The sequence below is a fragment of the Vigna unguiculata genome, chromosome 4 (genome assembly GCF_004118075.2).
Source record: "Vigna unguiculata cultivar IT97K-499-35 chromosome 4, ASM411807v1, whole genome shotgun sequence".
NCBI classification, from domain to species: domain Eukaryota; kingdom Viridiplantae; phylum Streptophyta; class Magnoliopsida; order Fabales; family Fabaceae; genus Vigna; species Vigna unguiculata.
The window spans coordinates 3,640,389-3,928,746 of NC_040282.1; the positions used below are offsets into that span (position 1 = coordinate 3,640,389).

Here is a 288,358-nt window from a genome sequence, read left to right on the forward strand (position 1 = left end):
GGAATCAACAAAGGTCAGTATTCGTAAAGGAACATACACAATCAAGAATCTTTTATTCCTTTGGACATTTAATTTTAAACTGCTGAAAAACAGAATGTAGCCGTTGAGCTGTTTCTTATGCTTTCAGAGCCCTCACACTGGCTGCCATCTTTTCGTATTCTATGCCAATACACTTTTCTGAACTATAAAGATCCAATCTCTGAAGAACTTATTTTTCTGGTTTCGAAATTGACTGACCGTTTCTTCATTGCTGGACATATTTGATACCAATGACATCGTTTCTTAGAGACTTCATGTTAATTAGAGACTTTATGTTAAAGATACACAATCTAGTTGAATTATTCAACGAAGGATTTCAAACAAATTGAAAGTTTCTTTGCATTTTAGTCTTTGTTGACTTGTAGCTGTCCAAAGTTTTTATTTAAAACTTCACTTTTTAAGTTATTCTGCCTGAAGGTGCATTTTTACTTTTATCTTTTTCAATTGAACATGACGGCAAATACACTTCTTTGTTTTGGTTGAATAAAAAGTGTTTTTTTCTTTAATGATAATGGGATTTTTTTAGTGCTTTTCCTTTAAAATTTTCTGGCGACATAATTTTTCTGCGGATATTGATTTCTACTCGCCATGATGGTGAGTGTTTTATTTATTTATTTTTTTTTAATTTTTTTAATGTCTATATATGTGAATGACCAGTTGAGTGTTAATAATGATTAGCTAATATTAATTTGTAGCAAGCTTGACTAATGTTCTTCTCATCCATGTTCCATTTCCATTTGACATCAAGGCATTTTCGCATTGTCAATCTGTCTTCTGTTATTTATGACTGGGGTCTACTACTTCATGCTCTGAGAGGCACTACCCCAGTCATTCGCATAATAGTCTCTGCATACATGACTTTCTCTTCTCATATTTGCCGTATGCTGGCTTTGTCTTTGCATAGGGCTGCCTATCTGCCATCACTCACTACTGCTGTGAGGGTTTTATTTGTTTCATGTTCTGAATTGAATAATGGTTTTGTAGGTGAACCCAGATGCTTCGCTGTACGCAGTGTTTTGAAGGATGCCCAGCATATAGGGCACCCCGAGTGCTGGAGTCTATGACCATGCCTTTCATGCGTTATGATCTATCTATCTTTCAAAACTTTACCCTGTTGAACTGATGTTAGTTTTGTTTTCTTGGTACTTGTCACATGTTGTGATTCTAGTATGACGTGTATTTACTTATGGTACTTAATGGTACTTTATGGAAATTTCAGTTTGTTATTTATATATACAATGGTATAAGCACCGATGCCAATGATGCCACGTGTTTTATAAAGTTCTGGGTTTGGGTTGGGTACTTAATGGGGCATGTTTGATTGTGCTTTCATAAAAGCACTATATATGGTTTTCGAAACGATATCCTTCTCTCTAAGCTGTGATATGTAGTTTTAGAACATTTTGGACTGCCAATGTTTACCTAAACTACCATCTATCTGCATCGAAGCACAGAAGTTTTGCTTGGGGTTTTCAGTTGACGCTGTAGCCACCTGCCCTTGATGAAGGTGGCTTTGCTAGGCAGTAGAGTTTTAAAAAAGTAGTGCGTTGGTGGAGTAGACCAAGTGCTTTTTAAAAATTATTTTCTAGTTAACTTATATTTTGAATTGGTGTCTGTAGTGTAGGATCAAATGTTGCATGTCTGTGTTTGCTGTTTGGAAGCTTGGCATCAGTATTTGCATGTATAAAGAATCTTTTTCTATTTTGAATGTATAACTGTCTTCTTTTTTATTTATTTTTTGATAACCAATACATTTAGGTGAAAGAGGGTTAGGTTTAAGATTTATATTTAATAAACCAAGGATTCCATCAGATTAGGCATTTAAATGGTTTATTCGGTGGAATATGATATGATGCTTCAGGAATTAAGGTTATGGATTGTGATATGTTTAAGCTTTGATTATTAGTTATATTTACTATTACCTACAATGTTAGGGAGTTTCGATTTGTTGCGAACAACTTATGCTCTACCCGTTTCTTGGCCCAATCATGTATGGTGTGGTAAGCACCGACATGTTTCGCAATTTGTATTTATCGATTCCTATAATGTTGGATTTTAAAAAGTGTGCATATGTTGATCTTCTGCCTTTTTCCAATACTGTTTTCACCGCACAAAGTTCCGTGTAGTTGTTCACAATTTTGGTAGGCTAAATTATCAATAACTAATACATTGTTTTTTTAAATAAATACTTTTATTCTACAAATGTTCATACACATTTTCTTAAACAATAGTATGCATCATCAATTGTTCGATTTAGTTAGCACTGCTTGTATAGCAATAAACACAATCCAGTATTTCTGCTCTATTCAATCTGTTATAGAATGCTCAATCATAGTCCTGTCCATTGGCTTATAAGTAAAATGTTATAATTTTTCTTTTATATTAAAAACTAGTAATTTTAGTTATTTTTCGCCACAGAGAAATTGAAGGAGTGGGGAAAATGATCCCTTTCCAAGCTTTAAACACGGTGCAATTTTTAGGGAGAGCCTACATCACCACTAAGGTTATAGACAATTTTTCCTTTTATAGATCAAAGGATGCACTTTAATCGTAATTGCTGTATGGTATTGCTGCAACATCGTCATTGCAGATCCAATAAAATGGTTAGAAAATAGATAAAAAAAGCAATAATTGTTGTTCACTACAATTAAACAAGCACAATTATCCAAGTTTCTTGTAATATTTGTTCGTGCTAAATAATACTTTTTCAGGGACATGCTACGTATATTGGGTTATTCAGGAAATAAAAATCAGAAATTAATTAAAAAAATTGTATATTAATTAAAAATACACCCATTAAGATTTTTTATTTTTAAATATTTGCTTGTAAATGATATAACTGGTATTTTAAGGTACTCGTTAATAAAACCTGACAAAAAAACCTGAGACGTATACTAAACCTCTTGAAATAAAAATGCAAACGAAGAATTTACAAATATGATTCAATAATTTATTAAGACATGATTGTGGAATAACAAATATGAATTTCTTTTAGGTAGGGAACAAGACCTTAGCCAAGTAATTTCTTTTAAAGTAATTGAACTTCTATAATAGAAGCACACTCAATTAGAAGCTGAAAAAAATTGTACTTATCCCAAATAATAAACACTATTTTTCTTCTCTTTGGAGAGGGCCACCAAACTTACCACAAATCCATATTTTATGAATAACATCATGGAACCGTAGGACCACAATTATACGATTTCCAACATCGATTCCATGTATTGATCTTCACTTTTAAAACGAGTCAGAAAAATAATGTTTATGATATTTGAACTTTATGTTATACAAACATAACCAAATTGAATAGTTCAAAGCTATGATGGTTGACCATTTTGTGTGCAAGTACAGCAAGGCATGGTTGCAATCAAAATCAAACAAATTTCAATATCATTGTTATGTTGACATCTCAACTGTTCATCATGGCCCTCTCCCACATAATAATTAACTGAACATAATCAACAAAAGTTTCATTCAACATGCAAAAACATGATCAAGATATTTGGTCAAGTCTACATGAAATATAAGTGTATCTGCTATTAATTTCTTGGAATATGTTGAAGATGCTATGTTGAAGGTGCCTTGAAATTTCTCGGAACAATAAAGTGGTATTAATCAAACATAAATATCCAACTTTTTTAGCTCCTAATAGATGAGGATGGAAGAGGAGGACATGGATATTAATTAGTTCTAAGTATTCAACCAACACATGAAAAGAAAAAAAATTGAAACAATTGACATCAAACCGACAATATCATGTGCAAATTCGATGATCTATTGGATTGAAAATCACTTTTGATACTCACATATCCATCCCCTTCTGTCTCATGTAAAATTGATGGAGATGTTTGAGGCCATCCATTTTGAATAATATATAATAAGAAGATGCCTTAATCTCTCTTCCTCCAATTTCTTTTGTTCCTTTTTATTTGTCCCATTCACTGACAATTTGAATGTTTAATTTCCCATTTTTTAGATGCTTCTATCAACTCTGAATTACCCTTTTTCCATTAAAAAAAGAAGTTAATAAACATATAATGAAACGCGTAGAAGATGGGGTACATACCAATATAATACACAAGTCCTTTTGAGAATTGAGAGCATCATCACATATGAAAATTTGTACTTTGAAAGTGATGCTTTTATGGAACATTTCGAAAGTTTGAATTTAGGGTAACATTATAGTTAGGTAATATATAAGAGAATCCCACCCAACTCTCAAACCATAGCATGTTGTATAAGTTATTCAATTTCATCATGAAACTTTGATTAAATATACTTTTTCATCACTCAACTTTGAACCTTTTTTTTCTTCTTCAAATCCAAAATTTTAACCTCTATAGTTTCTATAATTGATTTTTTTTTTAATTTTTACATCCAAACTATGTCAAAATATATGTACCCTTTAGAAGAAAAACACACATGTGATGTACTTTTTCTTTCAAAGGTTTAATTAGTCGGATGGTACTCACTTTGGTTCGGATGTGTCAGTTTGATACCTACTTCTAAAAAGGTGTCAATAGACACTTCTAAAAAGGTGTCAATAGACACTTCTAAAAAAGTGTCTCAATTAGGTCTCTTTCGAACAAAAATGATTAAAGCCGTTAACTTTATTTATGACGCTTACCACTAAATTTTAATATAAATATCAATACTTAATTTTGTAAGTCATTTTAAATATTAATACCGTTGATGTCATTAATAATTTTTTGTTGAAAAGAACCTGATTGAGACATCTTTTCAAAAGTTGGGACTCGATTAAAACATTTTTAAAAGCGGGTACCAAACTGACACGTCCAAACGAAAATTGATATCATCTGACTAATTAAACCTTCTTCGAATAACAAAAATATAAATATTTCTCTTGTAAATAGTCTTGTCACAAAAACAATTTTTGAAATAAAGGATGAGAATTTTCCTAAAGAAAGAGGAAGAACAACAAGAATAAAGAAGAGTGTGGAGGCCCAAAGATTGGGCAAGGAAAGTGACATTTATGGCTTCACTTTGAAGAAGCAATTCAGGTGCCATAAGCGTTAATCCCAAGCTATATAAATACACATAAGTTTGAGAATGGTTGATGAATGATTATTATTATTGTGGGATCTTCCATGACCGTAAATTATTAGAAAAATAAGTATATATTAAGCATGATATTTTTGGAAATATAAATTGGTTATAATCTTAAACTTAAAGTTAAGGCATGAACTATGTACAGTGGTTAGTGGTTGGATTTGGCCCTACCCACTTTGAGTATGTATGTATTTATTGATGGCATGTGTTAGTGGATAAAATTTCCTTTTAGCTACCGAAAAAAATGGCTTTTGTCCTCTGCCTTTAACCCACCTAATAACGACAGGGCTATGCAAATGGTTTATCAATTTTTTTTTCTCTACATTTAATTCTTGGTTTATGGCTACTCATGCATCTATTACAATCAATAATAACATTCATAATTCAGAAACTATAGCATAAAATATGATGAATCTTTCCAAGAAGAATTAATCATGAAGATTCTATAATCACCAAACTTGACTCAAATGTATATAAGAAAGGAATTAGTACTATCTTCAACTTAAAACAAACATAAGAAAATCAATTTATAAATTTTGAATACTTAAACTTACATCTAAATTTTGAACAAAATATAATAAACAAAGAAAAAGAAAAAATCATTGACAATTTTTGGGCATCATAAAACAATTTTCTTACATGGTTTTTCTTACCACCACAAGAAAATGAAGTATTTCCTTAGTTGGGTGATGAATAACATGTGTTGAAAAGCTAAATTGAGTACTAAAATACATTATTTTATTTTTTATTATAATTTTTTATGTATGAGATATTATTTGAGTGATTTGAGCTAAATTCGATTTCCAATATAAGCTAATGTTAGTTTATACTATTGTATAATTTTCTAGTTCATTTTAATAACTTTTTTGTGTAAAGTGTAATATATTTTATAGCTTTTAATTTAGTATATTTAAATTGGAGACTGTGCTTATAACTGGTAAACGGTATAAATACAATAATTGAACATTGAACATCTAATTTAAGACTCTTTTTTTTTCTCTTTTCATTTATTTTTAGTTATTGAGACATTTGTCCCTATCTTTCGAAATAATGAGGGTTTGAATGTTGTTAATTTCTTTATGAGACCCTGCATGGAGGCAAATCTATAATATATCAACCTCATGGCCTAAACCTAAATTAACCAAAATCATCTACGATGAATATTAGGGTAATTTAGCAATATATTCAGAAAGTTTGGAAGAAATTGGTGGTTTAAAGGGTCAACTGTAACAGTTGAAGCCTCATTCCCTATTCTGTATTATCTTTGTCAGTCACTCTGCATATAGTAAGACACCAACATGTACCACCAACTCATTAATTCTTCTTATTCATATATCCTTTTCACTTCAAAATTCTGCTTCAACATAGTTTTTTCATGATGGAGCTTCCACATCTGTGAAGTTTTTGGGAAATAGTTTCATTAATGATTGACCAAATTAAAATAACTAGGTTAAGTTAATAACTTGTATCATTCTCTTATTCAATTTTCTTTGTGATTTTGAAAATTCAAGTATGAATCTAAATTTCTCTCATGTAAGAAAAAGTTGAACATAAAAAGAATAATTAAACATGTTTTTATCCCTTAAGTTTCAATGAATTTTAGAATTAGTCCATTTTGAAACTTTGGACCAATTTAGTCCTTCATCTTTCAAAATACGTGAATTTAGTCATTTTAATCAAATTTTGTTGGATTTATTTGATATTTCCTACGCATTTCAAGATTGTATTTGAATTGTTTATACTGTTTGACACATTTTTGCTTTTATGTTAAGTCATATTATTATGAAATACGCTTGAAATGTCAAATAAAATTAATAAAATTTGATTAAAAGGACTAAATTCACGTATTTCGAAAGATGAAAAACTAAATTGGTCCAAAGTTTCGAAATAGATTAATTCCAAAATTCACTAAAAGTTAAGGGACCAAAAACATATTTAACCCTAAAAATTAAGACTCGTAAACTCATTGTCTCAAGATTCGAATAAATATCGTATCAGTTCTTAATATGAATTGGACCCGTGTTTCATTAGTGTTGTATCTCTTAGATAAATAAATCTTTTGTTAAAAGATCCATCATGATCTATCTACTGAGCTCCAAAATCAATGTTGGGTTTTGTAATTAGGTGTGAGTAATGGAATTTGGTAAGTGGTTTATAATAGTAATGTGGTAGTTTTGAAGGCTATGGATGGAGACATAGATAGGTTAATTGTGGTAAGAAATAAGAATGGAGTTGTTGCCACTAATGATCTTGAGAGCTACATCATATCGGTGGTCTCCACTAGGCGGCGTCTTGCCTCTTTCAATTGCAAATCCATCTCTCTTTTCAATTCATGCTACATGGAATCAACCCTCTTCTTCCTTTTTTAACTTTAATAATGACAAAAATAAGTAGTGAAATCTATGTGAATATGGGTCCCCATAGTTTGGCAAATATTGCTCTTCATCTTGCCCTTCACATGTCAAACAACCTCATGGAACTTGTATGGCTTCAAGTTAAAATGAGTCATTTCAATTAATTCGACTCATCAAAGGCTATTTTTTTTTTTATGAAAATTTTATTTTGTAAGCTATCTATGGAGTGATTTAATCATATTTTACTATTCCAATTTATTTATATATTTATTATAATTATAATAAAAATAGATCATTCAAATTCATCTTTTTCCAATAATACAAATTAATGAAACTTTACTGACCGAACTAATATTAATAATGTTATAGTATTTCAAAAGATCAAATTTTTAACACTGATAATCAAAAGTAATGGGTTAAATATGTTTTTGGTCCCTTAACTTTCAGTGAATTTTGGAATTATTTTATTTCAAATTTTTTTACTGATTTAGTCCTTCATCTTTCAAAATATGTGAACTTAGTCCTTTTAATCAAATTTTGCTTTAATGTTAAGTCAAATACTATTATGAAACGCGCTTGAAATATTAAATAAACTTAACAAAATTTGATTAAAAGAACTAAATCCACGTATTTTAAAAAATGAATGACTAAATTGATCCAAAGTTTTAAAATAGACTAGTTCCAAAATTCACTGAAAGTTAAGGAACCAAAAACATATTTAACCCAAAAGTAATAAACAATTACAATAAAATGTGATAAGAAATTATAAAAGATTACAAACCAATTCACCTTAAACTCGTTTCATGCATAAACTAAATGAGTCAACATTATTTTTTATAACACAACTTCAAAATTAAATTTGACTCATACTTGTAACTATTCTCGAAATGATTCGTCTTTTTTTCATTTTGACATCTCTATTAACACTTCATTATATGATTCACCCCTCTTTCTCACTTTATATATCTCTATGTATGGTATATCTATATATAACATTGGGTGGCATGCAAGATAAGTAGGTAGGTGATTGAGGAATATTTTTGAGGACGGCACACACTTTTGAGGGAAGGTATGTGTGCATGCACTTTTGTTGTGATAATGGCACCATGCTTACCTTCTCAATTACTCTTTCTTTGCCTTTTTCACTTCCACTCACTTCCTACTCATCTATATATCAATATCACAAATAGTGTGGTGTGTATGAAGACCATTCCATGAATATCTAGAAGAAATATACATTTTTTTTGGAAGTGAAAAGATAAAGTTTTATATATGTTAAAAGGTGATTTTATAATCTCTACAACTTATAAAATATAAATACATTTTCCAATAAATATAACCAAAGTTAGTTTGATAAATGTATTTTTTAATAAAATCAAAATAATTAAAATCATTATAATGAAATGAAGTGCTTTTATGTATATTTTACCATAAAAAGACTATTAATGTACAATTTAGTATATTTCTAGAATAAAAAAAAAAGCATGTCTATTTTAGTGTGAGGAAGGTGAAGGAAGAAAAAAAACAGAGAATTTTTAATGTAAAAAATATTCAGATTTTAATGCGTGATAAGTGTTAACGTCATCTAACAAAATAGATTAAATTATTTTTGTTTAACAAATGTTGTGATTCAATTAAATAAAAAAATATAAAGACTAAAATAATTATAAACTTAAATATAAAAATCAAATTATTAATTAATTTAATCTGTGGTAATTAATTAAAAAATTGATATCATAATAATTTTGAAAATATTTAATGAAAGAAAAATAAAAAGAAAAACTTATGCGTAGAAAATACTGACTTTGCATATTTAATTAATAATAGTACAGATGAATAGTGAAAAAACCAATACAGTTTTAGGGTAACATGAAAGGATGAAATTGTTGCATACTATATTATAAGCAGTTTCTTTATCATGAAAAAAAAATCGTGAATAAAAAAACCTTTGGGACTAGAGATGACAATGGGTCAAGTCGAATGACTCGCAAAAAAAAAAAAATCTATCCGTTACCTGTTTGTTTATCTGTCAGGTATCCATTTAAAAAATATTCGCAGATTTTTTTTAAAATTTGTGAATATTTTTGAATACCCGCAAATATTTAAAAATATATATTTTATAAATTTTTTAATATAAAATTATAAAAATAAAATAAAGTATAATTAAATTAAATTAAATTTTAATTTTAATTAAATTTATCCTAATAAAATATAATTTTAATCAAATTTAACTTAATAAAATATAAATTAAATTTTAATTTTAATTTTTTATGAGTAACCGGTACCCGCGAGTACGGATAGTATGATATTCGTACCTGACCCGTTTATAAACAGATATTAAAATATCCGATATCCGCAGATAATAAATACCCGCAGATACTAATTTTCCGTTACAGATTTTATCCGCGAATATCTGCGGGCGCGGATATTTTTGCCATCCCTATTTGGGACAATAACAAATAATAATTTCCCTGACTTTTATGCAGAATAGTTTAGTGTATTGTAATTACGATTAGTGAATAATTAAAACCTATGAGAAAAAGTAGACGTTAATTAAAGAGACTGCATAAGAACATCTCTAGATGTATTAAGATGTCCTTTTCTCTTTGCCACTTCCATTTCTATATTTTAATAACATACAAGCTTCTGATGAATTTCGTATCATATTTTTTATTGAGTCTTAATTTTTTAATGATTCTGGGTTTGAATTAACTTCAATTGATGATGACAGATAGCAAGTAGTATGCATGGTATTTGTTGTTATTTTAATGTCGGTATTAAGAGATATTTGACTATGGATTAATAATAGATAATATAGATGATAAACTTTTGCATAATCTTTAATCATAGTAGAATGGTTGGTAATATTAAATTGACACTTTTGTTTGTGTCAAGTGTCAAGTGACTCACCCGATGAATCTTTGCCTTTAAGTATTGGCAAAAGGTTGTGTAATTACTTCATAAAAGTATATATTTTTGTTTAAGTTTTGGATAAAATTAATTTTGAATCATTCAACGTAACTGAGATATGTATTCAAATTAAGTTTAGTTTTCAATTATATTTGAACTAGGCTAAAACAACTTTAAATATATACCGATAATGAACCTATTTCCAATTTGACACGAAATATATATTTTGATAAAATAAATATAACTTTTTTTTATAATGTTTGTGATGATTGATTTTAAATTATATATAACATAATCATTTGAAAAACTTAATCAAATGATTAGACCGTATAATAAAATGGAATAAAAGATTGTTTATTTATATTAATAATTTTTTTAAGAGGTTTAATATTACCTTCATGTAACTCAAGTAAGTATTACAATATTTTTAACTCAAAATCTTAATGTAATAAATTTTTTGACTTAGATTCACTCTTAAATTTTTTCAACAATTTTCCTTTTAAGAGTAAGTTTTTCACATGAATATATTTTCTCTTTAATGTATAGTGACTTTGACTTATACCGATATTGTTGTGGTTGTAGTGTTGTTAGTTGTATTGTTGTTGTTACATCAATCTAAAATTAGTCACTAAAATAATCAAAAGTTTCAATACCGATGGGTTTTTTCTTTTATTGGGAAGATTTATTAGAAAGATTACATAAATATGACATCAATTTAACACCCATAAAAATTGACATTATTTTGAATAATTTTTTTTTAAAATAATGAGTTTATGCATTGTCTCATACTTAAATAATTTCAAACGAGATTGTTTAATATGCATTTGTTTCGATCGTTTTAACTAAATTTTGTCTTATATTTTTAGTTGATGTTTTATCTATTTAGATCGTTTACGAGCTTAGACCGTATATTATGTTAAATTTTTGGTGTATAAAAATGCTTTATTTCAACTTTGTTCGTATGTTTTTTTCCTTCTTATTTTTTATTGTTGAAACTCCAAAATATTTATTTGTATATATAGGAGAAAGACGCAGTATTTTGAATTATGTCTTTTACGAATATATGTGATAATTTTGTTTAATGATAAAACAAAACAATTGACGACGACGTTGATAAGTAATGTAATTAACTTAGTTACGGGAAGTTTCTTAAATGGATAGTGGAAGGCATATGCATAATGCAATCATTCATATTTCAAAGTTTGCTGTGTAGTTTTTTATCCACAATAAAGCATTCGAATGAAAAACTAATGATTTTGGTTGGAAAACTTGTGTTGGATTCTTCCCAACATAAAATTAAATAAATACACACACTTGGAGTGTTTTGAAGCACTTCGCCTCGAGATATGCACATATAAATGAGATTACATTCGTGAAACTTCTTGTACAATAGAAGAAAAGTGAGATAAAATTATTGATGCGATAAAGTTTTACAAAAATATAATGTAAATGATAATTTTGTTTCTTTTTTCATATATTTTCATACGAGAGGTTTTTATATAAGTAAACTTAATTAAGTTTTAAATATTTTATAAATTTTGATATTTTTATTTAAGTTTGTATTAATTTTTTTAATTTATTAAGCGTTTAAAATTATTTTTGTTTTTGTATAAGTACTAGTTTTCCTGCCATGAAACGCACGAGTTTTTTTTTTTAAATATACTTTTTTTTATTGTTTTAAATTAATCTAAGTTTTTAAATACAGTTGAAAAAGATATTAGAATATATCGTAATAAACTATATGTGTTATATGTAATAAATATGTATTTGACGTGATAAATTTAGAATATATTGTAAAATGAATATTTTTTTTAAAATATATGATAAACCATCTTTTGTAAAGATCCTGCTGTTTATTATTAGTAATGTGTAATTTGAATAAGAGGATCAACACCACCGGTAAAATTTATATTTTTGATAATTGTAGTTAATCAACTTCATTATCATTGAACAATAGAATAAATTTGAAAAAGACTCACAAATAAGAAGTGAGGTACTTATAGGTGTGTCTTTGTTAAAGAATTTTGAAAATTTCTTTGTAGACAATATTTTTAGTTGTGTTTGTCTTCCACTTTTATCTAGAATAAATATTTTGAGTTTTTTCTTTGTTTTTACTTTAGAAATAGTAATGTATAATTGTTCATGTATGAATATTAGATGTGGAAGATAAAGTTCAATTTTAGAAAAAGATTGACTTTGACTTTGTTGATTGTCATTGCAAAGTATAATGATATTGAAAATTGTCTTATTTGAAATTTAAAAGGCAAACTTGAATAAGAAGGAAGTAAATCCATTATTAGGATAAAAATTTTGTCACCAATGTTTTTTTCAGTAATTACAATTGCAGAAATGACATTCTTCTTTACATGATTAACTTGCAATCTTGTGCCATTGCAAAGACTATTTGCTTGATCTATATTTCTCAAAAGCATAATTGGTATACCTATTTTTAACTTTGATCAATAATTTGAAATACATGAACATTTGAGTATTTTATGTCATTGTTATTCTTATTTGTTGCGTCAATTTGTCACTCAATTTGTGTTGTTACTTATTAATCTCTTTTAATTTGTTAGTCAACTCATTCTTAAAAGAAAAAAAGTAGGTTAGTTAGTGAGTTAAAAGAGATTAAAAAATAAATTAACGGATTGATCAATGAGTTAGAGATGAAAAAAAATAAAAACAACAATTACGTCATTTCGTTGAAAAAAAAATCAAACAATAAAATAATCAAGAAAAAATAAAATAAATTAAACACAATAAATTAAATTTTTTAATATTAATTATTTATAAACTTAAAATTTTTGAGGACTTAGTTCTTTCTAATTTTAGAAAGTAATAAATCATCAGAAAAAATAAATTAAATCCACCTATTATTACAAATTTAGAGGTAAAATTCATAAGGTAAAAAAAATGTAAGAACCTTTACATATATAAAACATATCTAATGCAAAAGTTAGGTGAAGAAGTAACTTTAGCACTGTAACATCTTGTTCAAGAATTCTAGTAAGATACTCAAACAAAAGAGATTCGAAAAGAAGAAACAAGAAGTTAAGAAGCAAGAAATGTTGAAAATTCATTCTTCAAAATCTCATCTCCTTTTGTGTTTGGATTGACATATAATAAATCGAATTTAGTTATTAGTAAGTAATCCAATATAAGGTTTTGAATTATTAACAAGTAATTCATAACCATACTTTTAGTTGGAGATGATACTTTAATTTTATTTTGGGTTAAATATGTTTTTAGTCCTTCAACTTTAAGTGAAAATTAGAATTAGTCATTTTTTGAAACTTTGATCCAATTTAGTCTCTCAACTTTAAAACTGCGTGGATTTAATCTTTTTAACCCAATTTTCTTAAGTTTATTTGATGTTTCGAACGCACTTCATGATAACATTGAGTTGTGTATACTGTTTGACACATTTTTACTTCAATGTTAACTAAGAAACTACCATAAAACACATTCAAAATGTTAAATAAACTTAAAAAAAATTGGTTGAAAGGACTAAATCTACGCAATTCTAAAATTAGAAGACTAAATTAAGTCAAAATTTCGAAGATGAACTAATTCTAATTTTGACTTAAAATTGATGGACAAAAACATATTTAACCCTTATATTTTTTATATAGTTTGTCTCATGTTTTGTTGATACTAGATTTTTATTGGTGTGTCTCCTTGTAAAAAATAAACTTGTATTTAGTTGTATAAAAATGTAAATAACATAGGAACTTAGGACCACCCTAATCATGACCCCAACATTATTTACTATATCTTGGATGGTTTCTCGAAAGGATTACACTTAAATTGCATATTTTATAACAATTGGATGCACCAAATTAATGATGTTTTTTTATGCATCCCTATGCAGTGGTAGCAGTATATTATAGATTGAATAGAACATTCTAATGCAAAGTTAAATCATTGATTGCAGTTGAATTCACTATTTATTATTACACCTAACATCAATTTGGAATCCCGTGAAGAGGATTAACCACCCATTATTCTATGCAAATTTTTATTCTTTTCCTTTTTCACCAATCATTGAACCTATTTTATTTCAGCCCTCAATGGCCAAGTTTACAATCAAAATAATTAGCGACACTTTTTCCGAAAAACAAAAAAAATAAAGTGCAAGTTGTTCTCATCAATATTTTGGCTTTTGATCCAACCCTGTTATATATGTGTGCAATTATTTGTATTATTTGTTAGATTTAGGTATTTATCAGTTTTCGAACAGTAGTTTCAAATAAATGGTCTTCAAAGTTTGACATTTTAAAGCATTTTTTTGTTTGTCAAAGTGAATGATGATAGATCTTGTTTGAAACACTCGTGATATATTGTGGACTTTCTCTGTTCAGCTTTTTTGTTCGTCCTATCACTAGATTTCTTACGTAGTTCCGTACACATTTTTCCTTTCTTTTTCTCTGGTTTAGGTATAGTGGTTTAGACCGTTTCTTACTGTAATTGTTTCTTATGTAATGTTACTTTTCTTGGACATAGATAAGAAAATTTTTAATAATTAGAAAGAGAGTTTTAGCTCGTAACAAAATTAGTTTGTAAAGTTATGATCGTTTATTTATACTATAAGTTGGTCTTAGTTTGATGTAAGATATACTTTTCTCACATTTATATATGTACATCTTATAATAGATGATTTAATATTAAATTTATTATAGTAAATGATACAATAAGTCTAATAAATATTGTTAAAATAAAATTTGATATTATATTAAAAAGTGAATTTAAGTTTAATTCATTTTTACATAATTATTGTAAGGTGAGTATTGTTCTATTGTCCCACTTGTATATTATAAATGATTAAATATTTTTTAGTCTTTATATTTAAATATAAAATTAGAACTTGTTCATCTTTCAAACTTTGATAGATTTTAATTTTCAAAAACTTTTAAATAAATTGATATAATTTTTTATTATTTAATGATGTTAATTTTTTTGTGTGTGTTATTAAACAACTCAAATGTCATATTAAAACATATTTAACTCGTTGAAACTTTAATGTAGTTGAATTACGAAGACTATATTTATTAGTTTTTAAAGTTTGACGAGCAAAATGTATCAAGATTAAAAATATTGACGAATTTCAATTTTATATCAAATTTTAAGACAAAAAATATTTAATTTATTATAAATTAGTCTGATTTTTAATTGATATAAAATTTGGCATTGAAATCTGAATAAACTAAATCTTTGTACTCATAAATATAAAAAAAAATGCAACAATTTTATATCATATATAACTTAATGACAAAGTAAAAACTTAATAATTTAATATCAGATTGATCTTATTAATATGTAATTTACTGAAATATTAGTTCTTACTTATTTAAGTTTAATAATAAAACCGTATATCATAAGCATACATGAGTTTTAGATTTTCTTCTTTTAAAATTATAGTCCCATAAAAAGTAATTCTTACATGTTTTTTACACAGAAAGACTAAATTGAAGTTTTTGTTCTTTTATGAAAATAATGTGATTATTTTCATATTTCAGTGATCAAAATGATTATCTAACCTTAATTATTTATAGGAAACAATTTTTCCATAATTCTTCAATACATAAAAGTTGCCGAAGCTTCTGTACATTTAATTTGATGAATATTGTATGGTTGAACTTAACTTTAAATATTCGAAGTTATAATTATTTTTTCTAGTTCAATTAATGGTATAAAACAATGTATGTGCACCTAACGTATTTTTATTAGAAAACATGTGAAACAATGCATTATGCATATTCTAAAATACTGTTTAAGTTTCTTCAGAGAAATGCTTATGACAACTAACAAATCGTACACTTAACTCTCTCTGTATTTCGAAGACATTATTAGGGAGACATGATTTAGCTATGATTTATTAAATACTTGAATTATTATTCAAAAATGGAAAATGTTTTTTCTTTCACTTTATCCACAAACTAATAGTTACACATTAAATAATGTTGTTTTAAGTGTTAAAATACACATTAAGCGGTTATAAGTAAATTAACTGATATCAAAATTAAATTTTGAATTATTGAATGTAAGTAATTGTATGTCTAAATTCATCCTAAAGATAATTTTTATGTTAGAATTATGGAAGTGTTAAAAGATGTATAATAGAAACAACATTTTTTTTACTTATACAAGTAAACCGTTTGACATTTTTTAAACTAATAATAAATCTAGCACGACCATGTTCAAAGAATAATAATTTTAACAAGTTTGCTTTTTATCACGGTTGGGAATCCAATTGTGAGTTTAAGTCTCATATCACGTCAAAATAAGAAAGTTGATCACTATATAAGAATCAAGACCCGTGAATCCATTAACTTAAGGTTTTGGGTTAAAAGTGATATCAATGCTTTATGTAATTTAGTTCAGATCTCATTGGTGTTTGTTCTCCCCAGTAAACCTTTTCTGTAACAATCACAACACGAAAAAGTTAGACAAAACATTGCACAGTAATAAATTAAAAGAATTGAAGAAATATAAATAAGGTAACCAAATTTAAACACATGCATATGAATAATAAAGAAAATTAAAAAATATTGACTTGTGAATCTTATTGAACAATTGATTAGCACACTAAAAATATGGTGTAAAAAAATGAAATAAATTATTGGAATGTAACTTTATTAATTTTTCTAACATGGAATCACCATTCACTTCTAACTTATCAAGATTATGTCATCATCAACCTATGAATTTATTCAAAACATTAACAATCTCTTCAACAAAAGAGTCTAAGTTCCTTGAATTTCTTGAATTAGTGTAGCTAAAGTACTTTGCATTTAGCAAAAAAAAGTTTGAGTTTTACCAAACTTCTTTGCCACATAGAAACTGTTGATTGTCTTCTCTAATTTTCTCTAATTTGTAACTCAATAATTTTCCGATTATGATTGAAATTATAAGATCATACAATTAGTTCAATTTTCTAATTGGATCTTCACAAACATTAAATATTAAAAAAAAAACATTTTTAATTGAATAATATGAAAAAAAATTGGTATAATCTTTATTTGAGAAAAAATTTCCAAGATATGTATATCTCTTATTTATGAGACTAGAGTGTGACTGGCCTCATAACGAGACGATAGCGTAAACTCAATAAATTGTATTAAAATAGATTTAGATATTATATTAAAATGTGAATTAAGTCTAACTTATTATTAAACAATTGACTAATAAAATCACAAGTTTTCTTATTGACATTATGTAAAATTAACTTCATTTTTAATCAATGTACATTTTTAACTTAAATTTTTTGTCTAAAGTCTCATTTTCTAGCAGGAGCATACTAGAAATAAAGACTAATTAAAATGATTGTAGTTAAAATATTCCTAAATGAATATATAATCAACAATTATAATTTTTTAAATATTCTTCATTTAATATATTTTTATTTTATTAATTTATATTTTCAAATTAGTAAGACAACGCATCATATGAGAAAAACATTTAAATAGGATAAAATTATAATGTGAATACACAAAAAAATATTCTTATAAAATAAAATATTTCTTAATTGAGTATAATTTCAATTATTTTTTTATTAAATAAATATTCTTTTATAATTATATTTTTTTATACACATAAAATCGTTGAGAACATGGGCACACACCAGTTATCATACAATAAGGTGCTTTTGTCAATTGCTATTATATGTGTTAGCAAATCTTCTTGTTACATTAGTTTATCATTTTTGAAAGAATATTTTCATTAACTGCAATATTAGTGTGGCATCTTAATCAATTTTATTTTGTTAATGAACAATCTTTCCTAGTTATATATTTCATCTATTGTTTAAAGTCTCATATTGACTAAAGATAAGACAATTTCATAATATATAAGTGAGGTATAAATCTCATCTTACAAGTCGGTTATATGGGATTGAGTTAGACTTAAAACTCACTATATCTTGACGAGAAAAAGTGTGTTGAAAGTCTCACGTCAACTATAATATTTATAAGACTGTTTTATAAATCCTGAGCATAAAACTGCTTTATAAAAGACCAGCCAAACTCAAATCAACAAATTATTAGTATCTACAAAAGATTTAAAACTAAACTTGAAAAGAGGAAAGTAGTTCCAAAAAAGAATGCATAAAGAAAAACTGTAAAGAAGGAAAATTAAAAAAGAGAAAGGAAGTGAGTGAGCAATGACACAGAAGTAGTAAAGAGGACAAAGGGTGAGAAGTGAGAAAAGACTAATTGATTTGATGTAATTGTTGGCATGTTGTTAGCATGATGAAGAAAAGAAGGTGTAGCATGACACTTGTTAAACAATTTTGGTACAGTTTTCTTTGGTAAAGACGAAAGTTGTAGCTCAAATTTGAAAACTCAGATTCAAGAAAAAGGTGTGTAATATATAGTTGTTGTTGTGATGATTATCAGAGTTTGGTTTAAGAAAAAAGTGTGGTTATGATTAGGAGACATTTAAGCTACGAAAGAGGAAAAGAGAGAGAAAGAGAAAAAGGAGAAAAGATGTGTGTAGTGTGTAGAAACAAGTTGGGGTGAGTCGGTGTGTGGTTGGTTCCCTAGGGTAAGACAACTCACCCCATTCCACACTTATCAAATATGTTGCTGTACAATTCCAATGTGTCACTACTCTATGAATTTTTGAAAGCTTGAATTTGGTATTTTTATTTTTTAAAGTTAATCAATTTAGTACTTTCCATTATACTCTAGTTCACTTCGTTTGTATAGTAGTGAAGTGTCAATGTGCAACAAATTAAATAACTAATTTTAATACTATATTGAATACACATGATCAAGAAAACATGAAAAGAGAGACTAAAATGATGTTAACTACACCCAACAAACAAACCAACACAATTAACAACTTCATTCATGTTTCTATTGCATAATGACAGCTTACTAGTGTACAAACAACTTTAACTGAAATATAATGAGAGATACTAAATTGAACCACTTTAAAAAATAAGGATATCAAATTGCATCTTTCAAAACCCCAGAGATTAAATTGAACATTCCAAAAATTCGAGAATCAAATTGAACAAACTCAAAAAATTAAAAGACCAAATTAATAATTATACCTTACAAAATTTATTAACATATAAGTAGTGACGAAATCTACGTGTATATGTGTATGGACAAATACAATTCCTAATTTTATTAAAATTATTACTAAGTATAAGAAAAAAAAATTATATTTCTAATCTTATATATTTTTCCCCTTCAATATATTATTCCACTGACATAAAATCTTATATCCATAAATGTGGAGAAAGAGGTAAAAAATAGAAGAACATGAGTGGTATAAGAGCACAGCGAGATCTCTTGAGAACAAATATCACATTACAATATATTTAGGTTTCACTTTTATAGTGATATGGAAAATATTGAAGTGTTTGAATTTTTTTAAGATTAGTTTTTAATGAGTTTCTAAAGTAGGTGGATGTTTTAATATACAATAACCATTCGTTTAAGTTCGTATTTTAATCTTGAGAGTTTGATGCAGACTTATAAAATTTTAAAAATCATATTATAATGTGAAATATTATGAATTATATAATAACGGTATGAAATATTATGAATATTGAAAACTTTTAAAATTATAAAGATATAAGAGATGTGTTACAATGACAACTTGTTATTTTATTTTATTCATATAATTTTTATATCTATCTATTTATCTAGATTCACACACACACACACATATATATATATATATATATATATATATATATATATATATATATATATATATATATATATATTATACCAGAATATACAGTGAAATGATTTTAATAATTTTTTTAAAATAAAATTACAAAATTATTCATCTGAAAATTTTTATTTTTTAAATATAAATTTAGATAGATTGCGGACTTAAATGATGTTTCCTGTGTACATGAGATCACTTTGAGAATAAAAATTAACTGCAGTGTGTTTTTGTTTCTCGTAAAATTGACTAGATTCTATGCACATAAATGCATAGATATTGATATTGCATAACACGCGTGCTGCAACTTGCAATGCTGCACTATGTTGGTAAATTATGCCTCCTTTGTAAGGTGATGGATTCATCATAAAATGGAAATAGCCTATTTATAAACATTTATAAATTATTACTCAATTATAGGTTTTGTGGTCTGCAGTAACATTCATCTTTTGAAGTCTACAACGATGATAACAATGTTTGGATTTGGAATCTCACTCCTTGAGTTGTGGACTCTAATTGGTTCATAGCTTTTGTTAACCGTACGTTGAAGATATCGAAGATATCAAGACGGAAAATAAAATAAAATCTTCTTTTTTTAAAAATTTATTCGGTTGGAGGATACCCATTTTTATTTAGACGTGTTAATTTAGTATTTGTTTTAAAAATGTGTCAATCTAGTCTCAACTTTTGAAAAAGTGTCTTAATCAGATCTTTCTCAGACAAAAATTACTAAAGCTGTTAACTTAATTCATAACTTTTATTACTAATGTTTGATATAAATAGCAATACTTAATTTTATAAGTCATTTTAAATATTAATATCATTAACGGTGTTAATAACTTTTTGTTAAAAAAGACTTAATTGAGCCATTTTTTTAAAAGTTGGAACTCAATTGACATCTTTTAAAAAATGAATATCAAACTTACACATTTAAATAAATTTGGGTACCATCCGATTAATTAAACTTTATTTAAATTACCTTAATACGATATTAGGTCACTTGAAAATATTCGGCGTAAAAGAGTAGTAATTCTCCCAATTTTTTTATACATATAAATTTATATATTTAGTATCCTAAATTTTGATATATCTATTTTAATACCTTCAAAATGTTTTTTTTTAAGATCTGTTATGGATAAAAAAGTATGTTGGGAAATCTTACATTTAATAATTAAATCTATAACGTGTAAGAGTGAGACAAATCTCACAAAAGAAAATAAAGAAAAAGAAAATTATTGTTGATTAGACTTAATTGAGGAAACCACGAAAATGAAATCTATATGTTTGACTCAATTATTTCAGGAAATGTTAGAGATAATTACAACCAAGCTTTGTATATATTTATGGTCATATCATGTCGATAGATATCAATGTTCAGTATCGTCACTGAGAAAGAAAACCCTAAAGTATTATCATGAACCAAGTCGTAGATTGAATTTTATTACTTAAAAAGAAAATCCAAGGTCAAGATTATCAGATAGTATAATTGGGAGTGTTTGAATAATGTCTGTGAGAAAGTTCTTTTATGATATTTTTTAGTTTTTGAAAATTCAGTTTACAATTTTTAACGAAAAGGTTCTTTTTTTAAATTTGTCTAACTAATTTCATTGATCTTTTGCTCAATTTTTTAATCAAAAGCGATTGTATGAAAAGGAAAAAGTCCAACGACACTTATCTGACTATGCAAAGTAAGTGAAGATATTTATGGTTGTTTTTTTTTCTTTTTGAAAAGATATTTATTTTTCTTATTATCCATATTGTTGAGATGACTTGTTTATGACTCTGTTATAACCATAATAATTCAATGTGTGTGAAAGGACAACCACTTAATTGCATGGTTTATGGTGGAACCAACATACACGATTATGGGAAAATCAATGATAAAATATAATATTAATTGCAAGATTTCTTATTGATTTTTTGTGTGCTTTTCTTCTATTAACTATAATACTTCTTTCTGTTTAATACGACTCATGTGTGTTGTTAAGAATACTTATATAATTTTTACCTAATAAGAAATAGTGATTTCAAAAAAAAAAAAATTTTTTTCAATCAACAATTTGAAGAATAAAATAAAGAAACAAAATCAACTACTGAAAGATAGTGATTTGTCCGTTTCTATTTTTCACTATGTTATTGGTATAATTTAAAATCCTTGCTTAATGGAACAAGTTAAGTATTATTACCATGTGGAATGTTGAGTTTAAGTAATAATATTTATTAGTTGACAATTTTTTCACAAATCTTTATTATTATCTTCTTCTTTTTTCGGAAATTTTGAGTTAATATTATATTTCTAAATGAGTAAATGATTCAAAAGATGAGAATGCTAAGATTGCGTTTGCACGAAACATATTAAAATATTAAAATTTAAGGATGATTTGACTGTTTTAATTTTTTTGAATGTGTATATTGAGATAAAGTCATTCATTTCTTTATTCTTTTTGGAAAAGAAATCTACAATTTCATATTTCTAGCAATATGGCACAGATAGGATACTTTAATATAAAGCAATTTTTCGAAATAAATATATGAAATACATGTTGAAGAATTATTAATATCATCATAAATAATTATATAATATAATTAATTTTTGGAGTAAATATATTTTTTTCTAAATACTTTTAAAAATTGTGTTTGGTTCCTAAACTTACTCATTCATCATTTTACTTTATAAAAATAATATAAAATATTTTTTAATAAATGATATTTCGATGTTATATTATAATCACAGTGAAACTTCGTATGTTATGTTATATACATATTATTTGTAAGAGATAATATTTTATACTACAGTAATAAACAATAATATAATTTAATTTAGAGATAAAACGTAATTTCTAAAACTCTTTGAAAACGAAACACATAATTAATCTTGAATTTTTATATCAATCATATTAATTTTGTAACCATTAAAAATTTAAAAATGCTTCACTTTAGAAACTGTAGATATAATATAATGATTAAAAATAAGGTAATAATTTGTGATGTATACATGCAGCATGTAGTGTTATGGTTAGTTGAGGAGCTTTAGGTTAGTGGTGCCAAAAGTTGTAATCACAACCTCCGCAAATTGTGGCCACCGCCGCTCAACGCAGCTACCACTTTAATTCGGATTACTTAATTTACCTTCAAATATTGCTTACATTTCTTAAAATAAAATAAACCTTGCTAACAACCAACCTAATTCTGGTTAATTAACTAATAATACATGTACCATTTTCCACCCAAATTCAACCGTTTACTTTTTCTTGACTTTTCAAATCTGAAAATATATCCAAACATTTTTGTTTTTTTTCACAAATCAATAGTTAAAGTTTCGGTGGTGGTTATATCTCTGGCACCTCCTATATTGCAATGAGTGAAGGTGAAGGTGAGAGTGCAAAAGTTATCATCTTTCTCATACCCTTTTCACTGTTGTTGAAGAATCTGACGGTGGGGAATTCATCAGACAGTGTCTTTGGTTGGGAATGAAAAATGGTTGGGAATTCATTTCATAGATATACATGTTGTTTATTTAAAATCCGATCTTGGTTCATTCATGTGGTCCTCTACTACCACTCTATGACCACCCTGCATACCCAGTACTAATGGAATTTTTGTTGGTTCTGCTGCTAACTACAGCACCTGAAACAGTGAAATTTGAAAGCTCTCTTTCTTTAAAAGCCTTCTTTCTTTCTTTGTACTCTAGAGACTAGAGTGGACTCGAGTTCTTCTAGCCACCTTCGTCTCAATACATTGTCTTCACTTTTTTCTTTTTTTCTTTCTGTTCCTTTCTCTTCTGTTTCATCACCTTTCAAGGATCTGCAGTCATTCACCACAAATCTTGCTTCTTCTTTGTCTCCTCCGTTTTAAAAAAATGAAAAACTTTCAGAATTTGGTTTTCATACACAAACCTCAGTTTCAAAAAAGCTCCTTTCTTTTGTTTTTCCTCTGAAGAAAGAACCGGTGCTTGTTCATGTCTATGTACTAGTTGGTGAAATCCCCCACCCACCTAGAAGTTTTTGTTTCTGGGTCTTATTCTTCTCATTTTTTCTAAGCTTTTTGCTTTGAATCTGCGTGTTGTTGTGAAGAGTGATTATTAGTAGTGCTGCCTGCAACATGTCAGCGATGGATCTTTTTCAAAAACCATCTTCTCTCAGAAAATCAAACAGATTTGAAACAGCCATGTGGGCTGCAAAGCTTGTTCTCATGTCCATGGGGGTTGTCTCCACTCTTGTTTTGTTTAAAGTGGCAGTAGTCCCATACACATTCCACCTTCTTCTCTCCACTCTCCCTCAGTTTTGGGTCTCAGTTAGAAGCTGGCTAACACTCCCATTCCTTTACATCATTGTCAACTTCATCATCGTCATCATTGCAGCTTCCTCCAAAACCAATACCCACCCCAAACACTTCTCCGACTCTCCTGCACTCTCTGATCCCAAGCACTCAACCACCACCATTTCAGACACTACCAGCCACCCAACCGAGCCAGAGAGCCAAACAGATGAACCCAAGGAAGAAGAAAAGGAGGTTGAAGAAGAACAAGAACAAGAACAGCTAGAGCAAAAGCAAGAGCAAGAACAAAAGGTGGTTGAAGAGACTGATTTGTCCTATGGCAAATTCATGCTCCACCCTTTGCTAGAAAATTGCACCAATGATTATCTGTTACCGGATTCCGATGGTGATGACACACTGGAAGCCACGTGGAAGGCCATCATGGAGGGGCAGGGGAAAACGATGAGGCCACAGCTGAAGAAGAGCGACACATGGGGCGCAAGGATTGCTAAGGCAGAGCCATTTCGTCGCAATGGGGAGGGTGATGATGATGATGACCCTGTGGCTTGGGCTCAGAAGGAGCTAAAAAAGTCAGACACTTTCAACGATAGAGCTTCCTTGAGAAGGGAAAAATCCATGAGTCTAGAGGAGCTGAATCGCAGGGCGGAAGCTTTCATTAAGAAGTTCAACCATCAAATGAAGTTGCAGAGGCTGGAATCTATCCAGCGTTTGAAGGAAATGGTAAATCGCCGTGTCTGATGTGGCTAGCTACTACTCTCTTTCTTTTTCACCAGTCACAGTGAAAATTTAGCAAAGTGATGAGAATCTATGGAACTTTGTTGACCATTTTGAAGGTATTTATCACATATGCTTATTTTAGTTCTTCTCACTGCATTAGGTCAGCACATTACCAAATCCATGTGTTATGCAGAATTTCACTGTGGGATATGCGTGTAATCATATGTATATGTAACATATTTGTTGTTATTAAACCCTTCAGTAATTTTTCTCCAAACCCACTTATGCTTTTAGAACGGTTAGTCTTGTCATATGCTAGATGACAACTGTTCGCATATTAGTGTTTGGATTAGCAATAGTAGTTAAATACAGCACTTTCGTATGGAATCTTTTTGTACCTAAATTAAACATAATCAAATGTCTGCTGAACTTTTTATCCTTTTTCCTACGAGGTATGACCTCAGGAAGGACTATGTAGAGCTTCTTATATATATATACTCAAATATGTATTTTTGTGACTGAAAAAGTGACACTGTCATTCATTCCATGGTGCATATATCTATGCATCTAATTATATTCTTGAAGCACTAGGCATTCAACACTTGTCGAAACATAAGTAGTAGTTGGAGAAATTAAATGAATCTAGCTTTGATTAGACTGTTCCACCTACCAAACACTTGATTGAAGAGTAGGAAAATTATAATCTACATTATTAGTACGTAATATATATAATAAATCCCACATATATAAGTTCCAATTGTCGGTTTCCCTATGTTGACTCTTTCTTCTCCATTGGCAGGACATGCTGTGTACATATTTTTGCTGCTGAGACTGTGAAGAAGCCAAGACAAGTATCAGACATGGTGTACTTTTTCCCTTGTCAAGTTTCTTGTGACATGGTGGGCATAAGTTAGGTTTCTCCCAATCTGTTGTGCAATTTCTTTGCTCTACATCTTCTACTAAACTATTCAGAAGTTTAGTTTTTCTCATATCACCTAATGTTTGTATTGATTATGTAGTTTGAACCCAGGTAGCATTATGAGGCGATTGTTTAATATCCAATGTACAATTTCTGCTATTTTATGCAGACTTAATAATTTACCAATTAATCCAGCTTTAAAATGCATGTTGAGTGAGAAAGTAGTGTGTTGGTCTGAGTGGAGTTGGATGAAAGTGGGTTTGAGTTTGGCAGATGAATAAACATGATTTAAAAAACAAAAAGGCTACGTCGTAGATTCTATTTGCTGAATGGTTGTCCTTTTTTACTTTTATAATTACAAGAGAACCGACACAGAAGGAAGGGGGGAACAAAGTTGGATACATACCATTTGAACCAAATCATATACACCTAACAATAACAAGTGACAACCGTACTCATCATGCAAGGAGTTGATATATAGCAGCTCGTGTACATTGGTAGACCAGACCCTTTGGCGTATTATGGGGCAAGAAAGGAACTGAGCCTTTTATTTTATTAATTTTTTGGGTACATGGATTGAAGTACATGAAAGAAGATAAATTGAATGTAGTGTGGGTGAGGAGTGAGTTGTCCTTTCAACTGTGCATGGTTGCATGTGAGCATCAATTGAGATAAGTTGGCTTAAGCAGATTGGTTAAGCTGTCAAAGTCTACAAAGGTAGAATTAGTTTTGGATGAAATTATGGGATTATGGCAGTAAACTTGGAGAACAGAAGCACATGGTGAGTATCTGTCAGCATGGTATAGATCATTATAGATCTAGTGGGACTTGCTGTTTCTTTAAGCCTTCATTTTAATTATGACACCCTTAGGTCGGAAAGCACGTTGCCCCCTTACATGCCAGTGAAAATTGAAGCAGAAAGAGCCCCATGTCTATTGTTGTGTCATCAAGTTTCAGTGCAGAACTTCTTAAAGAAGTAGGACCTTTGTACAATTGAAAATGTAAGTGGATCCAAGTTGTGAGAGTGAGAGAGTGAGAGAGTCTTTTATTTGTGAGAAACCAAACCAAACCAAACCAAGCCACAGACACGGACCCCCATCTTCTGCCTGCAAAATACCTTTAGCTTCATTTGGGAAAGTTCAGTTTTTTATTATAATATTGCATTCTCCTTCTATTTTGACGCTTTCTACTTTTGTCAATGAATTCTGCTGCCATCAAAATGGCCAAGTATAATTCAACAGCTAGTGTTATTTTCTTCTAGTAGAAATTTGAATTATCAGTGTCTGACGCGTGTGACACTGCATAACCGTTGCTTATGGTAATAATTATGTGTAAATATTGATTACGAAGAGTGTATAAGCTAGAGGACCTAAGAATAAGACCCACTGTTTGCCATTATCAAAGACTAGTCCTTTTCTGATTAACCACTAATGGAAAGCACCAAGAAATTCCTTGTACACGTTGTCATGGCACAAGGAAGCTGTGGACCAGAGAATAGGGACCCAGAGAAGAGAAGACTCTGGACAAACATTTTCACAAGAAAAGATAAATATATATTTTACTTAAAATAAATCTATGAATAAACTAATTTTAGTTTGCAAAAGAAATGAGGCGAAGAGTAAGAATGTGTATTGAAAGCTGCTAATTTGCATTTAGGTTGAATAAGCAGCACTCAAAACTGTCTCTGATAGAGACTTGTAACTTCTAGCGGCTACTATTATTCCTTTTGTAGGTCCCCAAGGACACCATCCATCTATGCATACAAAGTCTAAATATGAGTACCTATGACAATTTAATTGCAAACTACCAGCATTATTATTTGAAACTTCAACATTCTTTCTTGCAGGGTTTGGAATTTAATGATGGTATTCTAAAGGGCTAAGCAATATTATGGACGCCGCCCCATCATCACGCGACACGAATAATGCCTTGGCACCTTGTAGACAAAGGCGATAAGAAATTGCTGGTGTTAAAGGCCCAACCTACAACCATTTGGCCATGGATTAGCAAGGTTCTGTTTTTGTTAAAGACATTTCAAAGTTTGTGGAAAGAAAATAACATTTCCCTGCTTCTAATAATACATATTGTCTCTCATGTCATGATATGGCATTAGTAACACTTACCTTCGTCATTGAGATAGGAAATGTAATTAATCTGGATTGACCCAGTCGGATCAATTAAAAATATAGGGACCTAGTTAACTAAATCCAAAATTTTATAACATAACTAAGATTAATTAATCTAATCAGTAATTAATAATTTAACTATTATTGGAATTAAAGATGACATCAATTTTCACACCCTTTTTTACTTATCTAGTTTACATACATCATCCCGTTTTATTATTCACACAAAGAACATTAGCCAAGTGAAAAAGCAAATTTGTAACCACAGAAAATATTCACTTTGAATATGCATGCAGAGCTGCAACTAGTACTTTTACAAGAAAGGAAAGTACATACCATGCATCCTGAGAAAATATTCACATTGAATACGCACAAAGCAGACTCATTATTCAATTTCAGACCGAAACATTCATATACGCCCTGAGCAATAGGCCAAGGTAAAACTAAAATGCAGCAAGCTAGAAATTTAAACGCATGAGATGAAAACAGAGGCGTGGAAAAGCGAAGAAGAAAGGAGCGTGGGCGAAAGCGAGCACGATTACGAGCGTGATTAACGGCACCACCCCAAAACGCTCGTCTGTACCGGAAGAGTCGCAGGGTGAGGGCTCATCTGCGGGAGAGTGTTCGACACGGTGAGGCGGTGGAGGAGAAGGAGGCGGTGGAGGAGAAGGAGGCGGCGGAGAAGAACGAGGCGCAGGAGAGGAAGCGGTACCGGGGTCTAGGTTTTCATCGTCGTTGGTTCCGTTGTTGGACTGGGCTAGAACTTGGACTTGGAGTTTAAGGCCCTGTTGACAGTGGCCCATTCGGCCACACACGAAGTATCGCGTTCCCGCTCCGCCTAAGTGAATCACGGTTTCTCCATTATCGTACGTGGCAAGCGCGTTGGCTATCGTACACGTGTCGTAACCTAGTTGGTTCACCTCCACCACGTCGTGAACCGGCGTGTACGAGAATACTGCCAGCCAAACAACGCCAAAACTTTTATTATTTTAGTTTGCTCACAGTTTAATATTACAAATTTTGTTCAGCTTTGATTTTTTAAAATACCATTTTTGTTTCTCTATTTTTTATTTCTGAATTTATTTCCTTATTTTCAAAATTCCTTAACTGAATCTTTAATTTTATATCTTTTTCATTTTGACTTTTTATTTAATTAAACTTTAAATCTAACATGTATTGAAAATACCTTAAAAATAATTTAAGTAATTAAAATTTTAAAAATACACATGAAAAATGAAGAATTAGATAAAAAGATATTTTAAAATATAAATACTAAAATCTGAAAAATAAATCAAAATTGTATTTAAAAAATAAAGAGCAAAAGAAATTTTAATTTAACCAATAAAAAAAAATATAATCTTTTGTGCCGAAAATGCCCTTTGGTTCGTCATCGTTCGTTTCACTTCGCTAAACTATCTTCCAAATAAACGAAAATGTACTGAAGAATGATCAGAATTTTTGGCTACAGAGAAAATAACGCATTCTAGATTAGAAAACGTGTTTGTCCTCAACGATTCTGATAACAAAAATTCAAAATAGAACTTGAACTAATTAACTATTACTCTGCTGTTAAACCATCTGAAACTCGAAGGTTGCGACTGAACACGTTATGCTTGGCAGAAATTAATTTCTCTTAAGATATAAATGCTTTCGTGCATGCGTGCTGGATTAATTAAGATGAACGGAAATGAAGAAACATATGTATGTGTGTGTGGTGCACGCATGCGTGGATTAATTAAGATGAACATATACACATGGATACGTACCGAGATCGTCTCCGATATTAAACGTTGTCGTAGATGACCAGGCCTGGATGTTGGAACTGAGATCCCAGCCTGAGGCTCCGCCGACGGTATGATTCTCGCCGCAGACGCATCGGAAAAGAGTCGAAGTGAAAACAATGACGATGATTGCCTTGACAGCCCACGCTGGCCTGAGTTTCTCCATTTTTCTTGGAATCAAACAAGAAAAGAAAAACTCAGAGCTAAGTAACAGACAATTGAATTGCGCAGTACAGAATTGGAAGTCTAGCTCAGAAAATTCTGGATGCAATTGTCAACAATCCAAATCTGAAACTTAATTAATGTGACAACTAACAAGTTAATTAACACATGAGTTAATTTTCTGAGGAGAACGAAAGAGAAAATACGAGGCATACCGAGATGAGATTCGCACAGAGAGGAGATGGCCTCTGAACAGAAGAAATTGAAGCTACCGCAAATTTAGAAAGTGGATTTCTGAAAGCATCGAAGAAGAAGAAGGAGAAAGAAGGAGAGAGAGAGAGTACGTTAGAGTTTGAAGCTACGTTGAGAGAGATTTCATAGTTTGATCGTCCAGGGAGAATTTCGGTGTTTTCCCGCCTTTATACGTTGAGAGAGATAGAGAGGTTCATAATCAGATTTTGATTTTGTGGAGGGTAAACTACAATGCGAGCAGTTTCACCGTGACGATTTTGCACCCATTAATATATTTTTATGTTGTGCTGGAATGAGATGGAAATATGTAAAGGAGAAAAAGTTACCTATTCTCAATTCATATTAAATATTTTATAAATTTACTCCCAGAGTAAATTTTTAGTGTCACTTTCAAGTCTTTTCATCATATTTATATATATATATTTCTGAATGAAGTACACTTAATATTCATTAAATAAAAAATTGACTGCTAATTACCATGTTTAATATTACAAATTTTGTTCAGCTTTGATTCTTTAAAATATCATTAAATTCTTTTCATTATATTAAAGGCTTATTTATTAGCACGTTAATATACACGCTTTAAAAGTTAGGTTCTGTGACCAATTGCTCACGATCATACACCTTTTTAAGCAGAAAACTTTAACTAAAATTTTGATTTTTAAAAAAAAAAGTTATAATATGTAATTAGAAAATAAAAAAAACCTTGAAAAGGAGGGGGAAAACTATTTCAATTGTATTATAAAGCTATTTAAACTAATGTTATTTTGACAATTATTAAACCATTATATTTCCTCACCTGCTTAGAAATGTTAAAGCCTGCACAGTAATGGCACTGCAAGATTTTCAGTTTCAAGGCAACTAAGATAAAACTTCTGGCCAATGAACCATTGATAAGCAACCCAAAATTCGATGCAGAAAGAAGGTTAAGATTGCTATGTATTTCACTGATGAATAAAAGAAAAGGTTGCACTAGAAAAGATCAAACTTAGGCTGGGGCATATGACAACATCACCAGTCACAGACTCTTGAACTGACACTGATAAGAAAAGAACTGCTATTTAGTATTTACTTCCTTTGATCTTTTCTTAATATCAACCAATGGCTGTAAGAAGGAAAAAGTGATAGAAGCTACAGTACTGATCAAACCATTTTATGAACGACCATAGGCTGTGATACATCAACACCAAAGTAGTGCAAATGTGCACAAAATTTATATCCTGCTGCAGTGTGTTGATTGCAAACGTTGTTATCAAACCTGTGAGGAAACATAATCTTCAGTATGAATTGTTTTCAAGATATATGCCATGTATCAAATTATGCACGTGAGACCAATCTCTTGCACTAAAACTAAGAAAGTTGGAAACATGGTTATCTCAAATGTTTATCAACATGCAAACTAGTTATCTCAAATGTTGGAAGCATTGTATTGTATAAGGATGCACTTTGAGCTTAGTTGAACTATTTCAGGTAGTTCTACAGCCACAGACCATGACAAATCTTATGATTTCAGGAAAATATGGAAAAATATAAGGGTCATCTGAAAATGAAAACAAAGCAAAACATCAAATCAACATTGCAATCGTTGGAAAAGAGAAGTACACACCAGATCAATGCAGCTCAAAGTTCATGCAACATTACAAGACCTTCTTCACCTACAATGCTGTGGCATCTACACAAAGAGCTAGCTCAACAATCTACAAACATACCTCATAAGCCTTCTCCTGCACACATGAAATGCATAACATGAGATTAAACCATCTTATTAGTTCCAATACGAAGAGTGCAAGGATATTGAACAAAAAATGTGCAATAAAAGTATTTCCGTCTTACAATCGAACGTTATCCAGCTAGGAGGTGTAGTTGAGAATTCCTGTTTAGCATTAGGGGGGGAAAACAAGCCAAAATGGTCAACAGTACCATTGTTCTTCATCCTGGAGTTGTCAAAATCATATGATGCAGATGGCCTCCTTAATGGTACAGGTGAAAGCTTATTTTGCATATCAGGGGACCGCTGAATTACAAAAGATAAACTTTTATCGGCTTTTTGTGATGTAGTAGATATTGGAAGGCAAAAATTTTTTGAGAAGAGCACAAAGAGAATATTATGGAAAAAATATTTCAGAGTGGACATTGAATTCAATAAGATACCATTTTGATCACAGTATCTAATAGTAAACTAGGTAAACTGTAAATGGCCACCCATATGCAGACTAAACAGTGCATCTTAGTAGTTCTTTAAATGATCCAATGTATAGGTATGAGTGCAAGAAAATTCTTTATCCAGAATTGAACTTGATTAAACATGAATACCTCCTGAGATCTTGGTGTCGGAGATCTTGTTGTCGGAAGCGGAATATGGTTCATATGTTTCACAAGAATGCTTTCCTCAAGAGACAATCTCCTATTCTTCTGAATACCACTCTTGGACCCAGTAGCTGGTGACTCATTCCGGTTAAAGATTATTTCAGCTGACTTTGAAGCTGGTTGTAGTTCACCCTTTGAAGCCCATCTTTTCTCCACATACCTGGAAAATTTTAAGCAAGTTGACAGCATCAAAATAGGGTAAATTAGATGCAAGTTTAAGCTTATGCAAACAAGCAATGCTGTTCACAATATTTCCTTAACAGTTTCAACTCACTTCGAACGAATAAATCTCTCGATTCCATATCCATTTCTGTCAAAATTTGGCGGTAACTCTGCCTCCCAGTGCTTATTTGACCTCGCATTACCCATTACTGCATAAAATACAACAAATCAAGAGATGAGCTAGGTACACATTCTGCAGACAACCAAAGTACTAAATGCATTCAGCTGCAAGAGAATTCAAGAGCTCAGTATTTTTTCTAACAATTATCCTATCTTCCATGAATATCTAGTTTCACCAACCAATTAAATGGATATTACGTAATCTCATATAAATGATATATCTACATACATATATATGGAATGTACCATACCACTTACATGAATTACTAATACAATTTTGACAGACCAACATCTAACCTTCTGACAAAACTAGTTAATTCCCTTGTTCTGAAAAGGCAACCGAGTTACTCATAGTATCTAACTATTTACTATCTCATAATATGCTTAACAATATTTTTGACTCAGAAACATGAAACCAAATTGTGTACTTCTTACATTGCATAAAAGAAACTTGATCTGGCAACCAGGTATCCAAAGTTGTGGATCGCACCTAGCAGCAAAATCAGAAGGCTTAGCCAATTATCAATTTGTACACCGAAACAGAAGAAGATATGTATGTAAACCTGTGATATATGTACTCCAAGACTCCGATGAATTCCTGAACATTGCATGCAAATGAATATTCCTAAGTTCACACTTGCCCATCGCGGTGCCCTGAAATTTTAAAAATATGTTCTTAAAAAATATGAAAAAAACCTAAACAATTTCAAAGTAAATAATCTGTGCTAAAACCCAAGCTGATCCCAAAATCAAAGGATATGAACAGCAAAGTGAATAAAAAGGAAAACTTTGAACTAAGTACAAACACAAATCCTTTTGGATATCTGATGTAGAACCATTATCCATGGGCATAGAACACAAGTACCCAAAACTGTTGAAGACTCCCCCTCCCCGAAAGAGACTTGTTATAGTTGAAATTAGGAAATTACACTGCCACTCCGATAATTTCTTGGATTTTCACTCAATACCCCTTCTATAGTAATTCCTTAACTATTTTTGTACCATCAGAGATTTTTCTCATCCCCCTAATTCCTTAACACATTGCATTATGTATTTTTTTAAGCGAGTTATTTCCACGTCTCTCGACTACTTTATCTCATGCAAATTTTTAAGAAACCACATGAAGTGCCTATGTAATTTCAAGCAAACATGAAATCTATACTCAACATAAAACAACGGCTTATGAAACTAAGGCACATACTTTGTTCCGCAATCTGCACATTCCCTGTTGTCGGGTAGCTTAACAAGTCCCTCTAATATCTGCATCCATTCAGAAAACAAAGTAAAAGACGTTGTTGCTAGATTCACACGACCCAATACACGAAAACACATTGTCAAAAACATTATGATAAAGAAAAACATGAACGTAAACCCAACTAATCGATAGTTGATAGCACTCAACATCATCATCATCACCCAGATGAAGTAGATGAGAAAAAACGAAAAGGTGTGGGGAAAAATTGCACCTTTGTGTGCTTGGCATGGAGTTCCTTGGAGACGGAGGATTTACCACTCATGTTTGCAAAACCTTCACCGTTTGTGGATGTGTCCCAGCGAAGGAAGAACAAACAGAAAAAGGAGGGAAGAAAGGGGAAGTGGGTGGAGGAAACAATGGTTCAAAAGAGTGTTCTTCAGTTTTCAGCTCATCATTCCTTCTTTAATGAGGGGTCTGGTTTCGTTCATTTGTGGCTCCAAAAGATCAGAGGGAAACACGGTTTGCGATGGAATTGAAAAGAGGAAAACACGCAATTCCATTCGTTCATTTAAATGCTAAAATCATCACTTCCTAGATTTGGTGATTGATTCCAATAATCAACTTTGGAATTTGGGTGGCTTATAGAAAGCACCACGGATACATGCATATAAGGTCAACAATGACAGCTATATATAGCCACCAACACGTTGTTTAAGAAGTTCTCTTAAACACACTCCTTGAATTTTTTTTTTAAATTGATTTTGTTTTAAATCTTAAATATATTTTTAGTAAAATTAAAATTAGAAAGAATTGATTTTGACCGATATATTTTTTTATTTGTCTTTGTAAAATCGGAAATAATTGTTTGTAGTTAGTGACATTTTATTCTAATATTCATAAATATCTTTTTTTTAATTTAATAACACTGTTTTTATTGTCATTTTTAATATTTATTTAAAAACTATTAAATGAAATTTATTTTATGAATTTAAAAAAAAAATTAGAAGTTTTTTTATATGTCATATATGTCGTATATTAATATTTTATCATAATACTAATGTGTTATTTGACCTTTTGTTTAATTTTAGAAAAACTAGAAGAGAAATTATAAAATCAAAATAAATACTTACTCATCTTATAAGAATTAAAAACCTATTTGGTAATTTTAAAAAAATATTAAAGAAAGATAGACCACGAAATTTTGTTATTTTAATTATTCGATAATGTATTAGAAAATATATCTTTAGTATATAATCATCTTTAGTAAATTATTAAATTGTTTGAAAATATTCTAGAGCATTCTAACTCTCTATATCTATATAATATGTATGATAACTGACTTTTTTAACTTTTTTAAAACTATCATAAATTGTAATTTATTGATATTTCAATCAATTAAGAATTAGATTAAAAAAAAAGTTTTAAAACTTCTTTAAAATTCCCGAATAATTTAGGGATGAACTCAACTCAGTTAACTTTTTTCTTTGTACAATATATAAAAGTTGAACGCCAATTTAGACATTTGTTAAGAGGCAGTTTAAAATTTAAGCACACTATTTTTTTCATGAATTCTTTGTGTCTAACATTGTTTTTTTTTTTATCCAAATGTGGATTAAGAACAAACTTATTTTAGATAATTTATACACCACACTGCACCATATGAAGGAGTTTAAATGAGTATTCTGTTTTTAATATCTCACTCAATAATTTAAGAAAATGTTGGTGAAATATGTTCAAACTTTTTTGTTAAAAGAAGGTTTAATTATGCCTTTAGTCCCTATTTTGGAGTCAAAATCTTAAAATGGTACCCAAATGAGGAAGTGCCACGTGTCAGTTCCTCGATTTTTTAAATTTTTTTATTATTTTTTTTTGAATTTTTTAAAAAAAATTAAAAAATTGTCACGTGTCAAGCTGTCATCGTGCCACGTGGCATTGACAGAGTGATGTGGCAATGACAGTGACATGTGTGAGTATTACGCCCACCACGTGTCATTTCTTTAGTCTCAATTTGGTTCCTTTATTTTAATTTGTCTTAATTTAGTCCCAATTTTTATAAAAATTAGCAATTTTGTCCCTTTCAAATTGAAATCAAATTTAATTTCTATATAAATGTACACAAATATTTCCATCAAAATTGATATTTCAAGTAAATATTTTTAACCAAATTAAGTTCATTTAATTAATATTTTACATTGAACTTTATTTAAAATGGTTTAAAAGTTGTTAATAGAAAATAATGTTAATAGAAAAAAATTCATAAATTAACTAGTTCATGTAACAATAAAACACATAAATTTAAAATTTGAAAACAATTTTAAGTAAAGTTGAATGTAAAACATAATTTTAAATAAACTTAACTATGTTAAAAATATATAATAAAAATATCAATTTGAATAAAAATATCAAATTTAATAAAAATATTTGTATAACATTTATATAAAATTAATTTTTGTTTCAATTTGAAGAGCGACAAAATTGCTAATTTTTACAAAAATTGGGACTAAATTAGGACAAATTAAAATCAAGGGACCAAATTGAGACTAAGGAAATGACACGTGGCGTAATACTGACACGTGTCACTGCCACATCACTATGTCACTGTCACGATGACAACTTGACGGAAAGAGCAAATATGAGATGTTTCAACAAAAAAAAGACCATTTTGAGACTTTTAAAAGTTTGGGTACCATTTTGAGATTTTGACTCCAAAATGGGGACCAAAGACATAATTAAACCTTAAAAGAAATATGGAATAATCCATGTCTTATTTGAATCAAGGGACCAAAGACATAATTATTTACACACTTTTGCCAACTTCCTCATGGATGATAGCTCACAAACTCGTCTTGCTTCTGATGCAATTTGCATAATTGTCAATGGTAATTTTTTCAGTTTTTGAGTGCACAGACTAAAAAGATTAGTGACACTTGTACATGGGAAAAGACATTAGAGGGAGGGAAATTTTTGTCCTTTCAATTACTGAATTTTACCATGAAAACCAAAACAGACTTCAACGGGAGAACCAACATGTTGTCGAGAAAATTAAGTGATTGAAAAGGAAATTAATAACTTTATAGATAGATGAAAAAATGTGGAGGAAAAAGTCTACTTCAATATCGCATATTTTTAAAATTTACCATTACATTTTCTTTCATAGGATATTTTACTCTTCAATGAAGGATTGATTCTTGTAAGCTAATCATCATCTTAATCCTAAGGGACCAGGATTCAAATAAGGACTCGCTCTTTTGACTAAGCATTTTGTATTCATCTCTATCATTACAGTGCACATCAAACAGGAAATCAATGCTAAAATCCGACATTAACAGAAGACAATGACAAGTTCCCTTAACAACAAAAAAAAAGTCAAGTTCTATTCTTACAGTCCAAGAACATTAAATGTCCCCAAGTTGAAGGTAATGTTGAATGTTGCCACGTTCATCTTCAAACCTTTTTAAGTTCTATAAATCATATAACTAACTTCCAAGTATATGGGGGTGACAAAATTGACGATGAGAAAACAAAACACTGATGCACACTCTTATTAAGACAAAATACGGGACAGCACTCATTAACTTTTGACAAGGGTATGCCGAAGGGTCTTGTCCCAACGTCCTATGTTGAATCCCGTAACTGAATATGAATGGAACTGGACCAAAAATTTTCACATGAAATCATAATCATCCAGAGCATCATATCGATCAGCAGGTATAAAATCCTCATCAGGCTTGTCAACATTAAGTTGCTTTTTCTTGCCACCTGCAGTATAAAAACAACGAAAACACCCAAAAGAAATGAGACAAAATCAACAAAAATAGAACAGAAACAAAGGGCATCCAATATGAACTTACCTGTCTTCTTTTTACCAGCATTGGCTTCTTTTTCTGCCTTGATCTTCTCATTTGCAATGGCAGTTACTGAAGATGCAATATCTTTGGCATCCGCCCCTTTTAGAGAGGTCATTGATAGTCTCATTACTGCCTTCAGCAAGCCCATATAATGAAAACTTTTCTGCATTTCAGAAAAGAAAATTAGAATGCACTTTTGACACATATTTAAGGAAAGAAGAAAGCAGGAGTATTTAACTGACCTCAAAAGAACGAAGCTTGTGTGAGATGAGCTCTGCATACTCCAAGAAATCACTTTCAGATTTCGGTATGAAAGTGTCAAGGTTCTTTTCATCTTTTCCACCACCAAACAATTCCTTAGTGGACTTATAATCCGCTTCTTCAACTAATCTGTGATAAAATAAATAGGAAACTAGATAAAACTGCATTGTCTAAGTTAGTGATCTGCCTTTTTCTAAATGTCTTCATGTTTCTTTATCAGAGCTAGATGACACAAACCCCTTAGATATCTTTATGTAAATACTGCAACTACTAAAAGTAAACCTATATATCATTGCACTTAAACAAAGTAGTCCAAGTAAAAGTCAAAGAACACATAGCCCTAACAAAGTGAAATGTACTTAAACAACACAATAATTGATATTTAGCAGACTGTTTTATCATGCAAACAAAACCAAGTTGCATTAAGAGTAATTGAAACCAACTATGAAAATTCAGTGTTATGGCCGGGTTACAATTTTCCCTTGTTCACAATCATACTTTCCTAGCCAGCATATGTAGCATACCCACACACTTTTACATGTGAAGTTCAGTAGCAAGTTATACCTGTCAGTGTACTCATAACAAACATTATAAAACAACGTCTGGAAGCTCAAATTGGATAAAAGACAATATACCTTTGTTGGCGAAGTTTTTCAGCCACAGCATCCAATGGTTCTTCCTTTATGGGTTCTATTGTCTTACCCTTCTTATCAGCAGCTTTATCAGAGGATTTTTTTGAAGCCTTTTCAGTAGGTTTTACAGCAGGTGCTGCAGGTGCCTGACAACATTATTCAAAGTAACAAACAAATTCTGGCAATTAATAACTAAGGAGAAAACAGAAGAATAATTATTAGAAATACCAAATCAAAACTGAAATAATCACGAAACTCTAATTTAATTGTAGTAAAAAACATAATTATTGATAAAAGTGTGTACCGAACTACCTGCAATTTTTTTAGTTTTATACAACCCCCTCTATAGAAGATAATGGACAGATAAACAAAGATAAAAAAAATATAACTACCAGACTCTAGTATAAATCACATTGGCTAATAACTATAGTAACAGAAGTTGCATTGGCATAGCATAGCATTAGTATAAAAGGTGTGTTAATAACCAACAGGAATGTTATTTGATAGGAATGGGAAATGGCCATCTTACTTCCCAGATCACAAACAAGTACAATCATACACAAACAATTAGTTGCCGTTACATCATGTTCAATTGTTCATACCGGAGCAGGTTCGTCTTCATCCTCCCATGATTCCTTCACATCATTATCATCCACATCCTCATCATCCCATTTACTTTTAACTGGATCTTTTAATTTAAGATCAAGAGGAGCAATTTGTTCATCCTCTGCAACAAACAGTCTCAAATTAACAGGCTACAAAAGATAGTAGAAGAAACATAATATACAGGCTCATACACATATGTTGTATTTGAAATTAAAATAAATTTATTTTTAGTTGGAAAGATTTAAAATCAGTTAAAAGTGTCTGACTTTGAGTAATGTGATTTGCTTACAGTTTTCAAAATTCATATCTACAATTGAGCATTTCCTTATAAATTTATCCATTTTAACTACTATTAAAAATAATAGAACAAAACTATTAAAGTAATGGGCTTATTTAATCTTTACTGATTCAAACATGAATTAATATTACAATCATTTTTTGTTATGACAAGGTCCATACATACAAATTGATAGCTTAACCAAATCTCATACCTTTTAAATTATTCAAAACATAGTGACAATGAACAAAACATGAGCACCAAGCAGATTCATAGATAGTTTTCTCTAATAATTTGTGAAACATACAAATAATATCCTAAAAAAAAGATGATGACAAGAGAAAATGTCAAATATGTCTGGACACTGGAGGTAAAAAAATATAAAAAAGAAAAATACATACTGAATGAAAATAATGAAATTTTTTACATACCATATAATGAAAGAATTTTATCAATAAAAGCAAGATTCCAGTCATTACATTAACATCAAACAACTTATGTGGATATAAAAGCAAAAAGTGAAGCCAAGATATTATTACCCCAATCATCCATTGTCGAACTTCTTCAATAAAACAGAATAACAGAGTTTCCACCAACCGACTGCATGAACAATAAAGATCATTAGATTCTTAATTGAATCAATGAAAACAATGAACAACCAAAGTGCATTCCCTCCCCAACTCACCTACAAAGCCCCAAGTTCTAGATAAATAAAGTGGACTAAAAAAAAGTAAAACTGTAAATACACATCAAAATCAAACAAGAAACAACTATCTTACATTTTAAAACACCTCCTCGATTAAACACGCAAGTATTAATCAAAAATTAATCACACTGTTTTCAAAATTAAAAAAAAAAAAGGACTACAGGTACATTAAACCAATTAGTCATGGAAAAAATCTGTGAAGATTTAAAAAGTTAAATAGAGTCAAAGACACATTGATCATATAGTCACACAATTCCTTTCAATTCAGAATGGTGAAATCCTCACACAGAACTCGCAGCCACATTTTCACTAAGTAAAATCTTGTACTTTAAAGGAAAAAAACAGACCCATTAAAAAAAAATCAAGAACTGAACCCATATCAACATGGTAAACACTAGCATCAAAGTTCAATCAAATATAAACACATGCAAACATTACAGCCAACAAAAGAGAAAAATAAAAACAAAGAACAATCTTTTGGAGGGTTTAGAAACAAAGACGCTTCTAGAACTACTACTTGACCGAATTCCCCTAATTTTGGTCCCAAAGTTACAGATCCACATCGATTATTTCTGGGAGAAAACCCTCAAAATCATATTCTAAGAAAATAAAACATATACAAGGGAAGTACTGTATTGTAAAATGGATGGAAGATGTGATGAAATACTTGATAATCAACGACTACAAAGGCGTTGATCGGAATTAAGGACTGGGGCGATGGAGAGTGAGGTTCCGATTTGAGGAATTAGGGCACAAAGGATTTGATTTGAGAGTAGCCTTACTGGGGAATATAAACTGCCGTCAAAGTGAAACTTTAGGAATAGGAAGGGTTTTCTGTAACTGTGTATGGAGTGGTGATGATAAAAATCACTCACAAAAAAAAAAAAAAAACAATATATTCATTATAGTTCACCTAAAAAACTATAAAATTGTTTTATGTCTTATTCATGATTAAAATTTCAATTCTGTTATAAATTTCTATTATGGATTTATAATATTCTTGCTAAATTTAATGATTAATAATTTTTTTAACAAATATATTATATATTATTTATATTTATACTTAATAGATTTTCACTTTCATGTGTCACATTTTAATTATATTAAAATATATAATTTTAAAAGAATATATAACTTTATATTTTATTATTTTTATAATTTTATTAATATCTAATAAAGGTAATTTTTCTTTTTGTGTATATAATTTCTACATGTAACTTTCTATTTTACTATTTTTATAATTTTATTACAATATAAAGGTGATTTTTCTTTTTTCTGTATATATATATATATATATTTTTTTTTCTAATTTTATCTTTTGAGTAATTAATTTTTCAAATTTAAATATTATTTTAAAAAAGCATTTACATAACAAAAAGAATTTATATTTTCCTATTTTTATAATATTATTACACTAACTAATAAAGGTAATTTTTCTTTTTTGTGTATGTACTTTTTACATATAACTTTCTATTTTACTATTTTTATAACTTTATTACATTAACTAGTAATGGTATTTTTTTCTTTTTTGCTGTATAATTTATTATTTTTTTAAAAGTTCTTCAGTTATTTTAAACTAAATATAAATTATACAAATATTCATTTTATTAAATAAACTAATTACATTTTATTTATTATAAATATATATTTTTTAAATTACAAAGATTAAAATAAGTTACAAAATGATATATATATATATATATATATATATATATATATATATATATATATATATATATATGGATCCCTAATGGTCCAATACTACATTCATTTTCCAAGTGTCTAATTCAAGAAATCAATAACCAAATCTGATTTTAAGATACTAATGAGTTAATAAATCTGAGATTAATTGCATTGTACTAAGTATTAGTATTGAAACATAAGTTGTATAACAAAAGGAAATATTAGCACTATGTTCAGTAATTACTGAAGAAATGTATGTTAGTAAAAAAGGTTAAAAAAAAGGAAGAAGAAGAAGACAGGCAGCATTAAAATATAGATAGTTTACAATTTTAAATAAATGAAAATAAATTAGTGCATGTATGTAGTTGTAAGATCTTTAATTTAAATGAGTAAAGAACAGAAATGAAATTTAACTAAAAATAGATAAAGACTAAAAATATTGGAAATATATTTTTACCCTAATTAATATGTATGTTATATTCCATCAATTAAAAGAAAAAAAAAGGGAAGAATAAAATTATATTTTTACTGTTAGAAACAACAAAATGCTATTGTTAAAACCCCAATTATAAACTCGTCTTATTATCTATTAATGTTATCCTACCAATATCATCCACCAGAATATGGCTAGAGTGAGACAACATAACATTATTGTTTTCTTTTCTCAAATGTTTATAATTGAGTTTTAATTTATGATATTTATTTTTTAATTTTTATTTAAAAAATATTATCTGTTCTTATTTCTCATGGTTTTGAGAGCATGGGTGTTATTTTTCAAAACAGCATGCATTTTAAAAAAATAGAATTGAAATTATTGTTAAATCAACTTTAAAATACATTTAAAACAAATATATATGATTTTACAATACAAGAATATTTTAAAACAATAATATTTTTTTTTTGTCACTGACTTATTTGAAAAAACCGCATGAACAAGTTAAAAAAATAAAATAAAAATAAACATATGATTTATACCGATTGTTTTTGTCTATATATACAGCTTGTGTTTAAGCATTCATTTGTCATTAATACAATTCACTTTTTTTTTTATATGAAAAATCTATTTTCTATCACAATTTAAACAAAGTTCCAGAATAAATCATGTTGACAGTCTTTTTTAAACCAACAGCCAAAAATCATTCAGGTCATTAAAAACACTTTTTTTCTATAGTTAAATTAACCAACCAAACTAACCATAGTATGCTAACAAAAACTTTTATCCACAAATAACATAATTAGAACAATAATAACAGAAATATATTTTGATTAAAAAAAAAGGAAATGAAATAATCATTGAGAGAAATTTCAATCTTAATATAAAATAATAACTACTTTTTAAAAGTTAATTTAAATAAAAAGATAATAAATAAATATTCTCAATAAAAATTTAATCTAAATATGGTATTTATCTAGACTTAGGTCAAAGATGGTAAGTCAATATGCAAAATCAAAGTGAAAATTTCATATTATAATTGTTATCTATTCCATCATTCAATCACTTCCACTAAAAATCCAAGCCACGAAATTCAGTTTCCCTGTTCTCCATCTTATATGAGGGTTTGCCACCATCTTTCTAGTGGATACTTCTATGCATCAATTCCACTGAGACATCCTCCCAGCAAAGTTGAAGAAAACTGAAAAGGAAAGTAAATAAAAATAAATATGCAAAAGCAGTTCAAAATATATTTAAAACAAAAATTTCGAAGTGACATACAGCAATTTAACAAGTACTAGCAGGAAGAAAACCAGACACACTTTAAAATGTTTTGGCCTAATATCAGCATAAAAACATTACAGAAATAGGTTGATTGACAGCTTCCATTCTCCCTTTGGTGGTCATACTGTTATCACTGATCCGATGTCTTTCCTTACATATTTATTGTTTGTAAGAAGTTACAAAGAACAACCCTGTAAGCACTTCTTTAGGAAAAACCGTTTACAAAAATATAAAAAAGTTTGACAGAAGCTCCTCAGATTTATTCTTTCTTCTACACTATTAAGAAAAACTAACTAATCTTCAGGAATTGGAACGATGAAATAAGAAGTTTTATGGCATCAGGTTAATTCATCATAGGAGCTTTAGTCAGATTCCATCAATGACACTGTAGAAGAAAATGTGTCAAACTAAAAGAATCTATGTATAAACTCAGCTTTCATAGACTTGAGTCTTAAATTTTTAAGACTTTACCTAATTTAAAAATTAATATTAAAAAACCTTAAATAACATATATTCATAAACATAATACTGTAAATACGACAATAATTCAATATTTCAACTTCACAACAACAAAGCAAGGAAACAAAACCACAGGGAACTAGATCTACCAGTGTGACATAATTAAAGTCACACACAAGATCAAGACTGCAATGATTAGACCAAAATGAGTCTCATACAAGTGGATGAGTTCAACGGGTCAGTGTGACAGAGGAAGGAGCTTTTTTCTATTGCAAATAGCAGAGGAAGGTGTGTCAGAAGTGGCAACTTCAACCCAGCCAACAGAGGGGTGCAACTTTGTCACAGAAGGTGAGACATGCATCAGAAGGGGAGAGATGACGTCAATACAAGACGGCTCTGTTTTGTTAATTTGACAGAGCAAAAACTGAACTCTGTTTCGTGAGAATCAAGCAATAGAGAGACATAAGAGAGCCGAGTCCTAATCGTTAGAGTCCAGCCACAACTCATCATTGCTTCGCTGAAAATCAAAGCAGTTATTAACTCACGAAATTGGACTTCAGCTCATGGTTTTGAACAAACCCACCCAATTAGTGAGCAGTTCCATCAAGAGACTTCCACAAACAAGTGAGGACAATTTGGAGAGGTAAGCTCTTAAACTCAGACGAATTTGTTGTTGAACACCCGAGTTTGACAGCCACAAATGGAACTGTGGAAACTCATCATTGAAAGCAATCAAAGCATCAAAGAAAAAAAGTGACAAGATTTACCACCATTACACAAAAATCTTGACAGACAAGATACATATTTGACCGGTGAATGAAGTAAACTAAGATATGGTACTGACTTTCAAGCTAAAGCTATTAAATCAGTGGTCACTGCTAATTTTAATCGCAGTTCCAGCCACAGTTGCAGTCTAATTACTATCCTTGATTTTGCAACATATAACGAACAAAGACAGCAAAAGTCGCAGCATGACAACCCAAAACACATTATAAACAACTGCTACTACAGCCAAACATCAAGGATTTTGAGACCATAATTGCAGCCACATTAAATGTATTTTTCTACAATCTCCCACATTATCAAGTATCACCAATAGACCATAACCCAAATTTAAAAGCTTAGTGTTTTGGTCACGACTGTGATCACCAATCATTTTCTATATATGGACCAATAAAGTAAAGAAAACGAAATAAATTTATCTACGGGTTAAAATTAACTCAACCATAGTATATAATCTGCAAAAACTCACTAGTATTAAGTTAATTTAAACTTGTAAACAGACTAATTTTCGTACTTCAGTTTTTCCTTCACATCTTCTTCTTATATATGCAGTCATGTACAAATTAATCCTAACAGGTTCTACCTGATCCTTGATCTGTCAAATACTCAGTTTGCAAACAAGTTCAAAACAATGGGAGGATCGAAGCTTCAAACTCACATCCGAAAAGTTTCAAGCTTTCGAGATGCGTCATTTAGACGAACTTGTTTCGTTGGGCGTCTTGGCGACAATGGAGAGGGCGTGCAGGCCGGACTGAAGCTCGTCGGCGAGGAGGTCATAGACGAGACGGTGTCGTTTCACGAGGTTCTGACCCTCGAACTTAGACGAAACGATCTTCACGTTGAAGTGGGTCTCCTTGTCGGAACTTCCCCTCACGGCGGCGTGACCCGCGTGCTGGTGCGACACGTCGTCCACCTCTAAAACGGTGGCTTCCAGCGCCGACTGCAGCTTCGTTCTTATCCTGTTTGCTCTCGATAGCACAACGGTGGCTCCTCTCGAACCCATGGGAAAATAATGAGAATGCTGTCAATTTAGGGTTCTGATTTTGTAACGGAGGAGTTTGCAAATGAAAGCAGGGACAAATACCAGGGACAAATACTGGGGAAGATCCATATCAAATGATACACTATCAAAATCAATCACTGAGCTAAAACGTATTTTAATTATTTTTATTGACTTATTTGTATAAGAATTTATTTACTTATATCAAGTTAGTTTCACTGTTATTAATTAGGCTTAAATGGTCTTTTGGTCCTAGTTTAGGACCACTTTTTTCAGTTTGGTCCTACTTTTGAAAATGTTTTCAGTTTGGTCCTACTTTTCGTAATTTGTTTTCAATCAACTCTTTTTCGTTAATTCCGTCAAAATCGTTAACGGAACAATGCCAGCGTGGTGATGTTGTGTGACGTGGATACTGTTCAGTGAGTTGGACGTTTTTACTGTGCTGATTAAGGTTAATGTGTCATTAAATTGGGTTTAGGTTTAGGGATTTCGTCATTGCGCTTTGAAATTGTGGATTTGGGGGTCCAATTAGGGATTTCGTTGTCGCTATTTGAAATTGTGGATTTGGGGCTCGTCTTTGTTCAATTGTGGATTAGTCAGGCATTCTGGGTGGCATCCAAATTTCGTCGCTCATCTTTGTTCAATCGGTGCGGAGGGAAAAGCCATCTCATCGTGAAGGTATGTCATGCTGTTTGTCAGAATTGATTGGGTTTAGTGTTAATGATTAGGGTTTTGTATAATCGGTGCTGCATTGTTTATTGTTTTCGCTGGTAACCCACCATTTTTAATTGCTTCTGTTGTCGCTATCTGTGGTGGGTGGGTTTCATGGTAACTTGTCGGTTTGTCGGTTTGTCGGTTATAGAAAGCGTATTTGGTCCCCCCATTTAAACATTGTTTACCATTTGCAGGTTTTTTGTGTGTTTTTTTGTGTTTCCAATGTCGGATGAGAGGTTTGAGGTTGTGGTCCACCATCGTGGTGAATTTGCTAAAAATGAGTGGTGTAAGTATGTTGGTGGAGAAACTACTCATTGGTCATGCGATCTTGACTGCTGGAGTTATTTCGAAATATTGGGGTCTCTCAAGGAAATGGGGTATCATAGCATAAAGGGATTGTGTTATTGTGTAGAGATGTTGTTGCACCCTTTGAATGATGACAGGGGTGCACTTAATATGCTTCATATCGCAAGGCATTTTGGTGAAGTGCATATGTTTGTTGTGCATGGAGTTGATGAAGCCCAGGTAGATGATAATATAGTGGAACCTGAAGGAGATGATGGGAGACCTGTAGAGAGTGGAGAAAACAGTCATGCTGTTAGTGAATTTGAGGTACTAGGAACTGAGATTGTAGTCTGGTCTGCTCCACCTGAAGATGTTACTTCTGCTCCAGTTGATGATGCTAGGAACGAAGACACTGAAATTGGATCAGATGAAGGTGAAGTGGTTGAGAATGTGGTCACATTTGAAGAAGTTGGAGTTGAGAATGTGCGACCAGGGGAAGAAGAAGTTGAAGGTGAGAATGTGGGTACTGGTGAAGCAGAAGTTGGAGTTCAGAATGTGGGTACACTTGAAGAAGAAGTTGGAGTTGAGAATGTGCGACCAGGTGAAGAAGAAGTGCCAGTTCAGAATGTGGGTACTGGTGAAGCAGAAGTTGGAGTTGATAATGAAAGGGATTGTGATGATGAAAGGGTTGAGGTTGATAGTTGGATTGATTCTGATGCAGACTGTATAGGAGATAGTGATGGAGACGAATGGGGTTGTGGTAATGGAGGTACTGAAGGCGTAGTTGATGTAGAAATAAATGTTGATTATGGTCAAGGTTTGGGGTCAGGCGAAGTTGGTCGTAGTTCACACAACCATGATAGTGAAGACAGTGCAAGTGAATCAGAAAATGATGGTAGGAGTAGAGATAGAGGACTGTCTGATAATAGTTGGGAGTCAGAAGAGTTATGTAGCATTGAAGGCAGTGGTAGTGAGACAGAACATGATGGGATGAGTGGTTATTTTGGTACATTTAAGAAACCAAAGTCCATGGCTGATTACAAATGAGAGTTGGGGACAACCTTTGTGGACAAGGAACAGTTCGTTGATGGTGTACGAACGTATGCTGTTCATGCTGGTAGGAACTTGAAGTTTGAAAAAAATGACAAGGAAAGAGTGCAGGTGGGATGTTTAGGGGCTCAAGGGAAGTGCAACTGGTCCCTTTATTGTGGATTTTTGGTTTCCTGTCAAACATGGCAGCTTAGGAAGGTTCAAAACCGTCATAAGTGCAGCAGAGAATTTAGTATAAATCTGATGAATTCAAAATAGTTGAGTAAAACCTTAGACAACACATTAATAGAAAATCCTAATTTGAAGCTGGTTGATATACGTAATAAAGCTGCAAGGAAATGGAATACAAAGGTCTCAGTTTCAATGGCTCATAGGGCAAAGCAACTAGCAGCGAAGGTGGTTGAAGGATCTTTTAAAGATCAGTATAGAAGGATATATGATTATGCTCATGAGATAATCAGATCAAATCCCGGATCTACAGTTAAAATTAAAGTGGAAGATTTTAATGATGAGAAGATTTTCATGCGAATTTACACATGTCTAAAGGCATGCAAGGATAGCTTTGTCAGCTGTCGACCCATCATAGGCCTTGATGGTTGTTTTTTGAAAGGACAATATGGGGGTGAGCTACTCACTGCTGTTGGTCGTGACGCAAATGACCAGATGCTTCCTATAGCCTACGCAGTAGTTGAAGTTGAAAACAAAGACACATGGACCTGGTTCCTGGAGTTGTTGATTGAGGACCTGGGAGGTGCTGATGTATGTAGGTTCTGCACATTTATGTCCGACCAACAAAAGGTGATATGTTTCCATATTTTTTTGTGTTCATTGTTCTTTTATTTTTGTAATATGAAAACTAACTGACTAGTATATACACAGGGTTTGCTTCCTACCATACAAGACCTACTGCCTGGCGCTGAGCAAAGGTTTTGTATGCGGCATTTGTACAACAATTTTAGAAAGAAGTTTGGAAGCAAGCAACTAAAAAGCTTGATGTGGAAGGCTGCAACCTGCACGCACCCAAGAGCATGGGAAAGAGAAATGCATAACATTAAAGAAGTGAACGAGGAAGCCTTCAAATATCTAATAGCAATACCACCAAGGTTAGTTAGCAATATCACTGATTCTCCACATTAACAATGGATTAACAAATTTGTATTGGCAGATATTGGTCCAGGTCTAGGTTTACCATGCAAGCCAAATGTGACACGTTGGTAAACAACATGAGTGAAGCCTTCAACAGCGTAATTGTGGATGCAAGGTCCAAGCCAATCATCTCAATGCTGGAAGACATCCGTTTGTATATTATGAGAAGGTGGTCCAAGAATAGATCCAAGGTGCAGAAGTACGAGGGAGATATATGCCCTAAAATACGCGCCAGATTGTCCAAAGAATCTGAACAAACTAAGTATTGGATACCAAGGTACTTTCGAATTTGGTCCTACTTTAGGTTTAAAATTTTTCAATTTGGTCCTAGTTTAAGGTTAAGTTCTTTTCAATATGGTCCTACTTTAGTTTTATAAATTTTCAATTTGGTCCTAGTTTAAGGTTAAGTTCTTTTCAATATTGTCCTACTTTAGGTTTAAAATTTTTCACTTTGCTGCCATGCAATTGCTGCACTGAACTTCCTCAACTTGAAGGCAGAAGATTACATTCCACATTGGTTCAGACGTACAACATATGAAGAGATATACAACTCCATAGTTCTTCCTGCCAATGGCCAACTTTTCTGGGAAACAACTGCCTTCCCTGATGTTCTACCACCACTTAAAAGAAGGCTGCCAGGGATACCAAAGAAGAAGAGAAGGCTGGAAGCTTGGGAACTTACAAAAGATAACACTCAAATGAGGCACAAGAGGAACAATTGTCCAACACTTCCTGTCCATGGCTGTGCAGAACGTCCCACTGAAGCTGCAGCAACACAACCAAATCAACCCACACAATCATTACAATAAGAACACCTATCACAGCTAATGACAGTTGCATCCGTTTTCTCCAAACAGTCAATGCATTTTCAATATAAACAATCTTCTGCCTTTGCCTAGCGATAATGGCATCTCGCTCATCAGCACCCTCTTCGTAACACCACTTGAAAAAGTTGCATCCCAACACATCTTCACCACATCTCTGCAACACAAAAAAACCGTGAAGATGAAAGTGAAGGACTGAAAGTGATAGAAACACCCAAACCCGAACAGTGGAAAACAAACCTTAAAGTTCGCACAGCCCCAAAATTGTTTACCCAAATTCTTTGTAGTTCTAGCTGTGCGCACCACTGCAATGTCTCCGCAATCGCAAATTGGGGGTGACCCTGATACCCTAGAACCACCATGGCAGGAATTGCAACTCCGATGAACCCAGCTGTTGCAAGAAGACGAAGATGCCCCACGAGACATTGGTTTTCAGCTGAAATGGAACCCTAAACTACAATGAACACATAAACCCTAAAATTCAATTTAAAATCTGGGCAATGACAGTGCAAACGTCCAACTCACTGAACAGTATCCACGTCACACAACATTACCACGCTGGCATTGTTCCGTTAACGATTTTGACGGAGTTAACGAAAAGGAGTTGATTGAAAACAAATTACGAAAAGTAGGACCAAACTGAAAACATTTTCAAAGGTAGGACCAAAGTGAAAAAAGTGGTCCTAAACTAGGACCAAAAGACCATTTAAGCCTATTAATTACAACTATCGATTTGATACTAATGGACTTAGGTAAAAAAACCAAGAGAACCCAAAAGTCTCTTGTAAAAATCTTCCACATAATCAAAATATCTACATAAAAAAAATGTTAATTCTAAATAGTATTTATATAGATTTCAATTTAATTTTTACATAACATTTCTCAACAATATTTTGCATAATTTGTCTTAATAAAAATAATCAGAATATAACTATTCAATCTAACAAAAAAAAGTTTAATGTAGAAAGTAACTTCGAACTTAAACCATAAATCCTAAACTTCAACTACTATTTAATGGGTGTCAAAATTTTGATCCACAATAAATATAATTTATATTCCGAAGTAATTGGCAAGGAATTATTCCTAATGTTGTGACCTAAAATATGATGACAAATGTTTGTGTTTTAGGTACAAGACCTAACACCTAACTATAAACACTCAATGTCTTTATCTTTTTCTCCTAGTTTGAGGTTAAGTCAGTTCAAATTCGGTCAAATAAATGTAATTAATGCTGTAATAAATGCGAAATAAAAGTTTTCATTAATTTACCTCCTATTTATAATTTTTGACATGAGCATCTGATTAAGGTTTTTTAAATCATGGTCCCATTGCTTTTTAAACTTGATTCCTGACCTGTATTACTTTAATTTACAAGTTTAGTTTTGATGCATCCGCCCGACCGAAGGTCGTGCGTGCTGTCGACGCTCTCATAATTATGGCGACAAAATTTCACTAGAATGAGCGGCGGTGGCCGTTCGGGTCGTGAGCTCCCTTAAATCATTCGGAAGAAATTGTTACATCAACGATCCAAAGAATTGTCCGCCTGTAACGGGCAGCCTTCGACCGCTTATCCTTAAACAGCTTGATCGATGGTCTGACTAGGGATGTCGATAGGCCACATAGTTTGTACCTATAATACATTGATTGATGCATTATGCAAGAAAGGAAAACTGAAAGAAGCCAAGAATGGGCTGCTTGTGATGGTGAAAACTGATATCAAACCTGATATTATTACCTTTAATACTTTAATGAATGGCTATTACTTAGCTAATGAGGTGAAGAACGCTAAATATGCATTCTATGCTATGACCCAAATGGGAGTAATTCTTGATGTTTACAGCTACTCTATTAGTATTAACGGACTATGTAAGAATCACCACCAACACATGAGTGTATTGTGTGATCCAAAGCACACTTTATTATTATTATTATTCTTCTTCTTCGAAGGTATGTATATGATACAAGAAAACATAAAAATATGAACACCTTACTCACTTTTTCTCATTGCCACAGAAAACCATTCTGAAAGCAAACATTCCTCTGCTATGCATTATCAGCATAGAATACATATCCTGATTTTTTAACACCCCACATTTCAATTTTGACGTTCTAGCTAATTAACTGAACATTTTCATCATTATATACTCTTCTAGCTATGTAAGTCCCAAGTGCCACCACAAACACTACTCCAATTGCCACTTTAATAGCATTTGTTCTGTTTCTTGTTTCTGCACCATAAATGAAAAGCTCCTTTACTGCTTCTTTAGGCATGGCAATGAAGAGAAGGCCATGAGAAAACTTTGCACGAATTGCATTCGTATCACTCCCTATTGAGATCTTAATTTCTTTGTGGAAACGGCACCATTTGTTATTGCTTGCATTCACAGGCTTTTCTCCATAAATTTTTACTGTTCCCCAGTTATCGGTTTCAACCTTAAGTTGCTCCTTTTTGAACCCTGTAAAAATGTAACACCTTAAGTTTATAATATTAGAATAAACTTATATCATACTTTCCCACTTTTTATTGATTATAGATGTGAATGTTTTGGAAAAACTATTAAGTGATTCATAAATTGTCAAAAATGGAAAAAGGGACACCATAAGTTGTATTAAAAATGAGAACACAAGCACAAACTAAAAAGGAAATTTAACAGGTACCCTTCAAATGAATCTCAAGAATGGCTTGTCCTTCCTGTGTAAGCCATTTGCAATAAGGTTCAAAATCTTCATAGGAGCGATTAGTGGCAGCTTCAGCAGCATTGATTTCCATTGCAGTGTTGTGGCTTCCTTTTTGGTTGAGATTTTTCTATTGCTAGAAGAAGTTCTGGAAATGGATTGAATGAATAAAAGAATTGTGATTCAGTTTCCTTTTATATCAAAGTTTCATTTAGCTTTGGGTTGAGAATAATTCCTTTTTGGTTTGAGTAGGAATTCTATTGGATGTTGTTTGCTTCATTCCTGGTGTTGCATGGTGAGAATCAGGTGTGAAACTGTAAATGAAGGAAACCAGTGTTTTATTTTCATACCCCATCTTATTATTCTTTTTCTTTTCTTCTCATACTTTTTATCCTTTTACTACAACTCAAGAACTTTCGTTTTACAAATTTTTTGTTCCAAAAGTCTTATTATAACTAGCACTAGAATAACAAAAAATTATTAAATACTAACGTGATTGACAAACAAAAGATAATGTTTGCAGCAGCAGAAATGTTAAACATTGTTCTCTCTTCTTCTTCTTCATCTTCATCTTGAATTCTTAGTTATTCTTGAATTTTTCTTTGTTTTTTCCCTCTTAAATGCTTTAAGTCTTTTTTCTTCTTCGTATCTTTCTTCCTTTTTAGTCCCTTTCTTCTTTTTGAATTCTTAATTCTTTCTTTTTCCCGAGTTATTTCTTCTTCAATACATTAGTTCTTATTATTGAATCTTTTTTCTTCTTGAATTCTCCCATTCTTTTAACTTTTCTTTAATTTCCTTTTCTTAAAATTGAAAAAAGAATTAATCCACCATGCTTTTTTCTTTTTCTCCCATTCATGATCAAGTGTATCAGTTTGTAAATGAAACAAAATCCACCATGCTTCTTTTGCTACTACATCTAGCCACCTCCACTTTCCCTTAAACATTAACGAAATTGAATCCAAACCACCCTGAACATTTGAACATCTTGTTGGGTTTTTCAAGGAAGATTTAATACAAAGATTTGACACCAATAAGTTAAGTTATGAGTCAAATTATATAAGAACTATGACATCACCTCTGAACCAGAAACATTCAAATAATGAGTTTAGAAGTTTTCTTCTTCCATATATATCGTTTAACTTTCTCATTTTTATTTATCATGGTGCTCAAACTCATACTTGGATTTCTAACACTTCCTAAAACAATCCAATAATGAAAGTGATAAACCACCACAAACAAACAATTGAAACTGACAGTGAGAGAGACAAAATGCCACCTTATAATCATACTATGAAAAGTTCAAGGTAGTCTAATTAAGATAATTTATTTATACGTTGTAATATATGTTAGCGTAAAGTCAACTGAAAACTTGATGTTATCCGCTTAATCTTTGAGTTTATCTAGTTCACGTTTATTCAACTTTGATTCTCCTTTCCAACACACCAACCAATCGATCCATAATCATACTAACCCCTACTCTAATGGCTGCATCATCCACCTATGATGTGTTTCTCAGCTTCAGAGGAGGAGACACACGCTATGGTTTTGCTGGCAATCTCTACAAAGCTCTCCGTGACAGGGGAATTCACACTTTCATGGATGATGAGATGATTCTGAAGGGAGAGGTACCAATAACAGCGCTTCTGAATGCAATTGAAGAGTCTAGGATTGCCATCGTTGTGCTCTCTCAAAACTATGCTTCTTCCTGTTTCTGCTTGGATGAACTTGCAGTCATCCTTAACTGCAAGAATAAAGGGCTACATGTTATACCGGTATTCTATAAGGTGGATCCTTCAGATGTGAGACACCAGAAAGGGAGTTATGGAGAAGCATTGACTAAGCATCAGAGAAGGTTCAAAGATATGGAGAAGGTGCAGAAATGGAAGATGGCTCTGCGTCAAGTAGCTAACTTGTCTGGCTATCATTTCGAAGACGGGTATACCACCTTACCAATCTTTATACATGAACTTTCATTGTATTGCATAAGTTTGAGAGAATAAATATTTGATAACCATGACAACATATGGATACAAGGCTTTTAGTTTCAACGTTGTTTTGTTTGAAACAGAGTTGGATATGAATACAAATTTATTAAGAGAATTGCTGAGGATGTCTATCACAAGATTATTCGTGATTCTTTTACACATGTTTCGGATTACCCAATTGGACTAGACTCACAAGTGCTAGAAGTAAGGAAACTTTTGGATTTTGGAACTGAGGATGGTGTTCACATGATAGGAATCCACGGGATGGGTGGGATAGGAAAATCAACACTTGCTCGTGCTGTCTACAATGATTTAATTGGTGAGAATTTTGATGGATTGTGTTTTCTTGAAAACGTGAGAGAAAACACAAACAAACATGGGTTAAAACACCTGCAAAGCATCCTTCTATCACAGATATTAGGAGATAAGGACATCTACTTTACAAGTATGCAACAAGGAATTTCTACGATAAAGTGTAGGCTGAAGATGAAGAAGGTTCTCTTGATTCTGGATGATGTTGACAATCCCGAGCAATTAGAAGCAGTTGCTGGAGGATGTGACTGGTTTGGTCCTGGCAGCAGAATCATCATCACAAGTCGGAACAAACAATTGTTGGAAAACCATAGAGTTACTATGACATATGAGGTGAAGGGATTGAATAATAATGATGCTCTTCAGCTGCTTAAATGGAAAGCTTTCAGGAATGAAAAGGTTGATCCAGAGTATGAGTTAGTCTTGAATAGTCTTTTAACTTATGCTTCTGGCCTTCCACTGGCTTTAGAAGTAATAGGAGGCAGCTTGGTCGGAAAAAGTATAGAAGGATGGAAGACCACCGTCAAACAATATGAAATGATTCCCAAAATGGAAATCCTAAGTATACTTAAAGTAAACTTTGATGCTTTGGAGGAAGAAGAGAAGAGTGTTTTTCTTGATATTTCTCGTTTCTTAAATGTATATGCGCCGACAGAGGTTGAAGATATACTTAATGCTTGTTATGGTCGTAGCATGAAACATCACATTGGCATGCTGGTTGAAAAATCTCTGTTGAAGTATGATTATTTTGATAATAGACTTACAATGCATGACTTGGTAAGGGACATGTGTATAAGGATTGCCTGGGAGGAATTACGGAAAGAGCCGGGGAAGAACAGTGGATTATGGTTACATAAAGATGTGATTCATGTTTCGAATAACACTGTGAGTGAGACTCATGAATGATTGGTTTCTTATCTTAATCTTTTTTCACTATCTATCACACTCTCACCTCATGCTTGTATTATACTTTTATCGTGGTTGATTCGAGCCTTTTGCATTGACAGAGAATATGTGAAAGTGAATTCAACTATCTTGATTTCTCCAAATCTGTCAAAAAAAGAATAAAAGGATGGAATGCAAGCAGCTTCAAGAGGATGAAAACCCTCCAAAAATTTCATAAAAAATTTCAGTTTTTCAATCATTTTCTTCGAAGTTCGAGAACATTGATATGGTTCAGATTTTCTTCAAATTGTTTACCATCTGCGTTGGATAACTTATTGAAGGCAAGTTTAAATAGTATATTCTCATCATCTTGAAAATTACGTAATTAACTTTAAATTTATTCATTAGGTTCTTATTTATTTTTTCCTTTATTTTCTTTGCAGAAGTTCGAGAATATAACCGTCATGAGTTTTGACGACTGCAAAATTTTGACGCACATTCCTGATGTATCTGATCTCCCAAATTTGAAGGAACTTTCATTTAAAGAGTGTGAGAATTTAATTACAGTTCACGACTCAGTTGGTTTTCTGACTAAACTTAAAATATTGAGGGTTGTTGGTTGCAGCAAGCTTATTAGTTTTCCACCTCTAAACTTAAACTCTCTTGAAATACTAGAACTTTCAAATTGTTCCAGTCTTGAGAACTTTCAGAGATTTACCACAGGTTTCAAAGTTTTTTTTTTCTTTGTATTTTGTTTCCGTTTCTATCATTACAAGCTACATGATCTGACACAACCTGAATATGACTAGAGTTACGGAGATTAAAGAAAGAGATTTTAAACAAACTAGTTTGTTGATTTGACTTTATTTGAAACTCATATCAGTCTTCTAGATCTTTTGCGGTTACTTTTAGATTAGAAATTGAATCATGTTGTAACTTTTGCTTCTTGCATTCCATTGTGTTGAAGAAGAATGGGAATCTGCTTTAAATCATGATTCTGTTGGACTGGAGTCAAGTTCAGATGCATTCAGCTACGATGTGTTCCTCAGCTTCAGAGGCTTAGACACACGCTATGGTTTTACGGGCTATCTCTACAAAGCTCTTCATGACAGTGGAATCCACACTTTCATTGATGATGAAAACCTTCAGAGAGGAGAGGAAGTTACACCAACAACTGTGAAAGCAATTAAAGAGTCCAGGATTGCTATCACTGTGCTTTCTGTAAACTATGCTTCTTCCACCTGTTGCTTTGATGAACTTGCAACCATTCTTGACTGCCTTAAGAGAAAAAGACTTCTGGTTTTACCAGTCTTTTATTATGTGGATCCTACACTGGTGCAATTGCAGAAAGGCAGTTTTGGAGAAGCCTTGACTAAACATGAGAAGAGGCTCAAGCATGACATGGAAAAGTTGTTGAAATGGAAGATGCTTCTTCATCAAGTAGCTAAGTTGTTTTTCTTTCACATCGACCATCGGTACCCACCCTGCCAGTATTCTATTTTCAAATGAGATTAAGTTTCACTTGGATTTATGATTTGGTGTTAAAATTAGAAGAGAAAATAAATTTTTGTCAACCTTGACATCATGCAAGGCTTTAACTTTAAACTAACTAGAATTTTTTCGAAACAGGAATGCATATGAATATGAGTTTATTGGGAAGATTGTGGAGTGGGTCTCCAAGAAGATTAATCCTGGTCATTACCCAGTTGGAATAGAGTCAAAAGTGCAAGATGTAATGAAACTTTTGGATGTTGGATGTGATGGTGGTGTCCACATGATAGGGATTCATGGAATTGGCGGGGTTGGGAAATCAACTCTTGCCAAAGAAGTTTATAATGATTTGATTTCGTACAAGTTTGATGCTTCATGTTTTATTGAAAACGTGAGAGAAAAATCAAACAAGCATGGGTTACAATACCTTCAAAGCATCATTCTTCTGAATTTACTTGGAGAGAAGGACATGAAGTTAACAAGTGTGCAACAAGGAATTTCAGTGATACAACGTAGGCTTCAGAAAAAGAAGGTTCTCTTGATTCTAGATGATGTTGACAAGGAGGAGCAATTGCAGGCAGTTGTTGGAAGAGCTGATTGGTTTGGTCCTGGCAGCAGAGTCATAATCACAACACGAGATGAACAGCTGTTAGCCTCCCATAATGTTCAAACAACTTATGAGGTGAAGGGATTAAATAACAATGATGCTCTTCAATTGCTTAAATGGAAAGCTTTTAAAAAGCATTACTTTGATCCAAGTTATGAGGATCTCCTGAATCATGTAGTAACTTTTGCTGCTGGCATTCCATTAGCATTGGAAGTAATAGGTTCCAACTTGTATGGAAAAAGTGTAGAAGAATGGAAACCAGTCATCCATAAATTAAAAAAATGTCCTAATAATCCGGTTGAAACAATACTTAAAGCAAGCTTTGATTCTTTGGAGGAAAAAGAAAAGAGTGTTTTTCTTGACTTTGCTTGTTGCTTCAAAGGATATGAATTGGCAGAGGTCGAAGATATACTTCAAGCTCAGTATGGTCAGAACATGAAGTGTTACATTGACATATTGGTTGACAAATCTCTAGTAAAGCTTATTCATGGTACAAAACCTTGTTATGATAGAGTTACATTTCATGACTTGATTGAGGACATGGGTAAAGATATTGTCCGACAGGAATCATTGATAGAGCCAGGTGAGCGTAGCAGGTTATGGTTACTGGAAGATGTTAGAGAAGTTTTAGAAAACAACAGGGTGAGTGAAATTCATGAATGGTTTGATTTATCATAGTTGTTTTTTCTTTTGTAATATTTCTCCCTAAATATGTGTACTAAAGTCTTAGACATGCTTGTATTGTGGTTGGTTCATGTCTTTTGCATTAACAGGGAACTACCAAAACTGAAATCATATGTCTGGATTTCCCCATATTTGATCAAGAAGAAGTAGTAGAATGGGATGGAAAGGCCTTCCAGAATATGCAGAACCTCAGAACACTTATTATTAGAAATGGTAGTTTTTCGAAAGGTCCAGAATATCTACCAGATAATTTGAGAGTGCTTGAATGGTGGAGATATCCGTCAAATAGTTTACCATCTGATTTTCATCCAAAGGAACTTGCCCTATGCAAGTTACCCTGCAGTAGTATTTCGACAATTGAGTTGATAAACTTATTGAAGGCAAGTTTAATGAGTGCATTTTCCTTATCTTGTAAATTGATAATCCGCTGTAAGATTATTCATTGAATTCTTCTTTCTTTCGTTTTTCATTGCAGAAGTTGGTGAATCTAAGAGTTTTGAAATTCTCAAATGCAAATGTTTAACCAAGATACCTGACATATCTGGCTTCCAAGTGTGGAGAAACTTTCATTTGAATATTGTCCGAATTTAATTACATGGTTTTCTGTATAAGCTTAAAATATTGAGTGCTTTGGTTGCACCAAGATTAGGACTTTTCCACTCATCAAGCTGACCTCTCTTGAATCCTCCACTTTAATGCTGTTATATCTTGAGACCTCTCCATAAATATAAGAAAAATATGGAAAACATAAGGGAACTCGCAAGATTCACACACTCTATTTGTGCAACATAAACAGTGTATATTTTTATATGATAGTGTGAAGTTCGATGGAGTTAAAGTTTATAAGTGGTACGATTAATGTCAAAGGTAAATTATCTCGTATCATACTTTATCATATAAACTCATTTTACCTGAAATTATTTTGATCGGTATAAATGGAAGAAGAGAAAAAAAGTATTAGAAGCAGAGTGATCAATTGTGGCACGTGAATAATTCTTTTCTTGAACAATATATATTTGAATTCAATTTGGTGTTTCAGTATACCACTGGATTGTGAATTAGTGGTAAGAAAATACTATTATAAGTTCTATGTAGTATGTTATTATTTTTACTTTATTTTTGAACTATACTGCAAAATGAGTACAAACTTTATTGTATAAGAAGTGAGATCTTTGAATACCACTAACAATACATGGAAACATAACCTCTAGAATATCAGTAACAATAAACTTACAGTGAATTTATTAATTTGAGACATGAGTAAAATGTATTCTTCAAACTTCCCTTGAATAAGCTACCAGACTCCAATGATGTGATGGAACCATTACGTAACTCCCATATGGCAAGTTCTTTGGATGAAAATCAGAAGGATACCTGTGCACGCCATTCTAGTACCTTCAAACTTTCTGGTAGATAACTTATATGTTGGGAAAAAATACCGTTTCTAACAATAAGTATTTTAAGGCTTTTCATATTCGTGAAAGCGTTTCCATCCCATTCTACTACTTGGATGTCGGATATAGGAAAATACAGACAGATAATTTTGATTTCACTAGTTCCCTGTTAGAGCAGGAAGCCCGAATCAACCACAATACAAGTATATGTAAGACATTAATTAAAGTATTGAGACAAATTTAGAATAGTATAGTAAAAAAGACAACTGATGCAAAAAAAGAAAAGCATGACAAACCAAAGCATTCATCAGTCTCTCACTCACCGAGTTGTCTCTTAAAACTTGAATTATATCTTCCTGTAACCATAATCTCCTGCGCTTCCCTGGCTCTCTTGGTGATTGCTGACGGTCAATTCTTTTACCTATGTCCTCAATCAAGTCATGAAATGTAACTCTTTCATCATGATTAATCTTTATGAGAGACTTTTCAACTAACACCCCAATATGGTATTTCATGCAGTTATCATAAAGAGCACGAAGTTTCTCTTCAATCTCTGACAATTTATACCCTTTGAAGCAACAAACAATGTCAAGAAAAACGCTCTTCTCTTCTTCTCCCAATGAATCAAAGCTTACTTTAAGCATCTCTAGGATTTGATTACTAGGAATTCTTTTGTATTGTTTGATAGCAGATTCCCATTCTTGTACACTTTTTCCAAACAAGTTGGAGCCTATTACTTCCAAAGTCAGTGGAATACCAGAAGCATAAGTTACTACCTGATTTAATACCTCCGTGTAAGTTGGATCAACGTCTTCCATTCTAAAAGCTTTGAATTTAAGCAACTTAAGAGCATCTTCCTTATTCAATTCCTTCACCTCATGTGTTGTTTTAACCTCATGAGATGCTAGAAGTTGTTTGTCGCGAGTTGTGATGATAACTATACTGCCGGGACCAAACCAATCAGGACTTCCTGCAATTCCCTGTAATTGCTTGTGCTGGTCTACATCATCCAGAACTAAGAGAACCTTCTTTCGCTTGAGCCTATTCTTTATTATTGAAATTCCTTGTTGCTCACTTGCTAGGTTGATTTTCTTCATTCCAAGTACCTCTGAAAGAATGATGCTGTGAATGTGTTTTAGCCCGTGTTTGTTTGATTCTTCTCTTACATTTTGAAGAAAACACGAACCTTCAAATTTATCAGTGATCAAATTATAAACTGCGCGGGCAAGTGTTGATTTCCCTACACCGCCCATTCCGTGGATCCCTATCATGTGGGCACCATCATCACATCCAACATCCAAAAGCTTCCTTATTTCTGGCACCTGTGATCCTAGTCCAACTGGGTAATCAGCAACATGTAATTTTTCTTCACCATTATTAATGAAGCTGAAGACACGCTCAACAATCTTCTCAATAAGCTCGTGCTCATATTCTTTTCTGCTTCAAACAAAAAGTTTAACCAAGTCAAGTTAAAAGCCATGTGTTGTATATCTATCGATGTCTTGACACACATGTCAACATAAAAAATATTTTCTTAGAATTTAAAAGAGACCACTCTCACAAGTGAAATTTAATCAACAAAAACTGCAAAGATTGGCAAAGAGGGATACCCATCCTCGAAAGAAAAGCCAGCATGGTCAGCTACTTCATTCAGTGCCATTTTCCAATTCTCCATGCTACGGTGGCGCCTCTCCTCCAGAAGCCTTTTCTCTAGTCTGGCCAATGCTTCTGCATAATTTCCTTGCTGGTGTCTGACATGACAAGGAGGCACTTTGTAAAAGACAGGCAACACCAAGAGTCCATTCCTTTTGGAGCAGTCAAGAATGAGTGCAAGTTCATCTAAACAGAAGGAAGAAGAAGCATAGTTTGTTGAGAACACAGTGATGGCAATCCTGGACTTTTCAATTGCCTTCTTGAGTTCTGGTGTTATTTTCTTTCCACTCTGAATGCCCTCATCATCAACGAAAACGTGGATTCCACTGTCATCAAGAGCTTTGCGGAGATGGCCAGTAAAACCTTGGCGTGTGTCTAAGCCTCTGAAATTGATGAACACATCGTACATGAATGCTTGGGAAAGTGATGTTACAGCCATAGGATCAGTTTAGTCATTAAGACTCTCCAACCAAAAATTTCAATGGATATGCAATTATTTATTACATAATTATGTAACTTTGGAGTCAATGATCCAAGACACGATGGTAGTTTCCAACAAAGTACCATCACAGTTTCTTAATTTTGTGTTATTTTTATAAATCACAAACACACACACGCGCACACACATATATTTGAGTTTTTAAATCAAATTGTGTTTTATATTAGTTTGTATAAATTGACAAAAAGAAACTATTAATATTATTTTATAAATGTAAATTTTAGCTATAGTCTATTTCAATAGTACAAGAATAGTTACATAAATAAATCTTTTGGACATAATTATGTTAAAATCAGCAGTTTTAAGTTGAAATCCGGCTCTAAATTCCAACAGCAAAATTTATTCATTAATTTTTTTAATAGAAATTTCAACGTAAATATATTATTTGTCATCCAAATAAATTGATAAAATATACGAAGCATATATTCCATAATTAATATAAAATTAATTTTAGAAGAAGATTTAAAGTTGTTTACGATTTATTATTCTTGAATCTATATTAGTTCATATAAAAGAATGACTATTATAAGATTATTATATTATGAGAAATGAAAATAAGCAATAATAAATTTTATATAAAATAATACTTCATTGAAATTAAAACCATTTCACTTTCAAAAAATTGAGTTTATCCTTAGAATCTAAAAGCACCTTCACCTAAAAGTTATATATATATATATATATATATATATATATATATATATATATATACATACTTATTTCTACTGCTATAGTTTATTGCACAAAATTGGAAATTTGCAGAGGGCGCGGACGTTCCACTATGACATGAAAAAATAAACATAGGAAGCTTCTCTGAAAACTCATTAATGGCCTTCACCCCGCGTGATCACCAACCAAAAAGAAAAAGAGAGGAATATTTTATGCTTTTATTTCGAAAACTTTTATCCGCGTAAATTGACCAATGTGTATAAATAAGCCAATTTTATATTAGTAGGCAATTGCTTCTTGCATTCTTTCAAATTTCAATCTGGACCTTATTAAATATGTAAAAGCACCTTCTTAAATATGTCAAATGTTAAAAGTAACCTCGTTTCTTTACGTTAAATTATACTTTTGTTTCATTTTCGTAAAAAAAATTTAAATTGGTTCTTGTAATTTTACGTCTTAATAGGTTTTTATTTTTAAATATGTGATATAATTTGTTTTTTTCCATCATTACTGTATTAATAGTTGTATTACTAACATTAAACATGAGTCATATGTTAATTCGTATTTTTTTTTTTTAAATTTATAACATGTCAAATTAATGTTGTGTCATATAACATTTTAATCCAGTTATCATTTTCTTAATCTTAATTTAGTATTTGAATTTGTTTCCCAGACCCTGAATAGACGACATGAATTGAATGTCCTATCCAAGCTAAGAAATTTATTTTGAATAGTCTTGACAAATGACGATTGAGGCGGGATTTGACATTTTTAAACCACGAAACACTCTTTTCATTTTAGTTGTTGGTGTAATCAACCCACTACTAAAGATATAATAGAAAGTATTAATAGAAAAATAGCTCCAATGTAAAGATCCCCATTAGTACGTAAACTGATTGTATACCACCACTGACAAAACACCAGAATAGGCTATATTAACAAGGTCTAGAGCACCCTATCGAGTAAAAGCTTCTATAGTTGATTGACCAAAATGAGAATTTCAATTCAGTCCCAATTTATTTTAAAATGGAGCAATTTCACTCCAAATTTCAAATTGAGACCAAATTTATTTTTATATAAATGTTATATTGATATTTTTATTAAAATTTATATTTTCATTAAATATTTTTAACAAGTGTAATATTTAAATTTATATTTTGCATTAGACTTTATTTAAAATTATTTTAAAATTTATAATTTATTTTGTTTTAAATTGTTATAAAATATTTTTAAAATTGCTTTAAAAAATTTCATTTGAATTTACAAAATTTTTATTTTAAACCAACTACAACATTTGTATAAAAATTATTCAATTGTACACATTTAAAAAATATATAATTATTTAAAATATAAGTTCAAATAAAAAGAATATTAAAATATGATGTAATGAAATATAATACAAATAAAGTTTAATGTAAAATATAAATTTTAAATAAAATTTTAAATAAAATTCAATATAAAATTTAAATGAAATAAATTTAATTTTGTTAAAAATATTTAATAAAAATATTAATTTTAATAAAAATATAAGTAATACTGAGTTTGGATTTGGATTGAGAAATATTTTTTGTAATTGTTTTCATTTTCATTTTTAAATAAGTTTTTTACTTTAAGAAAAGGTCAATGGGGTTAGTGGTAGCTTTGTTGGCTTCTAGGGGGCTTTGGCCCCAAATTTTGCTTATGCATATGAATTTGTCTATAAATAAAAGTTTTTTTTTTTTAATTTTGGTATATTTTATGTATTTGACACCGTTAAAATTTTGTGTATATCTATTTTGACACCTTCAAAATATGTTTTGAAGATCTCATGGTTTGACTCTAATATATGAGACTTTTGTTGATATTTTGGACACTTCTTTTATGAATTTTCACCCCCAACCCATATAAATCAGAATTAGATCGGGGTGAAAGTAACAACTCTAACTTTCTGCTATACAATTGAATTCACCCATAGAGTCACTGTCAAATTCAAGGATCAAAATTCGAAATCAAGACAAACTACCGTTACTTTTAAAATATCATTTGATAAATTAGTTTTAAATTGATAGGAAATTAATTATAAATAGTGTCACAATAAACATATAATCAACTTTCTCAGTACTTCTAGTTTCATAGACCAAACCTACTGTGTAAACATAAACATATAGACACTTATACTTTTTCTAAGGATAGACTTTTGTAGACCCTTAAACAACTATAGCTAAAAGAAACACAACCAATACAACATAAAAATAACACCCATGAACTCATGAAATAATTGGCATCCAGTGTATAACTGGATTTAATAAAATATGGCAACTTATTATTAATATTAAAAAAAAAAAATTATTTTGATTTTAGTCCCTTGAATATCGACTATATAAATATAAATACCAACAGATTTGGTTGTTTTCATTTAAAAATCTTAAATTCAAGAACAGCAGAAGTAAGGTATCTTCAGTTTAATATATATATGCTTGCTTGCTTACAGTGTAATAGTTTAGCGTACAAAATTGATGACATGGAAAGTTAAACATAATTAAGAAGCTTCATAGGAAACCGATAACCAACAAAGAAAAAAAAAAGGAACATTTTATGTATTTATTTATTCTGAAAAGTTTTATCCGCGTAAAGTATATCAGTTTCGTATTAATTTTGCTTTAAAGTTTGACTCTGGAGACACAGCACTCACTCCATTCATCAGCATACCATGTTTTACTCTTCCGTAATCTACGATGTGTTCCTCAGCTTTAGAGGGGAAGACACGCGTCATGGTTTCACTGGTAATCTCTATAAGGCTCTGTGTGACAAGGGAATTCACACTTTCATCGATGATGAGGATCTTCAGAGTGGAGAGGAAATCACACCAGCACTTGTGAAGGCAATTGAAGAGTCTAGGATTGCCATCGTTGTTCTCTCTCAAAACTATGCTTCTTCCTCCTTCTGCTTGGATGAACTTGCAACCATCCTTCACTGCCACACCCAAGGATTGTTGGTTATACCGGTCTTCTATAAGGTCAACCCTTCTGTTGTCAGAGAACATAAGGGGAGTTATGGAGATGCATTGTCTGAGCATGAGAGAAGGTTCGAAGATTTGGAGAAGGTGCTTAAATGGAGGATGGCTCTGAGTCAAGTAGCTGAATTCTCTGGCTATCATGTCGAAGACGGGTACACCAATTTATCAATCTTTTTACTTGATTTTTCAATGTATTGCATTAAGTTTGAGATAATAAATATTTGTTAACCATGACAATGGTTATACGTTTCTGTTGGTATTTTAAGGTTGTGAAAGGGGATAGTTGAAGGGATAGAGAAAATGTGTAGATAGTAGAGTGTGAAAGTTGTAGTTGAAAGGAGTATGTAGTTGTAGTAGTGAGAGTGGTGTGTTAGATGTGATCTTAGTTCTTGGCATTCATCAAATGATTGAGTACATGAGTATTTATAGACCTATAGAGTATTCTAGAAAGTGCTAGCCACAACTTGTGTGGAATGTTCTAGATTTTTGCCTATGTAGAATGTTCTTGATATTTTTCTTCATATCTTAGGCTTTTCTACTTTGTTCTAGAACTTTCATTATATTTCAATACTTTTATCTTATGATTTTCTAGATTCTTCTAGAATTTGCATTACACTTTAATACTCCTCCTTGATGCAAATTCGGTAACTCCAAGCATAATGCGTAGTAGTTCAAATCTTGGTCTTGGTAAGGCCTTTGTGAAGATATCTGCAATTTGATCTTCTGTCGGGCAGTACTCAAGTCGTATCTTCATATTTGTTTCCGTTTCTCTGATGAAGTGGTATTTAATTGCTATATGTTTTGTTCTGCTGTGATGCACATGATTCTTTGTCATTGCAATGGTTGATTTATTGTCACAATTAATTGTAGTAGGGCCACTTTGTTTTTCTCCCATATCTTTGAGTATTCTTCGAAGCCATATAGCCTGACTTGTTGCTTCAGCGGCTGCCACATATTCTGCTTCAGCGGTTAATTGTGCAACTGTGGCTTGCTTCTTTGACGCCCAAGAGAATATCCCCGATCCAAGTGAGAAAGCATAGCCTGAGGTGCTCTTCATGTCGTCCACTAACCCTGCCCAATCACTATCAGTATAACCAAGCAATGTTGGATTGCTTGTGGATTTGTACCATATACCGTACTCTTTGGTTCCTTGTAGATATCTTAAAATTCTTTTGCCTACGCCAAGATGTATTTGGCTTGGGTTTTGCATGAATCTTGATAAGAGACTTGTAGCGAACATGATATCTGGTCGTGTAGCCGTCAGATAAAGTAGACTTCCAACTAGACTCCTGTATCGAGATGCATCAGTTTCTGGTGCTCCATCCACCTTTTGTAGTTTCTCATTCGTCACTAGTGGTGTGCTTACAGGTTTGCACCCGTACATCTTAAATTTCTTCAGCAAATCTTCTGTATATTTCTTTTGTGAGATGAATATTCCATTATCTCTTTGACTTACCTCTATGCCGAGGAAATAACTCATCAAGCCAAGATCAGTCATCTCAAAGGTCTTCATCATATCTTCTTTAAACTCCATCAACATCTTTGTGTTGGTTCCAGTATAAATAAGATCATCTACATATAGAGAGAGTAAAAGAGTATCCTGACCTTGTATCTTGATGTATAGTGTAGGCTCACTCTTGCTCCTCCTGAATCCTTGATTGGTGAAATATTGATCGATTCTGCTGTACCATGCACGAGGAGCTTGTTTCAGGCCATATAAAGCTTTCTTCAATCTCAACACTTTGGCTTCTTGGCCTTTAACCACAAATCCTGGTGGTTGCTCTATATAGATCTCTTCTTCAAGAACACCATTGAGGAATGCAGACTTGACGTCTAATTGGTAGATGCTCCATCCTTTTTGTGCTGCAAGGGCTATTAGAGTTCTTATTGTGTCTAGTCGAGCAACTGGAGCAAATGTCTCATTGTAGTCTACTCCAGGTTGTTGTGAATAACCCTTAGCTACCAACCTTGCCTTGTGTTTGTGTATGGTACCATCGGGGTTTAACTTTGTCTTGAAGACCCACTTAACTCCGATGATATCTTTATCTTTTGGACAATCTGCTAGCTCCCAAGTGTTGTTTTTCTCTATTTTCTTTATCTCTTCTTTCATTGCCTTGACCCATTCTTCTTGTTTTGCGGCCTCTTCAAAGGTTCTAGGCTCTATTATGGCCAAGTTGCAAGATTCATAGATGTCTGTTAGAGATCTGATTCGTCTCGGAGTGGATTCAGGCGATGTTTCTTCTTGATCTTGAATTGATGTTGGAGTTGCAGGAGATTCTGGAGTTATAATGGCATCTTGATCGTTATCTTCTTGGCTTGTAGTTGGTTGATTGTTGGGCATGTATATTGTCTTCCTTTCAATTTGTTCCTCTTCCCAGTTCCAAGTAGCGCTTTCATCTACTTCAATGTCTCTGCTGATAGTTAGCTTCTTTGTTTGAAGATTATAGACTCTATAGCCTTTGGATTGTGTACTATATCCCAAGAAGATGCCTCGTACGGTCTTGTCTTCTAGTTTGTGTCTCTTTTGGTCTGGAACATGAATATAGCAAACAGATCCAAATACTTTTAGATGTTTAGCTGATGGTTTCTTACCGCTCCAGGCTTCGATTGGAGTTTTATCTTGAACTGCTTTAGTAGGACATCTATTGAGTAGGTAGACCGTAGTGTAGACTGCTTCTGCCCAGAATGTATTTGGCAGTCCTTTCTCCTTCAACATTGATCTCGCCATCTCCATGACTGTGCGATTCTTTCTCTCTGAAACACCATTTTGTTGTGGGGTATATGCGACTGTAAGTTGTCGTTCTATGCCTTCATCTTCACAGAATTTGTCAAACTCACGAGATGTGTACTCCTTTCCACGATCACTTCTAAGTACTTTTATCTGTTTTCCACTTTGTTTCTCGACAAGAGCCTTGAATTTCTTGAATATTCTGAAGACTTCTGACTTTGCCTTTAAGAAATAGACCCATGTCATTCTAGAGAAGTCATCAATGAAGAGGATGAAGTACCCGTTGTTGTGATGTGAAGGCGTCCTCATTGGTCCACAAACATCGGTGTGAATTAATTCTAGTAAGTCTTTTGCTCTCCATGCTTTGTCTGTTGAGAATGGTAATCGGTGTTGCTTGCCGAGAAGACATCCTTTGCATGATTCATTATTCTCCTTCAAGTAAGGAAGATCCCTCATCATGTTTTTCTGATATAGAAGCTTTAAGGCATGTGTGTTGAAGTGGCCAAATCTCCTATGCCAAAGCCATGAGTCATCAACTTCCGCCTTCATGGCAATATTAGTTCCAGGTTTGAAGCTTATGGGAAAGCTTCTATTTCTCTTCTCCATTTTTACTTCACCAATTTCTAACCTTCTATTGTCATAAATTTTGCATGTATCTTTCTCAAAGTGAAGAGAATACCCATTCTCCATCATTTGGCCAATACTTAAAAGATTTTCTTTAAGATTGGGAACTAGTAAAACATCCTTGATGAATTTCATACCTTTCTTTGTCTCCACCATGACAGTTCCTTTGCCTTGAGACTCCACTGTGGCGCCATTTCCAAGTCGAACTTTGCCATTAACAGATTTATCAATGTCTTTGAAGATGCTTTGATCTTTGGCCATGTGATTGCTGCATCCACTATCCAAGTACCAATTTCCTTCTCCACTATGAGATTCTTGATTAGCATAGAATAAACGTTGCTCCTGATTATGTTCTTCAGCAAAGTTTGCTTGGTGCTTATTTTTATTACGACAATACTTCTCCACGTGACCAGACTTCTTGCAATAATGACATATTGGCTTCCCACGATGCCAACAGTCTTTTTCTGCATGACTTGACTTATTGCAAATGCCACACGGAGGATATTTATCTTTCTTGCTTCTAGAGAAATTTCTAGAATCTTTGCTTCTAGAATATTCTTCAATATTTTTCTTTTCTCCTTCTTTTCTCCTTTTGGGTTGTAATTTGAGCTTTGATTGGAAGGCATTTTCAACTGAATTTGTATCAACACGATTATTTAATCTTGCTTCGTGCGCTCCAAGGAGACCAACTAATTTACTTATCGATAGAGAAGATGGATCCGAGGAAGTTTCTATGGAAGCTACTATGGAATCATATTTTTCTGTGAGAGTGATAAGAATTTTTTCTACCACTCTTTTTTCCTTAATTTCTTTTCCATATAACTTCATTTTATTCACTATTTCTTTTATTCTTCCATAGTATTCTTCAATGGTCTCAGATTCCTTCATTCTGATGGTCTCAAATTCTCTTCTTAGATAGTGCAGTTTAACGGAGCGTACCTGTTCATTGCCTTCAAATTCTTCTTCTAAAATATCCCATGCCCTTTTTGCAGTTTCTGCATCCATGATCCTCCTGGCAATAGTTTCTCCAACAGCTTGTTGAAGAACAAACAATGCTTGGGCATCCTTTTGTTCAGAATCTTCTAGCTTTTTTCGTTCCTCCTCAGATAGAGTCTCAATATTATCTGGTTTTGTATAACCAGATTGAACAATATCCCACAATTTTTGTGAGATAAAATATGTCTTTAGTTTGAGTTTCCAGAGGTCAAAATTTTCACCGGTAAAAACTGGTAGGGGGACTGAAGAAAAGTGAACAATGTTAGAAGCCATAGGTTAAGAGAAAAAACTCTCTTCTTTTGGAAGTATAGAAGGAAGGTTTTGAAAGTAATATAGTAATTTTTCTACGCCCAATAAATGATCGAACGAGCTCTGGTACCACTGTTGGTATTTTAAGGTTGTGAAAGGGGATAGTTGAAGGGATAGAGAAAATGTGTAGATAGTAGAGTGTGAAAGTTGTAGTTGAAAGGAGTATGTAGTTGTAGTAGTGAGAGTGGTGTGTTAGATGTGATCTTAGTTCTTGGCATTCATCAAATGATTGAGTACATGAGTATTTATAGACCTATAGAGTATTCTAGAAAGTGCTAGCCACAACTTGTGTGGAATGTTCTAGATTTTTGCCTATGTAGAATGTTCTTGATATTTTTCTTCATATCTTAGGCTTTTCTACTTTGTTCTAGAACTTTCATTATATTTCAATACTTTTATCTTATGATTTTCTAGATTCTTCTAGAATTTCCATTACACTTTAATAGTTTCAAAACATGGATACAAGACTTATAGTTCTTAACTATGAAGCCCAGACACGGACACGGACACGACACGGACACAGACACGGACACGGGGAAGCGTCTAAATCAAAAAAATGTAGGACACGGACACGGATATATATATATATATATATATAACAATTACAATTCATAGTCTAAAAGATTGAAAATTAATATTTATATAAAAAACAATCCACCAATTATACTTCATGATCTAATAGAAATCAAGATAAACAATTATAAAAGAAACAAAGTCTAGCAAAAGAAAAACAAAAAAAAAAACATAAGTAAATCATGATGTTTAACTCTCATATTTGTTCATCTTCATTGAAAAATGCTTCTTCTAATTCTGGTTCATCAAGAGATAGGCTAGCAATCTGAAGAATTCCGCTGTCTTCCAATGAAAAGTCATCTCCTCCAATATCCCACAATTTAGTTTCCTCTTCTCTATACTTTGAGGAGTTTCTTGAGAGAAGACGGAGATTATTATGGATAAATACTAAATCTTCTGCCCTTTTGGGAGTCATCTTATTTCTTTTCAAAGAATGTATAAAAGAGTAGGTACTCCAATTCCTTTCACAACAAGAAGAAGAAGAAGGTTGTCCAAGTAGCTTAAGAGCTATCTTTTGAAGTATTGGTGCCTGAGATCCATGAATAATCCACCATGATTTTGCATCCATTTTAGTTCTATCCCTTATAGCTTCGGGATCTGCAAAATCTTCTCTTTCATTTGAAAAGTTTGCAAACTCTAAATTTGCTTGTCTCCTTACATCCACATCATCAAAGTACTTCATAAAACATTTTTTCCTTTCATGAGTAAGTTCTGCATCTTCATGTGGGGCAACTCTTTGTGAATCTTCACTTAACCATTCATCACTATAATATCTACAGTATTAAAGAACATAAGCATAAATTAACATAATATTATATATTATAGATAAGACATATACAAAAAAATATATAATAATAAAATAATTTAATAGTATAATTACCTTGGATTTAAAGAATGAGCAAGACAATGAAGAGATGTGCTACTCTTAGTCCAACGATCAATTAATACTGAGTTTACTGCCTCAAAAAAAGATGAATGTTCAACTTGTGCCTTTCCTTCATGTTGGTATATGATCTTCCTCACATCTTCAATCATTGAATCCCACATCTCATACACTAAATGAAGAGTAGCCATATCCATATCTGTTTTTCTGATAACATCATAAATAGGGGCAGTAAAAGCAAGTATATAGTCAACCTTCATCCACCAATTATCATTCAATAAAGTTTCTTTGACTGTTCGTGCATTATCAACATTATCCTCTTTGTAATCAAACCATTCATTACTAATTACCATCTGTTGGAGTCCTCTTTTCAAGGTTCTAAATCTTTTAAGCATGATGATGGTTGAAGCAAATCTCGTTGGAGCAACAGAAAGAAACTTCAATGAATTGAAGTTATTAAACATTGATAATCTCATAGAGTGCCCCATAATGAAGTTTTCAATAAATGTAGCATCATCAGCAATCTGTGAGATCCAATAAAATTCTTCACAAAGATCACTATTTCTTTCTGTATTTTTTGCCGCACAAATATTTTTCAATGCAAGATTCAAGGTGTGCACTACACAAGGAGTCCAATATATTGAAGAAAATTCTGATTCTATGATCATACCTGCTGCCTTACATACTGCTGCATTGTCTGTGATAATTTGTACCACGTTTTGTGGTCCAACTTCCATAATTACATCTCTCATGTGTTTGGCAATAAAATCCTTGTCTTTTGTCTCACCAGATCCATCTATTGCTTTCAAAAACATTGGTCCACTCTCATTGATAGCCATAAAATTGATAAGAGGTCTTCTTTGAGGGTCGCTCCATCCATCGCTAACAATTGTCACACCTTTTGGCTTCCATGAATTCTTTATAGGTTGCAGAAGATTTTCTACATGAGCTCTTTCTTTATTAAGCAGTGGACCTCTCAATTTATTATATGATGGTGGTACATATCCACTAAGGTTAGAAGTATTGGCAGCGTAAGAAAAGGCACTCCTATAATAAGGACTTCTTGCGAGATGAAATGGTAATCCTGAAGAATAAAACATCCTTGCAATTTCACAATCAAGAGCATCTCTAGCTTGAATGTTGAAAGAAGCTTCTAGAGGACCCTTGAGTTTTTGGTGAACACCACCACTGCTTGTCTGCTTTCTTTCCTCAGATACAGGTGGTAGAGAGACCTTTTTCTTCTTTGAATTTTCAATTTTCAAAGTTGCTTCATTATCCAATCTTTTAAGCTCAGCAAGTTTTGTCGGATTCACTTTTGGACAAACTCTAACCCCTTCTCCCTTAATTTTTAAGAGATGAGCTCTCACTCGAGTGTAAGATCCATTAAATTCAAAATCACACAAAGTACAGTTGACCATATAATTTCCACCACCAGGAGTTTTTCTTATCTTTGTAAAATATCTCCAAAGGGGTTTTGTTTCATCTTCTTGTTCAATAGCTTGATTAAGTCTACTCATCTTAATTTCCTATAATAAAATAAATTGAAAATACAAAATTTACTTAATATTTAAAATTTAAAAATAAAACCAAAGTATATAATTTAAATAATTTTTATACATAATATATTTATAAAATTAAATTCAAAATATAAAACTTATAATTTTATGTTTATAATTTAAATTATAAAATAAATTAAAATTATGTAATGCATATGTATTGAAATTTGAAATTAAAAACTAATAAAGTATCATGTATAATCTAATAATAATATAAAATATAATTATCTATAAAATATAATTATTTATAAAATAATATATTTTTAAAGTAATGTTAAATTATTAAATTATTTTATATTGTTAAAAGAACAAGGAACATAATACTCTCACATGTATAAGTTATAGCAAATATGATGGATGCATAGAATGACATTAAGTATTAAAAAAATTAAATTATTAGCATTTAATGGATGAATTTAATAAGTAGAAGAAAAAGAGGGTGTGGATAAAATTTAATATAGAAGGCAAAGAATTTAATAAATAGAAGGAGAGAAGACGTAAAGAGTACTTACCTTTTTCTACATACTTCTTCTTTCCAGTATTTACTTTTTTCTCCTGCTCAAAATATATCTCATTTTATTCTTCTATCCGAGCTTCTTCCTTCTTAACGTTATTTTGTATGAAACAGAGTTGGATATGACTACAAGTTTATTAAGAGAATTGTTGAGGAAGTCTATCACAGGATTATTCATGCTTCTTTTGTACATATTGCGGAAGCTTTCCAAATGATACAAACCATGGGGATGGGTGGGGTAGGAAAATCAACACTTGCTCGAGCTGTCTACAATGATTTAATTCGTGAGATGATTACTTCTTTTGGTAGTCATGTTTCCTTAAAAGGCCTTGAACCGACAAAGGTTAAAGATATACCTCATGCTCATTATGATCGTTCAAATTGTTTACCATTCACGTTCGATATCTTTTGGAAGGCAAGCTTAAATAGTATTTATAAATTAACTTTAAATTTATTAATTCGGTATTTATTTACTTTTTCCCTTATTTTGTTTGCAGGAGTTGGCGAAGCTAACCGTCTTGAATGTTGAACAGTGCGAAGTTTTGACAGAGATACCTGATCTTTCTAATCTCCCAAATTTGGAGAAACTTTCACTTAAAGAGTGAGAATTTAATTACAGTTCACGACGCAGTTGGTTTTCTGACTAAACTTAAAATACTGACCGTTGTTGTTTGCAGCAGACTTCGTATTTTTCCACTTCGCAACTTAACCCCTATTAAAAGCCTACAACTTTCAAATTGTTCCATTCTTGAGAACTTCCCAAGATTGACCACAGGTTTCAGAGATTTTTTTTTTCTTTCTATTTTGTTTCCCGTTTTTATCATTTTTATTTTATTTACAAGCTAAATGATCTGACACAACCTGAATATGACCACATTATTTGGATTTGTGATGATAACTATACTGCCGGGACCAAACCAATCAGGACTTCCTGCAATTCCCTGTAATTGCTTGTGCTGGTCTACATCATCCAGAACTAAGAGAACCTTCTTTCGCTTGAGCCTATTCTTTATTATTGAAATTCCTTGTTGCTCACTTGCTAGGTTGATTTTCTTCATTCCAAGTACCTCTGAAAGAATGATGCTGTGAATGTGTTTTAGCCCGTGTTTGTTTGATTCTTCTCTTACATTTTGAAGAAAACACGAACCTTCAAACTGATCAGTGATCAACACTACGTCATTTTTCATTTTAGACCACACTAAAATGTAGTACAGTCCTATAAATGTTGTTTAAATATATTAAATACAACAATTTTGTAAATGTGACATAAAGCAAATCAAGACCCACATTTATTTTAATGTTGTCTTGAAAACACGTGGGCTAAAAAGAGATATGGTCCGAAAGAAAGTGAAAACCACTTTTAAGAGTTTTTCTTCATTTCCCTCCCTTACGTTAGATCGAAAAATGTCTCTCCCCGTTGCACGTTCACATATTGTCTCTCTCATTCACGGTTGCACACCACTCCATCTCCTCCGTTGACTGTTGCCAGTTCAACTACGTTGCCTCTCCAGATCAACCATCGCCACTTCCTGTCGAGTCCAATTGCGTCGCGGCTTCCTCTCGAGTCCAACTGCGTCGCGGCTTCCTCTCCCATTCACTGTTGCGATTTTCATTTCTCTGGTAGCTAAGCCATTGTTTCTTCCCTCTTCATTTCCGTTTATTGCTCGTCGTTCTTTATGGTTTCTCTCTAACACTCATTGTTCTCCCCTTTTGTAATTTTGACATCTCACATTCTAGGGTTTATCTCTTCTGCATCTACATTGTTTCTAATCTCTTCACAATTGATCGGTTCAATCAAGGTTTTTCTCTTACCTCTGCAATTTAGTGTTTAGTCCCTGATTTTTTTAATTTCTTTGAATTTGGTTTAATTAATTTTGCTTCTGAGATGAGGTTTATTGTTTTTGTTCTTAGTATATCTATCATAGTTCTTACTGCGGAATGACCAAACTATTGTTCATGAAAAACTTAGAGTGCCAGAGATAGGAGGTGTAAGAAAAAGAGCTTCTGTATATATAATATAAATTAAATTTGTAATCATATTGTAGTAATTAGTTTATAAGTAAAATAGAAGTAAAGTTGTAATCATACTTCTCTAAAGATACAGAGTAGTTTCTTCAGAACCTGTGATTACATCTAAATTTTTCAGAATATAAATTGTAAATGGTGCTAAAACCTCTGTGTGCAGAAATTGTTATTATAACCGATGCAATTGAAAAATAACCATTGTGCTGCTTTGTCAAATTGTTACAATTGTTTGGTAAACTATTTTCCTTTGCAGGGCCCCCATCATATAACGTTTTGCTGTGAGACATTTTTTATGCTTTATATCCAATCCAAGCAACATGAAGACAAATTTGTCTGCTTGGTTAAATTAAATATTCCAAAGAAGAACAGAATGAGTTTTATATGTAATCTTATTTTAGTCATGCTTAATTGACTCTGGTTAAGAATATTTGTTTGGTAAGGCTACCTTTTGCACCTTCACTCAACCAAAATAAGAATAAGAAACATACTAATAATGTTGATGTCGTATTTTTGCTTATGCATAGTATCTATTTTTGGTTCAAACAAACACAATAAATAATTTGTATCAACAACTTGTGCTACTGTATTATATTATGACCTTTGTGTTGTTCTGAGGCGAGTTTTACCAAGTGGTGTGGAGGGCACAGTTATAAGAGAAAGCTGCTAAAGTTTTTATTGGTGATTTTTCAGACTTTGCTGGTTCAATGTTCCCTACAACAATCATATATAGCTTTCAAGGGAAGTAAGAAACTTCTTTGCATCATTTGGGTAAGATTAGGTCAGAAGCTTTACTTAACTCTACATAGCCTAAGTATATAATAATGTTGCCTACATGACTATTAAACACACCTTAATCTTTGAAAAATCTGGTAGTGTAACTATCACTTCACTATATATACTATTCATTATTTAAAACACCTAAATTCAAATGTAAAATAAAAATATTTTTCCTATATTTTTTATTCTAATGGTATTGACATAAAAAATATTAGTTCTTAAAGCCAAAATTGTTTCACAGTGTAATTTTATATTTTTAAAAGTTATTTTCAGAAATATCACACTTAAAAGTAAAAGTGAAGAAAAAAACATAAAAAATAAATTGAGAACTGTTTCTCTAAGGTCGGGCTATGCTATGGCATTGCATGATTGAAATGTCACTTTTCTTTTCGGTGATATTTTCACTACTGTTTGCTGTTTGTGGAAACTTTGTTGAAGCATTATTTATGAATTAAGAACTTCTGGGTAGATTGGTAATTTCATTGAGTTGAAAGAAAATTTTAGAAAAGATGTACTTAGTTTTACCTTGGATTGAAGCTAGAGGCTTTGGTAAGAATTAGGAGCAGTGAGCGTAAGACTATTGATTTTTGCTAATCAATGGTGTATTTCGTTGAAATGGATTTTTAATTGTTTTAATTTTCATATTAGTTTTTAATTTATTTGTTTAAATGTTGTGTGTGGTGTTAATGTGTTATATAATGCTTTAATTGTTTATTTGTTTAATTTTTATTGTTTTAATTGTTTTAATTTTTATATTAGCTTTTAATATGGAAACCATATCAGGATTTTTAATTGTTTTAATTTTCATATTAATTTTTAATATGGAAACCATATCAGGATTTATAATTGTTTTAATTTTCATATTAGTTTTTAATTTATTTGTTTAAATGTTGTGTGTGGTGTTAATGTGTTATATAATGCTTTAATTGTTTATTTGTTTAATTTTTACTATTTTAATTGTTTTAATTTTTATATTAGCTTTTAATATGGAAACCATATCAGGATTTTTAATTGTTTTAATTTTCATATTAATTTTTAATATGAAAACCATATCAAGATTTTTAATTGTTTTAATTTTCATATTAGTTTTTAATTTATTTGTTTAAATGTTGTGTGTGGTGTTAATGTGTTATATAATGCTTTAATTGTTTATTTGTTTAATTTTCATTGTTTTAATTACTTTAATTTTCATATTAGTTTTTAATATGGAAACCATATCAGGATTTTTAATTGTTTTAATTTTCATATTAGTTTTTAATTTATTTGTTTAAAATGCTTTAATTTAGTTCATATTATGTTAGTGATCAGAAAGAGGAGTACGATTTTTGAAGTTGTTGTGCTTCAACTATTACAACACCTGTTGTGGATTCTATAATATCAGGTTTGTTATTAGCTTACATTAGCAAATTATGGAAGATGTTATTCCTATTTTTATTTAAAATTGTTAATTTTAGAGAGACTTATACTATGTTATCATCTTTTAGATTAAAGATGATGGACAAAGAGTGGACTAAACTTCCAAGATTTAGTAAAGAGTATGCTAATGGTGTAGAGTTATTTTTAGATTTTGCATACGCTAGCGGAAGAGCTCAAGGGAATGAGATCTTATGCCCTTGTTCCAAGTGTAGAAATCTTTATTGGGCAACAAGAAATGTGGTCTATGATCATTTAATAGCTAAAGGATTTCTAAAAGGATACAACACTTGGGTAAACCATGGGGAGTCAATACAATCATTGCCTACTCCAAGTGATGACGACATGGAAGATAATATAGATGGATTATTGCATGACACATTTAGAAATGTGGTAGAAGGAAGTGGGGACAACACTGGTCCTAATGAGGAAGCAAAAAAGTTCTACAAGTTGATTAATGAAGCAAAACAAGAGTTATATCCTGGATGCCAAAGTTTCTCCAGTCTTTCTTTCATAATCCGAATGTATCTATTGAAATGTCTTCATGGGTGGAGCAATGCCTCATTTTCTGACCTTTTACAATTATTCAAATATATATATATATATATATATATATATATATATATATATATATATATATATATATATATATATTTCAAGGGTCTTGTTAATTAATAGACACGGGTTAAAGATAGTTAATATACACAAAATTTTACAAAAATACATAGTTAAGTGTGATATTTACTAAAATCTGACTTAACAATTATTAATGTACTTTTATTTTAATTAAAGGATAAAAATGTCCATAAATATTGTACATGAGTGTTTAATATTTTATTTAATATTCATCAATAAAAATTAAAAAAACAATTAAATAATAAAATAAATATATTTTAATGTTGTTAAAAATTAAATATAATTAAATATAAGAAACTTTAAATTAACAGAAAAATTAGGAAAAGAAAAATAGTATTGAACATCTAAAATTATAAAAAAAAAACAATTAAGATATCAAATTGAGTAGAGACTTTAAAAATTTTAAAGTCTTTATTTTGTATTAAAAAGTTATTGTCTAAAAATTAAAAAGATATTTTCATCTTTAAAAAGGTTGTAATTATATTTATACTATTTTAATTAATATATTTAATTATTTTAATTTTCAATGTGTAAATAATATTACCCGTTAATGATTCTTTAACAAGTATGATAAGGATAATGGTCAGCATTCTCCGCATTTAAATCGGAAATAAATGCAGAGGGCCCAGACGTTCCACTATGACATGGAAAAATAAATATAGGAAGCTTCTCCGTAAATTCATTAATGGTCTTCATCCCGCGTGATAACCAAGAGAACAGAGTGAGAGAGAGAGGAGCATTTTATGCATTTATTTGGAAAATTTTCATCCGCGTAATTTGACCAATGTGTATTAATAAGTCAATTGCTTCTTGCATTCTTTCGAATTTCATTCCTTTTAGTAGGCAATTGCTTCATGTATTCTTTCAAATTTCAATCTGTACCTTATTAAATATGTAAAAGCACCTTATTAAATATGTCAAATGTTAAAGGTAACCTCGTTTTTTTAAGGTTAAATTATACTTTTGTTTCATTTTCGTAAGAAAATTTTAAATTGGTTGTTGTATTTTTGTGTCTGAATAGGTTTTTCTTTTTAAATATGTGATAAATTTGGTTTTTTACATCATTATTATATTAATAATTGTATAAATAACATTAAAGATGAGTCACATGTTAATTCGTAATTTATTTTATTTTATTATTTTATTTTTTAAAATTTATAACATGTTAAATCAATGTCGTGTTACATGACATTGTAACATGATAGTGACAGTGTCTTGAGTCACTATCATGCCAATTGTCATTCTCTTAATCTTAATTTAGTCTTTGAATTTGTTCCGCTCAAACCTCAGAATAGCGACATGAATTGAATGCCCTGTCCAAGCTAAGGAATTTACTTTGAATAGTCCTGACAAATGATGATTGAGGCGGAATTCGGCATTTTTAAACCACAAAACACTCGATTACCATTTTGGTTGTAGGTGTAACCAACCCGCTACTAAAGATATAATATAAAGTATTAATAGAAAAATAGCTCTAATATAAAGATCCCTATGACTACGTAAACCGATTATATACCACCATTGATAAACACAAGAATAGGTTATATTAATAGGATCTAGAGTACCCCCTCTAATAAAAGCTTCTACCTCTGGTTGTCCAAAATGAGGATTTCAATTCAGTTCCAATTTATTTTAAAATTGAGCAATTTCACTCGTCTTCAAATTTCAAATTGGAACTAAATTTAATTTTATATTAATGTTATATTGATATTTTTATTAAAATTAAAATTTTTATTAAATATTTTTAATAAGTTTAAGTCTGTTTAAATTTATATTTTACATTGAACTTTATTTAAATTTTTTTAAAAATTTATAATCTGTTTTGTTTTAAATTGTTATAAAATATTTTTAAAATTGCTTTAAAATTTTTAATTTGAATTTACAAAATTGTTATTTTTAAACTAACTATAACATTTGTATAAAAATTATGGAATTGTACACATTTTAAAAATATATAATTATTTCAAATACAATTTCAAATAAAAAGAATATCAATATATGATGTAATGAAATATCAATACAAATAAAGTTCAATGTAAAATATATATTTTACAATAAATTTTAAATAAAGTTCAATATAAAATATAAATTAAATAAATTTAATTTTGTTAAAAATATTTAATAAAAATATCAATTTTAATAAAAATATCAATATAATATTTATATAAAAATTAAATTTGGTTTCAATTTGGGGAGGTACGAAATTGTCCAATTTAAAAAAATAGAATTAAATTGAATCAAAATAACAAATTTAGAGACCAAATTGAAATTAATTTAATAACATTTAACGTGACATGTGACATTGTCACTACCATGACACATGACGTTGACTTGACATATGACAATTTTCTTTTTTTAAAAAGACACGAATTGACGCTTGATGCATCTTTAACAAAATATTAACGAAAATGATCAAATTATATCACACTTTAAAAAATAGGAATTTAATTGAGACAACCAATTTGAGATTTTTGTAGGAAAACGGGAATCAAATACATAATTTAAACTAATTTTTATTTTAAGTCTAATCTTCTTCTTCACTTGGATAGTGTAGTTGTGCAAGTAATTCTCCCATTTACCCATTGTCATAGTTACGATTTTGGACCTCCTTTAGAGTAAGGAGTGAGGTTTGCGGTGGTGTATTAGGCTCGAGATATTTGAGTAAGGTGTATCACTGGTTTCCGAAATGGGTAATCCGGGAACCTACCAAGATGAGAAGTCGGAGATGGGGGAGGTGTAATCCTGAAGGTTGTATATTGAAATAACAAATCTAAAATATATTATCAAAAAAGACATTCTGTAATATGTTCTGGAATGAACATTCCAAAATAGGTTTACATTTCCATTATTTTCTTCTCTCATAATGGCTCACTCACCATGGCGGTTGCCACAACTGTTTGTAGCTTCGCACTCAACAAGGCAATTATGGCATTGTCGTCTTCGTCTAGAATCGTAACTCCTATCCGAGCCATGAGCTCGCCCACCTCCTTTATTAGGACTTTCCTGTCCACCAATTTCACTGCTCTTTGCGTTTCAAGCAGTAGCGCCTCTAGCCCGCTCTGGCTAAAGTAGGGATAGACATGGATTGGATTTTTAATGATCAAATCCACGTTCATTTTAGATCTAAATAATTAGATTATATTTTTTATCCAAATAATGCTGGACTCGTTCGGGTCTTTGGGCCCGCTTGGCCCGTTAGAGTCATTGAGTCCACCTGGCTCGTTTGGGTCTTCAGGCCCACCTGGCCCGTTTGGATCATCGGACCAGCCTGGCTCATTCGGGTATTCGAGCCCACCTGACTCATTCGGGTCATCGAACCCGCCTGGCCTGTTCAGATCATTAGGCTCACCCGACTTTTTCGGGTCGTTGGACCCGATTGACTCGTCCGGTTTGTCGGGCCCACCTAGCTCGTTCATGTTTTTAGGCCCGTCCAGCTTGTTCTAGTCGTCGGACCTGCCCGATCCATATATGTCGTCGAGCAAGGCCCGTCCGAGTCTGAATTTAGCCTAGTCACTCTTATCCTTTAGCCTAACCCAACTAAAAATTTAAATGGAACATTTGGATTGGATTGTTTAGATTATGCATATATGAAAATCTTGATTTATAGAATGAATATCCAATCCATAAAATATATAAAATATAGATTAGATTAAAATTCAGATCCATTAAAATGGATTTGAAATGGATTTGATTTTTAATAAAATAGATTTTAAATGGATTGGATCGGAGCAAAAGTGGATTAGATCAAGAAAATTAGATTTTTTGACCACCCCTAACTACAAGCTTTGACCCTTTTAACCTATGTCATTCGATGGCTCTACGCCACGAGGCATTATTGCTACATTTTCCCACCTTTTTCACTTGGTTTTCACTTTCGTGATTGCGATGCTAGTTCTACAATAAACAATTCCACACTTCTAGATTTTGCTTTTTAAAATCTATGGAATTCATTTTCTGAAAGTTTTACGCAGAATCACCTCAACTACTTCCGGAATGATACTTTACCTTTCAGAAATAGAATTTTGAAAAACTATTTCCCATCTTCCGCACCTATTCCATATCACATAACACCACGAAAAATTCCTTTCATACCTCAATATACCTGCCATGGCTTGCCTTAGTTTTGCAAATCACTGGCCAGTGTCTCCACGAAGGAAACAACTTTCATATAAAACAATAAAGGGCAAAAAGGGGAATTTCAAAATGATGGAATACCGGTAGAAACACTACTAAAAAACCTCATATTTTCTGTCAATTTTGTTTTGAAATTTTTTTGATAGGAAATACTTATAAATTTTGTTATGAAAAAAAAATTTGCAGAAAATTGCTGCCAATTTTTTTGCAAAATATTTTGTATAAAACACTTTTCGCAACAAATTTTGTAGGAAATACTTGCGAATTTTATAATTTTGTATAAAATAATTACCCACGAAGGAATTACCCGCCAATTAAAATTCTTAGAAAAAGTAGTAGGAAAAAGTCTTTTCTTGCAAATTTTTTGAACAAATTTGCAAGAAAATTCCCATGTAATATGAAAATTTTTAGTAGTGAAAATGATGGGGTACAGGAAGTAATTGGCAAATAAGTACTCTTTTATTGGTTAACCAAATGAGTGGATTGAAAAAGCCCAATGGTCAAAGCTTTGATATAAGGTGGACATGACTTGACCCTACATAACTCGATCTAATATGGACCTGATGACTTGATTTCACCCATCATAGACTCAAATCGACTTAGCCTGATATGGACTTGACTTGACTTGGGTCGTGATGGACGTGACTTGACTTGAGTTGAGATGCACCCCACTCAAATTGACCCTAGGTGGGCCTAATTCGATTGAGCTAGAGGAGGTCCCGACTCGATTGAGCATAATGTGGGCTCAACTTTACTAGACCTGGTGTGGGACCAACCCACTCAACCCGATGTAGGTATGACTTGACTCGACCCAACGGGGGTATGACTTGACTCGACCCAACGTGGGTATGACTTGAATCGACCTAATCTCAATATGATTTTACTCAACTCGACTTGGGTTTGATTGGACCCAAGCTCGACCCAAACCAAACATGACTTAACTCGGCTCAACTTGACTTAGCCTTTTATGTATCGAACTTGACTTGGCCTGAAGTGGGTCTAACTCAACCTGGCCTTAGGTGGCCTGGCTTGATTGAGCTAAGCATGAGTTGAATTAACTTGAGGTGAGCCTAACTCGACTCGGCTTGAGGTGGCCCGATCTTGACTTGACTCAATTTGGTCCCTGTTTGACTCGATCTGATTTTTACCTAACTTGACTTGGCCTACGGTTTGCCTAACTTCACTCAACATAAGGTCTATTTGACTCAACTTAGCCTAAGATTTGCCAAACTCAACTCGGCCTAAGCTTTGCCCGACTCGACTTAGCCTAAGGTATGCCCGAGTTGACTGACATAAGGCTTGCCCAACTTGTCTTGGTTCGAGCGCTTGACTTGACTTGGGATAAGGTTAAGCAAACTTAACTCGACTTGACTTTGGTTTGACTCGATTCAATCTAACATTGGCTTAACTCAACTTGGGTCGTCATGGACTTGATTCAACTTAACATGATGTGAAACCTATCAAGCTTAGCTTGATTTGGATCCCACCAGACTTGGGACTAACATGATTGACCTACTTGATTTAAACCTAACTCAACCCTGTCCATCTTGATTTGAGATTGACTCAGACAAACATAGTCTTTACCCGAGACCTAGCCTAGGCTCAATTTGACTTGACCAACATGGGTCCAACCCAACTTGACCCAACATGAGTCATAGCTTGATCTGATTTGTCCAAAATGGAACTTAACCTAACCTAATTATACTAAGTTTAGATTTGGATTGAGAAAATATTTTTTGTGTATAATTTTTTTGTAATTGTTTTCATTTTCAATTTTAAATAAGTTTCTTACTTTAAAAAAAAAGTCAATGGGGTTAGTGGTCACTTTGTTGGCTCCTAGGGGGCTTTGCCCCCAGTTTTGCTTATACATATGAATAGTCTATAAATAAAAGTTTTTTTTTAATTTTAGTATATTTTATGTATTTGACACGTTAAAATTTTGTGTATATCTTTGACACCTTTAAAATATGTTTTGAAGATCGCTACTGCATGGATTGACTCTAATATATGAGACTTTTGTTGATGTTTTGGTCACTTCTTCTTTTATGAATTTTCACCCTCAACCCATATAAATCCGAACTAGATCGGGGTGAAAGTAACAATTCTAAATTTCTGCTATACAATTGAATTCACCCATAGAGTCACTATCAAATTCAAGGATCAAAATTCGAAATCAAGACAAACTACCGTTACTTTTAAAATATCATTTAATAAATTGGTTTTAAATTGATAAGAAAATTAATTATAAATAGTGTCACAATAAAAGTATAATCAACTTTCTTAATACTTCTAGTTTCATACACCAAATCTACTGTCTAAACATAAACATATCGACACTTATGCTTTTTCTAAGGATGGACTTTTATAGACCCTTAAACAACTATAGGTAAAAGAAACACACAACCAATACAGCATAAAAATAACACCCATGAACTCATGAAAAACTTAGCATCCAGTGTATAAATGGATTTAATAAAATATGGCAACTTATTATTAATATTAAAAAAAAAATCTTTTGATTTTATTCCCTTGAATATCGTATATAAATATAAATACCAACAGATTTCGTTGTTTTCATTTAAAATTCTTAAATTCAAGAACAGTAGAAGTAAGGTATCTTCAGTTTAATATATATGCTTGCTTGCTTACAGGGTAATAGTTTAGCGTACAAAATTTATGACATGGAAAGTTAAACATAATTAAGAAGCTTCATAGGAAACCGATAACCAACAAAGAAAGAAAAGGAGCATTTTAGGTATTTATTTATTCAGAAAAGTTTCATCCGCGTAAAGTATATCAGTTTCGTACTAATTTTGCTTCAAAGTTTGACTCTGGAGACACAGCACTCACTCCATCCATCATCATACCATGTTTTCCTCTTCCTTAACCTACGATGTGTTCCTCAGCTTCAGAGGGGAAGACGCACTCCACGGTTTCACCGGCAATCTCTACAAAGCTCTCTGTGACAGGGGAATTCACACCTTCATCGATGATGATGACCTTGAGAGTGGAGAGGAAATCTCACCAGCACTTCTGAAAGTAATTGAAGAGTCTAGGATTGCCATCGTTGTGCTCTCTCAAAACTATGCTTCTTCCTGTTTCTGCTTGGATGAACTTGCAGTCATCCTTAACTGCAAGAATAAAGGGCTACATGTTATACCGGTATTTTATAAGGTGGATCCTTCAGACGTGAGACACCAGAAAGGGAGTTATGGAGAAGCATTGACTAAGCATCAGATAAGATTCAAAGATATGGAGAAGGTGCAGAAATGGAAGATGGCTCTGCGTCAAGTAGCTAACTTGTCTGGCTATCATTTCGAAGACGGGTACACCACCTTACCAATCTTTATACATGAACTTTCATTGTATTGCATAAGTTTGAGAGAATAAATATTTGATAACCATGACAATATATGGATACAAGGCTTTTAGTTTCAACGTTGTTTTGTTTGAAACAGAGTTGGATATGAATACAAGTTTATTAAGAGAATTGCTGAGGATGTCAAGCACAAGATTATTCGTGATTCTTTTACACATGTTTCGGATTACCCAATTGGACTAGACTCACAAGTGCTAGAAGTAAGGAAAGTTTTGGAGTTTGGAACTGAGGATGGTGTTCACATGATAGGAATCCACGGGATGGGTGGGATAGGAAAATCAACACTTGCTCGAGCTGTCTACAATGATTTAATTGGTGAGAATTTTGATGGATTGTGTTTTCTTGAAAACGTGAGAGAAAACACAAACAAACATGGGTTAAAACACCTGCAAAGCATCCTTCTATCACAGATATTAGGAGATAAGGACATCTACTTCACAAGTATGCAACAAGGAATTTCTACGATAAAGTGTAGGTTGAAGATGAAGAAGGTTCTCTTGATTCTGGATGATGTTGACAAGCCCGAGCAATTAGAAGCAGTTGCTGGAGGATGTGACTGGTTTGGTCCTGGCAGCAGAATCATCATCACAACTCGGAACAAACAATTGTTGGAAAACCATAGAGTTACTATGACATATGAGGTGAAGGAATTGAATAATAATGATGCTCTTCAGCTGCTTAAATGGAAAGCTTTCAGGAATGTAAAGGTTGATCCAGAGTATGAGTTAGTCTTGAATAGTCTTTTAACTTATGCTTCTGGCCTTCCACTGGCTTTAGAAGTAATAGGAGGCAGCTTGGTCGGAAAAAGTATAGAAGGATGGAAGACCACTGTCAAACAATATGAAATGATTCCCAAAATGGAAATCCTAAGTATACTTAAAGTAAACTTTGATGCTTTGGAGGAAGAAGAGAAGAGTGTTTTTCTTGATATTTCTCGTTTCTTAAATGTATATGCGCCGACAGAGGTTGAAGATATACTTAATGCTTGTTATGGTCGTAGCATGAAACATCACATTGGAATGCTGGTTGAAAAATCTCTGTTGAAGTATGATTATTTTGATAATAGACTTACAATGCATGACTTGGTAAGGGACATGTGTATAAGCATTGCCTGGGAGGAATTACGGAAAGAGCCGGGGAAGAACAGTGGATTATGGTTACATAAAGATGTGATTCATGTTTCGAATAACACTGTGAGTGAGACTCATGAATGTTTGGTTTCTTATCTTAATCTTTTTTCACTATCTATCACACTCTCACCTCATGCTTGTATTATACTTTTATCGTGGTTGATTCGAGCCTTTTGCATTGACAGAGAATAAAAGGATTGAATGCAAGCAGCTTCAAGAGGATGAAAACCCTCCAAAAACTTCATAAAAAATTTCAGTTTTTCAATCATTTTCTTCGAAGTTCGAGAGCATTGATATGGTTCAGATTTTCTTCAAATTGTTTACCATCTGCGTTGGATAACTTATTGAAGGCAAGTTTAAATAGTATATTCTCATCATCTTGAAAATTACATAATTAACTTTAAAATTATTCATTATGTTCTTATTTATTTTTTCCTTTATTTTCTTTGCAGAAGTTCGAGAATCTAACCGTCATGAGTTTTGACGACTGCAAAATTTTGACGCACATTCCTGATGTATCTGATCTCCCAAATTTGAAGGAACTTTCATTTAAAGAGTGTGAGAATTTAATTACAGTTCACGACTCAGTTGGTTTTCTGACTAAACTTAAAATATTGAGGGTTGTTGGTTGCAGCAAGCTTATTAGTTTTCCACCTCTCAACTTAAACTCTCTCGAAAGACTAGAACTTTCAAATTGTTCCAGTCTTGAGAACTTTCAGAGATTTACCACAGGTTTCAAAGTTTTTTTTTCTTTGTATTTTGTTTCCGTTTCTATCATTACAAGCTACATGATCTGACACAACCTGAATATGACTAGAGTTACGGAGATTAAAGAAAGAGATTTTAAACAAACTAGTTTGTTGATTTGACTTTATTTGGAACTCATATCAGTCTTCTAGATCTTTTGCGGTTACTTTTAGATTAGAAATTGAATCATGTTTTGTAACTTTTGCTTCTTGCATTCCATTGTGTTGAAGAAGAATGGGAATCTGCTTTAAATCAATATGATTCTGTTGGACTGGAGTCACGTTCAGATGCATTCAGCTACGATGTGTTCCTCAGCTTCAGAGGCTTAGACACACGCTATGGTTTTACGGGCTATCTCTACAAAGCTCTTCATGACAGTGGAATCCACACTTTCATTGCTGATGAAAACCTTCAGAGAGGAGAGGAAATTACACCAACAACTGTGAAAGCAATTAAAGAGTCCAGGATTGCTATCACTGTGCTTTCTGTAAACTATGCTTCTTCCACCTGTTGCTTTGATGAACTTGCAACCATTCTTGACTGCCTTAAGAGAAAAAGACTTCTGGTTTTACCAGTCTTTTATTATGTGGATCCTACACTGGTGCAATTGCAGAAAGACAGTTTTAGAGAAGCCTTGACTAAACATGAGAAGAGGCTCAAGCATGACATGGAAAAGTTGTTGAAATGGAAGATGCTTCTTCATCAAGTAGCTAAGTTGTTTTTCTTTCATATCGACCATGGGTACCCACCCTGCCAGTCTTCTATTTTCAAATGAGATTAAGTTTCACTTGGATTTATGATTTGGTGTTAAAATTAGAAGAGGAAACAAATTTTTGTCAACCTTGACATATCATGTAAGGCTTTAAATTTAAACTAACTAGAATTTTTTTGAAACAGGAATGGATATGAATATGAGTTTATTGGGAAGATTGTGGAGTGGGTCTCCAAGAAGATTAATCCTGGTCATTACCCAGTTGGAATAGAGTCAAAAGTGCAAGAAGTAATGAAACTTTTGGATGTTGGATGTGATGGTGGTGTCCACATGATAGGGATTCATGGAATTGGCGGGGTTGGAAAATCAACTCTTGCCAAAGAAGTTTATAATGATTTGATTTCGTACAAGTTTGATGCTTCATGTTTTATTGAAAACGTGAGAGAAAAATCAAACAAGCATGGGTTACAATATCTTCAAAGCATCATTCTTCTGAATTTACTTGGAGAGAAGGACATGAAGTTAACAAGTGTGCAACAAGGGATTTCAGTGATACAACGTAGGCTCCAGAAAAAGAAGGTTCTCTTGATTCTAGATGATGTTGACAAGGAGGAGCAATTGCAGGCAGTTGTTGGAAGAGCTGATTGGTTTGGTCCTGGCAGCAGAGTCATAATCACAACACGAGATGAACAGCTGTTAGCCTCCCATAATGTTCAAACAACTTATGAGGTGAAGGGATTAAATAACGATGAGGCTCTTCAATTGCTTAAATGGAAAGCTTTTAAAAAGCATTACTTTGATCCGAGTTATGAGGAGCTCCTGAATCATGTAGTAACTTTTGCTGCTGGCATTCCATTAGCATTGGAAGTAATAGGTTCCAACTTGTATGGAAAAAGTGTAGAAGAATGGAAACCAGTCATCCATAAATTAAAAAAATGTCCTAATAATCCGGTTGAAACAATACTTAAAGCAAGCTTTGATTCTTTGGAGGAAAAAGAAAGGAGTGTTTTTCTTGACTTTGCTTGTTGCTTCAAAGGATATGAATTGGCAGAGGTCGAAGATATACTTCAAGCTCAGTATGGTCAGAACATGAAGTGTTACATTGACATATTGGTTGACAAATCTCTAGTAAAGCTTATTCATGGTACAAAACCTTGTTATGATAGAGTTACATTGCATGACTTGATTGAGGACATGGGTAAAGATATTGTCCAACAGGAATCATTGTTAGAGCCAGGTCAGCGTAGCAGGTTATGGTTACTGGAAGATGTTAGAGAAGTTTTAGAAAACAACAGGGTGAGTGAAATTCATGAATGGTTTGATTTATCATAGTTGTTTTTTCTTTTGTAATATTTCTCCCTAAATATGTGTACTAAAGTCTTAGACATGCTTGTATTGTGGTTGGTTCATGTCTTTTGCATTAACAGGGAACTAACAAAATTGAAATCATATGTCTGGATTTCCCCATATTTGATCAAGAAGAAGGAGTAGAATGGAATGGAAAGGCCTTCCAGAATATGCAGAACCTCAGAACACTTATTATTAGAAATGGTAGTTTTTCGAAAGGTCCAGAATATCTACCAGATAATTTGAGAGTGCTTGAATGGTGGAGATATCCGTCAAATAGTTTACCATCTGATTTTCATCCAAAGGAACTTGCCATATGCAAGTTACCCTGCAGTAGTATTTCGACAATTGAGTTGACAAACTTATTGAAGGCAAGTTTAATGAGTACATTTTCCTTATCTTTTAAATTGATGAATTCACCATAAGATTATTCATTCAATTCCTATTTCTTTCTCTTTTCTTTGCAGAAGTCGGTGAATCTAAGAGTTTTTAAATTTTCAAATGCAAATGTTTAACCAAGATACCTGACATATCTGGTTTCCAAGTGTGGAGAAACTTTCATTTGAATATTATCATGGCTTTGTGCTTCAGGATGCAACTTGTGTTGATTATTTTTTCAATAGGTTTCACATGGTATGTCCAAGATTTAGACCTATCGAACAATAACTTCAAAATTCTTCGTGAATACATCTATTTTTCAATTTGTAAGGATGCTAAATGTTACTTATGGTGAGCATGTTTTGGAAATTAGAGGGATTCTGTAGTCCTTAAAACATTTGTAGGCAAGAGACTGCAAATCCTTGACTTCGTCATGTATAAGCATGTTCCTGAATAAGGTTTTGTCCTGTTTTCAATATTCTTTTTTATTTAATGATACGTAGCATACTTAACATTGGTGAACTTATGAATACTTTATTACAAAGAGGAAATGGCAGAAACATTATGTATTCTTCAAACTTGCCTTGGATAACCTACAATACTCCAATGATGTGATGGAACCATTGGGTACCTTCCCATATGGAAAGTTCTTTGGATGAAAATCAGAAGGATACCTGTGCCCCCCATTCTAGTACCCTCAAACTTTCTGGTAGATAATTTACATATTGGGAAAATATACCGTTTCTAACAATAAGTATTTTAAGGCTTTTCATCTCTATGAAAGCGTTTCCATCCCATTCTACTACTTGGATGTTGGATATGGGGAAATCCAGAAAGATAATTTTGATTTCACTAGTTCCCTGTCATAGCAAAATGCACGAATCAACAACAGTACAAGTATATATTAGACATTAATTCAAAATTTACAAATTGTAAGAAAAAAGACAAATGTGATGAAAAAATTCAATAGACAGACAAATTATGAGAGACAAAACCATTCATAAGTCAGTCACTCACCGAGTTGTCTTTCAGAACTTGAATTATATCTTCATGTAACCATAATCTCCTGCGCTTCCCTGGCTCTCTCGGTGATTGCTGATGGTCAATTTTTTTACCCATGTCCTCGATCAAGTCATGAAATGTAACTCTTTCATCATGACTAATCTTTATGAGAGACTTTTCAATTAGCACCCCAATATGGTATTTCATGCAGTTATCATAAAGAGCACAAAGTTTCTCTTCAATCTCCCACAATTTATACCCTTTGAAACAACAAGCAATGTCAAGAAAAACACTCTTCTCTTCTTCTCCCAATGAATCAAAGCTTACTTCAAGTATCTCTCGGATTTGATTATTAGGAATTCTTTTATATTGTTTGATAGCAGATTCCCATTCTTGTACACTTTTTCCAAACAAGTTTGAACCTATGACTTCCAAAGCCAGTGGAATACCAGAAGCATAAGTTACTACCTGATCCAATACCTCCGTGTAACTTGGATAAACTTCTCCATTTTTAAAAGCTTTGAATTTAAGCAACTTAAGAGCATCTTCCTTATTCAATTCCTTCATCTCATGCGTTGTTTTAACCTCATGAGATGCTAGAAGTTGTTTGTCGCGAGTGGTGATGATGACTATGCTGCCGGGACCAAACCAATCAGAACTTCCTGCAATTCCTTGTAATTGCTTGTGCTGGTCTACGTCATCCAGAATTAAGAGAACCTTCTTTCGCTTGAGCCTATTTTTTATTATTGAAATTCCTTGTTGCTCACTTGCTAAGTTGATTTCTTTCATTCCAAGTACCTGTGAAAGAATGATGCTTTGAAGGTGTTTTAACCCATGTTTGTTTGATTCTTCTCTTACATTTTGGAGAAAACACGAACCTTCAAATTGATCAGTGATCAAATTATAAACTGCGCGAGCAAGTGTTGATTTCCCTACACCGCCCATTCCGTGGATCCCTATCATGTTGACGCTAGCATCGTTTTTTCTAGCATCCAAAAGCTTCCTTATTTCTAGCACCTGTGATCCTAGTCCAACTGGGTAATCTGCAACATGCAATCTTTCTTCCCCATTATTAATGAAGCTGAAGACACGCTCAACAATCTTCTCAACAAGCTTGTGCTCATATTCCTTTCTGCTTCAAACAAAAAGTTCAACCAAGTCAAACTAAAAGCCTTGTGTTGTAAACATCAATGTCTTGACACGCACGTCAACAAAAACATATGTTCTTAGAATTTCAAAGAGTCCAAACTTAATCCAACAAAAAGTAGAAAGATTGGTAAAGAGGGATACCCATCCTCGAAATGAAAGCCAGAATGGCCAGCTACTTCTTTCAGTGCCATCTTCCAATTCTCCATGTTATGTTCCTCAAGAAGCCTTTTCTCTAGTCTGGCCAATGCTTCTCCATAACTTCCTTGCTGGTGTCTGACATGACGAGGAGGCACTTTGTAAAAGACAGGCAACACCAAGAGTCCATTCCTTCTGGAGCAGTCAAGAATGACTGCAAGCTCATCTAAACAGAAGGAAGAAGAAGCATAGTTTGTAGAGAGCACGGGAATCGCAATCCTGGACTTTTCAATTGCCTCCTTGAGTTCTGGTGTTATTATCTTTCCACTCTGAAGGCCCTCATCATCAATGAAAACGTGGATTCCACTGTCATGAAGAGCTTTGTTGAGATAGCCAGTAAAACCTTGGCGTGTGTCTGAGCCTCTGAAATTCAGGAACACATCGTAGCTGAATGCTTGGGAAGGTGATATTACAGCCATTAACAACAAAGTTTTAGTTGCACTCCTGGACCAAACTTCAATGAATATGCACTTATTTATTACATAACCATGTAACATTGGAGCTATGTTTAGTTTAGTTATTAACACTCTTGGACCAAACCTTAATGAATATTCACTTATTTATTACATAACTATGTAACATTGGAGCCGTGTTTAGTTTAAAAAATAATTCACACCTTCCTGAGTTAATTGTCCAATGTCAAGAGCCTGCAAGGACGTAGTTTTCAAGAATACATTCACATTCCCTTTTGTTATGACTATTATAAGATTATTGTATTATGATAAATGAAAATAAACAATAATAATTTTTTGATAAGATAATAGTTTATGGAAAATAAAACCATATCTTTTATCTAAAAGCACAACAACTAAAAATTACTGCAAAATTAGACTTATACTTTATTTATTTATTATGTTTTGATTAATATGGAAATGAATATGAATTAATCATTTATATTTGACTTCCCGTTTTTCATAACTTGGTTTCATTGTTTTCATTATAAAAAATCTCAATTAAATAACAGTAAAAGCAAGTTTTCTTCTTCAGTTTATAATATACAATAATATATATATATATATATATATATATATATATAAATAATTAAAAGTGAAAATAAAAAGTAACCAACTAAGTTATTATGTGATTTTACAGTGTATAATCTTTATAAAATGAACGTCAATGGTCAGCATTGACCAAAAGTAAAACAAATTAGAAAGAGTGTATAACGTGCGACAGGGCCCACGCTGATTATGGTTTGGTACTCCACTTTACTCTTCTAATTTCATATTTATTCAAAGTTTGATTCGATTCACAGTCCCAACACACTCGAAACGTTGTTCCAATGACGACTCCAAGGTCTCCTGCATTCACATATGATGTGTTCCTCAGCTTTAGAGGGGAAGACACGCGTCATGGTTTCACTGGCAATCTCTACAAAGCTCTGTGTGACGGGGGAATTCACACTTTCATAGATGATGAGGATCTTCAGAGTGGAGAGGAAATCACACCAGCACTTGCGAAGGCAATTGAAGAGTCTAGGATTGCCATCGTTGTGCTCTCTCACAACTATGCTTCTTCCTCCTTCTGCTTGGATGAACTTGCAACCATCCTTCACTGCCACACCCAAGGATTGTTGGTTTTACCGCTCTTCTATAAGGTTCACCCTTCTGATGTAAGACACCACAAGAACCCTTCTTCTCTGTTTTTTTTTTCTTGGTTTTAAAACTCATTACAATTTTCTGATTTCATAACAATTTTAGCTTCACCAAACCTTTTTGTTTGAAATAGTGATGGATACGAATACAAGTTTATGGGGAGTGTTGTGGATTGGGTCTGCCACAAGATTAATCCTGGTCATTTACATGTTGCGGATTATCCAGTTGGACTAGGGTGGCCAGTGGTTGAACTAAGGAAGCTTCTAAATGTTGAATCTGATGATGGATTCCACATGATAGGGATCCATGGAATGGGAGGGGTAGGGAAAACAACACTCGCTTTAGCAATTTATAATATGATTGCTATCTGTTTTGAGGGTTCTTGTTTTCTTCAAAACGTGAGAGAGAAATCAAACAAACATGGGCTGGAACATCTCCAAAGCATCCTTCTTTCAAAAATACTTGGAGAGAAGGACATCAACTTAGCAAGTGAGCATGAAGGAATTTCAATGATACGACAAAGGTTGCAACGAAAGAAGGTTCTCTTGATTCTAGATGACGTTGACAAGTGCGAGCAGTTACGGGCACTGGCTGGAAGCCCTGATTGGTTTGGTCCCAGCAGCAGGGTCATCATCACAACTCGAGATACTCATCTGCTTGCATCTCATCAGGTTAAAAGAACATATGAGTTCAATCCATTGAATGAAAAGGATGCTCTTCAGTTGCTTACATGGAAAGCTTTCAAAACGGAACAGGTTGATCCAAGTTACATAGAGGTCTTGAATCATGCAGTAACTTGTGCTTCTGGCCTTCCATTGGCTTTGGAAGTAATAGGTTCCAACCTGTTTGCAAAAAGTCTGGAACAATGCAAATCTGCTGTCAATCAATATAAAAGAATTCCTAGCAGTCAAATCCTTGATAAACTTAAAGTAAGCTTTGATGCTCTGGAGGGAGAAGAGAAGAGTGTTTTTCTTGACATTGCCTGTTGCTTCAGAGGATACGCATTGGCAGAGGTTGAGATTATGCTTCGTGCTCTTTATGACGATTGCATGAAACATCATATTGGTGTGCTAATTGATAAATCTCTCATAAAGATTGGTTGGTCGAGTACAATTGAAATGCACGACTTAATTGAGGACATGGGTAGACAAATTGACCGGAAAGAATCATCCAAAGAGCCGGGAAAGTGCAGGAGATTATGGTTACCTAAAGAGATAATTCAAGTTTTAAAGAACAACACAGTGAGACTCAGATAATTGGTTTTGTTTCTCAAAATTGATATATTTTTCTTTTTAATCATATATCTCTATCGTAGTTATTTTATTTTTCTAGATGATTTACAATTTCTTTAGATGTGTTACATAAAAGTAGTTGATGTGTGTGCCTCTTTGCATTAATAGGGCACTAGTAGGATTGAGATTTTATGTCTTGATATCTCCGTATCTGAGAAAGAAGAAACACTACATTGCAATGAAGACGCCTTTGAAAAGATGAAAAACCTAAAAATACTTATTATTAGAAATGGCAAAGTTTCCGGAGCTCCCAGTTGTTTACCAGAAAGTTTGAGAGTACTGGAATGGCATGGATACCCTTCCAATTGTTTACCATCAAGTTTTGATCCGAACAAACTTGTGACATGCAAGTTACTTAAGAGTCATTTTACGTCATTTGGGTTCCTTGGAAAGGCAGGTTTAAAGAATATAACCTTTAATTTGTTAATAGACTTTTAATTTATGCATAATGTTTTTATTCCTTTTTCCCATTATTTACTTTGCAGAAGTTTGAGAATCTAACCGTCTTGAATTTTGACAACTGCCAACTTTTAACACGGATACCTGACGTATCTGATCTCTCAAATTTGAAGAAACTTTCATTTGAAGGGTGTAAGGGTTTAATTGCACTTGACGACTCAATTGGTTTTCTGAATAAACTTATAATATTGAAAGCTGAAGGTTGCACGAAGCTGAGGAGATTTCCACCTCTCAACTTACCCTCTCTTGAAAAACTTGAACTTTCATATTGTTCAAGTCTTAAGAATTTTCCAGAAATATTAGGAAAGATGGGAAATATTGGGGAACTTAGTTTGTCTAAACTTGCCATAAAAGAGTTGCCAGTTTCATTTCAAAATCTTACTGAACTCCATCGGTTACATATTTCATGTGATTTTTATCGGTTAAATAGCATTGTCTTAACGCCTAAATTGGTTGCTATTATCGTTATTAATTGCAAGGATTGGAAATGGGTAAAATCAAAAGATGGTGAAGAAGTGGGCTCAACGGTATTTTCAGATCTACGTTACTTTGAGCTCAACTCCTGCAACCTGAACGATGATTTTTTTTCAGCAGCTTTCATGCAGTTGGCCACAGTGACATCTTTACACTTCCGGGAAGTTAATATCACATTCCTTCCCGAGTGCATCAAAGAATTTCACTGCCTGAATTATCTCAATGTGACTAGATGCAAGCGTCTCGAGGAAATTAGAGGGGTTCCACCAAACTTGAAAATTTTTAGGGCGATACACTGTACATCCTTAACTTCTTCGGGTTCAAGCATGTTGTTGAATCAGGTTTGGCCTTGTTTTTAGTGAATTTGATTTGATAATATATAGTTCGTTTAATGAACTGTTGATGAATTGTGACTAGCAGCAACTCCACGAGGTTGGAGAGACTGATTTTATTTTTCGAGGAGGAAGTATCCCAAGTTGGTTCGATAAACAAAGCAGAGGACCTTCAATTTCTTTCTGGTTTCGTCATAAATTCCCTCCCAAAGTTCTTTGTCTTACTGTTGCACCTCTACTGGATCTTGTTGCAGAAATGATTAGACCCATGGTGTTAATCAACGACAAAGTTCAAGAACATACTTTTAAACCTATCGATGAGGTAAGGCTGGAATTGGATCATATGCACCTCTTTGGTGTAAGAGAGTTACATTTTGATGATGGTCTGATGGAAATGCCTTTAGAAAAAGAGTGGAAACATGTGGAGGTTACATACGAAGGTTTGGTTGATACCTCACTCATCAAAGCAATTGGAATCCATGTAGTGAAAGAGGAAAGCATGGGCATGAAGGACATTCGATTTGATGATCCTTACACCAGTACAAAAGTGTGGCCATGCAACTTCTTTATAGCTTTTCTTCCTTTCTTTTTTCTCTTTTCATTAGCTCTGGTTTTATTTACAAGTTTCATGGCCTACCCAACCCAACTATGACAACTTTATTTGGGTTTATATTGTAAAAAATGTGTTTGAAATCAATTAACATTGGTTGATGCAATTGGATTTTGTAAATCGTTCATCACTTTGTGTTTTCAATCTCTCAGGTTTTAGCCTTTTTCTTAGGGTAGCATTGGTTTTTTTATACGCCAGTTGACACCATGCGTTTATTAATGACATTGCATAGTGATTTTTTTTTTTATATTTTGTTTGATTATTTTAAAAAAATTGTCTGTCAAAATAAATGGCAGGATTTAGTAGGAGGATGCTTAAGCATATGACAGGATTAGAGAGTTGATATATAACTATAGTTGAATTTAACTGATCTGAAAACACATTTTTGGATAAATGTAGTTTTCTTACCATGCCTAGCACAAAAGCTCTGTTATGTAGGTTTAATATTTGGATAATGATCTTTTAACCTATTTTTTTGACCTACTTTTAATTCATTACTTTAATCACTATTAGATAATTTATTTTGATTTTTTTTAGTAATGTGATATGATAATCTAATAGTAATTAAAATTATAAGTTAAAAGTAGGTCAAAAAAGTGGGTTCAAGTATCATTGTGCTCTTTATATTTACATTTTGGATAGTTTATGAACTTGCTGTTATTGTACAAGCTGTTTTTTTTTTTTGTTTCTGAAAATGCTACTTATGCTAATTAAGGATATATTTTTAGTTGAATACGTCCATGCGATTCTTTTCCCACAGAGTATTAATCTTTACAAAATTGTAGATAATAAAAAAATAATTCATTTATTCTCGAGAATGTAACAGTGCATTATTAAATTCACTTTTAAGATATAATTTTGATATCACTATATATATTTTTTATTTGATAATTATGTTCTTATGACAATGGTTTTTTTTTATTTTTATTTTCAACTCTTAACATTCAATGATTAATTATTGTTTAATTATTATTTTTATTTGATAATTATTTTTTATTTAAAATGATTAATTATTTCATATAATTACATCTTTTAAAATCAACTTAGTCTTATTTTGCCGTTTAATTTTGTTTAATTAATTATAAACATCGTCATAGTTTTAAATATTAAAATAATTACAACATAAAATTATTTATTTTTATTAAATTAAGTCAACTTGGGTTTATAGCTTCATTATTCCAAATTGGTTCAAGGTTAAAAGTAAAGGTCACCATGACTATTGCAGAAAAAGATGATTCTTGTGTTTACTTCCTTGACAAGAATTATTTTTTTGAGAAATTCAATTCAAGATGTATGTAAAAGAAAAAAAGATCATGGGGTCAATTAGATGGGATAACGCTATCACCCAAGGAAGAATTTATCTTTGCTATATGAGAGGTAAAATATGTTTAAATTATTTTTTTGGATTCTTAGCATTATTGATCTTCAAATGATCAATAATTTACGCGCATACAATTATCAACAAATGTGAGATTATTTCAAGTGTATTTACAACCATGATAATACAATCAAACGTTTTGAGTTGGAACAGGAGATAACTATTTACAACCAAGGTAATTCGTCTATTCAAAAATATTATTCTGGTTTTCTGAATTTATAGACAAAACACTCGACATTTTATATCCTGATGATCGCTAAACTTCACTCTTGTTTGTTTAACAAGTCCACGAAACTAGTAAACACGATCAATTTCTCATGAAACTTTGTTCTAAGTTTGAGACTATCAAAAGTGCTTTGTTGAATAGGAATCTTATTCCATCTTTGCATACATGTGTTGGTGAACTTCTTAGGAAAGAATAACATTTACTTACCCGAGGATCCATGACTCATGATGCTACTCTTTCCAAACCTACTTCGGTTGCATATGTTGTCCACAATAAAAGTAAAGGTTGCAATCTAGAACAAGTTCAATGTTTTTCTTGCAAACATTTTGGTCATATGCTCATAATTGGCATAAGAAGTTCTACAATTATTGTTGACTATCCTACACATCCTCCATAACCAATACAACGTTCTGAACAAGCATTCCATGCCACACTACTAATGCACCCACTTGTCCTTCTACCCAATGTCCATCTGATGGTGGTGCTCTACAACTTGAAATGATTCAACAAATGGTACTTTTTACTCTCTCAACCTTTGGTATTCAGGGTAAGTCCTCTAGTGTTTCTTACCCATGATTTCATGATCTTGGTGCATCCAATCACATGACAGATTCCTTTGAAAATTTGCATAATGTACATTCTTATAATAATACTCAGAAAATACAAATTGTTGATGGTAATACTCTTTCTATCACTAATATTGTTAACCTAAACCCTTATCTTGAGAATGTTCTTGTCTCACCTGGACTTGCCTCCAATTTATTGTATGGTGGACAATAATTGTAGTGTTAAATTTTTTCAATCTGGTTGTCTTGTAAAGGAGCCTATATCGAGGAAGATGATCGCAAAAGGGCTTTAAGTGGAACTATTGTTTTCGCTCCAATTTATTTCTAATCACCTATCTTTTGCTTGTAACAATGTTTTGAATCTTTACGAAGTTTGACATAGAAAATTGGGTCATCCAAATTATACATTTTTGTTTCACTTATTTAAAAATGATTTGTTGGGAAATGAAAATGTCCTTTCTGGTACACATCTTTCTATTCTCTTTGTAAATTGACTAAAAGTAAAAAGCTTCCTTGTCCCGCTAGTGCTCATCGTGCTTTGTCTTAGTTTAAAATAATTTACAATGATATTTGGGGTATGTGTCTTGTTGTTTCTCATTCTCGTTAAAAATATTGTCACATTTATTAATAATATAATTAAAAATATTGTCACATTTATTAATAATATAATTATTTTACTTGGATATATTTTCTTCGCTCTAAGTCTGAAGTGTTTCTATGTTAGTCAATTTGAAACCAAAATGCATACTTGAATTTTTGCTTTACCTTGTTTCTAATACACTAGATAAGAATTTCTAATATGATAAAATGAATTTTATCACACATATATGATTACTAGGTTCGGTGGCCTGCTATTTGTTTAACGCGTTGCCGTAGTCGAATTGAACATTTTTAGTCCACGACTCTGTTTTTTACCAACTAAGATGGAAATTGATTACAGAGACTGTGATGATTGGATTTTAGTTTGATTAGTATTCTAGACCTATATTTAAAGTCGAGATAAAATATTTTTTATTTCCTAAAATATTATTCAGTAGATTGAGTTTTAAATTGAAAGAAAATTAATTATAAGCGGTGTAATAATAAATGTGTAATATTTTTAGAGTACGTAAGCAAAAAGAAAATAAAAATTAAGATTGAGAACAAAACTAAAAAAACAACAGTAAATAATAAATGTGAGAAAGAAACAATGATTATAAACAAATCACTTGTGTAAAAATAAATACTTTACATTGCTACAAATATAGTTCCAAAAGAGATTATATATATAAGTAAGAAAATAGTTCAAAAAAGTATTTTAAAACCATTATGAATAAATGTGGATTAAAAAATTAACTTAATCAAACAAACCAATTTAAACTGAACCGTTTGGATAGATAGAATTAACAAAGTGAAAATGAAGTAAAGCAACCAACTTTGTTAATTATGTGATTTTATATTGTATATTATCTTTATAAGATGAACATAAGTTGAGTATTATTATGTTGACTACTGTTTGCATTGACCAAAACTGAAGGACAATAGAAAGACAACGACAAATATATTTTCATAAAAAGTTTAACGCGTTTAGACTTTACTAATTTCATATTATACAAAGTTTGATTCCACTTACAGTTCCAACACGATCACCGTTATCACCCTAAATTTTGTTCCAATGGCGATTCCAAGTTCCCCTGTATTCAGATATGAGGTGTTCCTCAGCTTTAGAGGGGAAGACACGCGTCATGGTTTCACTGGCAATCTCTACAAAGCTCTATGTGACAGAGGAATTTTCACTTTCATCGATGATGACAAGCTTGAGAGAGGAGAAGAAATAACACCAGCACTTATGAAGGCAATTGAAGAGTCTATGATTGCCATCACTGTGCTCTCTCACAACTATGCTTCTTCCTCCTTCTGCTTAGATGAACTTGCAGCTACCATTGACTGCAAGAATAAAGGGCTACTTGTCATACCCGTATTTTATAAGGTGGACCCTTCAGATGTGAGACACCAGAAAGGGAGTTATGGAGAAGCATTGACCAAGCAACAGAAAAGGTTCAAAGAAAAGGAGAAGTTGCAGAAATGGAAGATGGCTCTCCGTCAAGTAGCTGAATTGTCTGGTTATCATTTCAAAGACGGGTACACCGCCTTACCAATCTTTTTACTTCATAATTTTTCTTGGACCTTGACCGTACAAATTTCAAGTACTAAGACATGGAGAAAAAGGCCTCAATTTTTGGCAGGGACTTTTCTAAATACTTCAAGATTTTATTTTCTGTTTCCTCTGTCTTGTCAGATTCGATTTAATGATAAACCTTTTGCGGGAACAGTTAGCTGTACAGTTAGTAATTAAGTAAAAAGGATTGGGGCTGGTTTTATTTTGTGCAGATTTACACATATGTGTAATAATTTTAAAGAAAAACATTTTGTAATACACAACCTACACTCACAAAATTTAAGTTTACTGTTTTTTCCCCTCTTTTTATTGCAAATTCACAAAAATGACACTCTTCTCTGTTTTATTTTGGTTTTAGAGTTCTTTAACGTTTTCTGATTTCATAACAATTTTAGTTTCATCAAACCTTTTTGTTTGAAATAGTGATGGGTACGAATACAAGTTTATTGGGCGAGTTGTGGACGAGGTCTGTCAAAAGATTAATCCTGCTCGTTTACATGCGGATTACACTGTTGGACTAGGCCCACAAGTGCTTCGACTAAGGAAGCTTCTAAATGTTGAATGTGGTGATGGATTCCACATTATAGGGATCCATGGAATGGGCGGTGTTGGAAAAACAACACTAGCTTTAGCACTTTATAATTTGATTGCTGGCTGTTTTGATGGTTCTTGTTTTCTTGGAAACGTGCGAGAGAAATCAAACGAGGATGGGCTGGAACACCTTCAAAGCATTCTTCTCTCAAAAATACTTGGAGAGAAGGACATCAAGTTAGCAAGTAAGCACGAAGGAATTTCAATGATACAACGAAGGTTGCAGCGAAAGAAGGTTCTCTTGATTCTTGATGATGTTGACAAGTGCGAGCAGTTACAGGCACTGGCTGGAAGCCCTGATTGGTTTGGTCCCGGCAGCAGGGTCATCATCACAACTCGAGATACACAACTGCTTGCATCTCATCATGTAAAAGAAACATATGAGGTCAATCCATTGAACAAAGATGATGCTCTTCAGTTGCTTACAAAGAAAGCTTTCAAAATGGAACAGGTTGATGCAAGTTACGTGGAGGTCTTGAATCATGCAGTAACTTATGCTTCTGGTCTTCCATTGGCTTTGGAAGTAATAGGTTCCAACTTGGCTGGAAAAAGTGTAGAAAAATGGAAATCTGCTGTCCATCAATATAAAAGAATTCCTAACAATCAAATCATAGAGATACTTAAAGTAAGCTTTGAGGCTCTGGAGAGAGAAGAGAAAAGTGTTTTTCTTGACATAGCTTGTTGCTTCAAAGGATATACATTAAGAGAGGTAGAAGATATTCTTGGAGCTATTTATGATGACTGCATGAAACATCATATTAGTGTGTTGGTTGACAAATCTCTCATAAAGATTGGTTGGGGTAGAGTTGAAATACACGACCTGATTGAGGAAATGGGTAGACAAATTGACCAACAAGAATCACCTGAAGGGTCAGGAAAGCGCAGGAGAATATCTTTACCTAAAGATATAATTCAAGTCTTAAAGGGGAACACAGTAAGTGAGACTCATGGATGATTAGTTTTCTTTCTCAACTTGATATATATTTCTTTTTAATCATACATCTCTATCCTAGTTATTTTTGTCTAGATGATTTGCAATTTATCTGGATTTGTTACATAAAACTAGTTGATATGTGTGCTTCTTTGCATTAACAGGGAACTAGTATGATTGAGATCCTATGCCTTGATATCTCGATATATAAGGAAGTAGAAACACTGGATTGGAATGCCTTTGGAAATATGAAAAACCTTAAAGCACTTATTATTAGAAATTGCGAAATTTCTGGAGGTCCGAATTGTTTTCCAGAAAGTTTGAGAGTATTGGAATGGCATGGATACCCTTTAAATTGTTTTCCATCAAGTTTTGATCCGAACAAACTTCTGATATGCAAATTACCTGACAGTGATTTTACGTCATTTAAATTCCCCTGCTCATCAAAGGCAAGTTTATGGAATATATTCCTCATCTTGTAAATTTGTAGGTTTTTTTTACACAAATGGGGTAATTCCCTTTTTTTAATTACGGAAAGAGACAACTTTAAAAGAAAATACGGATATGGGAAGGCTACTCGGACGACTTCACCGATAAGAAGTCGAATCACTTCAATACGAACTAAAATCTCTATTGCCTCCTACAACTGCAGTATTTTTTTCATTGTTCTAAAATCTCTATTGGTTCATACAACTTCTTTTTGTATTATTATGAAGTCTCTTATGTGAAGTACAACTTTAGTATAAATGTTTTTTTATGACTTGTAAATTTGTCTAATTTCTTGAGGTCTTTTTCTAGAGATACGACTTCTTATCGGTGAAGTCTTACGAGTTTGGTACGGCTTTCTCATATCCACAAATATTTTAGAGGTGGCCTATTTTCGTAATTAAAAAAGGAATTACCTCGTTTGTGTAAAAAAGCCAAATTTGTAATTACAGTTCCAATTTATTCATTATGTTCTTATTTATTTTTTCCATTATTTTCTTTGCAGAAGAAGTTCGAGAATCTAACCGAATTGAATTTTGACTACTGCGATCTTTTAGAACAGATACCTGACGTATCTCATCTCCCAAATTTGGAAAAGCTTTCTTTTTTAGGGTGTGAGAGTTTAATTGCAGTTGACGTCTCAGTTGGTTTTCTGACTAAACTTAAAATATTGATTGCGCAACACTGCGTGGAACTTAGGAGATTTCCACCTCTCAACTTACCCTCTCTCGAAATTCTTGAACTTTCTTCTTGTCTAAGTCTTGATAATTTTCCAGAAATATTAGGAGAGATGGGAAACATAAGGGAACTTCATTTGAAAGAACTTCCCATGATAAAAGAGTTGCCAGTTTCATTTCAAAATCTTACTGGACTCCAATCCTTAGACATTACAGGATGTGATTTTCTTCAGTTAAATAGCAGTGTCTTGACGCCTGAATTGACTGATTTTATGGTTGATGGATGCAAGGAGCGGAAATGGGTAAATTCAAAAGATGGTGAAGAAGTGGGCTCAACGGTAGCTTCAAATCTACGTTCAGGTTGCTTTTTCAGTTGCCTGAATGATGATTTTTTTTCAGCAGGTTTCACGCAGTTGACCAAAGTGACGTGTTTAATCCTATGGGAAGCTAATATCACATTCCTTCCTGAGTGCATCAAAGAATTTCACCACCTGATTGATATTGATGTGAGTTATTGCAAGCGTCTACAGGAAATTAGAGGGCTTCCACCAAACTTGAGAATATTCAGGGCGATAAAGTGTACATCATTGACTTCCTCGGGTTCAAACATGTTGTTAAATAAGGTTTTAGTCTTGTTTTTAATGAATTTGATTTGATAATATATTATTGATTTACTGAATTGTTGATGAATTGTGACTAGCAGCAACTTCACGAGGCTGGAAAGACTGATTTTATCTTTCCAGGAGGAAGTATCCCAAGCTGGTTCGATAAACAAAGTAGGGGACCTTCAATCACTTTCTGGTTTCGTAATAAATTCCCTGCTAAAGTTCTTTGTCTTCTTATCGCGCCTATACTGGATGGTTCCAATGTACAATTGCTAAGACCCGTGGTGTTAATCAACGGCAAAGTTCAACGATATTTTTTTTATCATACGAATGTGACAATGGTGGAATCGGATTATATACAGCTGTTTTATCTAGGAGTGACACCTTCCCGTTATGATCTGATTGAAATGCCTTTAAAAGAGTGGAAGCATGTGGAGGTTACGTATGAAGGTTTGTTTGATACCTCTCTCATCAAAGCAATGGGAATCCATGCAGTGAAAGACGAAAGTAGGAGCATGGAGGACATAAGATATGATTATCCTTACACCACCACACAAGTGTCCCCATGCAACTTCTTTATAACTCTTTTTCCTTTCTTTTTTCGCTTTCTCTTAGCTCTCATTTTATTTACTAGTCTCATGTCCTACCCAACCCAAGAATGACAAGTCTATTTGGGTTTACATTGTAAAACATATATTTCAAATCAATTAGCATTGATTCATCCATTTGGATTTCATAAATTGTTCATGACTTCGTACGTTCAATCTTTCAGGTTTTAGCCTTTTTTTTTATATATTTTTCTAGTTTAGTTATATAAATTCATATTTTTTCTTGTCCGCCAAAACTTAATTTTTAAAGTTCATGACACTTTAATGTCATGCATAAAATTTTCCAAGATGTATTATTTTTATTAGTCCAGTAGTTGTAAGACCCTATTATTTTATAACCTTTAATAAAAAGGGCTGCCCCAAAATCTGATGGGCCAAAGAGCTGGCCCAAGGAATAAAGTTGGTCCGTAGTTGCCCTAACGCTTCCACCCTCTCATTCTCACAGATCCAGCCGTCAACCATTGTCCCCTCTCACGGAGAGCTCTGCTAAGGTTAGGTTTCTGCCATCTTCAAGCTAGCTCGAAGTTGTTCTCTACTCCATGTAAGTACTGTTGCTAGCCATACTCATCTCCATTGTTCCTTTTCGTTTGTTTCAGTTAGGGCTTCCAAGTAACCCGTCTCGTGCTTCTGTTTCAGTATCCTTTCAGCTCCTCTGTTCGTCCTTGAGTTGCTGTGTTCGCACGCTTGGCTGCCGAAGTCCCTTATTTCCTTTCCAGGAAAGGGAAGCTAGAACCCTTTTGTGTGGTGTGTTTTAGCTTGTATTGTCACGGCTAGTGAATTCCTTGAGATTTGTGCATTGCTATGAATGTCTGGATTGGTTGGAACCTCTGTTGGGTGCGTGTATGCATTGTGCAGGTGCGAACAGTGGCGGATACTGATAGACTCGCCCAGGCGAGCTTGACTCGCCCAGACGAGATGTGCAGAGGCTCGCCCAAAGCTTTCTGCGCGAGTGGTCGCCCAGGCGACCAGAGTGTGTTTTGAGCGAGCACACAACTCGCCCAAGCAAGAGGGGTCTCGCCTAAGCGAGATCCCGCGTTGCTTTCTTGTTCCTGTTTGAGCCCTCGCCTAGGCGGAGGGGGACTCGCCTGAGCGAGATTGTCTCGCCTGAGCAAGACCACTCAACATGAGCGAGGTGTTGGGCGAGACAGTGTTGGGTTTGGATGTTGGTTTATTTCTGAATGATCTGTTTTGGTTGGGTATGAATGCATGATGAGTGATATGTATATAATGGTGTATGAGGTACACGTAACATGATTCTTGAATGGAATGATGGGTATTCTGGAAGTTCGGCATGTGAAACTTATGTGTGAGTTGGAACTTATGGGACATGTTATTGATATGAGACGAGGCTCTATACTCATGGGGTGGTGGTGATCAATGGTAAGGATTCAACATGCGATACGAATGAGGTGTTATTTTGTTGAGGTTGATATGGGATTGTGAGCATGATTAATATTCTCTTATTGGTGATTTATGCCTGTTGGGTCTGTGTCAGTGCGTAAGTCCTTGGGGATCTCTAGGTGAGATTCCCAGGGCCGCACTTCAGTGGTCGGGACGTAATTTCATGGCCCCTGTTAGTGGGTGTTCATGGTGGTGCCCCATCTGTATAACTAGGTAAGGATTCAAGTTAAGGTTGCATCCTGACACTCTAAGGAGCCAGTTAGTCTCACTTAGAGCGGACTGACTCCTGTGGTGAGAGTAGCAGGAGGCCTGAAATTCATTAAGGGCTAACCTTGTGGTGAGAGAAAATTGATCCATCGTAACACTTGTAACACATAGCTCGGGGGTGAGCAGCTCAGGGGTGAGCAGAGGTATCCACCACAAGTGCGGGCATCCGCTGAATCCGACTAAGTTATACGTATCCGGATGAGTCGAGTCAAGTCGAGTCGTAGTGTATTGATTGAAGAGTCATAACATGCTTGGTTGTTGTATGGATATTGGATGGTGAAATCATGTTTAACTGTACGATGAATATGTTGTTGGCTCTAGCTTACCCTTTTCTGTTGGTTGCTTTGTATGTCGTGTTTCTATCTTCACAATGATCATCAATTTATTGATGGGAGCAGATGCGAGGGATAATCATGGTCATCAAGGAAGAGGCGACTCTGCAGCTTAGTTTCCTTGGAACATCTTGAGGGCTACGGCCTATGTATTTGTCAGTTTTTACTTATGTTTGTGTTTCCAACAGACTGTTTATGATGCTCTTTAGTTTTTGGTGGCACTGTGGTGTGCCTTAGTTGTAAGGCCTCATGTTTAAACTCCGGTACTGCGCTGTTATATTATAATCATGTGACGTTTTATTTTAATTACACTTATTAATTAATTGGGACGTTATAGTGGTGTACTTATCTTTTAAATGATAACAAGTATGCATTGTAACTCATTGAAACGTGACATGAAATGGAGATAGTTTTCTCTAAACTTGAAAAACATATTTTAATTAAAAATGATTGAATTACTTATAATAAGTAATGTTCTAGTAAGTAATTGGAGTAACTTATAAGCTATTTTTACTAGTTCTATAAACTATGAAAGTAAAAGCTTTAATAATATATTGGAGTTTTATACCTTTCTACCATAAGGGATCCTCCTTCTCAATGTTATTTGCCATTAAAATGTATCTAGGTTTAAATTTAATTATAGATAAGCTCCAATACAATATTAGGGTGCAGGAAGCAAAACCGTCCATGTAATTGTGGATTATGATTAGGTTAGGCCGAAACTAGACTGACAAATGTAGATTTGGGTTTTTCTTCCTGCACTCCTAAGTTTGACTGTGAACACTATTATGTCTTTAAAAAAATATAAATTATAAATTAAATATGTTTGTAGTTGACATTCTCAATAATGAAATTCGATACTCCGATTTCTGAAAGACAGTACCTTTAATTTTTGAGAGTCGGTGATACCGATTTCTGAAAGTTGATAACTACGTACCAAAAGGATAACAATGGAATTATAAAAAAGTTGAAGGTGTAGAAAGAAACATTGAGGGTGTAGGAAGAAAAATCTTTTGGGTTTTACTTCATGCATCAAATCAATTATCTTCATGCACTCCATTATGTTTTTTGAAAAGTATTTTTGGAAACAGGAGTGAATGAGTGTTTTTTGGAAAAGTAAGTCCGGAAAAATATTTGTGGAATTGATTTAGTATATTCAGGAAAATAAAATCCAGAATAATGGAATGCAGGTTGAAATTTAATGGTAGTGCAAAATTCTAGGATCAAAATTTGAAATCAAGACAAACTACTTTTTTTTTTTCAAATATTATGTAATAAATTTAGTTTTAAATTGATAGAAAATTAATTATAAAAATAGTATAACAGTAAACATATAATCAGCTTTTAGATTTCCAAAGAAAGAAAGATTGAAATTGAGAAAAACTAAAAAACATTTACAATTAGTGAAAATGAATGAATAATGTATTTTTTTTTTTTTTTACATTACAAGAAATGTAGTTGCAAAAACTATCAAAGTGCACATATGAATGTAAGTAGTAAAAACAATAGTTTGAGATCATTAGGAATGGGTATGACTTAGATCAACGCAAATTAATCAAACTAATCAATTTAAACTCAACTGTTTGAATTGGATATAGAATTATCAAAGGTGAAAATCAAGCAAACCAACCAAGTTAATTAATTATGTTATTTTATAATTTATAGTCTTTATAAATGAAAGTTAATAAGTCGAGCATTATTGTGTGGCTATTGTTTGCATTGACCAATATAGTGAGGCAAATCCGAAAGACCGAAACAAAGATATTTTCCAAAAATTTCACGCGCTTTAACGTACAACAGAACCCACGCTAATTACTCCTTGGCACTTCACTCTGCATTACCTTACATTTTCACTCTTCCAAATTCATGTTTATTCAAAGTTTGATTCCATTTAAAGTCCCAACACGCTAACATTTGTGACTCGAGACTTTGTTCTAATGGCAACTCCAAGTTCCCGTAGATTCACGTACGATGTGTTCCTCAGCTTTAGAGGGGAAGACACGCGTTATGATTTCACTGGTAATCTGTACAAAGCTCTGTGTGACAGGGGAATTCACACTTTCATCGATGATGAGGAGCTTCAGAGTGGAGAGGAAATCACAGCAGCACTTGTGAAGGCAATTGAAGAGTCTAGGATTGCCATCGTTGTGCTCTCTCACAACTATGCTTCTTCCTCCTTCTGCTTGGATGAACTTGCAACCATCCTTCACTGCCAGAGGAAAGGGCTGTTGGTTATACCAGTGTTTTATAAGGTGGATCCTTCTTATGTAAGACATCAGAAAGGTAGCTATGAAGAAGCATTGGCTAAGCATCAAAAGAGGTTCAAAGCGCAGAAGGAGAAGTTACATAAATGGAAGATGGCTCTGCGTCAGGTTGCTGACTTCTCTGGCTATCACTTCAAAGATGGGTACCCACCTTACCAATCTTTTTAATTTATTGAAAATTAGTATACGTATCAAGGCATGGATACAATGCTTCTAGTTTACCTAAATAAATCTTTAATTTTTGGAACAGAGATGAATACCAGTACGAGTTTATTGGGAGGATTGTTGAACGGGTTTGTAGGGAGATTAATCGTGCTCCTTTATATGTTGCGAATTACCCAGTTGGCCTACTGTCACAGGTGCTGAAAGTCAAGAAACTTTTGGATGTTGGATCTGATGATGTTCGCATGATAGGGATCCATGGAATGGGTGGGTTAGGAAAAACAACACTTTCTGTAGCAGTGTATAATTTGATTGCTAATGATTTTGATTGTTTATGCTTTCTTCAAAATGTAAGAGAAGAATCAAATAAACATGGGTTAAAACACCTCCAGACCATCCTTCTTTCAAAAACACTTGGAGAAAAGCACATCAACTTAGCTAGTGAACATGAAGGAATTTCAATGATACAACAAAGGTTGCAGCGAAAGAAGGTTCTCTTGATTCTTGATGACGTTGACAGGTGCGAACAGTTACAAGCACTGGCTGGAAGCCCTGATTGGTTTGGTCCCGGCAGCAGGGTCATCATCACAACTAGAGATACACAACCGCTTGCATCTCATCAGGTCAAAGGAACATATGAGGTCAAGACATTGAATGCAAAGGACGCTCTTCAGTTGCTTACATGGAAAGCTTTCAAAACGGAACAGGTTGATCCAAGTTACATGGAGGTTTTGAATGATGTAGTAACTTATGCTTCTGGCCTTCCATTGGCTTTGGAAGTAATTGGTTCCAACCTGTTTGCAAAAAGTGTGGAAGAGTGGAAATCTGCTATCAATCAATATAAAAGAATTCCTAACAATCAAATCCTAAAGATACTTAAAGTAAGCTTCGATGCTTTGGAGGAAGAAGAGAAGTGTGTTTTTCTTGACATTGCTTGTTGCTTCAAAGGATATAAAATGACAAAGGTTGAGGTTATGCTTCGTGCTCTCTACGATGACTGCATGAAACATCATATTGGGGCGCTGGTTCAAAAATCTCTCATTAAGATTTATTACTCTACTACAATTGTAATGCATGATTTAATTTGGGACATGGGTAAACAAATTGACCAGAGAGAATCATCGAAAAAGCCAGGAAAGGGAAGGAGATTATGGTTACCTAAAGATATAATTCAAGTTTTAAGGGACAACACAGTAAGTGAGACTCATAGATGATTGGTTTTGTTTCTCAAATTGATATATTTTTCTTTTTAATCTTATATCTCTGTCATAGTTTTTTTTTTTCTAGATGATTTACAATTTCTATAGACAAAACTAGTTGATTTGTGTGGCTCTTTTCATTATCAGGGAACTAGGGAAACTGAAATCCTATGCCTGGATTTGTCTATATCTGAGAAAGAAGAAACGCTAGAATGGAATGCCAACGCCTTCAAAAGGATGAAAAACCTTAAAATACTTATCATTAGAAATGGTAAATTTTCCAAAGGTCCCAATTATTTTCCAGAAAGTTTGAGAATACTGGAATGGCATGGATACCCTTCAAATTGTTTACCTTCAAATTTTCATCCAAACAAACTCGTGACATGCAAGTTGCCTAACAGTCCTTTTACGTCATTTGGGTTCAATGGTTCATCAAAGGCAAGTTTAGAGAATAAATTCTTTGTGTTGTAAATTGATAAATACATTTTTAAATTATTCATATTGTTCTTATTCCTTCTTCCCATTATTTTCTGTGCAGAAGTTCGAGAATTTAACCAACTTGAATTTTGACAATTGCCAACTTTTAACACGGATGCCTGACCTATCTGATCTCCCAAATCTGGAGAAACTTTACTTTGAACAGTGTGAGAGTTTAATTGCACTTGACGACTCAATTGGTTTTCTGAATAAACTTAAAATATTGAAAGCTCAACGTTGCAAAAAACTTCGGAGATTTCCACCTCTCAACTTGCCCTCTCTTAAAAACCTTGAACTTTCATTTTGTTCAAGTCTTGAGAATTTTCCAGAAATATTAGGAGAGATGGGAAATATTAGGGAACTTAGTTTGTCTAAACTTGCCATAAAAGAGTTGCCAGTTTCATTTCAAAATCTTACTGGACTCCATCGGTTATTCGTGGGATGTTATTTTCTTCAGTTAAATAGCAGTGTCTTGATATCTTCGTTGACTACCTTTCGCGCTTTTAGATGCAAGGAGTGGAAATGGATAAATTCAAAAGATGGCGAAGAAGTGGGCTCAACGGTATCTTCAAATCTACGTTCGTTTGGGGTTGTGGATTGCGACCTGAATGATGATATTTTTTCAGCAGGTTTCACGCAGTTGACCACAGTTAAGTCTTTAAACCTATCGAGAACTAATATCACATTCCTTCCTGAGTGCATCAAAGAATTTCACCACCTGAATGATCTTGATGTGAGTGATTGCAAGCGTCTAGAGGAAATTAGAGGGATTCCACCAAACTTGAGAAAGTTCAGTGCGAAAGACTGTAGATCATTGATTACCTCGGGTTCAAGCATGTTGTTAAATCAGGTTTTGCCTTGTTTTAAATGAATTTGATTTGATAATATATAGTTCATTTAATGAATTCTCAATGAACTGTGGCTTGCAGCAACTTCAAGAGGCTGGAAAGACTGATTTTGTGCTTCCAGGAGGAAGTATTCCCGAGTGGTTGGATAGAGAAAGCAGGGGACCTTCAATTTCTTTCTGGTTTCGGAATCAATTCCCTCCCAAAGTCCTTTGTTTCCTTATTGCACCTGTACGGTATGATGTCCTTTTTCACTTGGTTAGACCCGTGGTGTTAATCAACGGCAAAGTTCAAGAATATAAACCTAGTTATCTTAAGGATGTGATAATGGTGGAATTGGATCATATACACCTCTTTGATCTACATGTGTTACCGTTCTCTGAAGATCTGATGAAAGTGGCTTCAGAAAAGGAGTGGAAGCATGTGGAGATTACATACCAAGGTTTGTTTGATACCTCATTCATCAAATCAATGGGAATCCATATAGTCAAATCGGAAAGAAGGGGCATGGAGGACATTAGATATGATGATCCTAACACCACCACAAAAGTGTGCCCATGCAACTTCTCTGTAACTTTTCTTCCTTTCTTTTTTCGCTTTTTGTTTGCTCTCATTTTATTTTTGACATTGTTGATCCATTTGGATTTTGTAAATCTTTCATCACTTTGCGTTTTCAATCTCAGGTTTTAGCCTTTTTCTTAGGGTAGCATTGGTTTTTTTGTACACCCAGTTGACACTATGCGTTTATTAATGTCATTGCACAGTGAATTTTTTATTTTTTGTTTTAAAAAATCTTGTGGGCTTATGTGTTTTGAGTAGGAAAATTGTTTACAATAAAATCTCAGAAACTATAATTTGTCTTGAGTAAACTATAATTGTTCTTATTGCAATGTCGTAGAAGATTCAAACAAATCAATATGTTAAAGTGGTCTAGAAATTGTTTATGATATCGGTACGACAATTAAGAAATTGGATCATATGCAGCTCTTTGATTTAGATGTGTTAGCGTTCCGTGAATTTCTGATTAAAATGGCTTCAGAAAAGGATTGGAAGCATGTAGAGATTACATACCAAGGTTTGGTTGATACCTCTCTCATCAAAGCAATTGGAATCCATGTAGTGAAAGAGGAAAGCAGGGGCATGAAGGACGTTCGATATGATGATCCTTACACCACCACAAAAGTGTGACCATGCAACTTCTTTATAACTTTTCTTCCTTTCTTTTTTCGCTTTTTCTTAGCTCTCATTTTATTTATTAGTCTCATGGCCTACCCAATCCAATTATGACACCTTTATTTGGGTTTATGTTGTATAAAATATTTTTGAAATCAATTAACATTGTTCATCCATTTGGATTTTGTAAATCTTTCATCACTTTGTGTTTTCAATCTCTCAGGTTTTAGCTTTTTTCTTATAGTGTAGCATTGGTTTTTTTATACGCCCAGTTGACACCATGCGTTTATTAATGTCATTGCACAGTGAGTTTTTTATTTTTTGTTTTAAAAAATCTTGTGGGCTTATATGTGTTTTGAGTAGGAAAATTTTTTACAATAAAATCTCAGAAACTATAATTTGTCTTGAGTAAACTATAATTGTTCTTCTTGCAATGTCGTATAGAAGATTCAAACAAATCAATATGTTTAAGAGGTCTAGAACTGGATTTTTCTTCTAGTCACATGAGTTTTAATTTTTTTTAACTCATTTTATATTATTTAAAAAAAGTTATCTGTCAATAATGTTGGCATTATTTAGTAAGATGGATGCTTATGACAGGAATAGAGAGTTGATAAATAACTATAGTTGAATTTAATTGATCTGAAAACACTTTTTTGGATAAATGTAGTTTTCTTGCCACGGCTATCACAAAGTCCTCTGTTACTGTTGAGAATAAGTGTGAGTTAAAGTCTCACATCAAATATAATAAACAAAGTTAAACACTATATAAGAATAAAGATTCATTACATAATTGTTTTGAGGTTTTGAAATTAAAGTAGAGTCAAAAACCTTATATATGTAATACTAATGTCATATAAATCATATAAATGTTACATATATTTATATTTTGGATAGTTTATGATGGATGAATTTTTAGTTGAATACGTCCATGCGATTCTTTTTCCGTCCAGTATTAATTTTTACAAAATTTTAGATAATAATAAAAAACTTTCATCTATTCTCGAGAATGGAGTACAGTACATTATTGAATTCTCTTTTAAGATATAATTTTAATATCACTAGATTATTTTATTTGATAATTATGTTCTTATGACAATGTTTTTTTTTTCAACTCCTGACATTCAAAAGACGTTTATTTTTAAATATTTTAAAATGATTAATTATTTCATAAAATTACATATTTTAAAATCAACTTAACTTAGTCTTATTTTGCCGTTTAATTTTGTTTTATAATCATTGTCATAGTTTTAAACATTAAAACATTTACAAGATAAAATTATTTATTTTTATTAAAATAAGTCAACTTGGGTATACTCTTCATTATTCCAAATTTGTTCAAGGTTAAAAGTAAAACTAAAAAGAAAATTTTTGTGTTCGCAAGCAAGAATTATTTTGTTTGAAAATTTCAATTCAAGATGTATGTCAAAGGAAAAGAATTATGGGATCACTTGAATCGGATAACACCGCCAGTTAAGGAGGAAGATGCTCAACAAATGTGAATTATTTGAAGCACATTTGCAACCAAGATAATACAACCAAACATTTTGAGTTGGAACGAGAAATAACCAATTACAATCAAGATAAGTTGTTTATTCAAAAGTACTTTTCTTATTTTCCGAATTTATTGACAGAACACTATGTCATTTTATATGTTGTTGTTCCCAAACTTCACTCTCGGTTGTTTAAGAAGTCTACGACACTAGTAAGCGTGATCAATTTCTCATGAAACTTTGTTTCAATTTGAAGCTCTCATAAGGTGCTTTGTTGAATAGGAGTCCTATTCCATCTTCGAATATTTGGTGAATTTCTTAGGGAAGAATAACGTTTACTTACCCAAGGATCCATGACTCATGATGCTACTCTTTTTGAATCTACTCCGGTTGTATTAGTTGCCCACAATAAAAGTAAAGGTCATGATCTATGACAAGTCAATGCTTTTCTTGCAAACAATTGGGTCATATTGCTTGTAATTGTCATCAGAAGTTTTGCAATTATTGCAAACAACATGACCATATAATTGCTAACTGTTCCACACATCCTCCACAACCAATACAACGTCTTGTACAAGCACTTTGTGCCACTCAAATGCACCCACTTGTTCTCCTACCCAATTTTCATCTGATGTGGTGCTCTTCGCCTAGAATGATTCGACAAAGTTCTAGAATCACTAGCCTTTTTTGTCAAGGAAATAGGGAGGATGTTTGAATTCGATAAGACATACCTCTTTGATCTACAAAAGCTACCTATCTATTGTAATTTATTCGAACTACCTTTAGAAAAATGGAAGCATGTGAAGGTTACATATGAAGGTGTGATACATACCTCAATTGTTAAAGCAATAGGAATCCATGTATTGAAAGAGGAAAAGAACATCATTGATGACATTTAGTTTGATGATCTCTATACCAACAAGAACTTAGAAAAAGATATCCATGCTTCCCAATCACAAAACCACTTTTTAACACTACAAGAAAACTTATAAATAGTGATCAATTTTAGTGACCAATAATTATTAGTAACTATAGTAACCAATAACTTTTAATTTTGTAAATTGGTGACTATAGTGATTAACTATTTTTGTTTTCTAAAATTGGTTACTAATTGAGGATTTAGTGTAAGAAGCATAGGTTTGTTCACATGCAATTTTTTCATAGATTATTATATATATGACATTGATCTTACACATATAAGACATTTAATACCACTTTTAACCAAAAACATTAAGACAATGGAGTTATGGGCCTTTACTCTTATATAGTGTTTAATTTTGTCTTTTCTATCAAATGTGAGACTTTCACTCATTCTTAGATTATTTCTCACAAATATTATACCTAAACCAATTAATAATGATCGTTTTGTTTGTCACAAATCCAACTTGTTCCATCTTGAGCTTGATCATGTATCTATATGTATCTATATGTTCACGATTTTAGGCATTTTCAACCTTTCAAGCTTTTATATCTCTACAATTGTTTTTCTAATTTCTAAATTATTAATTATAATAATAACAACATTATGTTACATTTTTACGAGTAAAAAAAATACTTACCTAATACAAATCTTAAATATACTAAAACTCAGAGGGTTTAAATTTGTCAAGAACCGTGTTATAATAATAATAAATATGTACGGGTTATCTTTCATGTCATTCTATATGTTGTTTCAGGAATCTTCTAATTTATGAAGTTGAGGTTCTATCAAACCTAATAAATTTAAGACTCAATTGAAACTAAACAAAAATATAGAGAGCTACTTAAAATTTAAAAAAAAAAAAAAAACATAACCAGCCTAATATTTTAACCAATTCCATTATCATCCTTTAAATTTCTAATTCCGTTATTACTTTCTTACTACTCTCAACTCATTTGAGTGTAACATTCAAAGCCCGTCTTAAAGTAACATTTTTCAATTTCATCTTTATTCAAAGTTTGATTCCACTTACAGTCCTAACACCGCTATCACTCTAAATTTTGTTCCAATTGCTGATTCCATGTTCCCCTGCATTCAAAGTTTGATTCCACTTACAGTACGAACACGCTCACCATTACCAATCTTAAGAAAGAGAAGTTGCAGAAATGGAAGATGGCTCTGCGTCAAGTAGCTGACTTGTCTGGGTATCAATTCAAAGACGGGTACACCACCTTACCAATCTTTTTACTTCAATACTTTTCTTGGATTAAGTTTTACTTCTCTAATGATATAACGTTAAAATTCTTGTTACCCTTTACCATACAAATTACATGTATTAAGACATGGACCCGTCTCAATTTTTGCCAGGGATTTTCTAAATACTTTAACACTTTTAAGATTTTATTTTCTGTTTCCTCTGTGTTCTCAGATTCGATTTAATGATAAACCTTTTCGTGGGCACAGTTAGCTGTACCGTTAGTGATTAAGTAAAAACGATTGGTGCTGGTATTTTTTTTGTGCAGATTTACACATCTGTGTAATAATCAAAAAGAAACATTTTGTACCACACAACCTACACTCACAAAATTGAAGTTTACTGTTTTTCTCCCTCTTTTTATTGCAACTTGACAAACAACACTCTTTTCTGTTTTATTTTGGTTTTACAGCTCTATATAGTTTTCTGATTTTGTAACAATTTTAGCCTCATTAAACCTTTTTGTTTGAAATAGTGATGGGTACGAATTCAAGTTTATTGGGAATGTTGTGGACTGGGTCTGCCACAAGATTAATCCTGCTCGTTTACATGTTGCGGATTACCCTGTTGGACTAGGGCCGCAAGTGCTAGAAGTAAGAAAGCTTCTAAACGTTGAATCTGGTGATGGATTCCACATGATAGGGATCCATGGAATGGGTGGTGTAGGAAAAACAACACTCGCTTTAGCACTTTATAATTTGATTGCTGACTGTTTTGATGGTTCTTGTTTTCTTCAAAACGTAAGAGAGAAATCAAAAAAGCATGGACTGGAACACCTCCAAAGCATTCTTCTTTCAAACGTACTTGGAGCGAAGGACATCAACTTAACAAGTGAGCATCAAGGGATTTCAATGATACAACAAAGGTTGCAGCGAAAGAAGGTTCTGTTGATTCTTGATGACGTTGACAGGTGCGAGCAGTTACAGGCACTGGCTGGAAGTCCTGATTGGTTTGGTCCCGGCAGCAGGGTCATCATCACAACTCGAGATACACAACTGCTTGCATCTCATCAGGTCAAAAGAACGTATAGTGTCAAGACATTGAGAAAAGATGATGCTCTTCAGTTGCTTACATGGAAAGCTTTCAAAAGGGAACAAGTTGATCCAAGTTACGTGGAGGTCTTAAATCATGTAGTATCTTATGCTTCTGGCCGTCCATTGGCTTTAGAAGTAATTGGTTCCAACCTGTTTGCAAAAAGTGTGGAAGAGTGGAAATCTGCTATCAATCAATATAAAAGAATTCCTACCAATCAAATGCTAAAGATACTTAAGGTAAGCTTTGATGCTTTGGAGGAAGAGAAGGGTGTTTTTCTTGACCTGGCTTGTTGCTTCAAAGGATATAAATTGACAGAGGTTGAGATTATGCTTCGTGCTGCTTATGATGACTGCATGAAACATCATATTAGTGTGCTTGTTGAAAAATCTCTCATAAAGGTTAGTCGGGGTCGAACAGTTGAATTGCACGACTTGATTAAGGACATGGGTAGGCAAATTGACCAGAAAGAATCACCGAAAGAGCCAGGAAAGCGCATGAGATTATGGTTACCTAAAGATATCATGGAAGTTATAAAGGACAACACAGTAAGTGAAATTCATGGATGATTGGTTTTATTTCTCAATTTGATATATTTATCTTTTTAATCATATATCTCTATGACAGTAATTTTTTTTTCAGGATGATTTACAATTCCTCTAGAAGTGTTACATAAAACTAGTTGATTTTTGTGCCACTTTGCATCAACAGGGAACTAGAAGGATTGAGATCCTATGTCTTGATATCTCCATTTCTGAGAAAGATGAAACACTACATTGGAATGGAAATGCCTTTGGAAATATGAAAAACCTTAAAATACTTATTATTAGAAATGGCAAATTTTCCAGAGGTCCCAATTGTTTTCCAGAAAGTTTGAAAGTACTGGAATGGCATGGATACCCTTCAGATTGTTTACCATCAAATTTTGATCCCAACAAACTTTTGACATGCAAGTTACCTAAGAGTCGTTTTACATCATTTGGAATGCTTGGCTCATCGAAGGCAGGTTTAAAGAATATATTCCTTATCTTGTAAATTTGTAAACACACTTCAAATTTACTCATTATATTCTTATTTCTTTTTTCCATTATTTTCTTGGCAGAAGTTCGAGAATCTAACCGACTTGAATTTTGACTACTGCCAACTTTTAACACGGATACCTGACGTATCTTATCTCCCAAATTTGGAAAAGCTTTCTTTTGAATGTTGTGAGAGTTTAACTGCAATTGACGACTCAGTTGGTTTTATGACTAAACTTAAATTATTGAGTTCGCAACACTGCAAGAAGCTTTTCCACCTCTCAACTTGCCCTCTCTTAAAAAACTTAAACTTTCATACTGTTCAAGTCTTGAGAATTTTCCAGAAATATTAGGAAAGATGGGAAACATAAGGAGACTTTGTTTGTATGAACTTACCATAAAAGAGTTACCAGTTTCATTTCAAAATCTTACTGGGCTCCAAGAGTTATACATGGAATGTGATGTTGATGAGTTAAATAGCAGTGTCTTGACGCCTGAATTGGCTGATTTTGGCGTTAAAAAATGCAAGGAGTGGAAATGGATAAATTCAAAAGATGGTGAAGAAGTGGACACAGCGGTATCTTCAAATCTACGTGGGTTTTGGTTACCGTCTTGCAACCTGAATGATGATTTTTTTTCAGCAGGTTTCACGCAGTTGACCAACGTGAGGTATTTATGCCTAAGGGAATCTAATATCACACTCCTTCCTGAGTGCATCAGAGAATTTCACCACCTGGATGATCTTGATGTGAGTTACTGCAAGCGTCTAGAGGAAATTAGAGGGGTTCCACCAAACTTGAAATTTTTCAGGGCGATAGAGTGTACATCATTGACTTCCTTGGGTTCAAGCATGTCGTTAAATCAGGTTTTGCCTTGTTTTTAATGAGTTTTATTTCATAATATATATAATTGGTTTAATGAATTGTTGATGAATTGTGACTAGCAGCAATTTCACGAGGCTGGAGAGACTAATTTCATCTTTTCAGGAGGAAGTATCCCAAGGTGGTTGGACAAAGAATGCAGGGGACCTTCGATTTCTTTCTGGTTTCGTGATAAATTTCCTGCCAAAGTTCTTTGTCTTCTTATTGCACCTGTACTTGATGTTACCACTATACAATTGCTAAGACCCGTGTTGTTAATCAACGGCAAACTTCAAGAAAATACCTTTGATCACAAGAATGTGGGGATGCTGGAATTGGATCATATGCAGCTCTTTGATCTGCATGTGTTACCGTTCCGTGAAGATCTGATTAAAATGGCTTCAGAAAAGGAGTGGAAGCATGTGGAGATTACATACCAAGGTTTGTTTGATACTTCACTCATCAAAGCAATGGGAATCCATGTAGTCAAATCGGAAAGAAGGGGCATGGAGGACATTAGATATGATGATCCTTACACCACCACAAAAGTGTGCCCATGAAACTTCTTTATAACTTTTCTTCCTTTCTTTTCTCGCTTTTTGTTTGCCCTCATTTTATTTATTAGTATCATGGCCTACCCAACCCAACCATGACAACATTATTTGGGTTAAACTGTAAAAAATATATTTTTGAAGTCAATTAACGTTGGTTGATAATTTTTTTTTATTTCTTCAATCGTTCATGACTTTGATCTTCAATCTCCCAATATATTTTATGTTGTAAATTGATAAATTCACTGTAAGATTATTCATTCAATTCTTCTTTCTTTCTTTTTTCTTTGCAGAAGTTGGTGAATCTAAGAGTTTTTAAATTTTCAAATGCAAATGTTTAACCAAGATATCTAACATATCTGGTTAGCAGGTGTGGCGAAAAAATTTCATTTGAATAGTGTCAGAATTTAGTTACATGGTTAAAATAATGAGTGCTTTTGGTTGCATCAAGCTAAGAAATTTTCGACTGGTCAAGTTGACATCTGTTGAAACCTCCATCTTTCGTGCTCTTGTATCTCGATAGCTCTCCATAAATATAAGAAAGATATGGAAAACATAAGGGAACTCGCAAGATTCACACACTGTATTTGTGCAACATAAACGGTGTATAGTTTTATGATAGTGTGAAGTTCGATGGAGTTAAAGTTTATAAGTGATACAATTAGTGTCAAAGGTAAATTATCCCGTGTCTTACTTTATCATGGTAACTCATTTTATATATATTTATTATTTTGATCTGTATAAATTGAAGAAGAGAAAAGAAGTATTAGGAGCAGAGCGGTCGATTGTGGCACATGATGAATATTTTTATTGAATCCGAAATGGAAAGCTTGGATTTAATGTAAACTAGTGAAGCAGGTAAAGAATGTCGTGTCATTGTTTTCTTCCTTCGTAATTATGATTAATTTTCTTTGGTGAATGTACTTATTATCAAGCTAATAGGGTAAATGGTGAGGAGAAAATGCTCAGAAAGAGGGAAGGCAAGGATTCTACGAGACCAAGAAAAAAAAAACAGGACAACTAATGATGGTTGCTAACCCAATTGAAAAATGTTGCTAAAATTTAATAAACAAAATTGATAAGGCAGATGCAGCTAAGAAGGGATTATATGTTGATGATAATAACATTGAAGAATTAGTTTGTGGATGTGAGACAAAAGATAACGCATATTATAAAGCGCTTAAATAGGAAACAATTAAAATTGGACTGGAAATTTAAAAGGATTTAAAAAAAAAGCTTAAATACCTTTTTGGTCCTCATTTTCGTAGTGTTTGTTGCGAATGGTCCTCATTTTCACAGAAGGTTTAAAATGGTCCTCATTTTGACCGAATGTTTAGAATGGTCCTCATTTTCGCAATTCGTATTTTATTTGGTCCTTTTCTGTAACGCCGTTTAAATCATTAACGGAGCATTGTACATGTGGCATGATTTGTATTAGGGTGTATTATTGTACAGGTGGCTGTATTACGTGTATTACATGTACTGTATTAGTTTCCACTTCAACATCACTATTCAGACCACTGACATCCCCAATCTCTACTTCAGCAGCCTCTTCATGGGCTTCTACTTCACCGTGGTGGACAATAACATTGAACCTATCATCACACATTGCCCTAAAGTAAATTAAACAGATAAAAAAGATGTATTATTAAGCCTACTTTAACGCAATGGGGGACCATTGCTACAATCAATTACAAATAAAATAATGGGAACCATTACACCAACATCGACAACCGACAAACAAACCAACTAAAATAATACTTCACTGAACCCCACCTACAGACACAAACTACACAAAATCATATAAGTAATTTATAAACCATGTAGAACATCACAACAATCGAAAGACAAACAAACCCAAAAATAGAATTACGAAAACCTAACCCACGAGCAAACACAACCCAAAAAACCCTGAACCCACTTACCTCGTTGATGATTAACTAGAAAATTGAAATGAAGAGTGCAACTGCAATCCAATGATGAAATGGCAAGTATTAGCTGCTTTCTCTGCAAATCTGAACTCAAGAAAGACGAAGATAAAAAAATTTCCCTAATTGCAAAAGTTCCCCTAAATTGAAAAATTAACGTTAATTAGCCACCTGTGCAGTACACGTAACACACCCTAATACAAACCGTGCCACCTGTACAATGTTTCGTTAATGATTTAAACGACGTTACAGAGAAGGACCAAATAAAACACGATTTGCAAAAATGAGGACCATTCTAAACATTCGGTAAAAATGAGGACCATTTTAAACATTCTATTAAAATGAGGACCATCCGCAACAAACACTACGAAAATGAGGACCAACAAGGTATTTAAGCCTTTTTATAAAAAGAAATAATATATATAGTAACTATTGTAAATAATAATATTTATTTTAGTGTCAAATTAATATGAACTTAACCAAATTAACAAAAGAGCGTTTTAATATGAACACTCATAGGGTACAATTTTTTTTTCTACTTTTTCGTTTGTATTTTTTTTTTTTAAGATGGAGGTATTGTGTGAGAGTTTTTAATTCTTAAAATTATGGTCATTAGTTTTGGTTAAACCGAAGTAAATTAAAATAATATTAAAAATAAATTTTATTTAACGTTAGCTTAGTCAATACTAAATAAAATAAATAAATACTTTAACCAAAAATCAATTTAAAAATTGTTGGTGAACTAGCATCGACTAAATCGTACACTTTTTCCAAACAAGTTGGCGAAGACGTTGGCACTTTGACACGGAATAAGATTGGAGAAAAATCATAATTAGCTTTTAAATTGACTGAAAATTAATCATAAATCATGAAAAAACAATGATAAATGCAGGAAATGTAGTTGTAAAAAATATCACTTAATGATTACATGATGGATTATTTATTTATTTTCTCATATGGGTCAGTTATCAGATTGCGATTCTGTATAAAATGAACGACAATGGTCAGCATTGACCAAAAGTAAAGCAAATTAGAAAGAGTGTATAATGTGCGACAGGGCCCACGCCGATTATGCTTTGGTACTCCACTCTACATTACACTTTATTCTTCTAATTTCATATTTATTCAAAGTTTGATTCCATTCACAGTCCCCAACACACTCGAAACTTTGTTCCAATGGCGCCTCCAAGGTCCCCTGCATTCAGATATGATGTGTTCCTCAGCTTTAGAGGGGAAGACACGCGTTATGGTTTTACTGGCAATCTCTACAAAGCTCTCTGTAACAGAGGAATTCACACTTTCATCGATGATGAGGAGCTTCAGAGCGGGGAGGAAATCACACCAGCACTTCAGAAATCAATTGAAGAGTCTAGGATTGCCATCGTTGTGCTCTCTCAAAACTATGCTTCTTCCTCCTTCTGCTTGGATGAACTTGTCACCATCCTTCACTGCCACACCCAAGGATTGTTGGTTATTCCGCTCTTCTATAAGGTCAAACCTTCTGATGTCAGACACCACAGAGGTAGTTATGGAGAAGCAGTGAGTAACCATCAGAAAAGGTTCAAAGATAAGAAGGAGAAGGTGCATAAATGGAAGATGGCTCTGCGTCATGTAGCTGACTTGTCTGGCTGTCATTTCAAAGAAGGGTACACCACCTTACTATAGTCTCTTTACAATTTTTGTTGGATTATGTTTTACTTCTCTACTTATTTAACGTTAAAGTTCTCGTTAACCTTGACAATACAACTTACAAGTAAGAAGCCTTTATTTGAGTTTCATTAAACCTTTTTGTCTGAAATAGTGATGGATACGAATACAAGTTTATTGGGAGTGTTGTGGACGAGGTCTGCCACAAGATTAATCCAACTCGTTTACATGTTACGGATTACCCTGTTGGACTAGGGCCACAAGTGCTTGAAGTGAGAAAGCTTTTAAATGTGGAATGTGGTGATGGATTCCACATGATAGGGATCCATGGAATGGGTGGTGTAGGAAAAACAACACTCGCTTTAGCACTTTATAATTTGATTGCGGTCTGTTTTGATGGTTCTTGTTTTCTTCAGAACGTGACAGAAAAATCAAACAAACATGGGCTGGAACACCTCCAAAGCATCCTTCTTTCAAAAATACTTGGTGATAAGGACATCAACATAGCAAGTGAACATGAAGGAATTTCAATGATACACCAAAGGTTGCAGAGAAAAAAGGTTCTCTTGATTCTTGACGATGTTGACAAGTGCGAACAGCTACAGAGACTGGTTGGAAGTCCTGATTGGTTTGGTCCCGGCAGCAGGGTCATCATCACAACTCGAGATACACATCTGCTTGCATCTCATCAGGTCAAAACAACATATGAGGTCAAGACATTGAATAAAGATGATGCTCTTCAGTTGCTTACATGGAAAGCTTTCAAAACGGAACATGTTAATCCAAGTTATGTGGAGGTCTTGAATGGTGTAGTAACTTATGCTTCTGGCCTTCCATTGGTTTTGGAAGTAATTGGTTCCAACCTGTTTGCAAAAGGTGTGGAACAGTGGAAATCTGCTATCAATCAATATAAAAGAATTCCAAACAAAAAAATCCTAGAGATAATGAAAGTAAGTTTCGATGCTTTGGAGGAAGAAGAGAAAAGTGTTTTTCTTGACATTGCTTGTTGCTTCAAAGGATATAAATTGACAGAGGTTGAGATTATGCTTCGAGCTCTTTATGATGACTGCATGAAACATCATATCGGGGTGTTGGTTGAAAAATCTCTCATAAAGGTTAGTCGGGGTGGAACAGTTGAATTGCACGACTTGATTAAGGACATGGGTAGACAAATTGACCAGAAAGAATCACCGAAAGAACCAGGGAAGCGCAAGAGATTATGGTTACCGAAAGATATAATCCAAGTTCTAAAATGCAACAAGGTGAGTGAGACTCTTGAATGGTTAGGTTTCTCTTCTTGATTCGCCTTTTTTGTCTATCATATTGTCATGTTGTACTCGTGTTTTTTTTCTTTAACTTTATATTGAAGTCTGACATATATATTATGGTTGATTTGTGTGTTGTGGAATAACAGGGAACAGGTGAGATTGAAATGGTATGTCTGGATCTCTCCCCATCTGACAGAGGAGAAGTGGTGGAATGGAATGGAATGGCCTTCCAGGACATGGAAAACCTCAAAATACTTATTATTAGAAATTGTAAATTTTCCAAAGGTCCCAAATATCTTCCAAATAAGTTGACAGTGCTGGAATGGTGGAGATATCCTTCACCTTGTTTACCATATGACTTTAATGCCAACAAACTTGTCATATGCAAACTACCTGACAGTTGCTTTACATCATTTGGATTCCATGGCTCATCAAAGGCAAATTTAAATATATTTTCCTGATATTGTTAATTGATAAATGCATTCAAATTTATTCATTGATTCATATTTCTTTTTCCTTATTATTTTTTCTGCAGAAGTTTGAGAATCTAACCGTCTTGAAATTTGACTACTGCAAACATTTAACACGGATACATGACATATCTGATCTGCCAAACTTGGAGAAACTTTCATTTAAATGGTGTGAAAGTTTAGTTTCAGTTCACAACTCTGTTGGTTTTCTGACTAAACTCAAAATACTAATTGCTGAAAGATGCGAGAAGCTACGAAGATTTCTGCCTCTCAACTTGACTTCTCTTGAAAGACTAGAACTTTCGTATTGTTCCAGTCTTGAGAATTTTCCAGAAATATTGGGAAACATGGGAAACATAAGGAAACTTAGTTTGCTTAAACTTCCCATCAAAGAATTACCAGATTCATTTCAAAATCTTACTGGACTGCAAGAGTTAGACTTGAACTGTGATTTTGTTCACTTAAGTGGCAATGTCTTGACGCCCGAACTGACTAGGCTCTACGTTCTTACTTGCAAGGAGTGGAAATGGTTAAAATCAAAAGAGGGTGAAGAAGATGTGGGCTCAACAGTATCTTCAAATGTACAATCATTTTGGGGTTCTTGCAACCTGGATGATGAATTTTTTTCGGCAGGTTTCACTCAGTTGGCTCAAGTAAGACAGTTATGGCTGGTTAACGGTAATGTCACATTCCTTCCTGAACGCATGAAAGAATTTCACCACCTGAATGCTCTTGATGTGAGTTACTGCGAGAATCTTCATGAAATTAGAGGGCTTCCACCAAACTTGAAAAGTTTCAGGGCAATAAAGTGCACATCATTGACTTCATTGGGTTCAAGCATGCTGTTAAATCAGGTTTTGTCTTGTTTTTAATGAATTTGATTTGATAATATATTGTTCATCTAATGAATTGTTGGTGAATTGTGATCAGCAGCAACTTCACGAGGTGGGAGGGACTGAGTTTATATTTCCAGGAGGAAGAATTCCAGAGTGGTTGGACAAACAAAGCAATGGACCTTCGATCTCTTTCTGGTTTCGTAATAAATTTCCCGCCAAAGTTCTTTGTCTTCTTATTGCACCTGTAATGTGCTCTTCCTTGTTTGTTAGACCCATGGTGTTCATCCATGGAAAAGTTACAAAATGTCTTTCTAATCCTATGAAAACAAAAGTGGAGATGTTGGAATCGGATTACACACATCTCTTTGATCTGCGGAGGTTTCTTTCCCATGGTGCTCTGATGGAAGTGGGTTTAGAAAATGAATGGAAGCATGTGGAGGTTACCTATGAGGGTGTGTTTGAGAGCTCAGTGATTAAAGCCATGGGAATCCATGTAGTGAAAGACAAAAACATCAACATGGAGGATATTCGATATGATGATCCTTACACCAACATAAAAGTAGAGAATCAAGAATGATAGAAAGTTCATCTAAACAAAAAGAAGAAACATGGTTTGTAGAGAGCACATTAATGGCAATCTTGGACTTTTCTTCACAAGTGCTGGTGTATTATCTCTCCACTCTTAAAGCCCTCAACAATAATGCTTTCTGATGCCAATTGTTAGTAACTTATTTTATTAACATATTACAAAGATTAGCAAGAGTGGTGATTTTGTACTCATATAAAAGGACTTTATATAGGACATGTATTGTATTCTTAATTTGTATAAAGCATAAAATGTGTTAGAACAATAAGAGAGCACACGAGAAAGAAGAGAAAAGTGAAAGAGAGAAATGAAATCTTGTTATTCACCGAACAAAATTACAAATAATGAGACTCAAGAGTTATTTGTAGAAGACTCACTAAAACAAATTCAAATAATAACTTGTAATTCATATGCCATTTGAATCACATTCTAGTATTTCATAAAAAAGAGTGGAAAAAGTTCCACACAAAGTTTACAAGCAATGACAAGAGGCTTTTATTCAATCTTACTTTAATTTGTCAAAGTTTGAAAAATGATTATATGTTAGCATGAACATCAGAACATGGACTCAAGCTTCAGTGCTCCTGCTATTTGTTTAACGTGTACTTGCCGTAGTCGAATTCAACATTTTTATTCAACAACTCTGTTTTCTCACCCACAAAGATGGAAATTGATTACAGAGACCGTCATGAATGGATTTTTAGTTTCATTAGTATTATATACCCATATTTATAGTCCAGATAAAATATTTTTTATTTTCTAAAATATTATTCGCTAGATTGAGTTTTAAATTGATAGAAAAGTAATTATAAACAGTGTCATAATAAATGTGTAATATTTTTATAGTATGTAAGTAAAAAGAAAAGAAAAATTAAGATTGAGAACAAAACTAAAAAACCAATAGTAAATAATAAATGTGACAAAAAAACAGTTATTATATATATAAGAGATAGTGCAAAAAAAATATTTTAAAACCATTATGAACAAATTTGGATTAAAGAAATTCAAATTAATAAAACAAATAAATTTAAACTGAACGGTTTGGATAGATAGAATTAACAGAGTGAAAATGAAGTAAAGCAACCAACTTAGTTAATTATGTGAGTTTATAGTATATTAATTATCTTTATAAGATGACCATAAGTTGAGCATTATTGTGTTGACTACTCTTTAACGTACAACAGGAACCAACGCTGATTGCTTTTTGCTACTTCACTCTACCTTACATTTTCCTCTTCTAATTTCATATTTATACCAAGTTTCATTTCATTCCACTTACAGTTCCAACACGCTCACACCATTATCACTCTAAATTTTGTTCCAATGGCGATTCAAAATTCCCCTGCATTCACATATGAAGTGTTCCTCAGCTTTAGAGGGGAAGACACGCGTCATGATTTCACCGGCAATCTCTACAAAGCTCTGTGTGACAGAGGAATTCACACTTTCATCGATGATGAGGATCTTCAGAGTGGAGAGGAAATCACACCAGCACTTGCGAAGGCAATTGAAGAGTCTAGGATTGCCATCGTTGTGCTCTCTCACAACTATGCTTCTTCCTCCTTCTGCTTGGATGAACTTGTAGTAATCCTTGACTGCAAGAATAAAGGACTACTTGTTATACCAGTATTTTATAAGGTGGATCCTTCAGACGTGAGACACCAGAAAGAGAGTTATGGAGAAGCATTGACAAAGCGTCAGAGAAGGTTTGAAGATGTGGAGAAGGTGCAGAAATGGAAGATGGCTCTGCGTCAAGTAGCTGATTTATCTGGCTATCATTTCAAAGACGGGTACACCACCTTACCAATCTTTTACTTCACAATTTTTCTTGGATTATGTTTTACTTCTCTTATGATTTAACGTTAAAATTCTTGGTAACCTTGACTATACAAATTTCAAGTATTAAGACATGGACAAAAGGCCTCAATATTTGCCAGGGACTTTTCTAAATACTTTAGGATTTGATTTTCTGTTTCCTTTGTCTTGTCAGATTCGATTTAATGATAAACCTTTTTGTGGGAACAGTTAGGTAGTGATAAAGTAAAAAGGACTGGTACTGGTATTTATTTTGTCTGTTTTATTTTGGTGTTACAGCTCTTTAACGTTTTCTGATTCCATGACAATTTTAGTTTCACTAAACCTTTTTGTTTGAAATAGTGATGGGTACGAATACAAGTTTATTGGGAGTGTTGTGGACCAGGTCTGCCAAAAGATTAATCCTGCTCGTTTACATGCGGATTACACTGTTGGACTAGGGCCACAAGTGCTTCGACTAAGGAAGCTTCTAAATGTTGAATCTGATGATGGATTCCACATGATAGGGATCCATGGGATGGGCGGTGTTGGAAAAACAACACTATAGCTTTAGCACTTTATAATTTGATTGCTGGCTGTTTCGATAGTTCTTGTTTTCTCGGAAACGTGCGAGAGAAATCAAACAAGGATGGGCTGGAACACCTCCAAAGCATTCTTCTCTCAAAAATACTTGGAGAGAAGGACATCAAGTTAGCAAGTAAGCACGAAGGAATTTCAATGATACAACGAAGGTTGCAGAAAAAGAAGGTTCTATTGATTCTTGATGATGTTGACAAGTGCGAGCAGTTACAGGCACTGGCTGGAAGCCCAGATTGGTTTGGTCCCAGCAGCAGGGTCGTCATCACAACTCGAGATACACAGCCGCTTGCATCTCATCATGTCAAAGAAACATGAGGTCAATCCATTGAACAAAGATGATGCTCTTCAGTTGCTTACATGGAAAGCTTTCAAAATGGAACAGGTTGATGCAAGTTACGTGGAGGTCTTGAATCATGCAGTAACTTATGCTTCTGGCCTTCCATTGGCTTTGGAGGTAATAGGTTCCAACTTGGCTGGAAAAAGTGTAGAAAAATGGAAATCTGCTATCAATCAATATAAAAGAATTCCTAACAATCAAATCATAGAGATACTTAAAGTAAGCTTTGAGGGTCTGGAGAGAGAAGAGAAGAGTGTTTTTCTTGACATAGCTTGTTGCTTCAAAGGATATGCATTAAGAGAGGTAGAAGATATTCTTGGAGCTATTTATGATGATTGTATGAAACATCATATCAGTGTGTTGGTTGACAAATCTCTCATAAAGATTGGTCTGAGGAGTACAGTTGAAATACACGACCTGATTGAGGAAATGGGTAGACAAATTGACCAGCAAGAATCACCTGAAGGGTCAGGAAAGCGCAGGAGAATAAAGTGTTGGGAATAGTCCAAGTGTGAGTCAAAGTCCCACATTGGATAGAAAAGACAAAGTTAAACACTATATAAGAATAAAGGCCCATAACAACATTGCCTTAAGGTTTTGGTGTAAAAGTGGTGTCTAAGGTCTTATATGTGTAAGACTAATGTCATATAACCATATAGAACCATAATCTCTCAATGACCATAACCATAACAATGACCATGACCATGACCATAACCTATATGAAATATAATATAACCTATCAGTGGTATCAGAGCCGATGGTTCGGAGTGACTGACCGCATAACCACCACCATAAACAAAAAGGGGTCACCGATGTGACTGACCGCATAACCATAACCAAAGGGGTCAAAAAGGGGTCATCGATGTGACTGACCGCATAACCATAACCAAAGGGGTCACTCATACCTGAAGGGAAATATACCATATGAAAAAGAAAAAAAAATAAGGGACTCACCCTTGAGGGGAGATGTTGGGAATAGTCCAAGTGTGAGTCAAAGTCCCACATTGGATAGAAAAGACAAAGAAAAAAAATAAGGGACTCACCCTTGAGGGGAGATGTTGGGAATAGTCCAAGTGTGAGTCAAAGTCCCACATTGGATAGAAAAGACAAAGTTAAACACTATATAAGAATAAAGGCCCATAACAACATTGCCTTAAGGTTTTGGTGTAAAAGTGGTGTCTAAGGTCTTATATGTGTAAGACTAATGTCATATAACCATATAGAACCATAATCTCTCAATGACCATAACCATAACAATGACCATGACCATGACCATAACCTATATGAAATATAATATAACCTATCATAAAGTTACCTAAAGATATAATTCAAGTTTTAAAGGAGAACACAGTAAGTGAGACTCATGGATAATTAGTTTTTTTGTCTAGATGAATTGCAATTTATCTGGATTTGTTACAAAAAACTAGTTGATATGTGTGCTTCTTTGCATTAACAGGGAACTAGCATGATTGAGATCATGTGTGTTGATATGTCGCTATACAAGGGAGTAGAAACACTGGATTGGAATGCCTTTGGAAATATGAAAAACCTTAAAGCACTTATTATTAGAAATTGCAAAATTTCTGGACCTCCCAATTGTTTTCCAAAAAGTTTGAGAGTACTGGAATGGCATGGATACCCTTCAAATTGTTTTCCATCGAATTTTGATCCGAACGAACTTCTGATATGCAAGTTACCTCACAGTGATTTTACGTCATTTAAATTCCCTGGCTCATCAAAGGCAAGTTTACGGAATATATTACTCATCTTGTAAATTTGTAGGTTTTTTTTATTGTTCTGAAATTTTTATTGTCTCATACAATTTCTTTGTTATATTATTTTGAAATCTGTTATGAAGTACAACTTTAGCGTAAATGTTTTTCTATGACTTGTAAATTTGTCTAATTTTCTGAAGTCATAGTGATACGACTTTTTATTGGGAAAATCGTACGAGTTTGGTATGACTTCCCTGTATGGGCAATTTGTTTAAAAGTTGTCTATTTTCGTATTTTAAAAAGGGAATTATCTCATTTGTGTAAAAAAGCCAAATTTGTAAATACACTTCCAATTTATTCATGTTCTTATTTCTTTTTTCCGTTCTTTGCTTTGCAGGAGTTCGAGAATCTAATCGAATTGAATTTTGACTACTGCAATCTTTTAACAGAGATACCTAATCATCATCTGCCCACATCTTAATCAACAGACTAAGCAGCAGGGAAGGAGGCGAAAGAAAGGCTTCGGCATCAGGAAAGGAATTCGATGATTCTGAAGCCTTGGCATAAGAAGAAGAAAGAAAGGGTAGGCTGAACAATCCGAGCATGCAACATCAGATAGGTAGGCCCACTCATCTTAATTAGGAAAAGCTTTCTTTTAAAGAGTGTGAGAGTTTAATTGCAGTTGACGACTCAGTTGGTTTTCTGACTAAACTTAAAATATTGAATGCTAAAGGATGTACCAAGGTTATGAGTTTTCCACCTCTCAACTTGCCCTCTCTTGAAGAACTGTAACTTTCATATTGTTCAAGTCTTGAGAACTTTCCAGAAATATTAGGAAAGATGGGAAACATAAGGGAACTTCCTTTGTATGAACTTGCCATAAAAGAGTTGCCAGTTTCATTTCAAAATCTTACTGGGCTCCGAGAATTAGACGTTCACTGTGATGTCCTTCAGTTAAATAGCAGTGTCTTGACGTCTGTATTGACTGATTTTAGCGTTTTTAGATGCAAGGAGTGGAAATGGATAAATTCAAAAGAGGGTGAAGAAGTGGGTTCAACGGTATCTTCAAATCTACGTTCGTTTACAATTGCGTTTTGCGACCTGAATGATGATATTTTTTCAGCAGGTTTCACGCAGTTGACCACAGTTACGTTTTTAAACCTATCGTGCACTGATATCACATTCCTTCCTGAGTGCATCAAAGAATTTCACCACCTGGTTGCTCTTTATGTGAGTTATTGCGAGTATCTACAGGAAATTAGAGGGATTCCACCAAACTTGAGAAAGTTCAGGGCGAAGGGCTGTACATCATTGACTTCCTCAAGTTCAAGCATGTTGTTAAATCAGGTTTTTCTTAATCAACGGCCTACTTCGAGGCTCTTATGATTATAGTTCTTTTTATTTGAAGAGAAAAGAGGGGATTGTGGAATTGGATCATGTATACCTCTTTGATCTACGACTGACACCTTCCCGTTATGATCTGATGGAAATGCCTTTAGAAGATGAAGAGTGGAAGCATGTAGATGTTACGTATGAAGGCTTTTATTAAATATTATTTTATTTGGTCAAAGATTGAAAAATGATTATACGCTTAGAGGTGTCAATTTGGCCCCTAACCCATGGGCCACTCTCGCCACTCTTCATAAAGCCCCATTTTAGGGGGCCCCCAAATAAGGGGGCCAAAAAAAACCCCAGCCCCCAAAGCCCCCTCTCTAGTGGGTTAGGGTTAGGGCTAAGGTGGGTCAGCCCCCAAATAATACTACATTAAGAAAGAGTCAAAGATCAAGTCAAGTGACCCAGACGGACTCGACGATCCGGACGGGCTCGATGACTCGGACGAGCCCAATGACAAGGATGGGCCCAACGACCAAGATGGGCCCGAATACCCGGACGGGCCCGACGAGCCAGATGGGACTGACCACCCAAACGGGCCCAACCACCCGGATAGGCCCAACTATCCTAATGGGCCTGAAGACCCGAACGGGCCCAATGATCCAGACAGGCCTAACGACTCAAACGAGCCCGACTACCCAGATGGCTCGGTGACCCGAACGAGCCTAATTAGGTCGTTGGGCCTGTCTAGATCATCGAGCCTAATCGCGTCGTTGGGCCTATCTAGATCATTGAGCTCGTCTGGGTCGTCGGTCTTGTCCGGGTCGTTGGGCCCGTTCTGGTCGTTGGGCCTGTTTGGATCATCGGGTGCGTCTGGGTTGTTGGGCTCATTTTGGTCATTTGGGTCGTCGGGCCCGTTCGGATCGGTGGGCCCGTCCACGTCATCGCGCCTGTCCAGGTTGTCGGGCCCATTCAGAACTTTAGGCTCATCTGGGTTCGCTTAGGTCGTTTGGCCTGTTCAGGTTGTCGGGTCCGTCCAGATCGTCAGGCCCGTCCGTGTCGTTGGGCCCATCCGGGCCGTTGAGCTCGTCCCAGCCGTCGGGCCAGTCCAGGTTGTCGGGCCCATTCAGGTCGTCGGGCTCATCTGGGTCGTCGGGTTCGTCCGGATTGTCAGGTTTGTTCAGGTCGTTGGGCCCGTCCTGGTCATCGGGCCCGTCCCGGTCGTAGGGTCCATACAGGTCGTCTGGCCCGTTTGGGTCGTTGGGCCTGTCTGGGTCATTGGGCATGTTCGGGACGTCGGGCCCGTTCGGGTCGTCAGGCCTGTTTGGGTCGTCTGACCCGTTCAGATTGTTGGGCCCGTCCTGGAGGTTGAGCTTGTCCGGGTTTTCGGGCCCATGTAGGTCGTATGGTCGGTCTAGGTCGTCGAGCCCATCCGGCGCGTCGGGCCCATCTGGCTCGTTTGGCCCGTCTAGGTTGTCGGGTCCATTCAGAACTTTAGGCTCATCTGGGTTCGCTTAGGTCGTTTGGCCTGTTCAGGTTGTCGGGTCCGTCCAGATCGTCAGGCCCGTCCGTGTCGTTGGGCCCATCCGGGCCGTTGAGCTCGTCCCAACCGTCGGGCCAGTCCAGGTTGTCGGGCCCATTCAGGTCGTCGGGCTCATCTGGGTCGTCGGGTTCGTCCGGGTCGTCGGGTTCGTCCGGATTGTCAGGTTTGTTCAGGTCGTTGGGCCCGTCCTGGTCATCGGGCCCGTCCCGGTCGTAGGGTCCATACAGGTCGTCTGGCCCGTTTGGGTCGTTGGGCCTGTCTGGGTCATTGGGCATGTTCGGGACGTCGGGCCCGTTCGGGTCGTCAGGCCCGTTTGGGTCGTCTGACCCGTTCAGATTGTTGGGCCCGTCCTGGAGGTTGAGCTTTTCCGGGTTTTCGGGCCCATGTAGGTCGTATGGCCGGTCTAGGTCGTCGAGCCCATCCGGCGCATCGGGCCCATCTGGCTCGTTTGGCCCGTCTAGGTTGTCGGGTCCGTCCGTATCGTCGGGCTCGTCCGGGTTGTCGGGTCTGTCCATGTCGGGTTTGTCCTGGTTGTCGAGCCCATCCGGGTCGTCTGGGTCGTCGGGCCCGTTCGAGTCATCGTTCTTGTCGAGGTCGTCGGGCAGGTCCGGGTCGTTCGACCTCTTCGGGTCGTCGTGTTTGTCCGGTTCTTTGGGCCTGTCCCATAAATAGTAGTAATATGTTTTAGAAAATAATATATTTTTCATGTGGAAGATGAAAGCCCATGGGTTGGCCCTAGCCCACAGGGCTTTTGTAGGATTTTTGGCCCTGTGAACTTCTTTGTTGGGGGCTTTTTTTCAATGTGGACTTTTTTGGCCCTAGCCCACATGGGTCAGGGCCAAACCCTATGGACTGGGCCAAATTGACACCTCTATATATGTCAGCATGAACACGGACTCAAGCTCCAGTGGTGATCCTGCTATCGTTTAACGTGTTGCAGTAGTAGAACTGGACATTTTTACTCCACGACTCTGTTTTATGACCAACAAAGATATTAAAGGTTAGTGAAATGAAATACCAATTGTTTTTCACATGTCATCACAATATTCTTTCGATCCTTTCCGATTAGTAAAAATTAAAATTAGGGGTGTTAGGTTGCATTCTTGCCAAATATTTCCAAATAATTGCTCAAACTAAAACTAAAGTGCCAACCAGGATGACCAAGGACATTATTAATCGGCAAACACTCCTCGTATCTCAAGCCATAAGTCTTAAGACATTATTTAGCAGGACCTTTTCTTCTTTTACCGATAGAACCTGTTAATTAAATATAAAATTAAGAAATAATATATATTTACATGTTCGTACTCTATTTATTTATTTTGTTTTGAAAAGGCATCCTGTGTTTACAATGTTGTTACGAAGAGGCCACAAAAGTGTTAGGAGGAGATATGAGGATAAATTTCCATTCAAAGATCTCAATTAAATAATAGTAGAAAGCAAGGTTTTTCTTCAGTTTAATATACAATGAATGCAGAAGGCGAAGACGTGTTCCACTTTGATAGAGAAAAATAAACATACGAAAGCTTCGTAGAAAACGCAATAATCTTCATCCGTGATAAGAAGGAGGGGAAAGAAAAGGAACATTTTATACATTTATTTATTTAGAAAACTATAATTTGTAAGCACTGACCAAAACTGAAGCAAATTAAAAAGAGAGGAAAAAAATATTTAACTATAGTTTGACACGCTTATAAGGTGCGACAGGTCCCACGCATGTTTCATATTTATTTCATAGTTTGATTCCACTCAGTATCAACGCTCAGCATTATCACTCTAAACTTTGTTCCAATGGCGACTCAAAGATTCGGATATGATGTGTTCCTAAGCTTCAGAGGGGAAGACACGCGTTATGGTTTCACCGGCAATCTCTACAAAGCTCTGTGTGACAGGGGAATTCATACTTTCATCGATGATGAGGAACTTCAGCGTGGAGATGAAATCACAGCAGCACTTATGAAAGCAATTGAAGAGTCTAGGATTGCCATCGTTTTGCTCTCTCAAAACTATGCTTCTTCCTCCTTCTGCTTGGATGAGCTTGCAACCATCCTTCACTGCCACACCAAAGGATTGTTGGTTATACCGCTCTTTTATAAGGTCAACCCTTCTGATGTCAGACATCATAGAGGTAGTTATGGAGAAGCATTGACTAAGCATCAGAGAATGTTTAAAGATAAGAAGAAGTTGCAGAAATGGAAGATGGCTCTGCGTCAAGTAGCTGACTTGTCTGGCTATCATATCAAAGACGGGTAAATCACCATACAAATCTTTTTACTTCATAACTTTTCTTGGATTAAGCTTTACTTCTCTAATGATTAAACGTTAAATTCCTGTTGACCTTTACCATACAACTTATTTTCTGTTTACTCTATCCTGTCAGATTCAATTTAACGACAAACCTTTTAGTTGAAAAAGTTAGTTGAATGGTTAGTAGTTAGGTGAAAATGGGTGGTGATATTTAGTTTGTGCAGATTTACATATTTCTCGTGTGTAGTAATCAGAGAGAAACATTTGGTAACACAACCAAGAAAATTGAAGTTTACTGCTTTTCTCCCTTCACCTGTTGTGCAACTTCAGAATAACCTTGGTCTCTGTGTTTTCTTTCTCTTTATTTGGTTTTAAAACTCATTACAATTTTCTGATATTATAACAATTTTAGCTTCACTAAAGCTTTTTGTTTGAAATAGTGATGGATACGAATACAAGTTTATTGGGAGTGTTGTGGACGAGGTCTGCCACAAGATTAATCCAACTCGTTTACATGTTGCGGATTACCCTGTTGGACTAGGGCCACAAGTGCTTGAAGTGAGAAAGCTTTTAAATGTGGAATGTGGTGATGGATTCCACATGATAGGGGTCCATGGAATGGGTGGTGTAGGAAAAACAACACTCGCTTTAGCAGTTTATAATTTGATTGCTGACTGTTTTGATGGTTCTTGTTTTATTCAAAACGTGAGAGAGAAATCAAACAAACATGGGCTGGAACACCTCCAAAGCATCCTTCTTTCAAAAATACTTGGTGATAAGGACATCAACATAGCAAGTGAACATGAAGGAATTTCAATGATACAACAAAGGTTGCAGCGAAAAAAGGTTCTCTTGATTCTTGATAATGTTGACAAGTGCGAGCAGCTACAGACACTGGCTGGAAGCCCTGATTGGTTTGGTCCCGGCAGCAGGGTCATCATCACAACTCGAGATACACATCTGCTTGCATCTCATCAGGTCAAAACAACATATGAGGTCAAGACATTGAATAAAGATGATGCTCTTCAGTTACTTAAATGGAAAGCTTTCAAAACGAAACATGTTGATCCTCGTTACGTGGAGGTCTTAAATGATGTGGAAATTTATGCTTCTGGCCTTCCATTGGCTTTGGAAGTAATTGGTTCCAACCTGTTTGCAAAAACTGTGGAACAGTGGAAATCTGCTATCAATCAATATAAAAGAATTCCTAACAGTCAAATCCTTGATAAACTTAAAGTAAGCTTCGATGCTTTGGAGGAAGAGGAGAAGTGTGTTTTTCTTGACATTGCTTGTTGCTTCAAAGGATATGAACTGACAGAGGTTGAGGTTATGCTTCGTGCTCTCTACGATGACTGCATGAAACATCATATTAGTGTGCTGCTTGAAAAATCTCTCATAAAGATTGGTTGGTTTAATACAATTGAAATGCACGAATTAATTGAGGACATGGGAAGACAAATTGACCAGAAACAATCATCGAAAGAGCCAGGAAAGCGCAGGAGATTATGGTTATCTAAAGATATAACTGATGTTTTAAAGGACAACACAGTAAGGGAGACTCATAAATGATTAGTTTTGTTTCTCAAATTGATATATTTTTCTTTTTAATTATATCTCTATCGTAGTTATGTAAGTTCCTCTTTGCATTAACAGGGAACTAGCAGGATTGAGATGCTATGTTTTGATATCTCCATGTCTGAGAAAGAAGAAACACTAGATTGGAATGGAAACGCCTTTGGAAATATGAAAAACCTTAAAATACTTGTTATTAGAAATGGGAAAGTTTCCGGAGGTCCCAATTGTTTTCCAGAAAGTTTGAGAGTACTGGAATGGCATGAATACCCTTCAAATTGTTTACCATCTAACTTTGATCCGACAAAACTTGTGACATGCAAGTTACCTAACAGTCATTTTACGTCATTTGGATTTGGCTCATCAAAGGTAGGTTTAAAGAATATATTCCTTATCTTGAAAATTTGTAAATACAGTTTTAATTTATTCATATTGTTCTTATTCCTTTTCCCATTGTTTTCTTTGCAGAAGTTAGAGAATCTAACCGAATTGAATTTTGACAACTGCCAACTTTTAACACGGATGCCTGACGTATCAGATCTCCCAAATTTGGAGAAACTTTCCTTTGAGCGGTGTAAGAGTTTAATTGCAGTTGAGGAGTCAATTGGTTTTCTAAATAAACTTAAAATATTGAAAGCTCAACGTTGCACGAAGCTTAGGAGGTTTCCACCTCTGAACTTGCCCTCTCTTGAAAAACTTGAACTTTCAGATTGTTCAAGTCTTGAGAATTTTCCAGAAATATTAGGAGAGATGGGAAATATTGGGGAACTTAGTTTGTCTAAACTTGCCATAAAAGAGTTAACAGTTTCATTTCAAAATCTTACTGGGCTCCGAGAATTAGACGTGAAATGTGATTTTCTTCAGTTAAGTCACATTGCCTTGACGCCTTCATTGTGTGATTTGAACGTTGGTAAATGCAAGGAGTGGAAATGGGTAAAATCAAAAGATGGAGAAGAAGAAATGGGCTCAACGGTATTTTCAGATCTACGTTACTTTCAGCTTAACTCCTGCAACCTGAACGATGATTTTTTTCGAGCAGGTTTCACGCAGTTGACCACAGTGATTTCCTTAAACCTATCGGAAACTGATATCACATTCATTCCTGAGTGCATCAAAGAATTTCACTGCCTGTATGATCTTAATGTGAATAGATGCACGCGTCTACAGGAAATTAGAGGGGTTCCACCAAACCTGCATACTTTCTGGGCGATAGAGTGTACATCATTGACTTCCTCGGGTTCAAGCATGTTGTTGAATCAGGTTTTACCTTGTTTTTAATGAATTTGATTTTATAATATATAGTTCGTTTAATGAATTGTGACTAACAGGAACTTAACCAGCTTCGACGGACTACTTTTATGTATCGAGGAGGAAGTATTCCAAGGTGGTTTGATAAAGAAAGCAGAGGACCTTCAATTTCTTTCTGGTTTCGTAATGAATTCCCTCCCAAAGTTCTTTGTCTTCTTATTGCACCTGTACTTGATGATATCACTTTAAACTTGGTTATACCCGTGGTGTTAATCAACGGCAAAGATCTAGAATATACTTCTTTGAGCCGTCGGAAGAGACGAGTGAGGATGGTGGAATTGGATCATATACACCTCTTTGATCTACATGACTTTCAGTTCCTTGAAGATCTGAGGAAAATGGCTTCAGAAAAGGAGTGGAAGCATGTGGAGATTACATACCAAGGTTTGTTTGATACCTCACTCATCAAATCAATGGGAATCCATATAGTCAAATCGGAAAGAAGAGGCATAAAGGACATTCGATATGATGATCCTTACACCACCACAAAAGTGTCCCCATTCAACTTCTTTATAACTTTTCTTCCTTTCTTTTCTCGCTTTTTGTTTGCCCTCATTTTATTTATTAGTATCATGGCCTACCCAATCCAATTATGACACTTTTATTTGGGTTTATATTGTATATATGTTTGAAATCAATTAACATTGTTGATCCATTTGGATTTTGTAAATCTTTAATCACTTTGTGTTTTCAATCTCTCAGGTTTTAGCCTTTTTCTTATGGTAGAACTGACATCATGCATTTATTAATGTGATTACAGTAGTGAGTTTGTTTTTGTTTTGAAAAAGCTTATGCGCTGATGTGGTGTGGAATAAGATAATGATACTTCGTGAGATAATCAAGTCCTGAAATGTAACTGTTTTATCATGAATGGTTAGCTACTTCTTTCAGAGTCATCTTCCAATTCTCCATGTTATGTTCCTCAAGAAGCCTTTTCTGTAGTCTGGCCAATGCTTCTCCATAACTTCCTTGCTGATGTCTGACATGACAAGGAGGCACCTTGTAAAAGAAAGGCAACATCAAGAATGACTGCAAGTTCATCTAAACAGGCTTTAAGTACTTTAGTTCTGGTGTTATTACCTTTCCACTCTGAATGCCCTCATCATCAATGAATACGTGGATTCCACTCTCATGAAGATCTTTGTGGAGATAGCCAGTAAAACCTTGGCGTGTGTCTGAGAGAAGTTTATTCCAACAAACTAACGTATGATTTGGAAATGAATAGGGATTATTTATTTATTGAGAGAAGTTTCATCCCCGTAAATTGAGTAATGTGTGAGATATCTGACCCAATTCTGAACTAACAAAAGGAAACTTCTCCTATTAAATAATATATATGATCCAATTCAATTCAAAATTTTGATTCTACAAAAGGAAAAAATGATAATGTGTCAATCAAAGAGAATTTTGAACGTTCAAAAAATAAATCAGAATCCAAAAATTATCTCTCACATATTTTTTTCTCAACTTTCGTTCCTCTTTCCTGCCAACGTCTTTTTTTTTTTTTTCTTCTCACTTTTCTCTCTCTCTCTCTCTCTTCTTCTCACGTCTTTCTCACTCACACACACCCTAAACTCTTCAGCTTCTTCTCTATCTTCCTATTTTCTTTGTTTTTTTCATGCGCATACAACACCTCTTCATCTTCAGACTTCTCTTTTTCGATTATTTGTCTAACTTTTTTAGATCTGTAGTTATTTTTTTGGTATCTCTGTTTTCGTCATTCTTTTCAGATGAATGAAATGAGAAGATCTGAAAATATTGTTTTTTTACCCAGATCTGAAGATGTTGTATCTCTGTTTTCGTTTGTGTTTTCACCTTTCTCAAGCAAACAACTCATATTCTTCTTATATGTTCTCATATCTAACCTTTTTTTTATTACGTTGATGGTATTTTTTCTTTTTTTTTTACATGTCTAATATAGGTCACTGCGACATATGGTTTTTTACCCAGATTTCGTTTTTATTTTCAGCTTTTTGAAGCAAACAACTCATATTCTTCTTATATTTATTTTGATCTAACTATTTTTTGCATTGATGGTATTTTTCTTTTGTTGACAGACTTCAAATGAAGAGTTCAAACACATGCGAGAGTCTTTTTCGCTGTACAACTTAACTGGTATGTAATTTTTTGGTTTGGAGTGATGTTTTGCTCTCAGATCTACTTTGTATTTGTTTTATTTTTGGTTTGGAGTGATGTTTTGTTCTCAGAATCATGAGCACTGTCAAGAACACCAAAAAGGTAAAAACTTTTCTACTATTTTTCGTTCTTCTACCATATTTATCTTCTTTTCTTTGTCATATTTATCTGTTCGATGGATGTATTGCTCTCCGATCTACTTTTCTTTGTATATGTTTTGCTCTCAGATTCATAACCATTAAGAACATTTGAAAAGATTTTTTCTTATGTCTTTGATGGATGAACTTTTTTGGCAGATAGATTAAATGTGTCAAGAACACAATAAAGGTTAAAGGTTGAAACTTTTGTTCTTCTCGCAGATCTTTTCTTCTTCTCTCATATCTGATAATTTTTTTATGTTTATTTTTTCTCTGAAGAATGAATATTTTCTAATAACACAATAAAGACCAAAGTTTTTTATTCTTCTTACTAATCTTTTCTTCTCCAAATCTGAATATTTTTTATGTTCTTTTTTCTTTAATGAATGAATGTCTTCTATTAGATGGATGAACTGTTGGAGGAACACAATAAAGGTAGAAGCTTTTGTTCTTCTCGCCAATCTTTTCTTCTTCTTCTTCCATATCTGAATACTTTTTTTGTGTTTTTTCTCTCTAATGAATATATGCTTTCTCGCAGATGGATCTGTTTCAAGAACACAATAAAGGTATAAGTTTTTGTTCTTCTCACGAATCTTCTCTTCTTCTCCCAGATCTAAATACTCTTTTGAAGTTTTTTTTTTTTCTCTGATGGATGATTTCTTTCTTTCAAATGGATGAAATGTTTGAATAACACAATAAAGGTACAAGCTTTTCTTCTTCTTGCGAATTTTTTTTTTCTTCTCCTAGATCTGAATACTTCTCCTAGATCTCAAACACATTCATATTTTTTTTTAATGATTTTCACTTTCGATTCTTTATTTTTGAGTTTTTAGTTCTCTTTGACTGAAGTTTTTGTTCTACCACAATGAAGGTTATCTTTTTTTCTTTTCTTCATTTTCTACATTAGAATTTGTTTTTTCCAAAGGTTCCATTTCAAATGTTTAAATTTAATTTATTTTTTTATTATGCATTCCATTTTAATAACTCTAACGTTATTATTTATATTTATGGTTGGAATAGTCATGATCAACACATTTATAATTTTGTCTTTATATTTGAATTAAAATTAATTTATTTTTGTTTATTTATTTAACCATAATTTTTGCTATTTAATAAGTTGTGTAAGTGCAGGATAAGCAATAAATGTGAACCATCATGGTGTACAATTGTGGCTGTTAGAATAACCATCATTATCGTATTCTCTTTATATAAACTACGAATGTTGAACTGTATTTATATCTCTCAATCTATTCACATTCTATGAGTAGCAATCTTCTCCCACTTCATTATCCATCTATAAGTAATAATCTTTTCCGTCTTCTCTTACTATTCTTCTTCATTACCAATCTATTGTTATGGTTAAATATTAGTTAAAATTAACGTTTTTTTATCACTTTTTCTATGTTGTATACTGTCATAAAAGTCGTAAATTATGAATAAATTTATCAACACTTATATGTATCCATTGTAATCAAAGTAATGCCAAGAAATAAATATTTAAATTTAATTAACTTAATCAAATATTACAAATGAATAAGCAAAATAAATAATTACTAAAAATAAAGTTTGGATGAGAAATATTTATAACAAAATAAATACTTAAGAAGAAGTAAAGTTTGGAGATACGTTTATTATGATGTATTCATATTTGTCAATAACGTTTTGTGGTCAATAAAGTTTACAAAGTTTGAACTTGAGGAACGATAATTGCTGATTTTTGAAAGTGATAAAGACAAAATCAACAAAGATATTCTAATTATTTATCCGTTTGATTAATTTTTTCTATTTCATTTATTTTTCATCGCAAGTTTTATATTCTTATTTAAAAGACCTTTTATGTTTACAATGTTTCATGTTTTCTATTTTATATTTTAAAATAATATTGTTTTGAATTCTAATTTTAACCATTATTAACTATTTTATATTACTTACTTTAAATACATTTATTTACCAAAATAAAAATTAAGACTTTTATTTTTTGTTTTACCTAGCTTACTGAAGAAGTTTTTTATACTTTTCAAAACTTAATTTTCCTCCTCCAAGAATTAAAAGATATTGAGAAGAATAAAAACAACTTTTCAGTTTCTCCCAACACTACTTCCAAGGTAAACTTTTGAGAAGAATAAAAACAACTTTTCAGTTTCTCCCAACATTACTTCCAAGGTAAACTTTTGTATCTTCCAACGCGTTTTTATCATTAATTTGCATTAATTATTAAGAAACAAACAACTTTTCGTGTGTCTCACTGCAATGTTATATTTGAATTTATTGTATTATAATTTTAAATGAAAAATGTTTTAAAAGATCTACCTACCTTTTTGAAAAAAATTTATACTGGTTTCAAAAATCTTCTCACCTTCACATAAAGTAAAAGTCATTTTGAATTATCAAATGTCTAATGATATCTGATGTAATATGTAATACATAATATTGCAAAGCTAACAATATTGTTTTTGTTATGAATTAATGGTCGTCCATTGATTTATACAATCACTCATATGATTGATAATCATATTATTCATTACTCTTTATGATGTAATATTTTGTATTTACTATTTGATTTTATATCCTTTCTGGGTTACCATATTGTACCTATAAATAGGACTCGTCCTATCAGTAATGAGACACACATAAAAACAGAAGTTGCTCCCTACTCTCTCATTCTCTATTCTTCCTCTCCTTTGTCTCTCTTATTACCTTTATTTTATAACACGTTATCAGCACGAGGGTTATCCAACTGAGCGTGAAGGCATATTTTTTTTTCTCCCTAAGAACAACGCTCTATATTCCTTAACCGAGGTTCTTTCTAATCTTTTTCTCATTCACAAACTTTATCTCATTTTCTTTTTTTTTGTGTAATGATAATTGTTTGATTTATTTTTCTCTGTCATATTATTATTATTATTATTATTTGATTTTAATAATTTCATACATGAAATTTGATTATATTAATATTTTATGTGCTAGTTTTAAACACGCGAAACGTTGCAAAATTCTCTGTCATAATATTTTTATTATGACGATGATTATTATTAATATTATTATTTTGATGATGATGATTATTATTAATATTATTATTTTATGTGTTAGTTTTAAACACGCGAAACGTTGCAAAATTTGGATTTGTGACCCTTGATATTGTAAGGAAGAATTCCTTATATTGGATTTTAAATGTTGAAATATATTTAGATGCAATGGATATTGGGATACCATTAAATAAAGAAATAAAGCAACTAATTTGCTCATAACAAAAATATTGTGAAAAGAGACTTCACAAATATTGTGAATTTATTTCATGCCTATGCATGGCTGGCTGGACAAAGCAATAAAGCTTTTGATGAAAAATCATGAGATCCGCCTAATCTGCTCCATTCCCAGAAGTGAATGGAGCAATCAATATTATGAATTGATTTCATGCCTTCTTGTGGCTGAACAAAATAATGAGCTCTTGATGAAAAATCATGAGGCCCGACCAACTGGTTCTGCTCCATTCCCAGAAGTGAATGCAGCAACATCTGATCCATATAATCATGGACGAGGTCAAGACCATAATAATAATCGTGGTCGTAATTTTGGCCGTGGTCGTAGCCATGGTCGTGGTCGTGGTCGTGCTATTAATCATGGTCGTGGACATGGTTATAAAGGAAATTTTCAAAGAGAAACTTCATCAACAGAAGTGGAACAAGAATGCGAAAAAGGAAAAAGAAAGGGGTGAAAATAATGGCAAAAAGGCTGAAAATATATGTTACCGTTGTGGTAGTAAAGGTCATTGGACCCGTGCCTGTTATACACCAAAGCATCTTGTTGAACTCTACCAAGAATCACTTAAAAAGAAGAATGTAGAAACACACTTTGCTTATGAAGATGGTGATTCTGATTATGGTCATATGGATACTACTCATCTTGATATTGGTGATTTCTTTTCTAAACCCGATGGAAGCATTGATCACCTTATTGGTGATGGGAGTGTTAGAAAATAGTTTTATTTTATGATTAATTTTTAAGACAATGTTTTATATTTAATTCATGTTGCTTTTATATGTACAAGTTTTTATGTTTTTATGAATAAAATCCTCTATTTTATTTTTTTTTTCTTTCTCTCCTCTTACAAAGTAATCTCTAATATTGATATTTATGTTTATATGAAGAATGAATATTGGCATTAACACCAATGATGAGGATCTGTGCCTTGCTGATAGTGCAACAACTCATACAATTCTCAAGAGTAATAAATTTTTCTCTACTTTGGTAATGCGAGAAGTCAATGTTAGTACTATTTCTGGTACTACAAATATAATTGAAGGCTCTGGAAGAGCTACAGTACTTCTGCCAAGAGGTACAAGATTGCATATTAAAAATGCATTTTATTCTCCTAAGTCCAATAGAAACTTATTAAGTTTCAAGGATATTCGTCTAAATGGATATCATATTGAGACAAATAATGAAGGAGATGTTGAATATCTTTATATCACTCAAATTGAGTCAAATAAAAAATGTGTATTGGAGAAATTATCAGCCTTCTCTTATGGCTTGTACTACACATATATTAATGCGATTGAGACGCATGTTATTGTAAGCCAGAAGCTTACAAATAAGAATGAATTTCTTGTTTGGCATGATCGGTTGGGTCATCCTGGATATATCATGATGCGAAAAATAGCTGAAAACTCATGTGGACATCCACTTAAAAGTCAAAAGCTTCTTCAGTCCAATGATTTCTCATGTACTGCATGTTCGCAGGGAAAATTGATAATAAGACCATCACCAGAAAAAATTAGAAATGAGTCAATCTCATTTTTAGAACGAATACAAGGTGATATTTGTGGTCCAATACACCCACCATGTGGATCATTTAGATATTTCATGGTATTAATTGATGCGTCCACTAGATGGTCACATATTTGTTTACTATCAACTCGAAATCAAGCATTTGCTAAGTTATTAGCACAATTGATCAAGTTAAGAGCCCACTTCCCAGATTTTCCAATTAAGAAAATTTGTCTTGATAATGCTGGTGAATTTACATCTCATGCTTTTAATGAGTATTGTATGTCAATTGGAATTGAAGTTGAACATCCAGTAGCACATGTTCATACTCAAAATGGACTTGCAGAATCATTGATAAAACGTCTAAAATTGATTGCACGACCTTTACTTATGAAAGCTAATCTTCCAATGACTACTTGGGGATATGCAATTCTGCATGCTGCAGTATTGATTCGCATCAGACCAACAAGTTATCACAAATACTCTCCTTTACAGTTGGTTTTTGGTCAACAACCAAATATTTCTCATTTAAGAATTTTTGGGTGTGCTGTATATGTCCCAATTTCCCCACCAAAAAGGACTATGATGGGTCCTCAAAGACGTTTGGGAATATATGTTGGATATGATTCTCCATCGATAATAAAATATCTTGAACCATCAACAGGTGACTTATTTACAGCTCGATTTGCTGATAGTCATTTTGATGAATCAATTTTTCCAACGTTAGGGGGAGAAAGAAAGAAACTGGAAAAAGATATTGGTTGGAATGAATTATCATTATCTCATCTTGATCCTCGTACAAAAGAGTGTGAACTAGAAGTTCAACGGATAATTCATTTACAAAAATTGGCTAACCAATTACCAGATGCTTTTACTGACACAAAAAGGGTAACTAAGTCGCATATACCCGCTGCTAATACTCCAATCAGAATTGATATTCCTGTTGGACAATCTAATATAGCAAATGAATCTCAAACACGCCTAAAGCGTGGTAGGCCTTTGGGTTCCAAAGATAAAAATCCTCGTGTGAGAAAAAGGGAAAAAAGGCAAGATGGCCTAATCGAGGGGGTAAAAGTCCCAAAAGATTCTTTTGACATAATCAATGATTCGGTTCCAGAAGAACCTCAGGTACCTGAAATTGTTGAAAATGATGAGATCTCAATAAATTATGTCATGAATCATAAAATATGGAATCGAAATAAAGTCAATATTGACGAGGTTTTTGCATATAATGTAGCAAAGGATGTCATAAGTGACAATGATGATCAAGAACCAATGACAATTGAAGATTGTCGGCAAAGAAATGATTGGCCAAAATGGAAAGATGCAATCCAAGCAGAATTAGATTCGCTTGCTAAACGAAAGGTTTTTGGACCTGTAGTTCGCACACCTGAGGGTGTAAAACCTATTGGGTACAGATGGGTTTTTGTACAAAAACGAAATGAGAATGGTGAAATTGTTAGATACAAAGCACGGTTAGTTGCTCAAGGTTTTTCACAAAGACCTGGTATTGATTTTGAGGAGACATATTCTCCAGTATTGGATGCAACAACATTTAGATATTTAATTAGCCTTGTTGCACAAGAAGGTTTGAATTTGCACCTCATGGATGTTGTTACAGCCTATTTGTATGGCTCTTTGGAAAATGATATTTATATGAAACTCCCTGAAGGATTTAATGTGCCCAACAAAGCAAATTCTAAAAAGGATTATTCAATAAAATTGAATAAGTCCCTTTATGGATTGAAACAATCAGGACGTATGTGGTATAACCGTCTAAGTGAGTACTTATTAAAGGAATGGTATAAAAATGACCCTATTTGTCCTTGTATTTATATGAAAAGATCCGAGAATGAATTTGCCATAATTGCTGTTTATGTAGATGACATAAACATAGTTGGAACTCCTAATGAGCTCACAAAGGCAATTGATTGTTTAAAGAAAGAATTTGAGATGAAGGATCTTGGAAGGACAAAGTTTTGTTTGGGATTACAAATTGAGTATTTAAACAAAGGTGTTCTTGTACATCAAGAAGCTTATATAACGAAAGTGCTTAAAAAGTTCTATATGGACAAATCACATTCACTATGCACTCCAATGGTGGTGAGGTCATTAGATGTTGATAAAGACCCTTTTAGACCTCAAGAAAAAGATGAAGAACTACTTGGTCCTGAAGTACCATATCTTAGTGCTATAGGAGCACTAATGTATCTTGCTAATTATACTCGACCCGATATAGCATTTGCTGTAAATTTGTTAGCAAGATATAGTTCTTCACCTACAAGAAGACATTGGAATGGAGTAAAACAAATACTCCGTTACCTTAAAGGCACTATGAATATGGGCTTGTTTTACCCAAATGATTCAAAATTAGATCTAATGGGTTATGCAGATGCAGGTTATTTATCAGATCCTCATAATGGTCGATCACAAACAGGATATTTGTTCACATGTGGTGGCACAGCGATTTCATGGCGATCTGTGAAACAAACAATAACAGCAACATCGTCAAATCATGCAGAAATTTTAGCATTACATGAGGCAAGTCGTGAATGTGTTTGGTTAAGGTCTATAATTCAACATGTGCGACAAACTTGTGGTTTATCCTTGGGAAAAATGAAACCAACAACGATATATGAAGACAATAGTGCATGCATTGCTCAATTGAAAGAAGGATATATTAAAGGAGACAGAACAAAACATATTCTTCCAAAATTCTTTTTCACTCATGATCTTCAAAGAAATGGTGATGTAGAGATCCAAAAGATTCGCTCATGTGAAAATCTAGCAGATTTATTTACAAAGTCTTTGCCAAGGAGAACTTTTGAGCAATTGGTTCATAGGATTGGACTCCGCCATCTTAATGATGTAAGTTTACATGAGGGGGAGAAATTAGAAGATGCAAAGAACAATATTATATAGAATGATGTACTCTTTTTCCTTCACTAGGTTTTTATCCCAAAGGGTTTTTCCTAGTAAGGTTTTAACGAGGCACATTCTTTTATCAATGGACACCCAAGGGGGAGTGTTATGAATTAATGGTCGTCCATTGATTTATACAATCACTCATATGATTGATAATCATATTATTCATTACTCTTTATGATGTAATATTTTGTATTTACTATTTGATTTTATATCCTTTCTGGGTTACCATATTGTACCTATAAATAGGACTCGTCCTATCAGTAATGAGACACACATAAAAACAGAAGTTGCTCCCTACTTTCTCATTCTCTATTCTTCCTCTCCTTTGTCTCTCTTATTACCTTTATTTTATAACAGTTTTGAGTTATAAGTTTAACCATTATTAATTGTAAATATTACAAATAAATGAATAAATAGTAAATAGTAGGCAATAATTAACTTATAATAAAGAAGAAAGATAAAAAGAGAAAAAACAAAGAATAGATAACAATATATATATATATATATATATATATATTATAATATATAATAAATACATATAGTTTAGACTTTATGAATTTGTCGATAAACAAATAATAAATTTAAAGAACTTGATTGCATACCTTTATCAAAAAATTTATTCTACATTAAATGAGTGTGCATCTTTTCATGCATTGAGTCTAGCACAAATATTAAATGAGTGTGGTATGCACTTTTCATTTTCTTTTTTATTTTTTCAATTGTGTGATACAATGAACTTTTATGCAGAAATGTCAACTATTTTTTTGTGATTTGGTCGACAATGTCAAGTTTATTATTTTATTATTTTTTCTTTGAATTTTTTTATATGTGCAAAAAGTATAGGTAAAAGTCATAAACAAGATGTACTGTTTTCAAATTCACAACATTGTTAGTGATTTTTACTAACAATATTTTTGAAAATATATTTTTTCAGTAATAACCTTATTTAAGTAAGTTATATTAGTAACCTTATTAGAAAAAATAAATTCAAAAGATGTATGAGTGAAAAAAAAGAAGTAATCTTCAGTTACTAAAACATCTTATGGCAACAAGACATTCAAAAATCTTAATTGATATTAGGTGTACAAAGTTATAACCTACAACTTTTTAAAAAATAATGTTTTTAATTATATAAATTATATATATATATATATATATAAAATAATAATAATAATAATTTAATTTAATACGAAAGTAAATACTTTCAAACGTAAATATATAATTAAATATTTCACTGTATATATTTTGAAGTAAGTATTTTAAATAATAAATTTAATTTCATAACATAAAATTTACTATTTGACAATTATAAAAATAAACTAAATGCAAATCATAAAGGTAAATCATAAATTACAATTTATTGTTATAATAAATGCATATCATTAAGGTGAAATCCAAATTTTCAAAAAATTTAAAATTAAAATCAAGATCACACTCCAATAAATATTTATTAAAGTTTAATAAGTTAAATCTATGAATGACTCTTTCAATATTTACTTAATTTTATTTAACTTTCTGAAGAAGGTTTATACACCTTTTAAAAAATTTCATTTTTTCATACCTACTTTTCATCTCCAGACATCAATTATATTGACAAAAATAAAAATAACTTAAGATACCTGTTCTCAAATATGATAGTTTGTTTTTTTTTTGTTTCCATACACTTAAGATTCATATTACAAAATTTGAAATTTGAAATCCAAAATCACAAAAAAAAAAAACTAGAATAATATGGTGACAAAGTTTGATTAATTATTTAGTTCTTATTTAATTGATTTGGTAGAACATAATGTCAATATTAATTAATTATGACAGTGGCATATTTTGAAAGTATGTTTTATATGAGTATGTATGCCCAGTGATGAAAATGACAATTTCATAATTAAAAATTAAAATTACTTTAATATTGTAGTCGGTCACTCAAGTGTTATATCTTGGAAATGTTTTATGTTTTCAAGATGTCTTTGATTTAAGTAACGTGAAAAATCCTCTGAAACGATTTTTTCATGATTTAAGTCTTCATGCTTAAGCCTTTTAATTATTTATTTTACAAACTTCATTTATTTATTTATTTATTTATTTTTTCAATTATTATTTTTATTTATTTATTATTATATTAAATGCAAGGTAATCATTATTTTTGGATTGCTAAATCACTTTTTCATATTCATATTTTTAAATAAATATTAACATAATTGAAATACTGATAAATGACGCACACATATTTACTCAATTTATTTAATGAATTAGTTGGACCATCTTATTGAGTCTTTCGGATGCAGGGTGTAGGGAGTGACTATGTCGTTACTTCAGAATTTCAATGTAATTATTTTTTCTATATTTACTATGTATTTTTTGATTTATTTATTTATTGGTTATGATAATTAAAAAATAATCTTAAATAATATAGTATTTGGGAACAAAATCTTAAAAATAAAGAGTTGAAAAACTTTGATGATTCTTAAAAATAAAATAATATGTTATAATTCATAATAATATTCAATAATAATATAATAACATATTTTGCATTAAATGAGTGCACATATTTTCATATTTTCATGTATTGATTCTAACACACATATTAAATAAATGTTGTTTTCTAGTATAGGCCTTTTTCCAACACACATTCTCCGATCTCTACCAACCATAAATGTTTTGTATGAACATTAAATTTTATCAAAAAAAAATAGATATGCACTTTTCATTTCCTTTTTCATTTTTTTAAATGTGTGATACAATGAACTTTTATGCATAGATGTCCAACGTTTTTTCAGATTCCATTATTTGGTTTACAAGGTCAAGTTTCTTCTTTTATTCTTTTTGCTTTGATTTTTTTGATATGTACAGAAAATATGGGTAAAAGCCAAAAACAATGCATACTATTCTGAAATTCAGAGCATTGTTAGTGGCTTTCCTCAACAATATTTTTCAAAATAAATTTTTTTAATGATAACGTTTTTTAAGTAAGTTGCATTAACAAACCCATTTTTAAGTAACTTTTTGAAGAAGATTTATGCACCTTTCAAAACTTTTCATTTTTTTCATACCTTATTTTCATTAAGATTCATATTCTTAAAGATGATGGTTGGCTTCTTCTTTTTTAATACACTTAAGATGCATATTACCAAATTTGAAATTCGAAATATGCGGTAATAAAGTTTGAATTTAAAATTTAAAATCGCAAAAAGTATAATAATATGGTAACAAAGATTGATTAATTGTTTAATTTTAAATTAATTGATTTGGTACAACATAAAATCAATATAAATTAATTCTGACACCGACATATTTTAAAAATATGTTTGCAAAAGAATGGTCTCATTTTTCTATGTATAGAGTGTTTGAAAATAACAATTTCATAATTAAAATTTTAATTTTTTTAATATTATAACCTATTATTCAAGTTTATCATAATTTAAGTTTTTCAGAATTTAAACCTTTTATTTATCTATTTATTTTACAAGCTTTGTTCATTTATTTTACAAACTTTCAAATATATGCAACATTCATACATACAAATTCTAATATATGTTAAGGGCATTGTAAAATGTTTTTTGAAACTAAATATAAATAGTTTATTGACAACCGATATGTTATCTGCTTTTTAAATTTGTTTTTTGAAACTAAATATTTTTTAATATATAAAATAATAATGTTTGGATTTAAAATTTGAAATTGTAAAAAACCGTAAATAAAATTAAATTTAACATTTAAAATATAAAACATGTACACAAATTTAAAGTTTTTTTAATAAATATTCTTAATGTTTCTCATAAAAATACAAAAATTCATAACCATATAATAATTATCATAAAATATAGTAATATTTAATAAATATATAATTATAAAATAACACAATAATATCAACCTAATAATAATAATTAAAATATAATGTAAAAATTACAAATTTTTTTAACTTTAAAAATATGAAAATACTTAGCATTTAAATTTTAATCTTATTTTAATATTGTGAAATTTGAAATGTATATAGTAATAAAGTTTGAATTTGAATTTTGAAATTTCAAAAAGCTATAAAAATATTCCACTTAACCTATAAAAATATTTCAAAATGTAGAGTGAAAAGGCAGGGAGAGGCAAAATGGTCGGGCTGACACGTTTTAACATCCTACAACAAGTTGTAGAACATTAAAGCCTTTTTAATAAATTTTTAAATGTTTTTGAACAACTTTCACATAATTTTGACATCTCACAAAAGCTTAAACAATAATTTAAAACATAATTTTTATAACATAGACATCCGTGTATCATTACAAAGTAAAAATTATAAATTCTTGAAATTTTTAAAGATATAAAATTCACTAATGATTTCAATTTCAATATTTTTTTTTTCTAAATTAAGATTCATATTGACAAATTTAAAATTCAAAATATAAAGTAATAAAGTTTGAATTTAAAATTCTAAACTATAAAAACTAAAAATATATGGTAACAAAATTTAAATTTGAAATTCAATATCCAAAAAAAAAATAGAAAAATGACTCCAAAAGAATAGTCTATTCTTTATATCTTTCTACATTGGATTTACATTTGTAGTTTTCGAGTTTATATCTTGATATAGTTTGCATCGTCTGTCTAACATTTGTATTTTGAAGAATCTATTATTTATATTTATACACACGGCCTATCATTTATAGTTTTATATTGTTTACTCTTTACATTTTTTTATTGTCTATTTTTGTATTTTTATAAAGTCTACTTAACAATTTATATATTGTTCATCATCTTTGTTATTAAAAAATCAACTATTACATTTTTCTACATTATCTATGAAATATTTTAATTAAAATTTAATTTAATTTCTTAATTTTAATTAACTCGATTTTAATATATTATTTAAAATAATTATATACAATATACAATATACTTTGTTAAAAATATATATAAATAATTTAAATAAATTTTTATCATAAAATTAATTAAAAATTTATTTAGTTTTACAAAAAAAAATTATATTAAATTTAATAATATTTTTAAAAATTTTTAAATTTTTAAAATCTCGTGGTAAAAGTGCTAGTTAGGAAACATAAGGGAACTTTCTTTGTAGAACTTCCCATAGAAGAATTTCTTAATCTTACTGGGTTGAAGCATGTTGTTAAATCAGGTTTTGCCTTTATTTCAATTTCTCTCTGGTTTCGTGATAAATTCCCTCCCAAAGTTCTTTGTCTTATTATGTTGCTGTACTACAGGTTCATATGACTATAAAATTGGATAGACTATAGAATAAGAGTGGAAGCATGTGGAGATTACATTCCAAGATTTGTTTCATACCCAACTCATCAAAGCAATGAGAATCCGTGCAGTGAAAACGGAAAGAAGGACCATGAAGGACATTCCATATGATAATCCTTACACCACCACAATAGTGTGTGGCCATACAACTGTTTTTTTTTTTTATCTTTTCTTTTTTTTATTAGCTCTCATCTTATTGGCTTGATTACGTTTTAAATCATGCTAAATTTGAGAATTCTAATAAATTTTTATGGTTTATATTAAGTATTTAATAAATTTATATTTTCTATTAATAAAGAAGTGATATGATTCCTAAGGACCTGTTCGCATAAGGAGATTTATAAAACCCACTGATTTGGAGCGATGGATGTTGTGGTTGAATCGCGTTCCAATGCTATGATTAAAGAGTAAGTGCAAAGACAGATTTAAGATATATTAGAAAAAGCACATCCCTCCGCGGCCGAGGAGATTTGGATGGATGGGTAATGCTTTCACCATTATACCCTTGTGTGTGAGTGTTGTGTGAATGAGAGAGAATGCGGTTTGTAGGGATAGCAACACCGGTTATATAACTGGTGTTGTGGGTGTGTAATTATGATGGTATAGGGGAGCAGTGACTAATAAATATATAAAAATATGTATAATAATAATTAAATATATATATATATATATATATATATATATATATATATATTGTAATGAAATATAACAATAAATAATAAAATTAATATACAGTAATTAATAATAATAATAATAATAATATTAATTATTAATAATAATTTCAAATAATAGTAATTATTATAAAAAATAATTTAATATAATTTATTTTTTTACTAATTTTTTATTAAAATTTATCAAATAATAGTTTTTAAATTCATATTATTTAATTTTAATTTTTTTACCACATCAAATTACAAAATTATTCTATTTTTTCATCAAGGGTATTTTGGTAAATTTCAAATTCTATCTATTTTCACAATTTATTTTATCTATCATATCAATCAAATCTTGTTAGAATTGATGCACCAATATTTCACAACCAAGAGGGGGTGAATTGGTATTAACAAATTTTGCCCAGTTTTAGCACTTTTGAGATTGTTTTGATAAAAACCTTTGCTTTTGAATCAATTGAAATGGTGTGGTTTGATGCTTAATGTTTAGAGCATTTATACTATGACAAGATATAGAGAGAAAGAGATAAAGCATACATAATTTTTATACTGGTTCGATTCTTAAGAATCTACATCCAGTTCTATCTAGCAAACCACAGCTAGAGATATTCACTATATCACAAGAATTTCAAGATTTACAAATACACTTGATAAATCTAAATTCTAAGATAAAGGAACACACACGCAAGGCATTCACACACTTGCACAACCACACAACAGCAAGGCTATCACACACACTTGCTTTAGACAAAAAATAACAGAAATAAACAGTTTCAAACTGTATCAAAACACAAGAACAAAGCCTACAAAATGGATTGAGTACACCTTTTCCAAGACTGAAATTTCTTCTTTTGGCCAAGTCAAAATTGAATGTGTCTTGATAGAATTCTTCAAGAGGACCTTCCAAGATAGCTCCAAGAACCTGTTTCACACTTCTTTTTCTTTCTTTTGGTTGAATTGTTTCAGCTTCAGAAAGTGCAGAAACTGTTTTTATAAACCAGTTGCTATCAGCACGAGCCTAGTCGACTACATTAGTTGGCTAGTCGACTATCGAGGCAACAGATTAACAGTTTCAGGATATTACATACATGTCATGTTAACCATTGTCATGCTATGTCATGTTAACCATTGTCATGCTATTATGGACATCATCAAAAATATTTCAGATACACTTAATCAACAACAAATCTCTCACTAACTTTTATAAAACGTATCTCCAAATCCACTCACTTTACCTTCTAAATTCACTCAAAGATTATTTTAAGTAACTCGAATGTTCATCCGCGTGAGAACTAGGTACAAAGAAAAGGATCATTTTAAGAGTAAATTGGGTAAAGTATGAGATGTCCTTGTAATTTTGGATTAAGGAAAAAAAAATAATTGTAACTTTTAAATTGATTGAAAATTATTGATAAATCATGAAATAATAAATTATAGTCATCCTTAGTAGAGCTGTCAAAACGGGTAACCCGACTCAACCCGGCTCGGTCCGCGATGGATTGGTCACTTAGTGGGTCAATCCAACCCAACTCACTTATTAGCGAGCCAACAAAATTAGAATCTGACCCGACCCACCACGGGTTGGCTCACTGACTCAATTAAAATAAAAAAACACACACAATTTTTTTTTTCTTCAATCTAAAAAAAACTAAATTATAATTCCGATTAAAATTTAAATAAACTTCAATACAATCCAAATAAAATCTCAAATTATGTTAAACTCCAAATACAAACCAAAATCACAAAAACATAAATTACTATCTAACATCAAATCACTTTTTTTTTAATATTATATATATAATATAATATATATATATAATATAATATATATATATATAATATATTATATATATATATATATATATATATATATATATATATATATATATTATATATATATATATATATAATATACATATAATATATATATATATATAATATTATATATAATATACATATAATATATATAATATATATATATAATATATACATATAATATATATATATAATATATATATATATAATATAATATATAATCTATACATATATATTCATATAATATATATATATATATATATAATAAATAATATATATATATTATTTATTATTATATATATATATATAATATATATATATATATATATATAATATACATATAATATATATATATAATATTATATATATATATATAATATATAATATACATATAATATATATATAATATTATATATAATATACATATAATATATATAATATAATATATATAATATATACATATAATATATATAATATATATATATATATAATATAATATATAATCTATACATATATATTCATATAATATATATATATATATAATAAATAATATATATATATATATTTAATATTTAATATTTATTGGCAAGTTGGTAAACCAACCCGATTCATCATAAGTTCAACCCGAATAAATCGAGTATTTAGTGAGTTGAATTCATTTTTAACCTGTATTGAAATTTGTAATTTTTTTTCTATCTAGCCCAACTCAGATACATCAATAAAAACTCCTAACCCCGATAAAAACCCAGATACAACAAAAAAAAAAGAAAAAAAGAAGAAGTTCGAGCTACATCAATAAAAACTCACAACACAGATACACATGCAAAGCAAATCATTGTTACACTGAACCAACGCCAATAGATTACTCCTTTTGTTTTTCAACAAACCCTAATAATCACAATACTCCTAATCCCAATAAGAGGGAAGAAAATTGTTACCATTTCAGGCCAAGTATCAATTGCACAGGCTTCAACTGTATTAAGCAAGCACTCATTTGGTCTGTGCTGCAATCAAATAAATTAATAAGTACAGAATTAATAACCCGTCATCTCCATCTTCATCTTATACAAAATTAATATAGAGCAATGATTGCTAGTGCAGATTACATTCACACCGAAAATTTCCAGAACCGCCGGAAATTGAATCACAAGATCGGCGAAACGATAACAACACACTGTTCCAATCAATCTCCATTCACTGCTTCAACGAACAAGGACCGAACTACTTCGATTCGCACCGATTTAAACTCCAAATAAAACGACGGATTGTGCCTATTCGAATAGAACCACTAATTGTCCAGATTCACCAATCAACAAATTCCAAAACACAAAAAAACAATAAAAATTGAAGCAATAGATTCGAAGAAGGCGCAACAGAAAATCTCATTGGTGTTCTCCTTGGTGATGTCTGTACTGATCTCCCAATTACTAGAGAATATATTTAAGCAAGTGACCATGAGATGGAGAAGAAGTGTCGAAAGACAAGTAGAGTTAAGATGAGAGTAATATTACTTTTAACTAATTAAATTATTAAAATTAATATAAACTATTGTTGATCTTTTTTAGTACATTTTAGAATAAACTCGGTTTTTGAAACATTAGCACTTTTAGCAAAATCATTTTTAATATTTATTTTATCTCCGACTTCTAGTTTTACAGCTAATTTAGACAAAGATAAGAAGACATCTTCCTTTTTCTTTTTCTTTTGACTACGTTCATCGTAGATAACGGGTTACTTGTTATACCCGTATTTTATAAGGTGGGCCCTTCAGATGTGAGACACCAGAAAGGCAGTTATGGAGAAGCATTGACCAAGCAACAGAAATGGTTCAAAGACAAGGAGAAGATGCAGAAATGGAAGATGGCTCTGCGTCAAGTAGCTGACTTGTCTGGTTATCATTTCAAAGATGGGTACACCATCTTACCAATGGTTGGTGTAGGAAAATCAACACTTGCTCAAGCTGTTTATAATGGTTTAATTGCTGACAATTTTGATAGTTTGTGTTTTCTTGAAAACGTGAGAGAAAAATCAGACAAACATGGCATAGAATACCTCCAAAGCATCCTTATATCACAAGTATTAACGAAGGAGGACATCAATTTAACAATTGGTTCGGCCCTGGAAGCAGAATAATCATCACAACTCGGGATAAACAATTATTGGCAACTCATCAAGTTACAAGAACATATGAGGTGAGGGAATTGAATGAGAAGGATGCTCTTCGGTTGCTTACGTTGAAAGCTTTCAAAACGAAAATGGCTGATCCAGGTTATGAGTTAGTATTGAATCGTGTAGTAACTTATGCTTATGGTCTTCCATTGGCTTTAGAAGTAATAGGTTCAAACCTCTTTGGAAAAAGTATAAAAGAATGGGAATCTGCTACCAGACAATTTAAGAGAATTCCTAAGAAAGAAATCCTAGAGATACTTAAAGTAAGCTATATATGGAGCTTTGGAGGAAGAAGAGAAGGTTGTTTTTCTTGAGATTGCTTGTTGCTTCAAAGGATATGCATTGAGAGGGGTAGAAGATACGCTTAGAGCTCTTTATGATGACTGCATCAAACATCATATTGGTATGTTGGTTAAAAAATCTCTCATAAAGGTTAGTCTGCTTAGTCTCAAAATCATGAAGAAAATGAAGAAAATATTTGTTCTGCATAATGCGTTAAGTGTCACTGAGATTCGCTCAGCGCCCTGACTGGTTTTACAGTTTTATTTATCATGCTTAAGCGCCTCTTGTTCAAGCTTAAGTGTGTTTTTCTGTTTTTCTATTCTTTTTCGTTTTTCTATTGTTTTACTACTTTGTATAGAAGACCTTATGCCTCCTTGTTGAACAGACTATTTCCTTTCAAAAATATCCATCCTTTTCATATGCTCTCTTCATTCTTTTCTTCTTCTGTTCTTTTGTTTTCTTTTCTATACGGTTTTCAATCATTTCAAGGTTTGAATATCATGTTAATGAGGTGCATCCAGAATCACACGGTGTTTTCCAAGATGGTATGAAAGCTCTTCATTTGAAGAGCTCTAGTGCGTATATCTGATCTTTTCTTTCTTTTTCTTTATTCTTGTTTTCTTCTTGCTTGATATTGTTATCTTTATTCTTATTCTTATCTTGATATTATTTCTCTTGTTTCTCATAATCTTGATTCAAATAATTATCATTCATGGAGTAGATTTTTTATTACTACTTTAAGTTCCAAATATGAACTTGAGTTTATAGATGGGACAGTTGTTTAACTTGATATAGATGATTTTTCATATCAAGCATGCAAGAGATGCAACAACATGGTGCTTTCTTGGCTGGTACATTTGGTTTCTTCTAGGATAAAACACAGCATTTTTTGGATGGACAAAGCCGAAGACATCTCTTAAGGATTTCAGAGTTGCAGATGAAAGCCTCTTCTCTGAGACACGAATATCTTTTGATTACTGAATTTTTCATAATACTAAGTAAGAATTATTTGGGATGAACTTATTAACATAAGACCTTAACTCTTGACCGGATGCGATGAAGTTCTTAAGAGGATTGAATGATCAAAAGAGCAATATCAGGTCTCATCTGCTTCTCCCTGAAAACGAATCTGGTAATGACTGCATAAAACATGTTGCTCATCATCTTAGCCAATTCACTCACCACTCAACACCATCAAACTTATATGTGTATCCTTCAACATCTCAAACAAGCTTTTGGATCTTGCTGACAAAAGTTAAGTCTAATTCAAAGATTTTAGTAGTTTTGATTGAGTTGTATGTCTGAACTCACGTCAGTCTGTTAGTGATTCCATTATTTCTAGAAATCAAAAAACAACCAACTATCTCTAAAAGTTCATCAGAAGATGAATATAGAGTCGTTGCTTCTACCACATGCGAAATAGTATGCCTCATGTATCTCATGCAATACCTTAAAATTAATCTTTATTTTAAAATGTGTAAAATCAAATTAATTTAAATATTTAGTGGAGTGATTTAATATATAAAGTCAAGAAAATTATTTTAACTGTTATGAAATAAAGCAATAACAACAGAAAGAATAATAGATAATAAAGAAGAGAAAAAACAATAGAGAATGAGAAAATAGGGAGCAACTCATTTGTGTATTATTATTGATAGGAAGAGTCCTATTTATAGATACAACATGTAATCCATAAAAGAAACAAATCAACTTAGTTAATACAAATATTTACATAAAGAGTAATGAATCATATGAGTATCAATCATATGAGTAGATGTGTCAAATCAATGAACAATCATTAATTCATAACACTCCCCCTTGAGTGTCATTGATAAAATAATGTGCCTCGTTAAAACCTTACTAGGAAAAATCCTTTGTGATAAAAAACCTAGTGAAGGAAAAAGAGTACAACATTTTGTATTCTTTAATACAATATTGTTCATCACATATTCTATTTCTCCCCTCATGTAAACTGACATCATTAAGGTGACGGAGTCCGAACTTGTGAATCATTTGCTCAAAAGTTTTTCTTGGCAAAAACTTCATAAATAGACTTGCCATATTTTCACATAAATGAATTTTTGGATATTTATATCATCTTTCAATTGAACAATACATTATTGTCTTCATATATGGTTGTTGATTTGATTCCATCTTTGTCGGGGATGGTCACAAGTTTCTTGCACATGTTGAATTATAGACCTTTACCAAACATATTCACAACTTTTCTCGTAATTTTGTATGATTAGAGGATGTTGCTACTATGATTTGTTTCATATACCTTCATGAAACCAGTGTGCTACCTAGAGGTGTCAATTTGGCCCCTAGCCCATGGGCCAGCCCTGGCCCACTCTTCATAAAGCCCCTTTTTAGGCGGCCCCCAAAGCCCCCTCTCTAGTGGGTTAGGGCTAGGGCTAAGGTGGGTTAGCCCCCCAAATAATACTACATTAAGCTAAAGTCAAAGATAAAGTTGAGCGACCCAGACGGGCCCGATGACCCGAACGAGCCCGATGACACAAACGGGCACGATGACCAAGACGGGCCCGATGACAAGGACGGACCCAACGACTAGGACAGGCCTGAGAACCTAGACAGGCCAGACAACCCGAACGTGCCCGACAACCCGAACGGGCCCAACGAGACGGATGGGACCGACGACCAGAACAGGTCGGTCCCACGACCCAGACGAACCCGGACATGCCCAACAACTCGGACAGGCCCAACGATCCGAACGGGCCCGACGACCCGGACGAGCTCGACAACCCGAATAGGCCCAACGACCCAGACGGGCCCAATGACTCGAACGAGCCCGACATCCCGGACAAGCACGATGACCAGGACGAGCCCGATGACAAGGACAGGCCCGATGACCCGGACAGGCCTAATGATCTAGACGTTTCCAACGGGCCCAATGACCTGGATGGGCTCGATTATCCAGACAAAACCCAATGACCCGAACGGGCCCGACGACCTAGACGGGCCCAACGACCCAGATGGGCCCGACGATCCGGACAGGCCCGATGACCCAAACGGGCCCAATGACCCAAACAGGCCCAATAACCCGGATGGGCCCAATGATCCAGACATACCCAACGACCCGAACAAGCTCGACGACCCGTACGGGCCCGATGACTCGTACGGTAGCGACGAACCAAACATATCCAACGACCCGAATGGGCATGATGATCTAGACAGACCCAATGACCAGAACAAGCCCGATGACACGGACAGGCCTATTCTTGTTGTTGGGCAATTCTGGATCATTGCGCTCGTCCAGCTCATTGGGCCCGTCCGAGTCGTCGGGCCCCTTCGGAATGTCGTGCATGTTCGTGTCGTTGGGCCTGTCTGGATCATCGGGCGCGTCTGGGTCGTTGGGCCTGTCGGATCGTTGGCATGTCTGGGTCGTCAGGCTGGTTCGGATCGTTGGGCTCGTCCCGGTCGTTGGGCCCATTTGGGTCAAAGGGCCCGTTTGTGTCGTCGGACTCGTCCGTGTCGTCTAGTCTATCTGGGTCGTAGGGCCCGTCTATCTCGTAGGGTCTGTTTGGGTCGATGGACCCGATCGAGTCGTCGGGCTTGTCCAAGTCGTCGGGCCTATTCAGATCGTTGGGCCCCTTCGGGTCGTTAGGCCCACCCGGTTCGTCGAGCCCGCCTAGGTCGTAGGGCCCGTTAAGGTTGTCGGGCTCTTCCGGGTATTCGGACCCGTCCGGGTCGTCGGGCCCGTCTGGGTCATCAAGCGTGTCCAGGTTATCAGGTCCATATGGGTTTTCGGGCCCGTCCGGGTCGTAGGTCTCGTTCGGGTCTTCGGGCCCGTTTGGGTCGTAGGGTCCCTCCGGGTCGCCGGTGTCGTCTGGGTCGTCTCGCTCGTCTGGGTTGTCGAGCCCATCTGGGGCGTCGGACTCGTCCATGTCGTCAGGCTCGTTCGCATCGTTGGGCTCGTCCCGGTCGTTGGGCATGTTTGGGTCGTCGGGCCCGTTCGCATCGTTGGGCTTGTCCCGGTCGTTGGGCCCATCTGGGTCGTAGGGTCCGTTCATGTCGTCGGGCCTGTCTGTGTCGTCTAGTCTATTTGGGTCGTCAGGCCCGTCTATGTCGTAGGGTCGTCCAGGTCATTGGGTCCGTTCTGATCGTCACGCTTGTCCGGATCGTCGGGCCTATTCGGATCGTTGGGCCCGTTTGGGTCGTTAGACCCGCCCGGTTCGTCGGGCGTGTCTAGGTCGTAAGGCTCGTTCAGGTCGTCCGGGCCCGTTCGGGTATTTGGACCTGTCCGGGTCGTCGGGCGTGTCTGGGTCATTGGGCCCGTCTGGGTCATCAGGCGTGTCCAGGTTGTAAGGTCCATACGGGTTTTCTGGCCCGTCCGGGTCGTCGGGCCCATTTGGGTCATAGGGTCCGTCAAGGTCGTCGGGCCTGTTTGGGTCGTCGGGCCCGTCTGGGTCGTCGAGCCCGTCCAGGTCGTCGAGCCCGTCCAGGTCGTCGGACCCATCCATGTCGTCGGGCATATCCGTGTTGTCTGGTTTATCCTGGTTATCAGGTCGATTTGGGTCGTTCGGGTTTTCCCGCCCGTCCGTGTCGTCGAGCCTGTTCGGGTCGTTGGGCCTGTTTTGGATCATCGGGCCCATTCGAGTCATCGTTCTTGTCGAGGTCTTCGGGCAGGTTCGAGTCGTTCGATCTATTCGGATCGTTGTGCTTATCCGGTTCGTTGGGCTTGTCCCACAGATAGTAATATATTTTAAAAAATAATATATTTTTCATGTGGAAGATGAAAGCCCATGGGTTGGCCCTGACCCACAGGACTTTTGTAGGATTTTTGGCCCTATGGGCTTCTTTGTTGGGGGCTTTTTTTCATATTGGGATTTTTTGGCCCTAGCCCACATAGGTCAGGGCCAAGCCCAAGCCCTGTGGGCTGGGCCAAATTGACACCTCTAGCTACCACATATGAACAAACATCTTGTTTGTGATCAACCATTGTGACATTGTGAGAATATGTAAGATAACATGCATATACATAACCCATTGGTCTGAATCTGAATCATTTGGATGAAATAAGCTCATATTCGTAGTACCCTTAAAGTAACGAAGTATATGTTTTACTCCAAACCATTTTCTTCTTCTAGTTGAAGAATTATATCTTGTTTAACAAATTTACAGCAAATGCATTATTAGATCGAGTATAATTAGCAAGATACATTAGTGTTTCTATGATACTAAGGTATGGTGCTTCTGGACCAAGAAGATCTTCATCATTTTCTTGAGGTCGAAGAAGAGTCTTTATCAACATCTAACGACCTCACAACTATTAAAGTGCATAATGGACATGACTTGTCCATTTAGAACATTTTAAGCACCTTAATTAAATAATCCTTTTGATGTATAAAAACACATTTATTTAAATACTCAATTTCTAATTTCAAATAAGACTTTTCCCTTTAAAGATCATTTATCTCAAATTATTTCATTGAGTAATCAATTGTCTTTGTGAGCTCATTAGAAGTTCCAACGATGTTTATGTCATCTACATAAACAATAATTATGGCAAATTCATTTTTGGATCTTTTCATATAAATACAAGAACAAATAGGATAATTTCTATATCTTCTTTTAATAAATACTCAATAAGACGGTTATGTCACACACGTCCTGATTGCTTTAATCAATAAAAGAGCATGTTCAATTTTATTGAATAACCCTCTTTAGAATCTGTCTTGTTGGACAAATAAAATCCTTTAAGGATTTTCATATAAATAAGATTCTCAAAATAACCATACGAATAGGTTGTAACATCATCCATTAGATGTAAATGCAAACCTTGTTGTGAAACTAGGATAATCGAATATTGCAATGTTGTTGCATCCAATACTAGTGAATATGTTTTTTCACAATTTCATCATTCTTAATTTGTTTTTTGTGCAAAAATCTATATGTACCCAACGGGTTTCCCAACTTTAGGTGTGCGAACTATACGTCCAAAAACCTTTCGTTTAGCAAGCAATATAATTATGCTTTTTTGCATATTTTCATTTTGGCCAATCTTTTCTTTGCCGACAATCTTCAATTATTTATTGATCCTCATTGTCATTCATAGCATTCATCGCTATACTATAAGTAAAAGTTTTGTCAATGTTAACTTCATTTTGGTTCCATATATATATGATTCATGACATAATTTATTGAGATCTCATCATTTTGAACAATTTCAGGTACCTGAGGTTCTTCTAGAACCGAATCATTAATTATATGAAATGAATCTTTTGGGATTTTCACCTTTTCGAGTAGGTCATCTTGCATTTTAGCTCCCTCTCTCATTTAAGAGTTTTTATCTTTGGAACCAATCGGCCTACCACGCTTCAAGCGTGTCTTTGGAATTAACAAACCATAAGAGAATGTTGATAATTTCTCCAATATACTTTTTTTTTCAACTCAATCGTAGAGATATAAAGATATTTCATATCTTTTTCATCGTTTGTCTCAATATAATATCTATTTAGACAAATATCCTTGAAACTTAATAAGTTTCTATTCAACTTGGTAGAAGTATTAAAGCTCTTCTAGAGCCTTCAAATATATTTGTAGTACTATAAATAATACTAACATTGATGTCTAGCACTATCAAACAATAGAAAAATGTATTACTCTTGAGAATTGTATAAGTTGTTGCATTGTCAATAAGACACAACCTTTGGTACTAGTGTCAACATTCATTCTTCATATAAACGTAAATATCAATATGATTTTTTTAACACTCCCATAACTAATGAGGTGATCGGTGATCAATGGGTCCATTTGATTTAGCAAAGAAAATAATAGTATCAAGATGAGTAACATCCATATGGCCATAATTAGAATCACCATCTTCATAAGCAAAATATGTTTCTATGATCTTCACATTATTTGTAAGATGCTTTAGTGTACAATAAGTACAACTTAAATGGTCTTTACCATTGTAAAGATAATATATACTTTCATCTTTTCTTTTGTCAATATTTTCAAATTTTCCTTTTCCTTTTTCACATTATTGTGCCACTTCTGATGACAAAATGTATCTTTGAAATTTTCTTTATAACCATGTCCATAATCAATATCACGATCATGAAAATATAAATCAAATGTTGCTGCATTCACTTCTGGGAATGGAGCAGAACCAATTTGGACAGGTTTCATGATTTTTTTATCAAAAGCTCATTGCTTTGTTCAGTCATACAAAGGCATGAAATAAATTCATAATATTTATTGTTGCATTCACTTCTGGGAATGGAGCAAATTAGGCAGATCTTATGATTTTTCATCAAAAGCTTTATTGCTTTGTCCAACAAGCCATACATAGGCATGAAATAAATTCATAATATTTGTGAAATCTCTTTTCACGCTATTTTTGTTGCATGTGCAAATTAGTTGTTTAGATGCTTTATTTCTTTATTTAATGGTATCTCAATATCCATTGCATCTAAATGTATTTCAATATTTAAAATCCAATATAAGGAATTCTTCCTTGTAATATCAAGGGTCACAAATCCAAATTTTGCAACATTTTGCGTGTTTAGAACTAACACATAAAATAATAATATTAATAATAATAATCATCAAAATAATAATAATAATAATAATAATAATCACCATCATAATAAAAATAAAAATAATAAGAAGGAGATGAAAATTGATAAAGTCAAACAATTCTTATCACAAGAGGAAGAATGTAAGGTAAACTTATAAATTGAGAAAAGATTAGAAAGAGTCTGGATTGAGACACGCATAGCACTGTAGTTAGAGAGACAAAACTTCCACTGGTCCTCAGTTGGTTGAAGCATCATGCTGATAACGTGTTATGAAATAGAGTCAATAACAGAGAGAATAATAGATAATAGAAAGAGAAGAAAGAATAGAGAATAAAAAATGAGAGAATAGGGAACGACTCATTTGTGTATTATTATTGTTGAGTCCTATGTATAGATACAACATGTAATCCATCTAATCCATAAAGGAAACAAATCAAATTAGTTAATACAAATATTTACATAAAAAAAATAATAAATATTAATCATATGAGTAGATGTGTCAAATCAATAAACAATCATTAATTCATAATATTAACATATATATATATATATATATATATATATATAAAATTATAATTAAATATTAATATTGTTAGAGTATTAAAAAGGGAAGAAAAATTAAGATTGATAATAAAAAGTAAAAAATAGTAAATAATAAATGTGACAAAGAAACAATTATTCTAAATAAATCACTTATATATATATATATATATATATATATATATATATATATAAAGAAATAGTGCAAAAAAATATTTTAAAAGCATTATGAATAAATGTGGATTATATAAATTCAACTTAATCAAACAAATAAATTTTAATCGAACCGTTTGGAGAGATAGAATTAACAAAATAAAAATGGCGTATAGTGTATATTATCTTTATAAGATGGAGATAAGTTTAACATTATTGTGTTGACTACTGTTGCATTGACCAAAACTGGAGCATACTAGAAAGAGACCAACAGAGATATTTTCCAAAAGTTTCACGCGTTTAATGTACAACAGGAGGACCCATTCTGATTACTGTTTCATACTTTACTCTGCATTACCTTACATTTCATTTTTCGAATCTCATGTTTATTCAAAGTTTGATTCCATTTGGTCCCAACAAGCTCAATTTTCACTCCAGACTTTGCCATAGTTGTGCTCTCTCAGAACTATGCTTCTTCCTCCTTCTGCTTGGATGAACTCGCAACCATCCTTCACTGCCACACCCAAGGATTGTTAGTTATACCGCTCTTTTATAAGGTCAACCCTTCTGATGTTAGACACCATAGAGGTAGTTATGGAGAGGCATTGACTAAGCATAAAAAAAGGTTCAAAGATAAGAAGGAGAAGTTCCAGAGATGCACAATTGCTCTCATCTCATCAAGTTAAAAGAGCTTATGAGGTCAAGACATTGAATGCAAAGGATGCTCCTAAGTTGCTTACATGGAAAGCGTTCAAAACGGAACAAGTTGATCCAAGTTATGTAAAGGTCTTGAATCGTGTAGTAGCATATACTTCTGGCCTTCCATTGGCTTTGGAAGTAATTGGTTCCAACCTATTTGCAAAAAGTGTGGAACAATGGAAATCTGCTGTTAATAAATATAAAAGAATTCCTAACAATCAAATCCTCGAGATACTTAAAGTAAGCTTTGATGCTTTGGAGGAAGAGGAGAAGGGTGTTTTTCTTGACATTGCTTGTTGCTTCAAAGGATATAAATTAACAGAGGTCGAGATTATGCTTCGTGCTCTTTATGATGACTGCATGAAACATCATATTGGGGTGTTAATTGAAAAATCTCTCATAAAGGTCAGTCAGAGAGGAACAGTTGAATTGCACGACTTGATTAAGGACATGGGTAGAGAAATTGACCAGAAAGAATCACCTAAAGAAGCAGGAAGGCGCAGGAGATTATGGTTACCAAAAGATATAATTCATGTTCTAAAACACAACACGGTAAGTGAGACAGATTCATGAATGAATGGTTTGGTTTCTCATCTTGATTAACCTTTTTTTGTCTCATATAGTCATGTTATATTTAACAGGGAACTAGTGAAATTTGAAATGGTGTGTCTTCATTTCTCCACAACTGACAAAAGAGAAAGGGTGGAATGGAATGGAAGCTAACCGTCTTGAATTTGGACAACTGCAAACCTTTAACTCGGATACCTAACGTATCTGAACTCCGAAACTTGGAGAAACTTTCATTTAAAGAGTGTGAGAGTTTAATTGAAGTGCACTACTCAGTTGGTTTTCTGAAGGATGCGAGAAGCTTGCCAGATTTCCACCTCTCAAGCTGCCCTCTCTTGAAATTCTTGAACTTTCTTTTTGTTTCAGTCTTAAGAATTTTCCAGAAATGTTAGGAAAGATGGGACGCATAAGGAAACTTAGTTTGCTTAAACTTCCTATAAAAGAATTGCCAGTTTCATTTCAAAATCTTACTGGACTCCATGAGTTACACGTGGACTGTGATTTTGTTCAGTTAAATAGCAGTGTCTTGACGCCTGAACTGTCTGAGCTTATCGTTTACAATTGCAAGGAGTGGAAATGTGTAAAATCTAGAGAGGGTAAAGAAAAAATGGGCTCAAAGGTGTCTTCAAATGTAGAATAGTTTTGGGCTTATTCTTACAACCTGAATGATGATTTTTTTTTCAGAAGGTTTCACGCAGTTGGCTCAAGTGAGACAATTATGGCTAGAGAAAAGTAGTTTCACATTCCTTCTTGAATGCCTGGGAGAATTTCACAACATGTATTCTCTTGACGTGAGTGATTGCAAACTTCTTAGGGAAATCAGAGGGGTTCCACCAAATTTAAAGCATTTCAGGGCAATTAACTGTGTATCGTTGGGTTCCTCGGGTTCAAGCATGCTGTCAAATCAGGTTTTGTCTTGTTTTCAATAAATTTGATTTGATAATATATAGTTCATTTAATGAATTCTTGATGAATTGTGATTAACAGCAACTTCACGAGGCTGGAGGGACAGTGTATATCTTTCCAGGAGGAAGTATTCCAGAGTGGTTGGATAAACAAAGCAAGGGACCTTCAATGTTTGTTTGATACCTCCGTCATTAAAGCAACGGGAATTCATGTAGTAAAAGACGAAAGCAGGAGCGTGGAGGACATTCGATATGATGATCCTTGTACCAACAATAAAGAAGACAGTCATCTCAACACTTTCCAATCACAAAACTACTCCTTAACGAGCATAGGTTTAATGATAGGTTCTTTCATATTGTTTTCTTGCTTCTTCCTTTTTGTTGTATTTACAAGCCTGGGGAGTTAGTATCACCCATCAATTTTCCTTTGCATTGTCGTCAAAGAATCGGATTTGTTTCTCCAAACATCTTATTCATCAAGGAACTTTTGGATGTTGGATCTGATGATGTTGTCCACATGATAGGGATCCATGGAATGGGTGGGTTAGGAAAAACAACACTTTCTCTAGCAGTGTATAATTTGATCGCTGATGATTTTGATAGTTCATGTTTTCTTCAAGATGTAAGAGAAAAATCAAATAAACATGGGTTAAAACAACTCCAGAACAGCCTTCTTTAACAAATACTCGGAGAGAAGGACATCAACTTAGTAAGTGTGCAAAGAGGAATCTCAGTGATACAACAAAGGCTTCGTAGAAAGAAAGTTCTCATGATTCTAGATGGGTAACGCATATGTGAAAAATATATATTTTTGTCTTGTTCTTAATGAACTTGATTTGATAATATATTGTTGATTTACTGAATTGTTGATGAATTGTGACTAGCAGCAACTTCACGAGACTGGAGAGACCGATTTTATCTTTCCAGGAGGAAGTATCCCAAGCTGGTTTGATAAACAAAGTCGGGGACCTTCAATTTCTTTCTGGTTTCGTAATAAATTTCCCGCCAAAGTTCTTTGTCTTCTTATTGCACCTGTAATGTGCTCTTCCATGTTTGTTGGACCCATGGTGTTCATATGGAAAAGTTACAAAATGTCTTTCTAATCCTATGAAAACAAAAGTGGAGATGTTGGAATCGGATTACACACATCTCTTTGATCTGCGGAGGTTTCTTTCCCATGGTGCTCTGATGGAAGTGGGTTTAGAAAATGAATGGAAGCATCTGGAGGTTACCTTGAGGGTGTGTTTGAGACCTCAGTGATTAAAGCCATGGGAGTCCATGTAGTGAAAGATAAAAACATCAACATGGATGATATTCTATATGATGATCCTTACACCAACATAAAAGTAGAGAATCAAGAATGATAGAAAGTTCATCTAAACAAAAAGAAGAAACATGGTTTGTAGAGAACACATTAATGGCAATCTTGGATTTTTCTTCACAAGTGCTGGTGTATTATCTCTCCACTCTTAAGGCCCTCAACAATAATGCTTTCTGATGCCAATTGTTAGTAACTTATTTTAGTAACATATTACAAAGCTTAGCAAGAGTGGAAGACTTTTACTTTTTAACATGCAGTGTACCATGTTTAGGAGAGTTTTGTTTCTCCTTTCAGCAGTACCATTATGTTATGGCATGTATAAGGGTGTTACCTCATGTATTAATATCCCTTTATCTGCACAGAGACTTTGAAAATCTATACTGATGTGTATTCTCCTTCTCCATCAGTTCTCAACACTTGAACATTGTGTCCACTTTGTTTCTTAGCAAGCCGTTTAAACCTTTTAAGCACATCCAAAGAGTCACACTTTCTTTTTAGCATATAAGTCCTCATTTTCCTAGTCACATCATCAATGAATGTGATGAAATATCTATTTCCAGCAGCGGTATCAACCTATATTAGCCCATAAATTTTGTGACACATGTTACACTATAATCCTTTCGCCTTTCCAAGCCTCAACGTACCCAACCGGAATTTGTTCTCTTTAAATCTAAATCATAAAGTATTTCCCTATACAGATGAAAGAAAGGGATAACCAGAACCTCACACTTCAATCCTCCATCTCTTTCAAAATAACAATTGAATAAGTAAATACCAATTAGGCTCTTATAAATACACTTAAACTCCATAAGAACCTGTTAAACAGACGAATTTGGACTTTTTTACTGAATTTCAGGTACTGCAGAAAACAAAGGAAATAACATAAAGAAGAATAGGTAATCCGGCACAGAATAACAGAAGCACACAACACTCCTTTATGCTCTAGCTAACTCTCCCCTGATTGAAAAAATTAAGGCCTTCGATGATATATTTCTAAAAAGCCCTATCCCACTTAGAAGGTAGATTCCTATCAATACCACATAACTTCCGAGTTACTTATCCTCATTGTTCTAGTTGTACCACTCTTTGCTGGATCACATATAAGATCCTTTATGTTAAACTTTCAAAACTAGGTTCAATTAACCAAATCTGCTATTCATGTTGATAGAACAAAATATTAAGAAATATCACATGCTTTTTCATTTCAGATAAGGAAATAGTTACAAGTCAAAGGTTTCCTACCTCCTTTTATTTGGCTCTGTCTGACATGTAAAATTTCTTGTTTTCTAAATTAGTTCCATTGCATAACAATTCAATCACTCTATTCATATCATCTACAAACTTACAGTTATCTATAGTTTTAAAGAAAAAATTTGGATTTAAGTGTTTCAATAGAGTGATTGAATGATTGAATGCTATGCTTCACAATTAGCTGGACAAACAATGACATGCTTTTGGACTTCTTCTACACTAATATGAATTCAATAGCTAAAGCATAATATAAACAACTGGCACCTCTTCTACTTTCCATATCAGGAATGGAATGTTTGCAGTCACAGATTCTAAATCTGCAATAAGCAAGGCCTTTTCTAAGCAACAACCACAAAATAAAACCAGGGGTTTCAATCTATATTAGCCCATAAATATCTGAATGGATGACTTTCAACTTTTCAGTTGCCTTTTAGGGTAAAAATTTACAAAATTTTCCCTTTGTCTGTTTGCACTGAATACACTCCTTACACAATTCATCTGGAAGCAGTACAATAGGCAATCAAAACACCATAATTCGTTGGTTGAGCTGATGTAAATCTCTGAAGTTCAAATTTCTAGATCTAAGATGCAAAAGCCATTCATTTCTATTCACTGCACTGGCAAAACACTGATATTTCAAAATGCTCATTCTCACCCGAAATGTCCTGTTTTGAGACAAGTTAGCATGTATAACTAACCTTCTGTTCGTATCAAAGACACTCAAAGAGTTACCTTTCATTGTCATCATTAACCCTTTCTGCAATAGTTGACCCAAGCTTAAGAGATTTGTGTTCAAACCTGCTACACACAACACATCTTCGATAATGACATCTCTGCCATCATAATCTTTTAAACCATATGTTCATTGCCCATAGCAATCAAGTTGTTATCATCTGCAAAGTGAATCCTTCCATGAGCTGCCTCATTTATACGAACAAACTAGTCTTTTCTACTAGTCATATGTGTTGAACATCCTGAGTCCAAATAACAAGATGATTCATCCACAACATCAGTGCCAGTTTGAGCCATCAACATTATCGCTTCTAAATCAGAATTATCATCGTGTGCTAGATTTGCTTCGTTTTTTCGGTTTATTCTTTGCTAGTATAAATGAGGCAGCTCATGGCAGAGATAACATTTCGAAGATGTGTTGTATGTACCAGGTTTGAACACAAATCTCTTAAGCTTGGGTCAACTATTGCAGAAAGGGTTAATGATGACTATGAAAGGTAAGTCTTTGAGTGTCTTTGAAAAAAAAATTCTTTACTCCCTATCCATCCTAGAAATGTCGAGAAAAATGACCTGCTGATATGAGATGTTATCTCAACAAGATCCCATAGCATGAACACGCGTTCTTGAATTTTTTCAAAATAATCTGATGTGGTTTCACTATCTTCCATAGTCAGAAATTCAAACTGTTGTAGTAGAATTTGGAGTCTTACCTTCTTGATTTTATTACCATCATCATAGGTCTTGACCAAAATTCCCCATTCTTCTTTGGCGATGGCTGCTTTTGAGATTTTGTTGAAGATCTTGGGACTCACACGTTGATAAATGAGGAACTATTCCTTGCTATCAAGCTTTTGCTGAACCTTGTAATTTTTCTTTTCTTCATCGGTGATCTTCGACCCCAGTTCTGACAGCTCATCGGCCACCACTTCTGCAGCATCTTGAAAGCCAAAGATGGCTACCATCTTAATCTTCCAATCATCAAACATCTTGTCGTAAAAAACTAGCAACACCCCATGTATCATTCCACCCATTCCAACCATTTCTTTTTTATCAAACTTGCAGGTTCTTCTATCTTCTTGTTTCGCTCAAGAAACCACACCACAATATGAAGAATCATTCTTGGCTCCGGCACGTCATTTGGAACGCGCTTCCCGTTCCCGAAGCGGACACCGACGCGGAGGCGGAGCAGAATGCGGTGTCCGGAGCTTGCTCATGGATGAGACGCGGCCATCAATTTGGACATTGCATCAGATACGCCTCCATTTATTTGGATATCGCATCAGATACGTAAAAATTTCGCGAATTCCAAATTTCAGAGAAATTTCACGAGTGGAACATTTTCACATCTATTCACGTTTAAGATATTCATTATATATTATATATACGTATCAAAAAGATTGATATTTTTGAGAGAATAAAGGAAACTAAAAATATTTTAAATTAAAAAGGGAATTGAAGGATAAAAAAGATAATCTTTCTTATCTTCTATCAAAATAAAATAAAGTTAGCAACAAAAATAAAATCTATAAAATATATAAGATTTGATATTTTAAATGTTTATTTTATTTTTTTTATTATGAAATATAATTATTAGATTATATATATTTTTTATAAAATTCACTTAGTATATTTGTTTAAATATATATATATATATATATATATATATATATATATATATATATATATATATATATATATATATATATATCCGTGTTCATGTCTTATATTATTTTAATTTTGTTGTATCTTTATATTTGTTTTCGTGTCGTGTCCGTATCTATATTCGTGTCTAAACATACCATATAGGAACAAAAAATCAGAGAAAAATATATAAACAACTCTTGTCATTAAACCTATACTTGAATATATATATATATATATATATATATATATATATATATATATATATATATATATATATATATATATATGCTGCCTCGTATGCTTCACGGATTGGAAACAAAGGCCCAAATTCTAGAAAGAAAAAGAAAACTTTTTTTTTGTATACCTCATAAGTTTTAACTGGTTTTCATGAGTTTTAAAATGATTATTTTATCATTTATAAAGGTTTTATAAATGATAAAATAATCATTTTAAAACTCATGAAAACCAGTTAAAACTTATGAGGTATACAAAAAAAAAGTTTTCTTTTTCTTTCTAGAATTTGGGCCTTTGTTTCCAATCCGTGAAGCATACGAGGCAGCATGTTCTCTCGGCCTATTGCAATTTTAATTGATCTATTGTATACCGATGCTACCCTACAAGATGATGTCATTTTCATTTCTTAACCAATCTTTTCCCATTTTGTATAATATTTAAATAATAACTTATAAAACATCATATATCTAAATTATAAAAATATTTATAATTTATTGAATAAATATCTAGTAATAGCCATGTAAGGTCTATTTCAATATGATGGTTATTACATGTATATACAAAATTAATTTAAATAACTTCAATCTTTGTAATTCATACAAAAATTAATTAAAACTGCTTTGAAATTTAATTATTTAAGTATTTTCGATAGATGTATTTTCAATTTAGCTGTCGTAAAATTAATTAAATTAAAATATGAAATAAATATATGTTTTAGGATGTTACTACCTTCCTTGTAACAGACTTTTCGATATGAAATTTGGCTCCGAAATAATTTTTTCTTTAATTTTTTGAAAATAAATATTAATAGTATCTTTATTATATTTTAATTAATTTCTTTGTCCTAATCCAACTCAATTACTCAATTAGACTAATATATTTGTTTTGGTTCAACCTCAAATTTGTAGAAACACTCCATCTGAATTATCTGATAAACATTTTTTTTGCGTGAATGATAACATTTAAAATTCTATTTATATTAAGTTTATGATGATTATTTATGCTTTCGAGCATGTTTAGAGGGAGGGTTTTTCAACAACTTTGGTTAGAGAGTTATTATTCTGTAGTCTATCATAGTTTTTTAGATCAAAGAATGATTTGTTGGAGTCTTAAAGGGATATGACATTCGTGCTTGCCTTTTTGTAAGCATATGCACTTCAAAGTTTTTCATGTTTTTTGTGAAAAAAATCATTGTACTGATAAATTATCTAATTTACCTTTAATTCATAGATAACAATATAAGTTGTTTAATATTTTATCTTCATCTATTTTTTAGACTTTTTTTTTATAATAGATATAGTTTGTCCTTGCTTCCTGAAATATAATTTTTATTATGATTTTAATGTAGTTCCTTATGCTTATGTATTTTTTGTTTTTTTTAGTAAATTTTTATGTGATGACAAATGATTAATGAACATTAAAGTATAGATAAGATGTCAAAGTCATAATGATAGCCTGTCTTACTGGAATAATAACACTCGTTATGATAATTCTTTCATTCATGTTAATATTGTAAAAATTAAATTTTAAATTGCACATCTAAGAAATAGGAGACAACTCTAATATATATGAATATACTCCTTATAATTCTTCTAATAAATTTATTCAAGAGTAACAATTTGCAAAAGACGTAACATTAAAAAATAGGAGTGTTTGGTACTAGAAAGAGAAATTATACTTATTTTTAAAGAGGGTTTATTACATTATTAAAAAATTGCACTAATTATTTGTCATCATATAATAAATATTATTAAAAAAGGGAAAAATGAAAAATATCATAATTAAACCAAATTTATGTACAAATAAGTTAAATTTGTCTAAATATATAAAATAAGTTTGTTAATAGCAATCTTATATGACACAATATCATACCATTTATAATAAATTTTATTTTTTAATCATAAAGAAGTCAACTTATTCATATAATAATTTCTTGTTCCCTAAAATTGGAGAACATTTGAGAAACGCGTCTAAAAACAACCTCACGAGAATGCTAATAAATAAATAATTTTATACCACTGAAAATTTAGAGAAATTATTAATATATATATATATATATATATATATATATATATATATATATATATATATATATATATATATATATATATATATATGTTTAACGGTGTAAACAACCTAAATAGAACAAAAAACATCCGATCCGACACAAGTCCATCTGACATAGCAGTTTCAAGGTATTGTCCGTTTTGGAGTGTGGAGCTCTGTCACGATTTTATCCTTAAAAGACATATCAGAAGATAGAGAAAGAAAAAAGTATTTAAATTACGTTTGACCTCAATTCGTAAACGATATATGACTATTGGGTATACTAAAACATTATATATGATAGGTATTTCTCCGCGATCTAGTTGTTATATCAAAAGATATTAGAATCTATAAAATATTATTCATATTCTTCGCAGAAGAATTGTTTGTTAACTTTACATATCTTCTAAGAGTGTGTACCACAATTTACAATGAAATACTTAGTTGAAACATGTAATAATTTTTCATCCTCTAAATTGTTCAAATAGTATAAGTTATAACAGTTAATCGAATGAGCTTCAACCAGACAAACTCAACGAAAATAATTAAATAATCCATAAACAATTACTACAAATCTACAAAAAATGACTTGCAGCCCAAACCAAAAATATATAAAGTTTGACATTCAAAAACAAAATATGTTGAATGAGTCCTCTTTATCCTTACAAAGAGAACAAATTCACTCTCTACCTTATATCTATTACGCATATATAAGTTTTCATAAAGCAAACATGTTTTTTTAGATTTTGAATAATTTTGTCAAACATTTGGGGGAAAAAAAGAAGCAAAGTTTTAGAATTTGTTTAAAATTAACAATTAAGTTAAGCATACCACTGATGTAGAAATAAATTTTAATATTGCAGGAAATATAGTTGTGACAAATATCACTACACATATCCAATTAAGAAGTGACCCAAAAGTAAAGCAAATTAGAAAGAGAGCAAAAAAATATTTTCCAAAAGTTTCACGCGCTTGATGTACGACAGATCCCACGCTGATTATGGTTTGGTATTTCATTACATTACACTTTACTCTTCTAATTTCTTGTTTATACAAAGTTTGATTCCACTTACAGTTCGAATACGCTTACCATTATCACTCTAAACTTTGTTCCAATGGCGACTCCAAGATTCGGATATGATGTGTTCCTCAGCTTCAAAGGGGAAGACACGCGTTATGGTTTTACCGGCAATCTCTACAAAGCTCTCTGTAACAGAGGAATTCACACTTTCATCGATGATGAGGAGCTTCAGAGCGGGGAGAAAATCACACCAGCACTTCAAAAATCAATTGAAGAATCTAGGATTGCCATAGTTGTGCTCTCTCAAAACTATGCTTCTTCCTCCTTCTGCTTGGATGAACTCGCAACCATCCTTCACTGCCACACCCAAGGATTGTTGGTTTTACCGGTCTTCTATAAGGTTCAACCTTCTGATGTCAGACACCAGAAAGGTAGTTATGGAGAAGAATTAACTAAGCATCAGAGAAGGTTCAAAGATAAGGAAAAGTTGCAGAAATGGAAGATGGCTCTGCGTCAAGTAGCTGATTTGTCTGGCTATCATTTCGAAGACTGGTACACCACCTTACCAATCTTTTTACTTCACAATTTTTCTTGGATTTTGTTTTACTTCTCTCATGATTTAACTTTAAAATTCTTGTTAACCTTTACCGTACAAATTATTTTCTGTTCTATCCTGTCAGATTCAATTTAATGACAAACCTTTTAGTGGAAAAAGTTAGTTGAATGGTAAGAAGTAGAGATATTTATTTTTTTCAGATTTACATATGTACCGTGTGTATTAATTAGAGAGAAACATTTTGCAACTTCACAAAAAACTTCTTCTCTGTTTTTTATTTTTCTGGTTTTAAAACAAATTACAATTTTCTGATTTCATAAAAAATTTAACTTCACTAAACCTTTTTGTTTGAGATAGTGATGGATACGAATACAAGTTTATTGAGAGTGTTGTGGACCGGGTCTGCCACAAGATTAATCCTGCTCGTTTACATGTTGCGGATTACCCTGTTGGACTAGGGCCACAAGTGCTAGAAGTAAGAAAGCTTCTAAACGTTGAATGTGGTGATGGATTCCACATGATAGGGATCCATGGAATGGGTGGCGTAGGAAAAACAACCCTCGCTTTAGCACTTTATAATTTGATTGCTGACTGTTTTGATGGTTCTTGTTTTCTTCAAAACGTGACAGAAAAATCAAACAAACATGGGCTGGAACACCTCCAAAACATCCTTCTTTCAAAAATACTTGGTGATAAGGACATCAACATAGCAAGTGAACATGAAGGAATTTCAATGATACAACAAAGGTTGCAGCGAAAAAAGGTTCTCTTGATTCTTGATAATGTTGACAAGTGCGAGCAGCTACAGACACTGGCTGGAAGCCCTGATTGGTTTGGTCCCGGCAGCAGGGTCATCATCACAACTCGAGATACACATCTGCTTGCATCTCATCAGGTCAAAACAACATATGAGGTCAAGACATTGAATAAAGATGATGCTCTTCAGTTACTTAAATGGAAAGCTTTCAAAACGAAACATGTTGATCCTCGTTACGTGGAGGTCTTAAATGATGTGGAAATTTATGCTTCTGGCCTTCCATTGGCTTTGGAAGTAATTGGTTCCAACCTGTTTGCAAAAACTGTGGAACAGTGGAAATCTGCTATCAATCAATATAAAAGAATTCCTAACAGTCAAATCCTTGATAAACTTAAAGTAAGCTTTGATGCTTTGGAGGAAGAGGAGAAGGGTGTTTTTCTTGACATAGCTTGTTGCTTCAAGGGATATATATTAAGAGATGTAGAAGATATTCTTGGAGCTATTTATGATGACTGCATGAAACATCATATTAGTGTGTTGGTTGATAAATCTCTCATAAAGATTGGTCAGTGGAGTACAGTTGAAATACACGACCTGATTGAGGAGATGGGTAGACAAATTGACCAACAAGAATCACCTGAAGGATCAGGGAAGCGCAGGAGATTATGGTTACCTAAAGATATAACTGAAGTTTTAAAGGACAACACTGTAAGGAAGACTCATAAATGATTAGTTTTGTTTCTCAAATTGATATATTTTTCTTTTTAATTATATCTCTATCGTAGTTATTTGAGTTCCTCTTTGCATTAACAGGGAACTAGCAGGATTGAGATACTATGTTTTCATATCTCCATATCTGAGAAAGAAGAAACACTAGATTGGAATAGAAATGCCTTTGGAAAAATGGAAAAGCTTAAAATACTTATCATTAGAAATGGTAAATTTTGCAAAGGTCCCAATTCTTTTCCAGAAAGTTTGAGAGTACTGGAATGGCATGGATACCCTTCAAATTGTTTACCATCTAACTTTGATCCGAGTAAACTTGTGACATGCAAGTTACCTAACAGTCATTTTACATCATTTGGATTCCTTGGCTCCTCAAAGGTAGGTTTAAAGAATATATTCCTTATCTTGAAAATTTGTAAATACACTTTTAATTTATTCATATTGTTCTTATTCCTTTTCCCATTATTTTCTTTGCAGAAGTTAGAGAATCTAACGGAATTGAATTTTGACAATTGCCAACTTTTAACACGAATGCCTGACGTATCAGATCTCCCAAATTTGGAGAAACTCTCCTTTGATCTATGTAAGAGTTTAATTGCAGTTGACGACTCAATTGGTTTTCTGAACAAACTTAAAATATTGAAAGCTCGAGGTTGCACGAAGCTGAGGAGATTTCCACCTCTCAACTTGCCCTCTCTTGAAAAACTTAAACTTTCATATTGTTCAAGTCTTGAGAATTTTCCAGAAATATTAGGAAATATGGGAAATATTGAGAAACTTAAATTGTCTCAACTTCCCATGATAAAAGAGTTGCCAGTTTCATTTCAAAATCTTACTGGACTCCATCGGTTATTCGTGGCATGTGATTTTATTCGGTTAAATAGCCTTGCCTTGACGCCTTCATTGACTGATTTTGAAGCTTATGGATGCAAGGAGTGGAAATGGGTAAATCCAAAAGATGGTGAAGAAGTGGGCTCGACGGTATCTTCAAATATACTTGAGTTCTCGTTAACGGCTTGCAACCTGAATGATGACTTTTTTTCAGCAGGTTTCACGCAGTTGGGCACAGTGAAAAATTTAAACCTATCGAGAAGTAATATCACATTCCTTCCTGGGTGCATCAAAGAATTTCACTGCCTGAATTATCTCAATGTGAATAGATGCAAGCGTCTACAGGAAATTAGAGGGCTTCCACCAAACCTGAAACGTTTGAGGGCGATAAAGTGTACATCATTGACTTCCTCGGCTTCAAGCATGTTGTTAAATCAGGTTTTTGCCTTGTTTTTAATGAATTTGATTTGACAATATATAGTTCATTTATTGAATTGTTGATGAATTGTGACTAGCAGCAACTTCACGAGGCTGGAGAGACTGATTTTATCTTTCCAGGAGGAAGTATTCCAAGGTGGTTGGATAAAGAAAGCAGGGGACCTTCAATTTCTTTCTGGTTTCGTAATGAATTCCCTCCCAAAGTTCTTTGTCTTCTTATTGCACCTGAACCGGTTGATATCACTGTGGAATTTAATACACCCGTGGTGTTAATCAACGGCAAAGTTCAAGAATATCGTTGGAATAGTATGGAGAGAGAAGTGAGGATGCTGGAATCTGATCATATACACCTCTTTGATCTACATGTGTTACCGTTCCGTTATAAACTGATGGAAATGTATTCAGAAAATGAGTGGAAGCATGTGGAGATTACATACCAAGGTTTGATTCATACCTCACTCATCAAAGGAATGGGAATCCATGTAGTGAAAGAGGAAAGAAGAGGCATGAAGGACATTAGATATGATGATCCTTACACCACCATAAAAATGTGTATAACTTCTCTTCCTTTCCTTTTTTGCTTTTACTTAGCTCTCATTTTATTTAGCTCTCATGGCCTACTCAACCCAACTATGACAACTCTATTTGGGTTTATGTTGTATAAAATATATTTGAAATCAATTGACATTGGTTGATCCATTTGGATTTCGTAAATCTTCATGACTTTATGATTCTGTGTTTTCAATCTTTTTGAGGTTTTGGCCCTTTTTTAGTGAAGAATTGACATCATGCGTTTATTAATGTGATTGCAGTAGTGAGTTTAGTTTTGTTTTGAAAAAGCTTATGCGCTGATGTGGTGTGGAATAAGATAATAATACTTTGTGAGAAAATTTTACCATAATTGAATTTAACATTTTTATTAAATGTTTTTACATAGTTCATTTATAAATTTTATATAATCAATAACATAGAAAATGGTTAAATTAAATATAGTAGAAAAAGTAAAAACTAATCATAAAGCTTAAGACGACTGTATAGGAAAATTGTTTACGATAAAATTTTACAAACTATAATTTGTCTTGAGTAAACCACTACAATAACTTAATTCTTCCTTTCATAGTTAAGAATTTTGCTTTAGTAAGAGCTTACACATTTTGAGCACACGCATCAACTTGATGTTGCTTTCTACCTTGACTCAGATTGAAGGAAGAGATTTAAAACCTATAACCATGACTTTACAACTTTTGAATCATTGCACCACACATCTTTATGGAGTCATGGAATATGTGTTTGTTGAATTGGATCAATTCATCTTTTCCACATAACTTGTAATTCTAGGCTGAAAAAAGATACATGTGTATCCCTCATTTTCAAAAAGCTAAATCAAGCTCAAACCTTTTCGGCCCAAACATAATTAGACATTGATTCATAATAAAAGACGTGAAATTGACTACTGGTGTGAAGGGAAAAAATCATAACTATAATCATATAATTTTTTAATGTTTTATTGATAAGAACCAATTATTAATATTTGATCAGTTTTCTGTAATGGTGATTAATTTATATTTGATATAATTAGGATTAATTAAAACGAGATTCATGTAGTGTAATCTAGGAACTCAAAATAAATAGTATCTAACATCACACATTTTTGTAGCCAAATGAGTAACAACAATGACTAAATTGACTTGCTAAATTTAATTTGAACAATCTATTTAGCAGCATTAACCTTAATTTTAGAAAGTAGTGTGTAATTTTTGGAAAGAAAATGGGAAACGCAGACAAGGGTGATTTTATTTTATTTGGTTAAAGGTCGTGTCTGGTCCAAGTCCGCGCTTAGTGTCAACTCCCTAAGATAGCGCGTGACTTCATCCTCCGTTTACCGACTCAGATTTTCCACGTTCAGAGTATTTACGATATTGCCACCGCTCTCTTTTCCTTCTCGCTGTTCTGTTTTATTCCGATACAATTTCTTCTCCCATTTCCTTCTCTCGTTATCTTCTTTTTTCTCTCTCCTTTTTTCCGTTGACATGTCTTCTGCCGGCGGCGACGGTACCTCCGGCGAGTCTCGCCAATACTTCTGTCACCAGTGCAATCGCACCGTCTCTGTTACCCCTTCCCCTTCCTCCGATCTCGTCTGCCCCAATTGCAACGGCGGCTTCCTCGAAGAACTCGAAATCCCTAACCCTAACCCTATCCCTATCCCGTCCAATCCTTTCTTCCCCGACTTCCCCCTCGCCGGGGCCACCGCCATTCCCCTCATCTTCCCGGGAGGAGCCGGCCAGCCCTTCGACGATTTCTCCACCCTCTCCGGCACTCGATCTGACGCCGCCACCGCCGATACTGCCCTCGCCCCCTTTGTCCTCCTCCAGAACTACTTGCAAACCCTAAGAGCCGCCGGCGGCGGTGGAAACCTTCAACTGGTGATTGAGTCCGGGGATCCCGGCGGAGCGTTCCGGTTTCCTGGCATCACCCACGGCGACTACTTCTTCGGGACGGGCCTTGAGGAGCTGATCCAGCACCTTGCCGAGAACGATCCGAACCGCTATGGCACCCCACCGGCTTCTAAGAAGGCGGTGGAGGGGCTGCCGGACGTCTCGGTCACCGACGAGCTGCTTGCATCGGATTCGTCGCAATGTGCAGTGTGCAAAGACACGTTCGAACTCGGTGAAACCGCGAAGCAGATGCCCTGTAAGCATATATATCACGCGGACTGCATTTTGCCTTGGTTAGAATTGCATAATTCCTGTCCCGTTTGTCGGTATGAGCTGCCCACAGATGATCCTGATTACGAGCAGAGGGCTCATCGTGGTAGCGGTGGCGGAAGTGGAGGCGGTAGTGGTGGTACCGGCAGTGGGGTGGCTCCCCAGGTGAATTGGAACCTGGCTGTGGGGCCTGGTGGCTCTGCTGATTCGGCTGGTGGAGACAATTCCCAGCGGAGGAGGTTTAGGGTGTCTTTGCCGTGGCCCTTCAGGCAATCTTTTTCTTCTGGTGCTGAGACAAGTAATGTGGGCGGTGCCAACAATGATGACAACAGTAATATCAATAGTGGGGAAAACAATAGTGGGCAATCAAATTCTGGAAACAGGGGAAATCAGAATTTTGAGTCGGAGACCAGACAGGAAGATCTAGATTGAGAGGCACTCGTGTTTGATATGTAAGTTTGCATGTTACTTCTTTCTTTTGAGTGTTGAATTTTTGTTCTGTTGGATGTTTCGCTATTTGCAAATTATGATCAAGGTTTTTGCATTCTGTTGTTGTCTGTTTATGATGGCATAATTAAGATGATGAGTTAGAATCAAAGTGTTAAATTATGCTTAGTTTGATTCTGGTTATTGTAGTGATATGCTGCTTTATTTTGGCTCTGGGATTCTCCTCGACTGAATGTAATTGTCGGGTGCCTGTTAGGATAATTCGTATGGTTTAAAATTTGTTGCACGTCAGCCATTAGGTGACTAGTTAGATATAGGTACCTAAATCAATGAAATAGTGTGGTTTCTAAAATTACAAATTGGACTAAATAGTTGTTCAGCTGGTACTTTATATCTTTTCTTATGTTTCTTTGTTGGTGTATAATTTTTTTGAGGGGAGGGGTATGAAGATCTTTGTTCTATCAATTTGTTAATTGTAGAAATGGACCAATGGATGCGAATAAGGTTTCTCTTTTTTCTGACTTGAAAAGCAAAAGTCATGAGTTAAACAGTGATTTATGGCAGACTTTAGTTCTCACCTCTTAGGAGATAAATATAGTCATTGCCACAAGTAGGGCATATGCTTCCTGTTGCTTGGAAAAAGATCCACTGGAATGCTAATATGAAATGAAATATATGCCATGAGGTGGGTATATTTTATAAAATGATTTACTTCTCGGCTATTAATGAGATCCATATTGCACTTTGTAATTTAGGAAGTTTTAGTCTTTCTGATAAAAAAACTCTGATCAAGAGTATTGGTATATTTTTGGCTAGAGCACTTAACAAAAATACTCTTCTTTTATATAATTTTGCCAATTTAAATATTTAATGTGCTTAATCTAGTATCTGTTAAATGACTAATTAGTTGGAGATCAAACTTATAGGATAAATGGAATGAGTAGTTTCTATCGAACTTGTAGACTACTTCGCCCACCTTGTTAATCCCATTAGTTGACCAAATGTATCCCTGCTTTCTGTTTCATATGATTTCATGTCTAAGATAATTTTGATTGGGACAAATATAAAACAACTACGAGAAGTCTTCTCCCACTAGATGAAGTTGGTTGTATAGATCGCATGACATCATTGAACTTGATTAAAAACCAAATTTTCATAGAGATAAAATTTCAATACATCTACTTTGTCCTAGTCATATTCAAGTAATAGTGCTGTTATTTCTAATGTATATCTCGAAAACCCTTTAGAGTCGATCACAATCCCTGATTCCTCAATCAAAATTGTATATCCATTAATATGAATTAAAGTAGAGCTATTCTTTTGTACTTCTTTGGTATGGACATCTAAAACTATATTGAACAAGTTAGAATTCAAAATTGAACGTTGTACAACACTTCTCGTGAAACTTTATACTTTTTTCATTAAGTGTCTTTATATGTTTCGTTCTTCTCCATCAACTCTCGTTGATGATAAATAGCTCCCATCATTCACTTTCACATAATATGTGAAGTATAATTTGTGAGATAGTAGCACATTTGTCCTGTTAATAACTTGGTGCTGCTCGCATGGTTGTCAATAGTGCTCAATTAAAGTCAATTAAAATTTCCTGTCTGCCAACATGCAATTCCTTCTATAGAAAATATTCAGTATCAATTTTTTTTTTAATGTTTATTATTTTATTCTGGCTAAATATGAAGGATGTGGATACAAAGCAAATCTTTTAGCACTAGAAATTGTTCATTTGAAGTCCTTTTTGAACAGACTGTACTTTGCTAGAGTGCCATTCAGAAAGTCTGAGTGATTATATTCCAGGAAGTGGTCCCTATTTTATTTTATACCAAAATATCTATAAAATCATCCTGATAATCATTTCTATGTTGTCATACAAAAAAGAAATCAACTGATAAAGTAATAAAATGTAATATTGAATACCATAATAACACGAAGTACAGCAATATTCTACACCAGAGACAAAAGTTTCCTAAACAAAATATTCTGTTCACAAACGGTGCAAATACATTTTACTTACACAACCTATTATCAGAAGTATACTTTTAATGCATAAATGTTGTCATGTGGTCTCTTACTAGACATATATACTTGTTAGTCCTGATACATGACTATCAACATGTATTTTGCAAACCTTGCAGCTGAACATTACTCCAAAAATGTGGGGAAAATTGTTTAGGCAGTATGCAATAGTTATGCAATTACTTTTCTTGATTTCAAAAAGAAACAATACATGGGTATTTGAAGAAAAACAAAATCCAAATAAAAGGAAATAAATCTTCTGAAATATAGGAAGTAAATCTCCAGAAATAAAGACTCTAAATCAGGGGCAAATCTATCAAATAAACTCTTAATACCAATCCCTTAATTGTAGGGATTTTTACAAACAAATCTTTATTTATGATTCAATCAATTCATATTTATTGTACAGTAAATGTGTAATGTTTGCAACCATATTTCAACAAAATGCTTTTTAATAAATTTGGTATTGCAGAACCAGTTATTTTCTGCCACATATTATTCTAATAATGAACTATTTGGAGATGGACAGCAAACATAACACATACCCTGTACTCCGTTAGCGGTTTTGGTAGGGGGTTCTTTTAAGCTACCCAATAATCTTAGGTTGAAAATGTTAAGTTTTCATGTTTGGTATAACAATTTTAAAAATAATTTCCAGAAACCTAATGTTTCCTGAAATTGTTTTTAATCAAGTTTCCCGCTAAAACTTTCTCATGGGGGAGGGGATGGAAATCCAAGATTCCCGTGAAGGGGTAAAGTGCTTTTATACAATTTGCATCAGGTAATAAGGTATGTAGTTTCAAACATGTGTCTATATTTTTTTATATGTGAACTCAATAGCAAAAAATCTGAAAAGAAATATTCTTTGGCATAATCACTTATGAGGATTTGATAACTTGTCAAAATTGATTTTTTATTTTGTTCAAGAAAGATATAAAGATAGACAAAAGTTCGGAATGATCTTTCATTAAATAAACTCAAGTACATAAAGAGTATTCATCAGTAAAGGTAACAAAATATCAAAACCCAAGAGATGTAACATGACTTTGTTGCCAAATATCAGAGTGACTGACAAAAGAAAAATAGGTTTACATTAGCTTGGGAAAAGATGATCTAACATGTTTTATAAGTTGACATGACTAATACACTAGGACTTGAAGGTTAAGTTCGAGAACCATTTTTGTTTTAATTTTGACAAAGGTGAATGATCAATGATCCAAGCAATCATGCAAAAGTTTAGGAGAGGCAAGACAACACATGGATGATCTAGTCCCATAATAGTACAATCTTCTACACTTATGTCCTTCGCCAATCAGTCAACTCGTACCATGCTCATGTATTACAAATGAGATGCTGTCAATGGTTACACAACTATTTAATGACTTAGTTAATTGACTTAAAGAGATAAGATTATAGGGGAATGCAACAACAAATTGAACATATTTTAAGTTTAAAGAATTAGAAAGAGAAACTTGACCAAATCCTTGAGAAGCAACAATGGATCTAATGGCTAAGGTTACAAGGTAAGGAAATTTAGTAGAAATAGTAGAAGAGAACTAGGATGTATTACCATAAATACGATAATAAGCCCCTGAGTCAATTGTCCATGGTTTTTGACTTCCATAGACTGTGAGATTCTGGTTGTGGACAAACTGTAATGTGTGGTAAGATTGTGCTTGGTTACTGAAACTAGATTCTTCGTAAAATAAAATTGGTTTTATGCGCAAGCTAACTTAGAAACCCTCTCATGTAGCTTCTCTAATCTGTTTAACCCTCTCATGTAGCTTCTCTAATCTGTTTTTAACTTGTGCATAAGCTAATTTTAGTTTATTATAGAGAAGTTAATTTCATTTTTTTTTTCAAATTTTTCTCCTATAAAAGCTTGTGGAGAAATAAGGCTCAAATAAAACAAGCCTGCATACAAACAAATCCATGTTTAGGTAATTAACAAACATGTGTATGTGTGTGTGTGTATACACATAATTTACATTAAGACTGTAATACACTGGAAAACCTGTTCAATTGATTTTTTTCAGGGTTTAAAATAGAGCGGTGTGGAGTTGCCCCTATCCACCACCATAGGAACTGCTGTAGCATAGCAGTTTAGTGTGGCAGTCATGGCAGGCCTCAGCAGGTGGTATGTTGATTTTAAAAAAGCCATCTAAACAGAGGCATTAGGACTGTTTTTGAAGGCTATTTTTTATATTTTATTTTCCAAAAAGTGAAATATATAGATGTAATAACACTGAAAATGATAAAGAAGACTTGCATGATGATTGATGATTCCTATTGAGGCAAACTTGTTTTGACTTTTGTTCTTATTTACTTATATGTCTTGTTTAAGACAATTATGACTTCATATTGTCAATTATGAAGATCGCTAATGTTAATTTATCATTCTTTAGAATTTATAATAATATGCATTATATAAACTATAAAAAATTTAAAAGTTGTAGTTATTCGGCTATACACTATACCTAGCCTGTGTGGAGCTAGCCACTAAAACATTGTATGTTTATTACAGGCTACCTTCATTAATTTGCTTTCATCTTTCAGTGCTGCTGAGATGACACTGACTGCAAAAAATATTTTGCACTGCCTGACCTTGATGGCATACTTGTTGCCCTATAGTGAATTTGAATTGGATTAGACCATACCCTTTTAATTGGGCAGGTAGTTATATTTGATGACGGTTGCATACAGGTTTCTTTAAAACTAAACTTCATCATTTAAGGTCATGGCTTCATATGCTTCTGATTTTCTATTTTCAAATCTAAAATACTACATATATATCAACAAAATAAATATTGTTCATATATATTCATTGACTTATTGAATTGATGTTACCTTACCAACACCCTGTTGTTCTTGGTTGGAAGATTTAGACTCTCAAATTTGTGTGTTTTTTGTTGAAATTATGGTTATTGTATTTTTGTACAGCTTTCATAGAGCTGTTTTTTGGGTGTATGTACCTATATTAAGGATTGAGTGTCACATGCTCTAACTATTCCTTGTATTGTACTCTACTGTTATCTATTATATATGAAATACATCAGCTCAGCACAATAACTTGCTGATTCTTATCACCCGTAAATTTAAGTTGGTATCAAAATGGGTACGATCCTACTTTGTCTTCGGAATGCCATTGTCCACTGCTGCCGTTCAGTAACTTTTTTCTTCTTCAAAAGTCAAGGTTAGGAGGTATCCCTCGAGGAGTGCAACTCAATCCTTGTAGTCACGTGACCAAAAGCTCTCAAATGGGCTTTCACCACTAATCTCTGTCGGTGTTGCACAGGGTGCGTATGTTCCATATGCCATCTTCCTATGGTTATATTCATGTTGGACCAAAGCCATTTCTCCCCGTCAGTTTCTTTTGGGCATGTTTCCCTCAGTTCCCTATTTTAACCTCCTCAGGTAGGTGGCCAAGTCTCTCCCCTTCCATGGAGTTATGGTTCCTTGGCCAAGGATATCCTGACCATTTGGAGAAGGACAATGTTGTTCCCATTGAAAATAAGTCTTGGTGTGAAAAACTTGACATTGAAAATAAGTCTTAGTGCGAAAAACTGGACTTCTTTATGTATTGTTTTATGGCAATAAGTTGAACACGATGTGTTAAAAATACCTAAATACTTAAATACTTCAAGACATGGTCCTAAGAAGACTCAAGATACTTTTGCTAATGATATTCAATGTCTCTTTGATGTGACTCTAAAAGTAGCCCTTCCTCAAATATCGGATTTATCATCTTCAAAAAGAAGCTTGTTAGACATCCTAGCCCTTCCTCAATGTCTCTTTTCATACTCATTGTTGAACTTTATAGAAGTCATGCTTGCTTTCTTTAGGAGCAGCCTTGGTTTCTTGAAAGGTATCAATTGAGGAAATTTTTTGTATGAGTTATCTATCTGCTATCTTCGGCTTTTTATTTCTGTGTTTCTTATCTGCTGATTTACAAACAAACATCAAATGTGATATGCGATATCTCCATGTCAAATTTCTATCTTCACCAGAGGATAATGTTCTTGTCAGTGACATTCATTGTAAAGAAAGTCAAATCGTGTGATGTAGTGTTACAATTGCATCAGATTTATCACTCAGAATTTTTAAATTTCAAAGAGCAAGGGCATTGGTTGTGGATTGCGAGTGTTGCACTGTTTATGCTATTCATAGCACGTTCTTAATTGGAGTTTAATTTGAAATCTATGCTATTTATGAGGCATTATTTTTTCTCTGTTTTTATGAGAAATGTTACCAGCTGCAGATGTTCTTTAAGCTACTTTTACATTTTCTGTTCTTGACCATTTACAGGATGCTACAATGTAGTTAGCATCTTTTTTGTGATATTGCTTCTCAGATGCCATACACTTGAGCAGGTTTTCATTTTTTGAACTTTCTTGCAGGTATGTGGAGTTTTTCAAATTTGCAGCATTTGTTGAATAGAAATGATGTTAAATATCAATTAGTGGTTCGTGACAGTTGAAAATGTTATATTGGATTATAATGAACTTGCGCAACTGTCCATCACCATTTTTTGAGTTCTTTCTATAACTAGATCAATACCTGTCCCGATGCACAGGCAGAAAAAGAAAATTAAAACAGTGGCCCGTACTTTTATCAAGAGTGTGTGTATAAGTAATAAAAAAATTACGCAAAAGATGTGTAGGTCCATAATGCACAAAAAACCAACACGTGGATGAGTAGAGAGGTGGTTGGATAGAATTTATGATACTGCTACTATTGATGATATGTACATTACTATTGGTTCAATATTTTCTGAATTTTTGTTTTTTATTGCGTGACTCGTGTTTTTCTTACTCTTCTCCTGTGTGTTACCAATAAATCCTTCTGCTGCACTGAATGGGTGGCAAAGCTATAATGCACTGGGTTTTCCCCCTAATGTTAGCAACATGTTCTAACACATTATTGGTAGTCGAAACTTGTTGGAAATCCTAATTTTGTATGTTTCTCGATTCTTCTTTATATTGTAATTTTCAGTAAATGTCAATAATATTTAAAATGAATGTGTTAAAAAGTATATTGTTATTAGTCCTTCAGTAATCTGAAAATTTGGAGCAGAAAACGCCTTCAAACCCGCCAAAGGCAGATCTCTTGTTGCGTGAGTTTTCCTTGTTCCAATGTAGGCGTAGGATGTAATAATACGTATAGTCTTGTGCTGAATCTGTATGTGCAGGTCACGTTATTTCCTGGTTTGAAACGTTACTCCTAAATTGAGATTTGTTGAGTAGCGTAATGACATTTGTTAACTTTAAAAATTAGTTGGCTAAAAAGGTCAACTTGTTAACCCCAAAAATGGTGGCATTAACTTTGCCATCATTATAGGAGTTTAGGTTCTAACTGAACATAGGTGGTGTCTAATCATTTTTTCAGAAGTTTCAATGTTTCCTGAAGTTGTGGCATGCACTTTGCCATCAAGAGAGGGGATGCTCATCCTGTGGAGGGAAATCTTTGGGAGTTATTTGACTAATACCAATTTAGTTTTGACTCTGTTTTTTCAAAGATGATATCATGCCTTAGAAGTAGTAGAAAGCCCAATTTATGTAGGTTCTTACCTAGAACACATTCTAGCCAACAAGTTCCTCGTCGTGAACCAGTTAATATATAAAAGGTCACTTATTTTTGAAAAACATCATCTTCACACAATTGACACCTCACACACTTGATAGAGATGGAAAGATGAGGAAGTTATGAATTTTGTAAACTAGTGGCCATATAAGATTGGATGGACAAAGTTCAGAGTCAAGCCAACTTGCCTAAAGAGTTAGTTAGAAAAAAGAGGTCTAAGTATAAATAACATCATGATAAACGTGTTTGACTAATCATTTAAATTTTTTTTAAATCAAATTTAAAAATACTAACTATTATTGATAGCAAATTATATTTTCTTAAAACAAATAAAATTTCCGATGACATTAATATTTCTGTTTATTTATGCGTAAAAAATTCATGGAAATCTATTTTATCATTAACTCTTTTTTTCTTTATCACATACTATGGTTAAATTTGAACATAAAACAGTAAAGAGGCGGTGTCCGTGAAAAAAAAAAACGGAAAAAAACAGTATATTTTAGATATTTGTAGATGTTATAATAATAGTAATACCATGGGAATTTTATATGTTATAATTATCTTAATCTCACGATATGGACACAAGTCAGTTCTTGCCAGACTACTTTTCCTTCCTCATCCACACAAACGGGTGGCACTCAGCTTTTGGATGGGAAAAAAAGTAAAGAAAATTATTACATTTATAACATTTTATTTGACATGACATCATCTATAGAAATGAATTAAAAATTGTATATTATCATTAGGATTTTTAAGGATAGGTTTGATTCGATTTGAACAAATTTGATTAAAGTTAATATTAAAGAATTTTTTATGTTCATTTCAAAGAATTTCAATCAATACATAATCAAACCTAATTAAAATAGGTTTAATTGGAACGGACTATATTTATATATTTTTCTATCAAAATGATAAAATTATTTTACGATTTAGAAGATTTTTTCATAGTGTATTCTTATATAACTTTTTTTAATATTTATATTATATATATATATATATATATATATATATATATATATATATATATATATATATATATATTAAATAATGTACTTGAATAAATTAAACAAAACTTAAACTAAGAAAAGAAAAAAATAACCTAAATGTAGAAAGGCGTAAAATCACGGAAATTTAATTAGTAAGTTGTAAATTTATATAGTCTCCTATAATTGTATTTTATTCACCTTCTTCTCTTTTATACGTTTTTTTCACGTAACGACGTGTGTTTATTGAACCTTTAAGACTAACATGAAAAACTAGAAGGGAAAAGAACTAAGCTTGTAGTGAATTTATTAGTGGACTAAAAAGTGGATAGCCTTCTTGGATAACATGAATATATTACCTTTTAAAGATGATGTAAGGAAGTTTGGACAAAGAGACTAAAACAAGAAATATAGAAAGAAAAAAATATTCAATTTATGTGATTTTTCTCTAGCTTTATTTTCATAAAATATATAAATAATAAATTAAAATTCAAAATATGTTATATTGATTGGATTTACAGGTTCAACACTAAATACACCTTGCCTGATGGATTCTGGATTTGATTGAGTTTAGTTTAATTTAATTTGATCTAAAATATTAAATATGTATAATCCAAAGTGTTTGAATTTGATTTAATTGGTTTGAATTCATGTGCTTATATTCGTAAACAACACCCTAATTTTTAATTTCAATAAACTACGTGATGAATGTGTGCTATGGAGAATAAAAATAAAGAGAATGGGAAAAAAAAATGAAATATGCTGTTATAGAGCAAGTTATTTAGTGATGGGTGGACAAATTTTTATATTAATATAGTTAAACAATTGTTTCTCGCATTCTTCATGTTTATTATTTTGGAAAAACTTCTACCATCTTTTCCTTTCTCTTCTTTTCCTTTTTCACACTCCTTTTAATTTAAATAAAACCTTAAATTTTCTTTCAAAAAATTAACCTTACCCTTCTTTCTTCTATACTTTCATCTTTATCACCTTATACGACAGTAATTTTTGTAGTTTCATCTACATTTACTATTATGTTGCACTAAGACATTTATCCTGATTCAAAAGAGTTATACAAATTTCAAGAAAAACCCTTCTATAAAAAAAATAATAATAAAATTTGAAGTTGTAAATATTTAAACTTTCTAACTTAAAGTCATTATGTATACTAGTATAGTGTTGGTGTGTACGTATTTTTAAATATATATAATATTATATTAGTAGGTGATAATATTGTAATGTTATTGAGTTAATATATAAAATAAAATTATATTTATTAAAAATAAAGTGAAATATATCATAACAGATTAAATAATAATCATTGATAAATAAAGAAGAAAAGAAAAAACAGAAATAGATGATTTTATAAAAAGTTTATAAAAATAATGATCAATTTTTAAAAATTTAATAAATCATTATATTTAATAGTAAAATTGGTATTTTAAAATGTGGACATAAAAGAGAAGATAATCTCTTTATATATTGTTATATATTTAACCAGGACAGTTATTAATCAAATAAAATAAGTAATTTTTCAATCACGTTATTGAAAGAGTAGAACATATTGTTATCTCAAACCAATGCTTCCTACAATGTTCAAAAGATTAATTTTGAAATATACAAATTTCACTTTTCAACTACCTATTCACATCTCATTTGGTTGATGTATATTTTATTAGTTGACGGTTTTGAGTAACCTTCTATGTCATAATAAACCAACGATCTAAATGTTAGGTACTATTTGACTTGATTAATGTGTTTGGCACAAGTTCATGACTCCAATAACTTCTCTTTTACTTTTATGCAATTGGAAATTGTCCTTTTAACTAATGCAATAAGGTATGGAACCAATACTTGTAGAAGTGTAATTTACACTAATCCACATTCGTTGATGGGTTATCATCTCAATAATTACACCTTTTTTCGTAAAAAAAGTGTTTAAGGAAGCCATTCAGGCTATGGTCACCATAGTTGGGTACCATAATATTGGTAAAGTAAATTGTAGGAATTCATTAACTAATTTGATTGCTTCTATTGTGAATAAAAGTAGGGTTTGACTAATAATGGTTATATGGTGTTTAAAAATAAAGAGTGTTAACCGGTGTCCTAAAAACACGATTTAAAATATAACAGAATTCATGTAAGAATTCATATTGAACCGTAATATTAGATGAATTTTGACCTTAATAATTATTAATGTATTTATTTTATTTAGAGAACAAAATTATTTATAAATAGTATATACTTATAATTGATAATTTATTTGTGAATAAATAAATAAAATAATAAAATTTTAATGTCATTAAAAATTAAAATATAATTAAACATGGAGAAAAACTCAAATTAAAAGAAAAGAAAATATTTTTTGTGTTCTTTTATTAAAGAAAATAAAAAATAATTAATATAATATTTTCTGTGTTAAAAAATAAAATGTTTTACTAATAATTTTTTTTATCAATTAAATATGTTTTACTAATATTTGGGTTAAGGTTAAAAGTTGATATATGTTTACAACAATACATATAAAAATAAAATTCAATGAAAAAGTTAATATAAATAAGTAACAAATAAATGTATATGTTATTTGTTTATTACACATTTTTTTTCATATGAAATGTTTGGTATAGGATTTTTTTTTCATACCTAAGAATCATGATTTTTGTAAATTGTGCATCTTGGAATTATGATTCCGAAACATTAGTAAAAAACATATTTCATTGATAAAAAAACGTTATTACTGGAAACATTAATGTTCTTAAGATAAACTAGTACTATTTTTTATTAAATTTTTTAATTTATTATCATATTAAACAATTTAATAAGAGTAACATGGTATTTGTTTTTCAATAATTTGTGTACTTTAACTAAAAATTATAGATTTCCACATTTACTAACGAAAATATATTTCTGTAAAACTTGGAGTAAAATATAATCCCAAAAAACCTAATTTCCAAAAAAAAATATTATCTTAAAGTAAACCAAATAGTTTTCCAGATTTCTAGGAAACTGAAAGTTTTCTTTTTTGCTAAACTCTCTTGATAAGCTAATATTTAAATATTATTTACCAATGTTTTTTCTTCCAACCAATCAAATAATAATACCTAACATATACGTTTTTTTTCTTTTTTTAATCTTTATGTCTCTCCAAATATAAAAGAACACGTGGATGTCCTTTTTTATTTGCCTTCTATAGTAAAAATTTTCATGGGAAATTATTTTTCACCAACTCTTACAAAAGTTGAACAAAAACAATAAAGACACAGTCCCCAACGTAATAATTTGATATGAAAAGTAATATTTTCTTATCGTAAATTTGATATGTTTTTTCTTGTTTTCTTTTTTATTTTAATCATGTGATGTAAATAATAGATAAATTTTAACTTGTTAGCACGTATAAAATTGTTAAAAATTTAAATTTAACTTGATCTTACAAAATTAATTTATAAAATAAAATTTATATTTATATATTATAAAATTATTTTATCTTTAGTCGATGTAATATTTTTCAAAACGTTAAAATTATTAAAATTTATAATAATGTCTAAATATTATATTATTTAAGATGATAAATGTTTTAATTTTGATTATGTTAATTTAATGATGTGGACATTAGTGTGTGTCCTTATACCAAAGTTTTAGACAAACCACCTTTTTCATCCTCCACACAAACAGGGCCTGTCTGCAAACTTTATGTTGAAAACTACACTGCCAACAAAGAAAAACAAAATATCCCATTCAGTCCCGAGAAAATGCTTCTGCATAAAATGAATAATAATATTAAGTAGAATCTAATTTTATTTCAAAGAAATGTTTTAATATATAAATTTATAAATATATTTTAAATTTTTTGAGCATAATATTTTTGTTAAAATTTGATTATAAGTTACATAAAATTATAGATCATTATAATAATCATTATTAGAATTATTTTAAAAAGAAATCAGTATAATTTTTCATTTATTCAAAACTAGAATGAAAGGGTTTTTTTTTTGTCTAAATTAATTCACAATCAAAAAACCTCTATTTATCTAATTTAATAACTAAAAAGTTGGGTATGAATTTAAAATATTAAATTGAAGTTATACTCATCAGAACTTGACTGACTTTGGGTTAGGTCTTATTCCGTTTATTTGTATTTAAAATGGTTAAAGATGAAATTAAGGGATATTTAATTAATTCATTATTTACTTAAACCAAACACACCATAAGAAAATTACTATTTTAATAGGTATATATTTTTTATTTTCATCTTTAACTGCAATAAAAAATATTCTGTTATAAACAAACAATATATTATAACGTACATAGAAATTTAGCATATTTGGAATGATAGATTCTAGCTGTATCCATTCTTGCAATCTCACCTTTAATAAATTAAAAACTGTGGTTTCTGACTTTTGATGTAGATTTTTCTTAATAAAAAAATTTCATAATATTATTAGATAAACTACATATTAAAATCTTAAAACAATAAAAATAGCATATAGTTAAATAGTGTACATCTTTTTGTTTACTATAACAATGTGCCATAATTAACTGCATAAAGTAAACTCTCACTATATTCAAAAGACTAACTATGAAGTATAAAAATATTTTTAATGTCATTTAGTGAATGTATGTAGTTTCTATCACGTTGACTGTTTTGAGTAAGCTTTCACACGTTATAATAAAGTATAATTATTATTATTATATAAAAATATAAATTATAGAAACCTTAGAAAGAAGGAATCTTAAGAATGTGAAAGAATCCATTGACTTTAATGCAGCAGCACTGTTTGACTTTGATTATTTGTTAGGCATTAGTTTATGACAGCTATAACTCTTTTTTACTTTTTCAGTTTTCAGAAATTGCATTTTTAACTAATCTAATAAACTCTTCAAACAGTATCAATAGAAGTTAATTTATACAATAAATTCACTTTTATTCTTCTACTGTTTACATTTTTTTTTTCTGAAGAATTATTTAAGCAAGCAGTTATTCCAGGGTAGTGTCACTGGTTAGGTAAGTGAGTAGAAATTAGAAAATCTGGAGTCAATAATAAACATTTTTCTATGTGTTTAAATGGTGATTATTATAGTGATATTTTATTACTGGTATTTGTCAACTTCTTTTATGATGGTATTTATCAACTAAGACTTAATAAATAATAATAATAATAAATATCATATTTTATTGAGAAAAAGTTTAATGTTCAACAATTTTTTTAAAATGTCAGTAAAACTATTTAAAAAACAGTATAAAAATTTTAAAATCACGCAACCATAAATGTGTTCAGATCAACAAAACAAGGAACAATTAATGTCTCAAGCATTTTTTTTTTTTTTACCAAAATGTTGGTGCAAGACCACATGATCTGGTTCTTGTCATTTGCTTGCACAAAATTTTCTTCTTGAAACTTGTATAAAAGTTATTAAAATAATCGAACACTCATTTTTCTAATTATCTTTTAATATTTTAAAGCATAAAACAAAAATAATACCAAACTTTCTTGATGTAGAAAAGCATTGAAATATATTAAAACAATGTCTAATTAAAAAAATGTTTGAAAGTTGTGAATGGTGTTTGAAAAACATTGTTTAATGTATGTAATGTATAAGTATACTTAATTATTAAATCAACTTGTTAGGTTTGTTATTGAATATCATTTATAAAATATATAAATAGATATAGATCTTATTTTAAAATTTTATGATATCAAAATCATTTAAAATTTATTTTAATAAAAATTACTATTTGTTAGATCTATTATATTATTTGTTATCATATCATACATCAATATAACTGAATTTACTATATATAAATATTTATTTCTCAATCTCACCCATAAATAAATTAGAGTTAAATATGTTTTTAGTCCTTAAAGTTTCAGTAAATTTTGGAATTAGTCCCTCTTTGAAATTTTATATCAATTCAGTTATTTATCTTTAGAAATGTGTAGATTTAGTTTTTTTTACCAATTTTTTTTTTAAGTTTATTTGATATTTTAAACACGTTTTATGATAATATTTGAGTTAATATTGAAACGGAGATGTGTCACACACGATGTAAACAATTCAAATACTATCATGAAATACACTTAAAACGTCAAATAAACTTAACACAATTTGGTTAAAAAAACTAAATTGACATATTTTTAAAGATGAAAAATTAAATTAATCAAAATTTTGAAGAGAAACTAATTTCAAATTTTACCCAAAAACATAAGCATATTTAACCCAATAAACTAAAGGGTGCTCACATCACAGTCTTTAAAATAAGACCAAATCCTTATATGTAAAATGTGAGGAAATGTTAAAGAAATGGAGAATGAAATGTGATGAATAAGAGGTGCCACCAAACAATAATACAGAAAAAAAAGAACCCAATGAGATAAAAATGAAAGAGTTCAAAAGTGTTACAATCATTAGGGGACCACATCGTTGAGTGGTTTTGGCTGTGTTATATACTATGTGTCGGTGCACGCATATCTCTCACCGCGTTAACCAATTATATAAAATTCGGAACATTAATACAACGTTTCTCTCTTTATTACACTTTACAACACTACAAATCACACACTATTCAATAAATTAAATACACAAATGTTTAATTAGTCGAATGGTACCCACTTTTCTTAAAATATGTCAAGTTGGTATCATTTACAAAAAAGTCTCAATTGAGTCACAGCTTTAAGAAAAAAATGTCTCAAGGTTCTTTTCAACAAAATATTATTAACATCATTAACGGTATTGATATTTAAAATATTTACAAAATTAAGTATTAATATTTATATTAAAATTTAATGGTAAGTCATAAATTAAGTTAACGACTTTAGTAATTTTTATTTGAAAGAGACCTAATTAAGACATTTTTAAAAAAATTAGAACTAGATCAACATATTTCAAAAAACGAGTACTAAACTAATACATTTAAATATCTCACTAATTAAACCCACAAATTTACCAAAAACAATAAACAATTGGGAAACTCAATTAAGAAATTGAGGAAAGAAGCGTGAGTTCATCATCGTGATTCCAAATCTAAAAGTGGTTCAAAGGAGTTTGTTTGCACAATCATTTGACTTTCTTTGTTTTTTTCTCTTTGGTTTTAGTAATTTGCATAATGCCACATTGAAATTGCTTGAAACCAAGTTAATTATCGAAAAGAAAGACATTGTTTATATGAAACAATGAGTCGTGTTTCCAATGTCATCAATTTGCTTACACTTTAATTTATCTTTGCTTATTGGAATAAGGTATTCTTCTATGGAAAACAAACAAATAAATTTATGGAAATTGTAAATGCAAAGCGTTGAATATCTATCATGAATAAATTTTAGGAATCAAAATTTGAGTTTAAAGAACGTTTACTTTGTGGGTAAAAGTTTTTTTGCTCAAATCAATAAACAATAAATTTAATGTAATTAAAGAAAAAAACTATTATAAAGAATAAGTAGTCTTTGTATTGATTCTATAGAATATTTTTATTTGACGATCTAAATATGAATGACCCTTATAATAATCATTTAACTTTTATAACAATTATTTTACGAGTCAAACTTATTATATAATATTTTAAAATTTTATAGTAGTTTCTTACATAGATTAATTTTTACAATAAAAACAAAAAATAGTATCTTGTAGTAATTCTGGGTACAAATTATAGTTATAGGAATTTGTGATTAATGGCAGTGTAAAAGAGATTTTTTTAACCATCCATTTAATATTTTTAGATTTTGTGAGATTAGTAATTGATATTACTATTAATTTCTCAATTCGCTTCACATTTAACATTGACTTATTTTTTGTCACCAGAAAGAAAAGAATGAAGAGTTACATGGTTTACATTAATAAAAAAAGGAAAGAAAAAAGTTAAATAACAAGAAATTGGAAACTCCCATATTTTGCATTGCAGAAGTGGTGTTTGTGTGGAATAAAGTCAAATTCCTGTAGAAGCTTAAAAGGATGAAAAGGAAAAAACCCCATTTTCTTATTTATATTTTCCTCTGAAATCAAAATAAAAATCTCACTCCAATAACCAAGCTTCCGTCTATTGTTTCTTTCCTCTATCCATATTCAACTTTCCTTTTCTTCTTCCAAGATCACATTTTTCTTTGACCCTTTTGCTCCCTCTCTGGAATTCCCCTCTTCACCCACTTCTCCTTTAAGTCAATTTCATGTTTCTCTGTCTTAGATCGTAGATCTTGCTGTCGGTGGGTTGATCGGAGTAGATGTCGCCGTCAAACGGGTTGCAGAACGGCGGCGGCGGAGGCGGCGGTAATGGGTTGAGTTACATAGAACACCAGGTTTCAAAGTTTGACACTCTTGCTGGTGTGGCAATCAAGTATGGTGTTGAGGTAATGTCTTCTGTGCTCTTTTTCGGGTTCGGACTTTGAATTGGTTCAGGCATGGTAAAGTTGGTTGCTTTTTATATTTGTTGTTATGGGTTATGTAGTTTTTTTTTTTGTAGGTGTGCTAAATTGTATTTTTTTAGTTTAAGGGTTTTAGATGTATATGAACAAGAATACAAGATAAAGATTTCGTATGTTATGATGTAGTTTTCAAGATTCTCTGTATTTTTTTGGAGGGATGGAGTTTTGTGTCTGTGTTTTGTTTTTTACCCTTTGGGGGTAAGCTAATCTGACACAACCGTCTGAGTCAAGTGCCTCGGTTTTTCCTCTAATCATCAGTAATGCCAATAGGGAGTGTGTGTGAAAGGAGTCAAGCTTATACTGTGAATGGTTCTTCGTTATTTGGGAGTATTGAATCCATGATTACTTCGTTGTGTTTCATTCTCCACTTTTAGGATGTTTTTGATGATCAACTGAAAGATTATGAATAGGAAAATGAGGACAGGAATGAATGGTTCTCAGTTTTGACAGATGTTTTATGGGAGAAAAGAATTTATCCCCTTCCATCTTATCAATGCTTTCACTTGTTCTTTGCATTGGTTAGATCTTTTCATAGTTATAGTTTACCAAACACTTTATGAACGCAATGCATTCTCTTTTAGAAATGCCTCTATAAGAGCCACAGGTGATATTGTATGGCATGGAAAATCACAATTCTATTGACTGCTTTTTGAGATGCCTACACCTCACTCTGAGTTGCTTAATGTTACTGAAATCTTCTGATAAAATTTTCTTGTAATGATTTAGGTAGCTGACATCAAAAGGATGAATGGGTTAGCCACAGATCTTCAAATGTTTGCACTGAAGACATTGAAAATTCCATTACCAGGACGTCATCCACCATCTCCTGCTCCTGGTCCACAAGATGAACCTGCCAAGTCAGGGTACTTCAGTTGTACTCATTTCAGTTTTTTCTCCTTGTCAATTGCAATATTTAAATGCATTTGTAAAGAAAACTTTGCAATATCTTCTATAATATATCTTACAATTACAATATATCTTCCTTCCCTAATTTGTTACTGTAGCATGTTGTGTATATTATAGAACAATCTACTCCTTTTAGATTTTGACAGCAGTCCTTGCCCCAAACTTGAAATTGCAAGTGCTTAGTTATCAGCTACATATGCTGAATATTTTAAGTGCAGTGAATGAAATAGCTGAATAATGAAGTTTAGGTTGATTCTTAGAATTTGTTGCAGATAACATAGCTTCACCAGCCAGTCACTCTGATTTATATTTAAGATCATTGTGCTGGATTATGGAAACTCATTTTTATCTGAAACTCATTGCAGAGATTCTAGCATTGAGAGGAAACCCCTACGCATAGGTCAATCTGCCATGAAGGAACCTCTCCAGTCCTTACGACTGAAACCTCCTCAGCCAAATGTTTCTCCAGCTATGAGCATTTTACAGAAATTCTATGGCCTCAAATCTTCAGATTCCAAAGATACATTCAATGGAACAGAAATGGCAGTTTATACACCCTTGAGTTCTGATCATTCTAGAGGGGAATGGCTTCCCAAAGCTTCTCCAATTTCAGACCTTCAATCAGCAACAAATGATTACCCCAAGTCAACAAATTTAGTCTATGATCTACTGACAGGGGATGGTGATTACATTCCTCTTGCAGAAATTGTGGATGAAAGGTCTGATGAGAAATCTGTCCGAAGACGTCAGAAAGCTGAAGTTGATAATGGAGCTACTACCCCAGAAAAGCTTTTGAAAGAAGGAAATGGCAATGGATCAAATGGTTTTTCTTCAACTGGAAAAACATTAGCCATGAGGCCGAAATCGGCTAGCCGAGCAGCACTGTTTCCTGATTCAGAATCAGGATGGTTAGATTCAATTCCAGTGGGGTTGGGAGAATCTATATTCACCGATGCCCTCTCCGGCGTGCGCAAATCGTCCAGTGCATCAAGCCTCAGAGAGCAGGAAAAGATGAACTCAGCAACAGCCTGGCCGCCGGCGATATGGAACTTGAAACCGGACTTGCAAGCAGCCATTTCCAAGCCTATCTTTGATGGTTTGCCTATTCCAATCACTGGCCGCAGAAGCAAAGCTGCCCTTGATTAGTGTAAATTGATTCCCTTTTGAGCAAATTATTTTTTGACATTACATGAACATAAATTGCAACAGATGCACAACTGCTTCAGGTTAGTAAGCCTGAACAGAGAAGGTAAAGAAAGAAAAAAAAAAAGATAAAAAACAAGATTACACAACTAGGATATTTATTTATTCCAAGCCTAGGAAGGGGTAGATGACCTCCTAAGGAGAAAAGTTTCAGCAGTAAGTAACTGAGTAAAAGGTGCTTGAAAATGCTAAGCAACTGGTTTTTCATGTGTACCAATAATGTAAATTGGTCAACCCCACCTGGTGATAAAGAGTTATTTACATATTGATAATTTCCTTTGTTAAATGATGGAGTCGGTGATTAACTGTATCATGTTATTATTATTGAATACATTATGTAAGTATTTATGATATTTTTTCTTCAGACCAATTATACTGCAATAGGATTTAATTTGTGTAAACCATGTTTACAGGGTTACTTTACTAGTTCTTTACCCTCATTCATATATCTTAACATTTGAGTGTATTCTGTTCTGTCATCTCATCTGTTCAGCAATGAAACTCTTCATCTTATGATGATTATTTGATTCTGCTAATTTCATGTGCTATTTCTAATAATTGTGTTGATGTAGGCAAGTTTTAAGGATTCAAAATGCATGTAATGAAAATTTAAAGCTCCATGAAGTGGTCCATCCAATCATGGGCACATAGTACAAGATCTGTTATCGTGTTCATACGCAAAGTATGGTGGTTGCGTTTTTCACATAAATGTACATTGAAGTTGTGATGGAACGAGTAAAGCAGGAGAGTTGAATTGAAACTAAACAACGTGTGATGAAGGGATTAATAAGTCACATGCGTGTTCCCACTTTCTATTACACGAGATAATGACAGAGGCACATGGCCGAATCACATTACCGACACGCACAAAAATATTATCATTGCTGTGTCAAACAAGTCATCACATTCTAATGTCTCTAATCCTACCACTCCCTCGGTTCCACTGTGTATTTCTCTGACAAATATAATTTTTCTTTTTAAAAGTTAACGCTATTTATGCTTTATTGATTATACTTTTACTATACAATTATCTTTGAAGTGGAACGAGAAAAACAAACAATTGCTATACTTGAATAAAATTCAAAAAGTGTAAGACTACTTCCTAATCTTTTTACGAGAAAAATATTATATTTATTAGTTCCTGTGTGAAAATATATTGAGTGGGACACTCTAAAATAAAAGAAACAGTTATTAGTAGGAGATTGATTCTGAGAAGTATTAAAATGAGTTTAATAAACCAATTAACTATTTATTAACTTAATCAATTCGTTTATAAATTAATTTCATCAAACTCGAGACAATTTGACAAACATCTGGCATTAGTTTATTATAGGAATTTCTAGTTTATAGATTATAAAATGCTTTGAACATCTAATTTTAGCATATTTGAATTTTTCATTAATGTTCTATATATTTTAGTACATTTTTTATTATCTTACATTTTATTTATCTATTATTAATTTTTAAGTTTGCAGATATAATTAATTAGTTTAGTATTTATACTATTTATTGATTACCTTTCAAGTTTTACGCCGTTCAAATTAAAAAAAGTCTAACTTTGAAGTAATATAAATTTTATTTCATAATGCTACATGAAAACTAAATACAACAAAAAATATAAACAAGAATATAACGTTAAATTAAATAAAAATTAATATCGAGTTAACTTACTAATTTAAAACTTATAACCTATAAGCTTATTAACTACAACTCAGCATAACAGCCACCAATTAGCTTAACAGTTAACTTGTTTTGAAACATCAACTCACAGATCAATTCTTTTGAAAATTAAAGTTTATCTCTTGTTTCCTTCATACAACGTAAAGATTTATTTATTTGAAACTAAATATTAGGCAATTAACCATACCACAATGATTTGTTTGGCTCGGTTCTAAAAGTTGTATTACGGCAATATTGTATAATCTGTGGCAAACATGTGACACCAAGCCAATAAGTTAAGTTGGCAGTAAGTCATAAACTGTAGTAAAGAGAAACAAAATCCATAAAATGAGCTCAACTAATTCTACATACTTCAAAATTGGTCCAGAATCTGTAAACAGATTTTCAACGCTCAAGTTCACTAGAAAGCTATCATTTCCCGCGGAGAAAACAGTCCTTTCTTTTGCATTTTTTGGGCATCTGGGGTTGGGAGATTAGAGTTACCACCTGTTTTTAGGAGGTTTCACTTTATAAATACGAACTATCCAATTCTGTGTAGTGAATGCCTCTTCCAAGTACTCAAGCTTTATGTCCTTATTTCCAATTTCAACACCTCTGGCGCGATCATATCTGTCATTGTACCAAACAGAACATATTAACAAGCATACACACAATATTACACGAATCATCATTGAGGATGGTCCATAGGACAAACGGATACAAGAATTCATATTTTATTCCTACATAAGCGAAGATAACAATGTGGCAAGAAACACCTAGTTATGAAAATTGAACAGGTTTGATATAAGGCTGTAATTTGAACTAGAGATTCTGGGAGTAAACATATTTCAGTCTAACCGGCTACTACTCTAAGTATGTACATGGGCGGATACCCTAAACTTATGCATAACGTAATCTTCTACATTGGATAGTAAACTATAAAAAGGCAAATAGACTTATCAAACTCCAAAATCTTAAAACATAATTTGGATATTTTTAACGTGTGATTTCCATATAGCTAGCTAATCAAAGTAGCTTAGATTCTTCATTCCCATTGTCAAAACCACAAATGCAAGGACACCTAGATTTTTTGGAGTCTTTGTAAAAATTGTATAAACAAGAGCCATGGAACTTACCCGGGTGGCTTGCCATATTCTGTTGTCAGCTCCCCAAACCGATAATAAGATAGCTTGTACCTAAGAACCATAGATACGAAAAATATAATTAAATTCAACATGTATCAATTCATCAAGTTCCTTTACATACGATTCAAATACCAGCAAATAATATTATCCTGAAGTCCTGAACATTCTCCACTCTTTTTAATGTGTATAAATAGAACCTGATTCGCACTGGGGAAACACTAGAATAGCATTTACCCTTGCTTTTACTTTAAATTTTACTAATTGAAAACTGTTTGACAGTGTACTTGGGGTCTTGGGATTCTAAACAAAAAAAAAAACACTGCTTTTATGGTAAGAGCTTCTACAAAACATTGTTTTGCACAACTTCTCTTTTTAAGGAAAATAGAACCCAAAATAGGGTATATCAAATACTACCTAGGAAAACCCAATTTCCCTGGTCGTAGACTGTTTACAAATTCCAACCTAGTTAAACTTCTGTGCCGCTAGAGGACACTTGTCAATTTTAGTACATAATTCTCTATTTTACACCAAAACCCAAACATAGACTTGTAGTGCTAAACTAGTAATGCTACAAAACTTACATGAGACAGTTCAACATCTTTGGAGCAGCTCCTTTATCTACTCGATATTCTCCATTCACAAGGTAATCAGGTTCCTTTATCACAGGAAAAACTCCGCCACCAATTCTCACCATCCAAAGAAATCTACACAAAAATATGGGAATATGTTTTAAAAGTATTAAACGTATTATAGCAGAAAAGATAGAGAAATACTAGCACTGTACAAATTAAAATAAGAAACAAATAAAAATCAGAAGAAAAACTGCAAGGTTAATATTTGGGACATACTCAATAAGTGTATATATACTTACATCTTCAGAAAGGAATAAAATTTTACACCAGAAAAATCTAACAACATACTATCTAAGCTTAATTTGATCAGTGAAGATATTACAAACCTAGAAATGTTTTTGCATGCAAAAACAGTATAAGAATTAAAGCCACAATTGGAAACATATTTGAACCAAGTTTTCCTAGTTCATGTTTCCATAAAAATGGGCAGCCAATCTGCACAAACTTGATGATGGAATGTATATAAATATTTTATTTTCTAGAACATATGAAGGCTAATACACACTCCTCCTATGAAATGAGAAGGTAAGACACACAATAAAGAATAAGGACAGCCTAAAGGCGCCAACTATTGAAATGAGAGTGAACAGTCTCAAAAATAGAGTAAAGCTACCTACACAATATGAGTGGCTTGAGCTAGAGTGACAACACTTAAAACATATGGTTTATTAACTTTATCTGTTTTATGCTCAAGCACATATATGCTCAACGACTCTAATGAAGCCAGCTGTATGTGAAAACCTCTGAATGCAAGACTGGTCTATCTAGCGTTTTTCCTAAAGAAGTGGGCTCACACATGAAGTAAACATGGATATAAAAACAAAAAAAAATACTTCATATGGCCTTACTTATTAATATCATCAGAAGAATAACCAGTAACACCACCAAACACGACTAATACATAGTCCACATCAAGCGATCTCATTATCTCATAAGCCTCATCCTCGTAGGATGACATTGCTCGCCCAACAGTAGCTATGTGAGTGTTGTTCCATGTGTTATTGTCAACAATTACAGTTCTGTTTCCCATGGCAGTGATTTGATAACCATAATCCCACCATGACATCACCTTGGCATCTTGTGGAGTGTTCTGTCGAAGCCAATAGTATGCTTCACGATAATCATCAAAGATGACCCTTTGGCCATGAGCACCCCTTGCAGCCAAGACAATTGAGGGAGATGAATAAGCCTCTGATGTGACCCAAGTGCAGTGAATAGCATATCTACTGAGCAAATAGAAAGCACCAAGGAGTAACACAATTGCACCATTCCTTTGGAAAGGCTGGGAGTTGTCAATTACACCCTAAATAACAGCAATCATACACCGATTATTAAGTAGTCACATCAACATTCACTGCAACAACATTAAGAGACAAAACACTATTTCATACAATATTTAATATCAATCTGAAAAAAGATAAACACGTGAAGTTACATTTAGTTGTTGTGAAAGAACATGGCAATTACCATACCAGCTGTCTGGTGCACATTGGCATTTAAGTAAATATTTTGTTTGGAATATACCAAACGAAAACAGATTTTTCTTTCTTGAAATTAAAGAAATGAAAGCAAGTGGACAAAGTAGAAGGACGGGTACACTCTTTACTGGATTAGCATGTGATTATAAAGGCGAGAGACTTTCAACACAATAGAATGCAATTCGTCTGAAGAAGCCTTTCACTAAATGGGCTACTAAAAGAATCTAACCTTAGAAGAACTTTTTGCAGTGCTAGTTCCTTTAGTAGATCCACTTTGAACAGCTGGGCTCTTGGCCCTCACTACCCGTGTCAAATTTTTTATGGTGGCAGAAACCGCAATAGCACTAATGAGGCACATAGCAGGGGTAGCAACAAGAATCAACCGAACCATAACCCCCGCAAAATACATGCTTGTAAGACCATACATAACTAAAAAGATTGTGGCATCAGACAAGCGCTTGAAACAAAAATAGAGACCAGCAGGGAAAAGGAACAGCAAGATATGGAAATCAAACATGAAGGATGACCAAGCAGTTGGTTGATGCTCAGAGACAGATGCTATAATCGGAATGTGATCCTTGGCATAAGTTGGATCCAGCAAGGAGTAAAACCTCCCAGTCCATGGAGAAATATAACCAGACGCCATGCCCACTCCCAAAGCAACAGCACCAACAGTAACCGCACTGGTCACAGTAATCTTCAAAAAGGACTGAAAGAGTTTGGTGTCACTTAGCAAATGCCTCACCCAATCCAGGAAGAAAAACACCTGCAAAAACAACCAAGTTAGACGCTAAGAGAAAAACAACTCCCATGAAAGGACAAAACTTAAGCGCAGTTCCTAATGTGCTTTCACCCTTGTTCTTTAATCAAGAACTAAAGTATCAATTTAGTCATCTACATTGGACATTAATGCAAATATTTACTATGTTACCAAAATTGAAATTCTAATTTTGATTGAAGAAAAAGCTTTTAAATTTTGGTCACAACTCCATCCATCATAAACCTTGATATTGCAGGAAAATGAAGTCATAATTAAGGGGACAATTCCATTGTATTCCCTAATATTGCAGGAAATTGCAGACAAATGCAGCTACATTCCCAAAAACGTTGATATTGTGGTTGAAATTGCAGTCACAAATTCCAAAAAACCTAGGCATTGTAGCTGAAATCGCAATTGCGGACCATCAATTGTGGCACTCAATCCCAAAAACCTTGACATTGCAACTGAAATCGGGGTTACAAACATTCTTCTAAAACCTCAACAAAACTAACTAGAGAGCGGCATCTAAATTTTGTCCCAGATAAAATCCTACACACATTTGTCCAAAATTTCCTGTAACAAGAAGTATCCCATCAAAACTGTCACCACAATTTAAAACCTTGGTGGCGCTTACATTCAGAAGCCTAGACATTGCAGCCGAAACCACAACATTGCCAATTATGGTGCAGTAGTCCAAATAAGAAAATAAAAATTTAACATTGTTACCAATTCGCGACCCTTTTTTCAAAACTACCCAAACAACTGCATCTATTTTTCGTCCCAGATAAAATCCTAAACACACATACACGGATAGAGAAAAGAAACCAACCTGCAGCAAGAAAAACACGCCCATTGCCGCCATGTGCTCCCCGGACTGCACATGCTGGAACCCCACAAATCTAATCTGCATTGCCAGCAGCATCCCCAAGACATACATGCAGTTATACGCCACATACAACCTCAACGAGTACCTCCCCGTCACAAGCAGCACCAGCACATAAAGCGGCACCAAATTGATTATAAAAACGTAACCTCCCCACGCAGACACCATGTAGAAGTACCCAAACGCCGAACCCAAAGCCCACGCCAGCGAGCCAGTGTTCACGGCCTTCACAAAGAGGTAAAAAGTCAGCAACAGCGCGAAGATCGCCACGCCCTCGTTGTCGTAAGAGCCAGCGACGGAGCGCGAGATGTACCCGGGACAGATCGCGATGAGCGCCGCGGCAACAATGCCGGCGCCGGAGTCCCAGACCTCCTTGGCAAAGAAATACGCGACGAGAGTGGTGTTGGAGGCGAAGAAAGGGGCGGTGAGAACGCAGACCTCGCGGATGTGAACGAAGAGGCGGAGGAAGCGGAGAAGGGAGTGAATGGCAGCTGCAGTGAGCATGAGGCCGGGGTAAAGCGTGCCGCCGATGATGCGGCCGAGCGGGTACCAGGACTCGGAGTCGAACCAGTTCCAGAACTCGGCGAAGCCATTGCGCGTGAGGAAGAGCGTGGTGCGGTAGTTGAAGTAGGGGTCGAACTCGTGGATCATGGACTCATAGCGGAGGACGCTGAAGAGGCGCGTGATGAAGGCGAGGACGTAGATGAGGGCGAGTGTGGCGACGCGGATGAGGAGCTCCTGCTGCTTGGTCTTGAGCTTTAGGGTTTTTGGGAACGAGAAAGAGTTGATGGAGGGTTTGAGATCTTGTTGCGCCATTGTTAAAGGTTTGAAGTTGAAGAACAATGGTGCAATTAGGGTTTCATGGAGAATTTGGAATTGGAATTAGGAAATGGAATGATAGTGGATCTGAATCTTGTGATGATGGAATGAAGAAGAGTCAGAGTCAACGGTTTGTAGGAATGAAAACCAGAGTAGGGATTGGCAAAGAAGAGATTCCAAACACTACCTTTGGGTTTGGATCCAAACTACACTGCACACACTCTTTCTCTCTCGGGTGTCACTGTCATCTACACTCAAACATATAACACGTGTTTTTTAATTTTTTTTTCTAACAGAACCTAGGTTTTTTGTTTTTCGTATTTTGAGGTTGTTTACTCATTAATACACTGTTTTCTAACATAAAACACTAATTAAACCGAATGTGTTACACTGTTTTTTTTTATAATATATAGTGTGTGTTTTATATTAGATTGGACCAATTAATTATTGTCTTTGTATTTAAAGCATTTTGTAAATAATTGATTGATTAATTTAATTGAGGTGATTAACTCACTTGACATTGGTTTCGTTTTGTTAAACGAAGTTTATGATGTGAGAGAGTAGAGGAGTTTAAATTAAAGTTAAATGTTTTAAACTATGTAACTAATTCAAGAAAAAGAAAACCCGGAAATGAAAAAGTAATCTCGTTTTGGAAGTAAATCAAAACAAAAAAAAAAACATTTCTTTTTGTTTATCTATCTGGTGAGTTTTTTATTTATTTAAATTAATATAGTATTTATGAATTAAAACAATTAAAAATAAGGCATTTATAAATAACAATAATTGTAGCAATAATTAAAAAGGGCTAGATTTTCAAATTGTATTGTTTGGATAAAGTATTTCATAATAGTTTTTCTTAAATACTTATTCAAAATGTAAAGTATTGTGTTTATATTCATTTTTTATACATAATTGGTTCATGAAAGAGTTATGGTGATTGAGGTGGAAGAGAATTTGGATTCTCCGTTGGATTTTTTGTGTTGTTCATCTACTGTTCTTTTATAATATACTAATTATCACTAATTTTGACGTTTTAAAATATATTAAAAAGATATTTAAAATATCAATACAGTGTATTTTTAATGTTTACCAATACAGTGTATTTTTAATATTTAGTAACATCAAAGAAACTAGTAAAAAATTTGAACTATGTGGAAGAAGAGAGAATAGGAATTTAGATTATTTGTTGATTTTTCGTGTACTGTTTTTCTATTGTGCTTTCATAATGTACAGTACAGTATAGTATAGTATATTTTTAATGTAGAATCGAGGAATAGTGATTAAGATTCTTGTTGAAAGCTTGAGCTTTTAATAATTTATATCAATTTAAGAGAAAAGTCTATGTGAACCGTAGAAGACATATCTTTTAGTTAAACTATAAGGGAGAATTTACTGGTCTAAATGTCTCTGTGATTTTATGCAGATTTACAGAGGTAGATTCTTTATGGGGCAGAGCAGAGGACATACAACACTCAAATGCAACAGTTTTGGATTCTAATATAAAGCATGAAATTGCTTTTTAGTTTGAACTGCAGTGTTAAGTACTGCATTACACTGCACTGTCAAGGAAAGCTCCAATGAGGGAACTTCTTTATAACATAAGAAGGGTCATGGTCCCCCAATTTTTCTTAACATTATACATTAATTTATAATTTATATATTCTGTTTTTAAATATTTTTATTTTTTTGGATCAATTTGACAAGTGTAAAGTTTTTTTTTTTTTTTTTATCGTTGACCCTTCAATGTGAGGAAGTTGGATTAGATAAAAAAATACATTAGTTAGAACTTTATTGTTTTTTTCTAAGTAGCTTAACTTCTTTACCTAATCTGATTTTGGTTTCACAAAATAGAAATAAAATGATTTTTAACTGAAAGTTATAAAAAATATGTTGAAAATTACAAAAATTATGAAGTTAATTTGTCTGATTCCTTAAAATATTTATCGAAGATCTATTCCTAAAAAGTCCAACTCTCATTCACAAAATGGAAGAGCGTAACATGTCAGTTCTAAATTGTTGTTGAAAAGTGTCTTTGAATTAATGGATGTGGAGAATGAATATTTATTGGTAAGTTTTGATGCAGAGGAAGATATGAATAAGAATATCAATGGAGGGTTTTATATGTCTGAACTTTATTGCTTCATTTTTCAGTTGCAGGGAAATGTTGACAAAACCTTGGTTAACTATGTTTAAGCATAATTAATTATGATGAGAATGTGTTTGTTAACTATGTTTTACGTGAAGATGTTAATACAACTAATCTTATTAGACAAAGTGTGCATCAAAATAATTTTGAATGCACCTATTGTGGGTAAGTTTTGGCTTCATAGAAGATGGCATAATGTGGAAGATGAAGTGATAAAGAAGGCAACGTAGAAGATGTTAGTGATAAAACTGAGGAGAATTAAATTCACTAAATAAATATGAAAATACAACACATGGCAAGAGGATTATGGTTAGGAAAAAGTGGAAAAATGAAGTACTACTAGGAAAGCTGAGATGGATTGTATTTCCTTTTGTAAAATTAAACATATGTTTAATTGCGATGATTTAAGGTAAAAAGGTGTAAACCATGTTAGATATGAGTCCTTAATCACAATTTTACACCACTAAAGCATGGGATTTGTACTCGTAATATGGAATTTTAATTTTCTTTTCTTTCATTTACTTACAGAGGCGTGGAAACTAATTGTGTTGATCAATTTGGAGATAAATTAAATGAGTAGGATTCTTTTTCTCGTGTTTATGCAGCATCAGCTAAACCTTTTGTTAGGGTTCTTGCTTGACCTTATATAAAAAATCATTCTAACTCTTATCGAATATCATTGAAACTTGTTAATATCATTGCTTATGACGCTTTTTTTTAATCATGATATCTTCGCCTTATAAGTTTAATAATCTTTTATCAAAATCTTAAAATCCAGTGTTATAAATGTGTTTGTTTCTTAATTTTGATTCAAATAAATTCAGATTAAAATTTTCAAAATATTGTATCTTTTTAGATCTTTATATACTTAAATGAAATTTCAGAAGGAGAGGATTCACCTCATTTTTAATCTTGCTGAATTTCTGAGTTTAGCTCGAGATATAACTAAAAGTTATTACACATTATTTAAATTTTTTGTTGAATGCATTTATGGATGTAGATACACCATTCAAGAATTTCAATAACATAATTTGATCAATTGACATGAATCTTCAAGAGGATAATAACTTTTAGCAATCAACACACATCTACCTCTAGAAAAGATAAGTTTGTCATCAAAGCATAAACAGAGTTGTAGATGATTAGGGAAGGAGCACAAAAATGTATCGAGTTTCTTCTTGTACGATTCAGCCAAAGTTAGCTAATGCATTTTCTTTTTTGAAAAAGAACCTTTTCTAATTAAAAAAATGTTTTTGTAAATTAAATGTTTAAACGATAATAATTCATTGATTTAGTAATGTTTAAGTATAGATAAAATAATAGAACGTAATGTATTTGTTAACCATGACTAGAAAGTAAACTTATTAATAAAAAATTTCGAAAAAAGATAATATTCTAGAGTAACTTTTTTAATCTGTTTCGGGAACCATGCATGGCAACATCAAAGTGATCACTGGTGATGTTACTTATTAGTGGATATCTAAGTCTAACTATAATGACAGTGTCACCGTAACAGAAATTTCTCTATAACAACATAAGCTACCACAGAAATTCACACAATTTTATCATAGGACATAACTGGCCCCCACGTTATAGACTCGGCATTTAATATTGACGTCAATTTAGTTGCCGGAAATTCATTGGCAGAGGGTACGCGCTTACAAATCAAGGCAACAAAAATCGGAATTCAAAGAGGACGTTTCAAACTTCCGCAAATATAAAGCATCTTGAATTTTATTTTGGTGCACCTCTTCGTAACTCTCAAAACTAAAAAAGAGAAAAATAACCCATCATTACCAATGGGAATCAAGAAATTTTGAACATGTTATAAAATAATGGGCCCCAAAATGATTTGATGAAAATAAATCAACCCAAACTATTGCACCAAGCCCCTCTGCTTGAAAACGTCTAGCATGGCAGCTCCAATTTTGGCAGGGGACTCCACGACTGTCACCCCAGCTTCCCTGAGGGTTCTGATTTTGTCTTGTGCAGTTCCCTTGCCGCCCGACACAATAGCTATTCATGTCATAAAAATGAAAAACACAATAAATTAAAAGGTGACACTTCTTAATGCTTGCACTAAACATGAAACTTCCCATGCTAACTTCATTTTCAAAATGTAATGATATTTTTAACGAGACATAAAGATGATTAATCACTCGAGGAACCATTCAACCTACATGATATCATGCTGCCACTCGTGATACATGCACTAAGCTAAAAATATTGTGCTAAGCCCGATACGCATCTAAGCTAAAAATATTGTGCTAAGCCCGATAAGCAAGTGAAACAGAACAAGGCTACTATCAACAAAAACAGTTGCTTATATACCAAACTAACAAATGCCAAATTATCTAACAATCAGATAAACTTCCATCAGCTAGAACCAAAAAATTGGGATTTCAAATTGAAATTAGATAGAATAAAAATAGGGTGAGAATTACCATTTTAACATTTGAATTATACAATATATGTGAGTGTGCGTATTTAAATTGGATAATCAGCCATGACCCATGATTGGATAATCAGCTATAAACTAAAAAATTGGAAACTAAATGAGCAAGAAACAAAACAAGACAAAGAAGCATGTTGCCTAATGATGATAAATGGAGCAACATGACAGAATGATATTTTCTCTCAAGCTATCAATTCCAAAAGTGAAATCTTACCTCCAGCATGACCCATTCGACGGCCAGGAGGGGCAGTCAAACCAGCAATAAATGCAACAATAGGCTTCTCAGTGCCGCTTTCCTGTTCAGCCATTCTTAAAATCAGTTTAAAAACTCACGAAAATAGCCCTTTAGACAAGACAAAAAAGAGATAGCAATGAGCACGTTTTGCTGCTTTCTCTATAAAATGAGATATTTAACAGAAATATCACCAAGTAACTACTAATAAGTAATAACTATTTAACATCTCGTCACCCAAAATAGGAGATTCACATCTACCAAGATAAGATTTTGAGCTTTCAATAAGCACATTCGATTCTTTTTTCTTAACATATAAATGGTACATGGAATCAATGTAAATCGTCTAATGATCTCTTTGCCCAGGTCTAGCTTTAGCCATCCAAATACAGTTAAAGATTTTTAATATACTCCATCATCTCGACTAACATCAGCCACAACATATGATCAAATAAATAATTTTATGCCTAACGACAGTTGAACTGATTGAGGGTTGGGTCCCTTCCCCACAAGACAGACAAACTTATTTTGATTTATAGGATACTGATCAGTACTAAAAGAAATGAGTTTATGCATCAGTAACAGTTAAAAAGGAACCTTAATTAGTGCAGCAGCATCCTCTTCTGCAGTTCCTCCTATCTCTCCTATAAGAATTATACCTGATTTGCACAAACAAACAGTAATGATGAATTACACTGTCCCATTAACCTTACTGGAACATTGGATAGGAAGGAAACTAGGGACAGAAGACAAAGGTCGTTGATAAACAGAACACATTAATATTATGACAACATAAAATATGACAAGATACCTTCTGTTTGAGGATCAACTAGGAACTTCCTAAGGCAGTCAACAAAGTTTGTTCCATTAAAGGGATCTCCTCCAATACCCACACACGTGGATTGTCCAAGGCCAACAGCAGTTGTTTGGAAAACCTGAATAGTTGAGAACAAATATATAGTTTATCCACGGGTAACCATGCATCATATTATCAAAGGAAATTCAATTTTCAAATGGTAATAAATCCAGGGACAATCCTATAATTCAGTAATAGACAAGCATCAGTTTTTTCATTTTCTAAAGGCTACACAATTAAAATTTAAAAAGATGCTTGAAAGGTTGGAATTTCTTCAAACTTTCATAATGTCAGCAAAATGTTCCAGAGAAAATAAGCAAGTTGCTTATTATGCCAAACACAGCTGAGGGAAATAATCAAGACATGAATATTATAACGTCACAAGTGGAACAAAAGATTCACCCAACGCAGTCAGTGAAAAGTAGCACAATAGACAGAAATTATTGTAGTACAATGTGTCTATTTTTATATGTCAGCAACACGTCATTATTCATCAGCAGGGGTGCATCAATTTAAAGTTTTTATTCTAATCACCATACATAAACAGCATAATCAATATCTGACACTGTTGCAACAAAAGAAATAGTCTCCCCCTGCATGAAAACAAATACTCACTGCTTCATATGTCAAGGTACCAGAACGAGAGACAATTCCTATGCGACCAGGCTTATGAATATATCCTGGCATGATTCCAATTTTACATTCCCCAGGCTTGATAATACCAGGGCAGTTTGGTCCTATCAGACGAGTCTTGGACTGCCGGTTAAGTGCTGCCTTAACCCGCACCTGCAATTGAAAAAACAAAATCAACTTCAGTCACTAGTATTAACTCAGCAGCATAGATCCAAAAGTAAAGTACACAAGGCATTTGATAGCCCATTGTTGGATCTGATTTATCTAAAGCAAGCAACTCACTTTAAAGGGTAAAGTGTGAAATTTCAACATGTTCGAATAAACTTCTCCATGAAAAGTTGAGAGAAAATAATATAAAAAAAAAATGAAATAAACTTCTATAAGCTAAAATCAGTCTATTCATAAGTTAAAACCAATTTCTAGAAACACAAAAAACGAAAGAACTTCTAAATATTAGTTTATGTAGACACTAATTTTAACTTATAGGAGAAACTTATTTCACATTGAATTTTCTTTCCTATAAATGTAAAAAAAAAAAATGTATCCAAACAGGGCAATAATTGATTTAAATTCAATTTTTGGTAGTACATATACATGTATAAAAGAGTATAAATATGTTGAAATATTATGTATGACTAACATCGACTTCTCCTCCATTTAGAGGAATCTAATCCATTTCCCCCCTCAAAATCAATTAAGCAATACAAAGGCATCCATTAGCCACGACATGATCTTAGCATTAAACGAATACGCAGACAGGCTACAAAACAAAATCAAAACGCAATTACAATCACAAAAACACAAACCTTAAACCACAATGTCTATTCCACACATTGCAAATTATGAATTCAGAATTTGCGAGAAACGACTTACCATATCGTGCTGAGGAATGCCCTCGGTGATGCAGACGACAAGATCCAGCTCAGCCTCCATGGCTTCCATGATGGCGGCGGCAGCGAACGGCGGAGGAACGTAGATGACGGAGGCGTTGGCCTTGGTTTCCGCCTTGGCTTCAGCGACGGTGTTGAAGACGGGAAGGCCCAAGTGTTCGGTTCCACCCTTCTTAGGAGTCACACCACCAACCTGTCGTGTCAGAAGTTAGGGTTAGCAGACGCAAAAGTGTGCATGCGATGGTGGAGTTAACGAGAAAAAAATGAAAAAACGAATGGATCGAAATCGAAATCGAAATGGAGAAAGAGAAAGGGAACCATGTTGGTGCCGTATTCGATGGCTTGTTCGGTGTGAAAGGTGCCGTTTTTGCCAGTGATGCCTTGGCAGATCACGCGTGTGCTCTTGTCGACGAACACAGCCGGCGTGGCCGCCGAGAATTGGCGGAGGCCATGGCGGCGCGAGGCGATGGAGGACAGCAATCTGGTGACGGCTTGTCTTCCCATTTTTGTCTCTGTTTTCTTTCTGAGTGGAGAATGTGAATTCCTTTACTACTATTGCTGCTGTTTCACAGATCAAAACCCAAATGCCCCCAAATACCTCCCTCCTTCTTGGACTTTTTACTTTAAAAAAGAAAAAAAACACAATATTATTTAAAAATAAATAAATATAATGGCTTTATTCCTTAGGGTTTTTTTTTTATGAAAGATTGTTCTAATTTCTTTTTCTTTTATTTCTCTATTTCAAATTTCAAAATTAACAATTTTTTTTAATTATATATTTATTTTCATTTATATTGTCGTTGAAAGTTTTCTTAACATTAATTAGAGAGAAAACTAAAAGAAATATAATTACTTACTTGTAAGTAAACCTTATAATCACCAATACAATGATCATGACGAGGATCTTATTTTACTATATGTAAGTAAACTAGAGTAGCTTAGCTTTTGTAAAATCTCCTTATGGCTTTGTTTTAATATAAGAGTATTTTAAGACATATATTTTAATAATTTTTAATTAACATGTAATTTCTCAAAAATTTAAATATAAATTCCTTTTTAAAATATATAATTTTAAATTTCATATCAGTATTCTAATAGGTGTGTCCCGTAATAATTCGGCCTTAAACTTAAAACTCTTACTTTAATTTTCAGTATTTTTTTATATTAATTTTTTTATCAATATCTCAATCCAAATAATTTAAAATTTAATTTCGAGTAAATTAAAAATGACGACATTCTTAAAAATGCACTCTAGAATTTTTATTTTTAGTTGAGAGAAAATTATTAAAAGAAGCCAAAACTTTGTAACTTGGTATATTTCACTTATTATTGAACAAATTTATCTATCAAGTTTTTATTAAATTTTAACCATCCCATAATCAATAATAAAAACCTTACCATCGACATTCTTTTAATAAATAGTTTACTAAAAGTACTCAATATTTTTTACACGCATGGCAAAAAATATCTGCAGTTACACATTATATTCCCCTATTAATGAAGTTGAATAGCAGGTATCACAAATTGAAATTATTCAAATATAGTTATACTTAATTTTTGGTACAGACTAAATAGACTAGGACAGAGTCTTTAAATACTTATAGACCATGTGTGTGGACTATAATATATAAATTGTTTATTTATCAATAAAACATTGTTATTATATTAATGTTTGTTTAAAACTTAATATTTGAATGAATACTCACGGATACTTCCAGAGATCTGTTAGTATATATAAAATTCGCAAATACACCTTTTCAATAACCGTGCAAGCACGGAACTAACTTTCATCTAATGGAACTGGTACAGAGAATTACTAGCCATGTATCCATTGTGATCCTTATTTTCGCTCAATAAAAATGTACTTACAACTACAAAATCACTTTTAAGCTCACTCTAATTTTGTCATGGGAGAGAAGGACTCTTTCTGTTTTTCTTTTTTGTTTTTTTCTCTAAGGAATTTTTGATTTGCAATGACAAACATAAAAGCAATTACTCGTCCTTGAACTCTACATTTTTATTTCCACCACCATCAAACTAAAGGCAGAAGGAAAAATACGAGTAGCAAAAGTACAATTGACATTACTTCTGTTAGAATTAGAATAAAATTGAATCAGAAATGTTATTTTTTTTCATTTTTTTTTTCTGATACATCACAATGAATTCTAATCAATCAATAGGATCATATGAATCCCAATGAATTTCTTACAGGTAAATATCAGAAAGAAGAGGGGCTGTAGGATCTTATATTGTGTAAAGTGAAATACTTAGGTGTCATCATTGACCTGAATGGAGATCTGTATTTTGAATTTTAAGGCTCTAGAAAACAAAAGGTTAGGGAAGGAACCAAGTTAGGTGTGCAACATACGTTATCCTGGCGTGGCATAGGAATAATCAGCCAAACGTCATGGTGTTTCGATTATATCATTTTCACAGAACTTCCATGATCCATCGTCTTGCCTCTTCATAGCATACTTGACTTTGTAAGAGCTGCAATCAATAAATGAAAAAAGATAAGTTAATAAGCATATTACTAACACTATGCAGTGCTTGATTGTTGTTACTAAGGAAAACAAATAACAGAAACGGATAGTCAGGCAGTTAGGCATCTTACAGATAATAATTAGGATTCTTTTGCCGAGAACCGTCAATGAGTTCAGCTGCTTCCTCTAAGAGAGCTTCTATTTCTGCCATGTCAGCTCCATTTCCATCTGATAGAATGTCAGCTCGAATGATGGATAACTTGAGCAAAAGAAATCTCCAGTAACAAGATCTTTCTTTTGCAGCAGTGGCCAAACCGTTCCACTGGCAAGGATAACAACACGAATTAATTCTTTTCTTGAGTTACATGACTTTGTATTCGTTATAATTCCATTCTATTATTATATTCACAAACTACCAAATACATGTCACAAGTCAAAAGCAATCAAGAAAATATATGGGTGGGGCTTGATGATTTTACAGTGAAGTAGTTCACTGAATGCCGAGATGAATTATTGAACAATACCAAGTTCAAATGGCACTTGACCACATAAAAAAGAGGTTAAAGCCACATCATGAACTACCTGAGCAAGCATTGATTCGTCAAGAACTTGAGCTAGGCAATTAACTTCATGGCTAGGTCCCAAAGCTTCAGCTTTGATTGTTTGCCATTGCCTAACAATGGTTTCTGCTTCTTCCACAGGCATTGGCCTTCTGGAAATATTAATAGATGAAGACGAGGTACTGGTAGTATGTAAATCATGATTTCGAGCACCTGATTGCTGCAACAAATGTATCTTAAACATCGAAATGATCCTCTTCAGTTTGTTGGTCACAGTACTTTCCCTAATATAAGCGGGGCGTACAGGGTTGTCAGCTGAATCTGCGGTCCAATTAATGTTACCATTTGCTTTAGTAAAAGCCGAATGAGAACCAATAAGAGTCTTGCTTACGCCAATTCCTGACAACTTAATGGAAGCAAATGCAATACAACCCAATGCAGTAAAGTATGTTATTCTTCCAAATATGTGTCCTTGAGGGAAGTAACCATGCCAAATTCCTGAACCGCGATGACTACCAAGGTTCCTTTTCACTTGAACTGGTGGCTCAATAGGATTGCTTACATTTTCATTTCTACCTGATAGCAATGAACTCCGTAAATCAGTAGGAGTCAGCTGCTTGACAGCAAACCCTACAGTAGGAGAAGAGCTCATGTATGAGCGAGATTCCTCAACATCTCTTCGTTCCAAGGAACCAGATGAGGACAGAGGTCTATGACATATAGTGGGCAACATTTGTTGAGCTCCTCCTTTAGAATTCTTGCTTCCAGAAAATTTCTGCTGAGCATTAAAGAAATGGCCCTACAGAAATGGTCATCAATAAACATTAATTTTCAAAATCAAAGTGAGAAACTAGTTATTGCCTACTATAACTGATCTCACCAAAGCTGGAGAACAATCTTTAGTATCCGGAAATAATGCAAGCACTGAATCCTTCAGCCAAATTTCCTGCACAAGTTCAGCAAGTGGTCTGATATAAGAAATAAAAAAAGGCTGAGATTTTATCACAGCCTCAAGATGAAGGATATAACGCAAGACTTGAAGCATTAAAGATAAGCTGCTATATCACGTAGAAACTTAAAATCCATAAAGATTTTTCTATAGCCAAAAACATTTCTGTTAAAACGAGCTTCTTCAACGTAAAAACAAAACAATTAAATAAATGAACATCAGTACACCATTTGAATTCTAGGATAAACATTATATGAGCATAAATTGCTCCAAAATACACTACTCTTTGAGATCTAAGTCATAGCTAACATGTCCCAACAGCAACAAAAACAATAATAAACATGGTAACAAGAAAAATACCAATGATGGGTTTACAGCAGAAGCATCCATTATTGCCTTCCCCAAGACTGAATTATTTTTGGGATTTGAGTTTAACTCAAGTTGTTTAAGCTTTTCAACCACCTCAGCCTCCGTGCACTACAATTTAAGACAAAAGTAGAGACAAATAATGCTGCAGATACTCCAAGGACAAATTGGGGAGGGAGGAAAAAGTAATTGCTGCTGGAAACCAAGATTCAAAATGTACCTGACCAAGTAGTAATAAGCAAAAAGATTCCTCAAATTTCAAATCAATACCCTCTGAAACTATCAAACATTCGCATATTCCTTTTGCTTTGTTAATCTGCATAAAATTAGCAGTTCAAAATAAACAATTAATATCAAGATGAAATTCAGAAAGACACTGTTTGAAAATGTATGCCATCAAAACAGTATTTATGAAATATGGACTATAACAGGAGAATTATATGCCTACAAGATTCAGAGAGGGTATTACCAACTCTTTTTGCTTGCTGGAAAACCCAATTGCCATATGAGCTTTAAAAACTCTATAGAAACAATTAGAATCTATTACTGCCTTTAGATTCTGTGATTCAATCGTCTTCTTATTCTTTCGCATCATGGCTAAGTTATCCCAAGGAAGAAGATCAACAATCTCTTTGGCCAGCAAACTGTCAAATGCTTGGCACAGAAAGGAAGGCCAGTCCTGTACTTGGCATGAAGCTTCAACATCAAGACCCTGCCTGAGCAATTCCCGCAAAGCCGAAATTGCACCTCGTCTTCTATCAACATTTTCAGGAGCATGTGGCATGCTAAGTAGTTCCAAGGTGCAGGCTGGCGCAAGCTCTTCAAGAGATTCTTCAATCTAGAAACCATGACAAGCATCCTCAGGATTGTGTTCCATGCCTAATATAGAGACATAATGTGATAACTCAAATAGAAAAGAAGTTGATGCTTCAGGGGTGGTTTCGATTGTTTCATAAAAGAGAATCATTTTGTTTTTCAAAATATCTCAGGAAACAGCCAAAATGTGACTTTTCTTCAAAACTAAGTTGAACCACCACTGCTACGGAATGGTATATTGGCCAGTAAAAAGAGTAAGACACAAAGGAGGGAGAATGAAATTAAAATAGAATTGATAGAGTAATAAAGTCACTATAAACAAATAAGGATGCGAGTTACTAAATATTTATATTATTGTATTGTCTGATTGTGCCTAGGTTGGTTATTTACAAAGTTGACCAGAAGTCTCTATTTTTAAAGCTTCTTCAATTATAGTAAGCAATAACAACGTAATATTGAAATGCAAATAATCGTTTTCACTATATATGCACTGAATAATTCTCAGAAAACTCATACAGAAATAAAAGTTAGGAGTGACATTTTTTTCATTTGTTGACTTTAATGATCTTTACTCTTTTCTGTTGAATGAAAGGGTAGGTTTTACAACCCAATCTTTCACTCATAAAATATTGACTTAAAAATATTTAGTGAATAAAGACTTCTAAAAAAATTACCTGATATAGCAGTGTTATTTTCGAAAGAGATGGTTTACTTCTTAGAAGACTCTGAGCACGAGCAAGAGCTTCGAAACCTTGAGATACTTTTTTCTTCTCAAAGCCAATCTTCGCAACTGCACACTTCAAGAAAGCACCAATGGTAAAGAAAGGGAAAACACTGCAACAAATTCAGGGAGTAATTATTCAACCTATCTGTCCACATGTCTTACCTCAGCTAGCGCCATAGAAAGAATCATATCATCAGTATATGGCTTGGCATTTTGGTGCTGAAGATTTGTCTGTCCTGTCTCTAGCACAAGCTTTGATTCTCCAACCTGAATAACAGGAATATAAAAGTAATGGTCATAAGCTGTGCAAGTGAACCATTAGAACAAGAAAAAATCAAAGAAAAACTATTCACATGCCAGGGGTACCTCTTGAAGAAGGCAAAGAGCACCAGGCAACCAAGACCATGGAATTCGAAGTGACGATTTAGGGGGAATCTTTTCCCTCAGGTTGCCAGCATATTCTGGCTCAAAAAGAAGCTTATCCCTAACATCCATCAGAAGATCCTGCAAAGCGAAATTAGACAAGAGCAACAACCAACATTCGATACAGTTAATTTATTGGTATGCAAGTCAAAGGCCAAATTTGGCACAAATTTACAATCAGCTAATCACAGAGCATAACCGGTCCACACCTGACGAGCTGCAACAACATCAACTGTGTAACCTTCATCAATTTCTGCAGTTTTCAAACCCATAACTGCCTTAACTATTTCATCTTTCTCTGCCCGATCAGGAACACCAATGAGCTGCAAGATGACATAACTGGGTGATCAATGGTGAAGTATAAATCTTAAGAAAAGTGAAACAAAAATAGAACAGGATTTTGCTATACAAGAAAGATAGCAAAATATTTATCAGTCTAGAAATAAGCCTGAAATTATAAAAAATCGTCCTAACTGCATAAAATTTCCAATCCGACCCCCAACACCTTCACTAAATGGAAAACAAAAATACAGTTACCCACCACTTCCAATGTACCATAATTGCAGATAAGCTAGGCTCCGCACGCAAGTCTAATAGTAAGTGCGTTTAGATAACCGCCAAAATTTATTCTAGTCCCAAAATCATATCCAAAAATTGAAAAAGTAGAGAGAATTATTTGTTGCCTTCACTGTCATTGTGGAATCGGAATCAATTATGAAAGAATTTAATCTGATATAAATTCCCACTGCAATTCACGAATCAAACCAATACTTGAATTAGTGGTTTAGCTATCGTCATCCTCTACTGAGAACTTGAAGACATTTTCAGTTTCAGAAAACATTTTTATTCATAATTTTCATTTTCATACATAATTACTAAAATGTTACGCTGCCGTTACTTTATTTAGCATTTTAAAATACTTGCATTAAAAAATTGATTCATGTATCGTTAAACAGAATAAATATTATAAAAATATACAACACTTTCTAAATGGAAACCCACAACAAGATTCTTTCTTGACCATACAATTATATTTGTCAAGTGAAAATTAAACAAATTAAAAAAAATGAAAAACAAAAGGCACACAATACGACAAGCGCAGTAAGCTCTATCACCTGATAGCACGAAACAGGAATTTCAATTCCAATGCTGGATTTCGTCTGCGCATTGTCGACAACGCGAGTATCTGCCGACTTCAACTTCCTCCTCTCGAGCAAAACATCATTCTTCCCCGCACGCGACGAAACGCAAAACGACGCCGAATTCACTTCGCTGTGAGAACCGGCGAGCGAAACCTTGTGGTCACAAAAGCCGATGCGAGCAATGCCGCGGAGAGAGGGAGCGATCGCAGCCGCGCAAGTGAACGCCATGAGCTCACACTCATTCCCTGACCTAAAACCCTAAGCGGCGAAAAGCGCTTAAATCAGCTTCAACGACGCGCGTTCCCTTCGAATTGGAACTCGGAGGAACGCATTGCGCGAGGTGGAATCGGTGGTTCGGGAATGGAATTGGTAGAGAAACAGAAAACGTGAGAACCAAGTGATGAGTGTGGAAAACGCTGGAAAAAAGAAGGGAGCGAAAATGTAACGGAAAATCAAGAAAAAAAGAGATGGGAGTTAGGAATATTTTCAGGGAAATTATAACATGAAAATTTAGAACAAATGTGATAAGTGGAAATTTCTGGTGTTTCTCATAGATATATCACCGATTGAGCTATATTTTTGGGATTTAATTTAACCTAATGGTTCTGACATGCGCTATATATTAATTATTAATGATTAATTATATGTATAAATAAATTAAATAAAGATGTCACATTGAACTTAATTATTTAATGTTGCAATATTTTAATTAAAAAGTATAAACTGTGCTTCGTTTACTTTTTGTGTTTTATCTATTAATTTAAGAAAGCAATAAAATTACTACTTAAAAAAATATTTTGTTACTTCTTCATATGAATTACTCATGTGATGTGAAAGCAATATTTAAACATGTTATTTTACTATTAATTGAAAATTATTTACACCTATAAAACTATGCAAGGGGTCCATAATATAATTCAAGAGATTTGCGCGTTTTAATTATTGATGAAGAAAATATTTCAAGAAATTATTCTTAATATTTGTGCAGTTTTAACAGTCTTGTTATGTAAAATAAAAGTACTAATAGTCTTAAAAAAAAAATTAAAGAAGATGTAAGAGTGATAGAAGTAATTTCCAATTTAAATATGATAAGTTGAAACATTATGTATGATCAAAGTTTACATATTAAAAAAATGACGTTAATTATTTCCAAAATGTTGTAGAAAAGTGTAATTTTGGTAATGTTATAGTTTGATAATAATTTCTCTTACAATAAGATGGGTTATAATATGTTTTAAACAATTAATAAAGTTATTATAGACAATAACGCCTTGTTTTAACTACATTTTATATGATATATTATTTTTAAGGCTTTACTTTAAATTTTTATTTAAATATAAAATATTTTTAAATTTAAATTTTTCATATTTTTTTGTTTTACTTGTATTTATAGTTCTTATCATAAAAAAATATTTTATTATTTTTTATTAATATCAAAAATATGTTTTAATCATATGACTCGGCATCTTAAATTTCAAAACCTTGAAGATTTGTTGGACTCAAATTTTAGAAATAATCTTTTTTTTAGAGATAATCTTAAACTTCAAAATTTATAAATAATTTCTTTTAAATCTAACTTAAAAATAAGACGTCTGTTTGTAAAGAAATCTATAAATTTTATTATCTTGATCTAAAAAATTACAATTTACAATTATTTTTCAGTGTATTTTCATTTTTATCTTTATAACACTAATTCATATAATTATTATACGAGTAAATTAATACTCCTAACAGTATCTTCAAACTTAATTACTCTCATTTTTTTTTTATATATATTATACTGAAATTACTTCGTGTTCCACAACCTCTTCTATCATTTTCTAAATTATTTGTCTAGGTTCATCTACAATGACACGTGGATCTATTTATGTTCAACATGTATTGAATAATAACCTAAAACATGTTCTTTACTTTTCGAAATAAGAACTTTAATCTAATATTTTTTCTTTAAAGCGGTTTCTAATATTATATACGTAATATTAATCTTAGGATTTTTCTCAACATGTTTTTCCATAAACATTAAAAGAGTACACAAATATAAGGTATAACTTAACTTTCACAAAAAGTTATATATATATATATATATATATATAATAATAATAATAATAATAACAATAAGGGTTAAATATATTTTTGGTCCCTTAATTTTCAATGAATTTTGGAATTAGTCTATTTTGAAACTTTGAACCAATTTAGTTCTTCATCTTTTGAAATACGTGAATTTAGTCCTTTTAATCAAATTTTGTTAAATTTATTTGACATTTCAAACGCGTTTCATAATAGTATTTGACTTAACATTAAAGCAAAAATGTGTCAAACAATATAAACAACTCAAATACAATCCTAAAATGCGTACGAAACATCAAATAAACCTAACAAAATTTGATTAAAAGGACTGAATCCATGTATTCCAAAAGATGAAGGACTAGATTGGTCAAAAGTTTCAAAATGGACTAATTTCAAAATTCACAAAAAATTAAGGGACCAAAAACATATTTAACCCTAATAATAATAAAATAGGTCTACGTGAACGTCGGCAGACTGAAAAAATCATATTTAAAATTTAGAATGAATATATATATATATATATATATATATATATATATTAAAAATAAAATAAATATGACTATAATTTTTTCTATGTTTAAATAATATCGATACATACCAATATTATAATTTAAATTATAAATATGTATAAATTAAATTCTAATTAAAGAGCATGTTTGTTTTTTATTGGAAGGAAAAAATCAGTTTTAATAAAAAAAATGAATTTATTACATTAATATCACTCCATTGTTTATGATTGTATTTTCTTATTTCTTTTGTCCAAAACAAGTTTAGAATGCAAATGTTCTAATAATAACAAATGAAATGAGGTGATACATGAAAATATGGTAAGTTAGTATCAAAATCATTTACGTAATTCTCTTTTGGTAAAAAAATTGAATATTTGAAATATTGATAACTATTATTAAATTATAAGCACCTAAAAGATAGTTAAGAACAAAAATAATTTTTATGGGTTTATTGTTTTATTAGCAACGAGGTTATTACGAGATTATTTGTTAATGTTTCATCTCATGTTCGAGATATACCTCGCCGTGAAAGTGTGTGTTAGGAATTATACAATGATTAAATATAAGACTAATCCACATTATATAAGTGGGTGTAAGCCTCATCTTATAAACTGATTTTGTGAGTTTGATTTAGGAATAAAGTCCACTTCTTAAATTGGTATTAGAGTCATAATTAAAATATATTTTAACAAGATTTGTTGTTTGTTGGATACTATCGGATGTCCAGTCCCATGTCGAGATATATATACCTTGACGTAAGGGGTGTGTTGGAAGGCTCATATCTGTCAATTCACAGATATATAAGTAGGTGCAAACTTAACCTTGCAAATCAGTTTTATGTGGTTGAGTTAGGCTTAAAGTCCACTTTCTAACATTAACATGTCTTAATTTGTTTTTATATCTTATTTGTGAATGTATAACGAGTTTTTGTGGTGTATTGATGTTGTGTGAGAAACCCTGTATAGACAGGGGATGATTGTTGATAGATTGTGTGTGTGTCTCCTAGCAAAAGGTGAAGTCTTAGGCTTTTGGTGAGCTGTGTATACCATATCAGTATCTAGTGGTGAATAGGAAGGGTTTAGTGAATGACTGGTAAACTCCATGTGGTGGTTCAACTGGTGAACTTTGCTAGTAAGTCTCTGAGAGAGCAGTGAGGAGTGAATTATGTTCATAAGACTCTAGGAGTAGTAAAGAGTTCTAACTCTTGTGGTGAACGAACGGAATGGGAGGTAAGCTATGTTCGTGAGTTGAAGTTGGAAACCTGATATTTGTTTAGTTTTTAGAAAGCGAAGGGCTCTAAACTCTATAAGAGGGTCTAACATTGGGAAATAGTTTATCATGTGTCTTTGTGTGAACTTGTTAGAGAAAGATCCTTAAGTTGGAGATAACACATGTGTTTATATGATGGTTGTTTGAGTTTATGATTTTTATTTAAAAAAATATTTTCAAAGTTATAATATAATGAAAATTGTTGTCATTATGATGATTGTATACGTAATTATCCTTTCATATTGGTGGTTGTGATTGTGGTTGGCACCTATGATGATTGTATTTTGATGCATAAGCATATAATAGTACAAGTATAAGTACCCAAAAAGATGCATGTTACGAGAGTTATAGAGACAATTGTCTTAGTCATTTTTTTAAAGAATTTATTTTTTATTGTTAGTTTGATAATTTTATATTTTTCAAACAAGATGTGCATTTTTTATTGTAGTACTTGGTGAATAAAGATGTTTTTATTTTTGTTATTGTTAAGTAGTAGTATCATAATTTATGTTATATTTTCACAGTAAATAAGAGACAATATTATTTTAGCATCACTGTATCGGAGTCTTATAATTTTATCCAACAAAAATCATAAATACATATTTGTAATTGTTATTTAAAATTTCATTCTTTTAAAAAACTTTTTTTGTTTGGTTTTTAAATAAGTTTACACAAAACTACAATAAGTAATTTTTTTTATTAAAACTATTTTTTTTCTTCTAAAAAAATAGTTTAAACAATTGAACCTATTATCAAATTTATTTTTAATAAATTTACAAAAAGTTTATTACTCTTAATAGTGATTTTAGTATCTTTCTTATTTCATTTTATACACGTTTTTTAACCTGTCAGTTTAATATTTGAGCAAACAATGTTTTCAAAGATGAACGTGAGGAAAAAAAGAATGAATTTGAGAGAATATACAAGAAAAAATAAAGTTGTTTTTTTTAAGGATGAAAAAGTAAAATCAAAGAGATTTAAAGATAAAATTCGTAAGAGAATATACAAGAAAAAATAAAGTTGTTTTTTTTGAGGATGAAAAAGTAAAATCAAAGAGATTTAAAGATAAAATTCTAAAATGATATAATGTTCCTAATACATAACAAAAATGTTTAAATAGATATAATGGTTAGATTTCAATTTTATCCTATAGTTAAAATTAATATTAAAAAATTGTTAAAATTAATATTAAAAAATTGTAATTATTATTATTATAATATAATAATAATTATTATTATTAATTATCCAGAACATTTAATGTAACATTATGTTTTCATAGTTGTTATACTATTAAACAAAACATTAAATTTTTAATAATTCAAAAGCAGTTGATAGGAACAGACCAGTATAAAGTACAATACAATCATCCTAAAATAACTATACATATATTGTCTATACATACTAAACAAAAGGGTTATAAAACACCCTAAGCATTTATGAGGAATAATAGATGACCACTATTGCTGAGAACGTCCTGGAATCCACTCAACTCCTGTTCAGGAGTGGTGTATCCTCACCTGCACCTATATATGCTCACGTCATTCAATAAGGACGATCATTGCAAAAATAGAAGACACATAGAACACACAACATGCAAGAAGGGTAAGCTAACTTGAACCAATAATTTTGATAGTTAGGCATTAATCAGAGTTAATCACACAATTATCAGAATCATCCAATTTATCGCAATCATAACACCATAACACCATTCTAGACTTGATATCCGGATTATGTAAGTGACATTGGAGCTCTCGGTGGCTTGCACTTGTGATAGTTCCCAAACTCTGCAGAGTTTTGGGCACAAGGGGTATTCATCCAACCACTCCCAAGGTAAGCCCCTTCACGTCTATGACGGATCGGGTCCATAGACCAGAACCTCCTGCTACTCCCCCCGACGTAATCCATCATACTCTACATGAGTCTTAATAGTTACTAAGAGCGTCAGGATGTCACCAATATGAGTCATTGTAAGACCCGAGAAAAAATTCAAATAAAGAATGAATATTTAATTTATATCTGGGAAGAAATCAATAGCGTTAATTGGACTAACATGACGTAGCAAAGTATTAGCTCAAGTGGTGAGAGTACTTTGGGGTTGTGTGTGAGGACTTGGGTTCAAGTCCTATGTATGTAAATTGTGTGAGTTTTAATGTTTTCTTTTAAGTAAGAGAAAACGGAACTATAATTTATATTTTATTGTATACACATATTTAGAAATAAAAGTGGAATGGCTAAGTGGTTGGAACGTGAGAGGGGGAAACCTATGGTCCTTACTTCGAACCTTGGCCAAAGAAGTTTAATTTCCACATTTTCTTATTATTTTATTATTTTTTTATTATTTTATTATATTCAGAACCTAGGCATAGATGGGGGTGGCATTGATGAGCCTCACTCGTTCTTTTTTCTCTGACAGATGGTCAGAACTTCATCTGGGTTCGAATCCTACTGATAGGTCTACTAGAGATCAGAAATTGTTGAAAAAAGAACAAAAGAAACATCTTGCTTTTTCCAGGCGATCGGAAAAGAAAGAAATAGTGAATTTATTCAAGATAATTATGTACTTACAAAATACCGTCTCAATTCATCCTATTTCATCCTATCGAGGATGTGATATGGTTCCAAAGGGTGAACTGGACAGTTCCAATAAGATTTCATTCTTGAACAAAAATCCGATAGACTTTTTGGAGGGAGGGTCCCATTGGCGTGCATCCAGTAGGAATTGAACCTACGAATTCGCCAATTATGAGTTGGGCGCTTTAACCATTCAGCCATGGATGCTTAGCGGGAATCCTCGTACATGGTGAATAACCAAATTCCAATTGAAGTGAAATCTTTCGGATAATTTGCATAAAAATGGGAAGGGAAGTCTGAAAAAAAAATGCAGTGCAGAAAAGTGTGGAAGAGAGGGAGACCTGAAAATTAGACCACCATTGAAGGAACTCCTTGGAAGCTTAGTTCCAGGTTAGGGGAGCTGCAAATTGTGTCTTTAAATCTTTATTTGTCCTTTATTCTCTTGATGCTTGTTGTATGTGATTTGAGAGAGTCTGACTGTGATAATCAAGCAATAAAGAATGTGATTTCCGTAGTATTGAATCTGCTTGGTGACCCTATTCTTGTGATTATTATGATTTTATCCCTTTCTGCTTGGCGTGATGTTTAAAATTTCCCTATGTGGAATCGTTTGTGACATGGGCCAAGTTGGGTCTCTTTACGGTCTGTTTTGGGACAGTAACCGTTGGGTCTGGGTTGCTGCGTGATGAACGCGGTTTTCCCGATGAGGGGGTGATAAATGTTGTGTTCTTTTCATTTCTCTTCATGTACGCGGTTAAAACGTGGAATAAGTTTGATCGATGGTCGAGTTTCCTGATTTCGAGTTTTGTAGTGTTGTGTGAGGATGAGCTTTGACACCAGGAAAACGTCTGCAGTCACCTAGCATGAAGGGTGTCAAACCTCTCAAATTGTGGGGTTGTCTATAGTGATGGGTCGTGCAGTATATTTCCAATTGTTCGGTATGGTGCGACGTTGAATATGCGCATATACAAGTGATGTAGTTATACTGTTATTATAGCTTCATACCAATAGAGAAATGGTTTTGCGATGCTTTTGGAGTGGAGACCTTATGGGGACGTAGCCTATATCTAGATTGGGGATTAGATTTTGTCTTTGTATAGTGTCCAGGTGGGACCAAGATTTCTTTTTTATTAGATATCACATGAATACAAGGGTTCTTTATTCTTCCCATGGTTTGGTTAAGGTGGTGTTATTTTGGGGAGGGGCCCACGGGCATGCAAAGGGTATGGGGTGCAGCTTTGGTCTCTTAGCAATGTGATAATGCAAGAGTAAGAGAAGATACGGACCCACACGACATTTTGTTTCCATGCCTTATGTTTTAGGCATACCACCTTAAATGTATAGCCAATCTTTCATTTTTTTCTTTTCTTTGTAAACAATGCGTCAGTACCTTTTTGAATGAAAGTAAAGTCAAACTAATGGAATTCTCTTCATAGGATTCGTGGTGGCAACCAAATCTAGAATAAACAAATTCAATTATTTTAAAGTTTTGATTAAACTAAACTTTTTCGTCACTTTACAATGAGGACTGCTCTTTGTTCGAACGTTAAAAAATTTCGTATGAATAGTCAAATTAAAGCTACGGAAGTCTAGTTTCCAACCCAACAAGAATCAACTCATTTGGATGTCTATGGAAAACGTAACGATCAAAACAGTGAGCAGACGTCGGGACGGGAAAGCTGGAAAAACGCTGGAGGATCCCTGATTTTCGTTTTTAAATTGCCAATAGCTTAGACCTCCAAAAATAGTGGTTTGGTAGTCAAATTAAAGATATGGAAGTCCAGTTTCTAACCAAAAAGGAATCACCTCAATTAGACATCTGTAGAGAAAATTATTGATAAAACTGTAATAGGTGTCGGTTAGTAACGTTGACATTGTTTTGTAAATGAGTATTCTAAATTCTGGACTTCCTTAGGCCAGCGCCTGGCCTTAGTGGTTGGTCTCGCCAGGCGAGATTCGATGCTTGTATTGTTGTGTGGATGTGTGGCGCCTGACGGGTTGTTTGTTACCGCCAGGCGAAGTGAGGTTGTTTCTGATTTGGTACCTGTAACCTGGCGCCTAGCAGCGCTGAGTGTGGTGCCAGGCGGTCAGTGAAGTTGTTCCACTTGACAATTGCCTAGGCAGTGTCGGTGTTTTATTTTCTGTTGCGGCAGGTTGTTGTGCTAACCTTTGAGCTTTAAGGACTAAGTTCTTAGTGGGTCCGGGATGTGTTCGGATGAGGTTACGAGCGGGGAGGTTCGTGATGAGTTGGGACCGCATGATGGGATAATGGACAAGTTAGTCCTGGTGCTGCTATGGGCGGGGAGGTCCATAGTATGGTGATTGCATGCGTGTCATGGTCCGAGCGGGTGAGGTTCGGATGGTTTGACTACGGACGGGGAGGTCCGTAGGGTAGGACTACGAACGAGTTAGGTTCGTAGGTTTGACCACGAGCGGAAAGGTTCGTGGGAGCACAAGAAATCCCGAGACCAAGAGCATGTGCATGTCACTCATAATGGATCTTGAGTGAGAGGGAATTGAAAGGTTTAAATATAAATGATTATGAAATTTTTTTGGGTATGGGTTTCTCATATTTATTCATTATATATGCATAGCTCACCCTATCTGTTTGTGTGTGTGGCGATGATCGGATAAATTTTTTCCGGGAGCAGATACTGATGCAGGTGAGCCAGGAGCTACATAGGCACGGAGAGGGGTCTATGGGATGTTTCAAGAAGATTTCTGTTAAATGTTTTTATTATGTTTTAAAACTATGAGTGGTCTGTGATAAATTTTAAATCATGTGTGATGTAAGATATAACTGAAGTTTTAAATTTCCTACCTTTTTGAGAAATTATGTTTAATGAATATGAGTATGTTTTCCTTTTATTATTATTTTTCCAAGTAATATTCCTGGAGGTATGTTACAGTTATCATGTCCTTACATTTACTAAAACCATCTTCCTTAGAATTTCCCTTGAGATCCTAACTCCAACACATATTCATACATACCAATTCCACACAATATCATCACACTGACTATCATGCATAAGAGTCACATACAAGACTAACCATTATCACATCAATTCAATTAATACAGCTGCAATTAATCAAAAACAGGGAAGAAACTCAATTCTGTAGTGAATCTCGCTCAAGCTAGAGGGTCTCGCCTAAGCTAGAGAGTTTGTCTCGCTTAGGCGAGTTGCTCTCGCCTAGGCGAGACCTCTTATAGTGGCAAAATGATAATCCTGGGCGAACTCTCGCTCAGGCTAAACTGGCTCGCCTAGACGAGAAGTTATCTCGCTCAGGCGACTCCAGCTCGCCTAGGTGAGATTTTGCGCAGTGACAGAGGTAATCTTCTGGTATTTTCGCTCAGGCGATAGCTGCTCGCCTGAGCGAAATTACCAGGATTACTCATCTGTTCTTCACATGCAGTCTCGCCCAAAATCATCCAACACTCAAATTCACACACAGGCAATTCCAAACACAGATTAAAAACATAATCAGGCAATTCTATCACTCATGAACACATCTCCTACGAAAATTGGGCGAAGAGTTAGCTTCCCTTACCTTTTTGCCAAGAATTAGATTGGTGGAGTCAATGAATAGCAAGGTAGCAGAATCCTTCCGTTTAACCTAAGAGGATCCATCATCAAGACATGGAAGATGAAGAATAACACGATCAGACCCATAATTCAAAGATTGACTAGTGAATTCTAGCTGGAATTAACTCAATTTAGAGATAAAACCTACTTAGGAGAATGGAAGCTGAGGGAGGAAACTGCTGAGGGTCCTGTTGGTTGGTTCTTCCATATTTTGAATATGGAAAGGTTGAAACAGTGAGATGGTAGCAACAAAGAAGAAAGGTTGGGAAAAGGTTGGGTTGCATAGAAGTTGAGAAAGTGAGAAGGAATAGAAGCAATGTTTTTGTTTTTAGGAAATTAAGAAAGAGGGGTATCACATTTAATTATAATTTTTTATTATTATCATTACTTTTTTTAATAGTTTTAATTTCACAATAATATTATTACTATTAAAATTTAAGAAAAGAATTTTGTAGTGAAGTAAAAATATAGATGCCAAACTATTTTCTCTCCTCATCTCTTCATTTATAGAAAGACGAGAATATTTAATTTTCTCTCAAATCCTTTAGGGTGTGTTCACTTGAAGGAGTGGATATGGGAGAGAGTTTGAAGATGGATTTGTGTAAATTGGATAGATGAATTTTTGTGTTTTTTTGAGTGGATTTAGAAAGTAAAGTGAGTAGATTTGAAGATAAGTTTTATAAAAGTTAGTGAAAGATTTGATTGATGTGATAGATAAAATTAATTGTAAAAATAGATAAAATTAAAAAATTACTAAAATACCCTTAATAAAAATATAATTTTGTAATTTAATATTATAAAAATAACTATAATTAATTAATACAAATTAAATAAAATATTTAAATTATATGAAATCTTAAAATAAAAAAAATAAATATATATTTATATATTATTAGTTGTTATATATAAATATATGAATTATTATATTTTAAATAATATTTTAATTATTAATGATTATTATATTATTAATTATATATATATATTATATTATTATAATTTATTATATATATATATATAATAAATTATAATAATAAATAAAATATATATATATAATAATTAATAAAATAATAATAGTATATTATAATTAATAATTAAAATAAATATATATTTATATAAAATTGAAAGAGGGTATAAATGTAAAATAATATATTATTTTCTTAAATCCTTGCAAAATGAAGTGATGAACTTTCAGACTAATCTCGCAAATTCATTTCTACTTTTCTTTTCAAATCGTATCATGAGAAAATAAATTTTTTTAAAATCCACCCTCACAAAGCATTCTCTACAGGACAATACATACAAACGAACATGTCCTTAGCACAGATGATTTCTACTTCGTGAAAGTAAAAGAGTTAGTCTGTCCTCGTGCCAAAAGCAAACATAAGAGCATAAATAACTTTTTTTATTATTTTATTATTAGCTAAAATAGTTTATGTAATTATAAATTAACATTTTAGTAATATTTTTTCGATTCTAAACTAAAACCTATCCATAACTATACTTATTTAACTAAATTATTTTATTAGAAGTTACATGAAAAACATGTTTCAAGAATTTTTTTTTTCTTTTCAAAAGAACAAAATATCGATTAAACAAAATAAAATAAAATGTGCAATTTGTTCTTGCGCAGGAATACACCCACCAAAAACGAAGTTCCCCTGTTCCCGCGTGTAACAGAGCATAGCAGGAGCAGAGGCAGAAGAGACCACTGAAGAAGCGAACGAACTTGACCCTTTAATGGCGCGAGGGAAGGCTAAGAAGAAGGAAGAAGAAGACACTGAAGTCATAAACCCAGAAACGTTGGAGCGCAAGAAGCTCAAATCCTTGGCCTTTTCCAACAACATTCTCTCGGAGACCCCTGCTAGCAGTTCCGTTCTACTCAAACCTTCCTCCGTCGTGGCCAAGCACCACGGCAAAGACATCATCAAGAAGTCTCATAGGAAGAGCAGCAGGTATCTCTTCTCTTTCCCGGGGCTAATTGCTCCCCTTGCTGGTGGCAAGATCGGTGACCTTAAGGATTTGGGAACCAAAAACCCTGTTCTCTACCTCGATTTCCCCCAGGTGGGTTTTTGATCTGGTGTTTTTGATTTTGAATACAAGTTGGGGTTGGCTTGGTTTTGCGTTTCAGGAACTGGGTTGAGGAATCTGGAATTGTTTTTTTACTTAATGTAATTTGGGTCTCGTTTAGTTTGATAGAATGTGTTTTATTTTGGGAAACAGTGAAGACAGGAAACAATAAAAAGTTTAAGCGAGGATCTTTTTTACTATTTGCTATATGAACATTTGGAAACAAAAATAAAGTGAAATCTGAGTTGTATTTTTGTAATAAAAAGTGAAGATAGAAAATAAACGAAGTGAACATTTTCTCAAACTAAACATGATTTCAAGTGTAACTCTGCTTGTTTCAACTGTTGCTTTGGTCTTCTCTTGGTCTTGATGGGCTTATTTGGAGAAATGTTAAGGAAGGGGATTTATAAAGAACCTGTGAACATGAAGCTTATATGCTTGAATGACTGTTAGTCATAGTGGATTTGGTGTATGCTAATGGCAGCTCATAAGCAGAAGTTAAGGACAACCTTTAAAGAAAACCTTAGTAAAGTTTTAAGGGCTCTACCAATCATTGTTCTTGCTATTAGTGACTGTATCGACTGAAACCATAACATGATCCGGGACTAATAACAGACGAATGTTATCAGACATAGAATACTCAACGATCTAAGGAAAAGTAGTAATAAGTAGAGTAGGAAGAATTTAAGAGAAAAGTTAGACAGAAGAGTGTATACTTTAGATACAAATTACCTCATCCCCTCCTTCCCTCTATCATCTCTTAATTCTCACCAAGACTCACCTCATGCATTCTCTTCACTTGGGTGTAGCTGCCTTGACCTACAAGTTCTTACCCGGCCCTAGTTTCTTGCCTCTCATATCTTATTGCATTGCATCTGACTAACTCAGCTGAACTTAAGTGGCTAGTTGTTGTAGTTCACAAGTCTGGTTCAGCATCATTATTATTGATAACCGGTTGGGTGAAAATCTTGTTGATGAGAGTGGAAATCAAGAGAGGAAGTGTCTTCTTTTATACATCTATCATTTTTTCTTTCAAATTTTGGAGCATTTTAAGACTTTTGATTTGGTACTGTGTTTTGTATTGGTAACTGACAAGATGCATTTTCACTTTCACTTTTCAGGGTCAAATGAAGCTATTTGGGACCATTGTATATCCAAAGAACAGATACTTGACTCTACAGTTCCCTAAAGGTGGAAAGAGTGTAATGTGTGAGGACTATTTTGATAACATGGTTGGTTTTTTTATCCTCCCTGGTTGCTTTTTTTTTTTTTTTTTTTCTTTTTAGACATTGATTATTGTTTAATTACAAGGAAACTTATAAATGCTTAGTCAAAGAAGTTCCTTGTGCATACTGGCCTATCATACCCTTTTCATTTCATAATTTTATATTGGGTAATTGGGGTATAGTAAGCATACTTTCTTTCTTGTTACATTCTTGATATCTGAAGGCAGGGGCTCCAAAGAATTCATATTATGGATGATGGATGAAAAAATGCATTGACTTTTTAAAAACAAACTTGAGTTAGTGCTGTCATAATTCACATTTCATGCATAACGCAGTTTTAATTCCTGCATTTATGATATTAGAGTTAATGTTCATAGCGGATCCATTTCTCTTTTGAAATATAATTGTGTCTATATATCTATCAAAACATGTATTCTTCCCTTTTTGTGTCTTCTTTTGACTTCTTGTAGGTATAAGAATAAAAATTTTATGCATTTCCTTTTTCTTCTTCATTTACTAATTTGTATCTTCTAGAATTGCACCTTTTGGGTACGTATGTTCCTCATCAGAAATATCTTGATTTTATTAGATTGTATTTTCGGATGCATGGTGGATTGGGAAGAAAGAGGAAAACCCTGAAGAAGCCAAACTGGATTTTCCTAAGGAATTCTATGAGGTTAGAAGTTGTTACAATAGAATAGTTGTCTGATCAAAAGAAGCAACTCTTGTTTTCCTTGTTTGGCCTGAAGAGAAAATGGAGTCCATTTTTGTTATCTACTCTGCAAATGATCTATTTCAGGGTCATCAAGCTGAATATGACTTTAAAGGGGGTGCCGGTGCAGGTGCAGCTTCTGTAGTCAATCAAGGGGTTCCTAGAACCAGGATTCAACATGCAGAACCAGAGTCACCAAAGACACCCTCTGAAAATGAATTGTCTGAGAGTGAAATAAATTTAGAAGATATAAAGGAATCGGGTCCATCCCGGCACTCAACAAGAACTGCAGGAAAATCATATAAGTATTAGCCTCTTCTATATTGATTTACGCAACCTGTGCAATTTCCAGCTACAAAGTTACAAGAAGCATTGCTGTGTTATGTTAAGCAAGCATTATTTGCCCAAAAATTCAGTTTCTGTTTTTGTTTGATCATTCTAATATCTGACACGAGTAAAACTTGTAGCAAATCTTGACTGAAATTTCTATTGATTTAGTTCTTTTGTTGGACCAGATTTGCTGAGATTTCGTCCGGTGATGATTCTGGTGAAAACAGCCCTGACCTTTCTGATCATGAAGAGAAAGTGGAAGAAGTTGATACTGCTGTAAACAATCATAATAGCTCAAATATCCTTATTCAGTCTAGTATACCCTTAAAATTGTGGGTGAAAAATCTTATATGCGTTTTTTCAAGCAATTATATAAACCTCGTCCTTGTATTTTGATATCATTTCCAAGGCTATACCAAACTAGCCCATATGCTTTAATAGTTGGTTGGATGGTTGTGTTCAACTTTAGTTTTCCTTTTGATCACCTGGCCACCTGGAATTGGTAAGTCGATTGATCTTAATATATTTTATATTATCATTGAGTTTGTATTTTATATTCCTTAATTCACAGATACAGAAAAAAACTGTAGTTTTTGACCTTGATAATGAGGATGATGCACCGGTACATCCACTCAAACAGGAAAATAATGAGTCTGTGTCTCAATCTGCTTCAGTCAGTGCATCTACTAAAGTTAAGTCCAGTAATCGTGGTTCACTTGTCCAGGCTACTATATCCACATTATTCAAGAAAGTGGAAGAAAATGTAAGCTTTTGAAACTGTTTGAATCAGACCCAGCACTACTAGCTTCGAAGAACAATGTTAAATTGTTTGTTCATCCCTTATTCATTTTATAAATATATAATATTTGTATGCATGCATTAGTCCCCCAGTTAATAAATTCCTCTGTAGAAGGTCCGAAGGGGCTGAGTTAGAGAGACCCAACTCTGTTGTAACTTGCAATTGGAGTTTGTTCTGGGGATAGAGGTCTCTCAAATTTCCCTGAGTTGTATCTTATACTTTCCTCTGGAGGAATTCTTTCCAAGAGTGTCATAGCTAAGATTTACACTGTCTTACATTCTTTTTCTTTCTTCACCCACACCTAGTTAGCTGTACCAGTACCTTACAAGTCAATATTAGGTTCCTCTTATTTCATAATATAAACGTACTAAAATTATGGTAAAATAGCATATAAGATGTGTGATGATGCTTTGAAGTTGTATGTTTACTATCTATGGGATGGGTTATTTTGATCTCTTGCTAGTCATTAGGCTACGATACTATTTGATCTTGTATTGGAGGTTTAAACTGAAATCCTGCTTTTTACCATGGGGTCCAACATTCTTCAAATGCTTTCTCCTTTTGATATAGTTTTACTGTTATTTTTAAGATTCAATGACGTACCTACTTACTATATTGGGGCATTGTAATTATTCTGGGTATAGATATCGGTGGGACTGAGATTAATATAAATGCATTCAATATGAACTGATGATTTTTTGATGCATTGCCAATATTTGATAAACCTTACACTCTGGATGAGGTGGTAGAAAGTTAGGGAGTGGAAAAGGATAAAATGGAAGAAAATTAGAAAGGAAAGTGAGATGATTTTATTTGTTATTAATATTTTTACTGCTTTTAATATTATTTATTATTATTATTATTATTATAATAGAAAAATGGAAAAAAAACCACACATGATTGATTATGTACACGAAAAAGACAACAAAATACATATTTTGTGCACATGATCGATTATGCAATCGATTATATGCATGCAAATCTTTACTCATTGGTGGGAAAAAGGATTTCATCTGGTCCCTTTTCTTTTTTTCTTCACAAATCAGCTGATCCAAACCACTAGAATCATCTCTAATCCACTTTATCTTCCATCTTTTGCTGCAGTAGAGGTTGAGTTGTGCTTAAAGTCCACTTCTTAAAATAGGATCAAAGTCATTTAGAGCATATCCTAGTTAGGTTTATTGTTCGTTGGGCCTATAGCGTCCTCCACTATCATACCACCTCAAATATCTAGTTCCACGTCCGAGATTATATACTTCAACATGAGAAGATATTTTAGAGATCTCACATCAATGATATATGAGAGCAATTTGCAGTATATAACCACTAGGAATAAAATCTAAAGTTTCCTAAAATATTTCGACAATACTTATAATAATCATGATAAAATATAAAATTATTATATAAATAATGCTTTTTATTCAATATTTTTTATGTGGTTAGGTTGGGTCAAGTTCATCGAGTTTGAAATTCATGAACCTCTTACCTATCCCAATTCTAATTGGGTGTACTAAATAAAACCAACCTAAGTCACAAAAATGTAGTTGAGTTGGGCGGTTTCTCAGAGTTCGGTGCAACCTGCTTACACCCCTGTTAATCATAACAAAAGAGCTAATAGTTAGATGTCTTTACTTTGGTCGTATCACAATATCTCCCCCATTTTAATATGTTCAAGAATTATTAATATATTTTTCCAACACATGCTAGAATGCCACAAAATATTAGTCCTGTTCAAATGAAGTATTGGATCCATATAATTGCTTAATATTTGATATAGCCTTAAGGGTATAGAGGAAAAGATAGATCTAACATAATTTGATTCCTATTTAAAGTATTGGATTTGTATTCCAAATGTTTTAAATTTCTAAATACATAATGGAAAATTTGATGATAATCCTTGGATAGGAATGTCAAACATGCGTAAATTTATAAAATCATAGTAGGAAATTGGAGGATAATGGTTGGGTATGATAGGAATCTAGGAATGTCAAACATTTATCGGTACAAACTGGTACTTTTCCATTTTTGGAATATCTGGCCTCACAGCTTATGTTGCAATATATATACATATCAGTGCGCAGTGCTTCAAAGTGGGAATGGGTGGGGTTGGTTTCCTGCTTATTTGTTTTAAGTAAAGTCTGAACAGAATGTTAGTTTGTTTGTGAAGCCAACACGTGGTCAGTTATGGTTAGCCGAGTTCAAGATTGGGTCCACTTTGGACTGGCCAAAACCTGTCAATAATAACTGGTTGAACTCGCTGATTTACACAATCTGGTTTGCTTTTAGATTTTCTTGGATAAAAGAGCTGTTTGCTCTGCATTCAAGATGTGCTAGATGGAAGTATTTAAAAAGAATGAACTTTGAGTGGCTAAACCATCCAATACACACGCACATACGTTGTTGCATGAGGATTGTTTCTATGGCTCTTCATCCAGTTCAACCAAGCAATTTAAATGGTTGAACCAGAACCAGAAGTATTGCCAGTCCACTGTCTGGCATGGTTTATAAATGCTGCTTTTAATAATCTCTTGTAAACTTTGAAACTTAAATTAAGAGCTTGGGTTGAGCCACTGGCATTTTGCAACTTATGTTGCTTTGGGAATCTTCCCATTCTGTCCCAAATTTGTTAAACAACACCTGTTATCAAATGGCTGTGATTATGCAAAATAATAACTTTCGCATCATTGACTGAGCTATTGTTATTTATGTGATCTCTTTGATTAAACCTTTCTAAGAATAGAAAAATGGTTCATGGTTATCTAAATCTACGAAGTACTTCTTCATGACTTAGGAGACCCTAATTTTAAATGATTTTACCTTTTTAATATAAACTGTTCTGAATCATATATATCATGCCTGGTATGGCTAAACACTGGTCAAATTGATTCTTACAAAAATCTTATATTTTTCAGAAGACTACAAGAAATTCAAGGAAATCTCCATCATCAAAAGGTTTTACTTTCCTAGTTTCTTTTACATTATCACAGGCAATATTATGATAATTGAATAACAAAAATTATTGGTGTTTTTCAGCTTCTGGCCAAAAGTTGCAGCCTGCTTGTTCAAAACGAAAGATTGATCTGGTTGAATTTTCTTTTTTCTGAATTTATTGAGTCCCTTTCTCCTCCTCAACTGGGAATAAGAATCTTCCTTAATTGGTTATAATCATTTCATATTGAAATAGGATACATGCTGAGTTATTGCCTATTGTTGTAGGATGAAGGACCCAAGAAAAGGGGAAGAAAGGCCAAGGACAAAACTACTGGTGAGTATTCTTCCTTTTTACTACATGTCTTCTAATGATAACTCATTAAATTTATCAGCTGTTAGAGACATCATTTGATTACATTAAATAGGAAGGTATGATTTGATAGAAAAATCTTTCCATTATTACATATTGATTTTGTTCCTTATTGTTGTATCTTTTCTTCATTATAAATTATAATACTCGTGTTAATACAACACTTCAAATTTATCATGTTCTTCTCAGTTTTTCTCTTCTCAACATGGTACAAGAGTCTTATCATTTTCTATAACCTATTTTTGTCACTAATCCTTTCAACATGGTATCAAGAGCCTAATGAGAAGGGAACCAAAATTTGTGTTTTCCTTGTGAGGTGTAAAGCTTTTAAAAACCATGTGTGTTGTTCTGTTTCTGTTTTTTTCTTCTTAAACTGTTCATGACGGATACACTGTTCACTGTCTGCAACTTTTTTCTGGCTAGCTTTTTCTAGGTGGCATAATTGTTCATCGTAGATGTTTTCTCGGCGAGTATTTTTAGTGTGCTTGCTTGTTCTGGCAGGAATATGCCACCACTAGTATTGCCTTGCTTTGTGATAACTGTTTTTGTTCTCCAACCGTCATCATGCCCTCTGAGCATTGTTTGCTCCCTAGCAGTCAGTCATCGCATTTTGTTTTTTGGTAGCTACTGTGTCCTCCGAGCATTCTCTTGCTTTCCCGCTGTTGTCGTGTCCTTTGAGCATTTTTGTTTTCTGGTAGTTGTCGTGCCCTCCGATAATTTTACTTTTTAGCAGCCGTGGTGTCTTCTAAGTAGATTTTGTTTTCCGGCATTTGTTGTGATTTGTGACTATTTTTAACAGGCTCGTTTCATATAGTACATATGCTCCGATTCGAGGAAGAGTATTAGAGATATAATTTGATTATGTTAAAGATATGATTTGATTACAATAAATCGGGAGATACAATATGATTTCATAGAAAAATATTTATAAAATCAAATCATATCTTCCTATTTAGTGTAATCAATCATATTTCTAACATAATCAAATCATATCTTTGACCCTCTTCTCAGGTTGGAAGTAATGGACAATATGAGACAAACTTGTTACAAGTGTCATCAATAAAAGAACTACAATATGAGACAAACTTGTTACAAGTGTCATCAATAAAAGAACTCTTGAAAGACTTAATTAACATGTCAACAACTAGTAGGTTGCTGGAGGTGCCAAAGTAAATAATGGTAAAGCTAGAATATACTTTCCGGAATTGACTTTCTCTATGCCAAAGTGACCCATCAATCTTTAATATGCTTCGTCCAATCAAATCATATATTTAACATAGGCAATATTGAAGGTTGGATTTGTCCAAGGAAGAGATTTTGGTTCCAAAGAGAGGCTAAAAGAATTGGCAATCTTTTCAATTTGCATTTGTTTGGTTGGAAAGAAATGTTACAAATTTCGCTAGTCTATTGCCACCTTTTGAACAGAGTTCTCCAAAGGTCTTTTTAAGAGGTTGTCTTTGGCAGGCCTTTCAATGTGATTATTGTTGTATTGTAATACGTGTTTCACGTGCTTAGTCTCTTGCTATCTTCTTTCTCAGTAAATTCTTTGTTCAACAAAAATAATCAATTTGTTAGCAATATAATGATCGAGTAATGATAAGTTCTAGATTAATATTTTAAATAATCATTGATTTAAGACTTTGTATTGTAGTTAGAGTTTCATTTTGACGTGGGCCCGGTTGATGCTGTCGAACTGATATATCATTACGCTTGCTTTGTGATGGGATTCTGCCAGCATATAATGAAATCAATGGAGGAAACGAAGGATTATTTCATGATTTTCTAATTGTTGTAGTGTCTGTCAAAATGTTGTAGATAATTTATATCCAGCTACATTCTTTTTCATATAACTACCAATATCCATTTAAAGCTGTTGCAAACTTACCATGCATGTTAATTTTCCAGGTAAGAATATCAAGGCGAAAACAAAGCAATCCGATGTAAGGTTTTTTTTTTTTTTTTTAATCTCATTCTTGAAACTCCATAGCTTTTAGTGATTGAATCTTCTTTAACCCGGCTACTGATTGGGAAGTAATTTTCCAACCCTTTATCCATTTTTTCAAGGGATCAGCTTTGCTTTCAAAATTGGTAGCACTAATTTGTCTTCTCAGTGTTTATTTGCAATTGCTTTCACTATTTAAACTTATGTACTTCAATATAGGCTTCTAGGATCACTTCTGGTCTGATTTGTACAAATATTGAAGTCAATATCATTGTTCAATTTCATCCCCTGATAATTCTATACTTCCGTTTTATTTATTTTTTCCTTTTTCACGTATCATTGGTTTCACCAGAGATATTCCAATTTTAGACTGGCATTGGTTTGTGCCATAAGCGTATAAGTATCCATATAGTTCCATTGATATTTTCATCTGGTATCTCTGAAATTTGAATGAGCATCAATCACCCCAATATGATCACTTGATGCTCTGAAATATCTTAACAAATAGGAAACTTGGCATCAGTTTTACAGATCTCTTTGAACCACTAGTTTCATATTTACATGATAATGTAGGACGAAGATGATGATGACATTGAAGAATTTTCAAATGCTTCACAGGTATTTTCCTAACCTTACACATGCCTCTACTCACATGGATGCATGTACCTGCACAATCTTATAGTTTCATAAAAGGCATGGGCCTATCTATATAACTTTTGTGCTTATAATATTCTTTTTTTAGGATAATGGAAGTGATGAAGACTGGACTGCTTGACCATAATCTAAGTTGCGGTTGCCAGGCACAAGAAATGACAAGGCAAGGTCATGCAAGTGATGTGATGATACCCTTTATTTCTGTCACTAAGAGCGTGACAACTTGGATTTGCCTACCATATGGTTTTGATAGAATTATGAGAATAGGTATAATACCAATACCATGAGGTTATCAGGAAGAGAGAATAAAATATGTTTAATGTATAACTGTTGAAAGTGATGTCATTTAACTCTTTATCTCAGTTGGGAGTCATTTGATATATTTGTTATGACTTTGGCAAGTGTACCAAGTCGCGCAAGTAGTAACCGGTAAGACCGGGATATCGTTTCCCAAGAGACTCGTGTATACTAAATATTTGCGTAATTAGTGACTAATTTAAACTAATGAATAAATTCATAATTTGGGGTTTTTGTATGAAATTACATTTGCCTAAATAATTAAAATTGAACTTGGATATTTGAAGACTCTAGGAAATGGTAAAGACTAGAAATGCAATGGATTGATATTGTTGGAGTTAGACTTCACCTACTTCACTCTCATGTATATTAAGCAATAAAACTCTTCTCCATTAATTACTAATGTCAACCCACAAGTTTACTCAAACTCTAATCCCTTAGTTGAATGAGCCTAGGTTTCCTTATTTAGAGTCAATTCCTTGAATCCCTAAATAAACAAACCCGCTTTACAAATTAGGGTTTAAGACAACTAATGGGTCAAGTTCCATTCCTAGATACAAGTTCCATTAGGTATCTTGTTCCAATTCAAGGTTTCAAGAGATATTTTCCAATACCTAATGACCCAAATATCATGCAATGAATGGGTAAAACAAAGCAAGCTTTAAATGCATAAACAAAGATACTAGAAATTAATGGAAGAAGCATATATATATTCAAACCATTCGAAAATACATGAAAGTTCAGTGGCTACATCTAACCCCAACAAAAATGGGTTTAGCTCTCCATTGTCATGGAGAGCTCAAGCTTACAAAATGGAAAATGAAGAGAAAGAGATACAAAGAGGAAGATGGAGCTGTTCCCACAAGCCCTAGCACTCCTCCAAGCTCTCCAAATCGCGTTGCTCGAGCTCCAAAAATGTCCAAGATCCTTTTCCCCTCACGAAAACAGAAGAAAAGGAGCCAACTTGCCACATCAGCGAACACTGGCGCCTGGTGGAAGGGTCTCACCGCCAGGCGCAAGCCACCAAACAGGGGGCAAGTCTTCCCGCTACCGCCCGGCGGTAACCAAGTGCCGCCAGCCGGTGACTAACAGTAGCGCCTGTCTGGCGCTTGGCTGGCGCGTAGCTGGCGGTCTGTTCCGCCTGGCGCTGGCTTCGCGTCGCCAGGCGCTTCCTGTTGACATTTTTCTTCTCTCTTTGCTATTCCGGGTCACTCATTAGTCTAGATTTTTGGAATAAAGCTTCCCATCTACAAAAAGGACACAAAAATGGGGATTAGTGGTATATTTAGATCAATGTAACCCAAAATGTATTTATTTACAAAAGTAAGGTAAAATTGAGGATTAAGTAGGTTAAATGCTTTGGAAGAGATGATTTTGCTAATGAAATATAGCTTGGATAATGGTAAAAATTAACATTATCAATATTCCAATCAATTTTAAAGTGATGTCATTAGGAGTAGATTTTGACAAATTATTTTTTGTCATTAGTAAATTCACATAATTATTTTAACGTGATTAGGGAGAATCTATGTAAAATCAAACTCACATGTTTTATTGACTTTTGAAAGGAACTTGATGGGAATAAAAAAATGAATGAGTGAACCAGGTTGGTTCCCTGTTCTTGACTTGAATTAAGAAATGATTTTAGAATTGATGACTGACCTCAGTTTGTACACAATTTTCTCACTTCATAACCCTTGTTTCTTTTTTTTCCATCAAGAATCAATTAAGAATAAACTTTTTGAAAAATTATGAGTAAAATTTGTTAAAATGCGAATATTTTTTAGAAAGTTGTTAAACACAAATATATTGATTTCAATGTTAAAGAAAATAAAATATGTTGTATTAATATAATTATTTCTGCTAGTATCACATGTATGTTTACTTTTATTTTAATGTCATGTTCATGAAAAAATGAATTTATCATGGTGCTTTGCTCTATCTTTTGCCCAAATCATTGAAGAGTTAACTATAATTGTCCACAAAGAGTTAAAAAATTGAAAAAAAATGGAGATGGACTCTTTTATTCAAATGTCATTTTGAAAGCTTCATATAATAATTTAATAATATGGTCACTTCCTCAGTAAGCCAAAGTTTAATAAACAGTGTCTTACCTAAATCAGAAACCCATCAATTTTTAGCATTGTTCTTATATGGCATCACAATAAATTATTCTCAATTAGGGAGAGGATCCAGAAGTCAAGTTTGTCTGCATAGTTCATCTTCAAAAAAGGTGTTGCATCGCGGTTCATGGCCACGTCTTTTAGTCAAATAAAAACAAAACCTGATAAGGTTTTATTTGAGTAAAATTAAACTCAGGTAATTGGAACTCAACAATCCATGAATTTTCCTATTCTTCTATCATCCATAGTAAAGGAATTAATTAAGTCAGTTTGGTCATATTCTGATCATCCCAAATTATCAATAATGTACATTTAATTCCTTTAAAATAACAAATTCTGCAAAATGTTAAAATATCATTTATTAAAAACTTTTTTTTTGTTGCAAATCTGTCATATTGAAAGCAGGGTTTCAATGAAAATTAATTATTGACTAGTTGGTTAATACTTTGCACAACAAAGTATTTTTCCACTAATTTTCTTATAAAAGTTTTGAAGTTTGAGTATTTTATATATGAAAATTTAAGGATTTCATGAAATCATGCAGTGGAGGTTTCTTTCCATAGAAGATGCTAGTTGTGATAAACCAAAACTCAGTCAAGATTGCAATCATTTCACACTAACGATCTTTTGAGTTATTGTTAATTAGTTATTAGTTGAAAGAACAAAAACTCATCAAGTGGAAAGACCACTTAGCACTTAGAAGGAGAGGAAAGTTATCCACGTAACACTAAGTAATAGGCAAACTTTTAAAAGATAATCAACAATAGTTATTTTTGATAAAAATCTCTTTATTAATGATATTATTTTATGTATAACCTAATCTTAAGATTTTTAGAGTCTCTGCCACATTTGTCAGCAGTTTTCTGCAACACTAAACATCTCAATGACACTGCAACTGTAACACCAATTTAAAACTTTGGTGATACATAACAAAAAACATGGCATGCTCAGAGGAAGCATATTCGAAATGGACATGTTTTGGGAGCTTCATATTAAACAAATGCAATCTAAACATATACTCTTTCTTTCTGACATTTAAATACACACTAATTTTTCCTTCTACTGTTGTTTTGATCAACTATATGGCTGCAAAAGTTTAAAACCACAATGTTTCAGATTTACAAACCAGACACTTTTCACAAGACACCAAACAAGACCTTAACTCCCTAAGAAAGTGTCAACCTTGGAATTTGTTGCTCTGGACAAGAACCTCATACAAATTGGTGGCTTAACTCCTGCAAGGGCAAGTATTGAAGCAGGAAGAGTCCATATTCCATCCCCACATATCAAACCAGAAGCCACAGCTGGTGCAAATGCATCTGCTTTAGCTTTGTTAATCCTTTCCCACACATACAATATAAGACTTCCAACACACATGTCAATGGCAAAGTATGGCCCTATGTAGAAGGGTATTGCCATGGCCATTGGAAGTGGAACAAACTTCCCTTTCTTGCCAAGAAAATCTTTGAACAAGTTTATCACAACTGCTGCAGCAAAGAATATGCAACAAAGCAAGAGGCAGTTTTTTGGTAGAGAGCCAAAACCTTGCACCCCCAATATGGCCATATTACGGTATATGATTGCATATGGGGCAGGATATTCACTTGTAGGCTTCCCAAGATCAGGAAAAGCTTTGTAGAAAATCCAAAACACAGAAGGAGAAATCACACAACCCATTGTTGTGCCGATTAGTTGGCTCACAAACATGGAGCGTGGTGAAGCCAGTGTAAGGTAGCCGGTCTTAAAATCCTGCATCAGGTCTGAGGCTGTGGCAACGATGTTCATCATCACTCCACAGGCGGCTAGGCCGGCGAGAACTCCACCTCGTGTGGCACCGGCCCACGCTCCGATGGTGAAGATGGCCAGCTTTCCATAAGTGGATGCAAGGGACCAGTCAGTTAGTCCACAACCATAAGCATTGCAAAATGCTAAGGTGGGAGCAACCAGATAGATAACAATTATGTAGTACCATTTTAGCTGGTGGAAGATGTGTGGCAGTGTGGCTGTTGAGATGGCAGCAATAGCAACATAACCTGCAATTGCAAACCATGTGGGAATTTGATCTTTAAGGAAAAGTTGGGTGCGGCGGCGATCATCATAAGATAACTCAGGATTTGAGGGGGAATCTTGATCTGCAACTGGAAGTACATTCTCCCGTTGTCTCTCTCGGATTTGATGATACAACCCCCAGAGGGTATGAGTTATCACTTTTACAAAGTTATATAAACCATCTCCTAAGATCAAGGCAATGGCTATAAATACCTGAATTCAAGGTACAAGGTAAATTTGTTTAACTGATAGACATTGGAAAGAATGTAAGGGATTGTGGTGCTTTATATCAATGAACTTACCCTATAACCTTGGATGCCATGAAGATTGCCTTCACCAAGGCCTTTGTCATACCAATGACCCTCTTTGGTTTTTATGATAGGCCACATTATTCCCCAAGAAAGAATTCCCCCAAGAAGCACTGATATATTTATGATATAAGGGCAAATCATTCCAACTCCAACATAGATTGCAGAAAAATCAAAATAAAACCTACAAATAAGTTGAGATGTGATTAGCCATTCTGGATTAGAACAAAATTTGAAGTATCTTGCTTTTAGAATGAAGATCTAACAGCATACCTGTTTTCATATGCTTTAAGCCCCAATGAAGGGAAGGCTTGAAATCCACACTGGTCAGTAGCTGTATAAAACCATTGAAAAAAGCCCCACAAAAAACTCATACTGAAGAATTTTCCCAACATTTTCACTTGCTTCCTGGAAGAGTACAAAAGAAAGAGTAAATTAGTTTGGATGTCTAACATCTTATGCAGTAACTTCTAGTAACATTGATTCAAAGACAGTGCCTACTTTGCAAGTTTGGCTCCTTGAGGAGTGTGGAAGCTGTTGATGAGATGTGCAGTTGCAGTACCACTTGGATATGTCAATTTGAAGTCAATGATCATAATCTAACACAGATAACAGAAGCATAACTTAGCCATAACTTAATTGCAAACGCAATAAAGTGATAAGGATTGAAAAAATGAAACCGAGCAGGTTTTCTAAATTAAAGTTTTGTATGGAAGTTACTCACTGAGATTCATTTTCAAATTTTTATTAGGAATGAAATGGAACATTAATGAACAATGCAATCAATATTTCAAGAATGTGCCAGTGGCATACCTTTCGGAGAGGTACAACAGAGAAAAGGCCGAGAAAGCTAACAACAAAGAGAAAAGCTATAATCCACCCTAAACTTGGGTCCTTAAAATCACTTGTATCAGTGGATTGATCAGCTATTTCTTCACTCATTCCAAAGAGGTAACTTCCGAAACCTCCTGTTCATATAAATCAATCACAGAGTGAAAATTTTCATTTAACTGAGCTAATCATGATATCTATGAAAAACAAGTGTTCCTAGATTACAAAAACTTAGTTCTATGTAGATAAATCTCTTCATAAACATTTATAAAAAAGTTAAGAAAGGGAAAGAAATAAACTTCTCACACAAGGTAAAACTAGTTTATATATAAACTAATAAATAAAAGTTCATTTTGTTTTAGCTTCTCCAAAAGAGAAGTTTATTTTATTTAATCTTCTCCTATAAGTACTTTTGAAGAAATTTAGCTTAATGGGACCTAAGATTCCTTTCACATGTATTGTATAACATCAACATCTCACTCTAGAGTTTCGGTATGTTCTGAAGTCCAATTTTCCTAGAAACCTAACACAACATTTAAACCAGATTTGACAGTTTGCTATGCTTCATTTCAAAATATGATGCAATCCATTTAATGATACGAGATTGATAATTTCTTTTTTTAAAGAATGATGGAAGATGAGAAAAAGTGAGTAAGAATTTCTGCTTATATTCGGTAGAAAATGGTAGAAGGATAGACTTATTCAATCACATTAACTAGGTTTCCAAATTTATTGTCATTAAGCTGAATTTCAAAACAAAGAAAAAGTATCTTTCAAAGCATGGACAAATTTGATGCCTTTGTCGGTCATCCATGGCTTTTCCACAGTTAGCATATTCTAGAAGGTCATGTCTGACAGTGAAAAGTATACTTTTCACAGTCAGATTGTGACTGGGGGAGGGAGGACTAATGATATCATTCTGGAAAAAAAGTTTCTTCAGATTTATTAAAATAGTGGAACAGATGGAGTTGACTCCAAAGTTAGGAAATCTAAAAAAAAAACCAAAAACAAAGAACACAGTTGATTCTATACTGATTCAATTAGCCACTGAAGTGATTACTACTAAGATTTTCTCCTTTGAAAACTTATCAGGAAATGATTTAATTTAACACTGAGAAAGTAATTCCATGTTCTGTCAGAGGAATCAGATTACAGACTAGATCAACATGAGAAATTAACCAAATCCAAATCCCCACACAAATTAGCACACTGTTGAATCTGAAAAGGCACCAAAAATCCAACTGTTTGATAAATTCATAGTTAATTTCCAAAAGAAAAAAAAAAAAAAAAAAAAACCCTTTCCACCCCATGGAACAGAAAGGGTCAAAACTCACAACAATTAACCATTTAAAAAACAATAGATATCAACACCATGGCAACAGTAAACAAATCCACAAAAGGCATAGTGAAAAGAAGAAGGTACCGCTAAAGGCTATGCCAGAAGAAGCCACAACACAGGTTTGGATGACAGTGTTCTCTTGTCTTGTGAAGGGTTGTCTCAACATGCCAGATTTTTCCAAGAACTTGGTCCAAGTCTTGACAAAGAAGAACCCCAGAAGGCCAGCAGAGACATTCAGAGAAGGAATAATACCAGTGGTGAGGTTGAGCTTCATCACAATGAAACTGAACAATATGCTGAGTAAAAAGCTGACCCCAAAGGCTCTCCGAGTCAATTGGTTCCTCCATGATGGCACCAGAAGATGCTGGAACACCCTCTCCACAGAAACCTCTTCCTCTTTGAGTTTGAAGCTACCCTTTTGGCTCAGTCCATGATCATGTTCATCTACATGCTCAACTGACTCAAAACCATTATCCACCACTCTATCCCCACTTCCATTTTGAGCCATGATTTGTGGATTCTCCTTCGAAAGGGGTTCAAATCCCAAAACTTTTTTTTTTCTGGGAGTTCGGAATCTCTAAGGATGGTGAAACTTCCTAGATACTACTATCCTCCTCTTGTCTTAGGTTAAAGTCTGTGTTTCACCTTTATTCAAAGGTTGAGTTGGAATGTGCATGGTGGTTTACTTACTGGCATTTATTGATGGACTCATAGACATCAATATCAGCAGCTAGTGGATGACAGAGAGAGAGAAAGAGAAAGAGAGAGAAAATGTGAATGTGATAACTAAGAAGTTTGAAGACAAAAATTATGTAAAGCTACAACTTTGATAGATGTCTGTGTTAGATGGTGGAATAGACCAGCACACAACATCCTTGGATTTTTGAGACGTATAATCCTAAACCTTCTATTTTTATTTTCTTTTTATGTTTTTTTTCTTAACTAGGACTTTCGTAATTCTCTGATATAACCTATAACAATAATTTTTTCTGCATTTTCTGTTTTTATTTTTAGAGGTTTTGTTAATCAAGTTAAGGAATTCAAAAACAAGGGTTTTTAAAGAAATTTAAAGTGCATAGTAAACAACTATAAAAATAATACATTTTACACATTCCAATAATTTTATTATAATATTTTTATATTTTTCTTTCCATTTCATTACACTATTATTTTTTTAAGATGGATATGAATTTCTCTTATTTTCTCTTTCTATAATTATTCTGTCGGTAGTTAGTTTAGGGTTGAATTAAAAGTGTATACTAAAAACTATAGTATTTGACAAATCAAAAAGTAAGAAACTATTTGATACGTTTAATTTTTTGAATAATTTGGAAGCATTAATCATGAATTGTTAAAATAAAAATAATATTTAATAAATTCTGAATAAAAAATAACAATTTTAAAATTTTTTGACAAGTTGAAATTTTTTTATCATTCTGAGATATAATCTTTCAGTAACTAAAAGGATTGCTTAAATAAGTTGTGTTTTTAAATAAGTTTCTTTAAAGTTTTAAATTTATTTCTTGAATAATTAAATTAATATATAGATAGAGCTTTATATACTTTTTTTAAAAAATATTTTTTTTTTTGTTGAGAAAATGAAGAAAGAGAGTCAAAGCTTAAGTTTGAAAAACTCGTTCATAAGCCTTAAAGCTAAACTTGAAAAATCCATTTATATACGTTTACGTTTATTCCCACCATCTTTATTGCTATTAAATGGTTTTTCAGACACAAAAAATAACGAATAAAATCCTAGTAAAAATATAGTCGTTAAAGAATCCTACTTACTCATTTAATATGAAAATTATGAACACCTTTTTAGATACCATTCTCCCATTAATATTAATTTAAAATTTTCTAGAAACAATGCACGATCTGATTCGTGTCAACTTATGTTAGTTATCTAAAAAGTTTTAGTCCTTTTTCACAAATATTGTCTTGTATATTATTTTTCTATTAAACTATCATTAAATATTTTATGAAAATTCAAGAACAGAAGAGCTTAATTTAAAAAGTCAAGACTTCCATATTTCTTTAACTACATATTTAGATTGGATTTAACTTATGATTAATTTCAAAACAATAGTTATTTTTCAATTTTTGTATATAATTCTAAAGATTAAAAATCAATTCATCATAATTTTTCTAACATAATATTGTTAAAATAAATTACTATTAATTTTACAATGTCTATCATAATTTTATATCAACTTTTTTTACTAAATTAAAATAAAAATATATAAATAATTCTTGAATCTAACTTTTAAATAATGAACTTTTAATTTATGAAATATAATTAAATTAGTTCTCCATAAAATAAATCATAATCTCACATAGTTTAACAATTAAAACTCATGTCAGTGGGATTATACATGATATTTTTTACTGACAAAAAAAAATCTTTGGGATGCACATAATATATTTCTTGTTATATTTTTGTCATCTATACATTATATAGTATGAACAATGAATGTGGAAAATAATAGTGAGTTGGTCAACTTTTGTGTGAATGAATGTGCAGAATTGGTGTATTGGTAATAATTGGTAGTATTTTAATGTTTCTTCTTTTTCCATCCATGGTTGTTTTTTTTTTCCACCAAATGGATATACATTTTCTGCAAAAATGGTGTCAGAACATAACCCTATCTTCATTCACTGCTACACTTTATCAAATTGTCTCTTTACACTACTTCACACACATCACATTCCCATACCATTATTCTCCACGTTGTTGTATTATGCTAAATTATCTAAAATGAAATTAAATATTAATCTATGAAAATTTAGATAAAATATTTCAAAAACTGGTTTTCCAAGGCTAAAAATATACAAGTTTAAATTATTATGAATAGTTTATATTGAATATAAACATTTTAGGCTTAAGCTAGCTTGATAAACTTTATAGAGGAAGAATTGCTTTGATGGAGAGAACCTAATAACCATACATATCGTTGATTAATCCAATAACTAATAGTTGTGACGAATTTGATTTCACAATTCCATTTCATTATATAAATTTTTTGTACGGATATATATATATATATATATATATATATATATATATATATAATCTGATCACTTTGAGACATGTTTTTATATTTGTGTTATGGAAAATTGTATTTTTTTTATGTTAAATTAATTTAGATAAATTATTATAACTTGACTAATTGACCTACTTAAAGTTTTGAATTAACATTTTGTAAAAGTTGTTATTTTTTAATTAAGTTAATATTTAAAATTGTAATTGAATTTTTTTTTTTCAAAATCTTGATACAAGTGACTTAATTCAAGTGAACTTGTTGAATAGTAGATTGGATTGGATTTAATTTAATTTAAGAAGAAAAAAAAAGGCAAAACCCAACTTAAACCAACCAAATACGTTTTTAGTGGGTTAGATAATCCGTTTGCCAAATCCTATACTTAACTACTTAACTCAATTTGGAAACACCCTTTAACCTATGATGCACCTTATTCTAACAAAGTTTTCTTTCCAAAATATCATTTTCTTTTTAGTCTTAATAAAAATTCACTTTATTGAGTGACTTTTGAAACAATTTATATTATTAACACAATATATATATATATATATATATATATATATATATATATATATATAAATTTTGTCTACCGTATATACAGTTGATGGAACAATAGGAATGAAATTCGAAGTTAATATTTTTTTATGGACATTTTGATCTCTCTATTTGGTTCAAAACGCAATTTCTGATCCTATTTTAAAATAGAGATGTTTCTATCATCATATTTTAGTCTATAGTTTTGTCCAATCCTTAATTTTGTGTACATTTATTTCTTTAACTTCTTATATATAATGTCTAGGATTCAATCTCAAAGTGAAAAAAAAATGAAATTTTGAGGGTTTGAACCAAAACTACAGGTTTTTAAAACTATGAATTAAACGTCTCTATTTTAAAATGGAAGAACACAATTACACACCGATTAGAATAGAAATACAAAATATATTTAATTAACAATTTTATAAAAAGATAATATTTTAAAATTAAAAACACATTTAAAACAAAAATTTATGTTAAGTTATAAGAGAAACTCTTTTTTTTCGTAATAAAAACATCAATTCAAACATAAAGAACAGTAATTTAAAATCAATTATAATAATAAAAAAAAGTTCTGTAAAGTCAACACTATTTTGCCCATTCCAAAGATATAAAGCCAAAAAGGTCCACAAAATTGGTTGGTAGATGGGTGATTCCTTAAACATCGAACATAAATTCGATTTCTTGCATGAAAAAACTTTGTTAAGAGAGGTAAAAAAAGTACTTTATGATCTTCACATTTTAGGATATATATTAATCTTTTGACTTTCAACTATAAAATTATCTTGCCCAATAATAATAATAATAATAATTTTATTTAAAATTCATCGTAACATCCATCCAAACAAATAACTACAAACAGTTAGGAATTAAAGTGAGTCCAAGTTTCATATTAGTTAAAAATAAATAAATAAAGTACTATATAAAAATAAATACCCACAATTATCTTAAAATTTTATGTTGAGAATATTTTATGTTCTTTCGTGAAATCTAATATGTAAACCTAACACAAACATACAAGAGTAATAGGAAAATTTTGTTTTCCTTATGTTGTCCGAAAGATTTGGTATTTTTTGCAATAAAAGATAATGATGAAGTGTGGTGAAATAGGTTCTGAAGCTATAAACTATGCAAGTTTCACGTGAAAACCAGCTGGCTTATTGATGGTAATGGTGATCTTTGCATTTATTTGTTTTTACTTTTTTTTTTCTTCCATGTCTCAATCTTCATTCATTTTTGCATAATAATTGGATCCATAAACAATCTCATAAACCCTCTTTCATTTGCTACTTTTTCTTGGTAGATCACACATAGTTGACAAAAAAGATAATTAGAATTCACAACATAGTTCTTGCCAACTTTTTCGTCTTTATATAAATAACATATTCTTCTAGATCACATCGATGTCATCATGATCTTCTAATATAAAAAAATAATATATCTTTGGTAATCTATAAACAAATAGGTTCAGAACCAATAATGCATATTATAAAAATACAAGATTTCTTCGTAAACAACTATTGAGTGAGAAAGATGACATTAGTGGTCATCAAATGCAAATCAATTAAAATATTGTTTCATTCAGAGATACTTGAAATCATGTTGTACTATATTATAATATTTAAGGTTTAGTTATTAGACATAAAGGTTGTGTTAGCTTAAGTAATGAAATCTGATGTGAAGTTTTAAATAGAGTTAAATATGGTTTTTTTTTCCTTATTTTTTAGTAAAAATTGTAGTTAGTTTTTGTATAAATTTTTTGTTTAATTTAGTCTTCAAATATATGAATTTAGTAATTTTAACCAAATTTTATTGACTTTATTTGATATTTTAAATGTGTTTAATGATAACATTTAAGTTGTTTATACTGTTTTACACATTTCTGCTTTAATATTAGCTTTGAGAAATGCGTTTAAAAAATCAAATAAACTTAATAATTTTTGGTTAAAAAAACTAAATTGATGCATATCTAAAGTTAGAGGACTATATTGGGTCAAGATTTTGAAGATGGACTAATTCTAATTTTTATTGAAAGTTAAGGACCAAAAACATATTTAACCTTTTAAAATATATAGTTGCTTTGGATAAAAAATTTTCAAGAGTTATTATTTTTTATTATATAATCTAAATTAAAAAAAAATATTACTATGTCCTTTTCTTGATGGGAAAGTATACACAAAGTATATTATATTAAAGAGATGGTCTCATTGTTCTTCTAACATGATTTTGACTTGTTTTGTTTTTGTACTCCTCCTTATATTTCGTAGTGTTTGTAAACATGGATTATGCTTTTGTCTCTAAATGGTTTTATATATACGGTCAAGCATGTCGTGCATCTTAATTCTTCATTAACACGTCATGATTAATTTAAACTTATTTTATTTACGTGATTTCCGTCGCAATTATGGAATCAATTTTATCATTCATAATAATAGTATTTAATTTAAACATAATTATCTTATATTTGTAATCTGTTACAAAACGGGGAGAAAAATAAATTATATGCTTTCGATTGTTTTGAGTGTAGTTAAATAAAAAAAAATATTTCACATTCAAACTGATCTCTATTAAAAATAGTTTATTTTGAGATATAGTTGGTTTTCATTTATTTTTATACTAAAAATAAAGTTTTGGTGTCAATATTAAAAATTTTATATCAATTAAAAATAAGATCAATTCACATGTAATTAGTGGCACAGGAAAAGGAAAATATTTTGTTACTTACCCAGAGTGTTTATGTTATCTCACCGTCTTCAAATTAAAGGCAACAAAAGGTATTTAAATGCAGTTAAATTGAGACATGCGAAAACGAATTGATCTTATTGCTTTTATTTAATTCTTTTCATAACTAATTGAATGAAATGAATCGATAATTTTGGTTTTCTATTTAGACCAATCTCTAATTTTGGTTTAATTTTCAGTCCTGTCAATATTTGTTTCAAAAATTTTAATTAAACCATTTATAAAAATTGTCTTAATTAACTGAATACATTAGATTTCATATTTAATTTGATTAAAATGAATAAAACATACGTGAAAATTAAACACTGTGCAAAATTATGAGTTTTTAAAAATAAAAAGAGCAAATACTTTTAAAATATGTGAACGATGTGAATTGAAAAAGAAAAGGCAGAAAAAAAAATTGTGTGAAAGAGTTGAAACGTGGTAGACACAAACATGGACCATAATAGTGATAAAGAATCCTGAATTCGGCTTGGAATCTGATCCTTACATATGCATGCGCAAATCTTTCAGCCAACAATTGATTTCAAATTTGTGTTCATACTTCTTTTTTCAATTAAGAGGTTAGATCACTCTCACACCTACTATATTAAAAATAAAATTATACTAAGATTTTTATTTTTTTAACTTCCATATTTATTTTCTGACATGAATTATGAATCATTGATTCTTTTAAAAAAATAATAATATATTAATTAATAGTCCACACTAAATTATGTAAAAATAAATAAAAGATATAAGTCAAAAAATGAGAATTATAGTATTATTTTTTGATTGAAAATGAATTTTGAAGTAAAAATAAGAAAAAAACAATTTTAAAAAATAATAACTTTTATAATCAACTGGCATAAATGCAAAAACGACGCGTTTGTGTTTAAGCATTTGTAATAATGCGTGATATTATATTAGTAGGTGATGATGATGTAATGTTATTAAGTTATATCTAAAATAAAATTATATTTAATGAAAATAAAGTAAAATATATCAGAAATGATGAAAGATGAGAGAATAACCGTTGATAATTAAAAAGGAAGAAAAGAAGTAAAGATAGACAGTTTTATAGAAAATTTATAAAAGTAACGATCAATTTTCAAAAATTTAATAAATAATTATATTTTAAAGAATAAAATTGGTCTTTTGAAATATGAATATAGAAAAGAGAATCCTATATATATATATAGTTATAAATTAACAAATTTTCCATTTTTTGTTTAAACTTTTTAATAATAAGTGTAAACTAGTTCTACTCTCGAATATTTTCTAGATATTTATATAGAGAAAAACAATTTGGAAGGATATATATAATTATAAAAATACTAGGGACTAACGGAATGGATAAGGGTTCTCACCCAACCACATTCCATTTTTCAGAAGAAGAGAAAGATAACTACATAATCTTATTTGTTTACATATATAATAAGCTCATGAAAACTTTTATTTATTTAATATTATATAAGTAAATCATATTAATTGAAGTCACAAGTCGAATAGATCCACTATACTTTTGAGAAGTAAAAATATTAATAATATATAGTTCCAACCTATTTTTTATTACTAGATCACTGGACAAAATACACTCAACGTGAATGCAACGAAACGAATTGTCATAGTCTCAACTCAATAAATTTCTTTAATTCTTCACAAATATGTGTCGCATAAGTTATGCAAGCATTCAAAGTATCTTGAATTTATCCATAGAATACTCTCAAGTAAATAAAAAAAAATATAGGTGTCATTGTTTTTAGTTTTTTAAATGCTAAATGAAAAGTGAAAAGTCACGTCGTAAATTTATTAAAAAAAAAATATCATCCAATTCAGTAACGTGAAAGTTTGATAATGTCATGGAAGAAATTTTAGGTGATGGCGTGCGTTAATGTTTATTATTATTTTAAGGACTGTTTAACTTTTGGATAACGACGATTCCATGCGTTAAGCTTGCATCATATGTTTTAACTTTACCTAAAACTCCACATTTCTTGGATTTTTAATTATTTTAACATAAACGTAATATACTGAATTGATTATGATAAGCATACATAAACAAAAGTATAGAAGTTTGAATAAAGAATATCTCGTAAACTTAAGTTTCGTAAAAATAGAGAGTTTATTATGATGTGAGTAAAAATGTTGATATTAATAATGCATTTTTAGTTGATATTACTATTTAATAAGTATTACTAGCCAAAAATTAATTAAAAATAATAATCAACATGGTGCTTCATTTTCAAATATTGGAAGGGTCGGTGAGAAAAAAGAACTAGATATATGCTTGGGTTGGACAACTACTTAAAAAATAGTTTCGAGAGTTAAATGTGGTTTTAAGAGAATACTTTTGTATTTTTTATTAAGATATATAAAGCTTTTGTTTTTTTATCCGAAATTACTTTTAAAAAAGTTTGAACGATAATTTAATTTACTATATAACTTTTTTATTAAACTTCTTCAACCGAGTATGTCTTAAACTGGTTCTCAAATGATATTTAAGAAAATTTAAAATCATTTTTTTTTCATAAACAAAACTTAGTTTATATGAACTTATTATAAAAGCGTAATTTATAGAACATCTTTTTATTTAATTTTTCAACTTCTTTTATGTTTTATGTAGGCTGATTTTAACCTATAAACAATTTTTTTTTCTTTCCAAAAATTCTAATAAAAATAACTCATAAAACATATAGTAACTTGTTAATGTACATTGAATTTGAAATAATTGTTTTCAAACACCGATTGAAGGATATGCGAGCTAAAATCCAAACGTTAACAGAAAAGTGATGAAATCCCACGAGTCCAGTTATTATGATATTAAATAGAAAGGTTGTGTCTTTTCTGTAAGTTATATATTTTTGGTTTATGAGTAAGTATTTAATCTAACAATTGGTTTTAGAGATTTTTTTTAACTTTTTGAAGTGTTTCTTTAAACAATGTAATAAAGAATATTTACAGTAATTTTTGTTTTAAAGTAAATACAAAAAAGTATACGAAAAGAAAATTTGAAAAAAAATTGATTGATTATTTTGATTTTTTGTTGTTTCTGAAACAGAATATGAATAATCTATTATACCACCATTTAATTGATTAAATATAAATCGCAGAGGTAAGATAATTAATTGTTTACCAAATAATTGATTAGACACGATTGTATGTTTAGAAAAACGATAAGATAATAGATTATTATTAAAAATAATTAATTGCTTATGTAAACTGATAATTAATTAATATGTTTTAAAAACCAATGTGTTGACATGATAATACAACGAAATGATTAATTTTTTTATTAATTATTAGATATTAATTAAATTTATAGACTAAAACTACATAAAAAAATAATAAATGAAAAACAAAAATGAATACCGATAAAATAGAATTGGTGGCAGTGTACGTGTGCATTTCTGTAGTGAAGGGCTGGGTAGGCCCAATTCATTGGTTTGGGCCTAACTAGTGATCCAATTTGTTCCAGGATATAGTAAATAGCAACAATAATAAGAAATTTTATTTCATTTTATTTTTTTTAAATTAAATATATTTTGGTTTCTAAATTTATATATAAAATTAAAATTTGTCACTTTTTAATAGTTTATATAAAATTCATCTTTATAATTCTGAAATGTATTCTATATTGGATGGTGTTAATTTCTTTATAAGTTATGTAACAGAAGAAATAACTGGATTAGAAAGTGTGCCAACACATGGACGTCACGTCTAACTTAAAAAAAATCAGTTTTTCTCTTTTCTTTTAAAAGTGATTTTTAATAAAATAATTTTTTTATTAAAGAAATATAATTGAGATATTTTTTAAAAGGTCAAACTCAATTAACATTTTATTAAAAACGGATAGTGAATATCATAGGGACACATTTCAACTTGACTAATTAAATCTTTTAAAAGTAATTTTATTTTTTTTTTTGATAAATAAATTTTATTTAATTCTTAAATATGTGATTTTTTAAAAATTATTTATTTCAAAAACGCTCATTTGAATAAGATAATATTTATTTTACAATATGCAGTGTTTACCTGGCCATGCAAAGGATGATTTTTTTTTCTTCTATAATTTAAACATTTGTCTTGTGTTATTCTTCTTATATTGTTCCATAATAGAGTTATATGATTTCAGTTTATTTGTTGAGTTTTTTTTTATTTTCTATTAAATATTAAAAACATACTATTTTAATATTTTAAAGATAATTTTAATAAATTTTAAAATTTCAAAATTAGTGGTTATCACACAACAAAGAAACAACGAGAAGAACCAATAGAGAATCTAATCAGCATATATCAAACACACCCTTATAATATAATTGCAACTTATTGTTGGCTACATTTAATATTATTAATCAATTGAAAAGTATTCATAGTTATTGCATAAATAAATAAATTTACTATCAATAACAAATGTAATTACATAATAATATATGAAAAATTTACACTATCAATACATTACAATTAAATTTATTTACTAGGTACATAGCAGCACAATATAACTTGTTAAAAGCAATAACAAAATACTCAAATTAGAAAGCCGACAAACTTAAAGACAGTTTCATTTCAATTTTTTTTTTTCAGTTAAAGTGAATTTATTATTTTATATTATTTTAATAATTACTTGACAATTTATCACTTTTAGAATAGAATACTAGCATAGAAAATTTATAACAAATCCATAAATTGTTAGAATTTATTATTGAAGTATTAAAACTGCTAAACTATATTATATTTCTATTTAATCATAGTATTGTTTGCGGCATAACTCAACGATACAGAGTACTGCAAACATCTCTCACATAATCGATACAACTGTTTCTTGCACTCTTTGACAAGAACCACAATCGAAAGTAAGGAGACAAAAATGGTACTGCACAAACCTATGTATGTACAAACGAACTTATGTTGAGGAACAAGGACATAGAAGACTCATGCAACACCATCAGCAATACTCAGATCCTATTTGAAGTAATATCCTATGAGATGAATGTAGCCAAAATCATTTGTAAGTTGTAACTAGCTGGTCTACTACTCATGATTATTTTTGGAGAAAACTGAGATGTCAATACCGTCTCCTAGACAAGAAAAACTCATAATCAGGATGTCTGTTAGTACATGATAGCTTCCCCTTGTTGACCACAGCTCTTGCCATCAGAGATGCTGTTTCCTCAAGTGTCTTCAAACGTTCTCTCAGGACTAAAGAAGGGTCTAAGCCCACCATTTGTGCTGCTTCTGCAGAGTGCTTCAGCTTGAACCAGCACTCTCCCTGTTCATATCACACATCAAGCTCTGATTTTGAATGCATGGAAGAATAAGATGGAAAATAATTCATACCAGGACATTGTAGCTTTGAAGACCGACAGCTGGAGATACTATGGAAGAAGCTGATGGTGGCAAATCTGAAGCTGTTCTTCTACGAACCAAATGTCCAAGTGAATGGTAAGTCAAAAAAGATGCACGAAAGTTGCCATCCGGTATGCGGTAAATAGGATACCATGCAACTGAGAACCTGCAAATGAGGTGTTCTTAGTGCTACCATTTCAAACATCACTTCAAATTAAGTCAAGAAAAAAAAAACTTGGGGTTATCTGATATGGAAGATGCAATCACATTTTCTTCAATATAGTTGACATGAGGATCACTTACCAAGAGCATGGGTGAAGATCTCGCAGCTTTATTGAATCCAGTTTTGTTGGGTCCCCATATGTTGAAGATTGGATTGGCATATTTCCTCTAACCAGTTCTTGTATTCTGAAAGAAGATCGAAATCAAATTAAAAATGCAACAGAGAGAGAAGATCAAAGTCTATTGTGATATTATTAAAATTAGTCAGTATAATATAATCTGTCAAGGAACACACGAAATGCCAGGGATCATCTATTTCAGAAAACATAAGACAGATAGGTAGACTGAAAACCCTTATGTCTGATGACAAAGGAAAAAATCTTACTTCTCATAAAGAGGCTGTCTTTGTTGAGGTTGTTCAAATTCAAAATATTCAAAAAGAAGTTCTAAATCACCAGAGCACATTGAGTTGATACACGGAATAGATCCATTACTGATAGAAGCATTCTCCTTTGGTGTTTCAATGCTTGCATCCTGATCACGAGGCTGAGGAAAGAGAACAGAAAATATTGAATGTTCAGTGGCAGTAGATGAGTTTTCTGAAGTATCAAACATTTGACATGCCTCTGAAACCTCACAATCTGAAAGCTTGTCACTGCTATATACACATTGATTTTCATGGTTCTTAAACAGCTGAACTGCTGATAAAGAAGGGACAAAATACGCGCGGAATGGAAAATCACCATCACCAACTTGTCTCTTTGGATTCTCATGATCCAGAGCACTTATCTCTAATCCATAGCTACCATGTTTCTCATACCACTGCCACAGGCATCCCAAAGACAGGTTAGGAATCTCGTGTCTGCACAGTGAGACACCACCAGCATGGTTGCGTGAGCAGGTTGAACAACTGAATGAATCAACTGAACTACAAATCACAGGACTACCATAATGAAGTAGTCTTTCAAACTCTGCAACTGGGCCACCTGTAGCCACATGCACCGCTTCACAAGCTAGTTGTGCCCTACATGCATCATTCACAGCTTGGAATATTCTGTAAGAATCCTTTTCTAACATTTCTTGTTTTATACTTTCGTTAAACATGTGATTAGAAACTTCTTGCTTGACCCTGTGCTGTGTCAATGTAAATGCAACCTGGTCACCCAATTTTTGGTTCTCACCCTCACCTACAATGGACACATTGTTGTAAATCTCGCCATTTGATGTTCTGCTTGCATTTAGTGAAGAATCCTTACTTTCAGAAGAGGCCACTTCTGGTTCAACACTGCTTTCACGGTTAATATTGTTCATAGAGGATGCATCAGAATAATCTGGTGGTGAAATATTAGATTCTGATTTTTCAAACCCTGTATCTTTTTTCCCAACTGGTATCCATTTCCAGAGGGTGGTTCCAGAGTACTGGTTTTGTGCATTGTAGTCTGCAGAAGAAACTTCTTTCTCTGTTTGACCAACCTCATCACCTTCAAGATTGCAAGAATCTGGAGACAGCTCCACAGACATATTTGATTGATTCACATTCTCACTTGGCATTACTAATGAGCTATCCTCACTATCTATACTTTCCTTGTTTGTGTTTGCAACAGTATGGCAGGCACTATTTTTTGGATCTGACTCTTCCAGATGAAATTCTGCACTGTGAATTTTTTCAGATGTTACATGTTCAACCCCATTGGTCTTGACCCCGTCCATCAAGCAGTGAACATCAGAATTATATCCAGAGTCATTCTTCAGTCCATGCTGATCAATTTCCTGAGTTGAGATATGCAACACATCATTCTGTTCAGCACCAACCTTCCCATGATCATTTGACAAAGACCTGTTAAATTGCAAAGTCTTCCTGGAATAATTGCTCTGTCCCTTTTTTGATACCAAGTCCATTTTAACTTTAGATTTCTTACCAATTTTACTTTTCATTTGTTTCTTATCCTCAGTTTTTGATACACAGTTCACACCAACAGGATTACATTCTTTGATAACCGATGGATCCTTTTCCACAGTAGAAGCAAGTTGTGACAATGTAGTGTTTACTTTCTTTAAATCACCGCCACATTCATCAGAACTATTCTTCTGAACTTTTTGCCACACAGAATGACTGTTTTCCTTCCCTTTTCGACCGTGCAACATTCCAACACCCCCATATTTGTTTAAACCTGAACTGTTCGACATAGCTCTCTTCTGCTTAACTCTCTTATCATTACTGATGCAACTTTTACCACTGTTCATAATCCCATCAATATGTTCACTGTTATTGTGAATACCATTCGTCAAGTTTTGACAAAAATAATATCCGTCTCCAGAATCTGAAGTGGTTGTGCAATTTGACTTGTTGGACTGTTTTCCTATATCATCTGTGTTTATACTTCCATCACTTCTGGAACCAACTGAAACCGAATCTAGCACTAAAGAGTCTTGTATATCATTAAAACTGCATGGCTGAGCATGCTGAATGTTCTTAATTTCTCTATCAATGACTTGCTCAGAACCCCTACCTTTGAGCCGATTCTTGGATTCAAATGTGACACATTCTCCTGCAGAACTTTGAATAATATCTGCAGAATCTTTTGACATTGCTTCCTGATCAAGATAAGAGTTACTATTGTTAGGTGCTTCCATAACTTTGATATTCTCATTCATCTCAATTCTGTCACAATCAGATTTTATCAATCTATCATCAGAAGTTAAAAACTCTGCCACGCCCTCCTTATCCCCAACATTGCTGCTGCAGGTTTCAGAAGTCAAACTTGGACATACAAATTCCTCAGTAAGAACATCACGTTCGGTAGAGCCACTGTCACTTGACTTCTTCTTACTCCTCCTAAATTTCTTTCTGGCACGTTTTCTTGAGTTTTTCTTCAAAGACTTATCGTCTTCCTTGGAATTACTTGCGTAGTTATCAGAGGAATTAACTTCTGCAGAAGTATCTGGGAACAAACCGGGGCTGCATACCAATGAGCTTTGAGAACTGGAATTGTTAGGGAGTTCGTTGAGGTTAGAAGCTCTTGTAGCAATCTTGTTTTGACATCGACGATGCACATTTGAAGTAGTAAAGGCTTTTTTTGTGCATGGTTTAGCTGAATAAGCATAAGAAGGAAGAGGCACTCTAGGGCCCTTGCATTGATCGATCTTCAACCTATTAAGCGGAGGAGAGACAAGGAGTTGCACACCATCCATATTTACACCAGCAGCTAAGTTAATGTAACTGAGACACTGCCCTGGTAGGGCAACAATTCTCCAGGTTCCATCAGGCTCAAAGTTGAACGAAATGATGGCACACCTGATCAATGATTGGAACAACTTAACCATCAATCACTTCCAAGAAAGTGCCTTTGGAACACAAAAGTACATGATAACAAATAAGGTGAAATATGATTTTAGTTCCTAAACTTAAACGTAAAATTAGAATCCGTTCATATTCAAACTTTGATACATTTGAGTTCTTAAACTTTAAATGAATGAAAATAGTTTATTTTAATCATGTTAAAATTTATTGACATGTTAAACACTCATGTTGACGTTTGCTGTTTACAATGTTGATACGCTTCAGATCAAATAGTCTGGAATACCATTTAACAAACCTAAAAAAATTAATGTTATTAGATAAAAAATATATCAAAATTTGGAACGCAAAGGAACTCCAAGTTAAGGTCCAAGTTTAGCGACTATTTTATCAGGAATGTATCAATAGTGTAAAGAGATCAAACACCAATCTGAGTGTTTGATATGTCAGAAAAATTTAACATAACTGGATTTAAGAAACTATTTTCATTGATTTTTAAAGTTTAAAGATTAAGATATATCAAAATTTGGGAAACAGATGAATTCCAATCCAACGTTCATATTTAGACTAAAAACATATTTAATCTTAAAAATATTTTACCTACTATAAGAGTTAATCCTTGAAAGAGAAGATTCTTGACAACCCTGAATGAAAGGATTACATTTAAAGAGGAAACAAAATAGACGTAAGGATCAACTGCCTCGTCAAACTCAACTAAAAAATGATGGAAAAATAGGGCTGAAATTTATTTTCACCTCTAAATATGTGAATTTATGTTGTTGATATATTGTTGATACGGAATCCTTTCTTGCTTCTGAAACTTTTGGACTATCATTACCTATCTCTTGAGGGGCACAATGCATCTTCCTCGCCTGTGCATATTAGAATCACAGGCCAAAAATAAAAGGGAAACAATGAGAAGAAAGAAATTGCAATTTTCAAAAAGGTATAACTCTAGATAATTGATGCTTAAATATTTCTACTTTTTGCATTATGAACGTGTAATAGCGAAAGAAACAGAGACAAAAAATGGCAATATTTGAATTGCTAACCTTGTTTTCGCAATATTTGAATGCACCTTCTTGATTCTAACATAATAACAGACGGCATCAAAACCCAAGAAATTGAACTTGTAGCTGATCCAATCTCTGCAAGCACATTCAATTAAACACAAAAGACAACGAAGGCTTTGTTCCCTCTAGCTGGTGATAGATATTCTATAGGACATGCATGCAAACTTGAAACTCCTCCACTTTTCCTGGTTTTCATGAACAAATGAAGTTGACGTCTACAGAGAACTATTCAAAATTAAAAAAAAAAAAAAATGAACAAAGAATGCAATTCCACACACACAATAGATATGTGCAGGAAAGGAGAAACCTCAACTTGGGTTTCTCCAAATTAAAACCAGGAAACGATTAAATTAACCCAAAGGGAGTTGAGTTTTATCTACCAGTCAAAACAAAGATTACCCTTTTCTAATTTAACCAAAACCTCACTAAAGCCTATACAAAGCCAATCTCAATAACTCAAAACTGCATAAATAAGAAAACCAAGAGGAACAAACAAAAAACAAAGAAAATCAAAGCTTGAAAGCATGGCTTATTTGAACCATCCACACAAAATCTACAAGTAAAATTTTACTGAACCACAAATCCCCTACCTAAAATATCAAAAACAAAGACTACCGCATCCTTTGCCATCAAACTCGCCCTCATATTTAGGCCAAAGTTTCAGATTATAGATACGCACAACAACACCCAAATTAGTCAAACATTTTCCAAAATTAGATTCCTTAAAGCGATTCAAATTGACCTTAGATTATATTCTTATAGACAACGTTGTTGTTGACTCATATGATGATATATTAGATAACTAAGTATAGTCCACATGTATTGCATTTAATGGTATACTACCATAAGTTGATCTAAGTACTTGGACACAATTTGATGCCTTACATAATCATACTTTTCAACATGACTTCATGTATGTTTTGAGACAAACTCCTATAGTCTTTTTTTTTTTTTAAGGTGACATCGAAGGTAAGCGTCTATAATATGAAAATTATTATTTTGATGAAATATGTTTTTATTTTTATTGACAAACAAGTCTCTCTAGATAAACATTCTCTATATTTAAATTTTTTGTGTTTTACAATGTGCATTACATGCACTATTTATATGTCCTTTAACTTCCCTTCAACCACATACATTAAATATAACTGCTACCAAATCACAATAAATAGATCTACCCAACTACTACCAAAATATTATTAATGAACTCCTAGTCTTAAAGCATTTTCTCAACTACCCACATTTAAGTTTATCCAACAATATGATTATATGTAAAGTTATGTTATTGTTTGTATAATAATAACCGTACAAGTCTCTTATATACTACTTTGAAGCAATATCTTTATGTTACAAGGAGTAGTTTCCAAAAATGCATAAATTTTGGCATATACAACTTGGTCATGACACATAAACAAGATACACATTTGTCACATGTATTTCCTAAGTATATCACTTTATCTATCTATATGTCTTAAGAGACTTTTCTTTATGTAGAATTACTTGTACGTTCTTCACATTTCAACGATAATAAGCAAAAAACTTCGAAATGTTGAATACGTTCTTTGAATGTCTTACAACTTGATAATTCATTACACCTCCCAGACATTAATCTCTTGCTCACAAGCCTCTACAAGATGCACTAACATTTTACTTTTTTTCTTTAACATTTTTTTTTTATGTAAAACTAATATAAAAGGTTGCAAGCTTGAGAAAAGATAATGGTAATTTCATTTATCAAAGCAAGATTCGTGTGAATGACCAAAATTTGGGAGAGCACATCTACTTTTAGAAATAACCATGAGTTATTTTCCCACTCAAATCCCAATAACATAAATACTATAGAGATAATCAATATTGTGGACATTATGTCAATAATCTCAAGTAAAGTAACCTTTACATAGGTTTACATAGGTTTGTAAAGTAACATTAAATGTATTAATTAATTTCTCTGAATTCAACTGTGTCTAGCCCTTAAGATCTCAGCAAAACTATTTCAGCGAATATATATAAATATATTTACATTTTTAGTACATTAAAATATATATAAATTTATTATTTTTATGATTAATTAATTAAAAATAAAAATTATACAATTTAATATATCTATATCTCTCTCTCTCTCTCTCTCTCTCTCTCTATATATATATATATATATATATATATATATAATTTTGTAAAAATAATATTAAAAAAATTATTTAAAAAAAATTAGTTGGAATAAAATGAATTTATTTGTTTATTTGTTTTACTATATAAATAAATACATTTTTTTAAAATAATATTGAAAAGATTATGTAGCTATTATTTAAAAAAATATTTAATCATTTTTTTATAAAATAAATTAATAAATTGTTTGTTATTTGTTAAAGACTAATTTTTTTTTAAATAAAAGATGGGATCAAAAAGTGTATAATAGATAAAAATAAAGGGAAGTATCATTTTCAAAATTCAGGGTGTAGGTAGAAATTGTGGAATGAAAGAAACAAAAGCAGAAAAAAATGAATTTATTGGTACAGTACAAGGAGCCCAAAAGAGTATGTAAATATACCCTACTTCTTTTATTTGAATATAAGTATTCTTTAAAATATTATATGTTAAAACTATTTATTACTTTTAAAATATTTGCATATTATTATTTGATTGGATTTCAATATAGCAAAAAAAAAAATAGTCGAGCATGATTTTTGTATTTGAATTTCATTACTATCATTTTATGAAAGTCATAATTTTTAAAAAAAATCTAATCTCCTGCTATTTTATTTGCACAATTTTAACATACGTAATAACTTCACATCCAATGTTTGATAGAAGTATCATCCTGATATTGCAAGATATTGCAGTAGAATGCGACCTGAAAATGATTTTATTGATATGATAATACAATAAAATGATTAATTTTTTATTAATTTTTAGATATTAATTTAATATGGACTAAAACTACATACAAAAGGATAAAAAACACAACCAAAAATGAATTCATATTGATATAAACAAGATATTTGACATTACTTTTATCCAAAAATCTTAAGACAATGATGTTATAAGCATTTATCCTTATATAATATTTAACTTTGTTTATTTTATGTAATGTAGGACTTTAACTCACACTTGAACTATTTCCAACACGAAAATCTCATCGACGAGTTATATATTTTTAGGAAACCCAACGTCAAATTGGTTTGTGATAGTTCTTTCATAGTTCGATGCAGTGCAGTATATTTGTATTGATTCGAACAATTATGAGTTCTTTAATTTTTTCTATTCTTTGTATTTGTACAAGGTTGGGTTGAGTCTGTACACAAGATTAATCTACAACATAATGAGATGAAGCAAAGTCTACATATAATGACTCACACCTTTAAGGTGAATATGTATAAAAGACTTGTGGGGTATATATATGTCTAAATAAATATGCACCGTTTCAAATATCTGAAGAATACGATGGTGTGGAACATGTTGGGTTTGACGGTGAACATTATAGATGTGTTAAGGAGGACACATGATTTACACGTGCTTGTGCATTAGCCAAATATGACCCTGGTGTTATCCCTTTCAACTATGGTTGCACTAAAAAAGGTGGATTTAGGTATAGATTTTATTTGGAAGGTTGATGATGTATAGCTATAAAATATGTACAATTAATACACTAATAATTAAAAAAAGAAGAAGACCATTGGGTATTTGAAAATTCCAGTATAATTAATAATGTACAAATATTCTTAAGTGTATATAAAAGATAGTACAATTTCAAAAAAAAAAAAAAAACAATACAAGCTTGAATTTAAAAAACTTGTAAAAAAATCGAAAAAACATAAATGCTACGTTTTTTTTTTGCTAATAATATAGCTTCAATGAACATAATATACGAGCCAGGAAAAAGGTTAAATTGTATTAAGAAATGTTTAAAAGGAAATAAGATAATAGTTGAGAATTTTGTGAGGATAATACATGTTGATCAAAATACTTAAAATTTATTACAAAAAAGATGCAGAGTGGATTAAAATGATAAATAATTAATACAATAAACGTAATACTGTATGGAAGCAAATATGGAAGAGAAATCACTAATTTGAAGCTATGAAAAACAAGAATCATGAACTGAACTATGGGGAAGAAAAATACAGAGTAACTGCAAACATCTCTCACAATCGATACAACTGTTTCTTGAACTCGATAACAAGAAGCAAAATCGAAAGCGAGGAGACAAAAATGGTACTGCACAAAGCTATGTATGTACAAGCGAACTTATGCTGAGGAACCAGGACATAGAAGACTCATGCAACACCATTATCAATACTGATATCCTAATTGAAGCAATACCTATGAGATGAATAAAGCCAAAATCATTTGTAAGTTGTAACTAGCTGGTCTACTACTCATGATTATTTTTGGAGAAAACTGAGATGTCAATACCGTCTCCTAGACAAGAAAAACTCATAATCAGGATGTCTGTTAGTACATGATAGCTTCCCCTTGTTGACCACAGCTCTTGCCATCAGAGATGCTGTTTCCTCAAGTGTCTTCAAACGTTCTCTCAGGACTAAAGAAGGGTCTAAGCCCATCATCTGTGGTGCTTCAGCAGAGTGCTTCAGCTTGAACCAGCATTCTCCCTGTTAGTATCACACATCAAGCTCTGATTTTGAACGCATGGAAGAATAAGATGGAAGATAATCCATACCTGGACATTGTAGCTTTGAAGACCCACAGGTGGACATACTATGGAAGAAGCTGATGGTGACAAATCTGAAGCTGTTCTTCTACGAACCAAATGTCCAAGTGAATGGTAAGTCAAAAAAGATGCACGAAAGTTGCCATCCGGTATGCGGTAAATAGGATACCATGCAACTGAGAACCTGCAAATGAGGTGGCCTTAGTGCTACCATTTCAAATATCACTTCAAATTAAGTCAAGAAAAAAACACTTGGGGTCATCTGATAAGGAAGATGCAATCACATTTTCTTTAATATAGTTGACATGAGGATCACTTACCAAGAACATGGGTGAAGATCTCGCAGCTTTATTGAATCCAGTTTTGTTGGGTCCCCATATGTTGAAGAATGGATTGGCATATTTCCTCTAACCAGTTCTTGTATTCTGAAAGAAGATCAAAATCAAATTAAGCAACTGTTGAACCAACAAACCTGCTTCTTATAGCAGCCAAACATCTACTACTCTATGGACAAGAAAAAGATGAAAAACTCCTGTTCCTAATTCCTACACGGTATAGTGCCATAAATTTTGTTGATGATCTTATTAAAATTACTCAGCATAATATAATCTGTACGGGAACGAAAAAAATGAGAAGGACCATATATTCCAGTAAACTTAAGACAGATAGATACGCTGAAAACCATTATGTTCTGATGATAAAGGAGAAAATCTTACTTCTCATAAAGAGGCTGCCTTTGTTGAGGTTGCTCAAATTCAAAATATTCAAAAAGAAGTTCTAAATCAACAGAGCACATTGAGTTGATAGACGGAATAGATCTATTAGTGATAGAATCCGTCTCATTTGGTGTTTCAATGCTTGCATCTTGATTACGAGGCCGAGGAAAGAGAACAGAAAATATTGAATGTTGACTGGCACTAGATGAGTTTTCTGAAATATCAATCATTTGACATGCATCGGAAACCTCACAATTTGAAAGCTTGTCACTGCTATTTACACATTGATTTTCATGGTTCTTAAACAGCTGAACTGCTGATAAAGAAGGGACAAAATACGCGCGGAATGGAAAATCAACAACACCTTCTTGTCTCTTTGGATTCTCATGATCCAGAGCACTTATCTCTAATCCATAGCTCCCATGTTTCTCATACCACTGCCACAGGCATCCCAAAGATAGGTTAGGGATCTCGTGTCTGCACAGGGAGACACCACCAGCATGGTTCCGTGAGCAGGTTGAACAACTGACTGAATCAACTGATCTACAAATCACAGGACTACCAAAATGAAGTAGTCTTTCAAACTCTGCAACTGGACCACCGGTAGCCATGTGCACCACTTCACAAGCTAGTTGTGCCCTACATGCATCGTTCACAGCTTGGGATATTCTGAAAGAATACTTTTCTAACATTTCTTGCTTTTTGCTTTCATTAAACATGTGATCAGAAACTTCTTGCTTGCCCCTATGCCTTGTCAATGTAAATGCAACCTGCCCACCCAATTTTTGGTTCTCACCCTCACCTAGACAAGACACATTGTTGTAAATCTCGCCATTTGATGTTCTGCTTGCATTTAGTAAAGAATCCTTACTTTCAAAAGAGGCCACTTCTGGTTCAACACTGCTTTCATGGTTAAAATTGGTCCTAGAGGATGCATCAGAATAATCTGGTGGAGAAATATTAGATTCTGATTTTTCAAACCCTGTATCTTTTTTGCCAACTGGTATCCATTTCCAGAGGGTGGTTCCAGAGCACTGGTTTTGTGCATTGTAGTCTGCAGAAGAAACTTCTTTCTCTGTTTGACCAACCTCATCCCCTTCAAGATTGCAAGAAGCTGGAGACAGCTCCACAGACATATTTGATTGATTGACAATCTCACCTGGCATTACTAATAAGCTATCCTCACTATCTATACTTTCCTTGTTTGTGTTTGCAACAGTATGGCAGGCACTATTTTGTGGATCTAACTCCTCCAGATGAAATTCTGCAGTGTGAATTTTTTCAGATGTTACCTGTTCAACCCCATTGGTCTGGACCCCGTCCATCAAGCAGTGAACATCAGAATTAAATCCAGAGTCATTGTTCAGTCCATGCTGATCAATTTCCTGAGTTGAGATATGCAACATATCATTCTGTTCAGCACCAACCTTCCCATGATCATTTGACAAAGACCTGTTAAGATGCAAACTCTTCCTGGAATAATTGCTCTGTCCCCTTTTTGATACTGAGTCCAATTTAACTTTAGATTTCTTACCATTTTTGATTTTCGTTTGTTTCTTATCCTCAGTTTTTGATACACAGTTCACACCAACGGAATTACATTCTTTGATAACCGAGGGATCCTTTTCCACAATAGAAGCAATTTGTGAAAAAGTAGTGTTTACTTTCTTCAAATCACCGCCACATTCATCAGAACTATTCTTCTGAACCTTTTGCCATACAGAATGACTGTTTTCCTTCCCTTTTCGACTGTGCGAAATTCCAACACCCCCAAATTTGTTTAAACCTGAACTGTTCGACATAGTTCTCTTTTGCTTAACTCTCTTATCATTACTGATGCAATTTTGACCAGTGTGCATAATCCCCTCAGTATGTTCACTGTTATTGTAAATGCCATTCAACAAGTTTTGACAAAAGAAATATCCGTCTCCAGAATCTGAAGTGGTTGTACAATTTGACTTGTTGGACTGTTTTGCTATATCATTTGTATTTATACCTCCATGACTTCTGGAACCAACTGAAACTGAATCTAGCACTAAAGAGTCTTGTATATCATTAAAACTGCATGGCTGAACATGCTGGATGTTCTTTATTTCTCTATCAATGACCACTGCCTCAGGGCCCCTTCCTTTGAGCTGATTCTTGCATTCAAATGTGGCACATTCTCCAGCAGAACTTGGAATAATAGGTGCAGAATCTTTTGACATCGCTTCCTGATCAAGATAAGAGTTACTATTGTTAGGTGCTTCCATAACTATGACGTTGTCATTCATCTCATTTCTGTCACAATCAGATTTTATTAATCTATCATCAGAAGTTAAAAATTCTTCCACGACCTCCTTATCCCCAACATTGCTGCTGCAGGTTTCAGAAGTCAAACTTGGACAGACAAATTCCTCAGGAAGAACTTCAAGTTCAGTAGACCTGTCACTTGGCTTCTTCTTACTCCGTTTAAATTTCTTTTTTGCATGTTTTTTTGAGTTTTTCTTCAAAGTCTTGTCGGCTTCCTTAGAATTACTTGCATACTTATCAGATGAATTAACTTCAGCCGAACTATCAGGGAACAAACCAGGGCTGCTTACTAATGAGGTTTGAGAACTCGAATTGTTAGGGAGTTCGCTGAGTCGGAGTTTAGAAGCTCTGCTAGCAATCTTGTTTTGACATCGACGATGCACATTTGAGGTAGTAAAGCTTTTTCTTGTACATGATTTAGTTGAATAAGCATAGGAAGGACGAGGCACTCTAGGGCCCTTACATTGATCAATCTTCAACCTATTAAGTGGAGGAGAGACAAGGAGTTGCACACCATCCATATTTACACCAGCAGCTAAGTTAATGTAATTGAGACATTGCCCTGGTAGGGCAACAATTCTCCAAGTTCCATCAGGCTCAAAGTTGAATGAAATGATGGCACACCTGATCAATGATTGGAAGAACTTAACCATGAATCACTTCCAAGAAAGTGCCTTTGGAACACAAAAATACATAATAAAAAATAAAAGAGTAAGGAGCTATACAACAATGGTAAAACTTTTTGAAAATGGAGTCATGTAGCCATTACTAGCCTTCAACTTTGTGAAGAAATTAAAAAAATGTAATAGTCATCTAGGGAACAATTTTTTTCCAAACCCATTTTGTCTGTTGACAATATAAAAACATTGGGTAATTCAAGAATAATGCAAAAATCAAGGATCACAGCAAGATGTACAATAAAGGGAGCAACTCCTTTACATGAAGGCCAGACAAATGACATCATTATGACAATGCCAACATGGACTCAGGTTCCTTTACACCATGCATAGAATCAATACAATACCAACTTCTGGTATAAGCCATATAATCATTCTATAAATAATATATTTCAAAGGAATATCATAGAAGGCCAGGAGTACATTTTATATTAACAGGTCAACAACGTCAATCAGAGAAAATCAAAGATATACGTAAATTAACCACAAAATCATATTACCATAAGAACAAAAGATAATGAAAGCAATGCTAGTCATAAAAAATATTTTACCTACTATCTGAGTTAATCCTTGAAAGAGAAGATTCTTGACTACCCTGAATAAAAGAATTACATTTAAAGAGAAAACAAAATAGACGTAAGGATCAACTGCGTTGCCAAACTCAACTAAAAAATGATGGAAAAATAGGGCTGAAATTTAGTGTCACCTCTAAAGATGTGAATTTATGTTGTTGTTGATATATTGTTGATACTGAATCCTTTCTTGCTTCTGAAACTTTTGGACTATCATTACCTATCTCTTGAGGGGCACAATGCATCTTCCTCGCCTGTCCATATTAGAATCATTGGCCAACAAGAAAAGGGAAACAATGAGAAGAAATAAATTACAATTTTCAAAACAAAGATAAACAAGGTATTACTCTAGATAATTGATGTTTAAATACTTCTACTCTTTACATTATCAACTTGTATGATTCTCAATAAACTGAAAATCATCTAGAGATCAGTTTCAGTTACAAAAACAGATCACGGTAACTTAAGAAACTTGCAAGCTAAAATAAGAACATGAGGAAATTAGTGAAAGAAACACAGCAATGATAATTCCAACACAGCACAACAATTTAAAAACAGTGACCGGCGTGACTAATAAAATCAGCAGCCACATTGCTGAAATACAATAAATTAACCCCACTCTTTTAATCCAAAGAAAAAATGGCACATAGAAATGGGACTTCTATCCAAGAAAAGATGCAATGATAATATTGATATCAAAATGGCCGAAATAGGACAGGAGTTATCAGCAATACAATGGCTAGAAAACAGAAATTCGACGCGACAAGTTAAAACTTATGACACCCTGAAGGATTATAAATTAATAGAACTGTTCTGGACTAATAACATCAGCAGCCACATTGCTGAAATACAATAAATTAACCCTACTCTTTTAATCTGAAGAAAAAATGGCCACATAGAAATGGGACTTCTATCCAAGAAAAGATGCAATGATAATATTGATATCAAAATGGCCGAAATAGGACAGGAGTTATCAGCAATACAATGGCTTGGAAACAGAAATTCGATGCGACAAATTAAAACTTGTGACACACTGAAGGATAATAAATTAATAGAACTGTCCTGGACTAAGCCAGAGTCCAAGTGGCATGCCAAACATACAAATAAGCCAATATAGAAAATAATTAACTTCTGTCAACAAATTTGATTGGAAAATTCCATGTCAAACAAGAAAATTCTTAACCTTGTTTTCGCAATATTTGAATGCACCTTCTTGATTCTAACATAATAATAGACAGCATCTAAACTCAACAAATTGAACTTGTAGCTGATCCAAATGCAAGCACATTCAATTAAACAAAAAAGACTGCCTTTGTTCCCCCTAGCTGCTGATAGCCTTTGGTTCATATACTATAGGACATGCATGCAAACTCGAAACCCCTCCACTTTTCCTGGTTTTCATGAACAAAATGAAGTTGACTACAGAGAACTATTCAAAATTAAAAAAACGAACAAAGAATGCAATTCCACACACACAATAGATATGTGCAGGAAAGGAGAAACCTCAACTTGGGTTTTTCCAAATTAAAACCAGGAAACGATTAAATTAACCCAAAGAGAGTTGAGTTTTATCTACCAGTAAAAACAAAGATTACCCTCTTCTAATTTAACCAAAGCCTCACTAAAGCCTATACAAAGCCCACCTCAATTACTCAAAACTACATAAATAAGAAAAACAAGAGGAACAAAGAAAAGAAAGAAAACCAAATATCATAGATACGCACAAGAACACCCAAATTAGTATAGATTCCACCCACCCCATAAGCCCGATCATCTATCCCCACATAAAAAAAATCAATTTTTTATTCAAAGAACCAAAGAACCGAGCATAAAGAATCCCACCCCAACATCACTCCCAATTTCAAAACCCAAAATTTTCAAACAATCTAATCACCCACACTCAAAGCTCAAACAGGGTCCTTCTCAAAAGCATAAAAAAAATAAAAAGAACCCAGACAGAAACATAGTAAAAGGTAAAGAAACGATAATCGGAACAAACCATGCTACAAGTTCCAAAGGGCCGGAACTGAATGGCTCTCTTCCAAGCCTCAACGGCTCTCTTTTTTCTCAAGTAATCACCCGTTTTGTCTTTTGGGTTGAAAAGCTCTCTCCCACTTTATCCCTCTCTCTCGCTTGTCACTTTCCGCAGAGAGAAAGCGACTTCGGTTTTCTTTTGAGAGTACAAAAACACACACAAAGAACACTGAGGTAGTTCAGTGACCACAAACATATACACACACAGAACAGACAGACAAGCTCTTGAAGAAAAAATGTGAACTCACAAAAGAAAAATGATTTTGATTTGACTGGAAACTCACATCATCAGGGGACAATATCGTCACATAAATGCCCTTTTCTAATCGTTTTGGCAAACAAGGAAATTCATTTTCTCTCTGTGGGGTTTTTCTTTGTCAATTTCGAAGCTCTACACCAATGTGACTAAATTCATCACTGGTTGGTGTTGGTGTTGGTGTTGCCCTTTTGGAACACGTGCCACCAATAAACAAAATAAAAACAAAAATTAGCTAGCCAAGCGTGAAGCATGCAGCACTCTGAAAGAACACAAATCTTTTTTTCTGAGAAACCACAATACACTCTGAACCAGCCCATACAGTTTCTAAAATACAAAAAACGGAAACAAAATTGAAATAATTTATGTTAAAATTATATAAGAAATAAGAAAAGTTTTTGTATACAAGCTAATTTTAATTTATAGAAAAATTAATTTCATTATTCTTGTTTAGATGTGTTTATTGGTATATATTTTAAAAGCCGACATTTTAGAAAAACAGAAAACAACTTTTTAATTTAAAAAAAATTGCTAAAAAAATAACTAGAATATACATTTGCAAACAATTTAAAGTTATTTATTATAAATAAAAGTCAGCCATTTCATTATGTTTTTCGATTTAATTATAATATAAAAATTGCTACATCACAGGAAAAATTAATTAGCATTTATGCTACCCAATAAAATTAATTAATATAATTTAATTTTTTTAATCGCATTTAAAATATACTGTCTCTTTAAAGTTCCATCATTAAGGCACAACATAAAAAAATATATATATAATGAAGGCATTGAAAAATAAAAGACTTAAATTTAAGTCATCTTGATATTGTTACTTAAAAATCAAGGACACTCTTTTATGTGTAGTTTTTATAACTATTTGTAGTTAATTTTTAGTATTAAATATGAAAATATTAATATAAATAATTAAGATAATAAAAGTCTTTTAACTTAAGATATTTAAATCATTCTATGTGCATAATTTAATTAAATAATTTATTTATTATTTTCTATAAATAACTTAATAATTTAATTTTTATACCATCCGCTATAAATTTTATTTTTAAAATAATAAGGATTTTTATTATAAAATATTATTTAATAAAATTACTTAAAGACTACGTTACAAAAATGTAAAAGTAAACAAATTATTTTAATAGAACAAATATCAAATAAAACTATACTTATAGGACCAAAATTATCTTTAAACAAAAATAAAATATTAGTTAATTGAATATTATTTTTGGATGATAATGTTGCATTAAATAAAAAATAATTTATTTTTTATTTTGATCAATAAAATTTCAAGTGTGTGCACATATTAATGATGTAAAAAATCATATTATTATTATTATTATTATTCAATCATAATTCACAGTTATTGGTAAGTTCTATAAAACTTTTTGCACTAATGTCATATAGAAATAAAAAACGTTTTAAAATTATTAAAATTTATTTATTTACTTTTTAATTAATAGTTATAAACATCATTTTAGGAGAGAGTTTTTTTAAAACAGAGAACCTCTTGTTTAGGTAAACAAAGCAAAAACTTTCATAGTTTGTTTCCTGCTCACAAATATATTTCATTCTTCCCATTCCAAATAGGATATAGATCCAAAGAAAAGGAAACAAGATGAAGATAAGTGTAAAGAAAGAAAAAAAGGTTTCTAATTATATAATTAAAGGAGAAAAATAATGTATTTTTATGTTTATTAGATAGAAGAGATTATATTACATATTTTTACATTCTTTTAATATAAAAAGTTCTTACTTCTTACTATCAAAAAATTATTTTTTTTCTCAATTTTTTTCATCAAAGAAGGGAAATTTTAATTTGGGCATATGGTTCTCTTTCCTTTGTTATGTAGTATGCTGTATGACAAAAATTATTTTTTAACTTTACTTTTCTCTAGGTTTGTTTTTTACTCAACCAAAGGATAACAAGTACATGGTAATATAGAAACTGAGTAATGTTAATTTGCTTCCCTTGGTGTAGATAAAATAGTATTAAAATTAATACTTTGAATAAGTGGAGGTGTTGATTTTATAGATTAGAGTTTTGGAAGTAGTATAATAATATTTTGAGATTTTTTAACTTTGAGTTGAAAGTACTTAGGTGTTAAAGTTGCATTTTATTATAGCATGTTAATTATAGGTATGGGTAACGAACCTAAATTGTGGAACTAGTTGGTTTTTGTATTTCGGAAATTTGTTGAGTTTGGTGAAATGAAATTGATATTTTTGTGTATTTTTGGATATTGAATTGAGTAGTTAAGAGAATTGTGTGATTATGGTTATAAATGTGATTTTAGATATGCGACTAGTCAAATCAGATAAATACAATTATTTTGAGCATGTTCTATAGGCCAAATTTCGATCGGGACCAACTTGACAGAATTTGCCCTAATTCAACCAAATTTTGTATAGGGTCACGCCATCTCAATCAAATACGACTAAATCTGAGCTAGTCCGTCTCAACCTTTAGCCTAACCTAACCAAAAATATAAACTGAAAATTTGGATTGGATATTTTGGATTATCCATTTTAAAAATCTAGATTTAGAGTATGGATATACAATCCATAAAATATATAAAATGTAAATCAGATTGATATCCAAATCCAATAAAATGGATTGGATCATGAAAATTAAATTTTTTGCCCATCCTCAGTTTAACTTTTCAGATCATCCTCTGCTTCCTTCTGCTCATTTAAGAGTTTAATAAATATAAATTATTGTTGTTATCCTCATAATTTTTATTTTTATGTGTTAAATAAACATTAATTATTACTTTCATCCTCATATTTTTATTCTTTCAATTTTATATGTATTTAATATCTTTTAATTAATACATTTTCTTACAAGAGTATAATTTAACTTTGTTAGTACAAATTTATGGATACATTAACAATTCTTTTATTAAACTTCTAAAATTTTTAATTAAATTGTAAGCTTTAAAGTTTATGAATATAAATTTCAAGGTTTAGTATTTACGGACGTCTCACATCACACGTCTCACGTCGCACGTCTCACGTCACACGTCTCACGTCTCACGTCGCACGTCTCACGTTCCATGTCTCACGTCCCCCACGTCCCACGTCCCACGTCTCATGTCTCACGTCTCACGTTCCATGTCTCACGTCTTACGTCCCACGTCCCACGTCTCACGTCCCCCACGTTCCACGTTTCACGTCCCACACGTCCCACATCCCACACGTCCCACGTCCCACGTCGTACGTCCCACGTCCTGTGACACCCCGACTACTATACTAAATAATTATTATTTGATAAAAAGATATGGAATTAATTGTTTTTTTTTTACCATAAGATTATCCTTGAGAGAACATTAATAATAACATAACTTCATATTTATATATATAGTTTACATCTCTATAATTGTTCATGAAATATTACAAAAATATATATTTGTAAAATATTAAGAGTTCTACATCAGAATAGAAGATTATCTATATTTTTAATATCTCCTAAATATATTAATAGAAATTATCCATGAGTCAATCTTCAGAAGATCCACCAATAATATCCCGAACAACTCTCACTGAGCAGGTTCCTCTTCTGCTCATGCAACAGGTACATATGAAAGAAAAATATGAAAGGAGTGAGGTCTTTATAAGCCTTAAATATCAATCTTAATAAACTCAACAAACAATGCAGACACCGGGGGCCTAGATTTGGACCTATAACCACCAAACTTGATCTTGTTTTACCAGACATATGGATCCATATTCCACTTCTGATGATCCAATTTGAACATCAAAAGTTGCTTTGGGAAGTGATTAGGTAGTTGAGTATTTCTCATAAAATATTGGTACAATCATAATTATTTCTTTCTCGAGAATATTAGCCATTCATCGGCTCACAAAAGAGATATATACTCACTACCTAACCTTGGCGATGCCGAGCAGGTATCGGATAGTCCCAAGTTTGGCCTATGAATATCCTAGTCCAGGGCGCTATTCTGAACTATCCAGATATTCACCTACTTGGTAAAACTTCCTTAGACCCCACCATGGTCCCTGCCTTTCATCCCGCAGTGTACCAAACTGTGACTTCCCAAATACAAACACTTTGACACTGGTTTAATCTCAACTTATTGAAACCAGACTTAACTCTTACTTAACTGACACACTCTTGGGTATTTTCAAAGGTCATAAAATGTGATGACTATCAATTCATGTCATTGTATAAACAATATACAAAGAATATAAAACAACGATAAAATGGATATGCAATTTTCTTCTATCCAAGCTCACTAAATAAAATAATATTTACTTTCACTTCACATTTATTTTTATTTTTAATTATAAAATAATGATAAAATAAGAATCAAAGCAAGAACTTTAAGTAAATAATTAGATAAGGATTAGAACATTATAATTAAATATAAAAATATAAATTAAACGGGACCAGTGCATAACTTGAGATATATTAATTGAAATAAATAAACAGGACCAGTGCATAACTGGAGATAAAAATAAAATGAATAAATAGGACCAGTGCGTAACTGGAGGTAAATAAAATAAAATAAATAAATAGGACCAGTGCGTAACTAGAGGTAAATAAAATAAAATAAATAAATAGGACCAGTGCGTAACTGGAGGTAAATAAAATAAAATAAATAAATAGGACCAGTGCGTAACTGGAGGTAAATAAAATAAAATAAATAAATAAATAGGACCAGTGCGTAACTGGAGGTAAATAAAATAAAATAAATAAATAGGACCAGTGCGTAACTGGAGATAAATAAAAATAAAATAAATAAATAGGACCAGTGCGTAACTGGAGATAAATAAAAAAATAAAATAAATAAATAAGACTAGTGCGTAACTGGAGATAAATAAAAATAAAATAAATAAATAGGACCAGTGCGTAATTGGAGATAAATAAAAATAAAATAAATAAATAGGACCAGTGCGTAAATAGAGGTAAATAAAATAAAATAAATAAATAAATAGGATCAATATATAATTGGAGATTAAATAAAATAAATATAAGAGGATAATAAATGAAAGTAAATAGAATAATATATGAGTCAAAATAAATAAAAGATTAATATAAAACCCATGAGCTTATCAAGATTAATATATAAGAGCTTAACCTAATTCCCCGTTACCTTATTGATTGAAGAGCACACTAATAATATTTGAAAAGAACTAGGATCTCTTTGAATCTTTGCTCTAAATTTTCTTTCCTATTTTTCTCTTTCCCTCTCTTCTTTCTCTTTCTCTTTCTCTCTCTTCTTTCTCTCTCTCCTTTCTTTCTCTTTCTTCCTTCCTTCCTTTCTTTCTTTCTTTCTCACTTTCTCACCTCCCTTTACGTAACATTCATATGTATATATATATATATAAGCAAGCCATGTGCTTATTTAGATTTTTCTTTCAAAACTATCATTACTTACATTAATAAAGAGATAATGCTTATCTCTTCATCTTATCTTCTTTTTATTTTTTTTTAATTTTTTTTTCTCTTCTTCTTATCTTTTCTTCTTATCTTCTTATTTCTTTTCTTCTTATCTTTTCTCATAATCTTATCTTCTTCTTCTTCTTCTTCTTCTTTTTTTCTTTTTTTTTCTATATTATTATTATTTTTTTTTCTCTTTTAGAAAATTCTTCATATATATTTTTTTTTCACACGCACCTATTAAAATAATATTTTTAATGCTTAAACTACATCATAATAAAATACAAAACGTTAGTAAAAATAGAATATTTTCTAAATGTTTTATTTAAAATAAATAATATATTTTATTAAAAATAGGGATGTTACACGTCCCACGTCCCACGTCTCACGTCCCCCACGTTCCACGTTT

The 288,358-nt window shown here is 32.6% G+C and overlaps 27 protein-coding genes, 2 long non-coding RNA genes, 1 other non-coding gene and 1 pseudogene across 54 annotated transcripts in view; 17 read left to right on the top strand and 14 right to left on the bottom strand.

Annotated features, from left to right (window-relative positions):
- The window catches only part of LOC114181771 (eukaryotic peptide chain release factor subunit 1-3-like), a 4,307-nt gene extending 3,005 nt beyond the window's left edge, over positions 1-1,302 (top strand). The window contains exons 4-5 of the mRNA XM_028068321.1: positions 1-13; positions 1,024-1,302. The exon at positions 1-13 is cut by the window's left edge and continues 71 nt beyond it. The gene's annotated coding sequence lies outside the window, so the exon portion shown is untranslated. The remainder of the gene's footprint in view (positions 14-1,023) is intronic.
- Positions 1,303-23,369: 22,067 nt separating this feature from the next.
- LOC114181871 (rRNA biogenesis protein RRP36-like) lies at positions 23,370-26,178 on the top strand. Its single transcript, XM_028068484.1, has 2 exons — positions 23,370-25,168; positions 25,852-26,178. The coding sequence occupies exon 1, from the start codon at positions 24,159-24,161 to the stop codon at positions 25,071-25,073; it is 915 nt and encodes a 304-aa protein (XP_027924285.1). The 5' UTR covers positions 23,370-24,158; the 3' UTR covers positions 25,074-25,168; positions 25,852-26,178.
- A 1,410-nt stretch (positions 26,179-27,588) lies between these two features.
- On the bottom strand, positions 27,589-30,591 carry LOC114181873 (uclacyanin 1-like). Of its 2 annotated transcripts, XM_028068487.1 has the most exons (4): positions 30,256-30,591; positions 29,864-30,048; positions 28,640-29,052; positions 27,589-27,953 (listed from the first exon to the last, which is right to left on the bottom strand). In XM_028068487.1, exons 2-4 carry the CDS (start codon positions 30,042-30,044, stop codon positions 27,828-27,830), a joined length of 720 nt encoding a protein of 239 aa, XP_027924288.1. In that variant the 5' UTR covers positions 30,045-30,048; positions 30,256-30,591; the 3' UTR covers positions 27,589-27,827. The 2 variants fall into 2 exon arrangements, with proteins under 2 accessions (XP_027924288.1, XP_027924289.1); XM_028068488.1 differs by lacking the exon at positions 27,589-27,953 and having other exon boundaries at positions 28,440-29,052; positions 30,256-30,583.
- A 620-nt stretch (positions 30,592-31,211) lies between these two features.
- LOC114181872 (probable ADP-ribosylation factor GTPase-activating protein AGD15) lies at positions 31,212-34,840 on the bottom strand. The gene is made up of 9 exons (XM_028068486.1): positions 34,468-34,840; positions 34,203-34,261; positions 33,565-33,655; positions 33,437-33,491; positions 32,934-33,030; positions 32,606-32,819; positions 32,126-32,306; positions 31,899-32,016; positions 31,212-31,550 (listed from the first exon to the last, which is right to left on the bottom strand). Coding segments are annotated over exons 1-8 (750 nt in total). The 5' UTR covers positions 34,519-34,840; the 3' UTR covers positions 31,212-31,550; positions 31,899-32,014.
- A 2,602-nt stretch (positions 34,841-37,442) lies between these two features.
- LOC114182614 (eukaryotic translation initiation factor 3 subunit J-like) lies at positions 37,443-41,388 on the bottom strand. 2 transcript variants are annotated; one of them, XM_028069512.1, is made up of 7 exons: positions 41,194-41,388; positions 40,360-40,420; positions 39,540-39,664; positions 38,941-39,083; positions 38,287-38,434; positions 38,048-38,207; positions 37,443-37,955 (listed from the first exon to the last, which is right to left on the bottom strand). In XM_028069512.1, exons 2-7 carry the CDS (start codon positions 40,370-40,372, stop codon positions 37,861-37,863), a joined length of 684 nt encoding a protein of 227 aa, XP_027925313.1. In that variant the 5' UTR covers positions 40,373-40,420; positions 41,194-41,388; the 3' UTR covers positions 37,443-37,860. The 2 variants fall into 2 exon arrangements, with proteins under 2 accessions (XP_027925313.1, XP_027925314.1); XM_028069513.1 differs by having other exon boundaries at positions 41,158-41,370.
- Positions 41,389-43,582: 2,194 nt separating this feature from the next.
- On the bottom strand, positions 43,583-46,288 carry LOC114181362. The gene is made up of 2 exons (XR_003603805.1): positions 45,827-46,288; positions 43,583-43,843 (listed from the first exon to the last, which is right to left on the bottom strand). It is a non-coding gene; the product is annotated as an uncharacterized LOC114181362 (long non-coding RNA).
- A 5,796-nt stretch (positions 46,289-52,084) lies between these two features.
- Positions 52,085-53,028, bottom strand: LOC114182466 (inactive protein RESTRICTED TEV MOVEMENT 2-like). The gene is made up of 2 exons (XM_028069341.1): positions 52,846-53,028; positions 52,085-52,643 (listed from the first exon to the last, which is right to left on the bottom strand). Exons 1-2 carry the CDS (start codon positions 52,955-52,957, stop codon positions 52,297-52,299), a joined length of 459 nt encoding a protein of 152 aa, XP_027925142.1. The 5' UTR covers positions 52,958-53,028; the 3' UTR covers positions 52,085-52,296.
- Positions 53,029-54,210: 1,182 nt separating this feature from the next.
- LOC114181900 (TMV resistance protein N-like) lies at positions 54,211-57,014 on the top strand. Its single transcript, XM_028068553.1, has 4 exons — positions 54,211-54,799; positions 54,932-56,045; positions 56,168-56,386; positions 56,489-57,014. Exons 1-4 carry the CDS (start codon positions 54,345-54,347, stop codon positions 56,852-56,854), a joined length of 2,154 nt encoding a protein of 717 aa, XP_027924354.1. The 5' UTR covers positions 54,211-54,344; the 3' UTR covers positions 56,855-57,014.
- Positions 56,982-59,569, top strand: LOC114181902 (TMV resistance protein N-like; the record flags this gene model as incomplete). The annotated part of the gene is made up of 4 exons (XM_028068557.1): positions 56,982-57,520; positions 57,675-58,785; positions 58,917-59,207; positions 59,303-59,569. Coding segments are annotated over 4 exons (1,989 nt in total), but the record flags the coding sequence as incomplete, so codon positions are not given.
- Positions 59,570-59,953: 384 nt separating this feature from the next.
- Positions 59,954-62,413, bottom strand: LOC114181901 (TMV resistance protein N-like). Of its 3 annotated transcripts, none has more exons than XM_028068556.1 (3): positions 61,832-62,413; positions 60,545-61,661; positions 59,954-60,201 (listed from the first exon to the last, which is right to left on the bottom strand). In XM_028068556.1, exons 1-3 carry the CDS (start codon positions 62,311-62,313, stop codon positions 60,190-60,192), a joined length of 1,611 nt encoding a protein of 536 aa, XP_027924357.1. In that variant the 5' UTR covers positions 62,314-62,413; the 3' UTR covers positions 59,954-60,189. The 3 variants fall into 3 exon arrangements, with proteins under 3 accessions (XP_027924357.1, XP_027924355.1, XP_027924356.1); XM_028068554.1 differs by having other exon boundaries at positions 59,965-60,387; positions 61,832-62,412; XM_028068555.1 differs by having other exon boundaries at positions 59,965-60,387; positions 60,545-61,658; positions 61,832-62,407.
- Positions 62,414-65,700: 3,287 nt separating this feature from the next.
- LOC114181903 (toll/interleukin-1 receptor-like protein) lies at positions 65,701-79,002 on the top strand. 6 transcript variants are annotated; one of them, XM_028068563.1, is made up of 8 exons: positions 65,701-66,189; positions 74,335-74,635; positions 74,718-74,821; positions 74,901-75,840; positions 75,958-76,019; positions 76,936-77,013; positions 78,324-78,403; positions 78,507-79,002. In XM_028068563.1, the coding sequence occupies exons 1-4, from the start codon at positions 65,732-65,734 to the stop codon at positions 75,064-75,066; spliced, it is 1,029 nt and encodes a 342-aa protein (XP_027924364.1). In that variant the 5' UTR covers positions 65,701-65,731; the 3' UTR covers positions 75,067-75,840; positions 75,958-76,019; positions 76,936-77,013; positions 78,324-78,403; positions 78,507-79,002. The 6 variants fall into 6 exon arrangements, with proteins under 6 accessions (XP_027924364.1, XP_027924360.1, XP_027924363.1 ...); XM_028068559.1 differs by having other exon boundaries at positions 74,901-76,019; XM_028068562.1 differs by having other exon boundaries at positions 75,958-77,013.
- A 6,996-nt stretch (positions 79,003-85,998) lies between these two features.
- On the top strand, positions 85,999-91,374 carry LOC114181896 (TMV resistance protein N-like). Of its 2 annotated transcripts, none has more exons than XM_028068546.1 (8): positions 85,999-86,531; positions 86,664-87,777; positions 87,900-88,064; positions 88,167-88,446; positions 88,692-89,202; positions 89,359-90,469; positions 90,601-90,891; positions 90,988-91,374. In XM_028068546.1, exons 1-8 carry the CDS (start codon positions 86,074-86,076, stop codon positions 91,033-91,035), a joined length of 3,978 nt encoding a protein of 1,325 aa, XP_027924347.1. In that variant the 5' UTR covers positions 85,999-86,073; the 3' UTR covers positions 91,036-91,374. The 2 variants fall into 2 exon arrangements, with proteins under 2 accessions (XP_027924347.1, XP_027924348.1); XM_028068547.1 differs by having other exon boundaries at positions 88,695-89,202.
- Positions 91,375-91,687: 313 nt separating this feature from the next.
- On the bottom strand, positions 91,688-93,923 carry LOC114181905 (TMV resistance protein N-like). The gene is made up of 2 exons (XM_028068566.1): positions 93,191-93,923; positions 91,688-93,032 (listed from the first exon to the last, which is right to left on the bottom strand). Exons 1-2 carry the CDS (start codon positions 93,739-93,741, stop codon positions 91,904-91,906), a joined length of 1,680 nt encoding a protein of 559 aa, XP_027924367.1. The 5' UTR covers positions 93,742-93,923; the 3' UTR covers positions 91,688-91,903.
- Positions 93,924-94,481: 558 nt separating this feature from the next.
- LOC114181904 (toll/interleukin-1 receptor-like protein) lies at positions 94,482-95,263 on the top strand. The gene is made up of 2 exons (XM_028068565.1): positions 94,482-94,856; positions 94,973-95,263. The coding sequence occupies exons 1-2, from the start codon at positions 94,527-94,529 to the stop codon at positions 94,973-94,975; spliced, it is 333 nt and encodes a 110-aa protein (XP_027924366.1). The 5' UTR covers positions 94,482-94,526; the 3' UTR covers positions 94,976-95,263.
- Positions 94,956-98,093, top strand: LOC114181898 (TMV resistance protein N-like). The gene is made up of 4 exons (XM_028068550.1): positions 94,956-96,080; positions 96,240-96,524; positions 96,617-97,405; positions 97,485-98,093. Exons 1-4 carry the CDS (start codon positions 94,995-94,997, stop codon positions 98,046-98,048), a joined length of 2,724 nt encoding a protein of 907 aa, XP_027924351.1. The 5' UTR covers positions 94,956-94,994; the 3' UTR covers positions 98,049-98,093.
- A 3,658-nt stretch (positions 98,094-101,751) lies between these two features.
- LOC114181899 lies at positions 101,752-121,633 on the top strand (annotated as a pseudogene).
- LOC114181897 (TMV resistance protein N-like) lies at positions 110,024-114,007 on the top strand. Of its 2 annotated transcripts, none has more exons than XM_028068549.1 (5): positions 110,024-110,639; positions 110,747-111,851; positions 112,005-112,295; positions 112,396-112,501; positions 112,842-113,155. In XM_028068549.1, exons 1-5 carry the CDS (start codon positions 110,170-110,172, stop codon positions 112,862-112,864), a joined length of 1,995 nt encoding a protein of 664 aa, XP_027924350.1. In that variant the 5' UTR covers positions 110,024-110,169; the 3' UTR covers positions 112,865-113,155. The 2 variants fall into 2 exon arrangements, with proteins under 2 accessions (XP_027924350.1, XP_027924349.1); XM_028068548.1 differs by adding an exon at positions 113,264-114,007 and having other exon boundaries at positions 110,025-110,639; positions 112,396-113,184.
- A 2,917-nt stretch (positions 121,634-124,550) lies between the features above and the next one.
- On the top strand, positions 124,551-128,481 carry LOC114181799 (TMV resistance protein N-like). Of its 2 annotated transcripts, none has more exons than XM_028068360.1 (5): positions 124,551-125,055; positions 125,211-126,318; positions 126,471-126,761; positions 126,860-127,648; positions 127,725-128,481. In XM_028068360.1, exons 1-5 carry the CDS (start codon positions 124,586-124,588, stop codon positions 128,205-128,207), a joined length of 3,141 nt encoding a protein of 1,046 aa, XP_027924161.1. In that variant the 5' UTR covers positions 124,551-124,585; the 3' UTR covers positions 128,208-128,481. The 2 variants fall into 2 exon arrangements, with proteins under 2 accessions (XP_027924161.1, XP_027924162.1); XM_028068361.1 differs by having other exon boundaries at positions 127,728-128,481.
- Positions 128,482-129,471: 990 nt separating this feature from the next.
- LOC114181797 (TMV resistance protein N-like) lies at positions 129,472-183,498 on the top strand. 4 transcript variants are annotated; one of them, XM_028068356.1, is made up of 6 exons: positions 129,472-130,006; positions 180,390-181,497; positions 181,603-181,893; positions 181,993-182,098; positions 182,435-182,784; positions 182,865-183,498. In XM_028068356.1, exons 1-6 carry the CDS (start codon positions 129,540-129,542, stop codon positions 183,477-183,479), a joined length of 2,937 nt encoding a protein of 978 aa, XP_027924157.1. In that variant the 5' UTR covers positions 129,472-129,539; the 3' UTR covers positions 183,480-183,498. The 4 variants fall into 4 exon arrangements, with proteins under 4 accessions (XP_027924157.1, XP_027924158.1, XP_027924154.1 ...); XM_028068357.1 differs by having other exon boundaries at positions 182,564-182,784; XM_028068353.1 differs by having other exon boundaries at positions 129,473-130,006; positions 181,993-182,784.
- Positions 137,287-141,282, top strand: LOC114181798 (TMV resistance protein N-like). Of its 2 annotated transcripts, none has more exons than XM_028068359.1 (5): positions 137,287-137,786; positions 138,225-139,332; positions 139,438-139,725; positions 139,825-140,616; positions 140,697-141,282. In XM_028068359.1, exons 1-5 carry the CDS (start codon positions 137,329-137,331, stop codon positions 141,258-141,260), a joined length of 3,210 nt encoding a protein of 1,069 aa, XP_027924160.1. In that variant the 5' UTR covers positions 137,287-137,328; the 3' UTR covers positions 141,261-141,282. The 2 variants fall into 2 exon arrangements, with proteins under 2 accessions (XP_027924160.1, XP_027924159.1); XM_028068358.1 differs by having other exon boundaries at positions 140,685-141,281.
- LOC114181800 lies at positions 170,073-173,750 on the top strand. 2 transcript variants are annotated; one of them, XR_003603928.1, is made up of 4 exons: positions 170,073-170,307; positions 170,397-171,230; positions 171,310-172,010; positions 172,115-173,750. It is a non-coding gene; the product is annotated as an uncharacterized LOC114181800 (long non-coding RNA). The 2 variants fall into 2 exon arrangements; XR_003603927.1 differs by having other exon boundaries at positions 171,310-173,750.
- Positions 183,499-184,637: 1,139 nt separating the features above from the next.
- Positions 184,638-192,755, top strand: LOC114181911 (E3 ubiquitin-protein ligase RING1-like). 4 transcript variants are annotated; one of them, XR_003603962.1, is made up of 4 exons: positions 184,638-185,941; positions 188,661-188,756; positions 190,004-190,104; positions 192,365-192,755. XR_003603962.1 is itself a non-coding variant. In XM_028068582.1 (2 exons), the coding sequence occupies exon 1, from the start codon at positions 184,815-184,817 to the stop codon at positions 185,919-185,921; it is 1,107 nt and encodes a 368-aa protein (XP_027924383.1). In that variant the 5' UTR covers positions 184,638-184,814; the 3' UTR covers positions 185,922-185,941; positions 192,273-192,334. The 4 variants fall into 4 exon arrangements, 2 of the variants coding, with proteins under 2 accessions (XP_027924383.1, XP_027924382.1); XR_003603961.1 differs by lacking the exon at positions 188,661-188,756; XM_028068582.1 differs by lacking the exons at positions 188,661-188,756; positions 190,004-190,104; positions 192,365-192,755 and adding an exon at positions 192,273-192,334.
- Positions 192,756-202,450: 9,695 nt separating this feature from the next.
- Positions 202,451-205,580, top strand: LOC114182087. Its single transcript, XM_028068840.1, has 3 exons — positions 202,451-202,869; positions 203,671-203,807; positions 204,216-205,580. Exons 1-3 carry the CDS (start codon positions 202,744-202,746, stop codon positions 204,994-204,996), a joined length of 1,044 nt encoding a protein of 347 aa, XP_027924641.1. The 5' UTR covers positions 202,451-202,743; the 3' UTR covers positions 204,997-205,580.
- A 1,369-nt stretch (positions 205,581-206,949) lies between these two features.
- On the bottom strand, positions 206,950-212,659 carry LOC114181794 (dolichyl-diphosphooligosaccharide--protein glycosyltransferase subunit STT3B). The gene is made up of 6 exons (XM_028068350.1): positions 211,557-212,659; positions 210,197-210,733; positions 209,338-209,792; positions 208,439-208,561; positions 207,849-207,908; positions 206,950-207,342 (listed from the first exon to the last, which is right to left on the bottom strand). The coding sequence occupies exons 1-6, from the start codon at positions 212,424-212,426 to the stop codon at positions 207,213-207,215; spliced, it is 2,175 nt and encodes a 724-aa protein (XP_027924151.1). The 5' UTR covers positions 212,427-212,659; the 3' UTR covers positions 206,950-207,212.
- Positions 212,660-216,115: 3,456 nt separating this feature from the next.
- Positions 216,116-220,237, bottom strand: LOC114182752 (succinate--CoA ligase [ADP-forming] subunit alpha, mitochondrial). The gene is made up of 7 exons (XM_028069683.1): positions 219,960-220,237; positions 219,625-219,834; positions 218,734-218,904; positions 218,074-218,197; positions 217,860-217,921; positions 217,245-217,326; positions 216,116-216,591 (listed from the first exon to the last, which is right to left on the bottom strand). Exons 1-7 carry the CDS (start codon positions 220,143-220,145, stop codon positions 216,452-216,454), a joined length of 975 nt encoding a protein of 324 aa, XP_027925484.1. The 5' UTR covers positions 220,146-220,237; the 3' UTR covers positions 216,116-216,451.
- A 1,407-nt stretch (positions 220,238-221,644) lies between these two features.
- On the bottom strand, positions 221,645-227,671 carry LOC114182395 (plastid division protein CDP1, chloroplastic). Its single transcript, XM_028069265.1, has 12 exons — positions 227,078-227,671; positions 226,172-226,285; positions 225,906-226,043; positions 225,702-225,806; positions 225,490-225,612; positions 224,469-224,837; positions 224,220-224,315; positions 223,994-224,110; positions 223,565-223,630; positions 222,707-223,483; positions 222,256-222,446; positions 221,645-222,131 (listed from the first exon to the last, which is right to left on the bottom strand). The coding sequence occupies exons 1-12, from the start codon at positions 227,330-227,332 to the stop codon at positions 222,047-222,049; spliced, it is 2,436 nt and encodes an 811-aa protein (XP_027925066.1). The 5' UTR covers positions 227,333-227,671; the 3' UTR covers positions 221,645-222,046.
- Positions 227,672-233,653: 5,982 nt separating this feature from the next.
- On the bottom strand, positions 233,654-233,727 carry TRNAM-CAU. Its single transcript has one exon. It is a non-coding gene; the product is annotated as a tRNA-Met (tRNA).
- Positions 233,728-238,715: 4,988 nt separating this feature from the next.
- Positions 238,716-248,527, top strand: LOC114182365 (DNA-binding protein RHL1). Of its 2 annotated transcripts, XM_028069235.1 has the most exons (12): positions 238,716-239,165; positions 240,293-240,403; positions 240,987-241,073; positions 241,197-241,414; positions 241,625-241,737; positions 242,015-242,202; positions 245,151-245,190; positions 245,272-245,321; positions 245,455-245,503; positions 247,445-247,479; positions 248,055-248,099; positions 248,224-248,527. In XM_028069235.1, the coding sequence occupies exons 1-12, from the start codon at positions 238,842-238,844 to the stop codon at positions 248,254-248,256; spliced, it is 1,293 nt and encodes a 430-aa protein (XP_027925036.1). In that variant the 5' UTR covers positions 238,716-238,841; the 3' UTR covers positions 248,257-248,527. The 2 variants fall into 2 exon arrangements, with proteins under 2 accessions (XP_027925036.1, XP_027925037.1); XM_028069236.1 differs by lacking the exon at positions 247,445-247,479.
- A 2,989-nt stretch (positions 248,528-251,516) lies between these two features.
- Positions 251,517-255,898, bottom strand: LOC114181768 (probable metal-nicotianamine transporter YSL7). Its single transcript, XM_028068316.1, has 6 exons — positions 255,167-255,898; positions 253,726-253,880; positions 253,414-253,511; positions 253,186-253,320; positions 252,907-253,096; positions 251,517-252,817 (listed from the first exon to the last, which is right to left on the bottom strand). Exons 1-6 carry the CDS (start codon positions 255,588-255,590, stop codon positions 251,714-251,716), a joined length of 2,106 nt encoding a protein of 701 aa, XP_027924117.1. The 5' UTR covers positions 255,591-255,898; the 3' UTR covers positions 251,517-251,713.
- A 10,218-nt stretch (positions 255,899-266,116) lies between these two features.
- On the bottom strand, positions 266,117-270,267 carry LOC114182041. The gene is made up of 4 exons (XM_028068784.1): positions 267,329-270,267; positions 267,025-267,129; positions 266,713-266,887; positions 266,117-266,644 (listed from the first exon to the last, which is right to left on the bottom strand). Exons 1-4 carry the CDS (start codon positions 270,265-270,267, stop codon positions 266,441-266,443), a joined length of 3,423 nt encoding a protein of 1,140 aa, XP_027924585.1. The 3' UTR covers positions 266,117-266,440.
- Positions 270,268-275,364: 5,097 nt separating this feature from the next.
- On the bottom strand, positions 275,365-282,719 carry LOC114182118. Of its 4 annotated transcripts, none has more exons than XM_028068895.1 (8): positions 282,559-282,719; positions 282,240-282,410; positions 280,375-280,494; positions 280,220-280,263; positions 276,700-279,615; positions 276,304-276,408; positions 275,993-276,167; positions 275,365-275,924 (listed from the first exon to the last, which is right to left on the bottom strand). In XM_028068895.1, the coding sequence occupies exons 2-8, from the start codon at positions 282,240-282,242 to the stop codon at positions 275,721-275,723; spliced, it is 3,567 nt and encodes a 1,188-aa protein (XP_027924696.1). In that variant the 5' UTR covers positions 282,243-282,410; positions 282,559-282,719; the 3' UTR covers positions 275,365-275,720. The 4 variants fall into 4 exon arrangements, with proteins under 4 accessions (XP_027924696.1, XP_027924695.1, XP_027924697.1 ...); XM_028068894.1 differs by having other exon boundaries at positions 282,523-282,719; XM_028068896.1 differs by lacking the exon at positions 282,240-282,410.
- Between the last annotated feature and the right edge of the window lie 5,639 nt (positions 282,720-288,358).

Coding starts and splice junctions, on each gene's coding strand:
- LOC114181794 (XM_028068350.1), bottom strand. CDS start 212,426: ATGGCGCAACAAGATCTCAAACCCTCCATCAACTCTTTCTCGTTCCCA. Junction 208,562..209,337: donor TCTTCTGATGATATTAATAA/GTAAGGCCATAT, acceptor ATTTTTGTGTAG/ATTTCTTTGGATGGTGAGAA. Junction 207,343..207,848: donor GAATATGGCAAGCCACCCGG/GTAAGTTCCATG, acceptor GTACAATGACAG/ATATGATCGCGCCAGAGGTG.
- LOC114181898 (XM_028068550.1), top strand. CDS start 94,995: ATGGGGAGTGTTGTGGATTGGGTCTGCCACAAGATTAATCCTGGTCAT. Junction 96,081..96,239: donor AAGTTTTAAAGAACAACACA/GTGAGACTCAGA, acceptor TTGCATTAATAG/GGCACTAGTAGGATTGAGAT. Junction 97,406..97,484: donor CAAGCATGTTGTTGAATCAG/GTTTGGCCTTGT, acceptor TGTGACTAGCAG/CAACTCCACGAGGTTGGAGA.
- LOC114181873 (XM_028068487.1), bottom strand. CDS start 30,044: ATGGAGAAACTCAGGCCAGCGTGGGCTGTCAAGGCAATCATCGTCATT. Junction 29,053..29,863: donor TAATATCGGAGACGATCTCG/GTACGTATCCAT, acceptor TTTGGCTGGCAG/TATTCTCGTACACGCCGGTT. Junction 27,954..28,639: donor TGGTGCCGTTAATCACGCTC/GTAATCGTGCTC, acceptor AAATGGTTGTAG/GTTGGGCCTTTAACACCAGC.
- LOC114181797 (XM_028068353.1), top strand. CDS start 129,540: ATGGCGATTCAAAATTCCCCTGCATTCACATATGAAGTGTTCCTCAGC. Junction 181,498..181,602: donor AAGTTTTAAAGGACAACACT/GTAAGGAAGACT, acceptor TTGCATTAACAG/GGAACTAGCAGGATTGAGAT. Junction 181,894..181,992: donor GATTCCTTGGCTCCTCAAAG/GTAGGTTTAAAG, acceptor TTTTCTTTGCAG/AAGTTAGAGAATCTAACGGA.
- LOC114181896 (XM_028068546.1), top strand. CDS start 86,074: ATGTTTTCCTCTTCCTTAACCTACGATGTGTTCCTCAGCTTCAGAGGG. Junction 86,532..86,663: donor GGCTATCATTTCGAAGACGG/GTACACCACCTT, acceptor TGTTTGAAACAG/AGTTGGATATGAATACAAGT. Junction 90,892..90,987: donor AGTTGACAAACTTATTGAAG/GCAAGTTTAATG, acceptor TTTTCTTTGCAG/AAGTCGGTGAATCTAAGAGT.
- LOC114182752 (XM_028069683.1), bottom strand. CDS start 220,145: ATGGGAAGACAAGCCGTCACCAGATTGCTGTCCTCCATCGCCTCGCGC. Junction 218,905..219,624: donor GCATTCCTCAGCACGATATG/GTAAGTCGTTTC, acceptor TTTCAATTGCAG/GTGCGGGTTAAGGCAGCACT. Junction 216,592..217,244: donor TCGAATGGGTCATGCTGGAG/GTAAGATTTCAC, acceptor TGACATGAATAG/CTATTGTGTCGGGCGGCAAG.
- LOC114181905 (XM_028068566.1), bottom strand. CDS start 93,741: ATGTTACATGGTTATGTAATAAATAAGTGCATATTCATTGAAGTTTGG. Junction 93,033..93,190: donor GGCTTTCATTTCGAGGATGG/GTATCCCTCTTT, acceptor TGTTTGAAGCAG/AAAGGAATATGAGCACAAGC.
- LOC114181897 (XM_028068548.1), top strand. CDS start 110,170: ATGGCAACTCCAAGTTCCCGTAGATTCACGTACGATGTGTTCCTCAGC. Junction 110,640..110,746: donor GGCTATCACTTCAAAGATGG/GTACCCACCTTA, acceptor TTTTTGGAACAG/AGATGAATACCAGTACGAGT. Junction 113,185..113,263: donor CAAGCATGTTGTTAAATCAG/GTTTTGCCTTGT, acceptor TGTGGCTTGCAG/CAACTTCAAGAGGCTGGAAA.
- LOC114182614 (XM_028069512.1), bottom strand. Junction 39,084..39,539: donor ATGAAGACGAACCTGCTCCG/GTATGAACAATT, acceptor TAATGTTGTCAG/GCACCTGCAGCACCTGCTGT. Junction 38,208..38,286: donor ACAAGCTTCGTTCTTTTGAG/GTCAGTTAAATA, acceptor TCTGAAATGCAG/AAAAGTTTTCATTATATGGG.
- LOC114181901 (XM_028068554.1), bottom strand. CDS start 62,313: ATGGCTGTAACATCACTTTCCCAAGCATTCATGTACGATGTGTTCATC. Junction 61,662..61,831: donor GGCTTTTCTTTCGAGGATGG/GTATCCCTCTTT, acceptor TTTTGTTTGAAG/CAGAAAAGAATATGAGCACG. Junction 60,388..60,544: donor AAGTTTTAAGAGACAACTCG/GTGAGTGAGAGA, acceptor CTGCTCTAACAG/GGAACTAGTGAAATCAAAAT.
- LOC114182118 (XM_028068895.1), bottom strand. Junction 276,409..276,699: donor AGGCAGCCTCTTTATGAGAA/GTAAGATTTTCT, acceptor ATCTTCTTTCAG/AATACAAGAACTGGTTAGAG. Junction 275,925..275,992: donor TTCAAAGCTACAATGTCCAG/GTATGGATTATC, acceptor TGATACTAACAG/GGAGAATGCTGGTTCAAGCT.
- LOC114182365 (XM_028069235.1), top strand. CDS start 238,842: ATGGCGCGAGGGAAGGCTAAGAAGAAGGAAGAAGAAGACACTGAAGTC. Junction 240,404..240,986: donor AGGACTATTTTGATAACATG/GTTGGTTTTTTT, acceptor TGATTTTATTAG/ATTGTATTTTCGGATGCATG. Junction 245,191..245,271: donor GAAATCTCCATCATCAAAAG/GTTTTACTTTCC, acceptor GGTGTTTTTCAG/CTTCTGGCCAAAAGTTGCAG.
- LOC114182395 (XM_028069265.1), bottom strand. CDS start 227,332: ATGGCGTTCACTTGCGCGGCTGCGATCGCTCCCTCTCTCCGCGGCATT. Junction 224,838..225,489: donor AAATAACACTGCTATATCAG/GTAATTTTTTTA, acceptor CATGGTTTCTAG/ATTGAAGAATCTCTTGAAGA. Junction 224,316..224,468: donor CCAGCAAGCAAAAAGAGTTG/GTAATACCCTCT, acceptor AATTTTATGCAG/ATTAACAAAGCAAAAGGAAT.
- LOC114181798 (XM_028068358.1), top strand. CDS start 137,329: ATGGCGACTCAAAGATTCGGATATGATGTGTTCCTAAGCTTCAGAGGG. Junction 139,333..139,437: donor ATGTTTTAAAGGACAACACA/GTAAGGGAGACT, acceptor TTGCATTAACAG/GGAACTAGCAGGATTGAGAT. Junction 140,617..140,684: donor CAAGCATGTTGTTGAATCAG/GTTTTACCTTGT, acceptor TGTGACTAACAG/GAACTTAACCAGCTTCGACG.
- LOC114182087 (XM_028068840.1), top strand. CDS start 202,744: ATGTCGCCGTCAAACGGGTTGCAGAACGGCGGCGGCGGAGGCGGCGGT. Junction 202,870..203,670: donor CAATCAAGTATGGTGTTGAG/GTAATGTCTTCT, acceptor GTAATGATTTAG/GTAGCTGACATCAAAAGGAT. Junction 203,808..204,215: donor GATGAACCTGCCAAGTCAGG/GTACTTCAGTTG, acceptor AACTCATTGCAG/AGATTCTAGCATTGAGAGGA.
- LOC114182041 (XM_028068784.1), bottom strand. CDS start 270,267: ATGGTTAAGTTGTTCCAATCATTGATCAGGTGTGCCATCATTTCGTTC. Junction 267,130..267,328: donor AGACAGCCTCTTTATGAGAA/GTAAGATTTTTT, acceptor ATCTTCTTTCAG/AATACAAGAACTGGTTAGAG. Junction 266,888..267,024: donor GATCTTCACCCATGCTCTTG/GTAAGTGATCCT, acceptor CCTCATTTGCAG/GTTCTCAGTTGCATGGTATC.
- LOC114181768 (XM_028068316.1), bottom strand. CDS start 255,590: ATGGCTCAAAATGGAAGTGGGGATAGAGTGGTGGATAATGGTTTTGAG. Junction 253,321..253,413: donor CAAGGAGCCAAACTTGCAAA/GTAGGCACTGTC, acceptor GTACTCTTCCAG/GAAGCAAGTGAAAATGTTGG. Junction 253,097..253,185: donor CTTAAAGCATATGAAAACAG/GTATGCTGTTAG, acceptor ACTTATTTGTAG/GTTTTATTTTGATTTTTCTG.
- LOC114181911 (XM_028068582.1), top strand. CDS start 184,815: ATGTCTTCTGCCGGCGGCGACGGTACCTCCGGCGAGTCTCGCCAATAC.
- LOC114181799 (XM_028068360.1), top strand. CDS start 124,586: ATGGCGCCTCCAAGGTCCCCTGCATTCAGATATGATGTGTTCCTCAGC. Junction 126,762..126,859: donor GATTCCATGGCTCATCAAAG/GCAAATTTAAAT, acceptor TTTTTTCTGCAG/AAGTTTGAGAATCTAACCGT. Junction 127,649..127,724: donor CAAGCATGCTGTTAAATCAG/GTTTTGTCTTGT, acceptor AATTGTGATCAG/CAGCAACTTCACGAGGTGGG.
- LOC114181904 (XM_028068565.1), top strand. CDS start 94,527: ATGACGACTCCAAGGTCTCCTGCATTCACATATGATGTGTTCCTCAGC.
- LOC114181900 (XM_028068553.1), top strand. CDS start 54,345: ATGGCTGCATCATCCACCTATGATGTGTTTCTCAGCTTCAGAGGAGGA. Junction 54,800..54,931: donor GGCTATCATTTCGAAGACGG/GTATACCACCTT, acceptor TGTTTGAAACAG/AGTTGGATATGAATACAAAT. Junction 56,046..56,167: donor TTCATGTTTCGAATAACACT/GTGAGTGAGACT, acceptor TTGCATTGACAG/AGAATATGTGAAAGTGAATT.
- LOC114181871 (XM_028068484.1), top strand. CDS start 24,159: ATGTCAGCGATGGATCTTTTTCAAAAACCATCTTCTCTCAGAAAATCA.
- LOC114181872 (XM_028068486.1), bottom strand. CDS start 34,518: ATGAGTGGTAAATCCTCCGTCTCCAAGGAACTCCATGCCAAGCACACA. Junction 34,262..34,467: donor TCCATGCCAAGCACACAAAG/GTGCAATTTTTC, acceptor GAATGGATGCAG/ATATTAGAGGGACTTGTTAA. Junction 33,492..33,564: donor TTGGAGTACATATATCACAG/GTTTACATACAT, acceptor TTTTGCTGCTAG/GTGCGATCCACAACTTTGGA.
- LOC114182466 (XM_028069341.1), bottom strand. CDS start 52,957: ATGGAAATCAATGCTGCTGAAGCTGCCACTAATCGCTCCTATGAAGAT. Junction 52,644..52,845: donor TCTTGAGATTCATTTGAAGG/GTACCTGTTAAA, acceptor ACATTTTTACAG/GGTTCAAAAAGGAGCAACTT.
- LOC114181903 (XM_028068558.1), top strand. CDS start 65,732: ATGTTTTACTCTTCCGTAATCTACGATGTGTTCCTCAGCTTTAGAGGG. Junction 66,190..74,334: donor GGCTATCATGTCGAAGACGG/GTACACCAATTT, acceptor TGTATGAAACAG/AGTTGGATATGACTACAAGT. Junction 74,822..74,900: donor GAGAAACTTTCACTTAAAGA/GTGAGAATTTAA, acceptor TGTTTGCAGCAG/ACTTCGTATTTTTCCACTTC.